The sequence below is a fragment of the Sturnira hondurensis genome, unplaced genomic scaffold (genome assembly GCF_014824575.4).
Source record: "Sturnira hondurensis isolate 20B ecotype Veracruz unplaced genomic scaffold, ASM1482457v3 Scaffold0008723, whole genome shotgun sequence".
In the NCBI taxonomy this organism is placed as follows: Eukaryota; Metazoa; Chordata; class Mammalia; order Chiroptera; family Phyllostomidae; genus Sturnira; species Sturnira hondurensis.
The window spans coordinates 864761-1128748 of record NW_028081354.1 but is presented as its reverse complement, the minus strand read 5'-3'; the positions used below and the strand labels follow the sequence as shown (position 1 = coordinate 1128748).

The following is a 263988-nucleotide window of genomic DNA, read 5'->3' as shown; positions in this document are numbered from 1 at the left end:
CAGGCAAGAAGGGGCTGGAAAGAAGTATTCCAAGTCATGAAATCCAAAGACCTACAGCCAAGAATGCTTTATCCAGCAAAACTTTCATTTAGAATGGAAGGACAGATAAAGTGCTTCTCAGATAAGGTCAAGTTCAAGGAGTTCATTATTACCAAGCCCTTATTATATGAAATGCTAAAGGGACTTATTTAAGAAAAAGAAGATGAAAAATATGAACAGTGAAAGGACAGCAAACTCACAGCTATTAACAACCACACCTAAAACAAAAGCAAACCAAGAGGACAGCTAGATCAGGAGTGGAACCATAGAAATGAAGAACACATGGAGGGTTAGCAACAGGGGGGTGGGAGGGGGAGAAGGGGGGAGAAGGCACAGAAAATAGCATAGATGGTAGGTAGAAAATAGGGGGGAGGGCGAGAATAGTGGGGGAAATATAGAATCCAAAGAACTTGAGACACGTGGTTATAAACTAAGGGGGGGAGAATGGTGGGGGAGGGAGGGTGCCGGTGGAGGGGATTGAAGGGGGGGAATAGAACAACTGTAATGGTATAATCAATAAAATATATTTTTAAAAAAATGCACCACTTCCATAGGGGGTATTATTAATACAGGGGACCGTGCATGTCAGGCAGGGAGAGTATGGGAAATCTCTGTATTCTTTGCTCAATTTTGCTGTGAATGTAAAACTTCTCTTTAAAAAAGGCTACAAATATCGAAGACAGGCAAAAATAAAAAGACACAGCAAGTGTATAAAAGACAAAAATGAGGGAAAAGAACAAATACCAAAAGTTACAATTCAAGAAAATGTTCCTGAAATATTTTACACTACAAATTGAAAGAGCATATTGCAAACCTAGTAAATTCTACCCAGAAGGACCAAATACCAAGACATCTTAGTAAAATAGTTGGAGCTTAAATAAAAGGAAGAAATCTTGAGTGTCCAGGTCCCCCCCAAAGTTACCTATAATGGGGGGAATGTTAAGTGATGGCAGAAACACTTAATGGCAAAAGAAAATGGAATAATAGAGTGACTGAGCCCAGAGTCTCAAACCAGTTGGTCTGACTTTCAAGCATCGTGGCAGCAGACTCTCAGCACCATGCAAGAACTTGGGGGCTTTCATTTCCATTAACTCTTCCTTCGGACTCTCTTAGAAACCGAGCTTCTGACAACCAATCTATCTTGAGAAACATAACACAAAGTCTGGTAGTGAGTGAACTGTATCATTAGCTGCATGCAGAACTAAGACTAAGTGAGGGATATAAGCAAACAGTGTAGTATAAAATGGTTTACGTGATCTAGGCAATTAGATAACAGTATGACTATAAAAATAAGTAGAAGATATGTTGTTAGTGATCATATCATTGGTAGTATACCTGAGAACTTTAATGTAGGGAAAAGCAAATGAATCTGATGTCCTTGAGAACTGGATTCTCGGAGCAGGGGAATAAGGGATTATATATGTTCGAGTAGAAGAGGTTAAGCCAAAGCCTTCCATGTATAACTCTTAACTCATGAGGGATTTTATGATAATAGATCAGTCACATACCTATATATGTTTTGTGTCTGTGACATGTACACTTGCTCCCTCCCACTTATATAGCATCTGTGTCTTAGCTTTGTCACCTGGGAACATTTAGAAAAGGGGCTTCTTAGAGAAATAGCTGATTCTGAGGGAGGGAGTAAGTGTACAAGACCAGCCTGGAACAAATTAAACCAGAGAGCAAGGGTATTAACAGATAATTATGGTTAGGTTTAAAAGACTCATACCAACCTAAGGCACCTTCTACTGACCAACAATGGGACATTTTAGGCATTGATTAGGATAATAAATATAATAGACCAAATACATGAAATATGCTTAAATCCATGAGTTCCAGTGGCCCAAGACATGATAATTGGTCATCTCTGGAGGTTCTCCCAGCACCTCCAGGTCTGTTCGGACGCCCACAGTAGCTTCAGCAGTTTTTTTTTGCATCACCTAAGTGAGCCTGAAAGCGGCTTCAGACTAGAACTCTGTGTGACACTTTCAGTCTGGTGAATTCTACCAACTTTGTGATCCTGTTGCCGTTAATCACTTCTCAAAGTGAGATTCTCGGTGTCGCCTGGCTGCACAGTGCTCTTTACTCCTATCATGTGTCTCTGTCCCTCCCTTCCTTTCTGCCACACTCTCTGGACACCTTTTATTTGTTCCTTTGTCTGTTTGTTTGGAGAGGAGAACCAAGTATTTTATTACTCAAAGTTCAAGTAAAGGAAGCCTCAAGCCTATGCAACCTGATAATAAGACACTAGACATAGAAGCCTACTGTCCCATCAACAAAATCTACACATGAATCTACACATTGGGTCACTCAGAGATGTGTCCTTTCCTTGCTGGACAAACTTCCATGCTGTCTGTTGCCCTCCACTGAGGTACGGCTCTCTCCTCAGGACACCGCCGCCTTTGCGGCCCTTTTCGTGGAGACTGTTCCTTCTCTCTCGTCCCGTTGCATGGAGGTTCTCCGCAAAGGTCTCCAGAAAAATGTTATGTCTCTCAGATAACAAATTCCCATTGCTCCTGAAGCACATGACATCTGGTTTTTGTATCATTAACCCTCTTCATTGCTGTCATCTTTCAACCTTCCAACCTCTCATTCTTTGATTCTTGGACAAATTGACTCCTCTTCATTCCAATTTCTGCCATTTGGGGTGCACATCCTAAATTGGGGTGCTTTGCAAAGTATTCAAGAGTTACCCAGGGTAGTCAGGTCAAACACTCGGCTTTCTAACCACAGTCTACAGTCCTCCCAACTTTTTCACACAATCTTGAGTCCCTTAAGTCCCTTAGTTTCTCCATATTCTCCATCTGCCTATCCCATTCTGGGCTCTTCTTTTTCAATACCCAACCTGCATCTCATGGTGAATCTCTGAACCACTCTCAAGACACATGGCTTACCTTGCACCTACCTCTCAATCTACGGTCAACCTTCTCTGTGCCCACTCTTCTGTCTGCTGGTGCTACCACAAATTCATGGTCACCCATCAGCCCTTTACATGTCCTTGGACAGCTCCTTTAGCAACTCTCCCAAACTTTCTCCACTTTTCTCAAATCCCCTGCCCATTCCCTTCTCTCCAAGTAGCCAATCTAGCCTCCTGCTTCACTGAAGAAAGGATGTTACCAGGCAAGGGATCTCTAAACCTCAAACTTCCCTCTACTCAAAAAAGAGGCTTCCTCTCCTCTTCCATTAGTCAACCTCTCTTTATCGTTAAACTTTTACTGGCCATGACCTATGAGCAACTAGAACTCTTCCATATTTAAAGAAAGAAATTCCACATTCTTCTCTAGATTACATGCTGATCCTTGTCCACTGCCTGGGCACTTCGTATACTTACCATTTCCTGAATGAACTCCAGTCATATGCCTGTATCCTCGCTTCTCCAAAGAGTGATCTTCACAAAGTCACCTCCCATTCTCTCCCTGAACAAACCTCAATTGGGCTCTCCTCACACTTCTCCGAACATACTCTTCAACCATGGAGTCTTTGACCCCAAATCCAGTGGGTACATTTTTCAACCCTGAATTTTGGACCTCTCTGTTCCACCTGACCAGTTGGCCTTCCCCTTGAACTCTAAGGTCTTGCTTTCCATACAGTACATTCTTATGGTCCTATAGCTCTTTCGTTGTCCTCTCCTTTTGGACACCCACTACTCTGACCTTTGTGTGTTGGTGTTTTCCGGCATTCCATGGCTGGTGATCTTTTCACACTAGACAGTCACCCTAAGCAAGTTCATCTGTGCTTGACATTTCAACCATCACCTGTATGCTCATGTTGCTGGTCAGGTGTTTTTCTTGAGCTCTCAAACCCATAGAAGTCAGCTAACTACTGGAAAACTACACCAGGTTGCCCCACATGCATCTCAGACTTAGCATGTCTCAAAGCGAACTGATTGTCTTGTTCCCGTGCTAAACTGGCAAATGTCCTTTTTAACTGTCCTGGCGACACTCTGTATTCCTTACCCCCACAATCAATCAGTTACCAAGTATCCTCAATTCTAATTCCTAAATATCAAAAGTTTTACTTCTCAGGGACACTGGCACCACCTTGCTTCAGGCCAGACTCCTTATTTCCCTTTAATTAAAATTGTCTCTCTCTAGCTCAGTTGGTTATAACATTGTCCTGATACACCAAGTTTGTTGGTTCAATTCCTGGTTAGGGCACATACAAGAAGCAACCAATGAATGCGTGAAATGAATGGAACAACAGCCCTGCCTGGTGTGGCTCAGTGGATTGAGCACTGACCTACAAACTGGAAGGTTGCAGGTTCAGTTCCAGGTCAGGGAATAAGCCTGGGCTGTGGGCCAGGACCCCGTCAGGGGTGAGAGGTAACTGATCAATGTTTCTCTTTCTTTCTCCCTCCCCTACCCTCTTTCTAAATATAAATAAGTAAAAATCTTTAAAAAAATAAATTGAACAACAAATTGATGTCTCCTTCTCTCTTAAATAAATATATAAAATTTTTAATGAATAAAATCAAATTGCCTCCCCCTAATTAGGCCCTTTACCACTGCAACCAGAGTGACTTTTCTGAAATGCAAATCTAATTGTGTCTCTTTGCTGCTTAAAATCCTTCCATGGTTCCCCTTTGCTCTCAGGTGTGGGGCTTTGTCATTCCTGCCCATCTCTCCAGACTAATCTCTGACCCTCCCTGCCTCACACTTTACAGTTCAGCATTCAGTTCTCTGCGCAGACCATTCTGTTTCCTACCTGGATCTCTTCCCTCATGCTGCCTTCTCTTTCATGAATGGCTTTCCTGACCCATGCTGTCCTATTCATTCTGCTACAGACCTGTCCCCAGCTCTACTCACCCTACCAAAAGCCATGTAAGGAGTCCCTACCCAGAACCCTCAATACCCTGCATCTAGCAACTTTTACATTTTTACATGCCGTATCCCCAACCAGACTGGCCACTAGATCAATGTGTCTGTTTTTGTTCCTTAAGTGCTTAGTCTATACTGAGTGCACACAATTCCCAAGTGCAAAAACTATAATCAGTGTATCTGCCATAGGGGGCCTGTTAGAATATGGCAGACACTACAAAGCAATCCACATACATTCCAGAGTTGTTCCTTACAACTTCCTCAAGATCACTGTCGTCATCCCCCTTCATTCAGTGGGGATTTAAGGAGAGGGGAGGGGCTTGTCCAAGGCCACAGAGGCAGAAAAAGGTGGGGCCTTGTTTGCTCTAGTCAGAGTCCTCAGTCCAAAGCCAAGCCTACGCTATCAGGCAGGTGCAGACAGTGCCAGCTGCCCGTTCCATCTATTCCCTCCTTTCCCTTGGTAACGGAACCTCAGTTTTATTTGGGGCGGCAATGCACCCAGTTAACAGTCTACATCTCAGCTAGGTGTGCTATATGATTCAGTCCTGTGGGGTTTCTAGAAGTCTCCTTCAAATGAAATGTGAACCAAGTGACCAGAGGCCCAGCAGTTGATTTGGGGCATGAGGTTACCTTTGAGGATAGAAGCCAGGATTGGAGTGGCACTGATCACACTTGTGGTCCAGCGCGGTCATGGTCTGGCTTCATAGGACAGGAAAACAAACTATGCTGTTAAGCCACAAGGACCGGAAGAGCTCTGCTGACACGCAGCTAAACCTGGTTCAAAGAACTGGGCTGAATTTCACCCCTTGTGATCCCCTGGGGGGTCGACTCGGAGAAGGAGAAGCCAGCATGGGTGATATAAAGTGTTTGTTTATTTGAACATCATTCCACCTGTACTGAAGCTCCAATCCAGCAGCAGCAGAAGGGGTCTGGACTGAAATAAGTGTTACCAAATTGGACAATGAACAGTGAAGACACACTCGGACAGAACTTACTAATGAGGGGTAGACGACACCAAGCTATCCTAACATCACACAGCACAGGCCCTCAGAGGTCTGCTGGTCAGAGCTCTGGGAAGGACTGTGGCTCCCTTGTTCCCTTCTCAGGAAACTGCAATCCCACCCGAAGGCTAGCCCTGAGCCAGGCAGGGGCCTGCGGAAGTTTCTTGTGCTGGGAACACCCCAGCTGCTCCGAAGAGAGGGTCTCCCTTTCTCAGTTCACACTGGAAACTGGAGAAGGGAGATTCCCCTGGGTCCAAGCAGGACTCTCAAAAGAAGGCAAGGAATTTCCCCCCACAGCCTGTCTATAAATCCCCAACATCTTGGATTTTTCAGGCATGAAAAGGATCTTGATTCTACTCATGGTCCTCACACCCTCAGGAAAGTGTTTTCTTCCATGGATACTGGTCCCCAAAGAGGAAAGTTTCCACATTCCAGGGCCCCAGAAGGACTGGACCAACCAGTTCTCGAAACTGTGTCTAAGATGCAGCCATTTTGGTCTACCCTGCAAGAGTCCTCAGACCAGGCCAGAGAAAGCTGGGGAGTGCCGGCCCTTCTGATGCAGCTACAGCCAGGGCAGGAGTACCTCAGAGGCCCACTCAACCACAGGGGCTATTCCCCGGATGGGAAGGTGTTGGCTACCTGGGCCCGTCCTTGGCCTCTGAGGAGGTAGGTTCTAACCTCTCCATGAGACACAGGAGTCTGGCAGCCCCTTGGGTGGTCCCCTCACACAGTGCCCACAGCAGCTGCTCCCCCGCTCCTCAGCATCTATTGCCTCCATCATCATCCTCTCCTTCCCCGTCCATTTCTCCCCACATTTCCGCTCCCACAAACCTCTCTCCATCTGCCTCCTTCCCTAGCCCTAATCCTCCTTCCATCTTTCCCATCCCCTCTCCTCCCCCATGTCAGATTCTCTGTCCCTCTGGGTCCCCCCTCTGTTCACTCTTCCTCTCCTTTCTCCACTTCTGTGTCTCTCTGCCTCTCCACTCCCTCACTCCTGCCCCTTCTACTCTTTCTCCCGCCTCTCTCTTCTCCCCATTCCCAATCACTTGCTTCAACGCCTTCCTCGAAGCCTTCAAAACACTGGGCTTTGGTTGGGACCTGCCCCGACTCCCTCCCCCCCAACAAGGCTCCATGACCCCACCTTTCCCACCTGGGACCCTTGTTCAGCCCCACCTGCAGGGGAAGGTGCCAGCAGGGGGACTGCAGGGCAGGACTTGGTAGGAGCAGGGCGGGGGGCAGTACTGGGTAGAGCGTGGGGGAGGGTGTTTGCCCAGGAGGGAGTGAGAAGGGGGGTGGTGGGGGTCAGGACGTGGGAAGCTCCAGGTTTCCAGAATCCTACCAGGACCCAGCATCTTATCCCAGTTAGGGGCCAGATGGGGGACTAGGGCATAGGATTTCCAGTCTGTCTTGGAAGCCCTCCCTCTCAGGTTCAAGTCCAATGGAAACGAACACAAGGTTGGCAAATACATGGCACTCACTGATTTTCTCCCCTTCTTTGGCTGAGGCCAACATAACAAAATGGTGGAGCCTCACGCTCCTCTCCAGTGGGCCTGGCAGCCAGAACCCGCAGACAGAAGCAGGCACACTGGAGGAGGCCGCCTGCCTCCGGAACTAGGGCCTGAAAGGGGCTGTCCACACCCCCCGCCAGATGGCTCTACCGCCAGGTCCATGTGGCAGCGGCAGCGAGGGGAGTCCAGGAACACCTGGAAGTCTCCTTTATTTGCTCCCTGCCAAACGAAAAGGAGATGCTCCCCACAGTGGGAGGAGAGGGGAGAGATGACTTCCCACATACTTACACAGGCACACACACTCACACACACACACACACACACACACACACACACACACTCATGCCTCGGCTCCAAGCATTGCCCATTGGGCTGCAAACCCTGGCCATATCCCAAGGTGAGAGGTGGGCAAGGAGGAGGAAGAGGTGGGGACAGGGTTACAAGGCCTGGGGATGGGGACAGGGGGTACCCTGTTCAGAGGTGACCTGCAAGTTCAAGTTATGCAGAAAAGTATCAAAGAGGCAAGATAGTCTCTGCCCTTAGCAAATGCCAGGGTCAGGTGGCATGAGAAGGGGCAAAGGGATGATATCTCCCCTAATGCCCCACGGTTAGGCCCCCTCTCCAACCTCCAACCCTAACAACAGGGCCAAGGAGTCTGTGCTGTACAAAACAGGCTGGGGTCAAGGGTTCAGTCAGTGGCAAGACATCCCAGCAGAGAGACCAGGCAAGCCCCAGCTGCCTGGAGTCCAAGTGTCTCCTCCAGTTGCCTAAGAGCCTGTCTGTCTTTTCTCAGACTCTGGGCTGAACAGGGCGCCAGTTGATAGGGAGACCCTGTGCTTTCTCCCTCGGTGCAGCTCAGGCTCCTTTGGGAGAGCTGGGAGCACCCTGGAGCAGGGGCAGAGCAGCCCTGGTGAGGCCTGGAGCTCTGCAAAGATATGATGGAACCATTATAGGCAAAGGAAGGAAGGGAGGGGGGAGGGAGGGGGGAAGAAGGGAAGAAGGGAAGAAGAAGGAAAGGGAAAGTAAAGGAGAAAGGAAAGGAAAGGGGAGGAAAGGGAAGGGAAGGAAAGAGTTTGGTAGCCTTGGGGCAGTATCTTGAGTAAGTTTCTGCGGGAGGAGGCAAAGATACAGCCAGGCAGCAGCTCCCAGAATGAGAGAGCCCGGGGCACTGGAATCACAGCATCTCCTTCCCCTGGAGACTGCAGAGTCCCCAAGCCAGGTGGGGAGAGGGGAGGAGACTCCCCAAGGGATGTCCAGCTCCCTTAGGTCAGTTGAGGGAGGGGCACATTTAGGCCTTGGTAGGGTCTGCAGGGCCTCTCCCCTCTTCAGGCCACACCCAGCCCTGACAACTCTTCAAAGTCTGGAGCTGGTAGGCCAGCAGGTGAGATCAGTCTGAGATTGGGATCCTCCCTCCTAGCTTGAATGGAGGGTGAGAGGCCAAGGGATGGGACACGCAGAGGGCAGGTCAATTCCTGGGCTGTGATCCTGGCCTTCAGGGTCCCTGTGAGTGAGCGACGGGGCAGGGAAGGACTCCCCAGCTGGAGACATCACCCGCTGGCCGCAACACGGAGCTTACTGTAGAACTCACAAAATCTAAGAGAGAGAGAGAGAGAATTGCAGAAAGTCAGAGATCACCAGGACATTGGAGTTCCCCTTGGCCCATCCTCAGGGCAAAGCTGGGCAGAGGGGCGAGCTACACAGGCTCTGAAATCCCACCGAGGCCTCTGACCGGCTGGATAGCCTTGAGCAGGCCACTGGACCTTACTGAGTCCCAACTTCCTTGTCTGCAAGCCAGGCAGAGCAACCTCACTCACAAGGTGCTTCTGAGGGCCAGGGAGACATAAAGAATGCCAGTCAAGTACTCTTCACAGTGTTTGGCCCATATTACCTGCTGGAAATTACAGACAGCACTTTATTCTATTTTTTACTTCTGTACCAGAGGTCTTTGGCTTAGAAATGAACTCACTCATCTTGAGCTTAGAACTGAACTCGCCCATCCCTGGTGCTGATGTCACTTTTAACACTGAAATATTAGGGCATTTGGGGAGGGAAGAGAGGACTCAGAGTGGGGCTACCTCAAGCCAGTCACATCCCAGACCAAACGCCTTCAGAAAGGGTAGATGGCTTAGACATGCACTTCTGGATGCTGCCACCAGAGGGCAGGCCCTGACTGCATACGAAGACCACAGAAACCACGGGGGAGCCTCCAGGAGCAAGGAGGCTCAGAACTTAGGTTAGCAGCTAGCAACCCAGGAAGGCCCGAAAAGAGAGCAGGCAGTGGGGAAGAGCTTGGCCTTTGGACTCGGACCTGGGCTCAAATCTGGCTCCAGCACTAAGACTTTGGGCAAATGACTGAATCTCTCCAGACCTTGACCTTCTCATTTGTAAAATGGTGATCCTGATGCTGGCCTGACTCGGAGTCACCACGAGTGGCCACCTTTACGGAGCATTCATCACATGCCCGTTTACAGGCATCATCTTTCTTTCTTCCTCACAGGACAACTCCATAAGGTAATACATTCTCACCGCACTCATTTTTACAAATGCAGGAAACTGAGGCTTCAGGAGGTGGTCCCTTCCTAGCTCAGCCTGCTGCCAACACAGACAACCTGCCTTCGAAGTCCAAGGGTTCCACCACAGTATTAAGTACCTCCTGCCAAATGAGACAGTCATCACCACCATGTTCTTTATTTTATAGACGGGAAACTCCAAGAGATAAATATAATTAATGGAAAGTGCTAAACATAGACCCAGCTCACGCTAATAGCTCAAGGAAGGGTGTGACTACAAAAATGACTGTTTCTCAGGGCAGAGAACACACACCTATACAGACAGGGGTCTATCCATTGATGCCAGGCAGTGTCTCCCCTTGCTCAGCGGGCAGGGTGGGCCCCTGGGTCAGAAGGCCGACCCTCCCATGGAGAGCAATCTGGCACTATCTTTTCAATGGTATGTGCGGTTTCACTTCTGGAAAAACACCAAGAAGATACTCGTATATGAGATGACAGAGACAAAGATGTTCATTGTAGCATTGCCAGTGATAGTAAAAGCCTGGAAACCTCACTAATAGCCCCTAAAAGGAGAATGATAAGAAAGTACAGTTCCTTTATTTATGCAATGCTAAGCACTAGATAAAAAAAGGCAAGACAGTTTCTCATGAAATGATAGAGATCTTTATCACATGCTCCAGAGTGCAGCACAAAAAAGCCATCTGAGGAGGGGTTTGTTTAGGATGACACCTGTCTTATGTCATAGTAGCACTTAACACTACTCTGTTTCAGAGTTGTGTTAAAGAGGCAGATCAGGTTTGAGGATGCACAGATAAGCATCTGACAACAGTGGTCACTCCTGAGGCTCTGGTCTTATGTGTAAGTTTTCTTTATTGTATTTAAATGTTACTCAATACGTACAATATACTATATATGAAATATGCTAGATATAAAGCACAATTCAAGAACTGTGCATCTGCCAATAAGTCTGCCATCTCCTGCTCCTGGCTTGCCCCATCCCTCCCAAACACATATAACCACCATTCTACTGTTTGTATTTCTCATTTCTTTGCTTAAAAAAAACCACAGTATTACCCTAAATATATGTATGTTTAAACTATACATTGCTTAGTGATGCTTGGTTTTTGAGCTCAGTAAAAATCTTACTGTGTTGGGAGGGATGGCCACATAACTCAGTTGGTTAGAGCATTGTACCCACACGCCACGGTTGTGGGTTTGATCCCAGACAGGAAACGCACAAGAATCAACAAATAAATGCATAAGTAAGGGGTACAACAAATTGGTGTTTCTCTCGCTCTCTCTAAAATCAATCAGTAAGTAAATTTCACTGTGTCATCTTCTAGAACTTAGTTCTAGAAGAACTTCTAGACCTGGCCCCTCCCCAGCCCCAATAGTATGTTTTCAACGTGTACCCATTCTGTTTCTATAACTGAATCCATTATGAACTACCTTGTGATGTGAATACATCACCATTTAGTTAGCCATCCTCCTGTGAATGGCCATTAGGGCTGTTTTTAGTTGTCTTCTAATTTCAAACCACTGTCAAGAGCATTCTTGCACGTTTCTCATGGGTTTATACTCACAGGTGGGTTTGCTGGGTCACAGGCACGTAGATGTTCAGCTCTAAGGGAGAACGTCAAATTGCTTTCTAGGTGGTGGTACTGTTGGTAACATTCTCAATTTCTGCCTCACTGTGGACTTCGAAGTTGCCCTGCCGGGAAGGCGCAGGTCCAACCCCCCGCCCCGCGCCCCCACCCCCTCCGCCGCAGCGGCCCGCGGGGGCGGGGGAAAGGGGGCGCACTCACCTTTGTTGTCCTGCTTGAGCTCTTCCTGCAGCAGGTCTGTTTGCCGGTTGCCCAGCACGAAGGCGAGGAACGAGAGGATGAGGGCGTTGAGGATACCGATGATGGCCAGGATGTACGCCCAGCGCACGGAACAGTCCCCCAGGGAGTACTTCCCGGTCTTGGCCCCGCACATGTCTCGGATTGTCTCGGCGTCCCAGCCGTCCGGGAAGATCATGCAGCCCAGCACGAGGCACAGAGCTGAGGGGGCGCGAGGCCCAGCCCCGCCGCGGTCAGGAAGGAAGAGAGAAGGGGATGATTACTTCCCAGTGCCCGAGGATCCCCAGGAACCCTCTGCACTCCGCTCATCAACCCAAGATCCCGCTAATCGATTCCGGGTTCCAGAAACTCTTGGGCCTGGGATGACCTACTGCCTTGCAGAGGAGAAGCTTCCCAGAACCCACAATGCCCTCTCGCGACCCCACCAAATCAACTCCTCTTCCGGGAAGCCTTCCGGCACTGTGAGAAAATAGCAAGCCGCGGTCACCCCCGTAGCTCCCTTTAGCATCTTGGCCGTATTTACCCTCACCCATCCTCATCACTATTTATTTAGATCATTCATTCAACAAATATATATTGAGCGCCATTTTTCTTCCCATCAAGATGCTGGAAATGCATTCTCATTCACGTAGTTGAGTACTGTGCTCAGAGAACAGACGGGGATGAGAACTACAGGGTTTGATCCTGGTTCTGGTAATTATTATTATCAGAACTAGTCATACTGATTAAAATAATAATCACAAATAAGGAAATAATTGGGGAGGAGAGGGCTTGGTTTCAGATGAGGGGAGAAGGGGCAAGGCCAAAAAAGAGCATTTGAGTCCAAACGCGCCCCTGTATACTCCCTACATGGCACCTCGCCCTCTGGGTTTAGTGACCCACTTTGGTCAATTTCTGGGGCTCTTCCCAGGGTTCAGTAGTGGGTGGGACTCAAACGTGAGCCAATCAGCACGTTGCATTTCTCTGATAACTGATTGGCTCACAGAGGGGGACACACGCTCCACACGACCAATCAGAACCAAGCAGGCTCAAGAGGCCCAGAGGCTGTGACCTCTGCCCACCCCGCACCCCCCCCCCCCCCCCCNTGACCTCCGCCCACCCCGCACCCCCCCCCCCCCCACGCAGTGCTCGCGGCCGAAGGACTTGAGCCCAAGAAAAGTCCGAGGGTCCCGCCGGCGGCTGCGTCTCTGCGCCCGGGCCCGGGAGGTCCCACGCCAGCCCACTGGGCGTTTAACTGGGTATTAGATGACAACGATGACGACGGGGGGGGGGGGTCAGTTCTGCCCACTGTCCTTGAGCCCCATCGAGTCCCCCAGGATCGGGAGGGGACCCTCAGCTTTGCCACCTACTCCTCAGGTCCCAGGATCCTGCTCGACTGTGAGGTGAGGCCCCCTCTCTCTCCGTCCCTTTCTCGCCTGGCTTCCTGCGGCCTCGCCCGCCCTCCGAGCGGCAGGCGGAGTCCCCGCTGCCCCCAGGCTGTGTTCCGCGCCCTGGGGGCCCAGCACGGACGGGCCGCGCCCTCTGGCCGGGCTCCCGCCCCTCTGCGCCGCTGGCCTCCGTCACCGGGATGCTCAGCGCAGGTGGGGAGTCCGGGCCACCTGAGGGCGGGGGAACGCGTCCCTGTGGAGGGAATGGCAAGTGTAAAAAGGCCTGCGGCGAGAGTGGGATGGGCGAGTTAGAGAATTCAACAAGTTAGAAAATGCCGCTTAGACAGGGAAATGGAGAGGGACGCTGGGGTGGGGCTGGGAGATCTGTGCTGCAGATGTAACTTTGGGAGCTGTGAGCACGCGAACCCCTGGGGCTGGACCTTATGGAAACCGAAGAGAAGGCTCAGGACTAAGCCCTGCGATGCCCTGGCGATTACTCGGCGGGAAAGGAGAGGGAGCCTACCGAGAAAGCTTGACCCCCCCCCTCCCCCCCACCCCGCCCCCAGACAACCCCGACCGTCTGCAAAGCTCTCCAGGCCCCTGTTGGAGGTGGGAGGCAGGGCTCAGGGGCCGGGGTGAGAGAGAAGGGGCGGACTCGGCGCAGCCCTTCGCCCGCCGGTGGGTCGCTCTCCACCCCTCAGCGAGAGGCAGGAAAGAGGAAAGATCCTGGTTGGAGGGCCAACCCAGCCAGCCCCCGCCTCCTCTCCCGCCCTCCCTNAGACAACCCCGACCGTCTGCAAAGCTCTCCAGGCCCCTGTTGGAGGTGGGAGGCAGGGCTCAGGGGCCGGGGTGAGAGAGAAGGGGCGGACTCGGCGCAGCCCTTCGCCCGCCGGTGGGTCGCTCTCCACCCCTCAGCGAGAGGCAGGAAAGAGGAAAGATCCTGGTTGGAGGGCCAACCCAGCCAGCCCCCGCCTCCTCTCCCGCCCTCCCTCGGGGTGCAGAGTTTCCTCTCCCCTGTCTCGGAAGAAGCCGATTCAGCTTCCAGAGCTCCCGGCCGCGCCGCTGCAACTCCTGCCGCGGGGCAGCGAGAACCCTATGCAACCCCATGCGCCTCTCTTGGCTTTCTTCCCTTGGCTCTGCGCCCGCACGTCCTATCTGTCTCCCTCTGCCTCACCACTTCTCTCTCGTTCCAGGTTTCCATTCCTTTCTTTCTCCACCCTTCTCATGTTTCTCTCTGCACCTGTCTCTTCACATCCCCGTGTCCCCTCTCTCAGGCTAGTCTGTATCGTGGGCAAGTCTGTGTCGACCCTCGCGCTTTTCCTCTCCTGGTTAGATTTCTCATCATTTAACATTTATTCAACACCCCATCTCTCTTCTCTTCCTTCTCTGTGTCTATCCCTTGGCCTTTTTCTTTACCTGGCTCTCCCTTTGCTTATTTCACGTATAAATTCTGAGTGTCGGGCAGGGTGCTGGGGACACTGGCAGGCATGGTTTCTGGTGTAGGGAGCAGAGGTGTGTGTGGAGGAATAAAATCAAGTCCACACACAGTGCTTGGAAGAAAACAGACTAGGGGCTGTCACCCTGATTATCAAGGTGCTCAGAGGATACCGGCACTGGAGCCTGCCTCTCTCCCCATTTCTCTCCGTCTCTGCCTCCTTTGCTCTGCAGGGTTTTAGGTGGTGACTGTGTGGCCCCAAAGGCTACTCTGGGATTGGGAAACATCAGAAATCAACTGAATGAAGGAAAGCAAACCCAATGGGCTTCCCTGGACCTCAGGGAAGACAGGAAAAGACCATCGGGGGACCGCCTAAACCAAGGAAGTGACCAAGAGGCTCAACCACAAGGTGATGGAATGACTGGAAGCAAGGCAGCCTTCCCCATCCCCATTTACTGGGGAGGTCAGGTCAGGCTGAAGGTCAGGCTGAACCCAGCCTGAAGGTCAAGCTGAATTCTTTGTGGAGTCCAAGTTCAAGTCTCTTTTGAAAATAGTCTCCTGGCTGAAGAACTGACTGCTTCAAGCAAGGGACAAAGGCAGGGTGCAGCATGGGGTAGGGGCTCTCGTCTGCAGCATGCCTGATCCTTCTGCATGATGGGTCCGTCCTGTGCGTTGGGGGATGTTGAGCATCATCCCTGGGCTCTGCCCACCACATGGCAGTGGCACCAGCACTCCCAGTCATAACAAAAAATGTCTCCAGACATCACCAAGGGTCCCCTGGGGGACAGAACTGTCCATGGCTGAGAACCACTGGTACAGGGGAAGGGGCCCTCGGGTGGGGCATGTCTCTCTGCTCCAAGAAGTCAGGACATGTGACAAAACTGAGATTAATAATATTAATATCATTAGTAATGGGGTTATAATGTTAGCAAATAATATTGAGTGCTGAACTATGTGCCAAGGGTCTGAGCTCCCAACATTCATGATTTCATTTAATCTTGTAACAAAATCTGAGGTGGGAAAAATTATTGTTTTCATTTTACAGATGAGGATACTGAGGCTCAGAAGGACCAAGTTATCAAATCCAATGTCACAGTTAGGAAGTGGTGGGATCTGCATTCAATTTGAGGCAGGTCTTTACTTAATGTTTTTCTCTGAATGGATTCATTTTTTAAAGTAGAGGCATCTACTTACAAAGTAAGATTTACACTATCAAGGAAAAGGAACCAAGATTATTTGCCATAAATAGAAAGAAACTATTTATAAACTATTTATGTAAATATAAGTATAAAGAAACCAAAACAATGTTCTTAGATTCTAGCTGCACACTCTGCCTGCCAAATGCTCTGAGCCTGAGGGCTGCTCCCTCATTTAAAAGTCTTAGCCTGTGTGAAAGGAGTTAAAGACACACGAGCACCAAACTGAGCCTTTTTCCTCGAAGTTTTGAAACACAGTCCACCTTGTACTGTGTAGCCTCAGCAGGAGGCTTAACTCCGTCTCTTTAGTGCACAACTATGGGCAAAATCAGTCCACCTCTCTGGGACTCAGTTTTTGTCACCTGTAAAATGCAAGTCCTGACATCTGCCCTGTTCATTCCATAGAGCTTTTGTGAGAACCAAATGATGGAGAAGAGGACTGGCAAATCATTAAGGGTAATGTGGAGGCAGGTCATGGCAACTCTTGGCCGAGTGGGGGAAAAATACTGAACAAAAGAGAGGAGTCTTTTTCCAGAAATAAAAGACATGTTAACAGTTACCACTGAGGGTAGAAGCTGAATTTTTATATAAAACCATGACATAAACCAATAGCTTACTACAATATCTATTTAATCCCCTCTTTCTTACCATTAGAGCCCCAATTTTTTAAATTTAATTGTTGTTCAAGTACAGTTTTCTATCTTTTACTCCCATCCTAGCCCACCCTTCAGAGCCCCAATTTTTAGCTGAGAACTTGCCTACTGAAAATAAAGACCACGCCCTGGCTGGGTGGCTCAGTTGGTTGGAGCACTGTCCCATATAGCAAAAGGCTGGGGGTCTGATTCCCAGTCCGGAAACACACCTAGGCTGCAGGTTCAGTCCCCAGTTGGGATTCATGTAGGAGGCAACCAATCGATGTTTCTCACATTTATGTATCTCTCTCTTCCTCTCTCTCTAAAATACATAAACATATCTTTAAAAACTTTTTAAACCCTTAAAAAAAATAAAGACCACATTTTCAAGTCTTATTTGCAGCTGGATAACTAGGCCACAAGACTAAGTAAAAATGCCTTCAGATGTATTATGTATCTGTTATGTGTTATAAAAATAGATTTATAAAGATGCTAGAGTGTGTCCTTTGCTGCCCTTTTCTTCATTCATTTCTCCATCCTGCTGACTGGAATGCGGATGTGATGGGTAAGGAAGGCCCTAGCAGCCATCTTCAACAATGAGGACAAGGGCTATATTCCAGGAGTGGTGGAGCAGAGCTCTGGAAGGAGCTACCATACCATCTCTGGACTGCCTAACTCTTGGGCACTGGTTTTACAAAAGGGACTAGAACCAAGGGTAATTAAATCATCATTATTTGGGGTTTTCCTAAGGCATACAGCCAAGCCTAGTCCTGATATGTTTTTCCTTCTGAATTTTGGTATCATGTGTATGCCTTAGGAAAAAAATTAACTGTGTGTCCTTGGGCAAGTCACTTCTCCATTCAGAACATCAGTTTTGTCATCAAAGGAGTGGCGACATCAAGGCTCGAGGCAGACTGGGTGGTCGCCATCGTCACTGTAATGGCGATAGGCTCCACCGTGCAGTGTGAAGGTAGAGCAAGTGGGGAACTAACAGTGGTGTCCATAGAAGTCGTAAACGCACTTATCTCTGACTCAGAAATGCATCCTATGGCTAAACTTGTGTGTGTACCCAAAGGATGTGTACAGGGTACTTACTTACTGAGCCCCCCTTTTTATAACGAAGGACTGAAATGTCTATTGAGAGGCAATGTTAAATAAAGCACGATGTATACATGCCATGGAATACTACATAGCCATTAAAACAAATGGAGAACAGCTGTATGTGTCATCATGGAAAATCTTCTAAGATATAATAAGTCATTTAAAAGTCAAGGTACAGAATCATCTATATAATGTGATCCCATGTATGGTTTTTAAAAAGTATGTACATAACTATGGAATGCACAGCAACATTTAGGAAGAATGGTAGCTCTGTAAGGGCTGACACAGCGAGCTTTCTGAGACATGATGCTTACTGAAGACAGCAGTCATAATTTTTATCAAATCAACATGGATCCAGTGTTTTCCTATGCCCTGCACGGTTCTGCTTTATGTGTATGGAATGATGCTTTCCCCCCTTTGGAAGGATACAGAAGCCTGGGAGGAAGGAAGGAGAGGGCTCTTACTCTTCATTCTATACCCTCCAGTACTGTTGAAAGTGTTTAATATCTGCGTGTACTACTTTTATAATAAAATGGTTTTATCGTGTCCAATCCTTTTCCACCTATGTCAGGTCATGAAATGCTCTTAAACTTTACTTTTTTAAAGGTTTTATTTATTTCTTTTTAGAGGGGGAGGGAGGGAGAAACAATATTGTGCAAGGGAAACAGCAATCAGCTCTCTCTCACATGTCTGCAAACGGGAACCTGGCCCACACCCCAGGCATGCACCCTGGAATCAAACAGGGGACCCTTTCTTTGGTCTGCTGGACAACATCCAACCAGCGAGCTGCACCAGGCAGCATGCTCTTAAGCTTTTAAGAATTAAGAAATGAAAGGAGAGTTAAAAGGAAAGATAATACTTGAGCTTGGGGAATAAAATTAGGATAAGACTAAGAAGTGGTAAAGAATTAGTAACAGAAAATACATACATGAGGGTTTTTTTGAAGCTGTGCTATAAATGTGCCTTGAGATAAGTTTTTAAAAGATTTTTATTTATTTATTTTTAGAAAGAGGAGCAGGAAGGCAGGAAGAGGGAGAGAAACATGGGTCAGTTGCCTCTTTCAAGTCCCCAACCGGGGACATGGCCTAAAACCCAGGCATGTGCCATGACTGAGAATCGAACTGGTGACTGTTTGGTTCGCAGGTATCACTCAATTCACTGAGCTACACCAGCCAGGACAGTCTTTTTAAAAAATATTTTTTATTGATTATGCTACTACAGTTGTCTCAATTTTTTCTCCTTTGCCTCCTTCTACCTGGTATGTCCCATTCCCTCCAGCAATCCCCCTCCCCACACCCCTTAGTTCATGTCCATGGGTCATGCATGTAAGTTCTTTGGCTACTCCATTTTCTATACTGTTCTTAACAAACCCCTGTCTATTCTGTACCTACCAATTTGCACTTCTTAACCCTGCACTCTGCATCTGACAGATTGCTTATCTCCATTTTGTTTAGTTCTTTTTCTGGAGTTCTTTCTTTCAGGCCGTATTTCTTTGTCCCCCCCATTTTGACAGCTTCCCTATGTTTGTTTCTATGTACTAGGTAGAGCTGCTTTGATTTCTTGTGTTGGTAGCATGGCCTACTCTAGAAAAGCACATTGGCAAGTGGGATGGGGCAGCACCAATCGCCAGGACAGGACAACCCATTCGAACCAGGTTGATGGAGTCTCTGGGGGTGTTGCCACTCTGTGGCTGTGTGTGGTTCAGAATGGGTTGTCCCTCTGTGGAGGGTTTAGAAAGGGGACAATGCTGCTGCCTGGCCTCATCCTCTGGCACTTTCCTGGATGCCAGACACTTCAATTTCTCCCCATATGCTGCTGGTGCCCTTTCAGCTGCTACCCTGATGCTGAAGCCTAGAGGGAGTGAGTCTGTGGAAATCCTAAGCCTGTTGCGGGCCCTTTAAGAATTCCACAGTTCTATCTGCTGCCCCAACCCCCACTGGTTTTTACAGCCAGAAGTTATGGGAACTTACCTTTCTGGCACTGGAACCCTGGGCTAGATGGTCTGGTGTGGGGCTGGGATCCCTCACTCCCGCTCCTGATTTTTATCTACCACAAGTGGGTGTGTGACCCTCCATTCAGCATCACCTCTCCAAGTCTCCACCCCTCCTACCCATCTGGATGAATGTGACTTCTTTAATTCTTTGGTTGTTGACTTTCCATACAGCTTAATTTTTTGATGATTCTGCGTGATATTTGTTTTGTAGTTTAGTTGTAATTTTTGCTGTGGTTATGTGAGAAAGTGAGCTGTGTTAACCTATGCCTCCATCTATATGTCTTTTTAATGATGCATTTTATGCTTAGCTATTTGAATAGTTATATTATAATACCCTTACACTGTCCTCAAAGGACATCCGCTGAGCTGAGCACTCCTAGAAGGAGGCGTCTATTTTTGTTTATCCGCCCTAACCACACCTGACACACCACAGGTAACACTCATTACTGGGTAGTTAGACTGGAGGTCCCCCAGGGCTTTCTGTCCCTGAGCAGACTCCCAAGAAGCTTGCTAAGGACTTAATTGTATCGCCACAAAATTCATATGTGGAAGTCCTATCACCCAAAGTAATGATATTTGCTTTTTTAATATATTTTGTTGATTATGCTATTACAGTTGTCCCATTTCTTTCTCCCATTTATTCCCTTCCACACTGCATCCCACCACCCACCAGCATACTCCCTCCTTAGTTCATGTCCATGGTCATACATATAAGTTCTTTGATTTCTCCACTTTTTACACTATTCTTAACCTCCCTGTCTATTTTATCCCTATACCTTTTCCCCCATTTCACCTGTCCCCCATTTGCTGATAATCCTCCATATGATCTCTATTTCTGTGTTTCTTCCTTTTCTAGCTGTTTGTTTAGTTTGTTTTTGGCTTTGTTTTAGGTTCAGTTGTTAATAGTTGTGAGTTTGTTGTCATTTTACTGTTCATATTTTTATCTTCTTTTTCTTAGATAAGTCCCTTTAACATTTCATATAACAAGGGCTTGGTGATGATAAACTCCTTTAACTTGGCCTTAACTGAGAAGCACTTTATCTGCCCTTCCATTCTAAATGAAAGCTTTGCTGGATAGAGTAATCTTGGATGTAGGTCCTTCCTTTCATGACTTTGAATACTTCTTTCCAGCCCCTTCTTGCCTGCAAGCTTTCTTGTGAGAAATCAGCTGATAATCCTATGGGCACTCATTTGTAAGTAACTGTCTCATTTTCTCTTGCCGTTTTTAAGATTCCTTATCTTTAATCTTGGGTAATTTAATTATGATGAGCTTCAGTGTGTGCTTCCTTGAGTCCAACTTCTTTGGGACTCTCTGAGCTTCCCAGACTTCCTAGAAGTATACTTCCTTTGCCAGATTGGGGAAGTTCTCCTTCATTATTTTTTCAAAGAAGTACTCAATTTCTCGCTCTTCTTCTTCTCTTTCTGGCATCCCTATGATTCAGATGTTGGAACACTTACAGATGCTCCAGATGTTCCTAAGCCTCTCCTCATGTTTTTGAATTCTTGTTTCTTCATTCTGTTCTAGTTGAATGTTTATTTCTGCTTTCTGCTCCAGATCATTGATTTGAATCCTGATTTCCTCCCCTTCACTGTTGGTTCCATGTATATTTTTCCTTTATTTTACTTTTCATAGCCTTCACTTTTTGCTCTATTTGTGACCATACCCAGTCATTTCTGTGAGCATCCTGAGTACCAGTGTTTTGAACTCTGCATCTGATAGGTTGGCTGTCTCTTCATTGCTTAGTTCTATTTTGGGGGCTTTGATCTGTTCTTTCATTTGGGAGATATATATATATATATATATTGTCTTGGCTGCCTGTTATGTTGTAAGGGGCAGAGCCTTATGTATTTGCCAGGGCAGGGCAACCCACATGGCTGTGTTGTGATTGTGTATGTGAGGGAGGGGTCCGAGAAGGAACAATGTGGCTGGCTCAGCTCTCTGCAGGCTTTTGGTCACTTCCCACACTACCCACAAACAAATTGGTCCCTTTTGGTGCTGATTCCCAGGTGGGTGGGCTTGTGTAGTTCTAGGACCCTGTAGGTCTCTCCAGTGAACTCTCCAGTGAGGCTGGGAGTTTCTCCTGCTGCAAACCCCCATAGGTTTTATAGCCACAGGTTTTACTTAAGGCTTTATTTCCCCACATAAGAACCCTAGGTTGCATGGTCTGTCTTGCTCCTCAGTTGTTCCTCCTGGTTTATCTGCACACAAATGCTGGACCACCTGTTAAGCACCCCCCACACCCGCTACCTCACCTGCCTGGTCCTCTTGTGCACATCTTGTCCACCCCAGCTGCCTATCTCTCACCCTCCTACCAGTCTGAATGAATGTTTCCTCTTTAATTCCTTGGTTGTTGGACTTTCATACAGTTTGATTTTCTGGCAGCTCTGATTATTTTTTGTTTTTAAATTTGTTGTTGTCCTTTTGGTTGTGCAAGGAGGCAAACTATATCTACCTATGCCTCCATCTTGGCCGGAAGTCTCCCAATGTGATGGTATTTGGAGGTGGGTTTTTGGTAGGTAATGAGAGTTAGATAAGGTAATGAGGGTGGGACCCCCATGGTGGCATTAGTGTCCTTACAAGAAGAGAGACCAAGAGCTTGCTCTCTCTCCCTCTGCTATGTGAGGACAAAGCAAGAAGGCAGCCAGCTGCAAGCCAGGAAGTAGGCCCTCAACAGAACTCAACTGTGCTGGCACCTTGATCTTGGACTTCTTAGCCTCCAGAATTATGAGAAATAAATTTCTGTTGTTTAAACTGCCCAGTGTATGCGTGGTATTTTTCTTCATCATCCCAAGCTGATGAAGACAAGGCTACTCCCCTCACTCCTGATGTGGCCTCTCTGATGTGCTACCTCCTGCTTTTTTTTTTGCCTGGGTCCCTCACATCCAGACTCTGTAGATGGACCCTCAGCTGGATGTGAGGGATAGGTCTCTGTTGGGCAGGAAGCTCAGCTGATGCAGCGTGAGTGAAGCACAATGAGGAGCTGTGTTAGGTCTCTCACCACCCACAGGTCCCTGGAGGCTGTGTTAGGTTCCTCCTCAGCAAGGGAAGGAAAAAGCCTATGGATTTAGAGGGGCAGGGCTAGATAGTAGCCATGTACAGTGGACCACAAACTTTAGAAGGCTGTTTGGCATAATATATCCATGAGCTGAACCCACACAATCATGCCCAAGCCATCCTCTCCTCCAGGTGCTCCCAGTGGAACTGTGCAGCTGTGTTCACTACAGACATGAACTAGATGGTGCAGAGCCCCAGATGGGAAACAACCCAAATGCCTATTCACACTGTGATAGAGAAATAAATGGTGCAGTCTTATTCAATGTAATATTATACAGCCCTGAGCATGAACAAAGTGCTGTTATTGGCAACAACTTGGGTGCATCTTACAGTGATAACATTGAAAAAAAGTGTGATTCCATTCACATTACATTTTTGAACAGGACAGTGGTTACCTATAGGGGCATTGATTAGAAAGAGGCATGAGGTTATTAATCTGGATGCTATTTATATAATCATGGTCACTTTGCAGAACTCTGAGCTGTAGATCAGGTGATTTTTGTGCTTTTCCATAAGTATGTTATACATATGGCCTTAAAGAGAAAGCTGTATACCACTGTGTATAATAAGTAAACCCAAATGCCCACTGATAGGTCACTGATCAGAGCACGCCCATGCAGTGATACACATGGCAGTCACAATAGGAGGGAGGGAGCTCTTTCATTGTTTATCCTCACCTGAGGACATTTTTCATTGCTTTTAGAGAGAGAGTAAGGGAGGGGGGGTGGGAGGGAGAGAAAGGGGGACAGAGAGAGAAAGAGAGAGGGAGAGAAATCTAAAAGAAAAAAAAAGAAACTTCTATGTGAGAGAGAAACATTGATTGGCTGCCTTCTTGTACACACCCTGACAGGGGACCAAACCCACAATAGACTTGAAGAAAATATTTGCAAATCATATATCTGATAAGGGACTTGTATCTAGAGTGTATAAAGAACTCTAACAACTCAATAATTAAAAGAAAAATAACTCACCCTGGTCAGGTAGCTTAGTTGGTTAGAGCATTGCCTAGATATGCCAAGGTTGCAGGTTTGATTCCCAGTCAGAGCACATACAAGAATCAATGAATGCATAACTAAGTGAAACAACAAAATGATGTATTTCCCCCTCTCTCTCTATAAATCAGTGAATAAAATTTTAAAAATAACCTAATTTAAAAATCATAAGAGCAAAAGATGTGAATAGACATTTTCCCAAAGAGGAGATACAAATGGCCAAGAAACACAGGAAAAGATGTTCAACACCAGGTAGCATAGATAAGTGTGGTACTCACATCCTCCCATAACCACATGTCCCAAATGAAAGAACAAAACTTCAGAAAAAGAACTAAACAAAACAGAGACACGTAATGTACTGGACACAGAGTTCAAAACACTGGTGATAAGGATGCTCAATGAACTTAGAGGAAGAGTAAATGAACTTAGAACTTCAAAAGCATAAAAAAGGACATGAAAACTATAAAAAAAGAACTGGTTCTGACTATGAAGAATACATTAACTGAAATTAAGAATAATTTACAGGGAATCAATAGAGTAGATAAGGCAGTGAATCAAAAAAGATGAGGATAATGTAAGGAGCCTCTGGAACAACTTCAAACATACAAACATTCACATCATGGGGATCTTTGATTAAAGAAAGAGCAAGAAATTGAAAACATATTTGAAAAAAAAAAAAGACAGAGGCCCTGGCTAGATAGCTCAGTTGGTTAGAACGTTGTCTTGATACACTAAGCTTCTGGATTCAATCCCTGGTGAGGGCACATACAAGAATCAACCAATGAATGCATAAAAGGTGAGACAATAAATAGATATTCTCTCTCTCTCCCCTCTCTCCCCTCTCTCCCCCTCCTCTCTCCTTCCTCTTTCTCTCTAAAATCAATAAATAAAAATTTAAAAAAATATAATGATGGAAAACTTTCCTCATCTGGTAAGGGAAATAGAAATACAAGTTCAGGAGGCACAGAAAGTCCCAAACAAGTAGAACCCAAAGAGGCCCATGCCAAGACACATCATAAGTAAAATGCCAAAGGTTAAAGACAAAAAGGGAATCTTAAAAGCAGCAAGAGAAAGCACTTAGTTATCTACAAGGAAGCTCCCGTAAGACTGTCAACTGACTTCTGAACAGAAACTCTGCAGGCCAGAAAGTACTGACAAGAAATATTCAAAGTGATGAAAATCAAGGACCCACAACCAAGATTACTTTTCCCAGCAAGGCTATTATTTAGAATTGATGGACATATAAAGAGCTTCCCAGACAAGAAAAAGCTAAAAGAGCTCATCACCACAAAACCAGTATTACATGAAATGTGAAAGGATCTTTTGGAAGAAGAAGGAGGGGAAGAGGAGAGGAGAGGGAGGGGAAGAAGTATCAAAAAAAATGAACAATAAAATGGCATTAAATACATCTCAACAGTTGAATCTAAAAGACAAAAGAAATGAGCAAGCAGAACAAAAGCAGATTCACAGATACAGAGAACATTGTGATGGTTGCCAAATGCGAGGAGAGCTGAGGGGCTAGGTGAGAAACGTGAAAGGATTAAGATGTAGGAATGGGTAGTTACAGAACAGTCATGGGGATGTAAAGTACAGCATAGGGAATATAGTCAATAATGTTCTGATAACTATGCATGTTGTCAGATGGGTACAAGATTTATTGGGATAATCACTTAGTAAGTTATATAATGCCTAATTACTGTAGTATGCACCTGAAACAAATACACTATTGTATGTCAATTATAATTGGTAAATTATTTAAAAATAAAAAAATAAAATGAAGGTGTTCATGACCACACTTTCACTCCTTTTATTAAGGCCCAAATATGTGCCTCAACTCCATTTCAGAACTGCAGAAATAAAATTTTATTAGTGCATTTTCTGTCTAAATAACCCCAACTTCTAAGTTGAACTGAGATAATTGCTTCATATTTTTCCTTTTAAGACATGTGTAGTCCTGGCTAGGTAGCTCAGTTGGTATCATCCTGTTTTGCCAAGGTTGTGACTTTGATCCCCAGCTAGGGCACATACAAGAATCAAGAATCAACCAAAGAATACATCAATAAATGGAACAACAAATTGATCTCTCTCTCTCTCTCTCCCCCCTTTTCCTCTCTAAAACTAACTAACTAAATAAATATATGTAAAGCCATCATTCAATTTACATTTTCATAACAAAATTATCTTCACAACCTATTTTGCTTATCTTTTAATTTTTTTATCCTTACTCAAGGACATGCTTATTGATTTTAGAGAAGAAAAGGAAGGGAGAGGGAGAGAAACACTGATGTCAGAAACATTGATTAGGTTGCCTCTCCTACTTGCCCTAATCAGGGACCAAACCCACAAATTAGGCTTGTGCCCTGACATGCCTAACTGAACCTGCGACCTTTCAGTTTATGAAACAATGCTCCAACCTACAGAGCCACATTGCTCAGGGCTGCCTATCTTTTAATTTTTATGATGTGTTAGAAAATTTATTTTTCATTGCTTTCACAATAATCTTTTTTTAGTACTCAGGTAACAGTTGCTGTAATATGCCAAAGAAAGTTATTCTTGAAAAAATTCTTTTAATGTAGAGGAAGAAATAATGAGGCCAGAGATTACTGATTTCAGGAATGATGCTTCTCAAGGTGAAGTCTGTGATCAAAAAGGTCTTCGATGCCCCCAAACATCCAGGTTTCAAAATGACTTAATGTTCTACCTTTAAAGAATAATTTCTTAGTCTAGCACTGGATTTTCCTTGTGCTTCTATTTTATTTTTTACAGTAAATATGTAGAAAATTTAAAAACACAGAAAAGCACAAGAAGAAAAAAATGATTTGTAATCTCCTATTGAAAGATAAATACTAATAATGTTTGTGTATATATTCTTCTTATATATTATAACCTCTAAAACAAAATAGAAACATGCTGAAAAAATGTTCAACAGCACTAATCATTAGGGAAATGCAAATCAAAACTGCAATGAGACACCACTCCATACCCAGTACGATAGCTATAATCAGACAGTCAGGTAAGGCCCTGGCTGGATAGCTCAGTGAGTTAGAACATCATCCCGATACACCAAGTTTGCCAGTTCAATCTCTGGTCAGGATACATACAGGAATCAATCAATGAATACATAAATAAGTGGAACAACAAATCAATGTTTTCCTGTCTCTGTCTCTGTCTCTCTCTCCAAAACAAATAAATTTAAAAAAATTCAGGTAATAGCAAGTGTTGATGAGGATAGGAAGAACCGGGAACCCTCAGATACACTGCTAGTGGTAATGCACAATGGGGCAGTCAGTTTGGAAAACAATGTGGCAGTTTCTCAAAATTTTAAAAAGAGAGTTGCCATTGAGCCACCTATTCCATTCTTAGGTATTGTACATACCCAAGAGAAATGAAAATGTGCCCACACAAAAACTTGTACACAAATGTTCTAGCAATAGTCATAATAGCCAAAAGGTGGAAACAACCCAAATGGCCACCAACTGATGACTGGGTGAACAAAATGTGATCTATCTACAAAATGGATTATTGTTCAGCCATAAAAAGGAATAAAGCATTGATACATGCTACAACATGATGAGCCTCAAAAACATTATACTAACTGGAAGATGCCAGTCACCAAAGACCACAAATTATATTATTCCACTTATATGAACTGTCCTGAACAGGCTAATCTATAGAAGCAGAAAGTAAATTAGTTGTTGCTTAGAGGGTGAGCAACCTAATGGAGAAATCAGTTTAGGAAGTGCTGGCTAAACAGGACGAGGTGGCTTCTTCTTTTTTTTTTTTTTTAGGTTTTAAAATTTATTTATTTTTTAGAGAGAGGGTAAGGGAGGGAGAAAGAGAGGGAGAGAAACACCAATGTGCAAGAAAAATATCAATTGATTGCCTCTCCTATGCCCCCAACCGGGGCCCTGGCCCAACACCCAGGCATGTATCCTGACCAGGAATCAAACTGGCGACCTTTCAGTTTGTGGGACGACACCCAGCTGCTCACTGAGTCACACCAGTCAGGCCACGAGGCTTCTTCTTGAATTGACGAAAATATCCTAAAACTGATTGCAGTCATGGTTGCACAAATCTGTGAATATGCTAAAAAAACACTTAACTGTACTCTTACACGGCTGAATTGTGTGACATACGAATTCTAGCTCAATAAAGTTGTTATCGAAGAAAGGAGGTGGGCAGTGTAGTCTCTCTCTCTCTCTCCAATCATTTTGTCAGTCTCTTTCCACTCATTCTGAAGTCTCCTGCCAAAAGTGCAGCTAGATTCCTCCAGCTTCAGTCAACCTTCAGATGACTACAGCCCCCACTGAGGTCTTTTTTTTTAAGTTGTAATTTATTTTTTTTAGAGAGAAGGGAAGGGAGGGAGAAAGAGAGGGAGAAAAACATCATTGTGCAAGGGGAACATCAATTGGCTGCCTCTTGAAAGCACCCCCACCCAGGGACCAAACCTGCAACCCAGGCACGTACCCTAACCGTACCCTAACTGGGAAACAAACCCATGACATAGGGCTTTGTGGGACGAAGCCCCACCTGGTCAGATCCCCCCCACTGAGGTCTTCCTTGCAACTTCTTGAGAGACCCTGAGCCGAAACTATCTTAGTTCCTCCCAAATTCGGATGACTCACAGAAACAGAGATAATACATGCTTGTTGCTTTAAGCCATTAAGTTTAGGGGTACTTGTTATGCAGCAATAGATAACCAATTTGTGTTTTAAAATGTTGTTTGCATTTGCTTGTATATTTATGTGATTTTTTTGGAAAGGATGCCCAGGAAACTAGTAATAGTGATTACCTCTGTGAGGAGCAGTGAGGGATGAAAGGCAAGAAGGAAACTTATGTCTGATTGTGTACCTTTTTACCTTTTGAATTTCAAATCATGTGCATATATTAAATTTTCCAAAAGTAAATAAATGTCTGGAAAATTTTTAAACAAAAAGCAGCCACACAACTATCTGTCACCTACAGGTAAAGCCTAAATTCCTTACCATGGTTTAGAAAGCCTCCACAATCCACCTCCCAATCTCAGTTCTCGCTGCTCCTTGCCCGAAATGCTTGTAGTCCCCAAAACACAGCAGGCTATTTCTGGCCTCCATGCTTTCCATCATACTGCCTCTTCTGCCTGGTTCCCTTTCTTCTTCCTTCCCATTCTTTAAGACTGAGCTCAAATGCCATCACTTTTTGAAAGACTTGCCTGGCTGTCCTTAATAATGTCAGAAGTCCCCTTTGTATCCTCAGAAGACCCCTTACATGACTCAATCACTTCATGTGTCATACATGATGGGATGATCTGTTTTCCTCCTTGCCTCTCCCATTAGGCTATGAGCCTCCAAGAGGCGGTGAAGACTCCCGATCAGGATTCCCAGAACATAGCACAGTGCCAGACACACAGAGGATGCTGTCAGTAATGGACTGATGTGAGAAAAAGAAGGAAGAGGTTAGGGAGGGAGGGAAGGGAGGTGGGTAGAAGGAAAGAAAGGAGGGAGGGATAGTTGGGGGAGGAAGATTAAAGAAGATGAGGAAGAATAGAAATCCCCGAAATGTGCTCAGCAGGTTTATACACATCAACAAAGACTTATTTGGATGAATAAAATCCCAGACCAAACCTGAAACAAACAGCAAGAAATGGGGGAGAATGTAGACGTACATTCCAAGCTGTGGTGACAGGAATTCTTGCCATTGCTGCTCCTAGACCAGAGTCCCCCACTGAGTACGGATGCACATCTGGAAAGCTGGGAGATCTCACTTCTGGACGAACATCCAGCCCCTGCTCTCCCCCATCGCCTCACACACTCTGTTCTCTACTGTGATTCCAGCACCAGGCAGTGCCTGGCAGGTAGTAGGACTCAATATTGAATGAACTGTGGTCAGAATCATCTCCTTTCTGTGGATAGAGGGTGTCATCCTGTGACCATGAACTAGTCTCTTCTCTCTGGGACTCAGTATTTTCATCTGTAAAGTGAAGGAGTTGGGCAAAGCTGATTGGTAAGACCCTTTCAGGCTGATAGTTCATGACTTCTCAAGGCCTTTGATCATCTATCCAAACTCTTCCACCTGAGCATCAAGGACCCCTCACCAACTACTCTTTACTCCGAATATGTCACAGGAATAACACTGACCATTTATTGAGTGTTTACTGTGCACCAGGAACCATTTTACCCTCATCATTTTGTTTATTTCTTTCTACCACTTCTGAGATAGGTACAGTAATAATCTTCATCTTATAGATAAGGAAACAGACTCAGAGAGGAAAACCCACTTATTCAAGCCCAAACTGCTGGGAAGTGGCCGAGCAGGAATTCTAAGTCCTCTGTTCTTCAACCACTGCCTCCTCAGACCCTCAACCAGGCTTCTACCTGGAGTAGACCAACCTGGTGGTCTACTCCAGCCAGCAATCTCCCTTTGATGAAGCTCACCTATCCCATGGGCAAACACCGAGTACACAGAGCTTACAACTATAACTTGTAATTTGTGTATTGACTTCCAGGGTTTCCGTTCAGTGGTAAGAGCAGGTTCTATATCCTTTTAGATTTGTGTTAAGTTTCGGCTCCACTTTTCACTAGATGTGTGACCTTTGGGCAAGTCACTTTAACAGATGAAGATTAAATGACATAATGAAATGTGAAAATGTCTAGCACAGAAGCCAGCACATTGTGTGTCCTCAGTAAATGAGAGAGATCAGGTCAAAGTTAACAGAGAGGACCAGAGAAGTCCTCAAAAGCTGACCCCTAACTCCATAGAGAGTCACCTGGGTCTTCCAGCCTCTCTGCTTTGCTTTTAACTCTTCTGACAAATATATCCTGCCATGATCTCTACCATTAATGATCCTTAATAAACCCATGGGCTTTAGAGTCAGAAAGACTAAGTTATAATCCTAGCTCCACCACTTTCCACCTGTATGTCCTTGGACAAATGACTTTTTACTCTATGAGGCTCAGTGTTCTCATGTATAAAATATCAACAATGGCATCTACTCCATAGGATTAGATGATAGTATGCATGTAAATGTTTAGCAAATGGTCAAGCATATAGTACAGGCTTAGAAAATGTTAACTATTTTTCCTGAATAATAATAATAGTCATAGCAATTTTAAACTGCCTACTGGTTAGAGTTAGAGTCCAAATTCCTTGACTCAGCATTGAGAGCCTTGCATGTTGTGGCCCCATTGTGGCTTCCTGGCTTCTCCTCCCACAGTTCCCTTATGTGGATGTCACGCTGAATCCCAATGTGGCTCTTTCACCTCTGTGCCTCTGCCCATGATCCTCCTTTTCATTCAGAATGCTCTCCCACACTGAATGCCTATCTACACCCTGTCCTGCTCAAGCCTTACCTTCCAACTAAGCCCATAGCCTCTTCCATTGCCCTGAGTTTCCACTTCTGTCTGCACATGTCTTAGCTAGAGTATCACTCTGGTGTAACTAGTGGTTACATTTGACTTTCCTTTGCAAGAATTGACCTTTCTGCACTATCAGTCCATGTGTTCCAGGGGTGGGCATGTGGCTGAGGTCTTAGACAAAATCATGCTGATTAATTAAGAGATATACATCTGACCAAAGCTTAGCCAATGAGAATCAGCCCTGGAACTTTTGATGAAGCCATTGAGTAACAGACGTTCTTTTTCAACAGGCATTGCTAAGCTCTAGCAATGCAATTTCCGAGTTGCTAGTAGTCATATTTATCACCTTCAAGAGAGAAGTGGACTTAAAAATAAGCCAACACAGAGGAACCAAGAAATGGAGAGAGATAAGTTAGAATGGCATTACCTGGGCATCTGGATGCATCCATGCTTGAAGTGAGATACTCTTGACTTTAAAGTTATGTGAGGTACTTGAACAACAATTAAAGTAAATTTTTTTAAAAAGTTATGTGAGTTAAAAATACTACACTCTTTATTTTATTTTAATTTATTTAAGCCAGTTTGAGTTGGATTTCTGTCACTTGCCACTGAAAGACTGCTGACCAATACAGTGATCCAGTTAAAGTAAGTTTCTTGTGAGTAGGGATTGCATTTTTTAGATTTAAAATCCTTAGGGACAAGGATGATCTCAGCATTGCAGCACCTGGCTTGAGGAGGATAACAAAGTAGGTGAAGAACAAAGAAATAAGTATCTCTGTATTTTCTCAAAGGTCCAGTGTTCTTCACTTGGGAGACTCTAAAACACTTGAATAATAGTTCACTTGAACAACAAACAAACAATAAGCATTCTAAATCTTATCTGAAACAAAAAAGACCCTTTGTTTCTCTGCAGTTTCTCTGAGGAAGACTGATTTCTCACTTTCTGAATGGAATGATGTTGGTGAAAGAGTTTTTCTAGGAGCACCACAAGGCAGAAAGAGATACTTCAAGTCCACTAATCTAACTGATTAGCCCCCACCTTGTACAGGTGAGAAAACTGAGATTTAAGCTAAAAACAATAGCTTAACACTGCATGGTAAGTCACAGGCAGTCAGCCAAGACCATGACTCATAGTCCAGTGCTCTGGCTTCTAGCCTGATGTCAATTTATTAAGCAAAAAGTATCAGTTTCTTACCCGGAGATCTCAGAAATCTCTAAGCAAAATGGAATAAATTGCTCAACTCTGATAATAGCCCTCCGGGATGGGACAGCAACACGAAGAAAAAGCACTGGGCTATGTTTACTCACTGGCTGTGTGACTTTGGGTAAGAGTGTAACTTTTCTAGGCTCAGCTTTCCAGGGGAAGGGGAAGGTGGTATTTGAAGGAGCTGATCTCTAAGATCCCTAAAATTTTATAAATACATGGAGCTTGTTGAACAGTTCATCCAATCCCCAAGATTAAATCCACGGGGATACAGAGAATTAAAAGGCCAAAGGTCAGCAACCCATCTGCAGGCTCCAAACTAAGGCTGAGGAATTGGGGGTTCCGACTGAGCATATTCTTTCCAACTTGCCTTTGGAAGGAGAATAGAATGGAAATACATAAAATCACTTTCTGGGTAACACTGGGAAATAGGGGGAGATATGGCCCATATCCTACAATTCTTTTTCCTCACTTTCTTCAAAGATCCTAAAAGGCCCATATCTAAGTTGAATGGAGTGAAACATGCCCATGAGAATGTCCACATCTGAATAAACACTGTCTTCCTCAAAGTATTTGTTTTGGGAGTTTGGGTAGTTCTTCCCATCGTACAGTAATTCCTCCCTGAATTTGTAGAAGTCCTCTTGGGAAGTAAACCAGCTTCATGATTTTACCCTCACACCTTGGCTTTCATCCCAAGTGACAATTGTCAATTTGATCACCTACACTTGGCCCTGAGTGACTTCCATCATTTCTAAAAATCATATTTCTCCTTTAAAAGATGAGAAAGAATTTCTCCTCCTGGGAGCATGCCTGTACCTTTCACCTCCCCTTTTCTTCCCTCTGTAAGGGATCCCACAAAACTTGTAACCAGAGGAGCCATGGGCAGTGGCGGCTCATCTCAGTCTAACCCCCTGAACCTGTCCCCAAGATGCCTTTTCTCTGACTCCTCAGTGAGCCAAAGAAGCTCCATCTAGGCTCATTTCTTTCCTATAACACTTCTAGAGAGTGAGAGCAGCCCCACCTGGGCTGTCCCCTGTTGCTTCCTCTATCCTAAGCCCTTCTTTGTTTCACTGTCTCCAGCTTTAATAAATGTACTCTCAAAATAAAAAAATTAAAAGATGGAGGTTTCTCCTCAATGATGACCTTCAAGAAAATACACCCCATGCTCCAAACATAATTCCCTACAATATTTTCAGCAAGAGAAAAATCAACAAGTGATACAATAGCTGCTCCAGGGAGGTTCTTTTGAAGAGGCCAACGCTTGTTGAATACTTTGAATACTAAGAAAAACCATCTCTGCTGCATGAACATCACATTTTCCCTTCTTGATCTCACCCTGAGGGCTCCAAAGTTTTTCTTAGCCTTCTCAGCCCTCCTCCCTCATCCTCTGGCCCCACTTTCCCCAGCTCAACTCTCTTCCCTGCCTGAAATTAGGCAGATGCCCAAGTTGCTGAACCTTCAAAATCTGTTTTCGATCGAAAGGCAGACAGGCATGGGGGACTCTAATGGATCCTGGAAAACTGTCTCAGCAGTTTTTATTCCAAAAGACCCTTTTGTAATTCTTGGGTAAGATGTCTGTCTTAGCCAAACATTTTAGAGGGGCCAGGAACTCATCTCCATTTGGGCGTAGCACCAGAACCCCCCTTCTTGCATTGGATGAGGGTGGGTAATGAACACCAGCCCATCAGAGGCCCGTGTTGCCAGGTTCTATCAACCACTCATATTTCAAACATTGAATAACACTATAGACATCCTCCTCCTACAGCTTAGCACAGCACTTCAAAGTTTACAAGATACTCTCATTTGTTCTTGGAATCCTCTCCATTGTTTTATAGATAAGAAAACCAACTTCAGAGAAGTGAAACACCCAAGTTGATGATGTCAGAAAGTTAAAGGTCAAAGTCAGATCTCTTGAGTCCCCATCTCATGCTTTTTTTCAATGCAACAAACATTGCTGCCCTGGCTGGGTAGCTTAGTTGGTTTGAGCATCAATACACCAAGGTTGTGGGTTCGATCCCTGGTCAGGGCACATACAAGAAGCAACCAATGAATCCATAAATAAATGAAACAACACATCGATGTTTCTCTCATTCTCTCTCTAAAAAAAAAATTCTCATACCTAGACTGACCTCTCGTTAGAATAGTTATTTCCCCTAAAATAGCCAAAAGAGTCTCAGAGACCCTCAGAGACTGTAACATAATGCTAACCCATCAATAAAAATGCAGTCTGCCCACATCCAACCACACAGCCCGAAGACCCAGTTCTAGGGCTATGACCCCTGCCCCCAAAAGTCTCTCTCATAGAATCCTCCTGCCACCACCAGTGGCTGCTGAAGGGCAACCAAGGAGGTGTGTCACTAGACAGAGGAGCAGAATCTGTCTCCGAGTCCTCCAAGAAAGGGTCCTAGAAGGAAGGAACTCCCGTCCCAGCCCCTCCCCTACCTGCCAAGAGCTGCATCCAGGCGCAGATCTTGTAGACCGTGGCCGTGTTGCAGAAGAAGAAAAGCGCAAAGCAGGTGATGCAGCCGAGGATCAGCACCATGGAGAGCAGCACGAAGAAGGCGGCTGCCTTGAAGGCGCCGGACGGGATGGTGCTGAAGTCGGTGAACGAGCCTCGGCAGGTGAGCTCGCGACCCGCCAGCCCGCTGCCCACACAGTAGTGGAAGAGGCCGAAGTAGCCAGGCTTTGGGGTGCTCACGCTGTCGCCCACCCAGTAGGGCTGGATGAAGACCACCACGTTGATGATGGCGAAGCAGATGGTGAAGATGGCCCATAGCACGCCGATGGCCCGCGAATTCCGCATGTAGTGCTCGTGATAGAGCTTGGAGGCCTCCTGCGAGGGCAGCATGGTGCCCGGGGGCGGGGCCGGCGGCGGCTGGCGGGGGCCACCGGCCCGGGACCGACCACGGGGCTGCCGGGCGGGAGCTGGGGACGCACGCGAGAAGCCGCCCTGAGCCGAGGAACTCAAGGGGGCTAGACCTGGGGCAGCGCTGGGGAGACCCGAGGCCGCCGTGGGGAAGCTGGCAAAGGGTCACGAGAGTGCCGGGTTCGTGTCTGTGGGCAGAGATCTCCAGCTGGGGTCTCGGGAAGGGGCCATGTGGAAGTTGGGGGGCCGGGTGAGGGGGCTGTGGTGAGGACAGGGGAGCCGCAGTGGAGGGTTAGAAAGTAGTCACGGGGGAGTTGGGGAAGGAGCTTGGGGGCTGGAATTGGGGGAGCGGAGGGGAGGGGACCGTGCGGGGATGGAATGGAGCCTGGGGACCGGTGTTGGAGCCTCAGCAGAGGAGCCGTGTGCAGGGAGCTGGGAAGGGAATTTGGGGGCTGGTGCGAGGGGCGGGAGGTCTGGTGTTGGGTGTCAGGAAAGGACTGTGGAGGGGGGGCGCGTCTGCGAGATGCTAAGGAGGGGACAGCAGGGCTGGGGGTCGGGGAGGTGATGTGGGGGCTGGGACGGGGAGTCGGGGTGGCCTGAGGGTCTGGGAAGGCGAAGTGCAGGGATCTGGCTGAGGCCAGAGCGGGGCCGGGGGCTGGGCTGTAGCTCCGGGCTCCGGGCGCGCGGGGGTCTCGGAGGGTCCTTCAGAAACCGGACTGGAAGGGGATGGACGTGGGCTGGGAGGGAGCCGGGGACTGGCGGGCCCGGGCTGGGAGGAGCGGTTTGCCAGGCCAAGGGGACGAGGGACCGGGGCCGGCGGGCAGCCTGGGCCCCGAGGGTCGGGCGGCGGGCGGGAGCTGCGCCCGGGAGCTGGGGAGCCGCCGGGCCCGGGCAGGGCCGGGGGTGGGGGGGCGGCTGCCCCGCGCCCAGGCCGGACGCGCACGGAGGCTGCGGCCGCAGGGAGGGGGTGCGGGGACACCAACCTGGGCCCGGTCCGGGCAGCGGGTCCGGCGCTGGCACAACCTAGGCGCCGCAGCTCGGCGCTCCCAGGAGCGGCTGCCTCGGCCCAGGCGGCGGCCGCCGCGCGGCCTCCATCTTGCTCCGGCTCTCCACGGGGCGCGCTCCCGCGCCGAAACGCGCGCGCTCGCGCACTGGCGCGGCCGCGCGGAAGCTCGCTCCCGCCTCGGGCAGGCGGGGCGGGGCTGAATCGGGGAAGGATGGCACGGTCCCCGGCGTGCCTCAGCTAGAGCAGTAAGTCCCCTCCACAGTAGGGGGCTCTGGTTTGGGGGACCCCCTTCCTCCAGTCGAAGCTGTGGAACTGTGGGTCCCTGCAAAGTCCATGGGAATGGGGGAGGCGCCGAACGCGGTATTACTTGATAGGGTTCAAACTGATCTCTTCCTCCCAAATTACCTTCCTCACAGCCTATCACAGTGCCTCAAGTTGCACCATCACGCTTCCAGTCCTTTGGGTCTTGGAGGCGTTGAAGGTTCCCAGAGTCTCCTAGGAAACTGCCAACACCCCTAGGAGAGGGAACCCCCTAAACCGTTAGCAGCCCATGCCTGTGGTGGGGATTCATTGGCTGCCAGAGCAAAGCACAGGACCCAAAGCACAGGACTCACCCAAAGCACAAGGTGAGTATCGGGGGACCAGAGAGGAGGCTGGGAACGTGTTGGTTACCCTCCCTACACTTTCCCCAGTGCCTGGCATGAAGTGGGCACATCATGAATAACAAAGCATCGGAATCCAGGCCCAAGGTCAGGTCAAGAACACCCTGGGGGCACTCCAAGAACGCCAGGGTGGGTCCTGTCTTTTCGTGCAGGGAAATAGCTTTTGCTTAGGATCTGCTTAAGGGACCTGGGTTGGCGCTCTGGCAAACTGACTGCTACTTGCTATCTCTGTGACCTTGTACTTGTGCTCTCTGAACCTCTGTTCCTCCATCTGTGGAGTGGGCAGATTAAACCCACGTAAGAAAAGTGGGAGAGGTTTGAAAAATAACCTCTACTAGTGGGTTCCAAACACTGGACCTCAACAGGGGTCAGTCCGGTAAAGTTCACATCTATCTGTAGTGTGTATGCGTGTGTGTTTACAGGTAAAAGGGATTGTTTTTTTCCTGAGATTATGTACTTCCTGCTGTCTTAGTGTTAAAATCCCCTATTTTAAAAGAAATGACAATGATAGTTAATGGAAATTTCTTTTTAATGTCCTTTTTTGGCAAGATAAAAAAAAGCCAGTGGTATTTCACCCCAAATTATGTATATATTTACATATACTATATATATATATATATATATATATATATATATATATATACACACACACACACACACACACATACATGAAATCCCACAATTTGGAGCTCTCGGACCCATGTGAGGTCATCTCACCTGTGCACAGAGTGCTCAGTGAGTTTGGTTACCTGCCACTGGTTCCTTGCAGAGGGCATTCTGTCTGTCTCCTGAGAGCCCTGACACACCAGAATCATATACTGGAAGTGGCTGTGGAGAATGTCTCATTCTATACCTTCTCCTACCTGACAGATGGAGAAAAAGGTTGAAGAGGGGGATTGACTTATACAGGGAGGTGGATGATCCTGCCAATTAGGCCGATCAACCTGATTCATGGACTTATTCACCCAGGAAATAAGCTTGCAATAAGCCCCTGCTAAGGGAGGAAGATGGTGGATAAAACAGTCATGGTCCCTGCCCATCCAGAGCTCACAGCTTCATTGTGGCAACAGAAGGTGCTGAAAGGAGGATGCAGGCAACTAACTGGTCATCCTCAAAGAGCACCTCAAAGTCTCGGAGTACTCCTGGTTGGGTACAGTTCCGAACACAAGTTACTGGAGCCAGAAGCTCCATCTTTTCTCCTTACTCTGACATGAATTACTGCCTTTTTCTCTATACTATTGAGCCAAGTGAGGCAGTCCAGGAGAAATACCATAGAAGTTCCCCTACTACTCTGGAGGGAAGAACTGAGAATTCTTGCTAAGATGGGCCCCCAGTTCCTCACTGGTTGTCTATTTTAGCTCTGCAGAGCAATTATGCCTACAGAGCATTAAATAGTATCTCATTTAATTGTCACAATAACACTATGCAGAGATGTGTCCACCACCCAAATCACTTCTGACATCAATATTTTTTTCTTTAAAGAAACGCCTTTCTCCCTTACTCAGTCCCTGGGTTTGGTGAGAGTTACCCCAACACCACTACCATACTTTTCTGCAGAGGGGGGCAAATGAGCAGGCCTGGACAATGAAAATACTCCATTATAGCAGTGATTGGTTCAAGAGTGGGGTCCATATGCCAACCCCAATAGTTGAGAATAATTTCCAGCTTACAAGAAAGAGGTGTTCTCTTTCTGCTGAAGTTGTTGAGCTGGGGGCATTGTAAGTTTTAGCTACCGGGGGCCATCTTTGACACCTGGAGCAGAGAGTTTGTCTTAGAATAAGATGAACATAGAAGGAAGTTAAGAAGTGGAGACAAGCCCTGGCTGGTGTAGCTCAGTGGATTGAGCACAGGCCTGCGAACCAGAGGCTCGCGGTTCAATTCCCAGTCAGGGCACATGCCTGGGTTGCAGGCCAGTTCCCTGCAGGCCAACTCCCAGCAGGGGACACACAAAAGGCAACCATACATTGATGTTTCTCTCCCTCTCCCCTTCCCCTCTAAAGGTAAATAAATAAATAAAATCTTCAAAAAAAAAGAAGTGGAGACAGATAGTTCTTATGACATAGCTTGAACACCTAGATCCATCCAAGCCTAAAGACCTGCTTCTGGAGTATTCTGTTACATGAGCCAATAAATTCAATTTTTGCTTAAGCCAGTTTGAGTTGACTTTTTATCCCTTTCAATTAAAATAATTCCAAACAATTTACCTACATCTCCCCCCAAAAAAGAAAGTAAGGCTGATAACTGGATTGTTTATACTGTGAAAAAATGCCCGAATAGATGAGCTATTCCTGACATCTTGGAATCAAAAGACCAGAATTTGAGGCCCATCTCTGCCCCTGTTCAACGGTGTGACCCAGGACAATGATGCTCCTCTTCAGAGCCCTATTTTCTTCATCTATAAAATGGAGAAAATCTCCTTCCTACAGATGTTATGAGGATTAAAAAAGATCCTGGGTGGAAAAGAGCTTTGTAAATGGAAAATGGCTTTATAAATGCTATTGTCATTAAATTTTAATAAGTGGATTGCCTAAAGAGTAGAAATAGCAATGTATTAAGGCACTTGCTGCGCTGAGAGCAGCTGGGGCAGAATGTCTCCTCGTTTTAAAGATGAACCTCAGGGCAGTTACAGAAAGAAAATTTGAGAACTTCTCATTGCCCCAAGGGAGTGGCCAGACCAGAATGGAACAGTTGTGGGGTCAAGACTGGGACTATCAACCATAAGGGAAAGATGATGTTGGTACTCACTTCAGCAGCACACACACTAAAATTGGAACAATGCAGAGGTTAGCATGTCCCCTGCACAAGAATGACATGCAAATTTGTGAAGCATTCCTTATTTTTTTTAAAGATGATGTTGGATTGAGCATCTGGCTGAGAAGAGAAGCCCCCAGGGCACATCCAGCCAATATCCTACCAAAGAAAGATTTGTGACTTGCTGAATACCCTTATGTCTAAGTGTTCAGTTAGGTTAAATAGTTATTAAGCTCTTAAAATATTCTAGGCTCCTGATCGTTGCTCTACATGCATTGTCTTATTTAATTTTCAAAATAACCCTATGAAATTGTGTTATGGGTTGAATTGTGCACTCCCCACCAATTTATATATTGAAGTACTAATCTCTAGTACCTCAGAATATGACTGTATCTGGAGATATGGCCTTTCAAGAGGTAATTAAGGTAAAGTGAGCTCATACAGGTGAGCCCCAATTCAATATGACTGTTCTTATAAAAAGAGATTAGGGCACTGGCTGGTATGGCTCAGTAGATGGAGCGCCGGCCTTCCAGCTGATTGGATTCCCAGTCAGGGCACCTGCCTGGTTGCCTCTCGTGCGTTCCCAGTAGGAGGCGCACGAGAGGCAACCATACATTGATGTTTCTCTCCCTCTCTTTTTCCCTCTTTGCTTCTTTGTCTAAAAAAATAAATAAATAAAATCTTTTTTTTTTAAGAAGAGAGTAGGAGATATAGTGCGTAGACCAAGGAACAACCATGGAGGAGACAGTGATAAAGCAACCGTGGGAGAGAGGCCTCAGAAGAAAGCAAACTTGACGACAACAACTTGATCTTGGATTTCTAGCCTCTAGAACTGTGAGAACACAAATGTCTATTGTTTAAGCCACCTAGTCTGTAGTATTTTGGTATGGCAGCCCTAGGAAACTAATACAGGTAGGCACTACTATACGGCTGTTTTACAGAGGTTAAATGACTCGCCCACAGTCACACCTCTAGCAACTGGAGGAGCTGAGATCCCCAAGTAGCCTCCGATAAAGTGTGCATACTTAATTACTACACCATATAGATAATTGCATAGAGTGGATTCAATTCTTCTCTTTTTTTCCTTTTTAAAATCCATATCATTTAGTTATGAGCACCTGCACTGGCATCAGACATTTGGGCTCAAGTCTCATTTCTGCTCATGACTGCACTTAAGCCTCAGTTTCCTCATCTGTGAAATGATCTGTAAAATGAGATAATGATAATAGTAATATCTCACTCCATGTGTTCAGGAAGGTTGAATGAGATATTGTGCACTTAAAGTGTTGAGCACTAGGAAAACTTTCAAAGCTATTTGCTGTTATCATTGCATTGCTAGAAAGTGGAAGTTTCAGAATTCAAACCTGGGACTGGCTTGGTCAAAGCTAGTGCACATAACTCTTACACTGAACTGTTCAAATTTGCTGAGCCCCTACAGAGAGGTATGGGATCTATGCAGTCAGAAAAATGGGTGTTTGTATTCTAACCCTAACCCAATACCCAATATCCAACACCTTTGTGGGATTGAGTCAGTTATTTAAATTTTCTCAACCTCACTTTTTGTAAAAGATTTTATTTATTTATTTATTTTTAGAGAGGTGGAGGGAAGGAGAGAGGGAGAGAAACATCAATGTCTGGTTGCCTCTCACACTCCCCTTACTGGGGACCTGGCCTGCAACCCAGGCGTGTGCCCTGACTGGGAATCAAACCAGTGACCCTATGGTTCGCAGGATGGCACTCAATCCACTGAACTACACCAGCCAGGGCTGAACCTCACTTTTTAATCTATAAAGTTGAACTAACAACTCCTCAACCTCACATGGTTTAAATGAGGTAAAATGTGAGATATTGGTTACATAGTAGATGCTCAGTAAACATTAGTAGAAAGGATTTCATCTTTTTTTAGGTTAGGTTCTAAAGACAAAGTGCAACCAAGGAGGAATATAGTATAAATTACCCTTTATTACCAGCATGTATTTCTGCAGAAATTTAGAGAAAGCTGGCAACAGTGAAGCCATATTACAAGCCTTGAAGACATTGAAGTCATTAAGGTCCCTGAAAATGTCTATAAGAAAAAAATTACCCTTTAAAAAAATCCCTTATTTTTACATAAAATACAATAAGCAAAGTTTCATGTGTATCACCCCATTCTGTCATTCTTAGGTACTAAAATTCAAGAAAACTGAGATGTACTAAAGAAAGAAACAAAAGGAAACTCCATTTTCAGGTATGGAGCCATTCACACCATTCTGCCTTAAAATAGTATTAATTACTTAAAAATGAGGGTTAGGTGAAAAATTCTAAAGGATTCCTATTTACCTATAAGTGGAACTTCCTCTTTACTTATCTATAAAGTCTCCAAAACAAAAATAGATTATTTTTGCTTTTGAGTATTAAAGACATTGTCACCTCTTAAGGAATCAATCATTAAATGTGTATGTGAAACATCTGTGGGCCCTGGCTGGGTGGCTCAGTTGATTGGAGCATCCTCTCACACACCAAAAGGACACACCTAGGTTGCAGGTTTTGATCCCTGGGCAGGGTGCATACAGGAGACAACAGCTCAAGGTTTCTCTCTCTCTCTCTCTCTCTCCCTCCTTCTCCCTCTCTTCCTAAAGTCAATAAGCATATACTTGAGTGAGGATTTTTTTTTTCAAAGAAAAGTCCATGGGATTTATCCAGCATTCCTTTTCCTTTTCTTTTGGTAATAGTATCCAGCTTCTGTTAGGAAACTGCTACTCTTTATCCCTCCCTGGACAGGAGGGACATGGGTCCAAGTCCAGGCAGTTACAGCACCTGTCTTAGCTCTGGCTGCTACACTGGGATAGCACAGACTATGTGGCTTAAACAACAAGTGTTTCCTCCTCACACTTCTGGAAACTGGAGATCAGGGTGCAGGTATGGTGAGGGCTTGATACCTGATTGTTGTCCTCAAGTGGCAGAGAGAGCCCTAGTCGTCTTCTCTGCGTAAGGACACTAATCTTATTCTAGAGGCTCTACCCTCTTGACTTCATCTAATTACCTCCCATTAATTTAATTTAAGTTGCATTTCCCTAATGACTAGGGATATTAAACATCTTTTCACGTGCTTATTGCTTATGTATCTTCTCTGAAGACATGTCTATTTTCTCATTTTTCTATTGGGATGAGTTGTAGGAGTGCTTTCTTTTTTTAGAAAAAGAAAGAGATAGAAAAAGAGAGAGAGAAAAAATGTTGCTTTGTTTTTCCACTTATCTATGCTTTCATTTGTTTCTTCTTATATGTGTCCTGGCTAAGGATTGAACCCACAGCCTTGACGTATTGGGATGATGCTCTAACCAATTGAGCTACCCAGCCAGGGCCGAGTTGTAAAAGTTTTTATATTTTCAGAATATTAACGAAATATCATGTAAATGATTTACAAAAAATGTCTACCCTTTGATGTACAAATGTTTAAACACTTTTAAAAAGATTTTATTTATTTATCTATCTATCTATCTATCTATCTATTTATTTATTTATTTTAGAGAGTGGGGAAGGGAGGGAGGAGGAGAGGAAGAGAAACAGCAATATGTCATTGCTTCTCACTGTCCCCATACTGGGGACCAGACATGTACCCCGAATGGAAATCGAAATGGTGACCCTTGGATTCTCAGGCTGACACTCAATCCACTGAGCCACACCAGCCAGGGCAAATGTTTTATTTTTTTTAATATTTTATTTATTTATTTTTAGAGGGGAAGGGAAGGAGAGAAATATCAATGTATGGTTGCCTCTCGTGAGTTCCCTGCTGGGAACTGGCCTGCAACCCAGACATGTGCCCTGACTGGGAATCGAACCGCAATTGTGTGTTTTGCAGGCCCGCGCTCAATCCACTGAGCTACACCAGCCAGGGCAAATGTTTTAAATTTTGATGAAATCTAGTTTATCAGGTTTTTTTATTTTGTTGTCTATGATTTTTTTGTGTCATATCCAAGAAATCATTGCTAAATCCAATGTCATTAAATCTTGCCCCTATGTTTTCTAAGAGTTTTCTAGTTTTAGCTCTTACACTCAGGTCTTTGATCCATTTGAATTATTCTTCTGTATAATGTAAGAGTCCAACTTTACTCTTTGCATGTGGCTATCTAGTTGTCCCAGCACCGTTTGTTGAAAAGACTGTCCTTTCCCCATTGAATGATTTTGGCACGCTTCTTGAAAATTAATTGACCATACATACGAGAGTTATTTCTAGACTATTTTATTCCATCAGTCTTTATGTCTATCCTTATGCCAGTACTGCTATTTTAAAGGAATCAATGGCTCAATGGTTTTAACTATGTTAAATCTTTTTTTTTTATTTTTTTTTATTTACCTTTAGAGGGGAAGGGAAGGAGAGAGGGAGAGAAATATCAATGTATGGTTGCCTCTCATGCGTCCCCTGCCAGGAACTGGGAACTGGCCTGCAACCCAGGCATGTGCCCTGACTGGGAATCAAACCGTGATACTCGGGTTCACAGGCCCGTGCTCAATCCACTGAGCTACACCAGCCAGGGCTTTAACTATGTTAAATCTTAACATGATAGATTGTTTCTTGTATGCAGAAGTTTTGCTGTATTTTATTCATGTTTTAGGAAATTGTTTGAAGCTTGGTGTTGACACGTCATGCATTATAATTTCTCCCATGTAAAATAATGGGAACCAGGCTTCTTCCAGCCTGTGTTTTCCTTAAAAAAAAAGTGATTTCTAACACAGATTACTAAACAAGAGATTCCTATATTTTATATCTAACCTTTATTGGTTATCCCTACATCTACAGTCATTCGTACTTAACAAAAAATCTGAAGTAAAGATCTCTATGTTCCCCCCTACAGAAATGGATCTTAGAATATTTTAACTTAACTTAGAACCACATTTTTCCATCTTCTAGTTAAAACCACAAAGGGTAACTTCTAAAAGTCAGATTTGTTGAAGTATAATTTATATACAACAAAATTCACATTTTTCAGTATTGACAAACATTGAGGTTCAGTCATGTAATCACTACCAGAATTGAGATATAGATCAATTCCACTGCCTCCCAAAGTTTCCTCCTTTCTGTTTGTTGTTGGTTTCTCACCACACCCTGAATCCTAGACAACAATGTGATTATTTTTAAGTATATTTTATTAATTATGCTATCACAGTTATCCCATTTTTTCCTCCCCTTTATCACCCTCCACCCTGTACTCCCCTCCTACCAGCATCTCCCTCTGCCTTAGTTCATGTCCATGGTTTGTACATACAAATTCTTTGGTTTCTCTATTTCCTATACTATTCTTAACCTATCCCTGTCTATCTTGTACCTACCAATTATGCTTCTTATTCCTTATACTGACTCCTCCCTCTCCCCACTGATAACCCTCCATGGGATCTCCATTTCTGTGAATCTGTTCTGTTCTAGTTGTTTACTTAGTTCATTTCATATTTGTTTTTGCTTTTTTACCTTCAGTTGTTGATAGTTGTGTTTGTTGTCATTTTACTCTTCATAGTTTTGATCCTGCTCTTCTTCTTAGATAAGTCCCTTTAACATTTCTTCTTTTAAATATAGTTTATTGATTATGCTATTAGAGTTGTCCCATTTTCCCCCTTCACTCCCCTCCACTATGCACACCTTCTCCCACTCACATTCCCCTCTTTAGTTCATGTCCATGTGTCATACTTATAAGTACTTTAGCTTCTACATTTCCCATACTATTCTTATCCTCCCCCTGTCTATTTTCTACCTACCATCTATGCTACTTATTCTCTGTACCTTTTCTTCCTTTCTTCTTCTCCCATTCCCCTGTTGCTAACCCTCTATGTAATCTCCATTTCTGTGGTCTGTTCCTGTTCTAGTTGTTTGCTTAGTTTGTTTTTGTTTTTGTTTTAGGTGTGGTTGTTAATAATTGTGAGTTTGCTTTCATTTTACTGTTCATGTTTTTTATCCTCTTTTTCTTAGATAAATCCCTTTAACATTTCATATAATACGGGCTTGGTGATGATGAACTCCTTTAACTTCACTTTATCTGAGAAGCACTTTATCTGTCCTTGCAATCTAAACGAAAGCTTGGCTGGATAGAGTAATCTTGGATGTAGGTCCTTGCCTTTCATTACTTGGCATACTTCTTTCCAGCCCCTTCTTGCCTGTAAGGTCTCTTTTGAGAAATCAGCTGACAGTCTTATGGACACTCCTTTGTAGGTAACTCACTGCTTTTCTTTTGCTGCTTTTAAGATTCTCTCCTTATCTTTCATCTTGGGTAATTTAATTATGATGCGTCTTTGTGGGTTTCCTCTTTGGGTCCAATTTCTTTGAGACTTTGAGTTCCTGGACTTCCTGAAAGTCTATTTCCTTCACCAGATTGAGATAGTTTTCTTTCATTATTTTATCAAGTAAGTTCTCATTTCTTCCTCTTCCTCTTCTCCTTCTGTCACTCTTATGATTTGGATGTTGAAACCTTTAAAGTTGTTCTGTGGTTCCTAAGCCTCTCTTCATTTCTTGGAATTCTGTTTCTTCATTCTGTTTCAGTTGAATGTTTGTTTCTTCCTTCTATTCCAGATCATTGATTTGAGTCCTGGTTTGCTTCTCTTCACTGTTGGTTCCCTATATATTTTTCTTTGTTTCACTTTGTACAGCCTGCACTTCTTCCTTTATTTTGCATCCATACTCAGTCATATCTGTGAGCATCCTGATTACCAGTGTTTGAATTCTGCATGTGATAGGTTGATTATCTCCTCATCATTTAGTTCTTTTTCTGGAGTTTTGATCTGTTCTCTCATTTGGACCATATCACTTTGTCTTGGGTGCACCTGTTAAGTTTTAAGGGGGCAGAGCCTTAGGTATTTGCTGGGATGGGGCAACCCACTTCAGTAGGTCATGGTGGAGTATGTGGGGGAGGGGTTTGAGATGGAACAATGCCATTTGACTCTTACCCCACTTTCAATCACTTCCCCTGCTAACCACAAGCAAATTTGGCCCTTCTGGTGCTGATTCCTGGGTGGTGTGTTTGTGTACATTCTAGAACTCTGTGGGTCTCTCCAGTGAACTCTCCTATGAGGCTAGGTGTTTCTCCCACCACCACAATCCCCATAGATTTTTAAAGCCAGGAGTTTGGTTTCTTTCTTTATTCTTTTTTAAAGATTTTATTTATTTATTTTATACAGAGAGGGAGAAAGAGAGGGAGAGAAACATCACTGTGTGGTTGCCTATTGCATGCCCCCTGCTAGGGACCTGGCCTGGCCAGCAACCCAGGCATGTTTCCTGACTGAGAATGGAACCAATGACCTTTTGGTTCACAGGTCAGTGCTCAATTCATTGAGCCACACCAGCTAGTGCTACAACCAGAGTTTTTGAGGCTTTAGTTTCCCATGCTGGAACCTTGGGTTGCGCAGTCTGTCTCACTCTCTAGTTGTTCCTCCTGGTTTATCCGCACACAAATGTAGGACCACTCAGCTGCTACCTCCTCGCCTACCCACCCAGTCTGTTGCCTTGCCTGATCCTCTCCCCTCCAGCTGCCCATTTCCGCCCCTCCTCCCAGTCTGAATGAATGTTTCTTCTTTAACTTGTCGGACTTCTATACAGTTCAATTCTCTGGCGGTTCTGGTTGTTTTTGGTTTTTAAATTGGTTTTTGTCCTTCTTTTGGTTATTCAAGGAAGCAAAGTCTATCTACCTACACCTATGTCTTGGTTGGAAGTCTATTTTTTATCCCTGTGGGTTTTGTGTTTTTAACAATGTCACATAAATGGAATCATATGGTATGTACCCTTTTGAATCTGATGTCTTTAACTTGGCATAATGCATTTGCAATTCAACCATGCTGGTGGGTGTAACAGTAGTTAGTTCTTTTTAATTGTTGAGTAGTGATCCATTATGTAGACAAACTATAGTTTTTTTCTGTTCACCAATTTGAGGGTCATTTAGATTGTTTCACATTTTGACAATTACCAAAAATGCCACTATAAACATCTCGTGTATAGGTTTTTTACCCATTTTCTATTGGCCTATTCATTATCTCATAATAACATTTTGAGAGTTCTTCATATATTGTGTAAGCAAGTCCTTATTGGATACGTGTTTTGCTCCTAATTTGTGGCTCATATTTTTATTCCTTTAACAGTATCTTTTCAAGAGCAAAAGTTCTTCATCTTGGTAAAGGCCAATTTATCATTTTTTATTTTATGGGTTATATTTTTATACAATATCTAAAAATATGTTTCCTGGTCTGGGTCACAAAAAAATTTCCTCTTTGTTTTCTTTTAAAGATTTTATTTATTTATTTATTTATTTATTTATTTATTTATTTTTAGAGAGAGGGGGCGGGAAGGAGAAAGAGAGGGAGAGAAACATCAATGTGTGGTTGCCTCTTGCACGTCCCCTACTGAGGACCTGGCTGGCAACCTAGTCATGTGCCTCAACTGGGAATCAAACCAGTAACCCTTTGATTTGTAGGCCCATGCTCAATCCACGGAGCTACACCAGCCAGTGTTCTTTCTTTCCTTTTAGAAGATTTATAGTTTTAATCTTTACATGTAAGTCTATGAACCCATTTTGAGTTAATTTTTGTTTATGATAAAAAGTTAGGGTTGAGATTCCTCTTTTGCTTATAGATAACTAATTGTTGTGGCACTATTTATTCAAAAGACTGTCTTTTGCCCTTTCAATAGCTTTTGCACCTTTTCCACAAATCAACTGAAACAGCACTGGCTGGATAGCTGAGCTGGTTAGAGTGTCATCCCGATACACCAATGTTGTGGACTTGATCCTGGGTCAGGGCACATACAACAACCATTAATGCATAGATAAGTAAAAAAAACCAAAATGTTGTTTCTTTCTCTTCCCCCATCAGTCAAAACACATTGAGATATGTCTTCACACTCACTAGGATGGCTAAAATTAAAATGATAATAAGAGTGTAGCTGAGAATACAAAGAAATTGGATCCTTCAAACCTTGATGGAGAGAATGTAAAATGGAGTACTTTGGAAGACAATTTGGGAGTTTCTCAAAATGTTAAATGTAATAATACCATATGGCCCAGCAGTTCCATTCTACCAATAGGTATACAGTGAATAGACCCCACCCTCACTTCTGGGGCATAGAAAGGCTATAAGAAGCAAAAATGATTGCTCCTAAGGAAATCTCAACCACTAGCAGATGGCATAGACACAGATTCACACTGGTTCTAAGCTGACCATCTGGAGCTTTACACACCCTGAGCAAAGACAATTCAACCTAATTCAGCACTTTAAAAAAAGAGAGAGACTTCCGTCAAGTTGGAGGTGTAGGTAACCACAACTCACCTCCTTGCACAACCACATCAAATTGCAACTAAACTATGGAAGAACTATCACTCAGGACCACCAGAAATCAAGTTGAGTGGAAGTCCAACAACTACAGAATTAAAGAAACCACATGCACCCTAACAGGTAGGAGGGCCAGAGATGCAGAATGGGCTAGTCCCACTTCTATGTCCGGTAAATAAAAATTTGGGAGGGATATCTCAGGGGCAAGCAGTCCCACCCAACACCAGACTCCCAGCCTGGGGTTCCAGTGCTAGGAAGATAAGTCCCCACAACTTATGGTTGTAAAAACCAGCAGGGATTGAGTCAGTGGAAGAAACTGCTGGATTCTCAGCAGTTCCCCTTAAAGAACCCACACATAAACTTACTTAGACTCATTCCCTCTTAGCTCCAGTACTGGGGTAGCAGCTTAAAAGGCATTCCTGGCATACAGGGAAGAATTGAAGTGTCTGGCATCAAGGAAAGAGCTGGGTGACAGTTTCTCTGAGACAGAAAGGCAATCAGAGGCCATTGTCCTTCTTCTGAACCCTCGCCACACAGAGCCACTGAGCCAACAGGTGGATGCCATTCTGAGATTCCACCAACCTGGCTAACACTGTTTGCCCCATCCAGGAGATCTCCTGAGACTCCATTCCACCCAAACTACAACCCCTCCAAGCTATTAAGAGTGACATTGCCATATGAATGGCTGGTCTTGGCTCATGTTTCACATACTTTCCAAATCTCAAACTAGCAACAACCAGCCTCAGCAAGTCCCTAGCCTTCTTACCTCTTGCTAAGTGGCCCCTGCCTCTCACTAGAAACAACCAGCCTAGACTCACAGCTTTGTTTCACCTGGGAACCTCTAAGCCCAGCACAAGTAGCAGCCATCTTACATTGTTTTATAGCTCATGCAGGGAGGTCCTGGGCAGAACACAGGTGGGGGCTGACCTGGGCCTGCACAACCTGGGAAACCCCAGAGCCTGCACACCCAGTGGACAGCTATAAACTACATCAGAGCACCACCACCCTGGCCCTGCATAGCTGATTCTCCACAGAGGGTGGAGGTTAGTGGTCAGTGGTCACAACTAGTCCTTGCAGCTGACTGGCCTGGATAAATCCCTCCCATTGACCTGCCAACAGCAATCAAGGCTCAACTACAAGAGTACGGTATACTCAGCTCACACAAAGACTGCACCTTGAGTACCCAGCTTGGGTAGTAGGGGATGCTGTGCCACTGGACCCTACAGGACACTTACTATATTAGGCCACTTTACCAAGACAGAGAGTTATGGCAGTTCTACCTAATACATAGAAACAAACACAGGGAGGCTGCCAAAATGAAGAAACAAAGAAACATGGCCCAAATGAAAGAACAGATCAAAACTCCAGAAAAAGAACTAAACAAAACGGAGATAAGCAATCTATCAGATGCAGAGTTCAAGACACTGGTTACTAGGATGCTCAAGGACCTTAGTGAGGACCTCAATAGCATAAAAAATATCCAGTCAGAAACAAAGTTTACACTAATTGAAATAAGGAACAATTTACAGGAAAACAACAGTAGAGTGGATGAAGCCAAGAGGCAAATCAATGATTTGGAACACAAGGAAACAAAAAAACAATCAGAACAACAAGAACAAAAAAAAAAATCCAAAACATGAGGCTAGTGTAAGGAGCCTCTGGAATAACTTCATGCTTTCCAACATTTTCATCATAGGGGTGCCAGAAGGAGAAGAGAAAGAGCAAGAAATTGGAAATCTACTTGAAAAAATAATGAAAGAAAACATCCCTAATTTGATGGAGGAAACAGACATGCAAGTCCAGGAAGCACAGAGAGTCCCAAACAAGATGAGTGCAAAGAGGCCCACTCCAAGACTCATCGTAATTAAAATGCCAAAGGTTAAAGATAAAGAACCTTAAAAGCAGCAAGAGAAAAAAATGTTAGTTACCTACAGCGGAGTTTCCATAAGACTGTCAGTTGATTTCTCTAAAGAAACTTTGCAGGACAGAGGGATTGGCAAGAAATATTCACAGTCATGAAAAGCAGGGACATACAGATAAGATTGCTCTACCCAGCAAACCTATCACTTAGAATCAAAGGGCAGATAAAGAGCTTCCCAGACAAGAAAAAAATAAGTAGTTCATTATCACCAAACCATTATAATATGAAATGTTAATGGGACTTATTTAAACTGATAAGAACAGATACTACACTTGATCTTAGCCAAAAGGCCAAGAAGCGATTAACGGGACTCATTTAAGAAGAAGGTTGTCAAATAGCAGAGGTATGTGAGAATGGATGAAGAGGTGAGGGGATTAAGAAGTACAAACTGGTAGTTACCAAATAGCCATGGGGATGTAAAGTTCAGTATAGAAAGTGGAGTAGCCAAAGAACTTATACCCATGGCCCATAGACATGAACCATGTTGTGGAGATTGTCTGAAGGAGTGGTTATGCCAGATGGAGGGGTGCAGAGGGGGAAAATTCGGACAACTGTGATAGCACAATCAATGAAATATAATAAAAAAGAAAGAAAGAAAGAACTATCAAGGCTTCAAAAGATATGGGGAAAATGTAAATGCATATTACTAGTACTTAAAAAAGCCAATCTAAAATACATTATGATTCTAACTATATTCCATTTGGAAAAGGCAATACAGTGGAGACAGTGGATATTATAAATATTCTATAGTGACATTTCTCATTTTCTCTGGCAAGGGCTGTGAGTATCATCAATTCTAGATCAACTTTTAAAATCATTTCTTTGCTTCGAGTGGGGATGGATCTGACCCTTTATGTATCTGCATTTATAGCAAAGATGATAGATTCTTGGGTTAATTTTTTGACAATGACAGCAGAGATCAAAAAACTTTTTACCTTTTCACTCTACAATCCATTGTAATACTCTCCATTATAGCCACAGATGGCTGCAGCAGACATAGTCATGCTCAGAGAACAAGAATGGGGCACTTCCTCCTATACATCTCTTTCTATTAGGGATGAGAATTTTTCCCACAGTCTATTTGCAGACTTTTCCTCAGATATAATGGGCCAGAACTCTGTAACTTGCATATATCTATCTGCGAAAGAGAATGGAAGAGTGAGTCTGGGTATTCTCCAGTTTCTATAGTGAGAGATGGTCTCTTCCAACGGTGGAGAAAGAAGAGGTATGAGATGGAAATGGCTTTTTGGTAAGCAACATTTCCAGGCATTTCTATGAGTGTGGACCAGGAGAAAAGATATTTATCAACTCAGTCCACCATATTGCTGAAATTCAGTATTACTTCTTTAACAATGTATTTTATTTATTTATTCATAGAGAGAAGGGAAGGCAGGAAGAAAGAGAGAGAAACAACAATGTGTGAGAGAAAGAAATGTTCCTTGGTTGCCTCTGGCATGTCCGTAGTTGGGGACCTGGCCCACAATGCAGGCATGTGCCCTGACTGGGAATGAAACCAGTGATGTTTCTGCAAGCAGGCTGGCACTCAATCCACCTAGCTACACCAGCCAGGGCCTATTTTACTTTTATAATTAGAATAAAATAGTGTTAATTTATCTTCAAAATTTGTCCCAGGAATCTCCGTCATTTTAACTATCCTCCCAGCCACCAACTCTAGTAAGAAGCCCAGTATATTTAGGAAAATCAACTGATTTGGGTTGCCCCTCCCAGAAGAATACCTAAGGCTCCACTCCTTACAATGTAACGGGTGTGCCAAGACAAAGAATCATGGCCCAAATGAAAGAACAGATAAAAACTCCAGAAAAAGCCCTGGCTGGTGTGGCTCAGTAGATTGAGTTCCAGCCTGCTAACTAAAGGGTCACTGATTCAATTCCCAGTCAGGGAACATGCCTGGGTAGTGGGCCAGGTCCCCAGTAGGGGGCACTTGAGAGGCACCAAAACAGTGATGGTTCTCTCCCTCTCTTTCTCCCTATCTTTTCCTCTCTTTAAAAGTAAATAAATAAAATGTTTTTTTAAGAAAAATAACTAAACAACAAGGAGATAGCCAAATTATCATATGCAGAATTCAAAACACTGGTAATCAGGATGCTGACAGAATTGACTGAGTATAAGTGCAAAATAAAGGAAGAATTGAAGGCTGTACAAAATGAAATAAAGAAAAATATAGAAGGAACCAACAGTGAAGGGAAGCAAACCAAGACTCAGATCAATAATTTGAAACAAATGGAAGCAATAAACATTGGCCCTGAACACAATGAAGAAAGAATTCCAAGAAATGAGAGACTTAGGAACCTCTGGGACAACTTTAAACATTCCAACATCTGAATCATAGGGGTGCCAGAAGAAGAAGAGGAAGAGCAAGAAATTGAAAACTTATTTGAACAAATAATGAAGAAGAAGTCCCCAATATGGTAAAAGAAATAGACTTTCAGGAAATGCAAGAAGCTCAGAGAGTTCCAAATAAGTTGGACCCAAAGAAGAAATGTACCAAGACATATCATAATTAAATTACCCAATATTAAAGATAAGGAAAGAATCTTAAAAGCAGCAAAAGAAAAGCAGTGAGTACCTATAAAGGAGTTCCCATAAGACTATCAGCTGATTTCCCAAAAGAAACCTTACAGGAAAGAAATAACTGGAGAGAAGTAATCAAAGTCATGAAAGGCAAGGACCTGCATCCAAGATTATTCTATCCAGCTAAGCTTTCATTTAGAATGGAAGGGCAGATAAAGTGCTTCCAAGATAAGGTGAAGTTAAAGGAGTTCATCATCACCAAGCCCTTATTATATGAAATGTTAAAGGGACTTATCTAATAAAAAGAGCTTGATCAAAAAAAGTATGAACAGTAAAATGACAACAAACTCACAACTATCAAAAACTGAAGCTACAAAAGCAAAAAAACAACTAGAACAGGAACAGAATCACAGAAGTGGAAATCACATAGAGAATTATCAGCAGGGAGGGGAAGGGAGGGGGATAAGGGAAAAGGTACGTGGAACAAGAAGCATAAATTGTAGGTACAAAATAGACAGGCCTAGGTTAAGAATAGTATAGGAAATGGAGAAGCCAAAGAACTTATATATATATGACCCATGGACATGAACAAAGGGAGGGGAATGCTGGAGGGAGTGGAGGTAGCAGGTTGAGGGAATAAAGGAGAGGAAAAAATGGGATAACTGTAATAGCATAACCAATAAAATATACTTAAAAAACAAAACTCAACTAATTTAAATGTTATTTTGTGCAACAAGGAAAAAAACAAAGAAGACAATTGTTATTTACTGCCATGTTTTGGATCTTTATGTTATTGTCTTTCATCCTTTCAATGACATAAATGCCAATGTCTCCACTTTATAGATGAGAATACAGGCTTAGAGAATGAAGGTTGCCTTGCTCAAGAGCACAGAACCTGGAAACCCAGCACAGACTTGCCTGTCTGACTCCAAAGTCCATGTACATTTCTTTATGCCATTCTTCTTCCACTCTCCCCATCCAAGTTATTTGTGAGGATCAGACCTAAAGATCAGGAATATTATTTCCTGGACTTCAGCTGGGCTTAAAACATCCACCTTGAAAGCAGAAATCACAGTGGAGGTTTTATTAAGTAATCCACCACACAAGCCCTTAATAAGCAATAGAAGTGAAATTCTACCAGACTCTGGGGATGCCATTTAGCAATATTAAATTTAGGGCATAAATTAGTCTGGCTGGAGAGTTAATTCCCTTTCTGGTTTAGGCAGTTCATCATGAGAGTGATGTCTAGTGGGAACTCATCCTCCTGGCTCAGATTTTCTGTAGACAAGATTTCAGAAGAGCCAAACTTTCCCACAGCATCTCAACTGCTCTTTCTTGGCACTTTCCCACTTGATTTCTTTTTTAAAATATATTTTATTGATTATGCTATTACAGTTGTCCCATTTCCCCCTCTTTATTCCCCTCCATGCTGCATACCCCCTCCCACCCACATTCCTTCTATTTAGTTCATGTCCATTGGTCATACATGTAAGATCTTTGGCTTCTACATTTTCTATACTATTCTTAACCTTCCCCTGTCTGTTTTCTACCTAAAATTTATGCTGCTTATTCTCTGTACCTTTTCCGCCTCTCTGCACCTCCCATTCCCCTGCTGATAGCCCTCCATATGATCTCCATTTCTGTGATTCTGTTCCTATTCTAGTTGCTTGTTTAGCTTGTTTTTGTTTTAGGTGTGGTTATTAATAACTGAGTTTGTTGTCATTTTTATTGTTCATATTTTTGATCATGCTCTTTTTCTTAGATAGGTCCCTTTAATGTTTCATATAATAAGGGCTTAGTGATGATGAACTCCTTGAACTGAGAAGCACTTTATCTGCCCTTCCATTCTAAATGAAAGCTTTGCTGGATAGAGCAATCTTGGATCCAGGTTCTTGCCTTTTATGACTTGGAATACTTCTTTCCAGCCCCATCTTGCCTGTAAGCTCTCCTTTGAGAAATCAGCTGATAGTCTTATGGGCACTCCCTTGTAGGTAACTGTCTTCTTTTCTCTTGCTGCTTGTAAGATTCTCTCCTTCTCTTTAATCTTGGATTCTGTAATTATGATGTGCCTTGGGTGCAACTTCTTTGGGACTCTCTGAGCTTCCTGGACTTCCTGGAAGTCTACTTCCTTTGCCAGATTGGGGATGTTCTCCTTCATTATTTTTTCAAATAAGTTTTCGGTTTCTTGTTCTTCCTCTTGCCCTTCTGGTACCCCTATAATTCGGATGTTGTAATGTTTAAAGATGTCCTGGAGGTTCCTAAGCCTCTCCTCATTTTGTTTTTGAATTCTTGTTTTTTCATTCTGTTCTAGTTGAATGTTTCTTTCTTCCTTCTGGTCCACACTGTTGATTTGAGTCTTGGTTTGCTTCCCTTCACTGTTGGTTCCCTGTACATTTTCCTTTATTTCAATTAGCATAGCCTTCATTTTTCATCTAATTTGCAAACATATTCAACCAATTCTGTGAGCATTTTGATTACCAGTATTTTGAACTGTGCATCTGATAGGTTAGCTATCTCTTCACCACTTAGTTGTATTTTTTCTGGAACTTTGATCTGTTCTTTCATTTGGGCCACTTTTTTTTTTGTTTCAGTGCACCTGTTACACAGTAAGGGGCAGAGCGTTAGGTGTTCACCAGGGCAGAGCAACCCATGTTGCTGCATTGTGATTGTATGCAGGAGAGGTGTCCAAGATAGAACAATGCCACTAGCTCCACTCTCTGCCAGTTTTCAGTCACTTCTCCCACTACTCACTGTCAAATTTGGCCCTTCTGGTGCTGATTCCTGGGTGGGTGGGCTTGTGTACATTCTAAGACCCTGTGGGTCTCTCCATCCCTCTCCTATGAGGCTGGGAGTTTCTCCCACTGCTGCCTCAACCCCCACAGGTGTTTTTAATCAGAGATTTGAGGCTTTATTTCTCCACATTGAAACTCTGGGTTGCAATGTCTGTCTCACTTCCCAGTTGTTCCTCCTGTTACAGAACAGCCCCAGGGGTGTGTGAATGATATACTATTACCAAATGGACCCACCCTTGTGCTCCAGGGATCTCCCCCACCTCGTACTAGTTTCACCTTGCCCACCTCCAGGGAAAGACGTCTCTGAATGTCAGAGATTGGTGAAAAGGAAAGGGATTATTTAGTTAAAAAGTTATAGAGATTTAGAGTAATGACTTAATGTCTTCATTAAAAATACTAAAGTCCTTTAGAATACCCAAAAACACACAGTCTTTTCTTCTCCCCTTTGCCCAGTCTGGGGTACCATATCTCAGGAAAAGAAGTGGAAGTCCGTGATTCAGGCAGCCCCTCGGTTCCCGCACCATCAACTGTGTTGCTACCTCAATCTCCAATTAATCTAAAACCCTGTGGCACCTTCTCATGGCCCACCAGCAAGAATCCTTTCACCCCTTTTCTTCCAGGCAAAGTCCCTCCTGCTTCCTCAGCCATGTTGCAAAAAGGGAGCACTCTAAATGTGCATGGTCCTAATTTTCACCAAAGCCACGTGGTCCTAAAAAGCCCCAGCATGGCTGCCATGCCTGGGTTTAAATCCCAGTGCTTATCTTCCTGTGCAATGCCATTTCCAACTCCTCCTACAGTCAGTTACACCTGCCAGCATTCCCGTATTCTTCCAGCTTTACTGGTCTGCCGAAGTAAGTGCAGGCAGGTGTGGCCCCATAGCGTGGAAGCAATCATCTCCAAGCTCTCATGTAGGTACTGTAACCAGAGGGAGTTGCCTCCCAGTTACATTGTGGGTTGAAGTCACTCCCATCCCCCTGGCTCCAAGTAGGGCCACAGCTATTTAAGATATCTATGAAACCAGTTAAGAGCTATTCATATGTTAAATGACTGTTCTAGAGGTTTTCTGCAAAATTGTTGCTATTCAGAACAACTCTCAATGGCCCTGCTCGAGGTGTCCCATCCTCCAACTCAGACTTGTAGGAGTGAGGACATCCTACATATATTTTTCTCTAATATTTCCTGAATATCCTCAGTTCTGGACCCCATTACAAATCCCCATTTTGGGGTCTCCCTTAGCTGCACCTTGTTGCACTCCCGGTTTGTCTGCACGCAAATATGGGACCACCTGGTCCACAATCTGCCACCTTGTCCACCAGCTACAGCCTCGCCCACCCTGATCCTCTAGGCACCACCTTGTTGCAAGTCCTCTCCACCCAGCGGCCTGTCTCCACCCCTCCTATAGGTCTGGATGAATGTTTCTTCTCTAACTTCTTGGTTGTCGGATTTACATACGGTTCTATTTTCTGTCAGTTCTGGTTGTTTTGTTTTTAAATTTGTTGTCCTACTTTTGGTTGTGCAAGGAGGCACAGTGTGTCTACCTACACCTCCTTCTTGGCTGGAAGTCCCACTTGATTTCTTGTCTAGCCTCTACCTACCTTGTAAGACTGTGAACAGAAAAGCTCAAGGATTCCCCCCCACCTTGCTCACCGCTGACTTCCAGGCCCTGCACAGTGCCTGGCACATAGCAGCACTCCATACAAGCCTGTTTTATTAGTTGATTGATTAATAAATCATTGAAAATTAGTTGCTCAAAAAGTTAAATTGAACTGTTTATGCCAGGATTTGCAAAATTCCCAATGGTCAGATTAGAACCAGCAAGAGAAACGGCCTCACTGGCACCTCCTAGTCTTTGAGAGTTTTCCAGAGGAAGTCACCGGAAAACCAATCCTTGTGTCTTTCCAATGCCCCAGTTTGAGGTTGTAGCCAAGTAACTGTTTCCTTCTTCCAGACTTCAGCCTTTCTTCTTTTCATCCCTCACCCGGGTAACCACAAAAAGCTTCTAGATGATAGTGCCTCCAAGAAAGAAGAACCTTAGCTCTTGGTCCATGCTTGAGAGGATTCCATATATCACAAATACACACTCAAAGAATTTTGGTAAAAACACATAGGCACTCTTTCCTTTGGGATCTGGTGCTCAGTCCTGGCACTGTCCAACCCATAACCCTAGATGTCCACCCTCCCAACTCAGAGCCATGCTGTCCACATCTCTGAAGAAAACACAACCAAATCTAAATGGTTTTCAGTGGGTTGTGTCACTGTTAACATTTAAGACAGACATTGTTTCATGGTGTGTGTGAGGTGGTGGAGATTTGAGTGGTAGAACCACTTGGATAAGAGAAAAGACAGATCAGTGAATTTATCAAATGGTTCCTTCCCTCTGAGAGAGCAGGACTGCCATAGATTTTCACACAACAAAACATTGTTTCCCAATAGTGCCAAGTGTACACTGTCTGGCTGCTTTCCAAGTTCCAGTCCATGGTTGTTGAAGTGCTCACGAGTTACTTCTACACTCACAAGAGTTGCACAGTGTCACTGAGGAACGTGTTGCAATGTTGACAATTTTATTACTCTTAACTTGGTTTGCATAGTGGCTTAGATGTAATGGGAGCAATGTGTGATGCCAGTTCTTTACCCTGGCAATGAGATGGACACTGGTGCTGCAAATGGGCTTGCAAATGGCTTTATTTTTATCAAAATACTCAGTTAAATATATTTGAAAAATGAATTTTAGATTTACCTAAATAATTTTTATTTTAAAATTTAACATTCAGCCCTGGCTCAGTAGCTCAATTGGTTAGAGCATCATGTTGATATGCCAAGGTTGCAAGTTCAATCATCCAGGGCACATATAAGAAGCAACCAATGACTGCATCAGTAAGTGGGACAACAAATAGATGTTTCTCTCTCTTTCTCAAATCAATAAATAAAAGAATTATCATTCACTTAGTATAATTACATATTGCCTTTTAATTTTAACAAATTTTCATATTTCAGGAGAAAAATAATTTTGAGAAAACATACATGAACAATTTTTCTTTATTTTATTTTTTTAAATATATTTTATTGATTATACCATTACAGTTGTTCTATTCCCCCCTTCATTCCCCTCCACCCACACACTCCCTCCCCCACCATTCTCCCCCCCTTAGTTTATAACCACGTGTCTCAAGTTCTTCAGATTCTATATTTCCCCCACTATTCTTGCCCTCCCCCTATCTATTTTCTACCTACCCTCTATGCTATTTTCTGTACCTTCTCCTCCTCCCACTCCCCTGTTGCTAACCCTCCATGTGTTCTTCATTTCTATGGTTCCACTCCTGATCTAGCTGTCCTCTTGGTTTGCTTTTGTTTTAGGTGTGGTTGTTAATGACTGTGAGTTTGCTGTCCTTTCACTGTTAATATTTTTCATCTTCTTTTTCTTATATAAGTCCCTTTAGCATTTCATATAATAAGGGCTTGGTGATGATGAACTCCTTGAACTTGACCTTATCTGAGAAGCACTTTATCTGTCCTTCCATTCTAAATGAAAGCTTTGCTGGATAAAGCAATCTTGGCTGTAGGTCTTTGGATTTCATGACTTGGAATACTTCTTTCCAGCCCCTTCTTGCCTGTAAGGTCTCTTTTGAGAAATCCGCTGACAGTCTGATGGGTACTCCTTTGTAGGTGACTGTCCCCTTATCCCTTGCTGCTTCTAGGATTCTCTCCTTCATTTTGGTCTTGGCTAATGTAATTATGATGTGCCTTGGTGTGTTCCTTCTTGGGTCCAACTTCTTTGGCACTCTCTGAGCTTCCTGGATTTCCTGGAAGTCTATTTCCTTTGCCAGACTGGGGAAGTTCTCCTTTATTATTTGTTCAAATAAGTTTTCCACTCGTGGCTGTTTCTTTCCCCCTTCTGGTACCCCTATAATCCGGATGTTGGAACGTTTAAAGATGTCCTGGAGGTTCCTAAGCCTCTCCTCATTTTTTTGAATTCTCATTTCTTCATTCCTTTCTGGTGGGATGTTTTGTTCTTCCTTCTGGTCCATTCCATTGATTTGAGTCCCAGTTTCCTTTCCATCGCTGTTGGTTTCCTGGACATCTCCCTTCATTTCAGTTAGTTTAGCCTTCATATGTTCCTCTCATTTGTGACTATAATCAACCAGTTCTGTGAGCATCCTGATGACCAGTTTTTTGAACTCTGCATCTGAGAGTCTGGCAATATCTTGGTCGCTTAGAGTTATGGGCTCTGAGACTTTGAGTTCTTCTTGCGCCATCTTTTGGGCTGTTTGTGCCTGTTATGTAGCAGGATCGGAGCCCTAGGTGTTCACCAAAGCCGGGCAACTCAGTTGCTGGGTTGTGACTCTGTATGTGGAGGCGGGGTCAAAGAGGAGCAATGGCGTCTTGTCTGCCACCTCCCGCCTCGGCCCCCATGGGTGCAGCAGCTGCCACTGTTACCGGGGCCCGCGCGTTTCATCCCACTGCACGCGAGTGTGCCACCACTGTCGGCCCTCGCCCCCTGGGGCCTGAGTGGTCCGTCTCACTGTGCGCGAATGTGCGACCTCGGTCAGTCTGCCCCGCACCCGGACTGGGTCCAGGCCACTTGCGCGCCTAGGTCGGGGGATCTTTCCTGCCTGACCCTGCTCTGCTGCTGGCTCTGCCCCTCTTACCATCCCGGTTGAACGGTTAGTTGTTGTCGGACTTCCATATAATTCAATTTTCTGTTCTTTGGCTATGTCTTTGTTCTCCAAACCTTTGTTGTATTCAAACTTGGTTGTGGGAGAAGGCACAGTGTTTCCACCTATGCCTCCATCTTGGCGGAAGTCTCACATGAACAATTTTTAAATTTTAATATTTTAAATTTGTTAAAATTTCATTTTGGGTGAAAGTATATTTAAATTTCATACAGTTTAAATATAGAGCCCTGGCTGGTATAGCTCAGTGGGTTGAGTGTGGGCCTGCGAACCACACAATCGCGGTTCGATTCCCAGTCAGAGCACATGCTTGGGTTGCAGGCCAGTTCCTGGTTCCTGGCAGGGGATGCACGAGAGGCAACCATACATTGATATTTCTATCTCTCTCTCTCTCTCCTTCCCCTCCCCTCTAAGAGAAATATTAAAATTAAACAAAATTAAAATTTAAATATAATGTTTAACCTTGCAATCATTAATGTCAATAGGATACAGATTATGTGAAACACTTGACTTTAACAAAATAATTAGTGATAATTCTGAAAGGACAGCAAGAAAAATATATGTATTTACTACAATAAATTCATAACTATTTCTAGATTATATACCATGTTATTATTCTTCAAAACACCTTCAAGTCTATGAATGAAACATTCATGCAATTCATAATTAATTAAATTCAGTCATCTCTTTTAATTTTAATGTTACAATTTATTTTTTAATAAATATTTTACTGTTCTATTACACTTGTCCCAATGTTTTCCCCAGCCTATCCCCTGCTCCCACAAACAATGTCCACCCTGTTGTCCATGTCCATAAATTCAGTCATCTTTTATGTTGTGTTACTTTTAGTGACATATAAGCATGTCTTCCCACATTTTTCAATTTAGACATTGTATAGTGTTAAGGTGAGAAGACAGAGATCCTATCAAGACAACTATACACAACCCTCTCTTTCTGCATATCCCCCCAGCTAGGGGATGACCACACCTTCCTGTCACTAGTCTCAGGTACTGCATTATCCCTCATGTTTTTCTTGCACCAGGGCCACACTTTTGTAACTAGTCCCTTTATTAGACCTTCCTCCATTTATGCAAATTTGAGGCGCCATCTACGTACTTCCTGCTAGCATTCTGACTGATACAGGTGACAAAGGACTATGATATCAGAGGGCTCTGGGCAACATGCAGAGCAGGCAAGGGGACTTCTTAGCCACAGGCTTCCTTCATCACGTAGCAGGCGGAGTGAGCTGCCGCCAGAGGAGCACAGCTGGCTTGTGGTTCGCCACTCCACAGGATAGTTTCTGTAAGTTGCAAGGGGTAGGAACAAAAGCATGAAACAGCCTTCAGCATTTACCTTTTTCTCTGTTAAATATTTGCTTGATTGTTTCTTCATAATATTCCTATTAGAAAATAGAAGAAAATTTCCCCTGAATGCCCCCAAAGAGAAAGTGCTAAGTGGATTTTATCCATGTGACTCATCTTGTGATGTAAGAGGAAGTGGAGAAGGGGAGAAGCAGGGAGCTGGTGCGGTTCGCACAGCACAGTGAGGAACAGTCTTTCTGTCTACACCTCCTGTTACAAGTTGAATTGTATCCCCCCTCAAAAAAAGATATGTTGCCCTGACTGGTGTGGCTCAGTTGGTTGGGTGTCGTCCTGCAAAGCAAAAAAAAAAAAGATATGTTGAATTCCTAACGTAACATTGCCCCAGTATCTCAGAATACAACCTGGTTTGGAAATAGGATCTTTACAGAAACAATTAGGTTAAAATGAGAAGGTAACTACAATCATAAAACTCTCAGGAAAAAAAGGTGGTAAACTTGTTGACATAGGTCTGGGCAATGATTTTTGTATTGACACCACAACAAAACGCAACCAAAGCAAACATGATGTGGGACTACACCAAACTGAAAAGCTTCCACACAGCAAAGGAAACTAACAACAAAATGAAAAGGCAACTTACCAAGTGGGATATAATATTTGCAAATCATGTATCTGATAAGGGGTTAATATCCAAAATGTTAGAACTCATACAACCAAATAGCAAAAATAAACAATCAAATTTAAAAAGGGGAAATGTTCTGAATAAACATTTTTCCAGAGAAGACCTACAGCTGGCCAACAGACTCATGAAAGGTGCTCGACATCACTAATGATCAGGGAAATGCAACTCAAAACCACAAGACATCCCTTCACACGTGTTAGAATAGCTACTACAAAAAAGACAAGCAATAACAAATGTTGGCAAGAATGTGGAGAAAGGAAACCCTCGTGTGCTGTTGGTGGAAATGTAGATTGGTGCAGCCACTATGTAAAACAGTGTGGAGGTTCCTTAAAAAACTAAAAATAGAATTACCATATGATCCAACAATCCCCCTCTGGGTATTTTTCTAAGGAAAACAAAAACACTTGCTGGAAAAGATATGTGTAAACAAAACGGAAGCAGAACTGCCAGGCCAGAGCTACCGCCTTGTGCGTCTTACATCTCAAATCTGCGGAATGTTAAAACAGGGCAAAATTGCCTCAACAACCTTGTTTTCCAAGAACTGTTTCCAAAGATGACAAGATGATTACTGGGTTGAAAACATTTAGAATGCACGTCACTGTGCATTTCCATCAACAGGAATGCCTTCCCTCTTGGTAGTGATGTAATTGTTCCCCTTCCCTCTCTCATACATACCCATTGCTTTGGTCTCCAAATCAGAATATTATTTGGGCTTCTGCCTGAAGGAATGATTCTTGAATAGCTATTCTTTATTGATCTCAAATAAACACTTGTCCGCCTTTTAATTCTAACTAAATAAAAGTTAACTTAAAATTCTAATTTTAAGTTAACATACCCACCCCCATGGTCAGTCCATTGATCCTAAAACACATATGGTAAGACAAAAGAACTAACATGGAAAAAACAGTATTGTAAAGAAAAGGTAAATTGGTGGAGTCACACTATACAATTTTACAGTAATCAAGACAGTGTGATACTGGCAAAGGGACAGACACACAGACCAGTGGAATAGAATGAAGAGCTCAGAAATGGACCCACACAAATATGACTAATTACTTTTTGGCAAAGGTGCAAAGGCAATTCAGTGGTGTTGGAACAATTTTTCATAAAGCGGTGTTATAGCAATAGGTCATCCATGTGTAAATAACAACAAACGTTGACCTAAACCCCACAGCTTATACAAAAAAATTTACCCAGCCTGAGTGCTAATATGCGCCACTGTAGGTTCATCCGCTGTAGCCAGTGCACCACTCTGGCGGGGGATGTGGATGATGGGGGAGGCCGTGCTTGTGTGGCGGCGGGGGGCGTATGGGAAATTGGTAACTTCTGCTCAGTTTTGCCGTGCCCCTAAAACTGCTCTAAAAATAGTCTATTTCAAATGGTCATAGCTCTAAATGTAAATGTAAAACTATAAATAAAATCTTTGTGAACTATAGTGAGAAAAATGTTCTGTGGCATGACAACAAAAGCGCTATCCATGAAAGGAAAAATGGTAAGTTGGACTTCATCAAAATTTAAAACTTCGCTTTACAAAAGATACTAGTAAGAAAGTAAAAATAGCCCTGGCTGGTGTGTCTCAGTAGATTGAGTGACAGCCTATGGACTGAAAGATCACTGGTTCAAATCCTAATCAGGGCACATGCCTGGGCTGTAGACCAGGTCCCAGTAGGGAGCTTGTGAGGAGCAACTGATCTGTTTCTTTCCCTCTCCCTCTCCTTCCTTTTCCCCCTCTCTAAAATAGATAAATAAAATCCTTTTAAACAAGAAAGTAAAAATATATGCCACAGACAGAAAGAAAATATTTGCAAATAATTTTCAAGATTTTAGTCTTGTATCCAATTTAAACCTGCACAAAAGACTTGAATAGCCACCTCATGAAACAGAATATGGAGATAGCAAATGAATACATAAACAAATATTTGACCTCTTAGTTGTTTGGAAAATACAAATTAAAACCATGGAAAGAGACAACTGTACATCTAATGGAGTGGCTAAAATAAAGATTGTTGACAATATCAACTATTGGCAATGATGCAGAGAAACTGGAATTCTCATACCTTACTGGTGGAAGTACCAAATGGTACAGTCACTCTGGAGAAACACATTGATGGTTTCTTATGAAATTAAACACATTTAGCATATAATGCAATAATCCCACTCCAAAATATTTGCCCTAGAAAAAATGAAACCTTATGATTACACAAAAACCTGTACATGAATGTTTATAGACATTCCAATTCCAGGTCACCACAAACTAAGAGAATGTTTCGTGAGGAAATGAGCTAAGGTCCCAGCTCAGTTAGCCCTAACACCCCAGGGTGGGTATCAAGGCAGCGCAGTGCAGAGGGAAAGAGTATGGGCTCAGGCCCAGCTTGTCTGCTGCCAACTTCCACCACCTTAGCCATGGGGCCCTTCCTTCACCCTCTCTGTGCCTTGGTTTCCTCAAATGCAAAATGGAGTCTGTTAAACCGAGGAGTAAATGAGTTACCATGTGAAAACATTACAAATAGTGCCTGACACATACCTTCTAGATACAAGCAAAAGCCGTTAGCATTTGAGTTCTTTGTTAGTAGCTTCAGCAGCCACCATATATTGGACACATTATGTTTCAGGCAGCCTGCTAAATTCTTCACATACGTTATCACATCTCGCCCTACCACCCCTTTGGGGCAGAGATTATTGTACCTATTTACCAGTGAAGAAACAGACATGGGGGAAATACTTTGCTGTGGTCAGAGATTGCTGAAGATAGGTATCTGCCTCGTGGGCTATGTGCTGGAGCAGCAGCTTGCAAAGTGAGGTTCCAGGCCACTTTCCGTATCACTGGAAACAGAAATACAAATATCTGGGTGCCAGCCCAGGCAAACAGGGCCAGAAGCTCCGAGGGTGTACCCCAACGTCGTTGGTTCTAGTAAGCCCCTAACAAGCCCCGAAGGTGTCTGACTGAGTTCTGAGACCATCTCCAGGCTGAGAACCCCTGTTCTGGAGGACAAATAAAATCATCTGCAGTTCCCAACATTTGGGAGGCCCACCAGGCTTTTCGGTCTCTACACACAGAAAATAAAATGAATCGAATGAATTTAACTGTAGCTTAAGTTGGTGTCATCAACTAAATAGTAAAGAATTATTTTAAATGACTTTAAAACAGAAACTTAAGGGGTAATCCTTAGTGGGATATATCTTTTAAAAAAACAAAACTACAGAGCAAATAAAAGCTGACTTCAGTCATTATATTATTAGTAATAATCTTGGTATTGTTATTTTAGAACTGTCATAAATAAGATAGCAGGCCCCAAATGGGGTCACTTATGCTAAACCCCAAGTCACCAAACCAAGACTTAATTAAAGTTCCAGCTCCCCCAGAAATGAAGTCTTAAACCAGTCTACCAAGACTTACCTGACTGGCACTAGTGAAGTAATCTGCCTGGTAGACCCCAACGATGCCATAAGGGAAAGTGGCCTTGCTACAACCAACCCACTTTTTTACCTACTGTAGCTTCCTTATTCTCATCTTTTTCTCTCTTGTGCCTATAGAAGTGTCTCATTTCCTCAGAGCCCCGTTCTGGCTGTTAGATTGGATGCTTCCTGATTCATGAATCATTGAATAAAGCCAAGATCTTTAAAATGTACTAAGTTGAATTTTTTAAAAGTACTTTTGGTGGCAGTGATGGGATTTGAAAGAGGCTTCTGATGGCTTCGAGGACAAGAAATGCTAGTGTTAATACCCACTGAGCTCTTTGCATTCTCTGTCTTTGTTACTCTTTCTGAGGTTTGTGGTATGTGTCTTCTGGGTTCCAGCTCCCCTCTCTCTGTATGAGCTCTCCACCTAGCTGGTTTTTCAGTCCAGAGTCAACACTGGCAATGATGCCGACTTCCAATGCTGGAAGGCTCTAACAGAGCCTTAATCCTTGGTTAGTCTGCATTCCCAGTCCAGGGCTTACCAGGTCACCTTGAGCTAACAGAGAGTTCCACCCAGAACTGAGTCGCTAGCCCTTGGTTAGGCCACAGACCCGATTTGTTGGGTTCTGCTACTTCAGTCCAGAATTCTACTTTGGGAACTGCTGGTTGTCTGGGTGCATACTTAAGGCCTTCTTTTGATCAGTTCATAGTACCATCTCTTTGGTTACTGCTGGTCTCCAAGGTTACAGTTGATTTATGCTGATGTACATATGAGGTAAAGGAATAATAGATCTGGTGTTAATGGGAATGTCAGAAGCCAAACCCACAAAACTGGTGGATATGGGGGAGCAATTAAAAGCTATTAGAATACTTGCCACCTAAACCCAAAATTCCTGTGCTAGAATAATTTGGTCACAAAATGGGTTAGATCAATGCAAAGTGACCTGCTACCCTCAAGAAAATTTTTGTGTGATAAGGTACGCTGTAAAATAAAAAAATTTAAAAATGTACAAGCCAGTGGCATTAATTTGGCTCCAGTAGACCCAAGGCTTAGCTAAGGAAATGGGATACTCAAGTTTCAAAGAATTGATTCACCGCCTTCCAGCACAACTGCTTATTTTACGTCTAGAACTGCGGCTCTGGAGCAATAGATCTCTGCAACAATGGCGAAATGCTACACAGCCGAGAATTACAACAGCCATTCCATGGGTACTTTCCAATTATACCAAATTGTTTATTTAAGATGTGCACTTGGAAGTAAGGGTTCCCAAATCAACAACCAAAATAGCATTTAAATGGTATGCACATGCCTCCAAAGGGCTTCAAGCCTTCAAAAGAGCTTCATTGAAAGATTCATTGCAAAAAGCTACTGAAAAATTAAAGCACAAGAGGTATCTTAAAAAACAAACAAACCATAAAACTGACATGAATCCTACTTCTGCCCTTTCAATCCTCCTTTACCTGAGTACTCATGTTATTGAACCAATGTCCCTGTGCCCAACACTTCAAAAGGCCAAAACACAAAATGTCAGGGTTTGGAGTATGGAAGTTTATTGATCAAGATGGTACCAACTGAGAAGATGGGAGACATGGTGCCTCAAATCCATCTTGCCTGCTGGGACAGGTCAAGGGTTTTTTAGGGGCTGGGGGAAGAGATATGCAGAAGTGCTGGTGGGGCAAGTTTTAGTTGGAGGACCTCGGAACTTGGCCATTATGGTAAAGGAGCATCAGCACTGGGTTTTCCCAGACAGTGGACCATTGGCTTCTGAAAGGTTTCTGGTGTTCAAGTTCCAGTTATGTTCTGGTCCTCGGATTCCATGAAGGGGGTAGGGGAATGAGAATTAGGTTCTGAGGGCAGTTGGAAGCCTAAGTTCTCTCCTCTGTGTATGCTTTGGCTGCGTGACTTGGCATTTTAGTCTGTTGTCTCTAAAACACAAACAGGATAGAACCACTTTAAGCTGGTTCTTTGGTTACAATTGCAGTCTACTAATCCTCTGAACTGCCTTTCCACTCTGAAGCGAAAGTGCCTAGTTAGTGGCTTTACACTCACAGGGGTGTCAAATTCATTTTCACTGGGGCCACATCAGCCTGTGGTTGCCTTCAAAGAGCAGAATGTAATTTTAGGACTGTATAAATGTAACTACTCCTTAACTAGGGGCAAGGAACTCCACACCACCATCAGGTAGAAACAATGTGCTGGGCTGGATTTGGCCCGAGGGCCTTGTATTTGCCACCTTTGCCTTAGAGCTACAGCAGTTCCAAGGCCAGAAACCTAAAACACCTGGGCCTCCCACATTGACCAGAATTCAATGTCTTATTTGCAACCAACTGAGACACTGGAAAGGAAGGTTTTGTCTATTCCCTCCACACCAATTCAAATACCCCATATCTACCTTCAAAGGAGTACCCCTATATGGGTCCTTCCCTGGGTTGGTAGGATTCTGAGGGATTCTCTGGTAAATTGCTGTCAGCTATTGCCTTAAACAGCCATTAAAATTAGTGAAAAACCTTGTCAAATTCTGGTAGATACTTAGGCTACTCTGTACTCTAACCCTCCCTTGTTCAGGATCCTGGGAAACCTGGCAGAAGCCTGAGGAGGGTGAGCATTCTTATCCACGTCTGCTTTCCTGGTTCTCTGCAGCGCCTGGTTGAGAAAGGAACGTAAAATTTCATTGTCCTATTCTTTCATCCAGACTTTTGTAAGTTTTATTTTGGGGTACCCATTTGTTATTGATCCTTTCTTTTCTGGGACAGCTCATGCCTTTTGCTTTGCGTCATTCTGTGTCCTGAGAACTCAGCTGTGCTTTTTGCCTGCCTGGGACATACAGGTTGTCACTTCTTGTGTATTAAGGCAGCTCAACTATCTGGTCGAGGGACCAAAAATATGGCTTGACCAGAAATTAGGGTCCTGGCTAGGATCCTACCAAATGTTGCCAGCAGTCAGGGGGATTGTCTAAGTCTTTCTCTTTTTAAAAAAATGTATTTTGACTTCCGGCCAAGATGGAGGCATAGGTGGAAATACTGTGCCTCCTCACATAACCAAGTTTAAAGACAACAAAGTTTTAGTAACAAAAACGCAACCAAAACACAAAAATTGAACTGTATGGAAGTCCGACAACAATGAACCATTCATCCAGACCAGTAAGAGGGGCAGAGCCAGCGGCTGGCAGAGTGGGATCATGCAGAAAAAATCGGCCAGACCAACCCAGTCACACAAGTGGCGGTTGGCAGATCCCAGGCATGGGGTGGCAACGGGCAGACCCAGTGAGGGCACAAGATGGCTGGCTGACTGCAGTCACACATTCGTGCACAGATAAACCAGGCAAAGGAGCGAGCAGTGAGACAGACTGCGCAGGCCCCAGCGGCTTTTGGGGAAGCAGCAGAGGGGACTGCCATTGCCCCTCTCTGATCCCACCCCCACATACAGAGTCACAACCCAGAGACTTGGGTCACCCAGCACTGGTGAACACCTAAGGCTCCGCCCCTCATACATAACAGGTGCGAACAGACCAAACGTTATGGCTCAAGAACAGCTCAAAGCCCCAGAGCCAACAATTCTAAGTGATCAAGAGATAGCCAACCTATCAGATGCACAGTTCAAAATACTGGTGATCAGGATGCTCACAGAATTGGTTGATTTTAGCCACAAATTAGAGGAATATGTGAAGGATTAACTAATTGAAATGAAGGGAAATGCACAGGAAACCAATAGTGATAGAAAGGAAACTGGGACTCAAATCAAGGGAGTGGACCAGAAGGAAGAAAGAAACAACCAAATAGAAAAGAAGGAAGAAATAAGAATTCAGAAAAATGAGGAGAGGCTTAGGAACCTCCAGGACATCTTTAAACGTTCCAACATCCGGATTATAGGGGGTACCAGAAGGGGGAAAGAAATAGCCACAAGTGGAAAACTTATTTGAACAAATAATAAAGGAGAACTTCCCCAGTCTGGCAAAGGCAATAGACTTCCAGGAAATTCAGGAAGCTCAGAGAGTCCCATAGAAGCTGGACCCAAGAAGGAACACACCAAGGCACATCATTATTACATTACCCAAGATTAAAATGAAGGAGAGAATTCTAGAAGCAGCAAGAGATAAGGGGACAGTCACCTACAAAGGAGTTCCAATCAGACAGTCAGCTGATTTCTCAAAAGAGACCCTACAGGCAAGAAGGGGCTGGAAAGAAGTATTCCAAGTCATGAAATCCAAAGACCTACATCCAAGATTGCTCTATCCAGCAAAGCTTTCATTTAGAATGGAAGGACAGATAAAGTGCTTCTCAGATAAGGTCAAATTCAAGGAGTTCATCATCACCAAGCCCTTATTATATGAAATGTTAAAGGGACTTATCTAAGAAAAAGAAGATAAAAATATGAACAGTGAAAGGACAGCAAACTCACAATTATTAACAACCACACCTAAAACAAAAGCAGACTAAGAGGACAGGTAGATCAGGAGTGGAACCATAGAAATGAAGAACACATGGAGGGTTAGCAACAGGGGAGTGGGAGGAGGAGAAGGGGGAGAAGGTACAGAGAATAAGTAGCATAGACGGTAGGTATAAAATAGACAAGGGGGAGGGCAGGAATACTATGGGAAATACAGAATCTAAAGAACTTGTGACACATGGATATGAATGAAAGGGGGGGAATGGTGGGGGAGGGGTGTGCAGGGTAGAGAGGAGTGAAGGGGGGAAATGGGACAACTATAATGGCATAATCAATAAAATATATTTTTATAAAAAAATGTAAATAAAAGTGATGGGGGGATTCCAGAGTTGGACAATTTTAGTTTTAGTTGACAGTTAATATGCTTAGTAGTTAATGCATGTGAAAATCTGTTATCTCGGGAACTGAAGGTATGGCCCACTCTGATTCCAGGAGGCCACAGAAATTTGACCTTTGGGCTCCAGAAGAAACCATAAGCAATCAAGTTGGTATCTGAGCCATTGTGTCCCTGGAAGAGACATCCCGCTGTGCAAGACACAGATAAAGAAAATCACTTAGGACACAGGACACGGGACACAGTCACCAGTCGGCAGATGAAAGGGTGTTAGAGAAATTGCCGGACTGCAGCTTTTATCTGATAACCTCTTTCCTGGAGTTCAAATCCCTTACCTCCACCATTTTCCCCTTGGATTCCAAATCTCTTACCTACACTTTTTTCTCCTTATAGAAAAGGCTGGCTTCAAAGGAAATGTTAGAAGGTCTGTTAGGGTACATAACCCACTGTAAAGACACAATCCCTGTTTCTGCTTACTGGTTCTGGTATTGATAGGCAGCCCAAATGCCAGCTTTTCTGGTTTCAAAAGTTTATAAATGAACTTTTTAATAGTAATTATGCTTTATGGTATATCTACTTAAAAATACTGTAGTTTCTACCCTGGCTGGTGTGCCTTGGTGGAGTGAGTGCTAGCCTGCAAACCCAAGGGTCACTGGTTCAATTCCCAGTGCAGGCACATGCCTGGGTTACAGGCCAGGTCCCCAGTAGGGGAAATGTGAGAGGCAACCACACATTGATGTTCCTCTCCCTCTCTTTCTCCCTCCCTTCCCCTCTCTAAAATAAATTTTTTAAATATTTTTAAAAATATATTGTACATTCCAAAACCCTTTTAGTAACTTGAAATTTTAAAGTTAAACTGAGATATGTTAAATGATGGATATTCATTGCATATCTAGATCCTTTCCAGCCCTGACTGGTGTAGCTGAATGGATTGAGCACAGGCTGTGAACCAAAGGGTTGTGTGTTCAATTCCCAGTCAGGGTACATCCCTGGTTTGCAGGCCAGATTCCAGATAGGGGGTGCATGAGTGCAACCACAGACTGATGTTTCTCTCCCTCTTTACCCCCCACTTCCTCTCTGTCTAAAAATAAATAAATAAAATCTTTTTTAAAAAAATAAATTGTAAACAAAGGTTTTTCTTTACCTCTCAAGTAATCTGCTTGGAAAGCAGATTTGTGCCTTATCAAAATAATATACCATGCTTCATGTTGTCTTTATCAGCTCCTTAATTTCTTAAGAATGCCCAGTCTTCTCAATATTAAAAGAGCTAAGGGTTTATTTTTTATTTTTTATTTATTTATCTTTAGAGGGGAAGGAAAGGAGAGAAGAAGAGAAATATCAAGGCATGGTTGCCTGTCGTGAGTCCCCTCCTGGGAACTGGCCTGCAACCCAGGCATGTGCCCTGACTGGGAATCGAACTGCCATTGTGTGGTTCGCAGGCCTCCAGAGTTGGACAATTTTAGTTGGACAATTTCAATCCACTGAGCTACACCAGCCAGGGCACTAAGGGTTTATTTTTAATGACTGTGTAAGTTTCTGTATTTGCCTTTGCTGTCTTTAATTGCCACTTAAAAATGTTTTATTAAATTTATTGATGTGACATTGGTTAGTAAAATTATATAGGTTTCGAGTGTACAGTTCTATAAACCATCATCTGTATATGGCACTATTTGCTCACCAACAAGTCTTTCTCCATCACTGTATATTTGACCCCCTTTTCCTCTTCTACATCCCTCTAATTGTCACTTCAGACAAGTGAATATTTTTTACAAACTTCCCCAAAATCAAAATCTAAGCAAAGGTTGTTTTTTTTGTTTTTTTTTTTTACTTCTATCTAACTTTGGGATTTTACAGAGAGTCCCTGGAACATCTCAGATTTGTTCTCTGTCTCTATAAAAAGAGACATTTAAACTAATTAGGTTTATTTGAGATGCTAATTTACATAGGAAGCATTTTTAAATAAAATGTGATGTTTAACTCTCTTAGTTTATATTTGTATAAGTATGTTATTAAAAATAAGTGTTCCACATCTATAAAGGACACACAGATAAAACCAAGAGGGGTGGGATTAGGGGAGGGAGGTGGGGATGCCTGGGGTGGGGGGAATGGTGGGGGGAGAATGGAGACAACTGTACTTGAACAACAATAAAAAAAAAACCTTAATGATAAAAAAGCATTCCAGAAATTGCATAAAATTTCTAAAAATCTGTTATATCTTGGTATAAGGTTATCAGTCATAACTCCAGTTATCATCTTCAAATGTTGTATGTCACAGAAATAGCTAAGTTTCCTTATCAATTTCATTACAATAAATTCTCATCAGATCTCCAGCCACGGACATTTTTAAGTCTTTTGTCACTTGCAGATAGTTATTTTTTTTACTTTGATGCTTTGGAATGCAGATTCATGAAAAGGGCCCTAACAAGTACTTCTGATCACCAACCCCACTGCCAAATTACAGTGTCGAATCTTGGTGTATATTTCACAACTGACGGAGGCTCCAGCTGACATCTGGTCCTGTCCAAACGTGGGAGACCTCAAGATTAGGAAGAAAAGTAGCTAACTTCAAAGTAGAAAGCTTCCTCCCAAGAAGTCAGATGAAGAGTGGGTTTTTTTTTTTTCATTCCACCTTCTGTCTCTGACCATCTTTTTCCTAATTCATACACTCTGGAAGTCTTTATGATTCTTTTTCTCCACTTTCTGTTTTGCCCTGGATTAAAAAGATAATGCCATTGCTCACATGTGAGGCCGAGGCCATTATAAAGGAGGGTAAATCAGCTGTTGGATTTGCTGTGATGCTGGTGATCCTGCAGTTCTTTCCGCCCTTAGCAACGTTTTCCCTGATTTCCAATGCCTCCGTTTCTCTGGAGCAAGTTCACTAGATAAACACTTCTGGGGAAGTGGAGACATAGTCACACAAAATACACTAAATATGTAAACAAGCCATCTGGTTTAAAGAAGTATCTCTGGTATTCTAGCTGGTTTGCACAAGGACCCTGGCTCAGGAGCGCTCTTCAAACCATAGATGCCATTTTGTTGCTAACAATTATTACTGTCTCCTTAATAAGCTGTATTCTCTCTGACTGGAATGACAAAAGAGAACAGAAAAATGTAAGCAGCTCCAAGAATACAATCCTAACAATATCTCTTGTGAATACTACACTGATACCTGAAAAGGCAATGATAACTGAGAGTCACACTAACACCAATATTTTTTAAAAGATTTTAGTTAATTATTTTTAGAGAGAGGGCAAGGGGGGAAAGGGGAGGGAGAAAACTGAGAGGGAGAGAAACATTGATCGGGTTGCCTCTCATGTTTGCCCTCACAGGGAATCAAACTGTCAATCTCTCGGTTTCCAAAGTGATGCCTGACCTACTGAGTCACACTGGTCAGGACTAACATCGATAAATTTTTTTTTATCAGACCTCTTGTATGGTCAAGGTTATACTGCTCTATAGGAGAAGAGAGATTTTTTTCCTCTATCCTTTTGAGGTCTTGGCTTAGACATCCCTATAATAAGACACATTAACAGGAGAAAACCAAACAAAAGCTTAATAACATGCATACCTACTGTATACATGGGAAAGATCCAAGAAAACTGACAAACTTGCCACAATGGCTAAAGCCACCACCTAAACACCATCTTCACCTGAAGACAGAAGGTGATCTTGAGGGTAGGGGAGAGTCAGTTATGGGAGATTCCCATACCCCCACCTCTCTTTTCTTTTGATGACCATCAACTTTTTGTCTAGATCTGTGGGTCTGTTTCTGTTTTGTTTTGTTTATTCATTTGATATTTTTGTTTGTTTTTTAGATTTGGTATAAGTGAAATCATATACCTTGTGTGACTTATTTTACTTAGCTTACTACCCTCTAGGCTTATCCATGTTGTCATAAATGGCAAGATTTCATTCTTTTTTATTGTTCAGACATATTCCATAATGTATGCATACCACCTCTTTATCCCTTCATCTACTGATGAACATTTAGGTTGCTTTCATATCTTGGCCATTGCTAGTAATGTTACAATGAACATACATAGGGAGGCATATATATCTTTTTGAATTACTGTTTTTATTTTCTTCAGATAAATGCCCAGAGGTGGAATTACAGGATCACATGGCAGCTCTATTTTTAATTTTTTGGAGGAACCTCCATACTGTTTTCCATAGTGGCTGCCCTAATTTACAATCCCACCAGTAGTACACTATTCCCTTTCCTTGTTGTGGTTGTGACTCGCATTTCCCTGATGATCAGTGATCCTGACCATCTTTTCATGCGTCTGTTGGCCACCTGTATGTCCTCTTTCAAGAAATGGCTATTCAAATCCTCTGCCCATTGTTCACCTGTGATTTTTTTGTGGGTTTTTGGTGTTAAGTTGTATCAGGTCCTTACATATTTGAAATATTAACCCTTTATCTGATGTACCATTTGTGAACATTTGAACAGTTGGTTTTCCTTTTGTTGATGGTTTTTAATACGCAGTTTAAGTCACTGTCTTCTACAATACATCAATGAGTTTCTAGAGATAAGGTCGTTCATCTCTCCCTAGTAAAGCGAATGGAGATTTCCCTTACAAATGTAAATGTCTTACAAAGGATAATTTATACTTGGTATTTAGAGCTTCTCCCCTATCTACTGATCCTTGAAATTAACCAGCCTCAATTAACCCTTAGGCCTAGTAGACATATTTTAGAGTGACAGGTTTTGTTCCCCTACAGCTCCTAAGCTACAAACCTGTACAGCACGTTATGGTACAGAATACGGTGGGGGTTTGTGACACAGTGGTATTCGTGTAATCCAGTGCACTACAGTACAAGGGCTACAAAGGCCATTCCACTGAGTGAAAGAAATTTTTCAGCCCCATTTCAATCTGATGGGACCACTGTCATATATTAGTTCCATCACTGACTGAAACATGATGTCACACATAAATCTACTTAATTCCTTGTTCTTTATTCTGAGACAGAATAGTAAGAAGCTAGGATAATTCCTTGGCAAGTGGAACAGGGAAACTGAGACAGATAGCTGAATAAACTGGCCAAGTAATTTATAGCCTGATGCAAAAGCTCACTTCCCTAGAAATAACATCTGAGCCTCAGTTGTATTTCAGGTCCAGGCCCAGAGAAGCAGCAAAACCAGATGAGCTTCACCAGGACCAGCTACAATGAATGACTCCCTGCATTGACACTGAACAATCAGTAAGATCATGGCCCTGAAAGACCACACCTGGAAAACTGAAGACTATTCTGTGGAACTCTGCCCTAAAATTCCCACCTGTGAGAGAGAGAACGAGAAAACCTCAAGACAAAGTGCATGTGCACGGTCTCTCTCTAGGGAGCAGCTCACAACATTCTCTTCCCCCTCTTCTTCCCTCAATTCTTCTCCCACAAGGATGCGTCCCAAACTTTAGGGCTCCGCACTAGACTTGCAACCAGGCAACAACGGACAAATCTTCCCAGGCTAATCCCCTGAACCTGTCCCTAAGCCCCCTTTTTTCTGACTTCCCAGTGAGCTAAGGCAGCCCAGCCTAGGCTCTCCTGTTGCTTCTTCTATTCTGAGCTGTTAGGGTGGCTGTCCATAGGAGCTGTGAAGGAATTTACAGAAAGAGGAAAATGCAGACAGCAAAGTCATACTCACTTTCCAAGAGAAGAAAGAGGCCAGGTGTGGAGAATTATGCTGGCCCTGAGGGATTGGGGTTTGAGATTTTATTGAATTACAAAGGGTGTGGGAGTGCTGTTGTGTGGCTGCTGGGCTGTTAGGGGCATTGCACCACAGGAGGTTTTAGTTTTGTGTAAGTTGCGGTTTACTCCAATGTTATCTTTTCCCTGCAGCTGTGGGGAGTGGTTAATCATCTTCTGTTCTTGTTTTTCCAGTAATTTTCCGGTCCTGGAAATATAAACTCAGAAGAGAAAAATGACATGCATGTTTAACAATGTCATAGGCCTGCGCAGCAAATGGCACCACAATAGCAAATGGCACTGGCTTTGTCCTTTCATGAGCCTTTCCTTGTTTCACTATCCCCATCTTTAATAAATGTACCTTCATAGTCACCTGGATTCATGTTGTGAAATTGATGGAGAGATTTGATCAGATTATTGAGAAAGAGTGGGGGTGGGTCATAGGAGGAGGTTGCCTAGGTAATGGTAAACAGTCTAGGAAAAGATTGGCTGAGAAGCCTCCAGTGCACATGGAATTACGGGCCAGAAGATTTAAACAGAAGGAAGGCAGAAACTGGCTCTCTTGCTCTTCCTCCAGGATGTGTGGATGATCATGCTGTAGCTGCCTGCATTTCCCAAAGGACAGTATTTTAAATGGGAGAAGGAACTCTGGGCACAGCCTAGGATTGGTCTGGCCTGGCAAGGGTGGCAGGCTTATCTTCCTTTAGGTGTTCTAGAGTGGACAGGCTCTGAGGCAGAAGCCTGCCATCCTTTCAGAATTGTGTAGCTTTTGCATCTGATATTGTTTCAGTTTGTAAATTAATCTTATAAACATAAGGTGATTAAAAACTAACGGGGCAGAACTTCTCAATTCCTTGAGATAACTGCTTGCTGGCAGTTTGGCTCAAATAAATGCAAATAAAAATTCTCTACAGGTTTAAATGTTTCACACTAAGGATGTAAAATCTTTGCTTTTTGAACACATAATTCCTCCTAGTTACTTAGAAATTTTGTTTTATATTCTTTGAAACAACTTTTCAGACTTATATGTGGATTTTAATTGTTTCACTAGTACGCATATCTCAAAAGTAAAATAGAAATGAAATTAAAAAAACAGGGGGTATGATAAGGGAACACATGAATTAAAGATTTTAGCCTAAATTGATAGGCTTAAGTGATTAAAGCTGGAACTCCACAGTTAAAAAGATTTCAGCCTTAGCTGATAGGCTTAAGTGACTAACGCATGTGGAAAGCTGTAATTCACAAATTCTGTAGCTTTTTATGAACACTCCTTTCCTTTTTCACCAAACCTCTGCCCTCAGAGTTTTGCCTAGAGGGTGGCAGTGGGCAGCTGGACCCCATTTGCTGTTCAGTAACAAAATCTTTCCTATATGAAGTCAAGAACCCACACACTACCAACTGGACCTAGGGATACCTGCTCAGGGCCAGGTCCTCTGTCCATAGCAATTCATTTTCTATTTTTATTTGCCTTGATCCTATTCCTTATCAAATAAAAGCTTTCTGCCTTGTATCCCATTTTACAGTTTTCTGGACCCTTGGGAACAAAGACTACCCACTTCACTAAGTTTGTCTGTATCACACAAATTCATAAAGTTTGTTTGTATCAATGATTGTTTGTATTACCTACATTGCCTTCCTTAGGCTCTGGCTAGTCTGGCTCAGTGGACCTCATGAGCACCAGCCTGCAAACCAAAAGGTTGCTGGTTTAATGCCCAGGCAGGGCGGGCATACAAGAGGCAACCAATTGATCTATCTCTTGTGCATTGATGTTTCTCTCCCTCTCTTTCTCCCTCCCGTTTCCTCTCTCTAAAAATAAAATTTCAAAAGTCTTATATTGTCTTCTTTAAACATTTTTACTTAATCCATCAGATATAAATATTGAAATATTCACAGATGAAATAATGAGAGTTGCTTTAAAATAATTCTACTGGATGGGGATTGGTTAAACAGATAGAATGGCAGATGTTGATTATTGTTCACACTGGCTAATGGATACATGAGGATCTGTTATTCTATTTTTTCCACTTCTATGAATGTTTGCAATATTCCAGTATGCATGAAAAAAAGGATTCTACAGAAAGAACCTCACAGGGTGATCTGATCATAAATCACTAAGTGTGCAGTTCATGGTGGGCATACAACTTTTTAGTAAAAGATTTATCTTTGCCTTGAGCAAGCCCTGTCCGTTATTATTGTGCATCCAGGTTAACACAGCTTTAAAATAAGTGTAATCACCCTCAACGGAGCACATAATTTTATCAACTATCCTGTGATCCAATTCCCGCCCTTTTTCCCACTTTCAAATAGTCTTCCTTAAATTCATTCCATAATTTCAAATGCATAGAAGAAACTACAAAACTGTCAATAATCTGGACATTTGAGGTCTTGCTTCCCGGCAATTGTTTCCAGTTTGGGTCATATAAACTCTTGTAAATTTTTTACACGTTTGGATTTTCTTATGAAGACCATTAGGAAAAAAGAAAACGAATATGGGGCTTTTCAGTCATAGAATTTCAAGCCAGTTATGCATGTGGGTTTCTTCTTCAATAAAATAGGCAGATGATAAGGGCACTACAAAATCACAGGGACGTTACGTTGTAAGGAGCAGTGAAAGCAGAGTGCCCCATGAAATGCCGTTTTAGTCTTATTATTATTACTGTGGTTGCCAACACCAGTTGCCTCCTATGGTTTCCTCCTTTCCCTGCGATGGTTTATTTCACTCTTACTCTGCTTCTTTCCCATGGTTCCTTCCTCCTGCTTCCCTCACTGTCCCACCCCCAGCCCCAATGGTTTAGCCTGGCTTCCCCAAGGGAAACCCCTTGGGGCGGAGCGCTAGGTTCTCCGAGTGGTTCGAACTCCGCCCCCGAGACCATTTGGATCGTTCCGCGTAGTCTGGTGGGCCGGTAATCGGGAGGCAAGGCGCGAGCCCCGGGCTCCGATTGGCCAGTACCGAAATAAACATCCGGTAGGGTAGGGCGGGGCCGGAAGTGGAAGCGGAAGGCAGAGGCTAAAGTGGTGCTTGAGGTTCCGGGCTTGAAGTTTGTATCCCCGGGTGCCATGGGCAGAGCTGAGTCGCGCTGAAGAGGACGCGGGACGCCGAAGGGACTCGGGGGCTGGGCCATGGCTGGCGCTCGGGCCGCCGCTGCCGCTTCGGTGGGGTCCTCGACTTCTTCGGGCCACCCGCCGCCGCAAGAGCCGGGGCTCGGGGAGCTGCTGGAGGAATTCTCCCGTACTCAGTACCGAGCCAAGGACTGCAGCGGGACTGGCGGCTCTAAGGTGTGCTTTTCTTGCCTGACGAGCCGGAGAAGGTCCTGGCTTGGAAAGTAACAGCGGAAAGGCTGAAGTTCAGGGTCAGAGGAAGGAGAGAGGGGAGTTCTAGGAACTGGATCCGGAGAGTAAGGGTTGGGTTTAAAAACTGGAAAAGGAGGAACCGACGTCAGACTGAAGCGAGGAAGGACGTCCTTTTGGTTTTAGACGAGGGGTTTGGAGGTCAAGGATGAGTGAGGGGCCTTGTTCAGAGACTAGAGAGGAGGGGCTGAGGAGAGTTACTCCCCTGCATGTGGGAAAGGAAAAGGGAGATAAAAGCTTGGAATTTTTTTAAAAAAGCCTAGCGTATTTCTCCATTTAATACTGCATTTAATACAGAGGTCGGAATGAAGAGGCTGGAGTAGTGGGACAGAATGGAGCCAAGAGATAAACTGTGTTGCCTCCTTACACTCCTATAAGGCAAGACACTAAACTTAGATCCAGCCCTTTCCTTCCCCTGTAGAGCAGGAAGACAGACCGCACTCCTGTTCCTTTATCAAAGGCAGGTCTCAGTTCCTCTTTTTTCTGTGCTTGGGATTCCCTTTAACCTCCTTATTTCTAGATCTGGAAGGCTTCCAGTCTGGTTAAGCCATTGCCATCCTAGGCACTGTCTAGCAGTCTGATGGCAATCTTGTTAACCATGCAGTGACCCATCTCTCATTCCCCGCATGATTTTAGCAAGTTTAGCATCAGGTTTTCCAGTGGGATTCTGTTCCATCCTGGGCCACGATACTCTGGTTAGGTCCCAGAAGTTACCTGTGCTGCGACATACCTCAGTTGGCATCTGTTAGTCTCTGGAGTAACCCAGGAAAGCCTCTGGTCATGATGGCACTTTTACACTCTCCAAACCACCAAGTATTTTTAGAGCTTAGTCTGAGGACCACCTGTTTTCACATTGTCTAAGGTGCTTGATAAAAATTAAGATTTGTTGGTTCCACCCAGTCCTACTAAATCATAATTTCTAAGGGTAAGAACCTGGAGTTTGCAGTTTTTAAACAGGCTTCCTAATGAAACTCATGATCCTTAAAGTGGAAGGATTCCAAGTTTCAGCTGCTAGTGAATTTTTTCTCCTCCCCATTGTTCCTTTCATAGGCTGAAGGTGAGTGGTTTTATTGGGCCCCTTTTTCATCTTACTCTTGAAGATTATAGTCACCATAAGTTGTCTCTGACTTTTTCACTGCACCAGCCTTAAAGCCTCTCTAAGCCTCCTGAATTTTTGCAGACTTCTCGTGATGTTATCAGTCTTAGGCCTGTTTTAGTGGGCCTTTCCCTGAACTGTGAATAAAATGAATGATATTAAGGGGAGCTGTTCCTTCATTAGAGCTTCTAAGCATTGGTCTGTGGCTGGAGAATGGGAAAGAATGTGGAGCCAAGGGAAGATAAGGGATTAGTCCAATTAAAGTAAACTAAGCAAGAGTTCTTAATATTTTATGGATTGTGGACTCCTTTGACAATCTAATGAAAGCTGTAATCCTCTCCTTCAAGTGCTTATTGAGACAGTTTCACTGCAACATTAAGGGGTTCAAGACCCTCCCAAAGTATACCACATATTGGTTAATGAACTACACACTTAGGGCCTGTGACCCAACAGTAGATCTTTTACTGGCATTGAATAATAATAACAGCAGCACAGGTCATTCCCAGTGACCTCTTCAGGTCATGAACTCCCTAATTCTCACACGCAGAGCCCCAGAGTCTTCTTGATGCCCAGGTCTTGTCCTCTGTGCAGGTTGAGCGCATCGAGAAGAGATGTCTGGAGCTGTTTGGCCGAGACTACTGTTATAGTGTGATCCAAAATGTGAATGGGGACATCTGCGGCCACTACCCCCAGCACATCGTGTTCCTGGAGTACGAAAGTTCTGAGAAGGAGAAAGACACGTGAGCATTATGTGACCAGAGTGCACCTATCTGGGGAGGCCTTAACAGCTGGTCCTCAGAGTCAGCTGGGCGGGGTGCTAGGCTGGGCTGACTCACTTTCCCCAGGTGTTAATCCTTATCCGCATCTTCATTCACTTCAGGGTTTGATATGTAAGATTGGCAACGCATCGGTGGTGTAGAAGGGGAGTTGGGAGTCACAGCCCTGGACTTCTGCATCACTCCCATCCTATAGCAGCTCACATCTGACCCCTCTGAACCTCAGTGTCTTTTTAAAAAGAGAATATAGATGGTAAAATAGTTAATATGTGGGTGAAAGGTGTTCTGTGTCCACATGCCTAAGAGCCTGACTGTGGTCTAGAGTCTGGTTGCTTGAGTTTACATGCTGGCCACTTGCTGGTTGGGTAACTAACTTGGACAGGTTATTTAACTTGTTACTTGTCTCATTGGTAAGTACACCTCTTTAGAAAAGTGGCTGTTGCAAGCCTGGAATGTTTATTGTAAGTATTAGAAATAAGAGCTACCATTTATTTAGGGCCTAACAGACATAAAGCACCTGGCACGGGCTGCAGCCTGTAGGCGGTCAGTAGATGGTAGCAGTAAAATGGCAGCAGACACCACAAATAATCACAGCATTGGGGCTCTTGGAAATGCTTTAGGTTGATCTCAAAGTTTATTTCCCCAGTCTTCCTGCTTGCTGCTGATTTAAAGGGAATTCTAGGAGCTATTTTCAACAATATCTGTGAAAGCCTGGCCTCATGAATGTAGTGTTAGGATGAGCACTACAGGAGTCATGCTGCAAAGTGTAGCAGGCCATCCAAACCCATGGCATGCCCATCAGTGCACCCAGGAACTGGCTAGAGACTCTGAATCTCGAGCTTCATAGCCACTGAATCAAAAGGTTTGAGAGGTGCTGTTGTCGGCATACCAGCAGTCTGGTGTGTGCGTATGTGTGTTTGGGAAGACCCCATGGTAGAGATCCTTTTTAGCTGGAATTAGAAGGATGAGTGGGAGTATCCCTGAAATGTCCTCTGAGACCAGTTTGTATAGAGTCTAGATCATCAGGCCAAAGAGTGTGGACCTGTGGGTGTTGGTAGTTTTATTTCCCAGTATACCCTGCACACTCATTAAAATCAGATTCTAGGGCTCCTGAATCAGAACTTGCAGAATCTGGTGTCAGCTCCCTAGATCAGTTTTACATACGCCATAGTCTGAGAACCACTGCCGTGGGCCACCAGGAGCCAAAGAAGGCTTTCAAGCAGAACAGCCAGTTTGGAGGGGTTTAAGGACCACGCCTTAGTTTTCTAATGTAAAAGTGGGATGTATGTAAATGTGCCATCTCTTGAGCTTGTGGTGGGGTTCACTGAGAAAAGTCAATGTATTAGAAAAACAAATTGCATGTAGATCATACAGATTGTATCATCCTTAGTTGTATACCTTAAGAACTCCAGGGAACTCCAAGCCTAAAGAATTGGGCTTCCCTATGGTCCTATTATTAATGGTTTCTCTGTATTTCTGACTTTCAGAGTTAAGTCAACTCACCTTCTACAAGCCCTGAAACTAAAGTTTCTGAACAAGAGGTCTTTCTCCTTGCCATTGCTCTCCTTCCAATCCTCTTCAGTGCTGACCGCATTGTAAAACCTCACAATGGCATTCTGATACTAAGCTCAGCTGTAGTCAAAGTGGTGCTTTTCTAACTTGATTCTGTGAGTGAATCACCTGGAGCTCTGGTTACAAGGCAGAGTCTGATTCAGTGGGCCTAGTGTGCAGCCTGAGCATCTGCATTTTCTAACAAGCTCCCAGGTAATGCCAAACCACCCTGGAGCAGCCATACTGTAAGCCTTGCAGTACAGTACATTCAGCCTTGGTTGCCTTGCAGAAGCTTTTCTGGGAAGGAAATAACTTTAGTTCTGTTTAACTCCAGCCCTTAAGGAGAAGGAGACTAACACTTGTCAAGTGCCTACGCTTTGGCACGTGTTGGAGTTTCACACATTAACTCACTCAAGGCCTGCAGCCACCTAGTGAAGAAGACAGAATCACTTCCATTGTACAGAATAAGTTGACACCCACTGACATAGATAGCAGAGCAGGGTTCACAGCTAGGTCTTCCTTACCCTGCTCTGTCCACCTGTCTGCCTTTTTTTCTGTCATCATCGTGGCTTTTCCACCTCGCCTAGCAGGGTCTTATCTCCCAGGCCAGGGCTACTGTGGTATGTCCCCAAACCTGGAATTTTTATTGGAGTTTGTTTTTACTTTTCATTGCCTTCAGGGCCTTGAAGTGATACCAAGTGAGTTAAGCCCATTCATTCACGAGAAGGGAGTATATGCACATTTAGGTGGGAAGAGGTAGAAATTTTTGCTTCTTTGCATATCTGGCTTTGGCGTTAATATGACACTTATTAGACTGTTACATAGGGTAGAACTGGATGCAGGAATCGGTTAGGTCTGCTTAATTCATCACCTGGGAATAGAATCCTGGATAGGGATGTCTGGACAGTCAAGACAGATGTTTATTTAAATTTTTATTAACTTTAGAGAGACAGGGGAAGGAGTGGGGGGAAGAGAGAGAAACATTGATTTGTTCCTTTTATTTATGCCTTCATTGGTTGATCTTCTTATGTGCCCTGACCAGGGCTAGAACACACAACCTCGTCCGTCATATTGAGATAACTAATCAACTGAATTATCAGCCAGGGCTGGCCAAGACACAGGTTTACCAACAAGTTTTCATTGAGATCCTGCCATGTGGCAGACCCCAGAGACCTTACCAGCTAGATAAAGTCCCTATTCTTAGTTCTAGTGGGTAGCACAGACCAATAAGTAAGCTGTGACAGTGTAACAAAAACTAGAATTAGGGAAGTAAAGATGAGGCATTGGGTGGGAGTGGTTAAAATTATGCACCCATTTCCCTTGTGTGTGGGGAAGGTCGGGGGTTTCTCTACACCATCAATTCTCAAGACACCAGTTGGGTGTCCTACAATTCAACTCAATTCTCACACTGTCTACCTAGAGGTAGCATCAGATTCCATAGCTTAAGGGCTAAGCCCTTCAAGACAAACAAATACACAAACCCACTCATTCAAATATGAGCGTCATGTGCCAGGCACAGTGCATTGTGTAGCACTGCAAGGAGATCCTGAGGCCAAGAGACAATAAAAAGAGGAACTGGGAACAGAAACTGAATTGCCTCATTGAGTTGGGGAACCAGGAAGATAAACCATCAACTAGCCTGACAAGTGTAAGTGTGCTTGCTTCTATATTAAAAGGCTGCACAGAACACCTTCGAGGGGAATACTGGAGAGTTCTCCACCTTCATTTTGTGGAAGGTTTTGCTCAATGGGAGGATTCCACCTGGGAGAATCACGTGTTGTCTCAAGGCATTTAGAGCTCAGGGAACTGCTGCTGTGAGCTAAGGGAGAGTCAGTTGCATCAGACCGCACTGATGAGATCTGTGAAAATGCCCTGGGGCCTCCAGAAGGTAGAAGACTGCTATGATCAGGATTATCTGTGCTCTCCTATGTATTCTAATGGCCTCTGAGTTTAATTAGGTAGTTCTTTGTAGTGAGGTGCCTTTTTCTGTCATGGAGAACCTCAGTGGAGAGAACAGAACTTGGTTTTCAGTGAACCAAGTGTTTTCTAGAGCCTGGCTGCTTGGCCTCTGCCACCCCACAGGCCTCGTGAAGAGGTACACATTCTTCACGTTTGCCATTCTTCAAAAAAGGAAAAATAATGATTTCAAAAGTAACATCTTAAATCAGACCTTCAGAAAAATACACTGTGTAAACTATAAATCCTCTTCCTTTTCCACATCCTCCTTGTTCTTTTTCTAAGATCGAACTGTTAGTCCAGGTTTTTATTTGAAGACCCCTTTTAACTTTAATGTCAGACCTCTCCTTGATAGTGGTGTTTTTACTATATTTTTTATTTTTAAAAAATATGTATCTTTTTAGAGGGGAAGGAAAGGAGAGAGGAAAGAAACATCAATGTATGGTTGCTTCTCATGCATCCCCTGCTGGGAACTGGCCTGCAACCTAAGCATGTGCCCTGACTGGGAATCGAACTGCGATCGTCTGGTTCGCAGGCCCGCACTCAATCCACTGAGCTACACCAGCCAGGGCCGATAGTGGTGTTTTTAGTAACTGGCTTGAGAATATATCTATGAAGAGCTACTAAGAAATCAGCAGTGTTTTAAAAAGACATAGTATTTATCTGTTTTTATTTTTATTTTTTTATTGCGGTTGTCCCAGTTTTCCCTGTTGCTCTCCCCTCACCCCCCTCCAGCTGTCAGCCCCCCCACTGTTGTCCATGTTCATGAGTCATTTATACCTGTTCCTTGGTTAGACCCTTCCCCTTCTTTTCCCACTTATCCCTGTCCCCACCCCTCTGGTCACTCTGTTCCTTGTTTCCATGTCTCTGGTTCTATTCTGCTCACTTGTTTGTTTTCTTCATTAGGTTCCTCTTATAGGTGAGAATATATGGTATTTTTATTTTACTACCTGGCTTATTTCACTGAGCATTATACTCTCCAGCTCCATCCATGCTGTTGTAAAAAGTAGGAGTTCCTTTCTTTCTGCTGTGTAGTATTCCACTGTGTAAATGTACCACAGTTTTTTGATCCACTCGGTTTACTGATGGGTACTTAGGCTGTTTCCAGTACTTGGTTATTGTAAAAAATGCTGCAGTGAACACAGGGGTGCATAGGTTCTTTTGAATTAGTGTTTGGGGATTCTTAGGGGATAATCCCAGCAGTGGAATCTCTGGTTCAAGAGGACATACCATTTTTAGTTTTTTTTAGGAAATTCCGTATGTTTTCCAGAATGACTGCACCAGTCTGCATTCCCACCAACAGTGCACTAGGGTTCTCTTTTCTCCACAACCTCACCAGCTCTTACTGTTTGTTGATTTGTTAATGATGGCCATTCTGACTGGTGTGAGGTGGTATCTCATTGTGGTTTTAATTTGCATCTCTCTGATGGCTAGTGATGCTGAGCATTCCTTCACATGTCTCTGGGCCCTCTGTATGTCCTCCTTGGAGAAGTGTCTGTTCAGGTCCTTTGTCCATTTTTTGTCTTCCTGAAGTGGAGTTGTGTGAATTCTTTATATATTTTGGATATCAAACCCTTATCCGAGATATCATTAGCAAATAATGTTTTCCCATACATTAGTTCCCTTTTCATTTTGATGATGTTTTCTTTCCTTTAGCCATGCAGAAGCTTTTTATTTTGATGAAGTCTCATTTGTTTATTCTTTCCTTTATGTCCCTTGCCCTAGAGGATATATCAGCAACAATATTACAGCATAGGATATCTGAAATTTTACTACCTGTGTTTTCCTCTAGGACTTTTATGGTATCACGGCTTAAGTTTAATAAGTCTTTTATCCATTTTGCATTTTTTCTGGTGTATGGTGTAAGTTGGTGGTCTAGTTTCATTTTTTTGCAGGTACCGTTCCAGTTCTCCCAACACCATTTGTTGAAGAGGCTGATTTTACTGCATTTTATGATCCTGCTTCCTTTCTCAAATATTAATTGGCCTTAGAGACATGGGTTTATTTCTGGGTTCTCTAGTCTGTTCCATTGATCTATGTGTCTGGTCTTATGCCAGTATCAGACTGATTTGATTACAGTAGCTTATAGTAGTATACTTTGGTATCAGGTGTTGTGATCCCTCCTACTTTGTTCTTCTTTCTCAAGATTGCTGAGGCTATTTGGGATCATTTTGGGTTCCATATAAATTTTTGAAATATTTATACTGAATCTGTAAAGTATATCATTGGTATTTTAATAGAGATTACATTGAGTCTGTAGATTGCTTTGGGTAGTATGGACATTTTAATGATGTTAATTCTTCCAATCTATGAACAAAGTGTATACTTCTATTTATTTGTATCTTCCTTAATTTCTTTCTTTAGTGTTCTATAGTTTTCCCAGTACAGATCTTTTACCTCCTTGGTTAAGTTTATTCCTAGGAACTTTATTTTTCTTCTTACTATAGTAAATGGGATTTTTTCCCCTAGTTTCTCTTTCTGAGAAAGAGACTACTCTTTGGAAGTTACTACTTCCAAACTAGGGGAAGTAGTTTTTTTGTGTGTGGAACTTATAGGGTTTTCTGTGTACACTGTCATGTCATCTGCAAATGATGACAGTTTTGCTTCCCCCTTTCCAATTGGATGCCTTTTATTTCTTTTTCTTGTCTAATTGCTGTGTCTGGCACTTATACTATGTTGAGTAGAAGTGGTGAAAGTGAATACCTTTGTCTTGTTCCTGATCTTAGTGGGAAAGCTTTCAGTTTTTGCCCGTTGAGTGTGATATTGGTTATGTTGTGTGTAGGTTTCTCTTATATGGCCTTTATTATGTTAAGGTATGCTCCCCCTCTTCTCACTTGGCTGAGGGCTTTTGTATCATAAATGGGTGCTGTACTTGATCAAATGCTTTTTCAGCATCTGTTGATATGGTCATGTGATTTTTGTCCTTCATTTTGTTTGTGTGATGTATTACACATATCATGTATTACAATCAATCATGTATTGATTTGTGAATATTGTGCCATCCTTGGGATGAATCCCACTTGATCATGGTGTGTGATCTCTTTAATGTATTGCTGGATCTGGTTTGCCATTATTTTGTTGAGGATTTTAGCATCTCTGTTCATCAGTGATACTAGCTTATAGTTTTTTCTTTGTTGTATCTGTACCTGGTTTTGGAATAAGAGTAATACTGGCCTTGTGAAATGAGTTTGGGAGTCTTCCCTGTTCTTGAATTTTTTTTGGAATAGTTTGAAAAAATAGGAGTTAGCTCTTCCCTAAATGTTCAACAAAATTCGCCTGTGAAGCCGTCCAGTCCAGGGCTTTTGTGTGCTGGGAGTTTTTTTGATTACTGCTCCAATTTCACTAGTTGTTATCAGTCTATTCAGGCTTTCTGCTTCTTCTTGATTCAGTTTTGGAAGATTATATATTTCTAGAAATTTGTCCATTTTCCTTAGGTTGTCAAATTTCTTGACATACAGTTCTTTGTAGTAATTTCTTACAATCCTTTGTATTTCTGTGCTATCAATTGTAATTTCTCTTTTGTTTCTGATTTTATTTATGGGTCCTTTTTTTCTTGGTGAGTCTGGTTAAGGGCTCGTCAATTTTGTGTATCTTTTCAAAGAACCAGCTCCTGGATTTATTGATCCTTTGAATTGTTCTATAGTCTCTGTCATTTATTTCTGCTCTGATTTTATTTCCTTCCTTCTCCTCACTCTGAGCTTTGTTTGTCGTTTTTCCTCTAGTTCTTGTAGATGTTGGCTTAGGTTTATTTGAGATTTTTCTATCTTCTTTTGGTTTGCTTGTATTGCTATGAAACTTCCCTCTCATGGCCTTTAGGTTTTGGGCTGTTGTGTGTTCATTTCTTTTGTTTCCAGAAACTTTTTGATTTTTTCTTTGATCTCATTGTTAACCCATTCATTATTCAATAGTATGTTATTCAGTCTCCATGAATTTGAATGTTTCTGAGTTTTTTTTCTTGAGGTTGCTTTCTAGTTTCAAGTTGTTATGATCTGAGAAGATGCTTGATGTGATTTCAGTTTTCTTGAATTTGTTGAGGCTTGTTTTGTGTCCTATCATGTGGTCTCTCATTGAAAATGTTCCATGTGCATTTGAAAAGAATGTGTATTTTGTTTCTTTGGGGTAAAAGGTTCTGTATGTATCAGTTAAGGCCATTTGATCTAGAGTATTATTCATTGACACAACATCCTGTTGATTCTTTGCTTGGAAGATCTATCCATTGTTGACAATAGGGTGTTAAAATTTCTATGAGTGTGTTGCTGTCAATATCTTTCTTGAAGTCCTCCAAGATTTTTCTTATATACTTGGATGCTGCTATGTTGGGTACGTATATGTTTACAAGGGTTACATCTTTTTGATGGATTATTCTGCAAGTATTATAAAGTGTTTTTTGTCTCTTTTTATGGCCTTTGTTTTGAAATCTATTTTGTCTGATATAAGTATTGTTACCCTAGCCTTTTTTTAAAGATTTTACTTATATATTTTTTTATTTCACAGATTTATTTATAACCAGAGACAAATGTGCTTCAGAATGAATCGGGGGGTTTTTAGTACTTTTTATTGATTATGCTATTAGTTTTCCCAATTTCCTCCCTCTATCCTGCCCCCCAACCCTCCAGCATTCCCCCTCCCCTTAGTTCATGTCCATGGGTTGTACATATAAGTTCTTTGAGTCCTCTGCTTCCTATACCATTTTTTATCTCTCCCCTCTATTTTATGCCTACTGATTATGCTGCTTCTTCCCTGTACCGTCCCCCATTCCTCCCTTCCCCCTCCCCCCTAAAATCCCTCCGTGTGTCCATTTCTCTGATTCTGTTCCTGTTCTAGTTGTTTGCTTAGTTTTTTGTTTTTGTTCTTTTTTTCTTTTAGGTTCATTTGTTGATAGTTGTGAGTTTGTTATCATTTTATTCATAGTTTTGATCTTCTTAGATAAGTCCCTTTAACATTTCATATAATAATGGCTTGGTGATGATGAACTCCTTTAACTTGACCTTATTTGGGAAACATTTTATCTGCCCTTCCATTCTAAATGAAAGCTTTTCTGGATAGAGTAATCTTGGTTGTAGGTCCTTGCATTCATGACTTGGAATACTTCTTTCCAGCCCCTTCTTGCCTGTAAGGTCTCTTTTGAGAAATCAGCTGACAGTCTGATGGGGACTCCTTTGTAGGTAACTGTTTTGTTTTCTTTTGCTGCTTTTAAGATTCTCTCCTTATCTTTAGTCTTGGGTAGCTTAATGAACATGTGCCTTGGTGTGTTCCTCTTTGGGTCTAATTTCTTTGGGACTCTTAGCTTCCTGGACTTCCTGGAAATTTCCTTCGCCAGATTGGGAAAGTTTTCCTTCGTTATTCAAGTAAGTTTTCGACTTCTTGCTGCTGTTCTTCTCCTTCTGGCACCCCTATAATTCAGATATTGGAACGTTTCAGGTTGTCCCAGAGGTTTGTAAGTCTCTCTTCACTTTTGAAAATTCTTGTTTCTTCAATTTGTTCCAGATGGGTGTTTATTTCTTCCTTTTGTTCCAAATTGTTGCTTCGAGTCTTGGTTTCCTTCCTGTCACTGTTTGTTCCCTGAATATTTTGCTTTATTTCACTTTGGATATCTTTCATTTATTTTTTCATTTTTCAACTAATCTCAATTAGATCTGTGAGCATTTTGATCACCAGGGCTTTAAATTCTCCATCAGGTAGGTTGGCTACCTCCTCATCACTTAGTTCTTTTTCTGAAGTCTTGCTCTGTTCTTTCATTTGGGTCCTATGTCTTTTTCTTTTTTTAAGATTTTATTTATTTATTTATTTTTAGAGGGGAAGGAGAGAGGGAGAGAAACATCAATGTATGGTTGCCTTTTGTGCATCCCCTGCTGGTAGTTAGCCTGCAAGGAACCAGTTTGCAACCCAGGCATGTGCCCTGACTAGGAATCGAACCGCGATTGTCTGGTTCGCAGGCCCGCGCTCAATCCACTGAGCTACGCCAGCCAGGGCTTGGGTCCTATGTCTTTTTCTTGGTACACCTGATAAGTTGTACGGGGGCAGGGCCTTATGTATTCCCCCAGGCAGAGCCACCCTCTGCACTGCACTGCAGAGCTGCCAGTCTGGTTGTTCTGGTTGACTTTTTCTTTAATTCCTGGGTTGTTGGAGTTCCATGCGGTTCGATTTTTCTGGCACTTCAGGTTGTTTATTGATTTTAGATCGGTTGTTATCCTCCTTTTTGTTGTGCAAGGAAGCAAAAGGGTGTCTATCTAGGTGTTCATCTTGGCCAGAACTCCTTAAGTCTTTACTTACTTATTTTAGACAGAGGAGAAAGGGTAGGGGGAGAAAGAGAGAAACATCAATGTGTGGTTGCCTCTCACATGCCCCCTAGTGGGGACCTGACCTGGCCTTCAACTCAGGCATGTGCCCTGACTGGGAATTGAACCAGCGACCCTTTGGTTCACAGGCCAGCACTCAATCCACTGAGCCATACCAGCCAGGGCTCAGGGTTCTTTTATCATGTCCGTTGTTTGGAATATTCTTTTCTGTATCTTCACTTTTAGTAGATCTTTTTTTTTTTTTAAGATTTTATTCATTTATCTTTATAGAGGAGGGGAAGGAGAGAGGGAGAGAAATATCTATGTATGGTTGCCTCTCGTGCATCCCCTGCTGGGAACTGGCCTGCAACCCAGGCATGTGCCCTGACTGGGAATCGAACCGTGATCATCTGGTTCGCAGGCCTGAGCTCAATCCACTGAGCTACACCAGCCAGGGCAGTAGATCTTTTTTTCTAAGTAAATCTCTTATGGGCAGCATATATGTGGGTCCTCTTTTCTTACCCATTCAGCTACCCTATATCTTTTGATTGGAGCATTTAATCCATTTACATTTAAGATTATTATTGATACTTATTCATTGTCATTTTTTTCCTTTGTACCTGTGTTTCCCTCTCTTCATGTTTTTAAAACAGTCCCCCTACCATCTCTTACTATGCCAGTTTGGTAGATATATATATACAGTGATCCCTCACCTATCCCGGGAGTTCCAGAAACCCCCGCGATAGGTAAAAATCCATGAAGTAGAGGCATTATATTTGTTTTATTGTTTATATATATTTTAAGGCTTTATAAAGCCTTCCCACACTCCTATAAACCTTTCCCACTCTCTTATTAGCCTTTCCCACTCTCTTATTAGCCTTTCCCACACTCTTATAAACACTTCACGTGCTCTTAAACACTTTCTGCACTCTTAAACCTATGTAATTTTAACAACATATAAAATTCTATATGGGTACTCACCAGTGAGATATACAGTCGTCCCTCACTATTTCGTAGTTCACTTATTGTGGCCTCACTGTATCACGGTTTTACAGTGAAGCTGCAATAAATGAACCATGATATAGCAAGGGACAACTGAATTCTTTTAGTCTTAAAAAAGATTTAGTGTTTTTCTTAATGCCAACAGTACCCATACTTAAAAAGCTACCACAGATATGTAGGGGTCACTGAACTTTATCATTCTGAAGTAATAATTTGTGTATATGTGCCTTGAAATAATAAGCAGATCCCTAGAAGTAAAATGGCATGGGATTAAAGACCCTCTAGGACTTGACCTGGAAGTTCTACCCTTGAAAGTAGGGAACATAAGAGTCTTCCCTCCCTTCTGCTTGGTTACTCTGCATAGAGTAGCCCTATATCTTTTGATTAACCCTATAGTAACCCTTGGTTACACATGCCTGGGGGAAGCAAAACTGTCATTATTTGCAGATGACATGACAGTGTACACAGAAAACCCTATAGGTTCCACCAAAAAAAAAAAAAACCCTACTGGGATAGCTTTCCACTCTAACTTTCCTGCTTCTTGTTTCTTTTGCAACCAGAAGCTCTGACTGGTTGATTTGGAGCCTTTTACTGAGGATCAGTAGGTGAATTTATGAGAGTAGACCCTTATTTTAGAGGTCTGCTGATTTGATATGATTTGATGGGGTGTGACTTGCTGAAACTCATTGCTAAACCTGACTCATGTTCTAAAAGCTCCCTTACCAAACCATTGTAGTAACTACTATGCTTCTTAATGCCCAAAATAGCTTGTCTTTCAGTGCTCTAGCAAAAATGGCCCTATGAATTCCAGAGGATCCTCAGAGCACTTGTTATCTTAGTCTGAGAGGAAAAGACTGGTAATAGCGCTCAGTTTGCTGTGCGTATTTCTGTATTTTATATACCATGTCTTCAGAATGGCTTACTTTTTTTAATCTTGAAGTTTCTGAAATCGGGATGACTTAAATTTTAATACCTATGATAGAGCACTTCTCTCCTGAAAATCTTATGTCCATGATTTAAGATTTAGGAATTAGAGCACCTACTGAATTTCCCATGAGTATTCGCACATACATGCAAACCTAGCCTGGAGTCTTTGTGAAAACACACACACACATGCCCACTTAGAAACCCACCTGACCTGCCTGTCTTGTCCATGTCTCAGGTTTCAGAGCACTGTGCAAGTGAGCAAATTGCAAGACCTTGTTAACCGCAGCAAGACAGCCAGATGCAGAGGACGGTTTGTCTGCCCGGTGATCCTGTTCAAAGGCAAGGTAAGATCATGCCATGGCCTCACACTCCCTGAGACCCTCTCCTGGAGTAACTGGCTTAATGCAAAGTGTGGGGATCCAGTATTTACTGAATGTGTAGTATGTTCCAGGCACTGTTTCAAGCCTTAAGTTACATTATTTTATATACATATAAAACAGACAAACCAGCTGGTGTGGCTCAGTGGATAGAATGCCTGCCTGAGAACCAAAGGGTCATCAGTTCAATTCCCAATCAGGGCACAAGCCTGGGTTGTAAGCCAGGTCCCCAGTATGGGGCACACAAGAGGCAAACACACACTGATGTTTCTCTCCCTCTCTTTCTCCCTCCCTTTCCCTTTCTAAAGATAAATATTTTAAAATAGACAAAAATTCTCACCCTCGTGGAGCTTATATTCTAGTTGTTAATTTGGTTAACTATTAACCAAACTGTTGTTAATTTGGGTTCCTCTTATGGTCTCATTTCACCGACCTTGTTATAATTCTTTGGTGTAATTGATGTTCCCAAAGTTTCTTCAGGCTACTGCACTGTAATTTAGAGTCAAATGGTGTGGTTTAAGAGGAACTCACCAAAGAGGGGCAACAATGTGGATTAGTGGACTGTTGGCCTCATGAAGTGAGCCGGACTTAGCTTGAGAGCATTGAAAGATAGCAGAATACTAATCAGCAGGAAGGGGTGAGAGGGTGTTCCAAGCAGGCCATGCAGTGGAAAAAGGTATGGAGGCAAGAACAAGAGTGGCCAGGAGGCCTCCCTGACTGGATCGGAAGGTACTCATTAGAGCAGAGGGTGGACCAGATTGTGTGCAGGATGCTAAATGCTAACTGGTGTGTTTGTATTTGCCAGGAGAGCCACGGTAATTCTTGAGCAAACAAATACAGGATGAAAGTAGCATTTTGAAGAAGTTAGTCCAGGAAGAGTGGACTGAAAGTAGAGAGCCTAGAGGCAGCGAGGGCAACAAGGATGCAGTCTCTTTAGTCATTTAGCAGGTGTCTGAGTGCGTGCTGCATAGCTTACACACCTGTGGCTTACAGACTCCAGTTGTAGGTACCCAGCCGAAGTGGTTGAGAGCCACAGCAGGGGTGGGCAAGGCAGTGGGGAGGAGAGATCTGAGGCTTGTTTCTATTCCTTTGTGTCTTTGTAAAATGGGAGAAGGGCACATGTGAAAGGGGAGGTGGGAAGGGAAATTCAGCCAAGGGTTTTCTTGGGCAGGTTAATTTTAGGGGAAAGTGTATATGGAAATTAAATACCCAAAAGTGATCATCTTAAAGGTATTTGTTTTCCCCTTTGGAAAGTTTTTGTGTTCTGAATGTTACCAAAACTCTAGTTTAAAGATCACTGCTCTATGGTGCATAGAGCTTGTCCCTAGAAACTATACAGAAAATACTCACACCAGTGTTTCTTAGTGCGTTCCATAGAACAGGGCTATTGGGTCTATGGCCTGTTAGGAACCAGGCTGTGCAGCAGGAGGTGAGTGGCAGGCGGGGGAGTGAAACTTCATCTGTATTTATAGCCACGGCAGCAGCATTAGATTCTCATAGGAGCACGAACCCTGCTGTGGACTGCGCACGCGAGGACCTGGGTTGCGCACGCGAGGACCTGGGTTGCGCTGCTCTGTACGAGAATCTAATGCCTGGTGATCTGAGGTGGAGCCGAGGTGGTGGCTAGTGCTGGGGGGCGGCTGCACATGCAGATCATCACTAGCGGAGAGGTGTGACTGCACAGAGACCACAATAAATCAGTTGCTTACAGGCTCATATCAAAACCCTACCAGTGAATGGCAAGTGACAATTGAGCTGCATCTGATCACAGGCTATAAAGCCATCCCCCACATCCATCCTTGTCTGTGAAAAAATTGTCTTCCGTGAAACTAGTCCTCGGCGCTAAAAAGGTCAGGGACCACTCTCGTAAAACACTAGTTTAAGGACATGTGAAAATCATTCCCTGTTCAACAGGAATGAGAAATCCTGCACACTAGGTTTGACCTGATCCCCAAGCTGCTGTTACATAACATACATTTATACATGTACGTTGACACAGTAAAGGCTCTGAGAAGTCCTGTAGCAGAGAGAGTCGTGTAGCTTTGTTAGGTCTGGTATTACTTACTCTTGTCTGCAGGCCATGACTAAGGAGCCTGCCTGAATGCATTTGGGAAATGCCACACTGAATAGCTTAGTCTAGTGGGGCTGCTAAATGACAGATTGTTGGCACTTACACACTAAGCAGTCCTGTGAACAAAGAGCCCAAAGCCAGAAGATTTCAGAGGGAGGGTGATGAGTTGAAGGGATTATTCTGAGGAGGCCTTGGCATTCTTTAATCTTTATGAGGGCTTTTCTATTAATCCTGTTTTCTTCCTTTGCACCTTCTTGTCCAGGCAGTATGATACCACTTTATACCCATTAGCTTCCCCAACTCAATTGGTGTTCACTTAGTACCTACTTACATGTGCTTTAGTCTAATTGTGTGTCTGAACATCTGTCATTTCCTCTCTGCTGTGATCTCTTTGAGGGCAGTTCCTTATATTACGGCTGTCTGTCCTCCCAGCACCTGGCAAAGTGCTCACCCAGCTTGTTAAGTGCAAGCTTCACAGGAAGGTATTGCTGTTGGATAAAGCAGTAGTGGCCCCATGCTAGCTTCTCGGGGGACAGCGATAAAGAAGACAGTCCTTGTCCTCAGGGAACTCAGTGAGTGGGGAGGTCAGGCAAGTGAACAAGTGATGGAGAGGGAGATTGGGAAAGGCACAAGAATGTCCTCTGTTGTGAAGTAGGGGTGTTGTCCTCAGAGACGTGTGGTACTTAGCAGGCACTTGGTTACTAGTGCAGGGATGGCGGTGCTTCTACCAGTGTTACTCCAGAAGCACCCGCCTCTGCCCCATTGCGTTGCAGAAGGGGTATGTTAATTGCTCGCTTCCTGCTTCAAAGCTCAGTTCGGTGTGGCTAGTGCAACTGTGGAACTAAATGTTTGATTTTATTTATTTTATTTTATTATTTTTAATTATAATTGACATCGTAACGTTATATTAGTTTCAGGTGTTCAACATAGTGACTCAATATTTGTGTATATTGCAAAATAATCACCACAATAAGTCTAGTTACTATCCTTTACCACACAGTCACAATTTTTTCTTGTGATGAAAATTTTAAAATCTATGCTTTTAACCACTTTCAAGTATGCAGTACAATATTATTAACTCTAGTCATCATACTGTACATTACATCCTGTGACTTACTGTATAACTGGACGTGTATACCTTTTGTGTGTATGCATGTGATTTTAAAGATCTTATTTATTTTTAGAGAGAGAGGAAGGGAGGGAGAGAAACATCGATTTGTGAGAGATGCGTCGACTACCTCTCGCATGTCCCACAACCAGTGACCTGGCTCACAACCCAGGCGTGTGCCCTGACCAGGAATTGAACCAGTGACCTTTCAGTTTGCAGACTGGCACTCAGTCCACTGAACCACACCAACCAGGGTGTATGGGGTTCTTTTCGTGTTTTTTTTGTTTGTTTGGTGTTTTTTTAGAAAGAGAACCTTTTGGGGTTTTTTAACTTTAAAAAAAAATTTTCCACTATACTTGACATACAATATTCTATTACTTCCAGGTGTGCAACCCAGTGATCAGACATTTATATAACTTACTGTATGAACACTGATAAATCTAATACCCACCTGACACCGTACATGATTATAATACTATTAACTATGTTTCCTGTGCTGTACTTTACATCCCCATGACTGTTCTGTAACTCCCAATCTGTACTTCTCAATTCCTGCACTTTTTTTACCCTGTCCCTCAACCCTTCTCCCATGTGCCAGCTGTCAGAATGTTCTTTGTATCTATGAGTCTGTTTCTGGCCTGCTTGTTCATTTCTTTTGTTATTAGATTCCACATATAAGTAATTCATATAGCATCTGCCTGACTTATTTCACTCAGCACAGTACCCTCTGGGTTCATCCATATTGTTGGAGATGGCGATATTTCATTCTCTTTTATGTCTGAGTCATAATTGTATATATGCACCCCTTCTTTATCAGTTCATCTGTTGAGAGACACTTAGGTTGCCCCTATACTTAGCTATTATAAGTAATACTGTAGTGGACATGTGGGTGCGGTGTTGCGGGTTTCTTCAGATAAATACCCAGAAGTGGAATTGCTGAGTCCTTCTTTGTCTCTTGTTACAGTCTTTGTTTTAAAGTTTGTTTTGTCAGGTGTAAGTCTGGCTACTCCAGCTTTTCTGTTTGTTTCCATTTTCCTTAATTTTATTTTATTTCAATTAATTTAAGTATAGAAGTGATGGGTTATGAATTGGAGCCATGAGGCCAGAGAGCAGGGCTCGGGAGTTAGGCTCTGCAGGGGTACAGCTTCCTACAGGCCCCAGCCCAGCACCTTCCTGCAGAGGCTGTTGCCCCACTTGAGGAGTTGGCCAGCTCACCAGCTCTTACCCTCAGTTACTAAAAGACAAGGACAAATCAAAGGGATGTGGGAGAACTGGGAGCATAAAGAGGAATCTGCACCTTCAAAAACTTGAGAAATGATCAGTGCTCAACCACGAAAAAGGGTGTATCTGCTCTGAGAATATTTAACAGAAATAAGGCAAAGAAGAATGAGATTTAGTGCCAACAGTTCAGGCGATGGGGGAGCATGGGCATGATAACACATGCCAGTAGAACTGAAACAACCACATGCCCCCCACTGTCTTGCTTTCAGGAATCAGGATCTCTGCTTTACCATTAGGGTCTTGGGGGTCCTCAACCCGGGGGTTGACACTTCCCTGCTACAGCTCTCTACTTTGCGGCTCCTCATTATTGGCTGGTCACCTTAGCACAGGGGCCCTTAACAAGGGCTGGAGATGAGTGCATGGATGCACTTGGCGGGGAGAGTCCAGAAATCCCTGAAATGTAGGTAACCGGGGGTGGTGTACATTTTTGTCTGGAAAAACTTTATTTTCATCAGGTTTTCAAAATGCTTTTGGACTTAGAAAAAGTTAAGCAACCTGTGTCAGAGTTCACCCTGCTTAAGCCAGCAGGAATACCAGCCCAAGTCCTTAGTCTTTCAGGACATCCTTCCCACAAATCCATTCTTGCTGGCCACATGGAAAAAGCACTCCACTCTGCCCTGGTTGTATCCAGGTGGCTTTTCTGTTACCTGCCCCTGAGGCTGCCACTATCTCAGAATGCTAGAAGTTCCCACTCACAACCCTTTCCTATAGCAGCAAAACTGTTTCCTTCCATTATGTTACAGGTAAAGAAAGAAAAGAGTGTTTTGTGGTTTTCCGGGACCCACTTTACATTTCCAGGCTGTGTGACCCATTCAGAAATGGTTTCACCCCCTCTCTGCCACTTTGTAGTTTCTCCCTTCTCTAGTATAATCTCCCAGCCATCCTGACTACCACCCCTGGCCTTTAGCTAAAGTGTGGGCTAGTTTGCTTCCCCATCACCAGATAGCGCCTCCCATCTCCAACCCTACTGGATCTCATCAAACACAATTTAATTAAAGATAGAGCCTTAAAATTAGATATATAGCCACTTGCCTCGTTTCTAGAATTCTAGCTCTCAAAATGCTTCTTCAGTGATGAAAAGAGTAAAAAAATATGTAAACACACCTTCAGCTACTACTTTTGCTTGATACAGAGGAGAGAGAAGATATACTGTAATTTCCAAACATTTTGCCCATAATTGGCCCTCCTGCTTCAAAGGTTGCTCACCCAGCACTAAACAGTTCCAAGTAACCATAAGCACACAGGCTTGGGAGGTAGGTTGGTCTAGCTCAAATCTCAGCGCACCTCTTCCTTGTAGATGACCTTACACGTTACTTCAGCGCCCTGTTCCTGCCTCCAACTGTGAGGTAGCAACAATATATGCCACTTGCCGCTTCTGCCTCATGGGCTCATTGTGCAAATTCAGTGAAAAGATGGTGCGAGTGTTTCGGTACCATGCCCAGCACACACACACATGCAATAACAACCAAATTCTGTGCATGTACACATGCGACAACCACCAGATCTGTCCATCACAGTTAGTAACACTCCAGTGCCACTTATTGGAGCAGGCACCCCCTTGACAGAGGCTGTAGATTAAGTTCTAGATCCATTTCAGATCACTTGCTGTGGCCTTTGTGCCGATGCAGTTTCTGTGGTGCTCCAGAGCTCATCTTGCTGACCTGGAGGAATCGGATGGGTACAAGTGTGCCTTCCCTAGCGTACTTCAAAAGACCAACTCGCATCGTAACTTCCAGTTATGAGACAAAGAAATTATGTGTGGATGTAATATGTAGTATGGTGATTGTAGTTAATGATGTACTGCTTGAAAATCAGAGATGATTTTTATTTTTTTTCCACAAAAAAATGCTGATGTGAGGTGATGGAGGTGTTAGCTAACACTGGTGGTAATGATTTTGCAATATGTAAGGTATCAAATCAGTGTATTGTCCACCTTAAACTTACATAATGTCATGTGTCAGTTATGTTTCAATAAAGCAGGGGAAAACAAAAACAATACAGAAAACCATCTGACCCTGAAAAATGTGTTTCTTTCCCAGCATATTTGCAGATCCGCCACACTGGCTGGCTGGGGGGAGCTGTATGGACGCACTGGCTACAACTATATCTTCTCAGGTGAGTGTTCAGCTGTGTCCTCTGGGACTAAGAACAAGAGCCCTATCAGAGAGAATAGCTACCCCCAGCCACAGTGGAGGGTGCGAACAAGCTGAGAAGAGACTAGGGGCTGCATTTTATCATTTGAGGAGATGTTTGGTATAGAAGACCACCAACACATGGGGCATCTTTGGTGAAAAGACACAAGAGCTGCTGGTAAGGGAGGGAGCTGGTCGGGGAGGAGGTTGGTTGGAAGCCCCTGGGTGTAGCGCCATGCCGCCGCCTCCATGCTGACCGACAGGTTTCTCTGGCAGGGGGTGCAGATGATGCCTGGGCAGATGCAGAGGATGTCACAGAGGAGGACTGTGCTCTTCGGTCAGTGCCTGATTGTTGTGGGTCTGGGCTTGTGGGTCGGGGTGTCTGACCAGTGGTGGCCATTTTCACATTGACAGTGTTGATTCTTCCCTGGTTCAGGTGAGTGGATTCACACACTTCTCCCCCCTGCCAAGTCCATGCAGTAGGGTTGTTGGAGTGCATCCTGTAACTTCACGCCAAAGCTGGCTTTATTGAACATTGGAGCAGCCTTTCTTCGCCCCGCCGCACATCAGGATCCCAGAGATAATGTCCCAGCCCTGGGTTCCTGGTACCACAGTCAGAGACAAGGCCCAGGCATTTGTGTTCATCTTTAAGCCCTACAGTCTCCAGGGTGTGGCCGAGGGGTGATGGCTGGCTGGCCTGCCCGCCAGGTGTCACACAGCACAGCTGGTGCTGAGGCACAGGGCAAGGGCTTTCGTGCCCAGGTGAAAGATGCAGCAACTAGAAGCTTCACAGCTGTGTGATTGGTGCCATGAGAGTGCTTGATACAAACATGGATTTTCTGCCCCTTTAACAGGCTAATTCACACTCTTCGGACCTGCTTTCAAAATGTTTTTAGAAAACATGATAGGATACTTTGGAAAAGCTTTTTTGCATGGTCTGTGCCACATGGAAAGTCTTTAACTGGTATTGAGTGTCTTTGAGCACCCTAGTAAAATCAGCTGCCTGAAATCATGGCTCAGTCCCTGAAAGGCATCTTGCTGTGCCCAGGGTTCTGCCTGTTAGTTCCAAGAGCAGCAGCTCTGGCTTGTGTTCAGGAATGTTTGGCTCTTTCCCCAAGGTCAGCCGACCTCTGCCTCAGCCCGGCCGTCTTCCTTCCACAACATGCACTGTTCTTGGCTAGGAGACTGCTAGGGACACAGCTAAGCAGTGAGCGTTTAAAAAAAATTAACGACTGTTTATTCATTCTGCTTTTGCCTTAATCTATGTGACTGATCACAAGGCTGTCTGAGGGTTAGGAAAATTGAATCTTTCTCCTCACTTCATAGGCCTGCTGCATAGAAGGAATTCACTTGGTAATATTTCATGATCCGTTGATAAGATAGCTTTAAAAAGTCCATCTCCCATCAAGAATTTCAATCTGTTACGTTCTGAGCAAGCTGTGGCTAAGAATGGTCATAAAAGGTGGAGGGATAGAAACTCTAATGGAAACTCAAAGGCTCTATCAGCCACCAGCTTGCTGCTTTTTAGAGCTCAGAGATTATCTTCAGTCTTCTGACTTATTGTCAGGCTGATCCAGAAAGCCTTTTCCTGGTTCAGGGCTGCAAATTGCTTCTTTGAAATGCATCCCAGAGTTTGGGGTAATCACTCAGAAAGTCACCTTCTCTGCACCTTTTACAGAACCAGTTTTCCTGTCTCCCCCTTCCTCCATCTTCTGGAGAAGGGAGACAAGTTCTTGCCAGTGACATCTGTGCTACCTTGAACGTGCGCCCCACCCCTCAGAGTTTTCTGAATGAATGTGCAGTGCAACTTCTCCCTCTGGCTCTTTGTTTCAGAAGTTCCGACACACATCTTTTTGATAAGGTCAGAGGCTATGACATCAAGCTCCTTCGGTACCTGTCAGTCAAATACATCTGTGACCTGATGGTAGAGAACAAGAAGGTGAAGTTTGGCATGAAGTAAGTACAGGGCACCCACCATGACATGGGCAGAGGCAGTGTGTTCACAGACCTGTGTTCAGGTTGGTGGTAGTACACAGCAGTTACCGAGGGCTCGCCATGTGCCAGGCCTTTTGTGGAGGGCTTTCTGTCATCCTTTTACGGTGTCTTCAAACAGCCCTGTAATACAGGGTCTAGTGTCATCCCCTCTTGAAGGCAAGGAACAAATGCACAGAGCGGTTAAGTAACTTGCCCCAGGTCATCCAGATAGAAACTGAGGGAGCCGGGGAGCCTGTGCTGCGCTGCCGCCTTTTCTTAGATGCCCAGGAAGATGTGCCTTTGGCTCCAAGTTCTACATCATTTTTCATAGATTAGAGCTTCTCTCAAAATGGAACAAAAAGACCAGTGGTTTTTTTCCACATATGAACCAAATCTTCATGTGATAAGACAAAAGAAAAATAGGGAGCCTGGGTGAGGGTTTTGAAATTATTATTAATTTTTTATAATATTGACTATTAATTATGCTGAGGTTTTCCTAGAAAATAATGGCAGACTGAGGCTAAGTTACAGGTTATCTCTCTGCAGGTATCTGACTAGTCCCTTATCCCTTCCTCCATCCATCAGAACAGTCCTAATTCTTTATCTTCTGGGTGCTATTTGTCCCCCTGTTCAGGAGTGTCCTCAGAGTGTTGAGGCGAGAGTCCCCCAGAGTTATTTGGCTCTCATCTGACTCCCTGGTCAGCCTGTGCTGCCTTCGTCTGTGGGACCTAGGTGGAAGGTTGTTCTGCAACCTTAGCTTCTGGTTGTGGCTGCTGCAGTGTTAAGGGGAGAGTAACTTCTCTGGCTTAATAAGTTAGGGTAGGGGGCAGTTACACTTCTTAATTGTTCGAAGTAAGCACTGCTGAAGGGCACCATTTATAACTCTGAAGGGTGGTTTCTGTAGCAAGAGGTCCACCGAACTTGTTATGATGCTCACTGGGGAATGGCGTGTGTGTGTGTATGTGTTGTGGTGCCGTAACACATTGTGTCCTGTCTTGTAGTGTAACCTCCTCTGAGAAGGTGGACAAAGCCCAGCGCTATGCCGACTTCACTCTTCTCTCCATCCCGTATCCAGGTAGGGAGCTCCTTTCAGGGTCTAGTCAAGTGACAGGCTTCCAAGGGCTGGGGACCCTCAGAAGCTGCCAGCAGGCCTTTTGTACTTAGGTATGTAAGTGTCCCAGGGCTTTCCAGGAGGATCTCGTGTTGGTCCTCGGAGCACACTGGGGCTCCCAGTCTAGGCTTTCACACTCAGGGCAGGGCACTGTCCTGAAAGGGGCTTTCCCCTCCGAGGGGTCCCAGGGTTGAGTCCTGGCTCAGGTACTCACAACCACAACCTTGAGTGAATTACTTCATCTCTCCCAGCCTAAAGTTTTCTCAGGTATCATTTGGAACTGAGAAAGGCTTAGCTCAGCATTTTGTAGTCCAGATTGGATGAGATCACATTTATCAAAGTGCTCTGTGCAGGCAAAGTGTAAAGTGACATTGTTAGTGCTGCAGGTCAGCAACAAATCATGGTAGTCTGGCCCGAGCAGCCCTGAACCTTTGCATGTCTGAAGTTAGCCCAGGCAGGGCTGTTCTGGTGGTAGAAGAATATAATTGCACCAGTTGTACATAGTTGGTGATGGCCTCACCACATTACCAACCACGTCGGTGAGCACAGAGCTAGCTGCATTTGTCTTCGGTGTATAGGCATGTATGCAGCCTGTAGCCAGGGCAATATTCTCTGCACTGGATACTAAAGCTGTGTTGGCCCAGATGATAACACGTAAGTTTCTGGCAATACCTGTTTGTTCAGCAAGGAGGCCAATGAGCCCTAACAGCAGTGTAAGACTTTGTCAACAAACAGCAGGAAGTGTACTCTTTCTCCTTGAAATGTCTCTCCTGCTCAGCGCCAGCATCTGCCTTCAGTCCTGTGCTGGACCTTGTCTCCTCATCTTATAGCCACATAGCCATTAGCAAGGGCAGGCCAGTGACAGCAGTTTGCTGTATACCCAGGAGGCCTTCTCACTAGAACTGCAAGTTCATCTAGTGCCTGGCGGGGAGAGCATATCCTCATCATTATAAGCTGGTAACCCCAGATAGCCTGGTACTCTTACAGTGACTTCCCCCAGAGTCTCTTCACTCTTCTCTGCCAGCTTAGCATTTGGTGCCTTGCAGAGCTGGGATTGAGTCCCAGCCATAGCACTGTGTATCCTTGAACAAGTCCTTTAAAACCTTTCTGAGCATCGGTTTCATCCTCCATAAACTGAAGATAAGGGTGCTTACTTCAGAGTCAAGTGCCAGACCCGTTCCTAACAGGTGTTCATAAACACCAGGCCTCGTGATGATGGGTACATGGGAGAAAAGGCTTAGAGAGGCTCCTCTTCCCTATAAGCCACTTTGGGCAGATGCAAACCTAAAGGTGATGCCATGAGCTTGACAGCATCAGAGCTGTGCCATGACAGGAGTGTCTCAACCACGGTGCCTTCACTGGAACTGCCAGGTGGATCTGGCTTTCAGAGCAGGCTGCCAACTCCCAGGGGACTCTTCACAGATGGAAGTACTCTGTGGAGCAGGATAGGTCCGTGTTGCCTGATTAACCGAGCATCACTTTCTTTGTATATATTTAGGTTCTAGGTGGTATTTACTTTCAAAAAAATAGTTCTGATAGAAGTTTGGAAACCACCGCTCCAGGACAGGGGCACGATACCCTTTCTGCCCTAGTTTGGCAGCTTGTCCCAACCCCCCAAGTATTAACACCCTGTGTTTGACTCAGTTATTCATTAGGCCACAATGCAGCTAACTTGGGGGTAAAGATGTTCGTGACAACGTCTGTTTGTACTAGCAAAACGTGGGAAACGTTGTCGTTGATCAGAATAATGATGACCTAAATGATGGTGCAGCCACTGATAGTAGAATGAAATATTGCATAGTCAGAAAAACGCTTTAATTTTTTGACATGGAACAGTGCTTAAGGGGCTAAGCAGGATACAAAATTATATAAAGTAGTCCTCCCTTATTTGCAGTTTCATTTTCCACAGTTTTGGTTATCCGTGGTTAACCAGGGTCTGAATATATAGAAGATTCCAGAAATACTTCACAAGTTTTAAATTGTGTGCCATCCTGAGTAGCGTGATGAAATCTCACGCTGTCACGCTCTGTTGTGCTCAGGATGTGAATCATCTCTCTCTGCAGCCTTTCCATGCTGTTCATGCTGTACCTGACCATCAGCCACTCAGTAGCCCACTCAGGTCTGATTGACTGTCGTGGTATCACAGTGCTTGTGTTCAAGTAACCCTTATTTTACTTAATTATGGCCCCAAAGCATAGGAGCAGTGATGCTGGCCACGTAGACATGCCAACAAGAAGCTGTAAAGTGGATGTATGTAGGAAAAACAGGACATACAGGGTTCAATACTGTGTGTGGTTTCAGGTATCCACTAGGGGTCTTGGAACATATCTACCATTAATCAGAAGGGATGACTGGTACAATTTATTTTTTTAAGAAAGATTTTATTTATTTTTAGAGGGGGAGAGAGAGGGAGAGAAACAATTACTGGTTGCCTCTCGCATGTCCCCAGCTTAGGGGGGGGCCTGGCCCACGCCCCAGGCATGTGCCCTGACTAGGAATCAAACCAGCAGCCTTTTAGTTTGTAGGCTGACGCTTAATCCACTGAGCCACAGCAGTCAAGGCTACAATTTCAACTACCTAAGGGGAAAAGTACTTACACAAAAGGTGGAGACGGAAATATGGTAAAATTGTAAGATGATATGCCCTGTGAATTTTTTCCTGTTCTTCCCAAAATGTTTATATACTACATCTGATCGTTTCTGTATTGAGGGGAAGGTGGACGGGAGCAATGAAAACAAAGGCAAGGGCTGGGGAGTCGCTGTTGCACAGGCAGGTGAGGGGACGGGAGAAGCACTTTTTACTTTCTGTACTTACGTTCTTGAATTTCTTCACGTGCTTGTATTACTTCATAAAGAGGAAAAGAGCCCTGGCCATTGTGGCTCAGCTGGTTGGATCGTCGTTCCATAAACCAAAAGGTTGTGGGCTCCGTCCCTGGTTGGGGTGTGTGCAAGGCAGTCGATCAGTGTTTCTCACATCAGTGTTTTTCTCTCTCACTCTCCCCCTTTCTTTCCGTCTGTCCAAAATCAATAAGCATGACCTTGACAGAGGATTTTAAAAAGGCAGGAGTGGGGGGCACAACAAACTTACCATTATCCAAACCAGGTCACTGAAATGGGCTTTGCGAAGGTTTCAGGGCCACATTTAAGCCCTCCAATGACTTTGAGGCACAGACAGGAACTACTATGATATCAATTCTAGTTAGCAAACCAATTTGGGCTTAGGCCCTTGGAAGTGAGAAGTGCTCTGGGAGCATTTCCTTCAGGGCACCCAAATAGATGGACCCAAACTCCAAGCACGAGTCTGATTTGCTTCCTCCTCGAGTGTGGCTGTTGTCCCTCCACTCAGTCCCATTTCTTGGCCTCTCAGGTTCAGAAATCTGTTCAGGAAATGAATGTTAGAAATTGCTCTGGGTACTAAGTCTATTTTAATTCTATTTGTTTCTCACAAAAAAATTGCTTCTGCACCGTCGGCTGCTCAGAGCTCGTCCTAGAGTCTATAGTGTTGATTTGAGCAGCTCGAGTTTGAGAAAACAGTACTTCACAGGGACTCTGAGAGATAATTGATGTCTTCTTAACCTGCGCTCACAGCTCAGTACCTTTATCTGATACTTATATTTCTTCTTTCTCCCAGGGAGGCACCCAAGAATAGTCTGAAATGTTATAGCTGAGGATTGTTCCCTGCCTTTCGAGGCAGAAGTGAGGTTTGGGCGATTAGAGTGCAAAAGTGCGTGTGGGGTGAGAGCCTAGTCTACAGAACACATGGCCGGTGTCTCCAGACCTTCTTCTCCGGAGGAACCTCTTTATTCCTTGGGCCTCAGACAGGAACTTGACCCTAGAATAGTATCTGGATAATTCCATGTAAATTTTTTGGCTCGTGGACACTTGCAGGGAATTTGGACAACTGTTTTGCCTTTGGAGATCTCACCAAAGTGGAACCTATGGCCAAAGCCACGTGCCCTTCGGTTTGTGTTGGCCCTGGCTGAGGAACTGAGAATCACTGCAGGAAGCTGCTTTCAAAGTGCCTCTTTCCCATCCCTGTGGCCTGAAGCCTCAGCAGCCCATGGGTGGTCACTGTGCCAAGGTGTGAGCAAGCCTCTTTCTGAACCAAGCAGGCGACTGTAAACTGTAGGGCAGGCACTGTGGGCTCTTGTTGCCACAGCGTGGTGATAGTAGTATGCTGCCATTTGAATGCCATTTGTACCAGGGCTCTGCTAGGTGTTTCATGTGTGTAATTTTATTTTATCCTTAATTGTGTTACAAATGAGAAAATCAAGGCTTAGAGAGTTTAAACAAAGAGTTCGCAGTCACAGAGCTAAGCAAAAAGCCGAGATTTTGGAGTGGGGAATGTTGCCTATACCCTTATCTCTCCACTGTTCCTGTCCATATTCCTGAGGGTTTACCTTAGTGGAGTTCTGTAAAATTTTTCCAGCAAAGTACCTCTTGGCCAGGTTCGTTGGAGATCGGCATGTCTCCTGAGCACCTGTCCCTTCAGGCACTGTCTGTGGTCCTTTCCAGGATGTCACACTGTTCAGTCCTCGCCAAAAGCCTGCAGGGTTGGTATCAGAGCGGAGGGGAGTGATCTTCTGTAACTGCGTAAATTGCTGAGATGGTGCTGACAGGGCTCAGGTGGTTAGCCATGCTTTCTGTTCGCTGGCTGTTTGCACTCCAGGGGTGTGTAGGACAAAGGGACCTGAAACAAAGAAGTGACCAAATAACCAGTGAGCACAGATGGGGAGAGATACAGAGAGGTGTTCGGGCAGGTCGTACGTCCTTGGGAAGGCATGTAACTAGAAACCAGAGGAGCTCAGGAGGTGTGTTCCCTGTCTCTCGCCTGCCCATTTTATTCCCTTTCTGCCTCCCCCACCCCCCACACACGCGTCAAGTTAGCCATGGCTTCTCTGGCGCCTGCTGGTGTGGAGGAGCGCGGAAGCGGTGGCCACCTCGAGCCCCAGCACTCGGCATCTCAGGAGACTGGGCTGGAAAGAGTGGTGTCATAACTCTGCCCTTCTTTTCCAGGCTGTGAATTTTTCAAGGAATATAAGGATCGGGATTACATGGCTGAAGGGCTCATTTTTAACTGGAAGCAGGTATGAACAGTAACATTCGTCATCTTGGGTCTTAGTGTTTCTTTGTAAAGGGAGACTGTGGAGGATAGCTAGCAGTCTTTTTGGAGAAAACAACTACCCTTTTTCTTTTCCTTTCGTTTCCTTTCTTTTCCCTTCCCTGAATGAGTCTCATTTTCTCTCTCTCTTCTTGTGTATAAATGTTTACATTCTCATCGTATAGACTTGACTTTCTCCCTTTAGTTTCTCCCTTTCTTTAAAGGAGTTTCCAGGGACAAGGTAGGAAAAGTCCTTCCTCTTTGCTCTACCGACTGTGTCAAGAAGGGGATCGGCAATCTGTCCCCTCCCCAGCCGGGGGGAGCAGGCCACAGGAGCCTGCTGGAGGCTGCATGCAGGTCACTTACATCTGTCTCAGCAGTAAACGGTCAAACAGCCAACCGAAAAGCTCTGCTTGGCAGCAGTATCTGGTCCCTTTCATTTTTAAGCTCTCGCTCCCAGGGTAGCAGAGGCATCGGGCCCGGAGAAGGCAAGTGCTGTGGAGGGACATCATGCCTGCTTGTGGTAGCCATACGTTCAGGGCCACGACCTGCCCTGTCACCATGGCTTCTCCTCGTGGCCAGCCTGCATCTCACAGGTGTCTTTTCTGTCCCCAGGACTACGTCGATGCCCCACTGAGCATCCCCGACTTCCTGACTTGCTCTCTAAACATTGACTGGAGCCAGTATCAGGTGAGGGGCCTGACTCTAGCAGGGCAGAGTAAGGGAAGGAGACAAGAGGACCATTGGTGCCTGCCCCACAAGTCCGTCATGCAGATACCTGAAGGCCTGGCTGGTGCCCTTTGACCTTTCACAGCCTAGGGAAAAAGGAACTGCTTGTCTGTTTAACACTCTCTTCTGATTTGCTCTCGGCCCAGAAAATACAAGCTTTCTGAACGTGACTCACTCAAAAATTTGCATCCACCAGGCTGTTCTTTTTCCAGAGAACCTCATGGTGGCTGCTTTCTAGCCCTGAGCTTCAGTGACTTTTCATTTTTCCTTTTAAATGTGTGTTCTGCCAGGGGAAGTATAGAGCTGCCTGACCCCATTTGATTATAGAAACTTTAAAATTATTTCCATTGTGCTCCTCTTTGTCGCCATCTACTGTGGAAGAGGCCTCAGCCTCACTGGATGGATCCATCTCTCTGCTGTGTTTGGTCCTCTGTACAAGCCCAAAGGCTGTCAGCCATCTCCTGGCCACTTGCTCCAGCCAGGACAAGTAGCCTTCTTCTCCCACCACCTTCCCCACATCTGTCACTTCTGTCTGGATGCCACCTCCCAGCCTCCTCTTGTCTGGCTGAGACACTGCCTTCAGGATTTGGCCTGGGTGTTCATTCCAGGAAGATTTTCGTGATATCTTTTATCCCCCCATCCCCAGGGTCAGGTGACTTTATCTGCATTCCCATTGACCCCCTGGGCATATCTATCATGGAATTTTCCACTAAACTGTGGTCACTGATTTAGAGATCTGCTTCCCTCTGTCTCCAGTAGACTGAACTCCTGGAGGGTGGGGAACCATGGGCTGTGCATCTGCAGCACAGAAATGCACAGAGCCTAGAACTGGAAAGGCCGAGCCAGTGACTACCTTGAAAACATCCTGTTTCCCTCTTCCTCCTCCTCCAGGTCTGGACAGTTCCCATCCAACCGTGAGGTCTCAGTCCCCACTCACTTGTTAAACATCTGTGTGCTCCCATAGGACCTTGGATTTTGTTCTCTGGGTAGCAAGTGGTCTGTAAAGGCAGAGGCTGTGCTTATCTCGTGTTATCTTGTACATTTAGCCCTTAGTCACAAAGCAGGAGCTTCATGACTGTTGGAGTGAAGGAGTTAAGAGTGGTGTCAGGTCTTCTCTATGCAGGTGTTTCTACAAGAGGGAGCTTTAGGAAGGAGAGCGGGCCAGTTGTTTGCTGTGCCCCAGAAGCCTGGGGAAGGAGCAGATATAGGGGCCCTGCTTCCTTCTGATTTTATTGTGTGCAGGTGTCGAGTCACACTTACTCTCCTTGTGGCATGTTCTTTCTCCTTATGTAGATGCAAACTGGACCTGGTCAACTACTTACCAAACAGGATGCAACTGTAGGGGTTCAGTGACACTGCCAAGGACATTTTCTCTCTAAAAAGGCCTATTTAATATAAGCCCTGGATCTAGTCCCCAGCTTGCTCAGCCTTTCTTGCAGGGCTCTGTGGCCTTGAGCAAATGACCTCACTTGTCTCTGAAAGTAGAGTTGACAACACCTGTTTCAGTGTCGTGGTGAGGTTCAAGTATGATTACTGTTTGAAAGTGTCCTCTTAACTGAAATGCCAATTTTAATGACGATAATTAAGAACTAGGCTACTAGCTAGCTAACTCAAGGGAGTGAACACTAATAACGTTCCAGACACAAAAGTAGAAGGGCAGGGCTTCCTCCCAAGAGTCCTGCCTCTCCAGTTGCTCATTGGTCTTACTGGGCCTCCTACCATCCTCTTCCTCAGCCAGGTGTAGGTTCTGGCCTTTCAGTCCCTTCGGCATGGGGGTCTAGGACTCCGCTCACTCCTCACCTCCCCAGGTGATCTCATTCATCAGTCACTCCACTAGCCCACTGCCTCTCTCGGCCGTCTGCATCTACATCATCTTCCGCAAGTATCCCTCCGTGCAGCCACCTCAGACTCAAGCTATCTAAAATGGAATTGGCCACAACCTATAGCACCCTCAGGAGGGCCTAGATGCCCTAGGGCACCATTTGCCTCGGTGCTCAGACTTGTGGGTGCTTTTCTTCCCCCACATCCATGGCCAGGTCCCATCAGTTCTCTAAATCGCTGTCCCTGGTGAAACTCTCCAGTCCTTCTTGCCTCCATCTCTCGGCCTAGTTCAGGCCACAGTCATCTCAGTGAATCTCCTGCCTGAACGCAGGGCACACGCAGGGGCAACTGGAAACAGTGAATGTAAAGCACTTGAATAAGGCCTCTGAGGTAGCAATACTCAGATCATGGCGCAAGGTCATCATTGTCATCCCCTTCTCTAAAACCCACCACTGACTTTACCATTTTCCTCAGAATAGAGTCCAAGGACCCTTAGGAGGCCCATCCAGTTCCTCATGTCCTGTCCTTGTTCTTGAGACCGGCCATTCTCTCCTCCAGCCACACTGGCCACCTTTCAGCCCCTTCAGGAAGAGTGCTTTCCAGGTTTGCACATGCTATTCTCACTGCCAGAAACACTTGTCTGCTTTCCCTCCCCTCTTCTTGTATGCATGTCACCACCTCCAAGAAGCCTTCCCTACTGGTCCCCATGGAACAGGCAAGTCTCACAATGACACAGTCCTGCAGCGTCCTAGAGGTCTCCTTTCGGTGTGCACACCTGCGGCAATCCACTTTGCCTTCCCTTGGCTGCAGGCCTGAGTTGTCATTCACCACTGTGCCCTAGGGCCGGGCCCTTAGGGATGTTCACGGTGGGAGCACTGGTAATACCTGCGTGGATCTTGCTGCCTTCCCTGCGATCAGATGAAATTCTGTAGTCTGCTTTTTCTTTCTGTGCTGTAAGACTCCTTGCAGTGTCTTCTCCTGAAGCTAGTCCCTGACAGTGAATGGGCAGCGAAGGAACATTCTACAGGTGTGTCCTAGTACCTAAGCACTAAGCCGTGGGGATGCAGAGATGCCAAAATGGTTTCTGCCATTATTGGGCTTGATCTAGGAAAAGAAGCAACAACATAACCATCACCTGCACAGTAGAGGTAGTGACCAGCAGCCACAGAAGATGACTCTGTAGAGAACACAGTGGGGTTGGGCCTTTGCATGAGGAGTGTGCCATCCGGGGGGACGAGTACTCCGGGCGTAGAAACATAAACAGAGGCAAGGTGCCCAGCTCTGCACCCAGAGACTTTTTCATGGAGTGTCAGATAAGAGAGTCAGATGAGGTTTTAATGTATTTCTCAGGTCTTCCTCACCATCTGCAATCCGCACACCTCTGTTTCTTACTTTGGTATTATAGGAAAAGTCTCTGCAGTGTAACATGCGATACAAGCTCAAACTTCTAAGTTTGGCAGGACTGGGTTAATGTTTCAGCTCGGCTTAGCTCTGTGCCCTTGGGCCTCTATCATCCCGTTGCTCCCCAGCCTATGGCTCCTACCCAGGACCAGGCTCATTGTGAATTTGCTGCGTCTCCCTGGTTGTCAGTGTCTCCTTCGAATAACCACCATAACTGAAGCTGTGCAGTTCAGTCCTTGGTCGGGTGGCCACACCTGACCGATGGATCTTCCCCCAGCCCACCTGACTTCCCTGGACTTTGTGCTGCATAGTTCTTGCCTCCTGCTACTGCTTTTCCCGAACTTGTGAGAACCATAGCTTTGAGGGAATCTGTTGGCAGTGGTGTGTGTGGCACATTTGAGCCAGATGAGTGGAGAGACCCCTGTGCTGCTACAGGTAATGATTCCATTAGTGTATAGTGCAGCATTGCAGCGCCATCTTGGAGCTGCAGAAAGTGGGTCAGAACTCTCCAGAGACTGTGGGAGGGTCAGGTAAATGAGCCTGTTTTCAGTTCCTGGGAAAACCATGCCAATTACAGGTGCCGTGTTCACCCTCCCCCTGGGGAAGTGCGCTCTCACTGGCGTTCTCCACCCACCCTGCACAGCCCTAGACACTGATAAGCAGCCACGTGGAGAGGCTGCCCCATTGTGGGGAAGGGGGCTACAGAACTGGGTCAAGCCCCTCCATGGAATTCCAGATTACGAGTGGACTATTTCTAAGAGCATCTGGTCCTCTTGCTTGAGCTAGAACAGAGGTCCTAGTCTCTTTACAGCCTTTGCCTATTTTTCATCTTCCACCTTATGAGCCTCCTGTTGTAAAAGATTCTTTCTGCCAACAGACTGTATTTATTATTCATCAAAAAACAGAGTATGCAGTGAATAGCAGTAGAAAGTGGAAAAAGTGTAGTAGATGAGAAGATTGATATTTTCCTTGGTTTGTGTTGTGATAGCAGATGAAGGAATGGCTCTTCCTGTTTGGCAGCCAGGGCCACCGGCTCAGGGCTCTTTGCCGCTCTTAGCCCCCCGGAGGGCCCTGTGGGGGCCCAGGGCTCAGAGGAGGCTGCTGGTGGGTTGCCCAGGCTTCTGCATGGCTTCCCCTTCCTCACTGTCATGTTGGGAGAGAGCTCACTGAGGGGGGCGGGGACATGGGATGAGGGTGCTGGGAAAGGGGAAAGGAGGTCTCAGAATGGAGAATGAAATCTCCAGTTGTCTGGTATTTGGGATGAAGAGCCCTGGGTATTTTATTGTTTAAATACTTGCAATGCCCAGTTTGAATTAAATATCTGTTCCTAGACCCCTATTATCTTTCTTCCCTAACAGAGTTGGGACCTGGTGCAACAAACACAAAACTACCTGAAACTGCTGCTTTCCATAATTAACAGCGATGGTGAGTCAGCCTCTGCCTGAGCTCTCGAGCCGTTGGATCTCCTGGGTGTTCCCAGGTCACGACACTGAGCATGTGTGTTTGCGGGGACCACACAAGTTCCTTTTGCTCTGTGGTAGAAGGATTTGGGGATTCTCTTCTCCTTTGGCAGCTTTATTCCACATCTTCAAAACGCTGGAAAACAAAATCATGAACTCATTACTATCTGAACCCCACTGGGTCAGCTGACTTTCGAGCATCAGCGTTGTGTGAGGGGGGCCAAAATGGCCTTTTAATTCAGAAAGATGAGTGAAAATCAGTCCTGAATTCTTATTGTAGAAGCAAAAGCCCAGAGAGGACCAGTCACCCGCCTCAGTTGGCTGTTTTGATTGGATAGGATGCGGTGTCTCTGGAGCAGGCTGACTCTTTCTTTTTGATAGCAGTCAGGAATTCCATGGGATCGCACTTGCTTGAAGAAGTGGAAATACATTAGCTTATATAATGAGCAAGGCCCAAGAACAGAGCTAGGTGCCTAACAAATATCGCAAAGAATCTCTTCTCATTTCTCATACCCACTGTCTAATTAGCTTCATGGCCGGCAACCATCCCAGACTTGTTTCCTGCCATCCAGACTGCCCCAGAAGAGACAGACTGCTTCTGCCCCAGAGCTCATGCTCAGAGGCCCATCTCTAAACTAGTCACTGTGGCCAGATTTGCAAAAAAGTCACTTTCCTGTCCCTGGAGCTAGGCGGTGATTCTGTGTCTGGTGCAGCACTGCCCCTCGGAGGGTTTCTGGAGAGTTGGGTGTTGTACGAACTAGGGAAGGCCTACCTACATTTGGTGGGTGTCGGCCAAGGACCCTAAATGTTCCCGGGACAGCCCTGTACAGTGAATTGGCTTCCCCTAAAATACCTGTGATGCCCTCCCTGAGAAATGCTGGGCAGTGACCTGCAGGTCAACCCCACTTAACATGACTTGGGCAGAGTGGACTGTCCAAGCACCACTGCTTCCCTAAAGGTGCCCTGTGGCCAGGAGAAAGAGGTGCTGCAGACAGACAGGTGCCCACCACTCACCCCTTTCTGGGACCAGATTGGAGAAGAACTTGGGGAAGCCCACCAGGAAGAGGGAGACTATTGGTGGTCTGGCTGTCACACCGGGCCAGGAGGGTGCCGTGTTTCCTTCTCGTCAGCCTGTGTTTGCTTCTCTTCTGGGTTCCCGAGTAGACGACAGCGGGCTGCTCGTGCACTGTATCTCAGGCTGGGATCGGACCCCCCTCTTCATCTCTCTCCTGCGCCTTTCCTTGTGGGCTGTGAGTACGGATGGGCTGGGTGGGAGGTCAGGGAGCATTCAGAGGCCCATACCAAGATAACACTCTTTGGGAGCATTAGGAAGTAGATAGCTCTGGGGAATAGAGATTTGGAGTGAGGTGGTGTGTTCAACCCTGTTTCTGGGGGTCGTTGGGCAGCCGCACCACTGGGTTTGTAGCTGTGGGTCAGCTCCTGGAACGAGGAGGGGGCTTTGTCTCAGGGAGGCATCTTCCTGATCTTGGCACGTCTTCCCCGCCCCTTGCAGGATGGGCTCATCCACACGTCCCTGAAGCCTGCTGAGATCCTCTACCTAACAGTGGCCTATGATTGGTTCCTCTTTGGGTGAGCCTTTGGGGAATGTCAGGTTCGGGGCAGGGTCAGTGCCATGAGAACTACGTTTCTGTGTAGACGTGTGTGTACTGGCTTCTGTGCCAGTGTCTGAGGTCCCTGTGACTGGGGACCCCCTTTGCCCCCCTATCTCAGCACTACTGTCTGTGACCTTGCTTTTTTGTTGCAGGCACATGTTGGTAGATCGGCTCAGCAAAGGAGAGGAGGTGGGTACCGCTCACAGTCTGTGAGCACATGCCAGGGCTCCCAGAGCTTGTTTTTTTGTTTGTTCGTTTTTTTTGTTTTTTTTTTTACCCACAAGAGGGGCAAGACGACGGTCAGTGTGGTATCCACAGTTCCCTCCCTGGTGTGGGCTGGCGTTAGGCAGCATGGCAGGCAGAGCACCAGCACCACAGCCCCGTTCTGAGCCTGGGCTCCTTCCCTGCCCTGTGGGGGTAACACTGCCCACATGCTACCCATGACCTTCGCATGTCACTCCTTTTCCCCTCTTGCTACCATCCTTCTGACAGCTGACCTTGCTTTCTCCACTCATCCCTGGAATCAATTTACAAGTCCTCTTCCGTCCCCCTCATCCTTACAGCTAAAACCTCGATGCTCTTCCCCACCCTCCCTACTCTCATCACCCCCACTTGGGAACTTTTAAGCCCCAGGGATGTTGTGCAAATGGGGCCCTGCCCTGCTCCTCACCGCCAGCCCAGCCCCAGACCAGGCAGGGCCAGCTGGGCTCCAGGGTATTCTTCCTGTCTGGGGTGCACCCCTTCTTCCTGTCTACCCTGACGTCTCCACACCCATCCTTCTTGCTGTTTTTCTCAGTCTTTGCCTCTTTAGTCTCCTTTTCCCTAAACACAGACCTAGAGTCAGACCTGAGTTTGAATCCAAGTTGTCCCACTTACTACGTGAGTGACCTTGCAGTGATGTGATTAACCTTGAGTCTCCTGCTGTCGGTCCTCCTGCCTCACAAAGAGAATGTGCCCACATGCCCAGTGTGGAAGCCTCCACACAGTCTTAGCTCTTTTCTTCTGCTCTTCTGCTCTCCTGCCCTCCCCCCTTATCTTCTTGAAACATCTTTCTCACTCTCCTGAGGCTGTCTTCTTTTCCAGGGATCTTATCTTGTGCCTCCGTGTGTTCCTCCCTCGTAGCTCTCCTTGCCCCTTCCAAATCTTCCAAGCACTTACTGCATCTGCCAGAGCTGCAGAGCTCATAAGCCAGTTCCTCAGAAGCCTCTGTGAACTCTGTTAGAAACATTGACTTTGGCACTGTAATCTGCACGTAAAGCCCCTTTGCAGTCACTCATTTTGACACTCGCTGGCTCTCTAGGACATTCTGTTCTCCATACCAAGTCCCCCACCCCCAATGCAGGTCAGATTCTGCCTTCAGAGAGGCTGCAGAAGATGAGGCTTAGCCCAGTGGTGTCTGGATTTAAACTCTGGCCATCTCTCGGCATATGCAAGAGACCCTCCTCAGCTGAGAGGGTTGGTTTTCAGCGCACGGGCTTTTCTCTTACATCCACTGGACACTCCAGACACACTGACTGATGCTTTATGCTGTAGCAGGCCCACTGGGTGAAGAGCTCCCATGGCCTGGGGCCTCCTCTTCATCTGGTGTGGGGGGGGCGGGGGTTGGTGAGAGGAGACAGTAGGTGGGGGTGGTAGATGGTAGGGGGCTGAGGGGAGGGGGCGACTGTGAAAGATGCACAACAGCATTTCATATGTAACCATTGGAATGTTTTTGCTGTTCTTGTAACTCATAACCCTTGCTGGGTGTTCCTGGGAGGTTGGGATATGAAGAGCTTCCATTTGTCTAGTAGATTGTGCAGTAGAGGGCAGTTGTGCTGGGGCAGCTGCTGCCGTGTTTGTGACAACCGGCCCATCTCTGTTGGCTGGGTGCTAAGTCAGAGGTGAGCCCGTGCACCTGGGTCCCTGAAGGTCATGGCTCAACCCTGGCCAGCCCCCTCTGACTGAGGCCTTCCCTCTGTTCTTCCCCACCCCATGCCCACCCCGCTGGCCTGGCCCATTCTTAACCTTACCCATGGTCATTTCAAGAAGCCTCTGTCTGCTGTGCGGCACCCAGGGAAACAGGCTCCACAGGTCCAACTTGTATATTTGGCAGATTAAACTTGACATTATCATTAAAAAAAGCCATCGATGTTTTAAAAAATGAAAACAAAAAAACTGAGGCCTAATAAATAGTACTCTGTTCCCCTTCCTTGTCTTTGAGGTTCATAACACATATTAAAGACTTAAAAAGCCTTTGGTGAAAACACCTGTTTAATATTTTTTTTAAGATTTTATTTATTTATCTTTAGAGGGGAAGGGAAGGAGAGAAGGAGAGAAATATCAATGTATGGTTGCCTGTCGTGAGTCCCCTGCTGGAAACTGGCCTGCAACCCAGGCATGTGCCTGACTCGAATCGAATCGAGATCGTGTGGTTCACAGGCCCGCGCTCAATCTACTGAGCTACACCAGCCAGGGCAACACCTGTTTAATTTTATGTAACACATTTCCATACTGACTTGATCCTCTTTTTTTTTTTTTTTTTTAAGGAAATCATATGGGGCCCTGGGATACCATGAGGGGTTCATGTACCATACCTTTAAGAATCAAATCACTGGGGAGTCTTAAAAACTGCAATGACTGTGCTTTTTGTGCATTTAAAGGGGGTCCATCTGATTAGGGCAATGGCTGGAAGGGAGAAGGGTGGTGGGATGTGGCTGGAGGTCAGGAGCCTCCTCCTGCCTGTCATAGCTCCTCAGCATAGTGGTGCCCGGACCCTGCTTCTCCTCAGCCCTGCTTCTCCTGAGCCTCTATTGCTGGGCATTTCCCCTAGAGAATCTTAACCCTTTCCCTTTTGTTGTGTTCCTTAATTTGTGTTCATTTAATCTCTATGCCTCAAAATAATCTCCCCCAGCTTTCCTTCTGTGTTCGCCTCTCTCCCTGGGGTTCTTAGGAGAGGCTGAGGGGAGAAGATGCTGTGCTCTTCATCCTTTTCAGTAGCTGGAGATCACGCATTTATATTTGAAGAGTTTGAAAAATCCCTGGCTTACCTTTTTGCATTCCTAGGAAAGAAACATGATCCCTTCCTTCCTTGCCCCAGCCAAGTGCACTTCCCAGGCCTGCTAAGCGCGCTCTACCACACATACTGTTTATAGACCGGATTATCCAGCAGGGTCCCCAGAACAGGGCTGCTGTCCTGCAGGGGGTTCCCCCGGGTGGCTGCCTGCCCTCTCCCAGGCATTCTGCCACCTAGATTCTTCTCTCTGGAGAAGACTCTTTTCATGTGTGCCGCTCTTTTGTTTCTTCAGATTTTCTTCTTCTGCTTCAATTTTTTGAAGCATATCATCTCTGAGGAGTTCTCTTCTTTGAAGACACAGAGGTAAGGAGAAGCCTGCTGTCCACTAGTGCCAAGGTGCTCTTGGAAGGGCCACGCTATGGCAGGCAGGGCCGCCTTTGCCATCTTACCCCTGCCCTGCTCCCCGGCATCCTTGCATGCTGGCCTGCCTTCCATGCCTTCCCTCTGAAGCCAGGGTAGGTGTCCCTGGTGAAGGCTAGTGAGTAAAGAAAGAGGCTCTTCCGCCTGTGAGGCAGGCTGGGATCCGCCTGCAGTCATACTTTCAGAGAGGTTTTGGGACAGATGAGTGGTCTTTGACAGCCAGGAGAACAGGGCACTCTGCTGTAGGAAAGCCAGCCCAAGGACAGGAGGACTCGTAGCTGCCTACAGTCCAGCGAAAGCAGCCAGTTCTCCTGCTTGGCTGGAGAGTTGCCCTCCCTGGGCTTCTGTAAGTTCTGTGTGCACCGCTGCAGCCCATCACCATGGAACAGAGTCTGTTCCCAGACTGGGAAATGCAAGAGTCTTGCTTGGCAGTTGCCTTAGGACTCCTATGAGAGTTGGTGTCTTTTCTGAGTTTCGTTGCCTGCCAAATTCAAGCTCCTAGTGTGTTTGGCCAGACTTGACCTCTAAGGGGCCAAGCTGACAGGAAAGAGGCAGTCTTTGCTGGTGGGTCCGCAAGTGGGTCTGGGATTTTGCAACACTCTAGGGTAGGACCTATGAGTTGTCCATGAGTTGCCAGGCAGTCAAAGCTTCTTTCCCAGGTGAGCAGCGTGGGGGTGCAGGGTCAAAGAAGACCCCAGCCTGGTCTGGAATTCACCATTCTGGGTTCTGTTTACAGGAGGAAGAGTTTGCCAGCCCGGGATGCAGGCTTCACCCTGGAAGATATCTGCATGCTGAGTGAGTCGCAGGCCCCAGCAGATTTCCCTTCCTCTGTTCCTCTTTCTGACTATGGACCGGACAGGAATTGTTCTTTTCTAGAAGCTTCTCTCTCCCATTATATGGTATGGAAGAGGTGGGGGATCAGTAGTGGGAGAAGATAATGTGCTGAACAGATGGCCTTGGCCTCTTTCAGGACGAAAGGACCGTGGCAGCACCACCAGCCTTGGCAGCGACTTCTCTCTGGTCATGGAGAGCTCCCCAGGAGCCACTGGGAGCTTTACCTATGAGGCCGTGGAGCTGGTCACTGCAGGAGCACAGACTCAAGCAGCTTGGTGAGGGGCCAAGCTGGAACTAAGCTTGCTCACAGCTGTGGCCCAGGTCACCAGCTCCAGGGAGTCCCAGGAACAAAGGGGCCTCCGACAGTAGGCTGAGAGCACAGCTCTGTGCCCTGCTGTCTCTTCTGGGCCTTGGAGACCAGCCATCTGGTTGGTGAGGGCACTGCCTGTGGTGACCCAGGAGTGTGAAGGGCCGGGGCTGCCTGTGAAATCACGGTAGACGCGACAGGGCTGGGTGAGGGAAGGCTAAATGTTAAAGGGACTCCCTGGGGGAGCTCCCTTGTATTATTGGACTGGGAAGTGGGGGGGGACAGTTTAGAAAGAAGAAAACAAGAAGTAGTGAATACAAAGTGATGATTGGAAACTGGGGACTTGGTTGAGTCAAATCCTTTGAAAAATCTGATGAAATCTGAGAACCTGATGATTTTCTTCCTCGAAAATGGCTCAAGATTTTGTGTAACATTTGGAGGGAGGGATAGTTACTGAACTGTTAGTTAAAGATCTGTTTTCTAGCTTGTGCTCTGAGGCCAGTAGGTATTATTTGGATGCCACAGCCCTTCCATGAAGACCCAGCTCTTGCTGCCCATGGCCAAGTCTCAGGGAGTATTGATGTATGCCCTCCCACTCCCATGTGGCATTTTCCCACTGAAAGTAGAGACTGGATCCTGAGATTTGGTAAAAGTAGGGCTCACCTGGGGCAGCCCCTTGGCCAACAGTCCTCCTCTTTCCCCTGCAGGAGGAAAAGCCACTCATCTTCTCCCCAGAGTGTGCTCTGGAACCGGCCACAGCCCTCGGAGGACCGCCTGCCTTCCCATCAGGGGCTGGTAGAAGCCAAGTCTTCCAGCTCCTCCTCCTCGAACCATTCTGACAACTTTTTCAGGATAGGTAGCAGTCCCCTGGAGGTGCCCAAAGCCAGGTGAGGAGCTCCAAAGCCTCTAATATTGGAGGTAGCTCGCCTTCCCCACCTTAGTGAGGCTGGAAAGTGGGGTACCAGCACTTGAGATGGTGCCTCGGGTGCTTAGGACAGTGTTCCTGTCATATGGCCTGGTGTACCCAGGAGGCCAGAGGGAAGTGACACACTTGCAGGCCAACATGCTGTTTGGAGGGTGGGTTAACGTTTGGGTGCAGAGCAAGAGGTGGTTCACAGAGTGGTTTGGAACTTCCCAGAGCTCTGGCAGGTGGGGAATGCAGGCGGCGTGGTGGTTGTGATGTGAATTGGGGCTGCCTTCACCTATCGACTTTGGCAGGTCTCAGCCCACCACCCTACCCCCTTCCCTGTGGACCCACATTCTCATTAAGGAGATGAATCTAGATCCTTCGAGTCCCTTCTGGCACTCACATTCTGCATCTCAATTGGTGGAGCAGTGAGGACAGATCATAGGGAGGTAGGCCAGATGTGCATGGCTGGGGCAAACCTCAGGAGACTCTGCATGTCGGAATGGGAGCAGCTCAGCCATGACAGACAGGTGTGGCTGGAGTTGCTGCAGGAATGATGTTCCCTAGATGAGATTGAAGCTGAGCATGCACAGGGGTTTAGGTTTGAGGGATAGTCTGGCCCTTGGGGATAGCATTTCTGAGCTGAATCCCTGCCACTTTTTCCATGTCATACTCCTAGGGAAAGAATTCTGTGAATTGCTTTGTTTTCCTAAAGCCTTGAGAGTGTCTGGTTCTTCTGGAGAGAACAAAACAGTGCGGGACTTAAGAAGTTCTTAATAAATTCTAGGGAGAAATGGGCATTTGGCAGAAAAAGCATGAGCATTGAAGTCCACCCTGGATTTGAGCCCAGCTCTGCCAGAGTTTCAGGCCTTCATTGTAATGAGCCTGTGCCAAGGAGGAAACAAGGAGAAAATTTAAACTTCTGGAACTCTTCCCCTCATTGCCATCCTCTGATTTTTCTCTGTGGACAAAAGGAGGCAATGGAGGAAGATGGGGAACAGCCTCCTCCCCGTGTAGACAGAGCAGATCAGTTGTAGAGCTCCAGACTGCTCTGTCCAGATGGGTCTTACACACTCGCCTCTGAAGGCGAGCCCTTCAACCTGGAGCACTAACGTGTCTGCCAGTGCTGTAGTGAGTCTGTCCAATGGAGACCACAACCCCTCTAACCCCACGAGAGGTTTGGGGGGACAGGAGCAGCTGAGCAGAGACTGTGCGAGGTGGCAGGTTCACTTGCCTGTGCTCACTCCCCTCTCTGGGCCCACTGCCGTGCCCCCATTGCGTGCCCAAGCTCCCTGGGGCAGGTCCAGGGTTGCTGCAGCACTGTGACCCTCGCCTGTCTGGGCCGGAGCTCTCACTCATCATCTCTGATGCAGCGTTGTTGGACACCTGGGAAGGGAACCAGAAGATTCCTCTTGGCTTCTGCAGCCCTGCCCTGGTGATAACTATCCAGCTGCTGGGGGTTCCCCTGCTGAGGCAGCAATCCATCACCTCCTCCCACACCCCAGCTACTTATTATTCCCATCTTCCAGCCAAAAGACCGTACTTTCAATCTTGTGCTAGTTTCTCTGAGCCTCACCAGAGGTTCTCCACTTGACTGTGCGGGTTGGACTCCTAGAGCCAGTCCACAGTAGCAGCCGAGGCCCCTCCCTCAGAGGCCAAGCAGTGTTGGGGTGTCCTCTGACTCCTCAGCCCTTTGGACCAGGCAGGGCCTAATTGAGGCTGGGACAACTGGTCCAAAGTAGGACACAAAGCCTTGGGATGGCGTGAGGTGGGCTGCTGTGAGGTGATGACTGCTGGGCTATTCTGAGAATGCCCACTTGGAGCCTGGCTGGGCTGGCCAGGCAGCAAGGTTCTGCATTGGATGCCTATTTGCCAGAGGTTTTGAAAGACTAGATTATTGAGGTTTGGAGCATTCTAATTATGTATTTTCATTAACATTGAAATTAATTTAGTCTCTTTTATCTTAAAAGTGCCTGAGGGATCCTGTCTTTAGCTTCCTTGCCTCTCTTAGGTAACAGTAGCCAATCAGCTTTTTAGTGCAGTAGGGGGTACTGTATGGAAGGAAACCCTTTAGTAAAGCTATCTGTGGCAGCCAAAATTCCTCTCACAGTGTGAATTCCCTGGGTTTCATGTGCTCCAAATTCCCAAATTCTCTTTTAAGGTAGGGCTTCCCTTTAAAAGGAATCAGTAAAGCTTTGTTTAAAGTGAAGAAGTAGGTATTGGGTTGGGAAGAAACATCTGTGGGGTACTGCTTCTTACCCAGCCCTAACTCATACCCCTCACCAGAAAGACTGGTGGCTTTTATGCAATATCAACTGCCACTGCAGCAGATTCTGGCAGAGCTTCATTTCTGGACCATTGTTAACTCTCTCATCAGCTACAGGGTTGGGGGCTGAGAAGAGTGAGGACCACTGCTCTGAGCTCATGCCTCCTCCCCAAGTCACGGTTAGTAAGTGGCCCAGCTCTAGTCATGTGGCCTTGGTCTCTGCTCCAGAGTCAGACATCCTTAGGGGTCAGGGGTTGCTAGCACAGTACTGCCCAGGCTTGAGGAGGAATGGTGCCATCCCTGAGCCTAGCATGAAGCCAAGCTCCCTGAAAAGCCAATGAACTTGGCTGAGGGTCACCCAGCAGCCTGGTTAAATAGCTACGTAGCAACATAGGAACCAACTCTGCTGCCCAGGCAGCTGCTCTTCCCAGATCCTCCACCACCTACTACTGCCTGCTCATTATAAGCAGTGAGCTCTGTCCCAGGCTGTGTCTGATGAAGTGGAGAAACCAGATTGCTTTCTGCAGTGCATGGGTTTCTGTCCCATGTATGATGTGTTCTTGCATGGGGCCGCGGCTCCAGACCAGCAATGAATGTGAGAAGCCTAAAGGCATTGCCAGCTTGAGACATGAGCAGAAAATTTGGAGCCCCCAAAACACCTCTCCTTGGACTTCTGCAGAAGTACAGAGGCCCCTGGTTGAGTCACACACACGCGCCCACGCGTGCCTGTGGTTAAAGGCTGGACTGGGAGAAAGTGGTGTTTTTCAAATGTGTAAGAAAGCCCATTGTAGCCATCTCTGGAGTCAGTTGCTCTGAATTCAGGCCCTTACTGAACTGAAGGGTTCTTCCCTTAACACCCCATTCTGGATGTATTCACTCAGGTAGAAGCTGTGAGATCGTCTCAGGGGGCTCGGAGGTTGATGAGGGGCAGGTGTGTAGATTAGGAGACATCTAGTCCCCTAAAGTCTAGAATCCTGGATCTTGGCTTGAATAGTCATTCCCAGCACGACCTCGGACTTGGCACTTGATAGTTTAAATAGTGAAGGAAAATAGTGGTTCGTATGGAGAGATCCAATGGAAAAGGCAGCCTTTGGTGCTTTCCCCTTGCCTCCTCCATGCCATCTTTGTCTTTCCACCTTCCCTAATGGTGGCCGGTCACTCCTGGGACACTCTGCTTCCTTTCTCACATCCAGGGATCACATGGAAACCTCTTTTCCAACCACAGATCAGAAGCTCTGTGCTTTATTGCAGTTGGAAGGGGGTGTCCATCAATGAACCAACCTCTGCGGCCACTACCACCCCTTATCGAGAAGAAAGAGCAGGGCTAGCGTGGCCTTTGGCCAGACCTGGTTTTGCTCCCAGTTTTTCCATTTCTAGTTTTTTTGACTTGAAAAAATCATATCCCTTCTGTGCTCAGGTTCTTTTGTTTGTTTATTTGCCAGGTCTTAGTTTATGTGCCTGGTTTATATGGCTTCAGAGGGGGGTGGGGAGTTTTACTTAAGTGAATTTTAGAAATAAATGAAAATTTAGACACATTGCCAAACCTTGGTTTATTTTGATGTGTGTGGGTTGGGTGGGGTTTTTTTTTCCCCCCCATTTTATTTATTTATTTATTTATTTATTTTAAATGTATTTTCTTGATTATGCTATTACAATTGTCCCATTTTTTCCTACCCTTTATTCCCCTCCACCCTGCACCTCTCCTCCCACCAGCATTCCACCACTTACTTCATGTCCATGGGTCATACATACAAGTTTTTGGCTTCTTCATTTCCCATACTACTCTTAACCTCCTCCTGTCTATTTGTATCTACCAATTATGCTTCTTATTCCCTGTATACTTTCCCCCACTCTCCCCACTGCCCATCCCCACTGATAACCCTCCAGATGATCTCCATTTCTGTGAATCTGTTCCTGTTCTAGTTGTTTGCTTAGTTCATTTTTGTTTTTGTTTTTTCAGGTTTTGTTGTTGATAGTTGTGAGTTTGTTGTTTTACTGTTCATAGTTTTGATCTTAGATAAGTTTAACATTTCATAAGGGCTTGGTGATGATGAACTCCTTGAACTTGACCTTATCTGGGAAGCACTTTAGCTGCCCTTTCATTCTAAATGATAGCTTTGCTGGATAGAGTAATCTTGGATGTAGGTCCTTGCCTTTCATGACTTGGAATACTTCCTTCTAGCCCCTTCTTGCCTGTAAGGCTTCTTTTGAGAAATCAGCTGATAGTCTGATGGGTACTCCTTTGTTGGTAACTATCTCCTTTTCTCTTGCTGCTTCTAGGATTCTCTCCTTCATTTTAATCTTGGCTAATGTAATTATGATTTTTTTAGAGAATATTTATTTATTTTTAGAAAGAGGGAAAGGGAGAAAGAGGGACAGAAACATCATTGTGTGGTTGCCTCTCACACACCCCCTGCTGGGGACCTGGCCCACAACCCAGGCATGTGTCCTGACTGGGAATAGAACCAGCGACCCTTGGTTTGCAGGCTGGCACTCAATCCACTGAGCCACACCAGCCAGGGCCTATTTTGATGTGTTTTCGATGGGCAGGATTCTAAATGCATTACAATACCATCTCTTTTTTGTTTTTCATTGTCTTTGTTTAAACATTGATTTGTTCTGTTTACTTATGCAATCACTGGTTGTTTCTTGTATGTGCCCTGACCAGGGATCAAAACCACACCCTTGGCTTATTGGGATGATGCTCTAACCAACTGACCTACCAGGCCAGGGCTGTTTTTAAATTTTTAACAATTTTCTATGTTTTAATAAGTTAACATACAATATTATATTAGTTTCAGGTGTACAACCTGGTGATTGATTATACATTTATATAACTTAAAACATGATCACCCTGCTAAATCCAGTACCCATCTAACATCATAATTATTACAGTATTATTGACTGTATTCCCTGTGCTGTACTTGACATCCCATGACTATTCTGTAGCTGCCAGTTTGTACTTCCTTTACCTTTTCACCCATCTCCCCCACTCCCAGCTCCCCTCCCATCAGGCATCCGTCTAAATCTATCCGTATCATTGCTTATGGCTACATTTTATATTTTTTAATGGCTGAGTGATATTTCTTTGTATATAAGTACCACTTTTTATCCATTCATCTATTGATGGCCACAAGTTGTTTCCATATCTTGGCTATCAAAGATAATGCTGTAATGAATATATGGATGCATATGTCTTTTCAATGTAGTGTTTTGAGTTTCTTTGGATAAATACCCAGAAATGGGATTGCTGGGTTCTTCTGTGTCTTGTTATGGCCTTTGTTTTAAAATTTATTTTGTCTGTAGAAATAGAGGCATGGATACATGGAACAGACTGACAGCTGTCACAGGGGAAGGGAGTTGGGTTAGATGAAAAGATGAAAGAAGGTGAAAGGGATTAAGTGCATATATATATATATATATATATATATATATATATATATATATATATAAATAAAATCTCACACACAGAACAGTGGGGTGGTAGCCAGAGGGTAGGTGGAGGTGGGGAAATGGGGAAGGAAAGACTTGGCTTGGGGTGGTAGGCACACAATGCAGGGTGTAGGTGTTTTGTCGAGCTCTGTGCTTGAAACCTGTATGGATTTGCAGACCAGTGTCACCCCAATAAATTTGATTGAAAAAAACAATTGATTCAGACTTTTAAAAAGTCTGTTTTGTCTGGTATAAGTATTGCTTCCCCAGCTTTTTCTTTGTTTCTATTTCTAAGAAATATGTTTTTCCATCCCTTGACTTTTAGTCTGTGTGTGTCTTTTGATCTGAGGTGAGTCTGTTATAGACAGCATGTATGGGGGAGTTGTTTTGTTATGCATTCAGCCACTGTATGTCTTTCAATTGGATTATTCTATTTCCACTTAAAATAATTATTGATATGTTTTATTGCCATTTTATTCATATTTTTTAACCTTTTCTTTTTCTTAAAGAAGACCCTTTAGCATTCCTTATAGTAGTGGTTTTCTGGTGATGAGCTCCTTCAGCTTTTTCTTGTCTGGGAAGCTCTCTATATATCCTTTGGTTCTAAATGATAGCTTTGCTGAGCAGAGTGATTTTAGTTGTAGGTCCTTACTTTTTACCACTTTGAATATTCCATGCCAGTCCCTTCTGGCCTGCAGAGTGTGTGTTGAGAAGTCAGCTGACAGACTTCTAGGGGCTCCCTTGTAGGTAACTTTTTCTCTTGCTTCTTTTAAGATTCTCTCTTTGTCTTTAATCTGCTTTCTAATTACTTACCTTGGTGTAGGCTTCTTTGGGTTCACCTTGTTTGGGAATCTGTGCTTCCTAGACTTCTGTATCTTTTTCCTTTACCAGGTTAGGAAAGTCCTCAGTCATTATTTCTTCAAATAGGTTCTCAATTTCCTGTGCAGTCTTCTCCTTCCAGCTCCCTGAAAATGTGAATGTTGGTATACTTGAAGTTGTCCCAGAGACTCCTTCATCTATCCTCATTTTTTAAAATTCTTTTTCCTTTTTGCTATTCTGAATGGATATTTTCTGCTCCCTTCCAAATTGCTGATTCAATCCTCTGCTTCATTGCTGCATTATTGATTCCCTGTAACGTATTCTTCATTTCAGTTATTGTATTCTTCATTTCTGAATGGTTCTTTTTTGTTTTCTGTCTCCGTTCTTGTATTCTAGTTCCTTGTTGAGGTTTTCACTACTCTTCCAATAAGATACAGTTCACTGAGCATCCTGTAAGCAGGGTTTTGAACTGTGCATCTGGTAGACTGCTTGCTTCCATTTTATTGAGTTCTTCTTCTAGAGTTTTATTCTGTGCTTTCATTTGGGGCATGTTCCTTTGTCTCATTTTGCTTCCCTCCCCGTATTGTTTCTGTGTATTAGATAGAGCTGCTTCGTCTCCCAGCCTTGGTAGAGTGGCCTTCTGTAGTAGGTGTCCTGTAGGGCCCAGTGGCACAGTCTCCCCAGTCACCCAAGCTGGGTGCTCCAGGTGCACCTCTAGGGTGGGCTTTTTGCACCCTTCTGTTGTAGTTGTGAGCTCAGTTTTTTGAGTCCCCTCTTTAAAGTGGGAGTAATGGTCCTGGCCTCCATCTATTTGGATTTAAATGAGGTAATAGGGTGAAATACCTGGTACATAATAAATACTCACCTTAGCTACAAATGTTCAGTAAACTGTAGCTGTTGTCGAGTGCCTGTCCTTACCAGTCACACATCTGAGGGCAGTGGGCCGTATCAGGGCACTGGGCAGGTTAAAGACCAGGCCAGATCTGTTCCTTCTTGTTTCACCTGTGTGATTTGCGCCAATTCTGCTTGGATGGGTATTCTTCTACCTCCTTCCAAAAAGGACTATCTAATGACACCTGCCTGCGTTGGCCCACAGCAGGTATCTGGCAGGAGGTAGAGGGAAGGTGGAGGCTGCACCCTCTTGGGGACTGTGGAGAGAGCCTAAGCTGTATCCATCTAAGGAGGGAAATGTTTCCAAGAAGCCAACCTCCTGGGCCTTCTGAGCCACAGGGATGTGAACAGATGACCTTAGAAGCAACACTGGCTCCAGTTCTGCAGTTTGAAGGCAGCTCTGTCTCAGGTTCCCCTAGTTCCCTCGCCTGGATACTAGAGGAGGTGGAGCTCAGACATCTCTCTTTTTTGCTGCACTGTTTGTGCTTGAGTAAGGGTATGAGGCAGAGTATGGGGTCTTGTTAAAGATGGTTGAGTAGCATGTGTGTTAAGGGTTTCTTTTTCTTCCTCCTCCTGTCTTTACCTTTCTTTCTTTACCTTTAGTGGAAGGTTGTCACCAAGCAGGTCACCAAGCAGGTGGAAATGTTCTTTTCTGGTAACTATTTCCTGTCATCCTCGGGTATCCCCTATAGCCAGCTAGTCCAAACTGGCACTTAGGAGCACTTCTGTGCTTAGCACAGTCCCTTGCTCTCAAACCCAGGAGCTGAATGGTTGCCTTGCAACCCTTTCTTTGACAAAAGCCTCATTAAAAGCCTGTACACTCACTCTTGAAAAAGATGCAGAATATGGCTGCTTGCTGAGATGGCTTCCTGTCCCCTGGGATCATGTCCCCTGATGCTGTCCATGCCGCCCGCTCCATCCCACTGTCCCCTGACTGCTCCAGGTACGGTTCTTGCTTGTTGGTGCTACCTGCTGTACACTGGGGAAGTAAAGGGAAGTGACTAGCCCAGGAAACCAGGAATCCTTGCGGGGAACCTCTCTAACCATGTTCCATCTGTCTACTATTTTCCCATTGGCAGTGTGAGTCTGTGGTAGCCCTGGGGGAATAAGGTTGGGGCATAAGAAACCCCCATGGTCCTGGCCCCAGGACTGCCTCATTCTGTCCCACTTCTGCTCAGCATCCCTTCTACTCAGCGTTGGTTCTGGCGTTTGGGAATTTTTTCCCACAAACCACTAAAACTGGGAAAGAAACTACCCTAAACTTTAAACAGTAGATGAGGTTTGTGGAGCCAGGCTGACCTCAGCGGGGTGGTGCTGACTGAAGGCCCCAGCATGACCTGGAGGAAGTACTGGGCAGGCGCCAGACTGTGACATATGGCTTGCCCTCTCCTGTCTCTCTGATTTACAGACTGCATGAGCCCTACCAAGTTCCCCCGTCTAGAAACAAAGCCGCCCTGCTTTCTTGGGCACTAGGAGCTTCCACCAAGTAGCAGACCATGTCCTGTTCTCATCTCTAATGCTGCTGTCACAACACCTTCGGGAGTTTAGCGGGAGTGATGAATGTGGCAGGTCTCTGTGTTACAGGAGGTTCTGATTCATGGTGGCTTTAACGTAGAAAGCCATCTGTTTTTCCTTGTCTCAAGGTGGTTCCGTTGTAGGACAAATTTGTAATCATACTTGGCTTTAAAAATCTCTTATACTCACTAGCTGTGGTGCCTTGGGCAAGTATCTTCGCCTGTCTGGGCTGCCATTTCCCTGTCTCTAAAATGGGGGTGGTTAAGGGTCAGCAGAGATGCAGTGCCTGGCCGAAGCTGCATTCGGGGGGCTGCTGCTTGAGGATAAGATCGGCCTGGTGTGACTGGTGTGGGGGACTGTTGCCTCAGACTGGGAGCCCTTCACGTCAGCCAGCGGGGTGGGTTGAGGTCAGTGAGTGTTTTTCTCTGTCTCCCACCTGCTATACAACTATTCATGCTTCTGCTGTTTCTGGGTCCCTGCAGGAGCACCTTCTGCTGTTCTTGAAATAAAGGATAAAGGGTCAAGCATCAAAGGCAATGCATCTCCAGGGGCTGGGATATGGGGTAGCTGATGGAAGGGCCTTTGTTTGATGGTTCCCTATCTCCTCCCCTCCTCTTGTACCCCTACTGGCTGGGCTGCTGCCCCGAGATGGCAGAGCAGGGTTGATTCTGAGTGGGAAGGAGGAGGCAGCAGTAGATTCCCGATGTAACTTTCCTTTCCCTGCACCCCACAAACTTCATCTGAAAAAGGCCTGATGAAGCTGTCAAGTTGGCAGCCTGATTCATCCCTTTCCTCTGGGCATAGCCAGTGAGTTTGCTGGGTGTGCTTGTGAATGCAAACTAGAGCTCCTAGAAGGTGCTGCAGAGTGGGCTAGGGCTCCCAGCACCTCTTAATCTAGGTCACCACCTTCCACTGTTCCCAGAGGCTTGCTTTCCCACCTCTTCGAAAGGACCTCAGCAATCCTTGTGGTTTATGGTGCCCTCCCTACCGGGCTGCATGCTGGGAAGTGTGGTGTGATCCTGCCTCCCTGGTTCCTGGGACATCCAGCCTTGCTCACCTTCTTTCGGTGCTGTTGAGATTGTACTTGCTCTGTCAGCCCTGATCCTGGACTTTGGTTGCTGGCTCACCTCTTGTCACCATGCCTTGCTCTTGATCTTTTGCTCCTAAAAGTCTTTGCACTAAGCATTGTCCTCACAGCTGATCCTGCCTTACAGTCTGTACCCTTCTTTCTTGGTCACAGCCTCTTTGCACTTTTGGAGAAAGTGGTTGACTTTACAGATGCTCCACCAACAACCCCGTGGCCATGGCCTCCCAACCCCCGTCCCTCCACTGCTTCCTGTCAGGCATATGACTGACTGCATCATCTCCCCTCTCTCTCCTCTGTCCCAGATCAGTGGACCATTCCCTGCCCGGATCCTCTCTCTCCACAGACTTTGGCAGCTGGCAGATGGTAACAGGCTGTGGCAGTATTCAGGAACGGGCTGTCCTGCACACAGACTCCTCTCTCCCTTTCAGCTTCCCGGAGGAGCTCCCTAACAGTTGTCTGTAAGTGTCTTGCCTGAGAAGACAGGGTGCTCCCCTGCCCGTATCAAAAGCTGCCCATCAGTTAAAAGTGTTGGTTAGGAACGAGGCAACAACCAGCCCCAGGGAGCTGGCCAGGGTCCCTGCCCCTCCCCGGGGTCTTAGCTAAGTATACCTCGCTGCCCAAGGACCCCTGGGGTACGAAGGAGGCCATACGGGCTGCTCAGGAAGTGCATCGGAATGTGTGTTTGCTCTCCCCGGCCTCCAGAACCCATCCACGGGTGTCTCGAGGCACACCCTGAGGGAAAGCTGGCTGGGCTGTAACTATAGAACATTCTATTTCTGTCCAAGGCTTTGCCTAACAGGAGAATCCTTTGAAAGCAGCACAGTGGGGAAGTGAATTGAAGGTAGGTGTATGGTGGAGACCAGAGCCAGAATGTTGCTGGGTTAGCCCTAGGGCTCTGCTCCTCCCCATTAGAACCGTGGGTTCCTTGCTACCCCTCCGCATTTTTGTCTTCTGCTTTTGTCTTTGGTCAGAAAAGAATCAGATGGTCATACCAAATCCCAAGCCTATAACATCCAAATCTTAATTCTGGGCTTCTAATTCTTGTAATACATACACTTGAGTGGCTGCCTCTGTTGCAATCCCCCCCCGCCCCACCTTCCTGCTCTGCTGCTTCTAGATGCCAGTGCCAGGAGCGCCTCTGGTGGCCTGGGCAGCGTCTGCTGGCCTGCTCCTCAGCTGTGGCTGCCTGAGGGTCATCACCTCCCTACCATGGATGAACGAACTTAAGGAGCTGGGGGTCCATCCCCAGCACCAGAACCCAGCTCATACCTGCCAGTGCTGACAGGTTGGAGTCAAGTTGTCCTGGGGAGTTGAGAAGATCCCTGCTTAGGGCAGGCAGGGGCTGGACCTTGGGATTCCCGGATGACACTCACCGGCCCTGGCCCTGCAGCTGGAGCGTAGCCCAGGGACTTCAGAGGCCACTAGTGCCTGGCATAGCTTTTGTAGCCAAGCCCTTAAGGGGCTTGACCTATAGCCAGAAACAAGATCTGTATCTTAGATTTTTGAAGGATTAAAAAAGATAGTGGTCTGCACCTTTCTGTAGATATTTTCTACTTCAGCCACACTGCCCTAAGTTATTTCTATAGTGAACACACATCTCTGCCCCTGCTTAACAGCACCCTGCACTTACCTGGCTTTAGCCACTGAAATGGGCAACTCCAGTCCATATCCTGTGGTTTATACCTTGGGCAGCATTCTGAGCTCCTAGCTTAGAATTCTGGTTGGTTCTGGTGGTTCCCAGGGGGGCCAGGTTCTACCTGATCTCTTGGCCTCCAAAACTGCAGGGAGAGGGTGGGGTCAGGGTTGGTTGCTGGTAAGATAACACAGTATCTGAGTTCAGTGCTTGGGCTTTGTTATCAGAGATATTTTAGTCCAAATCCTAGCTGTTCTTCTCACCAGCTATGTCTTGGGGTATCAGCCTTGACCTCTCCGAGCCCATTGGCTCCTGTCTAGAGGAGAGCTGACGGTGCTGTGGTAGCTCCAGCCGTCTACCCATTACCTGCTGTGTCCACAAGTGGAGCACATGTCCTCTCTGGACTCCCGTTTTCTTGTCTCTAAATGGGTTGTGATTTCTCCCCTTCTGCCCCCCAGAAATGCACTCATACGGACCTTTGGGTGTTCCATCCAGATGCAAACTACTAACCTGAGTTTCTCCTGGGTATACACTCTGAGGAACAGCTGAAGATGCCCACTTGGCCTCCAGCCTGTGTGAAACCTGAGAAAGTAGAGAAGATCTAGGACCAGGCGTCCCCCCAATGTCAAGAGATACTTCGGAGTTGCTCGTGGTGTTGCAGGGACCCAGTATCAGCTCCGTTTTCTGAGTGCCGCTGCCGCTGCCGCGAGAGCTCTTGGACTTTCTTCCTGCCTAGAACCTCCTCCTCCTCTTTCTCTTCTCTCTCTCCTCTCTCTCACACTCAGACACACCAGTCTACCCTCCCTAGATCTGTTCTCCCCAAACTTACCCAGGACTGTCATTTATTTTTATACCTCCATCTGTTCCCCAGGCCCTGGGGTGCAAATCATTTGGGCTTGGGAATTGTGGGCATTTCTGCTGCTTCTGGCATATTCCCGGGAGGGATTACCCAGGGATCGGTGTCTGGGAATTTCTGGAGTAAGTTAGTCGGGGCTAGTTGTTGTGCTTAGGTGGATGGGAGCATGAGGGCTCATCTTAATGTAGGCGTGTCACCCGACTCCCTCCGTCTGAGTCCTGACCTTTCTTTGGATCCCACGTCCCTCCGCCCTCTACACTGCGTGCCTTTTAGTTCAGGAGCTGGATGCGGCTGGTACCTCAGGCCTCTTTCATTAGAGAACCCTTCAAGCCCTGACTGGTGTGGGTCAGTGGGCTGGGCGTTGTTGTCCCACAAGCTGAAAGGTCACTTGTTTGATTTCTGGTCAGGTACCTGGTTGGGGGCATTCGAGAAGCAACTGATTGATGTTTCTCTCCCTCTCTTTCTCCCACCCTTCCCTTCTCTAAAAATAAGTTAAATCTTTAAAAAAAAAAAACCCTCTTCAAGGTGTCAAACAGCCTTATATGGAGTTTACATGTTGATAAGCCTGAGTCTTCATGCACGTCTTCCCCTTCTTGACTTACAGTTTCAGGCAGGGAGAGAAGGGTGTTCTGCCCTCTGTCTGTGATCAGTGTCTGTAAGTGGCCAGGGAAGGAAAGGTCCATGTCAGAAGAATACCGCTGGGAAAGCCAGCACTTTACCAGCTGTTTACCTGGAACCACAGTGACTGAAGGTGTAGCTAGAGCTTTGGGCATTTCCAGCGAGGACCCTGGCCTCTCTAGGGTACTACCACGACCTTACTCCCAGGATGCTCCAGGTCCAGGCCTCAAGAAAGTTGAGACCTTTGGTCAGCCAAGGCCTGATGGGTCTCTCTCTACAGTTAGGTGTAAGACTTGTGCCTCAGGTTGTTCTTACTAAGGAATGGAAGCCAACAGCTGTTGGAGCAAACTCCCTCCTGCTTGGCTCTGCCCTTTCAAATTACCCAAAGATGGTTGTTTCCCATAGAAAGTTAGGCCAGTACCCCAGTAAAAGGTGATGCTTCCGGGTAGGAACAGTAACCTGAGAACTGAGAGGAATGGTTTAAGAGGGGAACAGGGTCAAATATTTGGGGCCTGAACCATAAGGGTTAGTGGGACCACAGGACAGATGTTGGTCTTGCACTGTGAAGACAGAGGATAAGCATTGCGGCATGAGGGTGATGTTGGATCCTGCCCTATGATAACGTGTTTGTTCTTTCATCTCCACAGGCTTGCAGCCCTGAGTGAACGGGAGACTCGGCTGCAGGAGGTGCGCTCAGCCTTCTTGGCCGCATACAGCAGCACAGTGGGGCTTCGGGCAGTAGCCCCCAGTCCCTCTGGTGCTATTGGGGGACTGCTGGAGCAGTTTGTCCGTGGCGTCGGGCTCCGGGGCACCAGCAGCAGCGCCTTGTGAAGCAGCCAGCCCACAACAGCTTTATGCCTCTCTCACCTGAGCCCTGAGTGGAATCAAAGCCATGCCCAGACGAGGGGTCCTTCAACGTCAGGGGAAGTCTCCTGTCTTCCCCACCTCCACCATGCACGTGGCAGCTCCACAGCTGAGCAGGGCCGAGGACAGGGTTCTCCAACGCCTAGCTTCCTGACTGGTGACCGTCACGCCTCCCGTCACTGCCTCCCACCCATCCTAGTCTTTGCTAGGATTTCTGCCAACTCAACTGTGTGGGGTTTTCCTGGGGCCCTCTGGAGGTTGAGACTTCATGAAAGGAACCCCTTTTTCGTTCTTGTTTGTGGGGAGGAGGGGTCACCTGCACTGAGAATAGGCAGTTTGACACACACAAAAATAAAATCAAAGTCTTTCTAAACAGCAGTTCTTTGGCATCCTCATTGTATTGCTGTCTTTGTGAAGTTACTTGTAAGGTTCTCATCGTCCTTCCTTGTGCTGGAAGAGGGGGTTTAGGAGGTAGACCTCAACGCCCGAGTGACAATAGTCTGTGAGGTCAGGACACATAGGCTGTTAAGGGGTGGAAACAGTTGTCCTCAGGCCTGAGTAGGCCCTAGTCACCTAGGGAATATGTCTATCCATGCAGGTTCTTAGGGCTGCCTAAAATTTAGACTTGGACATTGCTGAGATCTTCATTTAGCTGGGAGTGGGGACGGGGTATGTGTTCATTTTTATCAAGTTCTGGAGGCAGCTTAGTTCTGGTACAAGCAACTGGCAGACCCTGTCTGTGGTGGAAGGACTGGCTTCCGGGGCTTTGGAGGCTCTTGGTGTGGGGAGGGTGGATCTGTGTGACCAGCACCTCATCTACAGCATAACCTAGATTGGGTTGCATCCTCACAGTGTCAGCATTTCTAACACCATGAAGTCTAGGATTCAAAGACCTGGGCGAAGGCTTTGCACAGTGCTGTTAATGGCCACCATTTACTGAACTCTGACTCTTAATACAAAAGAGGTCGTTGGTGTGAATGCCCAGAGGAAGTAACTAATGCCAGCAAATATTTGAGAATTTACTGTGTGCAGTCCTCTATGCCAAGTCCATTTCATGGATTATTTCAAAATTTTACAACACCCCAAGTAGATGCTATATAATTACCTTTCTACCAGTGAAGAGACTGAACCACAGAGGTGTTGAGTAATTTGCCCAAGGTCACACAGCTAAGGAGAGCAAATGTATAGCCCTTCCCATTCAGAGACCTAGGAAGGGCAGGAGTGGTGAGGGAAAGGAGCAGATTGTAGGCGGAGTGCTCCGGTAGAGGAAAGGTCCCAATCGTTTACCGGGCGCCCCCAGCCCTTCAGCACCGTGGACAGCTCTGCAGGGGGCTGGGGTTTTGGGCCGGGAGAAACGAGCTGGAAGAATTCTCCCAAGGTGTGGGTTGGAGTTGAGGTCTGAGTGAGGTTCCTGGGCCCAAGGCTGCTCTAATGGGGCGGGGGCCACCCGCAGGGCTGGGCGGGGCTGTGTTGCCATCTGGAGCCGCTGCCGCAGGCGGCCACAGTCGAGGCGTGAGCGGCAGGAGAGAACACCGGGCTGGAGGGAGTGCAGCCGCCGCCGCGGCGGCACCTGGGCCGGCCCGCCACTGCTGCTACCCTTAGCCCTCCGCGGCTCCTGCTGCCGGACTGGCCATGTCTCTCAGCGGACCCTCTGAGCGCAGCGTCCCGGCCACCAAGATTGAAATTACCGTGTCCTGCAGGTGAGCTGGTCAACTGGAGAGGGCTCGGGCACTGCCCCAGACACAACCCGCTCCGGGGCTCGGACAGGGGCCAGACCCGGGGGAAGAAGCGTCTGGGGCTGGGAAATCGCGGATGCAGACTCTAGGTTTGGGGAGGGGGTTTTCTTGAGCAGCCCCACCCGCAAAAGAGGGCTCACTTGGCCTGTGGGTTCAAGGGAAAGGTCGCAGGGTTCCGGTAGGACTTGGGCCCCAGGAGGACAAAGTTCTGGGGCTAACCCTCATTCCTGGGCCCCTGGAGACTGTGGACACGGACGCGTCCAGTCGCAGGGTACAGTCCTTGGGCGGAGATTTCCGGTGCTGTCCAGGGTGCTAAACCGCGTCTGGATGTAGTAATGAGGCAGGAAGGTGCGATCACCCTATGTCTCCCCCGGGTGCCCAACTCAGGGGAGAGCCGAGGCGGTGGGCTTCAGAATGACCCACCCTTTGTCCGTCTGTCTGTCGCTTTCTCTAGGAACCTGCTGGACCTCGACACCTTCTCCAAGTCCGACCCCAGTAGGCGGCACCAGGGCGGGGCGGGGAGGAACTCGGTGCGCGGCAGCGATTGAGGAGCGGGGAGGGGGTGCAGACTGACCTGACGTCCTTCCCTCCCTGCCCCCACTCCCTCCTGCAGTGGTGGTGCTTTCCACGCAGAGCCGGGCCAGCCAGGAGTGGCGGGAGGTGAGTCGGAGGGTCCTCTTCCAGCCCAGAGCTGCCCCCGGGAATCACTGCCCCCTTTGCAGGCCCGGCGCTGACTCTCGGAACCCACCCCACCCCACCCCCCACCCCGATCCAGTTCGGACGGACGGAGGTGATCGACAACACGCTGAATCCAGACTTCGTGCGCAAATTCGTCCTTGATTATTTCTTTGAAGAAAAGCAAAATCTGCGCTTCGATGTGTGAGCCCCGCCCAGTATTCTGGCTTGGACTGCCCCTAACCTGGATCCACCCGAAATTCTGGCTGGCCACGCCCCGGCCTGGCCTCCGGGGCGGGTTTCTCCCCAGCCCCAGGCCCCAGTCCCGTCCAACTCAGAAGGGATCCGCTCCAGTCTTAGCTCCGCCCCCCACGTCTAGTTTGGCCCTGCCCTTAGGTTACATCCAATCCAGTTCACACCCCAGGCCTGATCCTGCCCACAGCTCTGCTGGGTAATTTACCTCCACCTCCATCTAGGTCCCACCCCCCACACAACTCTGCCCCCCACAAGCCCCGACTCTACCTCGCCCCAGGCCTGACCCCTCTGACTCTGACTCCTGCCTCAAGGATGTCCAAGTGTAATTCGGGTCCAAGCCCCTCCCTCCACCTACAATTTTAACCAGGACTCTCCCACGAGCTCCGCCCCACTCTGGTTCCACTCTCTTTCCAGGTACAACGTGGACTCCAAAACCAACATTTCCAAACCGGTGAGCAAGCGTTCCCTCGCGTGCTGGGCGTACAGGCAGCGCTTAGAGTGTTAAATGACCCTCTTTGGAACCCTCCTACCCCTCAACCCTGACTCCACCTTCTTCAGTCCGCACCCACCCTCCTGGTCCTCCTCTCCTGCACCTGCCTTGGTTTCCCACCTGGGCCTCTTACTCACTGCTCCTCTTCCTTCTCGGATGCTGCTGGGTCCTGCAGAAGGTGAGGCTGAACCCGGCTGGGAGGGGTAGGAAGGGTGGAGGTGAGGGGTGGGATGGCCACCTGGAGAGCAGCTTTAAGTAATGGCAGGACTGAGAAGGGGAGCTTGCCTTGGACACCCTCCCCCGTCCCCACCCTCTCCTTTAAAGCACTTGTTGGGCGGTGGTTCTTGCGATATCCCGCCTCCTGGGGACTTCGAGGTGGTTGTTGCAGCTGGGCTGGGCTGGGCTGATCACCAGGGCTGGGGTGGGATTTTGCCTCCCGGCTTCGCTGACTCCATATCCCGCTGCAGGATTTCTTGGGACAAGCGTTCCTGGCCCTAGGAGAGGTGATTGGAGGCCAGGGCAGCCGCGTAGAGCGATCCCTCACGTGAGCTGAATTGGAAGGGGTGAAAGGGGAAGGGTGGGTGCCTCCAAATTTTCATCCCAAAGACACTGCTGACCCAGTAGTACTGGAAGCTGGGATTCCCCCTGGTAAGGAACCTTCAGTGGTTCCCATCACACTCGGGGTTGACTTCAATCTCAAGGACTTGGCTAAAGTCAACCTCAGGCTTGACATGTCTTTTCTCTCTCCTCATTATTTTTCTGAGTCTTTTAACCTTTAAAGTCCACTTCCAAGCCCTTCTCCTTCAGAAGGCTTCTACTCACTAAGTCCAGTCCTCTGGAATTGTCATTACTCGCTAAATATTTATTAGCATGTTTTGTATGCCATACCTTGTGCTAGGCACCACAGATTTATCCATTCCACAAATATTAATGGGCATATGCTCTACGTCAGCCACTGTTCAAACAGCTTAGGTTGTGATGGTAGATAAAACAAAGGTTCCTGCCCTCAAGGACCTTACACCATAGAAAGGGGATCAGACCTACAAAATAGACATAATAAATAAGTTAATTACATAATGTATTAGAAGACAGTAAGTGCCATTGGGAAAAGGCTAAGTAGAACAGAATTAGGGGGACTGGAAATGCCGGGTCGGTGGGAATTGATTTCAACAAAATGGTTAAGTAGGCCTCTTGGTGAGGTAACTTTGGAGCAATGACCTGGAGGAAGTAAGGGACTAAGCCATGCGGATATATGAAGGAGGAATGTTCCAGGCAGAGGAAACTGCCAGTGCCAGAAAGCCTGATATGCTCAAAGAACAGCGAGAGGCCAGTGTGGCTGGAGCAAAAGGAGCAAAGGGGAAGAGAGGAGGAAGTGAAGTTGGAGAGTTAGCAGTGAAGGCCTATAGCCACGGCTAGGACTTTAGCTTCTACTCTGAGTTGGGAGTCACTGGAGGGTTCTGAGCAGAGAAGTGACACAATCTGACAATGCTTTCAAAGGATGATGCTGGCTGCTGGACTTAGAATAAATCTTGGGAAGACAAAGGTAGAAGCAGGGAAGCAACTGCAAGGCTATTACAGCGATCCCAGGTGGTTGTAGTGAAGGAGGGAAGAAGTTGTCAGATTCTGGATATATCTTGAAGGTGGAGCCACCAGATTCCTGACAGACTGAATATGGATGTAAGAGGAAAAGAGAAATCAAGGATGACACCAAGGCCTTTTGCCTAAACAACAGGAAGAATGGAGTTGCCATAAGCTGAGATGGTAAAAAAAAAAAAGCAAGGAAGGAGTAAGTTCATGTATGATTCAATCAGGAGTTCAGTCTGACTTGTTGAACTTCATAATTTTATTAGATATCTGGGTGGATATGTCAAATAGGCAATAAGATACGTGAGTCTTAGCTGCTCTTTAAGGCCATGAGGCTAGATGAACTCACCGAGGGAGTGAGGAGAAAGAAAGGAGACCAAGGACTGAGACTTCAGAATTAGGAACTCGAAAAGGAGACTAACAAAAGCTGATAATGAATTAGGAGGAGAACCAAGAGAAGGTGGTGTTGTCCTGGAAGCAAAGTGAAGGACATGGATCAAGGAGGAGAAAGTGACTAACAATGTCAAATGCTTCTGCAGGTCAAGTAAGATGAGAATTCAAAATTGGCCATTGGATTTAGCAAGATGGAGGTCACTGGTGACTCTGACAAGCAGAGTTTTGAAGGAGAGGTAGAGGTGACAGTTGGAGAGATTTAGGAAAGAATGAAGAAAAGAACAGGAGTCAAGGAACCTTTCAATGGGGGTTGCTGCAAAGAGTAGAGGAGAAAAGGAGGGGTAGATAGAAAGGAAAATGAGGTCAAAAATAGTTTTGTAATTTTTTAGCATGAGAAAAATTATACACACTTGTATGTTAACTGAAAAATTGACATAACAAAATGAGGGGGGAATTGCTGAAGTGGTGTCCTTACGTGGGCAAGAGGATGTGGAATTCAGCACACAGGGGAGGGATAAATTAGGTACATGGATAGTCATTTATAGCAAGTGTAGGAAGACAGTGGTGTGGGTGAAGATACTGGAGCCAGGGGAGGTGTGTTGGTAGATCTGTGGACATTCTCTTCTGGTTGCTTCAGTTTTGTCAGTGAAGTAGGAAACTAAGCCATTGGCTGAGAGGGAGGATGGGGGAGGAGACTTTTCAGGTTTGAGGAGAGTGGAGGAGTGAAATTGCCATCTATCAGAACCAAAGAGTAAAGGATCTTGGGATGTATAGTATGATTAAGAACGCTCTTGAGGTTTGTGGCAATGCATTCAAAATGAAAGCAGTTAGCATGGTTGTGTTTTTCCCTGTGGCCGTATTCAGTTGCATAGGTGTAGTACAGGTTTGGCAGAGATTTGGATCTAACTAGGGCTGCTGTTCTGCCAAATAAGTACATCAAAGTGAGAGAAGCATGAGAGAAAAGGGTGGTGATTATTCTAATCATTGACTGGAATCATTTACGTTGGGTGAGGAGGTGAGGGAGAACATCAAAGAGGCAAAAAACAGCAAGAAGGCAGTAGGATTCATGACTTTGTCCTGGATATGCAGGTGAAGAATTCCTGTACTCATCACACTTATCTTTTTAAAGCACAAAAAATCAGAGATCAAAGAAGCCAAAGAAATGGTTCGACATTCTCATTTTAAAGAAGTAGAAAATCACATAGCAAGTTGGAGTCAGATCTTGAACCTGGAACACCCCAGACTTAGCTTTCTCTCTCTCATACTTGGGATCCTTTTGAGGGTCAGGGTTTACTGGTCCATATCAACAAGATCCCTGCCTGCCTGGAGACCCAAGGCAAGTTGAAGATGGGTGTCCTTCGTACACATGGGTCAGGAGAGGTTAAGGCTGCCCCTGTCTTTTTTATTTCACTCTTCACAGTCTCTTGAAATCACAGCATCTTTGACCTGACGAACCAGACCATTTCCCTAGGTCTGGATAGAAATCCCTCTCTCTCATTCAGAACTGCTACATTATACTCTACTTTCCTGTTGGCTTTGACATCCCATCTCCTCCTGGGAGCTGCCTGAGGCTAGAGTCCAGCAGAGCTGGACAGTGCCTGCTGACCAATTCATACCTAGCACAGTGTCTGGCATATAGTAGACATCAGGGTCTGCTTTGAGAAATATAACCTCCTTCGTGTCTAGAATGGTTTTCTTTCTATGCACTCATTCAGATCTCTTCACAGCCCTACCAGCGGGCATGATCCCCATCTCATAGAAGAAAAAAACTAGGGCCCCCAAAAAGGGGAAATAACTTGTCCAAGATTCTAAATCCTATGTCTTTCCCATGCTACTATTGAGATGTTTGCCTAGGCTATAGTAATCCCATCCTTCCAAACTGTAGACCCCTCCCCAGTCAAAGTTTATTCCTTCCTCACTAGGAGTCATGCAGGACAGAAAGAGACACACTCAGGGGACTGGCAGTAAATGGCACATTGAATCCCTTGGCCCACCCAACCAATCCCAAATTGGCCACCCCAATCCTTGTTGCCTACTCTTCCCCCCCGACAAAGAGGCTTTTTCTACTTCCAGGGGTGTACCAGGCAAGAAGTGTGGGACCATATTGCTGACTGCAGAAGAGCTTAGCAATTGTCGGGTTAGTAAGGGCCACATGCTAGACCAAGGAGGCTTGCTTCTCTCTCCAAACTCCCTTTAGTGGGTTGTCTGAGGCTGTCAGAAATTTGAGGTTAATAGTCCAACTTCATCCCTAGGACATTGCTACCATGCAGCTGTGTGCAAACAAGCTAGACAAGAAGGACTTCTTTGGGAAATCAGACCCCTTCCTTGTGTTCTACAGGAGCAATGAGGATGGCACGTGAGTCACTACGCCCTCCAGTGGTACCCCCACCTCCCCCGCTATGACCATGGCCCATTAAGACTCTTAGGCTGGACATCTTAGACTCCACTGGGACCTGAGTCCAGAATTCACTCAAGGCAGCACACAATATATGCTCAACAAGTGGGAGAATCCCAGGAATCTCTAAAAGTGTCAGGCCCTCTCTCTGGGCTCAGTCCTACCCAAAGGCAGGTTATAATCCTCTTGCTCCTCTCCAGGTTCACCATCTGCCACAAGACAGAAGTTATCAAAAACACACTGAACCCTGTGTGGCAGCCCTTCAGCATCCCCGTGCGTGCACTGTGCAATGGAGACTATGACAGGTCTGCTTTAATATAAGCTAAGAAGTATGAAGACAAAGGCATGAGAGTGGGGCCCCAGAAACATGGCAGGAGGGTCATAATAGTGTTTGAGCATCCTGCTCAGTGAGACAGTTTTGGACATGGAGATGACTGGATAGAGAAACAGCCACATGGGTAGATAAGTGGATGGATGAATGGATGGATAGATGGATGGATGGGCAAATGAACAAATAAATGAGCAGACACATGAATGGATTGTCAGATGGATGGATAAACTGGTCACTGGATGGATAGGTATATGGGTGGGTATTATAAAAAGATTAATGGGTAGGTAGAAGAGATAAATGAATGGGTTAGTGGACTAATAGCTTGATTAGTGGATAGACGGGTGATGGATGAGTAAATGAGTGAATTGTTGGATAGCTTTATGAGATTGGTGGAGGCTAGAGAAGCAAGGGATGATTGGAAAAACAGGAGAATAAATAAGTGGGGTGACAGGTAGATTGATGGATGGACAGATGAATGGATGGATAAGTAAGTGGATAGGCTGACCATATGAACTAATAAATGGGCAGTGTGAAGATGGATAGATGTGAAGATGGGCAGATGGAAGGATGGATGGCCACATCAATGGTTGGTTATGTAAATAAATGGACATCAGATGGACAGATATCAGAAGAATGGGTATTTTGTTAGATGAATGGACAGACAGATGAATTTCTGCATGCATCAATAAGTCAGTGAATGGCTAGATATATTGTTAGATGGATGGACAGAGACAGAAATTAATATGTAATTGGATTGGAAAATGTACAATTGGGTGGCTAGATGGACAGAGAGATGATTGAATGGACTGCCACACACACAGGTGGACACATGGGGATGACTTAGGCATGGTAGTTGAGAACAAGGTCTTTGGAACCAGAATGTCTGAGTTTAAATCTCAGCTCACTTATGATCCTTAGTCAAGTTACTGATCTTTGTACCTCAGTTTCATTATCCAAAAAGTAAAATAATAGTACTTACTTTATAATGTGGTTGATGCATTAAATGAGAGAATCTGAAAAAGTTCTGAGAACAGTACTTGGAATATAGTAAGACTCAGTTAGTGGGAACGAACAGCAACAATAGTACAAATAGCAGTGACAGTAAAAGTAGTAGTGGGGGTGGCAGTAGGTAGCTGGGAATTGTGCATGGACTGATGAATGGGCGGATGGACGAAGGGGAGGAATGTTGATGGAAGGACTGATGGGTGGATGGGAAGATAACTTGTGTATGGTTAAGGGGTGAGGGTGTCTCTAAAATTTATCACTCACACCTAGCCCATCTTTATCTTTTGCATTTCAGGACAGTGAAGATTGATGTGTATGACTGGGACCGGGATGGCAGGTGGACCTTCCTTCTGTACATAACCCAGACAATTCCCTGTAAAATGTAGTGCATTCACTAGGAAACCCCAAGTGTCTTTGGGAACCAGGAAGGGTGATGATAGATGCCAGGGCCTTGCGTACAGCTGGTCCCCTCAGTTGTCTCTCCGGTACACTGCCTCTTCCCTTCTCTCCCTCTTAGCTTGGCCGCTCTTCTGGCCCCAGCCCCAGTGCCCTGCAGTCCAAGTAGAGGCAGGGGACTGTGAGAATAAAAAGCTGGTTTTAGGGCTGGCTCCAAGCCAGCAGCAGCTACTGCTCACCCACCCCTGGCCTCATTGCAGCCACGACTTCATTGGCGAGTTCACCACCAGCTACCGGGAGCTGAGCAAGGCCCAGAACCAGTTTACAGTGTATGAGGTGAGAGCTCCAGCCCTGCCCGGGTCGCCCGGGTCCTCCTTCCATCCCAGAGTGCTTAGTCTGTAGTTCTCTTCCTCTGTTTCCCACCATCACTGTAGGTACTTAACCCTCGTAAGAAATGCAAGAAGAAGAAATATGTCAACTCGGGAACTGTGAGTGCTCCCTGGAGCTCTGACCCCCCCTGGATCTTCCTGTTTCTGTCTGTATTGACATAGCATGACAAAGTTGGGCTGCCGGAAGGCTGTGGGCACAGGTCACTTGGATTAGTAATATTGGGCACAAAGTGGCACCATTAGCTTTTTCTCAACTGTGGAGATTTTTTGATCTTCACTCTTTTGCAGAAATCTTTTTTAAAATCTAAGGTGTATTTCCCAATTTACTATACTTTTGGAAATCCAAAGATGTTCCTAACAGCTTCCCCTTTTTGCCCTTTCCAAAACTGGACGAGGTGGGACAGGGTGGAGCAGGGGTGGCATCATGTGTCTGTCCCTGCTGCCATCCCACCGCCCCTTCCAAAGTAGCAGGGCTGCCTCTTCTGTCTCACAGGTGACGCTGCTTTCCTTCTCTGTGGACTCGGAATTCACTTTCGTCGATTATATCAAAGGAGGGTGAGTCACAGGCCAACCTCTGGGCTAAAACAATGAGTTCCTCCCAGTTCTGAGCCTTAGTTTTCTTATTTATGAAGTTCAGGGTCCAATGAGATCATGCAGATGAACTTGAAAACACTGGAAAAACACAAAGTGCTCTGTTAAATGCACGGTTTTGCCAATTTTAGTTCTCATTCTGAGGCTTCATCCATAGCTTCCAGCCCCCTGAGGTCATGGCTATAGTGGGGTCATGGGTGGGTGAGCAGCAGCGGCTGCTGGTTTGGAGCCAGTCCTAAGGTTATGGCCTAGTGGTCTTCCAAGGCGGACCAGTAATCTGACTGGGACCCATATGAAAGTTATGCCCAGGCAAGAGGGACAGACTGTAGACTCATTCTGCTTCAGTGGAGGCAGGTAGTCCTGGGAAAGGTACTTTGCTTCTCTCATCCTCACTTTTCTCCTATGTAACATGGAGATGTTAATTACTACTTTAGGAATATAGTAAGAGTTATGTTAAATTATATGTAACATACTTGTCACACAGCAGGCATTTAATTCTGCCGACAGTGTGCTCCATGGACCATCAGCATCTGCATCACTTGGGAATTTGTTAGAAACGTAGAAACTCAGGTTCCACCCAGACACTCTAGATCAGAATCTACAATTTAACATGGTCCCCAGGTCATTCCTATGTACACTAGTGTTTGAGAAATACTGGTATCATGAGTATTAGTCCTTTACTTCTCAATCCATCTACTTTCCTGACAGGACCCAGCTGAACTTCACAGTAGCCATTGACTTCACAGCTTCTAATGGTGAGGCATGTTTGGGGAGTGGGATGTGGGATGGGATCCTTACCACGGGCCTGGATTCCAAGCTAGGGATCAGAGTTCACCTCCCAGGAAGCCCAGGCTTGAAGCAAAGCTCAGCCAGCTGGTACTGGGGCAGGAGTATTGGGGGGAGATTATTGGGTATAAGGGTGGACAGAGGGTACAGAAAAATAGATGGGTAAATGGATCAAGAAAGTTAAGTGGATGCAGAGCCCAAGAAGTAGATGAATGGGCAAGAATAGGGGTTTAAGGAGAGATGGATAGATAAGTGGGTGGTGAGTAATGATTGGGTAGGTAGATAGATAAACAGAGCGGGTAGATGTTGGAGAGTGAGGATGATAGGACGCATGGATGAGTGTGTGGATGAGTGTATGGATAAGTGGACAGATGCTTAAATTGGGGGCAACAAAGGGTAAGTAGATGAGGAATGAAGGAGTGGACAGGTGGATGATACATATGAGGATAGACAGGCAAGTGAGTGAGTGGAATGTGAAGGGATGAATGGGGGGTGGACAGAAGAATTTGGCTATATGGATGGATGGAAGAGGAATGGCAAGTGGACAAGTGAATGTATGTGTGTATGTATGTATCGATGGATGGATGGATAAGAAAACAGAAAGGCAGATGGGTAGTGGTGGATAGGTAGGCTGACGGAGGGATTTATGCCCACAGATGGGTGAATGTGTAGATAGGCGGATAAATCAATGGATCAATATAAGGATTGGTGGGTGCACAGGTGGGTAAATGAACAGGTGGATGATTGGGTAAAATAATGAGAGAGTACACAGGTCAAGAGTGGATGAATGCATAGGTGGATGGATGCACCTAAGGACAGGCAGATAAGCAGGTGGATGTGCAAGGTGGCCATGGGCTGGGGCTCCTGTGTCCCTACAGGGAATCCCCTGCAGCCCACCTCCCTGCACTACATGAGTCCCTACCAGCTCAGCGCCTATGCCATGGCCCTCAAGGCAGTGGGAGAAATCATCCAGGACTATGACAGTGACAAGCTCTTCCCAGCCTACGGCTTTGGGGCCAAGCTGCCCCCAGAGGGACGGATCTCCCACCAGTTCCCCCTGGTATGGTATGGGCCAGAGCCTACACTCCATGCCCTGGCATCTGGCCCACCCAAGTTGACAAATATCTTCTACTTACATTTCTTCGAAGGGTCATGGATCTGCAGAGGAGCAGAAAGTTATGACAGGGTGGAAGAGCAGGGAGGGTAGCAGGGCTGGAGTTTGGAGGGGAGATGAAAGAGAGTGGTGGAAAAAGGAAGGAGTGAGCTGGGATCAGAGCACTACTGGGCATCCCCTGCATGGGCTCAGCCCAGCAGGGCATCTTCCCTGACAGAACAACAATGATGAGGACCCCAACTGTGCGGGCATTGAGGGCGTGTTGGAGAGCTACTTCCAGAGCCTGCGCACAGTGCAGCTCTATGGGCCCACCTATTTCGCTCCTGTCATCAACCAGGTGGCCAGGTAAGGGAACCAGATGGGGTTTGAGAAGAATGAGAGGACCCAGAGATGGGAATGACCTCCCAAGGATAGTTAGGAGCACTCCTAGTGAACTTGTGCTTTGGGGAGAGGGTAAAAGTTTGTGTTAGCCAGGCTTTGGTACAAAGGGTTATAAAATGCCTTATTCCAGAGCAGAGAGGGTATCGACAAACTACCCCACTCCCACTCCCTGGGAACAACAATTCAAGCCTCATGTTTGGGGGGAAAGACAAATGCCTACAGTTAAGTCATAAATTGACATTAGATCTGGGAGTGATCCTGGTCTCACCACTCACTAACCTTGTGACCTTATGCAATTTAGCCTCTTTGAGCCTCCATTTTATCCCTCAGTGGGCGTAATAATGGAAAACGATAGCTCCTTCTTTATAGGGTTATTGAAAGGTTAAAATTTAATAACAATATAAGGATTATTAGCACAGTAAGTGCTCAGTAAATGGTAGATTGAAAAATATAAGCATCACACGATCGTGGTTCGATTCCCAGTCAGGGCACATGCCTGGGTTGCAGGCCAGTTCCCGGCAGGGGACACACCAAAGGCAACCATACATTGATACTTCTCTCCCTCTCTCCTTCCCTTCCCCTCTAAAGATAAATACATAAAATCTTTAAAAAAAAGAAAAATATAAGCATCGCTCCCTCTCTGGAGCATGCCTGTGCCATTTCCTCCCCCTCTTCCTCCCCCCAGGAACATGACCTTTGCCCTTCTCTCTCCTAAGCTCCAAGGTCCCTTCTTTTGCCTCTGTAACTTGTTTCCTGAGTCCACACAGCCCAGCTGGCTCACCTTTACTACCTCTCTAACTTTCTAAATAACCTTCCTCTTATAATTTGAAATATATATACTTAACTCCAAATGTTCAAAATAAAAGTATACAAAGAAAGGAAATCCCAGATCACATATCGAATTATTTTTTAAATGAAAGTAAAATAAAATGACAGAACTAAAACCAAACGTGTCAATAAACATAAGTTGGATAAACTCACCTGATAAAAGGAAAAGACTCTGATTAAATTTTAAAAATAAATAAATTAAACTAGCTGCCGAATAGAAGAACCCTAACTAAAACAAAGTACCTCAGAAAGCTTCAAAGTAAAAAGATGAAACAAACAAAAAAGAATAAAAGTAGAAAGATTTCAGAGAGATTTATATGTCCGTAGACTTTCTTTTTCCTAATAAAGATTTGGTTTTTTTTCTAATCCACAATAAGAATAATAGTTTTTTTATTATAAAAGTAACATCACACATTACATTGCTATAGAAAATTTCAAGAATGGAGAAATAAAATAAGAAATACTGCCCAGGGGAATATATACACACACACACACACATACATATATACATACATATATGTATCGTTCTTGACCATCTTCTCCTCATGCATACATAACTGCAGTCAAATTACATGTGATATTTCACTGCTGATTTTTTTCACTTAATAATGGAGCCTGAACTTATTCTTTAGTTGTTATTAAACAGACTTCTCAAATATTATTTATGCCTCATTCACTCGTTGATCTAATAAGCATTAAGAAGAGGGGCACTGTAACGTGAATGTGGATGTGGAACCAGACTGGCTAGCACACCTGCCCTGCCACTCACTAGCTATAAGACTTTGGGGAAGACTCTTCGCCTCCCTGTGCCTGCTTCCTCGGTTGTAGAATGTGATAATAATACCCACATCATCGGACTGTTAGCTATCACTGTTACTATCATTATAGCTATTACTATTCAAAGGCCATCTGCTGGGTGCTCGGTCCTCTGCTGGGGCACTGGAGACTCGCAGATGAATCAGATCTAGTCTCTGCCCTTGGGAGCTCCCGCCTTAGTGCAAGAGGCAGAAATATAAATAAATCATCACCTTCTGTAGGCCAGAGCTTCTCAGACTTTTCCAGCAAGTTGCCTGTCAGCAAAGGCAAGTGACTGCTTCCCCCGAGGGACCCTGTGGGCACAGCTAAAAGCAGCCAGACTGAAAATGTCTTCGAAGTACCCAACTCTTTCTTTAAAATGAACACAAATTTTACCTTGTTTTCACAGTGTCCATGTTTGCTTTAATTTAGAAGATAAAGTGTTTTAAGTATACTTAAGAGTCATCTAACTTTATCCACAAGATCATAGAGTAGAATGGATGCTCCAAGTATTCTGCTGCCTTGGGGCCCCATAGACACACAAGGTAGTACGTTCAGGACTGTGAGAACCCATTTGGAAGGGCAGACAGCCTGTCTCAGTGGGCAGTATCCTAGAAGGCAGAGGGAGAGTAGGGGAGGGTGTAACCTAGTCTGAGAAACCAAGGCAGCCTACTCATGGAGGAGACTGCCATGTGGGTCTGGAGAAGGGAGTAGAGTAGGCCTGGCCGAAGGAACCGCATGTGAAAAGCACAGAGGCGTGAAGGGGCAAACCCAGGAAAGAGTGAACAGTATACTAGGATGGGAATGTGCTGTGTCTATGGAATGGAGGAAGATTCAAAGAGCAGGCTAGGAATGGAGAAAAGGCACAAAGAGCTCAGGCTTTAGGCTCAGCTGGTGAAGCATGGGCTTGGACCATGGCTTAACATTTCTGAGCTTCAGTTTTCTCATTTTAAAAGTAGGAATAAAAATGTGCCTCCTTAGAATGGTGGTAAGAATTAAATTAGATCATGTATGTCAGGTGTGCAGCTGTGATTCTGATGATCACAAATGACTGTTCATTTTTTTCCCACCCAATAGCCGAGTGGGGCACAGACTAGTCTCCCCTCGCAAGTCACCCATCCCAAGAGTCTAAATGGCTTTTGTAAAGCCAAGTGCCTACAGCAAGCCAAAGATGTGCCTCCCACATCCCCAAACCCTTCTGGCCCTCACCCACTGTGCCAGCCTCATCTCTCTTCTGCAGTCCTACACGTGCCACCTGGAATCTTGGTTTGCACATGCAAACCCCCTATCTGGAATGCCTTCCCTTTAGTTTCCTATCTGTCCCCTGTGCCCCCCCGCCCCCAACAGTAGTACCTTCACCTGGCTAATACGTATGCCATCTTCATTTTCAGGTCTTACATTCACTGACATGTTCTCAAAGTCCTAACCTCAATGAATCTTAATGGTGTAAGCATCCACCTCCCCCAGGGAAATATACTATTCTCTGCTGCCTGCTCATCACTGAGCTTGGTGCCCGACACGTAGCAGATGTGCAGTGATACTTGTAACATGAATGAGTAACAGGAAACAGTACTAGTCCAGGCCTTGGGGTGGCTGTGGCCAGAATTCAGAAAAAGAGCAGAGGCTGCTAAGGAAGATTATAACCCAATCCCATTTTAGGAACTAGGCAAACTGAGCCACAGCTATTTGAATTCTTCACCATTCTTTTCTCTGATTTTTCAGATATCAGGCTTAAATATCAGCACAGTTCAATAGAACCTCCTGCAATGATGGAAATGTTCTCTATCTGTGATGTCCAATATGGTAGCCACCAGCCACCTATGGACATTGAGCATTTGAACCCTTGAGCTGTAGCTAAGGTGAACAAGGAACTAAATGTTTAATTCTATTTAACTCGATTCACTTAAATGCCAATAGCCAGATACAGCTAGGAACTACTTTATTGGATGATGTCGTTTCACCTTTTCAGCCCTCACACGGCTGTGAAGAGACCTGGGTCTGTCATGGCCCTGTGTTGCCTCAAGGCCTTGTGTTTCTGATATGCAAAATAAGGGGACTGGACTCAGTTAACTTCTGAAGTCCTTTTGAGATGAAGTAGTGTTAGATATAAAGATTGATCATAAGAGAAGGAAAAGGAGTTCTGGGAGCAGCAGTCAGACTGAGAACCCACCTGCCCAGGAAATGGGATACAGTCAGCAGAGGGGAGGAGGGAGAGAGACAAAATAGGTGAGAAGAGGGAAGAAAGGAGGCCTTCAGCCTTTGGTCAGGCTCTTGTACAAATACCAAAATCTTTTCAGGAACTACAAAGTCCTGTGTGGTCTGGCTCTTGCCCTGCCTCAGCCACATGGTCCACTCTGCTTCTCTCACTTTTTGGGCTCCAGATAGGGTGGGCTTCCTTCAGTCCCATCACAGGGCCTTTGTCCATGCTGTTCCTTCTGCCTGGAGTGATCCCCCCTTCACTTAGCTTCTCCTTCACCCTCGAACATTGTTTCCTTATATAAGCTTTCACTGACCTGACCTATGTTAGGATCCCTTACTATTACACACTGTCATAACAGTGTCCCTTTCTATCACAGCACTAGTCACAGATGGAATGTTCTACCTATTCCAGTGATTCTTAGATCAATGTCTGCCTCCTACTGAGAGGGCTGGGGTAGATTTGTTCTTTGCCATGGTGTACCTTCAGTGCTCTAACACAAAACCTACCATAGTAAGTGTCCCACAGATGTTACTGGAAGGATGGCAGACGAGGGGAGGCAGCCAGTCTGGGGAAGGAGCATGAGCTTCAGGAGCCCCAATCCTTGCCTGCTACATACACGCTGGCTGTGGAAGCTTTAGGAGTAGGGTGTCTCCCTTGACGCTTCCCTGGGCTTTCAGCTAGATTGTTTTCTTGGCCTCTCACCCAGGGCTGCAGCCAAGATCTCTGATGGTTCCCAGTACTATGTTCTGCTCATCATCACGGACGGGGTCATCTCTGACATGACCCAGACCAAGGAGGCCATTGTCAGTGTGAGTCTGAGGAGGGGGCTTGGCAGGGAGGGGTCACTTCTAATAACTGTGAAGGGCCCTGGCTGGTGTAGCTCAGTGGATTGAGCGCGGGCCTGCGAACCAGATAACTGTGAAGGGGTAGAGAATTAAAAAATTAATTTAATTAAATAATAACTGTGAAGGGGATGAAAGCTAACAACTTAGCCTGCCAGTTTCATGGCTGCTGGCAGAAGATACAAAGGACTTTGTTATCCCCAGCAATAGCAGTAGGCGACTGTTGTCAAGTATTGGCATTTTCTCTTATTCTCTGAGTCCCAATTCCCATAAGATGATGAGAAAAGGGCCAGATGACACCTGCACCCACAGTGTGCTGCATTATGGGACAGAAACCCCGAGTTTAGGGAACCCATACCTTTTATAATGGACAGTAAGGATGCCTGCCCTTTGTTCCAGTGTGAGACATTCTATTATACTGGACATTAACGAACTATAGAAATGATCCCTGAAAGTACAGTCTTCTATTATACTGGACATTAAATAAACCTGCCCTTTGATCTAAAGAAAGACACTGTACATTGCAAGGCTGTTTGTTATGCAGATGTCCTTGTAAAAATAGTCCGGAACAAAGGAAATCAGTGCCTCTGCCTGCAAGATGTGCAGAGATGTAACCTACACAGAGAGAATTGCTCCTAACAGTCACCTCTTTTATTATGGCTACTCACCCCAGCCATTCACTCTCTTTTCTTCACAGGCCTCCTCACTGCCCATGTCTATCATTATTGTTGGTGTGGGACCAGCCATGTTTGAAGGTGAGTAGGATGGGGGTTGTCCATGAGTGGGACCAAGAACTGGGGAAAATAGGGGAGATTCTGAGCACCCAGGCTGCCTCCCCCAAAAGATAGGATGGATGCCTGGGTTGGACCTTGGCCACATCACAGACCTTTTCTGAACTTGGTTCCTCATCATAACTGAGGCTGTTGATCTGAATACTTCCCTCTTGGGATTCCTGGGAGGATAGAATATGTGCGAAAGCACAATAATAATGCCATAACAATGCCTAATATTTGTAGGATTCTGATACAACCATCATGTATTCTCGGGATGACTCTAAAGGGCCATCTAAGAGGGAGGGGGGCAGCTTGGGTTGGTGTGGGAGAAACCAATCAGTTGAAGGCGTCTTTTCTGCAGCAATGGAAGAATTGGATGGTGATGATGTGCGCGTGTCCTCCAGGGGACGCTACGCTGAGCGGGACATCGTTCAGGTAGACCTGACCTGGGAGACAGAGTCACGGAGCTGAAAGACATGGTGGGAAGGAGAGGCTAAGTTGGCAGCCACTTTACCTTTTGCCTTCCTAATCACCCGACTTTCTCCCCCTCACTCTTTCAGCCTTCCTGCTTTCATGGAGTAAAATGTGTGAGAAACAGTCAGGTTGCGGTAGCCACTGTGTATCCACAGCGTAGGAGATCGCCAAGGCTCCTGCCCTCTAGTGGAGGCAACCAATAATAACCACACAGCTAAATATCTCAGACTGTGCTAAGGGCTCCGGAGGAACAGCAAATGCCACTGAGAGCCTATAACAGGGAGTTATAGTCAGGAAAGGCTGACTATACTAAAAGGCTGACTATACTACCTAAACTCTTAGGTAGTTTAGTCAGGAAAGGCTTCCATGAATAAATGACATTTGAGCTGAAACCTAAAGCAAGGTATGAGCATTACAGGCAGAGGGGCAGCATGTGAAGGCTCTGAGGCTCAGAAAAATTGGTCCAATCATGGGAAAGGCAAGAGGTCAGGGTGGTAGGATCACAATGACTGAGAGAAAGAAGAAACCAAGGTTTTGCTGATCATGGTGAATATTTAGGGGTTTGTTCTTTAAAAATTGAAAGCTCTTAAATGACTTTACAAAGGGGGGTGAGATGGTCAGACTTTCATTTTAAGAGGATCTCTGCTTCATGGAGAGCAGACTGTAGCAGGGGAAGAGAGAAGGGAGGTAGGCCCATTAGTGAAGAAGCCTTTAAGTAGTAGAGGTAAGATGATAGGTAAGATGATAGTTGGAAATAGAAGCAGCGAGGATAGAGGGAAGAAGCAGGTTCAAATATTATCTAAGAAAAATTTTACAGCAGCTGACTATTTGAATAATTGGTGATGGAGCATGGGGGGGCTTCAAGAATGATTCTCAGGTTGTTTGTTTTTTAATATATTTTATTGATTACGCTATTACAGTTGTCCCATTTTCCCCCTTCACTCCCCTCCACCCTGCACACCCTCTCCCACCCACATTCCCCGCTTTAGTTCATGTCCATGTGTCATACTTATAAGTTCTTTAGCTTCCATATTTCCCATACTATTCTTACCCTCCCCCTGTCTATTTTCTACGTACCACCGATGCTACTTATTCTCTGTACCTTTTCCCCCTCTCTCCTCCTCCCACTCCCCTGTCGCTAAGCCTCCATGTGATCTCCATTTCTGTGGTTCTGTTCCTGTTCTGGTTGTTTGCTTAGTTTGTTTTTGGCTGTTTTTGGTTCAGTTGTTAATAGTTGTGAATTTGCTATCACTTTATTGTGCACATTTTTTATTGTCTTTTCCTTAGATAAGTCCCTTTAACATTTCATATAACAAAGGCTTGATGATGATGAACTCCTTTAACTTGACCTTAATCTGAGAAGCACTTTATCTGTGCTTCCATTCTAAGTGAAAGCTTTGCTGGATAGAGCAATCTTGGCTGTAGGTCCTTGCCTTTCATGACTTGGAATACTTCTTGCCTGTAACGTCTCTTTTGAGAAATCCGCTGACAGTCTGATGGGAACTCCTTTGTAGCTGTCTCCTTATCTCTTTCTGCTTCTAGGATTCTCTCCTTCATTTTAATCTTGGGTAATGTAATGATGATGTGCCTTGGTGTGTTCCTCCTTGGGTCTACCTTCTTTGGGACTCTCTGAGCTTCCTGGACTTCCTGGAAGTCAATTTCCATTGCCAGAACAGGGAAGTTCTCCTTTAATATTTGTTCAAATAACTTTACCACTTGTTGCTCTTCCTCTTCTCCTGGTATCCCTAGAATTCGGATGTTGGAATGTTTAAAGATATCCTGGAGGTTCCTAAGCCTCTCCTCATTTTTTTTTTGAATTCTTGTTTCTTCATTCTTTTCTGATTGGATGTTTCTTTCTTCCTTCTGGTCCACTCCATTGATTTGAGTCCCAGTTTCCTTTTCATCACTATTGGTTCCCTGTATGTTTTCCTTTATTTCACTTAGCACAGCCTTCATTTTTTTCATCTACTTTGCAGCCAAAATCAACCAGTTCTGTGAGCATCCTGATTACCATTATTTTTAAACTGTGCATCTGATAGGTTGGCTATCTCTTTGTCACTTAGTTGTATTTTTTCTGGAGCTTTGATCTGTTTTCATTTGGGCACCTTGTTGCACCTGTTACATTGAGGGGCAGAGACTTAGGTGTTCACCAGGGTGGGGCAACCCAGTACTGGGTTGTGATGTTGTGTGTGGGGGAAGGGCCAAGAGGGAACATTGCTGCTTGCTGCGCTCTCTGCCAGATTTCAGTCATTTCCCCCGCTTCCCACAAGCAAATTGGGCCTTTCTGGTGCTGATTCCCAGGTGAGTGGGTTTGTGTATGTTCTAGGACCCTGTGGGTCTCTCCAATGAACTCTCCTGTGAGGCTGGGAGTTTCTCCCAGCACCTCAACCCCCACAGGTGTTTCCAATCTGTGTTTGCAGGTTTTATTTCCCTGTGCTGGGACCGTGGGTTGTGTGGTCTGTCTTGCTCCCCAGTTTTGCCTGGTTTATCTGTGTGCGAATGTGGGACCACCCAGTCTGCCAGCTGCCTTGTGTGCCATGCTGCGCTCCACAATCCGCTGCCTCGCTGGGTCCGCCAGCTGCTGCCCTGCGTGCCCAGGGTCCGCCAGCCACCGTTTTGCAAGACCCCTTTCTGCCTGGCTGCTAGACTCCGCCCCTCCTACTGGTCTGGATGAATGTTTCTTCTTTAACTCCTTGGTTGTCAGACTTCCATACAGTTCAATTTTTCTGTCGGTACTGTTGTTTTTTTGTTTCTAAATTGTTGTCCTTATTTCGGTTGTGCGAGGAGGCACAGTGCTTCTACCTACGCCTTCATCTTGGCCAGAAGTCAATTCTCAGTTTTCTAACTTAAGCAATTGGATGAGTGGTAGTCCCATTTACTGAAGGAGGGGCAGATTTGGCAGAAAGGGTTAGAATTAAGTTGTGAACACACTGGATTTGAGGTATCTAAAACCACTGAATGAAGATGTGATACAGGCACTGTAGACGTGTATAAAATCATCCTGGAAGAGAACTGAGAGAAAGGACCAGGTTCAGTGATCAGATAGACCCCAGAGGAATGGCTGGGGGCAGAGAGAGCTCATCCAGAAAGGGAGGAGAAACTCCAGCAGAGTGGTGCATCAAGAGTGGGATGTGTCCAGGAAGAATATGGTCAAATGTAATGGAAAGAGAAACAAGATGAGGACAAACAAGTCCTACCCACTGGACTGATTTGGGAACACGGGGCTATTGACAACAGTACCAAAAGTAGTTTCAGTAGGCTGCGTGAGGTCAAACTGGAGTAGGCTAAAGGTAAATAGAAGGTGAAAAAAATGGGTAGAGAGAAAGCAAAAGCAGAAAGCTGTCTAGGCCTAACCCAATTAAAAAATGGGGAAAGGACTTGAACAGACACTTCTCCAAGGAGGACATACAGAGGATCCAGAGACACATGAAAAGATGCTCAATATTGCTCACTATCAGAGAGATGCAAATTAAAACCACAATGAGATACCACTTTACACCAGTGAGAATGGCTATCACAAACAAAGCAATAAACAACAAATGTTGGAGACGGTGTGGGGAAAAGGGGACTCTGGTCCACTGTTGGTGGGATTGCAGACTGGTACAACCATTATGGAAAACAGTATGGAATTTTCTCAGAAAACTAAAATTGGACCTGCCTTTTGACCCAGCAATTCCACTGCTGGGACTGTTCCTAAGAACCCTAAAACACCAATCCCAAAGAACCTATGCACCCCAACGTTCATAGCAGCACAATTTACAATAGCCAAGGGTTGGAAGCAACCTAGGTTGCTAAATGAATGGATCCGTCAGTAAATGAATGGATCAAAAAACTATGGTACATATACACAATGGAATTCTATGCGGCAGAAAGAAAGAAAGAGCTCCTACCTTTTGCAACAGCATGGATGGAACTGGAAAGCATTATGTTGAGTGAAATAAGCCAGGTGCTGAAGGACAAATACCATATGATCTCACCTTTAACAGGAAGCTAAATAACAAAACAAACAAGCAAGCAAAATATAACCAAAGACACTGAAATAGAGAACAGCAGGACAGTGACCAGAGGGGAGAGGGAAGGAAATTTCAGGGGAAATAGGAGAGAGATTTAGAGGAACAAATATAAAGGATACATGGACAACAACTAAGAAGGATGGAAATGGGAGGGAGGGGGGAGCAAAGGGGGGTGAATTGGGATGGGAGTAATAGACAGAAAACTGTACTTGAAAAATAAATAAATTTTAAAAAAAGAAAGCTGTCTAGGATAGGAGGATATTTAGGAAGAAATGTTAGGGGTCAAAGAGGAAGCCTCCCTACCACCCCTCTTCCCCACTCTCCTCTCTGCTAACCACCACTCACACCTGATAATCTGTTTCTGTCCTAGTTCGTCCCATTCCGAGACTATATCGACCGATCAGGGAACCAAGTGTTGAGCATGGCCCGACTAGCCAAGGATGTACTCGCAGAGATCCCAGAGCAGCTGTTGTCCTATATGCGAACCAGGGACATCCAGCCTCGCCCTCCACCACCTGCCAACCCCAGTCCAACCCCAGCTCCAGAGAAACCCTAAGAAGCCTACTTATCCAATGCCTACAATCTGCCCACCCACACATCCACTGCTTCTGCTGAAAGCCAGAGGCACCTAAAGCCCTGTGACTCATTGGGAGGCCAGCTTGGAGGATCAGTGCTGGGTGTCAAGGTCTCCACTCCCTCACTCACCGATGGGCCTGGCACTGTCACCACCTCCCTACCTTCATGCCAATAATAAAGCTGATAATAATAATTACTCCACTTCTGTCTCTTGGGTCTTGGGGAAGGAGACTAGGGGACCCAGGGCTTGGTATACCAAGAGGAGGGAGGATGGCTTCATGTAGGATTTATTCCCATCCTATTAAACATTCATCCAATCATTTCTTCAGACATTCTTCAAGCACTTTCAGAAGTGCCAAGTAAAATTGTGCTTGTGTTTTTCTGAGAGAAGAGAGAGGCCACACATAGCTTTTATTTAACTCTTAATAGGGCTCCTGACCTCAAAAGAGGCTAGCTTTAGGATGATTGTATTACTCTACTCTAATTTATTTTGATTTGTCTGAATGAGAATAATAAAAACAACTAGTATTTTCTTTTTGTATTCATTACATTTCACACACTATGCTAGATGATTTATAAGCATCATCTATCTAATCCTCACAGCAATCCTGTAAGGTAGGCACTGTATTTTATCTCCATTTTACAAATGAGGAAACTGAAGCTCAGAGACAGTAAGTCACTTATTGAAGAGAACTTAACCAGTTTGACTCCAGATTCCAAGAACTTAACCAGAAATCTTCTTCCTGGAGTGTGTCAATTATTTTTTAAAGATTTTATTTATTATTTTTAGGTCCTGGTTGGCGTAGCTCAGTGGATTGAGCACAGGCCTGTGAACCAGAGGATCGCGGTTCGATTCCCAGTCAGGGCACATTCCTGGGTTGCAGGCCAGTTCCCTGCAGGCCACCTCCCAGCAGGGGACGTACAAGAGGCAACCACACATTGATGTTTCTCTCCCTCTCTCCTTCCCCTCTAAAGATAAATAAATAAATAAGATTTATTTATTATTTTTAGAGGAGAAGGGAGGGAGAAAGAGGTAGAGAAACATCAATGTGTGGTTGCCTCTCGTGCGCCCCCTGCTGGATATCTGGCCCACAACCCAGGCATGTACTCTGACTGGAATCAAACTTGCCACCCTTTGGTTCTCAGGCTGGCGCTCAATCTACTGAGCCACACCAGCCATGGCTGGGGTGTCGATTTTATTAAGATAAAGATGGGGGGTGTTGTTGTTTTTTTAAGACACTATACACAAACATACATTATAGTGGGTCGAATGCAAGGTTGCGTTAAGATAAAATGGAAGCTTCAAGGTCCTTTGGGCTTTGCCGCAGAACCTTGAAAGATCCTTTCACACTTCTCTTTGATGACAAAACTGGAGAGGCTCAGCTACAAGCATGTCTAACAAGTGAACTCTCCCTGGGACCCAGGTTCTCCAAAGTCCCCAAGAATTCACCATAAAGCTTTCCAGCTCTGTTGTACAAATAAGGAGTTTGAGGTAGGAACAATTTAACAACCTGCCCTAGCTCACATAGCAACGAAGTGGTCTAGCCACATTAAAACCAGCTGTCTGTTTTGAGACCATCTTCCAAATGGCAAACTAGCAGTGATACATTTCCCCACCAAACTACAGGATATCAGGCATCTGAATCCCATTTTACAGTAGATATGCCCTTTCACACCCCAACAGCCTTCTGCACCTCCCCAAATCCAGCCCCTTCTGCTGGATCCACACCTTTCCTTTCTGTCCAGTCCTGTTTCTTCACCTTTCCAAAGCCCCGCCCCTTCCCTTGAAGACTAGATTGCTTTTCCCAGGTCTGTCCTTTCTCGCTAGCCCACCCAACTCCACCTTCCAGGTCAATCCAAAACCCCGCCCTCTATTTTCTGAGGCCCACCCTTCAGTTTAGCCCTACTATTTGCCGGTGTTAAGTCCCTATTCTCCCAGGTAAGCCTTGCTTTACAGATGGTCCCGCCCCCTTCACTGAGCCCCGCCCTTTCCCAAATTCCGCCTCACAGACTAGTTAATTCTCTTCCAGCCCTGCCCCTCCTCTGTCCATAAATACCGACCTTCCTTAGGTTCAAACCCATGTCCCTCTTGCTCTCGGCCAGGCCTCCAGCCCCGCCCCGTGGCTCCGGCTCCGCCTCGCTGCCTTCCTCGGAGACCAAGGCCAGGTCTTTACCACAGCCGCGGCGCCAGCAGTGGGGAGGGAGAAGGGAGGGAGGAGACAGAGGGGGAAGGGAGAAGGGCGGGCTCCTCATTCCCAGCCCCATGTTTAATGTTTGCAGCCGCAGATTCGACACAGTCCGCCCGACAATTCTGCGTCTCGGGTGCTGCGACTTCAGTCTCCATAAACTCACTCTAAGATACAGGTGCTAGAGAAGGCCTGTGGAGTATTCAGGGGCCCTTACGAATGCCAGAGAATGGTCTCTCGAGCCTCAGCTGGCCGGCGGGGATCTGTGGCGAAAGTGCAGCTTGGCAGCGCCTTGGCACCAGGTTTACCCTGCGCAGACGCCGTCGCCGCCGCTGCTGCCGCCGCTGCTGTCCCTTCCTTTGCCGCCACTGTCTCCGCGGCCGCCGTCCCCGCGCTGCCTCCGGGAGTCTCCATTGTTCCGGCACTGCTGGATCCGGATGCTGGGCAACTTAGGGGATCTCGAAACAAGAGGCAGCCGAGAGAGTTGAGAGGACACCGGGGCGCTGGCAGGACCGGGAGCGGAGGGGGTCAGCGCGGGAATCCCAGGGAGCCGGGGCCAGAGCGTGGGGCGGCAGGGGGCCGGGGTGGCGAGGTCTGAGGTCTCCGAAGTTGGGGCTCCCCCTCCCCGGCCCATCTTTCCCTGCCGGCCTCCCCAAGTGAAGTCGGAGCCCCGGCGGGCGGCCCCGGCCATGAGCCCGGACTCGAGGTGGCCGGTGAGTGCGGGCCGGGGACCAGGGCGGGAGTGGCTAACGGGGAAGGGTTTGACTACTTTTGTGGGGAGTGCATTGAGCTGCTCCTCGGGCCCTTCCAGCCGGGAGAACTGACAGTGACTTCGCTCCCAGCAGGCGTCCCAGGGCAACAATGTATCCTTCGGGGGCTACCAAAGTCAACCTCAGGAGGAGAGTCTTGTTTAACTTGTTACACCTCTACAAAAGGGAAACGTCGCCGCATCCGGGAGAGGGCTGCGGGCACCGCCTGGGCCTGGCCTGATCCCTCCGACTCCCGCCCCCTGCTTCCTCCAGACCCCTGAGCTCAGCCGCCTTACCCTTGGGCCCTGAGCCCTACCCAGGGGTTTTCAGATCTGAGTTCTCGGCTCCTCCCCTGTGCCTCTGCCGCTGACTCCCAGCGGGACATCTGCCCAGGGCTCTGTGCTGCTTAGGAAGCCAGGGAGCCAGGGCAGCAGAGCTGCTACGTTCACCAGGGACCCATCATTGAAAAAGGATAGCTTATTTATGCTTACCATTGGTCTGTTTTTAAAGGCACAGAAGCAGGTAGGAAGTAGAAGGAAGCTGGAATTGAAGTAGTAGCTTACTAATGGGAAAGTCAGGTGCTTTGACAGAGACACTGAAGCAGCCCACTTGCTTGGTTATGTTGCAGGAAGATAGAGGCCTGGGGGGGGGGGGAGGTGTCACTGTCAGGGAGCTCAGGGTGGCACTGTCTGGAATGGTGCCAAGCCCCTAGCTGAATTGTTAAACTCAACTAAGCCTGGAGAAACTGGGGCATTCTCTGACTAAGCTGGGCTTCCTGGGGGTTGGTGCCATCTGCTGTCTTCATTCACCCAGGAACACTGGAGAGGAGAAAGGGAGGGCCCTGAAGACCAGCATGGAATTGAGTGTGCCTGGATTGCCTTGTTCCTGTCTGTACACTTAGGGCTTGGTACCACTGTGAGGGCCAGGGGATAGACTCCCTAAAGACCTCAGAAGTGAACTAATTCTTTCTGTGATCCAGTGATTTCTGCTGGAGTCCAGGACTACATCATTGGCTACCCATTCAGGCTTCTACATGGGCTAACACTAGTCTTCATCCATCTCTCTCAGCTCCAAATCTGATGATCTCATTCAGCTATTCTGGTACTGGGGATATAGAGGTGGGTTCTGGTGCCTACACCGCACAGCTTCCAGTCTGGTGGGGAGGAGACACAGGTGAGAATGGAATGCTATGAAAACAGCTCCCCATAGGAGAGACAAGTCATACCAAAAGAAGTGACACTTGATCTGGGTTTTGAAGAATGAGTAGGAGCTCACCAATAAGAGAGGATGGAAGGCATTCCAAATAGAGATCATCTTGCAAGAATGAGAGGTTATAACTTTTATGAAATGGCAAGCTGCCCTGGATAGACAGAAGCACAGCTGTAACTGGTGAAAAGAAGAGTCTGGGAAGGAGGACTAGGACCAGACAGTGAAAGGGGCCCTTGAATGTCAACATAGGGAATTTGGATATCCTGAAGTAGGGAACATCAGAAAGATTTTAATCAGAGATTGAAATGACTGTTGCTACTTGGTAAAAAGATCACTCTGGCCACATTATGCAAGATTAGGCTAGAAGGTTGAGGCAGAGGGCAGAGCAACCAGGCAAGAGGTGAGGCCCACACAATGGCCATGGTGTGGAGGAGATGATACTTAGAGATGCTGTAGAGGTGGGCTGGCCAGGATCCTTGAAAAGAGAAAGGGTTGGAGGGAGTGGAGTGGGTGGCCAGTAACTCATCCTAGGCCTCTGTTAACTCGTCTGTACATTCTAGATGTGACAGCATGGGGGTGGACTTTGACGTGAAGACTTTCTGCCACAATTTGCGGGCAACTAAGCCACCATATGAGTGCCCTGTGGAGACTTGCCGCAAGGTCTACAAGAGTTACAGTGGTATTGAGTATCACCTGTACCATTATGACCACGACAACCCACCACCTCCTCAGCAGACTCCACTCCGCAAGCACAAGAAGAAGGGGCGCCAGTCACGCCCAGCCAACAAGCAGTCACCCACCCCCTCAGAGGTATCACAGTCACCGGGCCGTGAGGTGATGAGCTACGCACAGGCCCAGCGCATGGTGGAGGTGGACCTGCATGGCCGCGTCCATCGCATCAGCATCTTTGACAACCTCGATGTGGTGTCAGAGGATGAGGAGGCCCCCGAGGAGGCCCCTGAAAATGGCAGCAACAAAGAGAACACAGAGACACCAGCTGCAACTCCCAAGTCAGGCAAGCATAAGAACAAGGAGAAGCGCAAGGATTCCAACCATCACCACCACCATAATGCTTCTGCCAGCACCACTCCAAAGTTGCCAGAGGTTGTGTACCGGGAGTTGGACCAGGATACCCCTGATGCCCCTCCCCGGCCAACTTCCTATTATCGGTAAGGCCGCCTCTGCCTCCCATCTCTGGAACACTGGTCAAACAGGGCTCAGGAGCCAGAGAGAGGAGATAGGCAGCAGATAGGAGAGTGGCAGGGATGAAGGGTAACAGGAGCACAGTAGTCCTATCATGGCAGTGAGAGGAACAGTACTCCAGCTAAGGATGGTGGCACTTACTGTAACTACTCCTTCATGTTATTCTCTTTTTAATTTTCTTTTTTTCCCCACATACTATTCTCACAACTCACTCAGGTAGATACTATTCTCATTCAACAGATGAGGAAACCACAGTTCAGAAAGGGGCCAGACATGACGAAAGTCATGTGCCAGTAGGAAGCTGAACCAGTATTCAAACCTAGGTTCCTCTGACTCCAGAGCTGCACTATTTCCACTCTATCAAAGGATCCCTTCTCTGGTTCTGACTCCACTCCGTCACTGTGTGACCTTGGGAAAGGAATCTGGCTTCTGGTGTTCTAGGACCCCATCTGTAGAGTAGGTTTAATATTCCTCTGCCTGCCTAAAGGTAGAGGACAAGGAACACTGATTTATAAGGTCCTAAAAGCAGCTTGTAAATCACAGAGGTAATTTTTACTTGGTAAAAATTTTTCCCATTGTTCATTCCTTTCTTGTCACCCATCCTTCAGCATGCCTAATCAATATGTCCACCAACTATGTTTTGTACTCCTCCAGTGGCCCTTTATTTCATTTAATTGTTTCTTGGTAATCTACTTCCTCCCCAAAAGTAATTACAGTGGCTCCTAATGAAGTCACAGGCATAGGCTAAATTTCTTTAACATGCGGTAAAAAAAGTGAAGGATTAGGGGCAGGATGGTGGTTGAATTACATAAAGTCTAGCCGAAGGATGGTGCAAAAACCAAGTATATAACTTGCCTCTGAGAGTCTTGGCATCCAAGGCAAAAAGCATTTTGATGAGTTAGTTAAGGTGCAGTCTTTGGTGCAAACTAATCAGAAGGTCTGATCTCTGAGAAAGACTTAAAAGGTTTTTACTAAAAGTATAATCCATATGATGTTATACTAAATCTCATAAAAGTGAATCTGTGGGAACCCAAGTAATTTGGCTTAGTATGTCACTTTTCTCTTTCCCCTGTTCACATGTTAGCCAGTCTTCTTCCTCTCTTCCATTCTTTCGTCTGACCAGCCCAGCTCCACCTCCTTCCGGCTTTCCATCTGGTGGCACTGACTGTCATTTCCATCCCCAACACAGAGACCCCTCTGGGGGCCTGTCTGCTCTCCTAACGGCTCCCTCGGAAGGGCACTCTTTGCTTTGATGGGCAGCTCAGCCCAACTCATTCTGCTCCCTTTCTCCCTCCCTCCACTCAGATTCCCTCTTTCCTCCTGGGGAACCAGGCTATTCTCCAGGGCAGCAGTTTCAGCTGGCGCACTGCCATCAGTTTGGAGGTGTGTTGGGTATAATTTATTACTACTATTAGCAAAACTGCCCAAGTTTCGGAAGGAAGATTCCAGGTCACCTCTCTAATAACACCACTTTTCTTGTTTGCATCCGATATATCTAAGGGGGAGAGGGAGGGTGGTGTGCCAGGAATTGTGTATGACATGTAGCCTACTTTATCTGTGCTGTAGCAAGCCTGTAATCCGGGTGCACTGTGGAAGTGTGTTACGTGTGTCATGGCAAAGACAAGTTTTAGAGCTGTTGCCAAGGTCTGGAAAGGGTCTTATGGTTCACAGTAGCCCTGAGCCACACCCTTTTTCAAGGATGAGGACATTGCAGCCACCTGGGAGAAGAGGTAAAGCACTAAGGAATAAGCTGCTTCAGGTAGACATAGCATTTTAATGTTTTTCCTTCTCAAAATGCCTTTCAAGTGAACAACCCTGAGAACCTATTTCTGTGAGGTTCTTGCCTCTCTAGCCTGTAGTGGAGGAGCTCAGCACATAAACAGCTGTAATACAAAGCAAGGTGGTGGGTCAGGGCTATGCAAAAGCTAATAATAAAGCTAACATCTATTGAATACTTGCTGCATGGCAGGTCCTGTTCCTGACCACTTTACCTGTATTCACTTATTTAATGCTCACAAAAGCTACATGAAATAGGTTCATGTTAGCATCATCACTTTAAGATGAGGAAACCTAGGCTCAAGGAGGTCAGCTCACTTGCCTGCTAGCATACAACGCATGGCTTCACAGCCTATGTTTGCCTGGCCTGGTGTAGCACCAGGACCCCGTTCCCCTTGAGAGAGAATGGGCAGCCAGCTATGGGCCATTCGATTTGGCCCATTCATTTTTGGAATTCCATTTAATCCTGACTGCATCTTTGGGAATAAGTAGTATTATCTTAATTCTATTGTCAATAAAACTGGGTTCAGAAAAGAGCAGTGGTGTTCTGAACGCCACAAAATGGGAGAGCCAAGATTTAAATTTAGGTTTGTTAGAAGCCAAGCCATTCTTTCCATTGCAGCTCTCTGTAGCTTTACAGTACTAGAGTCCAGGTGCCCTAGAGCATGGTTAGGGCATGGGAGCCTGCTCTGCTGGTCCAGTGAGTGCTGCAGAGTGGGAATCCTGGCTCTGCCACTTCCCAGTTGTATGACCTTTCTGTGTTGGGCAATTAACTTCTCAAAGCTTGCATTTCCTCCTTTGCAAAATGAGAGCAATGAAAACACTGACCCTATGGCTATGTTGACAGTAAATGTGATAACTTAGCACAATGCCTGGCTCTCAATAAATGCTCAGGAAATCTTAGTTGTTCTGACTATTCTCTCCCAAGACTAACCAGACAACCACACAGTACCTGTAGTTTGAGGGAGCCCTGAGCTTGTGCTGGCACAGCTGACAAGACCCACAGCAGCTCATTCGGGACACTGCTAGCTGGTGCTAAAATAACTTACAGATAATTTTCAGGTGACTTCTGAGGACATTCCTTCCCCTGACTCTTTGTACCATCATCCAGACCATCCCAGTGGGTCCTAGCTGCCCCATCCTTCTCGCCTTAGGAGCCACTGCACTCCAAGGGAGGGGTCTAGCATCTAGGATGGGAGATTCAGAGTTAGCAGGCCTGATACCACATCCCAGTTCTACCACCTTCTCAAAAGGGAGCTGGGGCAGGTGAAGTAACCTCTCCAAACCTATGTGTCCTTTCCTGCAAACAGAAATGATGATAGGACCTATAGGTAAGGGTGGAATGAGACAACACATGTACAGGGGGCTTAGAGTAAGTGCTTGGCAAATGTAACCCATTGTCTTTAAGGGAGGGAAATCTCAACCATATGATGCTGAGCTGCCTGTGTGTACTGCAGGTACATCGAGAAGTCAGCAGAGGAGCTGGATGAGGAGGTAGAGTATGACATGGATGAAGAGGACTATATCTGGTTGGATATCATGAATGAGCGACGGAAGACAGAGGGTGTGAGTCCCATCCCGCAGGAGATCTTTGAGTACTTAATGGACAGGCTGGAGAAGGAGTCCTACTTTGAGAGCCACAATAAAGGCGACCCCAATGCACTAGTGGACGAGGATGCTGTGTGCTGTATCTGTAATGATGGTGAATGCCAGAACAGCAATGTCATCCTCTTCTGTGACATGTGCAACCTGGCTGTGCACCAGGAGTGCTATGGTGTCCCCTATATCCCTGAGGGCCAGTGGCTGTGCCGCCGCTGCCTACAATCACCCTCCCGTGCTGTGGACTGTGCCCTGTGCCCCAACAAGGGTGGTGCCTTTAAGCAGACAGATGACGGGCGCTGGGCCCATGTGGTGTGTGCCCTGTGGATACCTGAGGTCTGCTTCGCCAACACAGTCTTCCTGGAGCCAATTGACAGCATTGAGCACATCCCACCAGCTCGCTGGAAGCTGACCTGCTACATTTGCAAACAGCGGGGTTCAGGGGCCTGCATCCAGTGCCACAAGGCTAACTGCTACACGGCCTTCCACGTGACGTGCGCCCAGCAGGCCGGCCTTTACATGAAGATGGAGCCTGTTCGGGAGACAGGTGCCAACGGCACCTCCTTCAGCGTCCGTAAGACAGCCTACTGTGACATCCATACACCGCCTGGTTCGGCACGCCGCCTGCCTGCCATGTCCCACAGTGAGGGTGAGGAGGAAGAGGATGAGGAAGAGGATGAGGGTAAGAGTTGGAGTTCAGAGAAAGTCAAGAAGGCCAAGGCCAAATCCCGGATTAAGATGAAGAAGGCGCGGAAGATCCTGGCAGAGAAGAGGGCAGCTGCACCTGTGGTGTCAGTGCCCTGCATCCCACCACACAGGTATGTGGGGAGCAGGTGGACAGGTTACTAAGGGAAGAACAAGCCCTCTTGAAGATTGACAGTCCCCTGAGTGGAGTGACAGGGTTAGGTTGTCTTCTTCCTAGCAGGAGCTATATAGAAGTTTTAAAAAATCCAAAAGTGATTAGCTCTAACAGGTCACCTGACTTTTACATTAGGAGCCTCAAACTGATTTTTATCTGGCAGACCTAACGTATTTTAAACTGACCTTCATTTGATGGTCTGGTTCAAGTAATGAAGAAAGGATGTAATAGCTACCAGCCACAATAGAAGAAATAGTCTGATTCTTAAGGGAGAAATGGAATGAAAAGGGGGAAGGAAATGCTTAAAAGTCACAAAGTAGATACTGCTATCAGTAAGTCCAAATGCAGGCTTTGATCAGTTATTTTTAACTCTCTTATGTCCCTAGTTGATTTCCTATAGTTTATTGCTATACTTTATCTTAAAACCTGATAAGACTCAGTCTGAGCTGGGTATCCCAGGGTAAAGTGGTCCTCTGGGCTGTAGTGACAAGAGCGGTCTTAGGAGCCAAACTCCCTAACCCCCTGGGGAACAGGGTTAGGGATCTGGTTTAGTGCTGGGATCTTGGCTTCCAGTCTGCTGAGGTGCCATTGACAGTAGACCTATTCCCTATTCAGCCCCATTCAGACACTCTCAACTAGCCAGAGGCCCTTGTTTTATTTAAGAAAACTTGTTCTGCTTCCCAGGCTCAGTAAAATCACCAACCGCCTGACCATTCAAAGGAAGAGCCAGTTCATGCAGAGGCTGCATAGCTACTGGACACTGAAGCGGCAGTCACGGAATGGGGTCCCACTGTTACGTCGTCTGCAGACACACTTGCAGTCTCAGAGGAACTGTGACCAAGTCGGGGTACTGTGTCATGTTCCCTGTGGGCTCTGGGAACTAGGGCCAGGGGATAAGAATCGAGATTTATGACTATAGCAGTCAGTGTCTGAAGGCACAAGCTGTTTCCTTTGTTAAGCTAGCCTTCTAACCAGACCCAGGAAGAAATCCTGACAGATTATCCTTGTAGAAGGGTACTGTGCCTATGTGTTCACCCATTCATTCCACAAGTGTATACCAAGGATTGGCATAGGAGACACTTGGGTTGAGGGGCTCCCACTGTAGCTGGCAAACCTGCCAGTAAATTCATGTGCGCCCTCCTTTGGTATTACCTGAACCCAAGTTTGCTGGTCTGTCCTCCCCTCTAGCCTTTCCTTTGGCTCCCTTATCATCTCCTGGCCCCTTTTTGCTTCTACAGAGAGATTCTGAGGATAAGAACTGGGCCCTCAAAGAACAACTGAAGTCCTGGCAGCGGCTCCGGCACGACCTAGAGCGAGCTCGGCTGCTGGTGGAGCTGATCCGCAAGCGAGAGAAACTCAAAAGGGAGACAGTGAGTACCCCTGGGCCAGCTGTATTTTAAAGAGGAAAGAACATATCTGGGAGAAGGAAAAGCATGTGTCACCTAGCCAGGAAGCAACAGGCTGATGTTGGGAGTCAGGTCTCCTGGCGCACAGTGTGCTCTTGGGCCCACCAGAAGCAGACTGTCACAGGAGAGTATGAATGGAACTCTGAATTATTTGATATAGGCAACTAGTGCTGTAAGTTCAGTCAAGAAGAGAAAGGCCAGAGTAGTTGTTGTTTCACTGGGCGGGGCCTTGTAGAAGGTAGACCTGAGTTAGTACACCCAGCTACGGGGGGGTGGAGAGAAGGAGAATTCCTACACCAGCTGCGACCATCTCCTCAGACTCCCTGCCAAGGGACTGACCTGGGCCTGGCTGATTGGGCCTTTCTCTGCGTCAGATCAAGGTCCAGCAGATTGCCATGGAGATGCAGCTAACCCCTTTCCTCATCCTGCTTCGCAAAACTTTGGAGCAGCTCCAAGAGAAGGACACAGGCAACATCTTCAGCGAGCCGGTCCCTCTGTCTGAGGTAACCGAATTGGACGAAGTAAGAATCCCTTCCCCTCACTCCACCTTCTTTCTGTTCCTCTCCCAATTGGACCCCTGCTGCAGGTCTGGGCTGGGGACTAGGACAGGACCTTGAAAAGAGGGGCCAGTGGCCCTGGAGCTCCAGGATGACTGGAGTTACACGTATCGCCTGGACTCTGTCTTGTTCCTGTAATACCCCAAGGGCCCAGAATAGGAGGCAATCTGAATTCCTTCCCCAGAGGCAGGGACTGAGTATGCCAAATGAATAATCCCAAGGCAGGAAGACACTTTCAAGGTACTGAACCCTAGAACAGAGACTTTAGAAGGTTCAGCACCTAAAGGTCCTGACTGGCAGACTCTTCTCTCTAAAAACTATAAAATGAGAGGCCTGAGGCAGCAGCCTCCTTGTAAGTCTTAATGAGAAGCAAAAACAAGCTGTAGGAATGCAAGGTGGTGTCATTTCCAGTGGACACCCTTAGCTGTTTCCTTATTGAAGCCTCATATGGCTCTAGGAGGAGGATTTAGCAGTAATTTTACCACTTTTTCCAGGCCAGGAAAAGAAGGCCCAGAGAGGTTAAGAGACTTACTAAGGTCACACAGCTTGTGACTGGTAAAGTCAACACTGAATTCACCCCTCCTTTCCTCTGTGCTATATGCCTACCTCTGTGGTGGGAAGAAGTTACTGGATGCTTTTCAAGGGGTGGCGTTAGGATCAGAGGTTCAGGGGGCGTGAGAAGCATATCTCCACTTAGCAACACCTACCCTGCTCTCCTAGGTACCTGACTATCTAGACCACATCAAAAAGCCCATGGACTTTTTCACCATGAAGCAGAACTTGGAGGCTTACCGCTACCTGAACTTTGATGATTTTGAGGAGGACTTCAACCTCATCGTCAGCAACTGCCTCAAGTATAACGCCAAGGACACCATCTTCTACCGGGCAGCAGTGCGGCTCCGTGAGCAGGGTGGTGCTGTGCTCCGCCAGGCCAGGCGCCAGGCAGAAAAAATGGGCATCGACTTTGAGACGGGCATGCATATCCCCCACAACCTGACTGGAGAAGAGGCCCCACACCACACTGAAGATGGTGGGTGATGAGTCACACACACATAGAGGCCAATGCTAAGGATGAACAGCTTTCCAAAAGTCCCACTCCGGGAGCAGGCAGTATAGGCAGGAAGCAGTTAGGCTGAGCAGTGGCAGGCTTTCCCCAGGAAGCCAGATTCGGTGAATGGATAGCAATGTCTGCCAGTCCACTTCTTGGTGCTGCTATATTATGGCTGTTTCTGGTGGGAAACTGAGGGGAGAAGAGTGGGTTTCTTGCTGACTGTTCAAGACTTAAGGGGCCCAGAGAACTTCCCTGAGTCTGATCTTTTCCCCTCATCGCCCCCTAGCAGCGGAGGAAGAACGGCTGGTCCTGCTGGAGAACCAGAAGCACCTGCCAGTGGAAGAGCAGCTGAAGTTGTTGCTGGAGCGGCTGGATGAAGTGAATGCCAGCAAGCAGAGTGTGGGCCGTTCACGGCGTGCAAAGATGATCAAGAAAGAGATGACAGCACTGCGGAGGAAGCTTGCCCATCAGCGGGAAACTGGAAGGGATGGGCCTGACCGTCATGGCCCCTCTATTCGGGGCAGCCTGACACCCCACCCAGCAGCCTGCGACAAAGATGGGCAGACAGACAGTGCCGCTGAGGAGAGCAGCAGCCAGGAGACAAGCAAAGGTCTGAACCCCATAGCAAGGTGTACCCCAAAGCAAATCAGACTTTGACTCTGAAGCACACACTTAGCCCCTGCCATCCCCTAGGCAGAGGTCTTTCCTGTATAGTTAGCTGTACTTTCTCCTTCATTCCCTAGTCAGGGACCTCTTAGCTGCCTCTGTGGCTATTTGTGTAAGAAACACTGTTCCCAGTTCCATGATCCCCAACTCATCTCCCCAACAATAGCTGAAATAATGGTCCTATACACCCAGGGCATATCCTGGACATTTACCCTTCCCACATCAGGCCCCTCACCAACTCTCCTTCTCTCTTTCTCTGCTCCAGGCCTGGGTCCCAACATGTCCTCAACCCCCGCACATGAGGTGGGCAGGAGAACCTCAGTTCTGTTCTCCAAAAAGAACCCGAAGACAGCTGGACCGCCCAAGAGGCCGGGCCGGCCCCCCAAAAACCGGGAGAGCCAGATGACCCCCAGCCACGGAGGCAGTCCTGTGGGGCCCCCCCAGCTCCCCATCATGGGCTCCCTCCGTCAGCGCAAGCGGGGTAGGAGCCCCCGGCCCAGTTCGAGCTCAGACAGCGACAGTGATAAATCCACAGAAGATCCCCCAATGGGTGAGCCTCACCATCACCCAGTCCCCCAAGAGAGTGAGCAAAGCTGCCATCCTTCCCAACATAACTTCCACCTATCCCTTCATTTGCCCATAATATGTCAAAGCTAGAAGGGCCCTTAGGAATCCTTTAATTCAATCCCCTCATTTTACAGACTGGGAAACTGAAACCCAAAGACACTGATCCAGCTAGATTCCCATCCAGGGCCCCCTCCATTGTATCACTTCACTTCTTCTCTTCTCACCCTCCTTTGGGGATCTCCTGCCCTTTAAGCCTTGTGTGTCCTAAGGTCTATAACTGCCAAGGGAAGTGTAAGGGGTGGGGCAGAGCTGTGGCCAACTGTGGTGGACACTGCCCAGAGCTAGCTTTGCTGGCCAAGGTTGGAGGAATTTTCCAGAAGGGGAAGCAAGGCTCTAAGTACCTCCGACCCCCATGCCATCTCTGATCTACATCTTCCTGACCGATTCCTTCCCTCCTCCCCCTCCTCCTCCCCCCAACCAAGACTTACCAGCCAATGGCTTCAGCAGTGGGAACCAGCCAGTGAAGAAGAGCTTCTTGGTATATCGTAATGACTGCAGCCTTCCCCGGAGCAGCTCAGACTCTGAGTCCAGCAGCAGTAGCAGCAGCAGCGCTGCCTCAGACCGAACCAGGTACCAGCTCTCCAGATCGAAGCCTGCCTCTGGGTTGCTCTTCTGGGTTTCCCTATGGGAGGTGGGGTGGCAGCCATCTCAGCCTAGATTAAGATGGCTGAAACCCAAGGTTCTCTGCAAAATAATGGAATAGATGTGAATTTCACCATAATGGAGTGGAGGGACCATACTGGGTTCACCTGGTGTTTTAGAGCAGAGGACGTAAACTGATACCTTCTGTGGCCTGGATTTGGCCTGCAGACATACTTTGTTTGGCCAGTGTGGTGGGGTATTTTTTTCTTTTTAATGAATCCAGAAATGCCACATAAAACTCCTAATTTTTTTAAAATTAGATCTGGCAAATCTGACCAGTATTGCTTTTAGACAGGCCATGCATTCAATACCACAACTGCTAAATCCAACCCACATCAGCCAAATCATTGCCTAGTCCCAAAAGAGGGCATTTGGATTTGAAATTCTTTAAGTGACTTTTGCTTTCCATAAGTTTTAGGTGCTAGGGATTTAAAAAAGAAAGGACACCCCACCACACCATTCTCCTGCACCCTTCTCCTTTGAGCTCAGCTCCCCTTGTTTTGTCTACAGCACAACACCCTCAAAACAAGGCAGGGGCAAGCCCTCCTTCTCTCGGGGCACATTCCCAGAGGATAGCAGTGAAGATACCTCAGGCACTGAGAATGAGGCCTACTCCGTGGGCACTGGCCGCAGCGTGGGCCACAGCAGTAAGTACTGTCGCCCAAGACTAGAGATGCTGGGGGCCCGGTATCTGGGCCTTGCCAGCCCCCTGTCTGCTGATCTGCCCTCTCTCTCCCATTCCTGTGAAGTGGTAAGGAAGAGTCTGGGTCGGGGACCTGGCTGGCTGTCAGAGGATGAAGACTCCCCTCTGGATGCTCTGGACCTGGTGTGGGCCAAATGCCGAGGGTATCCATCATACCCAGCTCTGGTAGGCTTCTGCTTTTCTTGTCATATCCCTTGCCTGTCAACCCCAGAATGCAGACTCACAATTACCAGACTTTTACTATTCTGCTGAGCTGCAGAGTACAAGGGTCTTTGGCAGATAGACAGAAGTCCCCAATTAGTTTATTCATCTCTCCCTTTTCTTTGCCCCTTGGGCTCTGAAATAGTTCAGCATAGGAAGGTCAACATTGCAGTCCTGGAGGCATAATAACCTTTCTATGTCCCCGCTGCAAAGGAGTCTCCCAATTCTTGGGGAAGAAGGGGCTGAACAAAACCAAGGTCTTATTACTCCTTCAGATCATTGATCCAAAGATGCCCCGGGAAGGTATGTTCCACCATGGGGTTCCCATTCCTGTGCCCCCACTGGAGGTGCTGAAACTTGGGGAGCAGATGACCCAGGAAGCTCGAGAGCATCTCTACCTCGTCCTCTTCTTCGACAACAAGAGAACCTGGTAAGGGAGAAGGGGGGTATTTGGTGACTTACAGCCACAAATGCAACCCTGGGTATGGGGATAGGCTGCCAGGAAAGTCTATCAACAGTCAGACTAAGCTATCACAAATCAGTGGAGGAGGGACTTAGATCTTTGAGCAAAATGGTTGTGTTGGCCATGAGTCTGAGTGACTGAGTGGGCAGCAGCTCACAAACACCATAGCTGGAAAACAAAGGACCATCAGTGACTGGGACAAATACGAAAGTGGTTCTCCACCCACTTCTGCCTCCGTAGTGACAGGATGGTGATAAAGCAGGCATAAACATTCAGATTCTGAATCCCTGTTGTCTCATTTACAAACATAATCTTTTTGTCTGTCTGCAGAGGATATTTAATATCAGTGAAGACTGCCTGCAGCCTATGGGACAGGGTACCTTTTTCAGGTTAGGTCAGGGCTCCTCCTGTGAGCACTTTGAGGGCAGGGACTATGTCTCTTGGTCTCTGTAACGCCTGTACCCACCACAGCCTGGCTTTCAAGAGGTATTTTTGAATGAATGGAGTGAGGAAGGCTGGTGCTTGTTGCTCTCCCAGAGATGACTGACTTGTTCCTCACCTCATCTTATAGGCAGTGGCTGCCTAGAACTAAGCTGGTTCCTCTGGGTGTGAACCAGGACCTCGACAAGGAGAAGATGCTGGAGGGCCGCAAGTCTAACATCCGCAAGTCAGTGCAGATCGCCTATCACAGGGCTCTGCAGCACCGCAGCAAGGTCCAGGGCGAGCAGAGCAGTGAGACCAGTGATAGTGACTGATACTGCCCAGCACAGCCCAACCTACAGTGCCCTGCCACCTCTCTCCTTTTTGCTCACTGTCCTGGAGTGGCACCGGCCTCTGCACTGACTCATTCCTGGTCTTGGGGCCAGTCTCAGGGGAAGTTGGGTGGGGGAGGTCCCTCCTGCCCTGAGTGCAGCTGGACTGTACAGAACACTCCAAGGGCCCATGGTGGCTCTGTGCAAGGAAAGAGGAGGTCCCACAGGCCAGAAAGCTCCAGAGACCTCATAGCATTGTAGTGCAGGGTGGTGGGCCAAGGTTAGGACACTGCATAAAACAGGCCGTCCCACCACCTATGCCTGCTCATGCCAGAATCCGTAACTGCCTAGTGGCCTGAGGCCTTGCAGGTGGTGAGGTGAACAGGCATTGCCCAGCCTAACAGTGGGATTGATGTCTGTCCAGCCCAGAAGAGGGGCACTAGGTGACCCCCCTCCCCTGCTGTTGTAAATACTGTAATTAGCGGAGAATTTAAATTATTCTCATTTGTAAACTGCGTTTCCGGGTCGCGCCAGAGTCATTTGGTACTAAAAAGACTGGGGCCTGTCCCCTCTTCCCCTCTTCCCATTGATTTCCCCACCTTTCAAACTGGTTTGTATTTATTTCAAAAGAAGAAAATATATTGATTCTTACAAAATAAATTGTTTGGAATTCTTGGTTCTTGCCTTCTTCCAGGGCAAAGGGAGGTTTTGCCCCCAGGGATGGCACATAATTGGGCCCAAGTGGTTGCAGGCTGCTGTTCATACTGCATTTGTAAGACAACAGCAAAGATAATAGGACAGCTCCTATTTCCCATGCACTTACTGAGCAACTGTACCTGTACTGAGCACTTTTAGATACAGTTTCATGTAATCTTCACATTAACTATAGGGGAAGTTAATAATAGGTCATCTGCACAGACACAGATTTGAAAAATTAACGTGCTTAAGTTCTCACAATTAAGAAGTGGCAGAGCTAGGATTTTTAACTCAGGTCTGTTTGTCTGCAGAGCTGACTCTAACCAGTAACTATGCTGAACTGCTGGAGGAAGAGTCTACTACCCATTCTTTCATGAACTTCAGATACTTCCAGTCCTTTGCCAGTAGGATGATGGTCAAAGTGCTTCAGAGTCACTATAGTTGTGAGTGACTTCCCCTTAACTGGGGACAGCAGCAATGTAGAGGATTTCTCTTCATTCATTCCCAATCCTGGCACCTTCTTTTCCGATTCAAACATTCATTGAAGGAAGGCCTTCCAAGTGCTAGCTAGGTACCTCTGGGCTGACGTGCCAGTGGATGAGACAGTCACAGGGAGCAGTTACCAAGGGTCTCAGAGCTACTGAGGGAGTATAACTGAGATAACCACTGCATTTGACTGATGATACCAAATTCCTGGTACTCCCCACTAGGTATTGTGGGGGGGGGGGGGTACAAAGCTAAATCAGCTGCAAATCTTGCCCTTAAGGAATTTGCAATCTAATAAGGCAACCAAAAATCACTATGGTAGAAAGTTTAAAAAATCACCCAGATAAAAGTGCAGGTCTCCTAGCGTTTTGCGAGTTTCTCCAGAAGAGAAGCAATGACATAATACATCTCTCCTGGGCCTGGCAGCCCGCCCTGGCAACGGGGCCACACACTTCCCTTGCATTGCGAATTGCCTTTCCCACTCCCAGAGAAAGCCCCTCTACAGGCCGTATTCAGCTCATCAGTGTTAGATGGCGGAGTACTGAAGGAAAACTGAGGCCAGAGAACACAGGTGCAGGCGACGGGCGAGGCTGGACGATCTGAGGAGTCAGGCCTCAGGAGTGAAGACTGAGGAGGCCTACGAAGGCGAGCGCGAAGACAGAATCCTCAGGAGGCAGACGATGGGGAGCGTCCTCGCAGGGGATGGGTGGGCCGGAGCTGCGCTCGGGGCCCGTTGGATTCTCTGGGAACAGGGGTTTATGGGAGGAGGGCTGGGGTGAGCGAATAGCAGACTGGAGAGGCTCGGGGGAGAAGGGCTCTCTGGAAATGGCGAGGGGTTGGATTTGGTTGCGTGGGTAGGCAAGCGTGAGAAATTCAGGGCTCCAGAGGACATCAGGCAGTGATGACAGAGGCCGAGGGCGCACTCTGAGCCGGGTCTGTGGGGACAAGCCGGCCTACCTAGCGCAAAGGAAAGGCCCAGAGCGAGCCCGCAGCGAGCCCGGCGCGCGCTAACCGCTGAAGCGCCTGGAGAAGACCCACCCACCTCTGCCGCGCCCGTTTTCATTGGCGCCGCCCATTTCCACGCGGATTGGCTACCTCTGGATTCAATAAACAGGCTTGAGCCCTGCTTCCTGTAAGAGCGAGGTCAGGCTCTGGAGAAGCCGGAAGAGTGTGTTTGCGGAGACCTCGTACGGCAACTCGGTGGTACAGGAGCGACCACCCTGGGGTCGTGGAGGAGGGGAGGTTTAGGGCAAGACGTGGGACAGAGTGGAAGGAACGCCACTTTAGTGACGAGTGAGGGGCGGGGCCTGCGGGAAGTGGAGGAATTAAATGAGATTGGGCAGCCTTCAAACTGATAGAGAACTTGGGTAAAGCCTTCAGGTTCTCGATCTCGGTGGGAGTGGTCTGCTGGCGGCGTGTTGAGCTGGTTCTGAGTGGCTGTGGCCATTATGGGGCGGAGACTGATAAGGAAATAGTATCCTGCTCTGTTTTGCTCGGTAGCATGGGACATCGTACACTATACTCTGTTCCGTCCCTATGGGCCTCAATCCCCTGTCCACTCTCTGAGCTACGCCTGGACTTGGTTCTGGCTTCCGGACAATCCTTCCGGTGAGTGACCATGGCTCCTGACTAAGCATTGCAAGCCTGGGGTGCAAGGGAATGTTGGATATAATGGAAGAAACCTTAGGGTACAAAAGAGGAAACGGAGGCACGGTTGTAGAGCCTGTTAGCTCCTTTTTTATTTTTAACAATCCGGTAATTGTTGGAGGGGTGGAAAGATGGTTGTCGCCCATTAGCTCTTTTATAAAGTGGACGTAGTAAGCCTGTGCGGTATTATCGTAAGGATAAATGACATAATTGATGTACAAGAAAGCACTTTTATTTTACAGTTCATTAATCAGTTTTGTATGTGGAGAGGTTGTAAGATGGGAGGGCCCCAAAGGGTGCAGAAAGGGAAACTGAATATTACAGCTGCCCTGTATGTGGGGGCTCAGGTGGAGGGAGCAAAACCCCGCGCACTGGAGTGGTGTGCTGGCCGACCAGGTATGGACACTGACCCAGACTGAGGAGAAGCTCTACTGCACTGTGTACCGAGGGGAAAAAGGCCAGGCTGGGAAGCCCACAGGAGAAGAGTTGAAGGCCCTGCGCCAGTACCTCCAGCTGGATGTCAGCCTGGCTCAACTGTACAGCCATTGGAGTTGTGTGGACTCCCACTTCCAAGAGGTGGCTCAGAAATTCCAAGGTGAGCACAGAACCTGGGGCAGGGGTTGGGGTTATTATTCAGTTATTCAGTTCCACCATGTGTAAAATGGGGGCTATATCTACCTCATAGGATTTTATGAGGATTAAAGGAGCTAATAACATGTGCAGTATTTAGAATAGTGCCTGACACATAGTAGTTATTTTTACTATTATTATTGCCCTGCTGATCACCATTGTGGAGTGATGAGGATATTAAGCCAAATTCTGTCTATGTGATTGAGAGCAGGTGACATCATTCATTCTGTAAATATTACAGAGCATCTGCTATGGGACTGGGAATACAACAGTGAACAAAATGGACAGAAATCCCAACCCTTACAGTGCTTACTGTATCTGTGGCTTTTTTATCTGTGGAATTTGATGATGACCCATTTCTCAACATGCTGTGAGGAATAAGAGCTCTGGGGTTGCCTAACCTAACAGTGCTGCCTCTCATTCCCCTGGGTGATTCTGATTTACCCTTCAGAATCAGGGGATTTTCTCTGGTGCCTAAGATCTGAAAGTGAGCAGAGGTCACTATTGACAGCAGATCCTCCTACCCCCTGCCTTTCCTACCTCCAGGTGTTCGACTCCTACAACAGGACCCCATCGAGTGCCTTTTCTCTTTCATCTGTTCCTCCAACAACAACATTGCCCGCATCACTGGCATGGTGGAGCGGCTCTGCCAGGCCTTTGGACCTCGACTCGTCCAGCTCGATGATGTCACCTACCATGGTTTCCCCAGCCTACAGGCCCTCGCTGGTGAGTAAATGGGTCTCTGCCCCAAGGTCCACTAACAGCTTTCAAGGTCTATTTAGTTCTCCTATAGTCCCCATCTTCCATCTCAAAGTTTCCTGCCTTTCCAAAGCCTGTCCTCATCCAGAATCACCCTGCTTTGTCTGATCAGTCCCAGTCATACTTTACCCTCCCTATCTGTCCCTGAAATGTCCTCACTACTCTGTGCCTTTTGCCCCATGGTTTAATGCCACTTCAGAAAAACATCCATATTCAATGTACAGTACTTTGGGGTTAAATGCACATGGTTTGTGTTTTTTTTTTTTTAAGAGAAATTATTTAGAAAGTCTCAGAGGTACCTGACTAGTGTTGCTCAGTGGATTGAGTGCAGGCCTGTGAACCAAAGGGCTGCCGGTTCAATGCCCAGTCAGGGCACATGCCTGGGTTGTGGGCCAGGTCCCCAGCAGGAGGTGCAAGAGAGGCAACCACACATGGATGTTTCTCTCCCTCTCTTCCTCCTTCCCTTCCCCTCTCTCTAAAAATAAATAAAATCTTTAAAAGAAAAAGTCACAGAGGTAGAACAAGTGAGCTGTAGAAGAAATGGGCTCAGGGAACAAGTTACAGAGGCCAAATAAGGGTGCTTGGAGCTTAGGAGAAAGAGGCAAGAAAAACGCGCTTTGTGGGGAAGGAAAAGTGCAGGCATGCTCCAGAGAGAGCTGCTGCACACGCGTCTAGAAACAGACTGCCTGAGTCTGAATCTTGGCTCTGGTACTGATTACCCTCTCTGTGCCTGTTTCTTCATCTGTTGAATGGGAGAATAACCTATCAGAGTTGCCACAGGGTTAGGTAAAGGAATGCACATACTGCACCTAGCACAGAGCTTGGTATATGAGAAATATGCAGAAAATTCAAGTTGCTGTCTCCATAGTGAACCCAACAGCTTTGTGCCCAAGAACATACATTCTTCACAGCAACCCTGTGAAGCAAGTTTTGTTTTTTAAGAGAAGGACATTGATTTGTTGTTCCTCTTATTTATGCATTTATTGATTGTGTCTTGTATGTGCCCTGACCGGGATCAAATCTGCAACCTTGGCATCTGGGGACAATGCTCTAACTAACTGAGGCAAGTTTTTACAGAGACAAGTATCTCAGTTGGCAGATGTAAGGCCTAAGTGAGGGGAAGTGCTTGGGGGCTGCATAGCAAGAAGACAGCCTGCCTGGAGAAAAGAAAATGTTTTTGGTGCTTAGAAACCCAATCTCAGGCCTCAGCTTGCAGCTTAGTAGTCAGAGAAATTCATTCACTTCTCCAGGCTTCTCTTAACTCATTTGTAGGATGGGAATAAGGGTTCTTATCTGGAAGGGTTTGAAGGGTGAATAAAGCTATCATGAGGCAGGTTTAGAGCACAGGCATTGGTGTCCCAGACCTGGGTGCAGATCCCATCACTGTGTCCTTTTGTGGGCAAGTTACTTAACCTCTTATAAGCCTTCATTTTCTCTATCTGTGCAATGGCAAAAACAACAGTAGTTTCTTCAGGGTCCTTGAGAAAAGTAAGTGTGATAATGTACCTAAAGCATTTTGCTTGTGTTTGTTCCCTAGCACTTGATCATAGAAGCTGTTGCTATTATTATGACTATTATTTTAGATCATGGGTGTAAACAGCCCTTGGAAGGGTTAAGAAACTCAATTGGGGAGTTTCTTCAGGGCAGCAATCCTTCTGAGTCCCTGTTCCAGTGCCCAACACATAGTAGGTGCTCAGAAAACATTTGTAAAGGTGTAGAACCTAGGCCCTTAGCCCTGTTCTTTGCACATGCAAGTGTCCTGGGATCTCAAAAAAGTGGTGACGTGGCAGAAGGATGCTAAGGGTGCTAAGGGAAAGCATTCATTTGGCATGGAAGGCTCACACTAGCCTAAGGGCATACAGGATTTGAAGATGCCTGACACCTGCTTCCTTTCCTATCCACACTCCCCCTTAGGGCCAGAGGTGGAGGCTCAGCTCAGGAAGCTGGGCCTTGGGTACCGTGCCCGCTTTGTGAGTGCCAGTGCTCGGACCATCCTTGAGGAATACGGCGGGCTTCCCTGGCTTGAGCAGCTGCGCAAGGCTCCCTACGAAGAGGCCCACAGGGCCCTCTGCACCCTTCCTGGGGTGGGCACCAAGGTGAGGCCCTAGTGGGGTAGGAGCTACCCTTACCACCCATGTGGAGAGTATCAGAAGGCCTGAGAGCTGGGTGCAGGCTACTATCCATGTAGAGGGTAACAAGGCAGACCTGAGAGCTGGGTGCAGGTTCAGCTTCTGAAGGCAGAGCAAGAAGGAGAAAGGATACAAGCAGATATTTTATTAGAGAAAATGCAAAATGGCTGTATAGGACATTGCCCTTTGAATGCATTTGTAGAAAGGTCAGGTATATCTATACACTGCTATATGTATGCAGAAATTTCTAGAAGGAACCACAGGAAACAGTAGTGGTTACCTTTGGGAAGACAAATTGCAAGATATTTCTACTTTTCATCTTATTCTTTTCTTGAAATTATATGTACTTATAAATCTTTTTATTCAATCTTAACAGGGTTAGCTAGCATCAAGATGATTGGGAATCTGGCATTTATTGTTTTCTTCTGTATACTTCTGTGTAGTTTAAGAAATGAATTTTTACCTAAGGAACTGTTTTTAATGGGCTCTGAACTTCACTCTAACATTAAATCTTTGTTCTGCTTCTTCTGAGCCATGTAACTTGGGCCAAGTCCCTTCACCCTTTAGAACCTCAGTTTTCTTGTCTGCAAAATGAAATATAGTATGAGCTTCTTTCCAGGTTATGATGAGAACCTGGCCTACACAGATGTTCACATAGAAGCAATCTCATCACAGCTATTTTGAAAATTACTAGTAGATGGCCTATATCGAGATTATAGAATAACAGTAACCTCAAAGTGGAGGAGGAAGTAGCTGGCTTTGGGGCTAGAAGGAGGATGCTGCCTGGATCCTGTCATTCCTCCTCTGTGGCTCACTCTGTGTCCATCCAAGGTGGCCGACTGCATCTGCTTGATGTCCCTAAACAAGCCCCAGGCCGTGCCTGTGGATGTCCACATGTGGCAGATTGCCCAACGTGACTACAGCTGGCATCCTACCACAACCCAGGCCAAGGGTCCAAGCCCCCAGGCCAACAAGGAACTGGGTAAGTGGGGAGATGCCAGGGCTGACAGTAGACTGAGGCAATGGAAACTTCTCACACCTCTCCCTAAAACCCCACCCCTGTGGATGGAAGTGGGAGGGGCCAATTTATTTTGCCTTGTTACTTTTGATTTAGGAAACTTTTTCCGGAGCCTGTGGGGCCCTTATGCTGGCTGGGCCCAAGCAGTGAGTATACCTACCCTTTTTCGCTTCCTCATTCCTGATCACATAGAACTTCTCCCCCAGCCCTGACCCAGGTGACCTTAAAGGATTTTCTACCCTTTGTTCCCAGCCCTGACTCTAGTGGACTTGCATTATCCTGGGCCTACTTCCTAGGAACTCTGTGTCCCCTCACACTACCACTGGCCCCACTCTCCCTAACCTCAGTGTACCTTCTCCCAACACAGACTTCCCCCTGTCCCCAGGTGCTCTTCAGTGCCGACCTGCGCCATCTCTACCATAAGCCACCAGCAAAGCGCAGAAAGAGATCCACAGGGCCTGAAGACTAGGTGGGAGGCACAGGACAAAGGGATCCTCCCAGTACCTTTTCAACTCCATTACCCATTAGTCTCCATCCAGCCTCATGTTGGGAAGAGGGCTCCATGCAACTACCTCAGGGGGCAGGAACCCTCAATTCAAGCAACTTGCACAATAGTGTGGGGTGGGAGTTATCTGGACAGACAAAGCTACCTATGGTTTTATCCTCTTCCCTTTATTACAAGAAGGAACAATAAAATAGAAACATTTGTATGGAAAATGCAGTGGAGGCGTGGTAGGGAAAGGGTGGGGTGGGGCAGGGTAACCCCAGTTCAAGGAGGGAAGGGGAGTAGGCTGCCCCCATCTCTCCCACACAGGGTATCCTGACCCTGGAGCCAGAGTCCTAGAGGTGAGGGGGCAGTCTGGGGGACATTTCCGGGCCCGGCTCCACACAGCAGTCTCGACAGCAGCAGCCAGCTGCTGACCCTACATGAGAAGAGAAAACAAACTTGGCTATGGAAGCAGACCCTCCACTCCAACCTGGTCACCTCTTCATGGACCACCCACGCCCTTCCACAGAGCCCTGATCCTCACCCCCAGCTGCTGGTGTCAGCAACTCCCCGTGGCTCGCAGTCTGTCCCTGCCCCTCCTGGCTGGTGCCCAGATGTAGCTTCCTCATGTGCCGCACCACAGCCGTGGCATTGAAGGCTTGCTGTGGGGAGAGGGGGGAAAAAGGGACTTTTGAAAAAGTGGGAGACCATGGGGCAGTGTCTGGCAGGGCAATTCTTGCAGTGGTCCCTTCTTTTTTAGGTATTAAAGATTGGTCCCCTAAAACCACCTGAAATATCTGCAAGGCTTTATTAAATGCAGCCATATTATATATATGCACATATATAAAGAGTATATATTAACAGATACATAACTGTTTTTTCAATTTTAAAATTTTTACTTTTTTTTTTACAGAGAGAAAGGGAGAGAAACATGAGTGTTGCAGAGAAACATAGATTGGTTGCCTCTTGCACACCTCCAGCTGGGTACCTGGACCACAACCCAGGTATATGCCCTGACCAGGAATCAAATTGGCAGCCCTTCAGTTCTCAGGCCAGCACTCAATCCGCTGAGCCACACCAGCCAGGGCTATGTAGCTTTTATATATAATTAATTCATATTCACATGATAGCAAACAATAAGCATTGTGTCAAGCATCATTCTAAGCACTTTACATACTAATTCATTGAATTTTCACAGAAGTCTCTGAGGGGAGTCCTGTTAGTATCATCACTGTCAAAGGAGGAAACAGGCACAGAGGTTCAGTAACTTGCCCAGGTTTGTATATTATTCAGTATCTCCAAGTAGATGTCCCTGTCCACTCCTCACGTTCACCATATCCAAAACCAAAGTCGCCCCCCAAAGATAAGTTTCTGCCCCTCGGATCTCCGTCTCAGTGATGGTACCACTGTCCACCCTATCTTCAACCAAAATTTGGGGCCAGCCCTTGACATCCTGAGCCCAGCATCCATCCTATCATCACTTCTTGTCAACTCTACCTCCTAATTGACTCCTAGATCAGCCACTGTTCTCTGTTCCTGTTGCCCCTGTTCTGGTCCAGCCTTCACTGTCTCCTGCCTGTACCTCTGCCACAGCCTCCTGAGGAGACTTGGCCTTCTCTCTGTGCCTCTCTCTATTGGTTGAGAGCCTTTTCAAAAGGGCAAGTTCCTGCTGAAAATCCTGGGGCTAAAATCCTTAATCATCATGATTAAGTCAGGGCCCCATTGTGGCACTTGAGACCCTGAGCAGCCTGGCCCCTATTTGCATATCCAGCCTGGGCTGCTGCCTCAGTCACTCAGTCCCCACTGCCCCCAAAGCCCTTCCAGTCTAGTCAGGCTTAGCACTGGCACATCCTTGTATGGCCACACTCTTGCCCTAGGCCCTTTGCACATTGGTCCCCTCTGCCTTAGACATTATTCTACTGTGCCTGGCTAATTCCTACCCAGCTGTCAGGTCTTTATATGCCCCTTCCAGGACCCTGTGGGTTGGATTTGATGTCTCCTTAAGAATTATACACTTTTCCCTCTAGATTTGGAGGTCAGGGACCCTCACTGGAGTAGAGTAGGTGGTAGGGAGCATTGAATGAATGGATGAGAAAGGTTCTTTGGCCCTGGCCTGCACTGCTTGGTGGGCATTGTCCCTCGAAGTGAAAGATCGCTGGTTCAATTCCCTGTCAAGGCACATGCCTGGGTTGCAGACCAGCCCCCCAGTTCAGGGCGTGCAAGAAGCAATTGATTGATGTCTCCCTCTCTCCCTCCCCCTCTCTCTAAAAAATAAACAAAATCTTTTTTAAAAAAGAATTTCTTTAGTAAGCATTTTTGAGCAGTTACTTTGGGCCCAACTTGGTGCTAGGTGTTGTGCAAGCTAAGGCCTTGGGGGTGGGGATGAGTTCTGGGTAGACTGGGACCCAGGACTAGGGACATGGGCTCACCTTCCACTTGCTCTTGGCAAAGTTCTTCTTGATCTGCTCGCTCACGGACTGGTGAATATTCTTATCCAGAGCTGTATCTCCTGCAATCCTAGGGTAGGGGTGTGTGGAAGTTTATCTGTGAGGCAGAGCAGGCCTGGGGGCCCTGGGCCCCACCCTAGTTCACAGGTTATCAGAGTTCTCACCATGGATGCTGCAAGGCCTGCTCACAGGTGAACCTCTTTTCTGGATCCTTCTCCATTAAGTGCCGGATGAAGTCTTTGGCTGAACCCCCAAGACAAAAGCAAAGATGGAAAGAGCATGGCAGTGCCTGTGGACAGCCCCAAAACAGAACCTACCTCCTCAGTTCTGGCCTGGTGTCCAAGCAAGACAAGAGGCCAGATCTGTCCATGCACCGCCCCACCCAACCTGTTCTATTCTCTTAAGCCCTCCATCCACCCCAGCCTTCCATCTGTCTTCTTTTTCCCCTTAAGAAAAACTTGTTCTTAGAAAAGGTTCTACTCAGTGTATTCACACTGATGTGTAAATGATTAATAATGGTTTCACAGGTTTGCGTCCTACTAGGAGGCACAAAAGGACAGATGAAAACTTTTATGTGGTGTTTTAGGCATTAGGAAATCAATGGGGGAAGTATCTTCAAAAATACTATGTTTGAAGGCAAAATGAATAAATGCCTACAGGTTTGTCAGATCAGGGCCAGGCAGAGGGAAGAACCTGGGGTGCGTGTCTCAGACAGCTCTTGGTCTGGGGCTGGGGAGCTGACTGAAGGAAGGCAGTGAGGAGGCCCCCAAAGCATGAGGAAAGCACTAGAGGCAGGGCCCAGGGGAAGAAGGCAAAGCCCCAAATACCAGAGTCAGAGATGTCGTCCCAGTAAGGAGAGTCAAACTCGTACTCGGCCTTCAAAATCTGTTCAAAGAGTTTGGCATCATTCTCGTCATAGAAGGGGGGGTAACCGCAGAGCCTGGGCAGGGAGAAACTCATCCTCATTTCCATTTTCAGTGTACACACTGGCTCCCGATGGAGCTTTGCGGCAGTCCCAGGGGTCAGGCAAGACCCACAGGAAAGAGTTCCCCCTTTTACAAAGGGGGTTTGGTAGATCTACCCCTCTCTGCCTTATTCACTCCTGTCCAGCTCCACTTTCTGTTCCTTAATATGTCACCATCTTCCTCGGGGCCTTTGCACTTGGTGTTTATGTCTGGCTCCCTCGCTTCATTCAGGATGCCAGTCAAATGTCACCTCCTTGGAGAGGACTTCCCTAACCTTTTCATCTAAAATGGCATCCATTCCGCTCTCTCTACCCTACTTCATTTTTCTTCATAGTACTTTTTAACCACTGGACAATATTCTATGGATTTATTTACTTGTTTATTTACTTCTCTCTCGCCTACTAGAATGTCTGCCTCCTGAGGGCAGAAACTTTATTTTGTTCTCTGCTAAATCCTCAGTGCTTGGTACAGTGCCTGAAACATAGTATCTATTGAATGAAGTAATATTAGTCATTGATTGGTAGATAAAAATGTGGATGGCAGGAAGGAAGAAATAGCAGAGGGGAGGAAGAGGACACAGAGTAGGGGAGAGGAGAAGTCTGGAACCATGCACCCAGTGGCCAAGCCCCCACTCACAGGATGTAGGCAATGACTCCGATGGACCAGCAATCCACTGCCTTGCTGTAGGGCTTCTGTGCCAGGACCTCAGGGGCTGTGGAGGAGGAGGACATGATGGTGACAAATCTGCCCTGCAGCTCCTGGTCCCTCCCTCTCCCATGGCCTCAGCCCAGGTCCTTCCGCACCCACGTATCCCGGGGTCCCACAGGCCGTGGAGAGTACACTGCTGGGGTCCTCCATTTTGGAGAGGCCAAAGTCGGAGATCATGATCTTGGAGTCTTCCTCCAGGCTGTAGTACAGCAGATTCTCTGGCTTAAAGGGCAGGAGGGAGTAGAAGGCACAGTCAGAGGCTGTCCAAACCTTCTGTTTCCCCAAGCACCCCTGGGAAACAATGGGACCCCCAAAGCTGCTGTGGCTTCACAGATGCTATCACAAGAAACTCATGGAAGTTCTCAAGGAGGTTAAAAGTTCCAGAAAGGACAGGGCTATGAAGATGTGGGACGGAATTTTCTGTAAACGTCAGGTATTTATTGTAAAACCCTAAAGAAATAATTTTGGAAAACCTACTGTGTGCCACAACTTGACTAGCACTTGATTTCACTTGGGTTTCACCACATCCCTACCTTAAGATGAGGAAACGGATGTCTTGAGAGGAAAGTCTATACCTAGTGACTTGCCTGAAAACCTACACTTAGGGAGTAACAGGGTCAGGATTCAAACTCAGTTCTGTCTCACCCCAGATCTGGTCTTCTAGACTGGAATGAGATGTGCTACGACCTGTGAACCCCATCATAATCTGAGAAGTAGGATTTCAGGGGTTTCTGGCTTCATTATGTTTTGCTCTTCCAAGTTTTCTACAAAGAGCAAGTGGGACTTTTATTATCAGAAAAAGACATAAGACATTACTTGGATGATATGACAGTAGAGTTCACCTTTGTTTCCATTTGCTTGCCCGAACTGGAGTGGGAGAAGGCAATTTAAAGCTTACAAGTTCTGCTTTGTAGATGGGAAGCGAAGGTTCAGAGAGGGGGTGAGAGTTACCCAAGGCCACACAGTGAGGAGTGTGCAGAGCCCCCATCCCTGGGTGCCCCAGGTCACCACGCCCTCACACCCCACCTTGAGGTCCCGGTGTACGATGCCCAGGTCGTGCAGATACTTGACAGCATCCAGCACCTGAAATATAAGGCGGCTGGCATCCCGCTCCGTGTAGAAACCTTTTTCCACGATGCGGTCAAACAGCTCCCCTCCTGACACCCTGCAGCAAGGGACAGGGCAGTCTGGCCAAACGAGCGAGAGAAGCAGGAGAGGTAGGGAGGGGGTGGCAGGGAGAGGTGTGAGGAAGGGTCAGTCAGAGGCAGGTGGGCTGCTCACAGCTGCATGATGAGGTAGAGGTGGCCCCCACTCTCATAGATGTCATCCAGGGCAACAATGTTGGGGTGCTTGATCCTGAATGGAGAAAAGAGGTGGTTCAGAGCTGAAAACAGTTCAGCTCCCTTCCCACCCTCACCTTGAAGGACCACCGCCTGAGAACCTGGGTAGGATGCACCAAGGATCTGGATCCCAAAGGCAAAAAGCTGAGTCACCACAATTGATTACAATGTGTTCAAAGGCGGAGAGCACTGAGGTAAACACAAGACTCTAAATAACTAGACTTGGGTCCAAACCTGCCTCTGCTGTGTGCTATTTGGGGGCAAGTGTCTCACCTCGCAGTGCTGATCAGTATTGGATTTAAGTTTTTTTTCTGTGTTGATAAATCTGTCAGCCTGCATGAGACCAGAGGCTTTATCCTGCTCACCACCGCTCCTCCAGCACCTGGGGCAGAGCAGGTGTTCACGAATATTCATTGAATTGAGTGTAACCTCTCCAAGCTTCAGTTTCTTCATCTATAATATGAAGCCAATGATAGTACTTCCTTCAAAGAGTTGGGGTGAGGGTTGCATGACATAATAAACAGGTAAGTAAGGAAGATGCTTCATATAGTGCCTGGCACATCATAAATACTCAGTAAACTAACCATGACGGTGACTGACCTCGATGGAAGATGGCTTTGCCATAGACTTGCCGTGTGACCCTGGACAAGTCCTCTGCCTTCTCTGAGCCTCAGTTTCCCCACCCCTACCACCAATAGTGGGAATGATTATTTTGTCCCTGCAGGATGGTTGGAAAGCTCAGGAAAGAGACTGAAAGTGAAGATTCTCTATAAACTTTCCAGTGAGGCAGCAAGTTTCATATTGGCATGAACAATTCATAGGCCAGGTGGTGATGACTTAGTTAGTGGGTCAGCACATAGGCATTTTCGAATTTGCTGAGTGGTTTATTACGTGGGGGAACAAGGCATGTCTGGCAATAACACCAGCTGAGATGAATGGTTTCAAGCCCCGTTCAAGGACTGACCTTCAGACCTGACTGAACAGATTAAACCTCTGTAAATAAGCAATAACATATCAATGGCATCTGTCATGTTAGCTATTGTGCCAGGCACTTGAAAGAAAGGGTTGCTAATGCTCCCCACAACTTTGACAAGTGGAGATTATTGCCCCATTTTATCAATGAGTAATTTGAAGCTCAGAGAGGTTAGATGATTTGCCCGAAGCAGGGGTTGGATGAGGATGGGAAGGGTCAGGGCAGGGTCAACCTGGGCAAGCACAGGCTACGGCTCACGCACTTGTGCAGCACAGCAATCTCGTTTTCCATGCTGCCCTCTTTGCCCTCCAGAGCCTTCTTGGCGATGCACTTGATGGCCACCAGCTTCTGAGTCCTTTTATCCTCTGCCAGGATTACCTCTGAGAAGGCCCCCCTGCATGGAGAGGGGATTCATGAGACAATGAACTGGAACCCCAACTTCCCTCCAGCCTTTCCTCTTTTTCCTGTGGGTTGTGTGACCACCTCAGGACCAAGGAGGTGGAATGAGTCTCCTTTCATCAATTATCCATCCTTTATTGTCAATCAGAATAGTCTGTGCCCTGGCCACAACGATGGGGTCATGTGATGAAAGCCAGTTTATTGGCACTTTGAAAATGAGGTACTCTTTTGTGCTAAGCTGGTAGAATGTAAACCTGGGGCTAATGGTAATCATCTTTGCCATCACTTGGGGAGAACCTGCTTGAGAATGAGGCCAGTACAAAGGAAATCACGGAAATGGTCCAAGACAATTTCCTGATAACATCATGTGAGCCCCTGGGTCCAGCCATGCCTGAAGTTCACACACTGGGTTTTTTTAAATTATGTGCTTGATTGATTTCTTTTTCTGCTAAAGCCAATTTGACTCATGGCTAATTTAACAACCTTTAGAACCTTTAAATACCACCAGCATCACCTAGGAACTGTTTAGAAATGCAGAATCTCAGGCCCCACCCCAGACCTACTAAACCAGACTCCATATTTTAACAAGATCCTTGGATGATGTGTATGCTCACTGAAGTTTGAGAAGCAGTGCTTTATAACAGGCTTGTAGTAGAAAGGAACAAATTAAACTCAGTTGCACTGAAATTCACTGATTAAGGAGGGTTTACTACACTATAAAGATTTTATTTATTTACTGTTAAAGAGAGTGCATAAGATTCATCGGTTACCTATTGCATGCCCCCAAATAGGGACCTGGTCCACAACCCAGGCATGTGCCCTGACCGAGAATCAAACTGGTGACCTTTTGTTTGCAGGCTGGTGCTCAATCCACTGAGCCACACCAGCCGGGGCTAGAGTATTCTTTCTGTTACTTTTATTTATTTTTTTAAAAGATTTTATTTATTTATATATCTTTAGAGGGGAAGGAGAGAGGGAGAGAAACATTAATGTATGGTTGCCTTTTGTGCGTCCCCTGCTGGTAGTTGGCCTGCAAAGAACCGGCCTGCAACCTAGGCATCTGCCCTGGCTGGGAATCGAACTGCAATTCTCTGGTTCGCAGGCCCGCGCTCAATCCACTGAGCTACGCCAGCCAGGGCTCTTTCTGTTACTTTTAGATAAGAAGTCATAAGTCAAAAGCATCTCCCATGGTGAAATCTCAATCATCAAAATAGCTAGTGACGGTGTAGCCTCATTGCTGGTTTCCAGTCCTGTCCCTCTCCAGTTTACCCTCCATGCTAGGGCCAGAGTAACTGTCCTGAGTTGCAAACTTGTGAAAAAGTCCAACATCTTTCTATGGCCCATGGGATAAAGTCCAGCTTCCACGGCTTGGCTTTCAAGGCCTTGCATGACCCATTCCCATTTCTTCCCCAGCCTCTGACTATAAGCTCCACCTAACTCTACCCCTTTCCACACAAATTACACCTCTAAGCCTTTGCTTATGCTATCTTTCTGCCTGGAATGCCCTCCTCTTTCTCTGACAAGTGCACTCCTACTCATCCTTCAATACCCAGCTCTAATGCTTCCTTCTCCAGAAAGTGTTCCCTCAGGCAGAAGCCACTATTCTATCTGGGCTCTAAGGAATCCTCATTCCCTTCTTTAATTGGAACTCAGCATGTACCCTGATGTCATTTTCCGTGTGTCTGTCTCCCTCATGTGTCTGGGATCAACATGAGGGCAAAGAGGTTTCAGCTTTTTCTGGACTCCCAGCACTAAGAACAGAGCCTTGGCCAGAATCCGTCCCTAGACATAGGCCAGAACTCCTAGCTCTTGGGAACAAGTTGAATAAACTGACTCCTTCACTCTTCCTTCCCTACTTCCTTCTTTTCATAGGAACCCAAAGCTGTGGCAAGAGCAGCCCCAGTTCCATCCACTGTCACCAGAAATGAAAAGCCAGTATTGGCCATGGCAAGGCTGCCAGAGGGCCTGGGCTATAGGAAACAGGAAGTAGTGATTAACTGGCCAGAGGAAGCACCACCCTGGACTCAGCCTCCCCAGCGAGCCAAGTCCAAGAGTAAGGACCTTCCCAACCTCACCCCTCAGCTCAGGGACAGCCCCCATTCTCTCCTGCCCTGAGACTCACGTTCCCAGAACATCACGGAAGTCATAAATGTCCCTAATGTCCTCCGCCTGCTTCCAGCTGGGGCCTTCCACTGCCCCAGGCATGGCCCACTGCCCCCTGGCCGTAGCCAGGGCTCCTGGAAAAGGAAATGGAAGGATAAAACTCAGTAGGGCTCAAACTTCTATGTGGTAACTTACTGGTAGCCCCATTCAGTCATTCAGCCTGCATTTTTTCATTCTTTGATTCGTTTACATGACAAAATCATTCAACAAACATTCATTCATTCACCAGTCATTTATTCTAATTAGCAAATTCTTATGGCTAGAGGAAAATCCTTTATGACACCAGAAAAATTCTTCAACAAAGTCATTCACTCATTCATTCATTTTATTCAGCTTACCTCCCAGTTTCTCCCTCTCTAAATCCAAATACCCCCAGGAGACTCTGGGCTCCCAAAGGACAACAGAAAAGACCCCAGAGCAGCTTGTAGAAGCACAAAGCCCAGGAGGATCCCCCTGTCCCCAGAACAAGCAACGTTCCAGCCCCGCCCTGGGAATTGCAGAGGTGTCTCCTCTCCCTCCTCCTTCTTCGCACCGCCCAGCCTCTTGAAAATCAGGCTTCCGGCAGCCTGGGCTTCCAGCAATATCTCAGCCACGTTTTTAAATAGCTCGTTCTTTACTGTTGCCACGGCAACAGCAGCCACAGCTGGAGCTCACCAGGATTCCTATTTTCCCCCTCCCACCTGACTCCCTATCTGGGTCTCAGCAGTCTGAGAAATGGTCCCACCCAGCCCATCCCCTCTTGATCAGAGTCAGAGACTTCACCTTACTCTGATCTGGCCTATACCTTACTCTGTTGAGACCTGTGCAGGAGAGGGTGTGAGTGCTTTCTCCATTTAATCAGATGGTGAATGGGAGACAGAAGCTGGCGATCAGCAGGAGCTGTGTCTAGAGTTTCCCAAATGACCCCTCGCTGGGGCCTCAACAAAGTTTTCTAAGAGCAAAAGCCTGAGAGGGCTCCTTCCTATATTGGAAAGACTGCCCTCCACTGGTCCTTCTAATGTGCAGCCTTAGTGGGGCTCATTCAGAGAACAAAGCCTTGCAAACCCATCCCAGGGCCACAAAGGGTGAGGTTGAAACAGAGCCCAGCATGCTGTGTGACTTCAGGGAGGGCACTTTCCTTCTCTCTTTCCTTTGCAGAAGAATGTGGGGAAGGTCCTCTGACTAGAGTTCCTGGTGAGAGATCCCTCGCCTTTGATGGGACCTGCTTTCCATGGGGGCCTGGCCAGGTATGCAGCAGTGGCAAGCCATGGTGGGACCTCAGCACCAGCCACCTCTTCAGGAAATTAGACTTGATGGTAAGCTCTAGAGGCAGAGTTTTCGAATCCACCTGGAGGCCTGACATATACAACCCCCATAGTTCCTTACATATCCCTGCACCCAGACACACCACCTCAAGCCCCACCCACACCTCTGAGTGCAAACACCTGCCCTCAGATCCAGCACCCTCCACACTCAGAAACCCGGACATCCTATAATATCGGTACACCCAAACATCAGCACATATGTCCAAACACATTATCCCCCAGACAGCCTCACACCTAAATACCGCTCCCATAGATCCCTCTCACACCCTGAAGCACACATCTGTGTACACCTAGGCCAGATGACACCCAGAAACACACACATACCCCTCATCTGTATACCAGACATCCCGGATTCACTCATTCCCTTTACCCTCCAGTTCCTGTACACCCCAGAAGCTCTTACACTCCAAACCGAACCCCAACAAATTATACGCCTTACTTCAAACATTCTCAGTACACAACCATATACCGCCCCCCGTACTACCTTTTGAGCCACATAAGAGCATGCACAGCACCTGGACACATATCTGCAACAAAAACACTGATTCCCAGACATCCCCACCCATAAGGACACACTTACACACCAGCACGCCACTACTCTGCATATGATCCGCATGCCTGTGCTAACGTTAGCACACCCCAACCCGGCCCCGACACATCTCTACCTTCAAATGCCCAGTCCTTCCATTCGGGCCCAGCTGCTTGCACGCGCGCGCGCGCACGCGCGTGCACACATAGCCCCCCGCCCCCCCTTCCTCTATTTATCCAGTCAGTTCCCCACCAGCCCGCCTGACACCTGCTGTGTCTGGGGCACCGGTCAGGGGAAAAGGCCCACCCAGCCCTGCCCATCCAGAGTCCAGCCCGCCCTAGCACTCCGTCTCATCCTTGGGGGAGGGCATCCAGCGGCNGCGCGCGCGCACGCGCGCGCACACACAGCCCCCCGCCCCCCCTTCCTCTATTTATCCAGTCAGTTCCCCACCAGCCCGCCTGACACCTGCTGTGTCTGGGGCACCGGTCAGGGGAAAAGGCCCACCCAGCCCTGCCCATCCAGAGTCCAGCCCGCCCTAGCACTCCGTCTCATCCTTGGGGGAGGGCATCCAGCGGCCGTCGGGTCCCGCCGCCCTCCTAGACGTGCAAGGGCGAAGGCGGGACGGTCCCGCGGCCGTACCTGTGGCTGCCCCGCCGCGGGGCTGGTTGGGAGGCCGGCGGTGGCTGACTCTGAGATCCCGCCACGGTCCGCCGCCCGCCCGCCTGCTCTCTCGCTGGGGCTCGGCTCGGGCTCAGCTGGCTCCCTCCGCCCGCCTGCGGCTCTGATGTCAGTAGAGGAGGAGCCTGGGGCGGAGGGACGGGGGACGAGGAACCCGGAGGCGAGACTCGGCTCCCCGGCTGGGGAAGAGGCGCGCGGGGGCGGGGGTGGCGGGGGTACCCCTAGTGCAGGTCAGATCCTCTGCTGGGTCCTCCGGCTCTTTATCTCCCGTAGGGCCCCCATTTCACAGAGGAGACAACCTGAGGCCCAAAGAGATGAAGGGTTCAAAATCAGCAGTTGGTCAGAGGCAAAGCCGCATCCGAACCCGGTCTGGCTGACGCCGGCGGCTGGCCGGCTGGCCGGCTTCCCTCCGTCCTCGTAGAGTTGCTCTCAGGCGGGTCTGGGAGCCCCCTTTCCGGCCCTGCGGCCCCGTTTCCCCTCCTCTCTCTACTACCCCAAACCCAGTGCCCAGGAGGGAGCCAGGTCCCTCACAGGGCTCAGGAGACTGTTGAGGACAGGGCGATGGGGCAGTAGGGGAAGAGTAGGCAATGAAGAGAATCGAGGCAGTTGTAACGGGTGACGAGCCCACTTGACAAGTGGGGGAAAAAGGCCCGAGGTCCCTCAGCAAGGCGGAGCTGATGCCCCAATTCCCTACACCTCAGGGTGGTGCCCAGAAGGACGGGCTAGGGAGGGAAGGGGGAGTTGGGGGAGTTGAATCAGGATCCTGGAGGAAGCTGGAGAGGACCAAGTGCCACGTGACTGGACAGGCGCCAGGGGCTGATGGTTGGAGGGGAGGGGCCCCCACCGCTCCTGGGGCGGCAGGCAGGCAGGCAGGCGGCCAAGGGACCTAGCCGAGGTCCTCTTGCGCAAGGCCTTCCTTGGGAAGAAATTTGGTGTGCAGTGAAGGAAGGGGGAGCAGCTCGCAGGAAGCGGGGGTAGGGCTGGACTGCGAGGATCCAGGAGGGCACACTGCCTCAGACCCCAGCCCCATTCCACCTCAGTCCCCTCCCAGTGCCCTCTCCTCCTTCCTGAATTCCCGCATTGTCCAGCTGGAGATGGGAAGAAGACAATGCTTACTGCAACTCAGTTTCAACTGGCCTTTTCCTCTTAATTCTCTGTACTGTGTCAGAGGGCAGTCCATTTATTATGTCCAGTGTGCAGATGAGTGAGGAAGATGGCTGAGGTTCCTAAAAAGGCTTTAGAGATTGAGTTACCTAGGTCACTCTTTACCTCTCTGAGCCTCAGTTTCTTCATCGGGAATATGGGAATATTGATGATGGACTCAATTCTCCTTAGAATTCTGAGATTATCGATGTGAAGTGTCTCTAGGGATTCAAAATATCAGAGCTACAATTAGTGTAGCTCAGACAAGGGACCTGATTTGTCCAGGGACGGGGCTAAGGGGCAATTTTCCTTTCCCAAATCTTGGTATCTCAGACTGTCTAGTCCGTGAAAAAAAAAAACACTTTGTGTCCAGGGCTGAGCCCCTAATTTCTGCTCCCTACACTCACCCAACACACCTACTGAGCTGAGATCGTCTCACCCAAATTCCTGTTTATCTCATTAACATTCTCAAGGTGAAAAGTGGCCTCTGTCCTTCTGAGGACTTGTATAATTTTTACACTCTGTTTTTATTTACATTTTGCCTACTTTTAAGCAAGTTTTGGGGGTACTTATGCTTTCTTTTTTCTAGAGAACACATTCTTTTTTTTTCTTTTAGAAAGTATTTCTACTAAACAAGTAATACATGATCATTGCAAGAAAATTACATAAAATACTAAAAACACACATAAGACCATTTTTGCTGCTGACCAGATTCCTTTATTTGCCCAGAAACAGAAACCCAACCAAAGCCATAGGAACCTATGGCTCACAACAGCTGGCACAAGATTGAAAGAAAAACAGCAGGATCAAGATCTTGCAAGATCTTGGAGACTGGAAGTGGAGGCACCAGTACTCACAGCATTTGCTTTCTCTCCTCTCTCCTTGTCTTGGTGTCTCTGCACACTGGCTTCCTTTCTTCTGCAGAGTGATCTCTGCCTCGCAGGAAACAGTGTGTGAAGCAGCCCCAGCTTTCCCGCGGAACCCAGAAGAAGGAGAACTGTATGCTCAGGGGAGGACTCTGCTGGATGCCTACATTTGGCCCCCAAGACTGTTGCCAGGGTAATGAGGGACTACATTGGGCAAATGTACTACCGTGGGCAGCCACACTAGAGTCACAAGGAATGAAGAGGGGTATCTGGCCCAAAGGAAATAGGGAGGGGTGCTGGGCAGGCATAATAACAAACCCACCCCAGCCCTGTTCTCATCAACCAGAAATAACCAAGGGTTAATATTTTGGGGTACTTATTCTTCTGGACCTTTGGGGATGCATATACACATACACATTACTTCCTGCCACCTCCACTCCCCACCCAGTGAGCATGTGTCAAGATACTAAAACAAAAAGTGAGTCAAGGAAAGTCAAATTTATGAAGAGAAAAAGGAAATAATCTTCTCTATTCTGATATTAAAAAGATAACAAAGCAACACCAACATCTCATCTCTCCTTGAACCTGACAGAAAATAAGCCATTGGAGGAGTGAATGGTTTTCTAAGATTAGAGAAAATGGAAGAAGTCACAAGGGAAATAAGGACAGGTTTATTTATAAAACATTAAAACATTTTTAACTTTCTGTTGCTAAAAACAAACCAAAACACCCATACCCTACTCCAAAATCATAGCCAACCATAAAAAGTGAACCTCAGATTGAGGAAATGTTTTGCACACAATGGGTTAATATTTCTGTTATGTGAAGAACACATAAAATTGGTAATAAACAGACTAAGGACACAATAAATGGTCAAAGGAAACAGATGAGACACAATAAACACAGGACAATTTCTACCTCCTAAATAATCAAAGAAAACTAAAAGAGCTTATTTATAACCTTTTAAACTTGAAGTTTAAAAAACTAGTAACACCAAAGACTGGTGTTAGTGTGAGAGCAATGGATTCTTCTACATTGCTGATGGGACAATGACTCAGTAAAACTCTTTTAAAAAGCAACTTGGCAATATGCATCAAAGGCTTAAATAATGTCTAGGCCTTTTGACACAGGAATTCCTCTTTAGGAATCAATTTCAAGGAAATAATGCTAAATTAGGACCAAGCTATATATGCTCCAAGATGTTTGAAAAAATATTTTTGGTGGATGTATACCCATTTGGTGTTCAATTATTTATTTATTTAAACAACAACGATGAAGAAATAGAATGAATTTGAATGTCATATCTGTCACATTTTTTCTTTCCTACTGTTGAAACACGGTACATTTAAAGACACTCAGCCCTGGCCCTGGTTGGTATAGCTCAGTGGATTGAGCGCAGGCCTGAGAACCAGAGAATCGCGGTTCGATTCCCAGTCAGGGCACATGCCTAGGTTGCAGGCTGGTTCCCTGCAGGCCAACTCCCAGCAGGGGACGCACAAAAGGCAACTATACATTGATGTTTCTCTCCCTCTCTCCTTCCCATCTTTTCTAAAGATAAATAAATAAATAAAATTAAAAAAAAAAAAAAGACACTCAGCCCTGGTGGGTGTGGGTCAGTGGGTTGAGCTCCAGCCTGTGAACCAAGAACCCACCAGTCTGACTACGAGTCTGGGCACAGGCTGGGGTTGCAGGCCAGGCCCCCAGTGGGGGGCATGCAAGAGGCAACCTCACATTGATGTTTCTCTCCCTCTCTTCCTCCTTCCCTCCCCCTGTGTCTGAAAGTAAATTTGTTTTTTTAAAAGAGCCATTTGGAGTCAGACAGACATGGGTTCAAACTCCACCCACTTCCATCCCTCACCAGCCGTGGGATCCCGGGCAAGTCACTTCATTGTTTTGAACCCCAGTTTCTTCGTCTACAACATGGCACAATCACACTGGTGATCATACCTGCTTTGTAGCATTATTTTGAAAATGAGACAACTTAGGAAGTTCCTTTCACCCAGTAGGCTCGTTTCCTTGCTGTCACTTGGGTTCTCAGCACGTCCCTGGTACATAATGGGTGCTCAATAAAAATGAGACAGAAGAGTTCTCTTCTTTTCTAGACAGCAGCTGTCCTAGGGCAACTTCTTGTAATATTATTTCTTCTTTCATTCTTGAAGCCTCTATTAAACCTCTAGTAACAGGTTCTATTCAGCTCCAAATTTGGGGGTTTCCTTCTGCCTTCACGGAGCCTAGCCCTACTTCTTATCCTATTAGGAGCAACCCGTCTTAAGAGACTCAGAGAACCCTCCACTATTTACCAGATCTCACTGATCTCTCTTGGCTAATACAGACATATTTTGAAGCAATGGTTCTTGTGCTTTTCTCTGATTCTCAACCCAGAGTACCTTTAATTTTGTATGTGGTAGTGCTGGCAGGCCCAGAGAGGGGCAGTTAGAACAGGGCCTCTGAAGTCTAAGACCTGGCTTACAAAACTGGCTAACCACCAGTTATCTGATCTGGCCCTTCCCCTTTCTGAATCCCAGCTTCCTCATCTGTAAAATAAGGGTAATAGGCCCTGGCCAGGTAGTTCAGTTGGTTCGAACATTGTCCTGATGTGCTGGAGTGGCTGTTTGATCCCTGGTGAGGGCACATTTAGGAATCAACCAATGAACGTATAAATAGTGGAACAACAAATCAGTATCTCTCTCTCTATATAATACCAAAAAATAAAAAAATTCATAAAATAAGGGTAAAGTATCATCTACTCTTATACATGGTGGTTGAGAAGATTCGTGTGAAAAGCTCGGCATCACCCCAGCTCTGTCCCTTCTGCAGACCTTCAAGAGTTGTGTTTTAACAACATGCCCTGAGTTTTCATCAAATGTTGTGAAAATAAGTCACACATGAAACTCAATTTCTTTTTTTTCTAGTATATTTTATTGATTATGCCATTGTCCTATTTCCCCCTTCACTCCCCTCCACCCTGCACACCCCTCCCCCACCATTCCCCCCTCTAGTTTATGTCCATGTGTCACAAGTTCTTTAGATTCTACATTTCCCCTACTATTCCTGCCCTCCCCCTCTCTATTTTCTACCTACCCTCTATGTTATTCTCTGTACCTTCTCCCCCCTTCTCCTCCTCCCACTCCCCTGTTGCTAACCCTCTATGTGTTCTTCATTTCTATGGTTCTGCTCCTAATCTAGCTGTCCTCTTAGTTTGCTTTTGTTTTAGGTGTGGTTGTTAATAACTGTGAGTTTGCTGTCCCTTCACTGTTCATCTTTTTTATCTTCTTTTTCTTAGATAAGTCCCTTTAGCATTTCATATAATAAGGGCTTGGTGATGATAAACTCCTTGAATTTGACCTTATCTGAGAAGCACTTTACCTGCCCTTCCATTCTAAATGAAAGCTTTGCTGGATAGAGCAGTCTTGGATGTAGGTCTTTGGATTTCATGACTTGGAATACTTCTTTCCAGCCCCTTCTTGCCTGTAAGGTCTCTCTTGAGAAATCCGCTGACAGTCTGATGGGAACTCCTTTGTAGGTGCCTGTCCCCTTATCTCTTGCTGCTTCTAGGATTCTCTCCTTCATTTTTTTTAAATTTTATTTATTTATTTATCTTTAGAGGGGAAGGAGATGGAGAGAAACATCAATGTACGGTTGCCTTTTGTGGGTCCCCTGCTGGGAGATGGCCTGCAGGGAACCAGCCTGCAACCCAGTCATGTGCCCTGACTGGGAATCGAACTGCGATCCTCTGGTTCACAGGCCCGTGCTCAATCCACTGAGCTACGCCAGCCAGGGCCATTTTAATCTTGGCTAAGGTAATGATGATGTGCCTTGGTGTGTTCCTTCTTGGATCCAACTTCTTTGGCACTCTCTGAGCTTCCTGGATTTCCTGGAAGTCTATTTCTTTTGCCAGATTGGGGAAGTTCTCCTTTATTATTTGTTCAAATAAGTTTTCCACTTGTTGCTCTTCCTATTCCCCTTCTGGTACCCCTATAATTCGGGTGTTAGAATGTTTAAAGATGTCCTGGAGGTTCCTAAGCCTCTCACTTTTTTGAATTCTTGTTTCTTCATTCTTTTCTGTTTGGTCATTTTTTTCTTCCTTCTGGTCCACTCCCTTGATTTGAGTCCCAGATTCCTCTCCATCACTATTGGTTTCCTGGGCATTTCCCTTCATTTCTATTAGTTTAGCCTTCATTTATTCCTCTAATTTGTGACTAAAATCAACCAGTTCTGTGAGCATCCTGATCACCAGTGTTCTGAACTGTGCATCTGATAGGTTGGCTATCTCTTGGTTGCTAAGTTGTATTATTTTTGGAGCTTTGATCTGTTGTTCTGTTTGGGCCATAATTTTTTGGTCAGGTCATGCCTGTAAAGTTGGAGGGGCGGAGCCTTAGGTGTTCACCAAGGCGGGGAGACCCAGTTGCTGGGTTATGATGCTGTATGTGGTGGCAGGGTTAGAGAGGGGCAATGACGCTTGTTCCATGCTCTCTCTCGGATTTCGGTCCCCTATGCTGCTTCCCACAAGCAAACCTGCCCCCCCCTGGAGCCAGCTCCCAGGTGTGTGGGCCCGTGCACCCGCCAGGCCCCTGTGGGTCTGTCCAGCAAACTCTCTGTGAGCCTGGGAGCTTCTCCTGGCACCTTGACCCTGAAAGTTTTTCCAATTGGTGCTTTTAGGCTCTAATTCCTGTCTCTGGGGCCCTAGCCTGCACCGTCTGTCTCACTGCTCGCTCCTTTGCCTGGTTTATCTGCATGCAAATGTGTGACTGCGGTCAGCCAGCTGCCTTGAGCCCTCACTGGGTCCAACCGTTGACACCCCACACTGGGGATCTGCCAACCACTCCTGAGTGCCTCGGTAGGTCCAGCCGATTTTTCCTGCCTGACCTAGCTCAGCCAGCTGCTGACTCCGCCCCTCTTACCGGTCTGGCTGAATGGTTCGTTGTTGTCAGACTTCCATACAGTTCAATTTTCTGTGTTTTGGTTGCATTTTTGTTACTAAAACTTTGTTGTCTTTAAACTTGGTTGTGTGAGGAGGCATGGTGTTTCCACCTACACTTCCATCTTGGTCAGAAGTTTCTGAAACTCAATTTCTATTTGCTGTCATATTTATGGAGAATATTATCAATATATGACTTGAATTGAGAATTTTCTTCAGCATAAGAAATTATTGGAATTTTTACCAGGAAAACTGGGAGATGCCCTTTTTCTTTCATATCAAATGTTCTGAGACTGATCTGTCTTATCTCCACTTTGGCTTGGCTTTCAGGAAGCTTAGAGCTAAATCTGGTGCTTAATAATCCTGTTGGACTTAACTTTACATTTGTATCTTAATGAAACTCATTGTACACATCCTTAATTTTAAATTTTCTCAAATTCTTTTGAGGAAGGAAGGAAAGAAAAAGAAAAGAAAAGAGGGAGGGAAGGAAGGAAGGGAAGGAAGTAGGTATGGTTTGAAAAGTGTGCTTGGCGTGCCATACGAACACGGTACCTGCTAGAATATAGGTTTGGTTTCTCTTACAAATACCAAAAGTAATTGTGACTTACATAAAATGAAAGTGTATAACAATCTGGCTGTAAGCAGTGAGTGGTGTGATGACTACAAGGTAAGAGGGATTCTGGCTCCTTAGCTTGTCGTTCCACTGTTCCTATGGTGTTGTCTTTGACCATGTTTTAAGATGGCTTACCACCATGTTTCATCTCAGCCGGGGCAAGTGGGAACGTGGAAGGCACACCCATTGGGGCGCATCACCTCAGAGTTACATACATCTCTTCTTCTTGGTCAGAACCTAGTCACATGGTCACATCTAAGTGCAAGGGAAGCTGGGATATTTTGTTTTTCAGAGGCATATGTCCAACTTAAAAATCAGGAGTTCTATTAACTATAGAAGAAAATTAATATTTCGCAGGACATCCACCAGTTTATGCCACATCCACGGTCTCAGATGTATTTCTTTGCACATGACTGCATTCTGTCTACCTCAATTTCATTCTCGATTTCTCTAATCAGTCCAGCCTCCATGCTGCTATCAGAGTGCTTTCTGATTCAGAGTGCTATTATGGCATCCTCTGCTCACACACCACCCCTGGCTCCCTACTACTCGGAAAAGTGATCCTCAAACTTTACTATGAATCAAGAGTCACCTGATGGGCATATTAAAACAGAGATGGCTGGGCCACAGGTTTCTGACTCACTAGGTCTAGGACCTGAGAATTTGCATCTTTATTAAATTCCTAGGTGATGCTGATGCTACTGGTCCAGAGACCACACTTTGAGAACTGCTGACCTCAAGAACAAAGCCTACGCTTTTAAGATTTTTTCAGACAGAGGGGAAGGGAAGGAGAAAGAGAGGGACAGAAACATCAATATGTGTTTGCCTCTCATGCACCCCCAACTGGGAACCTGGCCTGCAACCCAGGCATGTGCTCTGACTAGGAATTGAACCAGCAACCCAGTAGGTTCACAGGCCTGTGCTCAGTCCACTGAGCCACATCAGCCAGGGCCAAAGCCTATGCTTCTTAATCTGCTGTTCACAAACTGTCCCAGCTTAGTCTCAACCTAGTTTCCAGCTTCATTCCTAGCCTTCCCCTCCCCTCCACCCAGGGCTCCAGTCACACTGAAGTTTTCACCTCCCTCTAAACAGGCCAGCTGTTCACACCTCTGTGCCTTGCTGTTCCTTTTGTCTAGAATGTTTTCTGCTCTCTGGCACCCTCCCTCCTTTTCACATCCTCCCTCACCCTTTTCTGACCCTCTAAGCTGTTAAATCATTCTCTACCCCATGTCCCTGCAGACTATGTACTTTATTCTATTATTGCCCTTACTGCCTTGTATTTTTGCCTGCTCAGCTATCTTCCCTTATCTGCGGCCTTTGTCACCTGCATTGCTTTCAACCATGGCAACAGGGTCACTGAGGAAACAGAAATATGAATGTGGAAATGGAGGCAAGGAGATTGGGTGACTAAATGAACTAGGAGGGGGAAGAGATGAAATGATGAGTTCATACACCATGGAGTGAGTCATGGTCCATTTGTGCTTGGTTCTCTTCACTGTGTCCTGAGCACCAGATAAGGAATTTACTCTCTGACCAGATTTCCACAAAATTCCAAGTTCTGGCCATCTCTCCCTTTTTAGCAGGAGTCAGCTGAGATCCCATATCCACTGAGTTGGTCCTCCAGAGTGTTCAGGGGCTGGCAGGGGTTGGGGATGCACGTGGGTCACGTCCCAGCTCAGAGCTTAGCCTCCACCCAATCACCCTTCTTTTCACTTACTCTGGAGTTTCTGGAAGTCAGCTGTAAGCCATTTGGGACTCTGGAGAAACAACTTCAGGGCCAAGGCTTTCTGACCAAACTAGTGATGTGTCAGGACTGTTTCAAATTAAAATTGGAGCTTTGAGATGCTGGAACTAATCTCCTCATTTCTCACTGAGAACCCAACTTCCTCCAAAGCTCATAAAGGAGGTCCCCTCTGGCCCCAGCAAACATGGATATGGTTATAAGAAGAGACTCCCTGTGCTGCTGTGGTTGCCACCTCTGTCAGGGATTGTGCATTCTGGGGCTGGTAACTGTTCCCGCAACCAGGCTGTAGAGCCTCAGAAGGCATGGTGCTTCTTTGAGCCTAGCGTGCTTTCCTGCAGGGTAGGACACTACTACTCATCTGTCGGTGTGTGGTAAGCACCAAATAAGACATGGGAGTAAACTTTGATTGACCAGCGTCACCCTGATAAATTCTATTAGAAAGAAAAGACATGGGATTAAAGGGCCCAGCACAGACCCAGGCAGGTACCAGGTGTGCAACATACATCACTTCGTGCTCACAGCTGATACTTAAAAGTTGTCCTTCCCTACTGAACCAGGCCCAGTAGGTGTCCTCGGGTTTTCCCTTCTACAGCAATGTGTTAACAATCAGGATAAGGCTATGCTCCAAGAAATGTCGCAAGGTGATTTTGTCATTGTGCGAACATCAGAGTGCACTTACACAGGCCTAGATGGCATAGCCATCTATACACCTATGCTACATGGTCTATAGCCTACCGCTCCTAGGCTAGAAATCTGTATAGTATGTTACTGAACTAAATACTATAGGCAATTATAACACAATGGTGTTTGAATCTAAATGTAGGAATGATACAGTAAAAATATGGTGTAAATGATTTTAAAAATTACACAGTGTGTGACATCTGTAGAGGGCACCTACCATGAATATTTGGAACTTGCAGGATTGGAAGTTGCCCCAGGTGAGTCAGTGAGCAAGAGATGAGTGAATGTAAAGGCCAAGGACATTACTGTACACTACTGTAGACTTTATAAATACTGTGCATTTAGATTACACTAAATTTATTTAAAAATACTTTTTTCTTAAAAAGTAAATTAAACTTAGCTTACTATAACTTTTACTTTATAAACTTTTTAATTTTTTAACTTTTCAACTGTTTTGCAATAACACTTAGCTTAAAATACAAACATGTGCCCTGGCTGGTGTGGCTCTGTGGACTGAGCGCTGGCCTGCGAATCAAAAGGTTGCCCATTCCATTCCTGGTCAGGGCACATGCATGGGTTGCAGGCCAAGTCCCCAGTAGGGGTGTGTGAGAGGCAACTAATCAATGTTTTTCTCCTTCCTTTCCCCTCTCTCTAAAAATAAATAAAAATAAAATAGTTAAAAACATTGTTTTTAAATTTTTTTTTTAGTAACAAATTATTTATTTTTTAGAGAGAGGGGAAGGGAGAGAGAGGTGGAGAAAGATCAATGTGTGATTGCCTCTTGAGCACCCGTACTGGGGACCTGGCCCACAACTCAGGCATGTGCCCTGACTGGGAATTGAACTGGCAACCCTTTGATTGGGAGGTCAGCTCTCAATCCACTGAGCCACACCAGCCAGGGCCACTTCCTTTTATTTATTTATTTATTTTCTTTTGAGATTTAATTTATTTATCTTTAGAGAGGAAGGGAAGGAGAGAGAGAGAGAAATATCAATGTATGGTTGCCTCTTGTGTGTTCCCTGCTGGGAACTGGCCTGCAACTCAGGCATGTGCCCTGACTGGGAATCGAACCACAATCCTTTGGTTCACAGGCCCATGCTCAATCCACTGAGCGACACCAGCCAGGGCCACTTTCTTTTTTTTTTTAAATCAGAGATTTAGCCTGGCTGATACAGGTCAATGGATTGAGTGCAGGCTGGGAACCAAAGGGTTGTAGGTTTGACTCCCAGTCAGGGCACATGCCTGGGTTGTGAGCCAAGTCCCAAGTGAGGGGAAACCACACATTAATATTTCTCTCCCTCTCTTCCCTTCCCCTCTCTCTAAAAAATAAATTTTAAAAAGATACAATTTTTTTAAAAATCAGAAATTTGTTTGTAAGTAGATAATGCACCATGAAGACATCTGCCTATTAATGAAAACCTTTTGGTGTTGGGTGTCCACAGTTTTTAACTCTTTAAGGAGCTTGTTGAGGTCTGAAAAAGCTTCTGCTAAACCCTCCTTCACTATGAATTTTCTTGGAGTTTTTCTTATGGGACTTATCATTTATGTGGTATGTTTTTGGCCAAAACATTACGCAGTATATGACTATACTTATAACATTACCTTCCCCTTCTCACAATTCTACTTAGGTTTGGTGCCTCAGGTCCCATCCTAACTCCTCTGCAAAGCTGTCTGCGTTCCTGGAACTCTCTACCAATGGTGCCTACCATTCTCATGATCTGGCTAATGAATGTGGAGATGAGTGGTTAATTAAGAACAGGGGACTTCTGGCCAAGATGGAGGCATAGGTAGAAACACTGTGCCTCCTTGCACAACCAAGTTTAAAGACAACAAAGTTTTAGTAACAAAAATGCAACCAAAACACAGAAGATTGAACTGTACGGAAGTCCGACGACAACAACAAACCATTCAGCCTGACCCCATCACAACACAGCCACTGGGTCACCCCGCCCTGGTGAACACCTAAGGCTCCGCCCCTCTGACTTTACAGGCATGACCTGACCAAAAAATTATGGCCCAAACAGAACAACAGATCAAAGCTCCAAAAATAATACAACTTAGCAACCAAGAGATAGCCAACCTATCAGATGCACAGTTCAGAACACTGGTGATCAGGATGCTCACAGAACTGGTTGATTTTAGTCACAAATTAGAGGAATAAATGAAGGCTAAACTAATAGAAATGAAGGGAAATGCCCAGGAAACCAATAGTGATGGAGAGGAATCTGGGACTCAAATCAAGGGAGTGGACCAGAAGGAAGAAAAAAATGACCAAACAGAAAAGAATGAAGAAACAAGAATTCAAAAAAGTGAGAGGCTTAGGAACCTCCAGGACATCTTTAAACGTTCCAACATCCGGATTATAGGGGTACCAGAAGGGGAAGGAAACAGCCACGAGTGGAAAACGTATTTGAACAAATAATAAAGGAGAACTTCCCCAGTCTGGCAAAGGAAATAGACTTCCAGGAAATCCAGGAAGCTCAGAGAGTCCCAAAGAAGTTGGACCCAAGAAGGAACACACCAAGGCACATCATAATTACATTAGCCAAGATTAAAATGGAGGAGAGAATCCTAGAAGCAGCATGAGATAAGGGGACAGTCACCTACAAAGGAGTACCCATCAGACTGTCAGCGGATTTCTCAAAAGAGACCTTACAGGCAAGAAGGGGCTGGAAAGAAGTATTCCAAGTCATGAAATCCAAAGACCTACAGCCAAGATTGCTTTATCCAGCAAAACTTTCATTTAGAATGGAAGGACAGATAAAGTGCTTCTCAGATAAGGTCAAGTTCAAGGAGTTCATCATCACCAAGCCCTTATTATATGAAATGCTAAAGGGACTTATATAAGAAAAAGAAGATGAAAAATATGAACAGTGAAAGGACAGCAAACTCACAGTTATTAACAACCACACCTAAAACAAAAGCAAACTAAGAGGACAGCTAGATTAGGAGCAGAACCATAGAAATGGAGATTACATGGAGGGTTAGCAACAGGGGAGTGGGAAGAGAAGGGGGGAGAAGGTACAGAGAATAAGTAGCATAGAGGGTAGGTAGAAAATAGATGGGGGGAGGCAAGAATAGTATGGGAAATATAGGATCTAAAGAACTTGTGACACATGGACATAAACTAAAGGGAGGGAATGGTAGGGGAGGGGTATGCAGGGTAGAGGGGAATGAAGGAGGGGATGGGACAACTGTAATGGCATAATCAATAAAATGTATTAAAAAGAAAAAAAAAGAACAGGGGCTCTGCAGCTGGGCTGCCGCGTGTGGCTGCACAGACTGTGCACTGCCGGAGCCTAGGGGCAGCACTCAGGCTGTAGGCAAGTGGGCCCCAATGAGTTGTGTAATTAGGAGCCACTGTCAGCAAGTCAGATGGACTGAGGGTGAATCTTGGCTCAACCACTTATCAATCATTTGACTAAGCAAGGTATGTAACTTCCTAAAACTCAGGTTCCTCATCTGTGAAGGGATGTTCTTAGTACCTACCATATGGGGTAGACAAGATTCAGTAGTTTAATGAGTTTAGAATAGTTCCTGGTAACATTTACTGAGAAGAAAGACGAGAAACAATCTTCTTTCAGAATCCCTAAAGCTATCTTACAAAAGGCCTTTGATTGATCCAGCTTGGGTCACATGCCCATTCTTTGGACCAATCATTGTGGCTAAAGGGATGGAGTACTATGATTGGCCAACCTTGGGTCATTTGTCCAACCTAATTTGACAGCCCCACAAGAGCCACATGGAATGGCTGAGTATATAAGAATGCTGGTTGTCTTCACACTTAAAAAAAAATTCATTTATTTATTTTTAGACAGAGGGGCAGGGAGGGAAACATTTATCAGTTGCTCTCACATGTCCCTAGCTGGGGACCTGCCGTGCAATCTCCTAGGCATGTGCCCTGGGAATCAAACCAGTGACCTTTTGTTTCACAGGCTGGCACTCAATCCACTGAGCCACACCAGCCAGAGCCATCATATCTTTGTCTTTTCCTAACCTTATCTTTATGGATCAGTTCACAGGTCATTTCCTCGGAGACCTATCCCTTCCTCACAGTAAACTGCAAATTATTCTCAATTTGAGGCAGGGACAAGAGCTATTTATTCTGTCTTCCTGCCTGGGCTGTAGAAGAGACACTGTTAGTGGCCTTAACAACATCCAGTTCCCCTTCTTACTCAGATCTTTGTTGGGTTTCACTGTCTCTCCCCATTGCCTTGGACTTAGAGAGAAAGCAGACACTTGCTAATTTACAGCCATTGGAGCCATCCCTTGCCACAGTGGTTGGTTCAGTAACGGGTGAGACTTAATTTGGGCAAAACATAAGGGTGTCTAGAAAAGGCTTCTTGCTCTTTTGGATGGGCTGTGGAAGCCAGCCAGCTCTTTCCCACCCTCTTTTGTGCTGACTGCAAATGAGGAAGCATTGGGCTTCCCTTGACTGCTACTGGCTGCCACCAAACAGCTGGAGGGGAACCCAGTTTAGGTTGAAAGCTGTCACTCAGAAGACTATGGAGACACTCGGACACTTGACAGCCCTGAACTGCTGGACTGGCCAAGCCTGGAGGCCACCCTGCCCAGGCCTATCAAGCCCCTAGTCAATATATTTCTTTTCTTACTCCACTTTGAGCTGGGGGAATTGTTACCTGAAGCCACAAGTATCCTCAAATGTACTTCCTGATGCATTCAGGGGCAAGTGGCACACCGGTGAGAGCCACCAAACATGCTCTCCTGAACCTCCAGGAGAGCCACACCAGTTGCCTTCTACCCCACAACAGACATTCAAAGATTCTGGATGCTTTTTAAAAAAAAACCACAGCAGTCACTTTACTCTTTAAATTTGCACTTTACAAAACCACAAAGGAGAAGTCCTTGAGGGAGTGAGGGGTAGGCGTAGGGGAGTGGACAAAGGTAAAGGGAGGGGAAGAGGAAACCCCAGAAATGCTGTCTCCCTCATCTTGGGGACCAAGCACAGATGGGGCCCCAGGCCAGCCCAGCAGGGCCTCCGGTATCCCAGCTGTACACAGCTGGGCCAAAAGACTTCGGTGAAAGGCCTCAGCCCTCTAGAAACTGTTGCCATATAACATTTGACAGTCAGCCACAGGCTGAGGCTTCCAGCAGCCCAAATAAGAGAGTGGGCCTCCCGCCCCATCCTCCCCCAGGCCAGGGGAAGACGGTCTGAGGCAGGGGTGAGGGCTACCCATCCAGCAGCTTTAGGATGCTCTCCCGCTCCTTCAGAGTCTTCCAGGCCTGGTCTTTCTCCTTCTTGGTGGGGGTCCGCTTCTTTTGCCGGGCAGCCATGATCTTGCGGAAGGCATCCATGACCTCATTGTCTGCCATGCGGACCCGCTGCCTCAGCTCCTGCCGGCTCACCTCCTCCTTTGCCAGCCTGTGGGGATCAGCCAGCCAGGTGTCACAGGAAGCCCACGGAGTGGGTCCCCTTCTTCTTTCAGACTGAGCCCACCCACCATCCCAGAATGGCACTCCTAAGGACCATTTCAGACCAAAAAGCAAAGTTACTGAACCACACTTATATGGTGCTATATGCTAGTTACTATCTCAGCTGCTTCAAAAACATTAGGTCAGTTAATCCTCCTAACAACCCTGTGAGGTAGGTATGAAACTGGACTCAAAAAGGGTAATAAATGCCCCAAGATCCCACAACTAGTGAGTAGATCTAAATCAAGGCAGGCAAGCTCCAAAGAATCTTTCAAAGGTATTTTGGTGCCAGCAGAAGACCTGCTTACTTGAGCATTCAAATCCCAGAGCAACTAAGGGTCAAGGCAGCCTGAGGTCTGCAGGAGGCAGGTGAGATCCTAAACTGACTCCTCTGAATGGAATTCAACTCGTAAATCCCATCAATGGGAGAGCTGGAAGATTGCTTAGAGATCTGATCTACTTCAACCTGTAATATTCCAGAAGAGGAAGCTGCTGCATCAGGGCAGAAAATACCTTAAGGCCCTGCAGCTGGTCCATCGCAAGGCTGGGGGCTGCACTCCGGCCTCTGATAGCTCCAAGCTAGTTCCTTCACTGTCCATTACTTCTGTATCTGGACATCTCTGCTTCTTTCTCCACGCCCCCTCTTCCTATCTCTTTTATCTGTATTTTTCTCTCCTGGCCATTCAGACAGAACTAGAAAGAAGCTTTGGATTCAGCCTTGGGCTCAAGCTGAATCTTGGCTGTTTATTGGCTGTGTGACCTTCAGCAGGGCACTTGCTTCACTAGGCCTTTATTGCCTGCCCCAGGGTTGTAGTCAAGATTAAACGGAAGGTTGAACCGAAAGCACCTGGCACACAGCCAGCACTCGGGACACTCTATCCCTAAATACCCTAGCAGCTTCTCAGCAACTACCTCCTTTTAATGGTGCATGTGTTTATCACAATACCCATGTGGAGACTGCAAGCCCTCTGCTCTGCCTTTTTTGCTAGCCCAGCATAATGTTTACGAGAGGCAGAATTGGCCAAATGAACAAGTGTGCCCTGCTCTACTGGCGCTTTGTGAGGCGAAAAGATAGTACTTGCCTGTGAGAAGCAAGATTTAGTTGGGCTGCTTCTCGAGCTTCTCACTAAAAGGGCAGTGACTAGCATGATCTCCTTCCAGATGTCACCTATACCCTCGTTGTGACCAATGCAGGACAAAGGATGAGAGTCAATATAAAATGAATGACACTGTGACCAATTCCTTAAATAACTGGCCCTAAAACACTGGGTAACTTCAAGTGAAGGACCAATAATGGTCACAGATGCTGAACAAAATGTTCACAGTTGATGAATATAAGTGGAGAGTATATTGGTATTCATCATACTATTCCTCCAGATTTTCTGGGCACGTAAAATTTTTCATAAAAAACTTTGGGAGAGCAAAAAAAAAATAAGCATAAAAAGATTAAAAAATAAACCATACGACATGAATGTAGTTAATGCTACTGAACTATACACTCAAAAATGGTTTAGAGGGTCACCCTGGCCAGTGTGCCTCAGTTGGTTGGAGCACATCCCACAAACCAAAAGGCTGCAGGTTCAAATCCCAGTCAGGGCACATGCCTGGGTTGCCAGTTTGGTCTCCAGTATGAGAGCATATGGAGGGCAACTGACCGATGTTTCTCTGACTCATCAAAAAATTGAAAAAGAAACTAAAGCTATGTTTAAAAAAATGGTTTAGAGGGCCAACTTTATATAATGTGTTTTTCCCCACAAATGTAAGTAAATAAATTACATACGCCCGAGCCCTAGTCTGCAGGATTAGAATCTACTTGAGACAGAGTCTGTGGGTTGGTGCCTGGCACTGACAATTTTTTCAAGGCTCTCCAGGTGATTTAGAGGTCTTGCCGGTTTGGGAAGCCTGTTGTAAAGCCCCCCAGAGTGACACGCAATGGCCAAGGTCTCGTCAGCTAAGCCCTGGCCTGTGCATCCTGTCCACACTTACCTCAGCAGGTCATGCTTCTTGGTGCGGTTGTGGGCACTAAGTGCCTTCAGCTCAGCCTGCCGCTTGCGCAGCTCAGCAAGGACCTCGTCCTCTGAGTCCTCTGCAGGGCGGTCCTCAGACTCCAGCAGGCCCTGGGCGATCAGCTCCTCCTTGATGCGGCTCTCCAAGGACTTGGTATGTGGCACACTGCAGGGGAAGGCAGCCCTCAGTTTAACGGCCGGTTTTGAAGGAGGATTGCCCTCAGAGGTTCCCAAGGTTAGCGAACAACTTACTTTCTCTTTGGACACCCCTCTATATCTATCCAGTTAAAAAAGTAAAGAAAGACAGACAAATCTGGTTTTGTTTCAAACACAAGCAACATAGATCCATTGCCAAAAAACTTATAATGCCAACAACCCAAAGAGAACCTCTATGATTTTGTTACATTAATGTTATTTCGCTGTTAATGTCATATATAATATTCATATAGTTTATTATGTTATATATATTTAAAGGTTTTATTTATTTTTAGACAGGGGACGCAAGGGAGAAAGAAAGGGAGAGAAACCTCTCTCGACATGCAAGAAATACATCGAACTGTTGCCTCTCACACACCCTCCAGCTGGGGACCTGGCCCACAACCTAGGCATGTGCCCTGACGGGGAATCAAACCAGCAACTTTTCAGTTTGCAGGCCAGCCCTCAATCCACTGAGCCACACCAGCTAGGGTTATATATTTTAATTCTTACCCAAGGATATATTTATTTTTATTGGTTTTTGAGAGAGGAAGGGAAGGAGAGAGAGAGAAAAACATGGATTGGTTGCCTCCTACACGTGCCATGACCATAGATTGAACACACAACCTAGGACTGTGCCCTGACCAGGATTTGAACCTGCAACCCTTTAGTGTAATGCAATGATACTCCAACCAGGTGAGCCACTCATCCAGGGCCCACGAGCGCGCGCGCGCACACGCGCACACACACACACACACACACACACACACACTCCCTTATCAGCAAGGGATACATATGTTCTAAGATTCCTCCCAGTGGCTGCCTGAAACTGTGGATAGTACAGAACCCTATACATACTGTTTGTGTCTGTGTGTATATATATATGGTGTTAATTTATAAATTAGGTAGGCATGGTAAGAGACTAACTAATAATAGAACCATTATAACAATGTACTGTAATAAAAGTTATATGAATGTGGTCTTTCTCTGATAACCAGCTGATAACTGACATGGCTACTGAGTGACCAACTCGTGGGTACAGGACAGAGTGAGGACATGCTGGACAAAGGGATGGCTTACATCCCAGGGGTGATGAAGTGGATGGCATGAAATTTCATCACGCTACTCAGAAGAGCACACAATTGAACACTTACAACTTGCTAATTTCTGGAATTTTCCATTTAATATTTGTAGACTACAGTTGAGAGCAAGTAACTGAAACTGTGGAAGGCAAAACTGCAGATACGGCAGGAATTACCATGCTATATACATTCCAGATTTTCCTATGTATTATTTTCAGTCTTTATTATAGATCACTCGTTTTTTTCCCTGTGCACACAAAATATATCTTAAATAAAAAAGGGTTACACTGTATTGTGTTACAACTGACTTCTTCCTGACTCAGAACTGTAGTGTTTACATCTCTTTATGTCAATTAAGTACATTTCTGTAATGCAGTGAACAGCTGTAAGTTATTCTGTCAGACAGAGCTATGACAACTTAGCCAACCATTGACCTTCAGCTGGGCACTTAAGCTGTTTATAGTACAAACGAGCTATGATCAACAGTCCAGCACTAAGTTTGTTCTTGCAGAAATGCTGGGCCAGGGCAAGTGTTTGAGATTTTGGGGGGCTTTCTCAAACTTCTCTCGGCCTCCCTGTTAAGACCTTCCTGTGCCTAGACAGATAGGTCAACAGAAGCAGGGGCCAGATTGTGAGATGTAAATGGGACACCACTCACCTGAAGGGCTTGTTCTGGTTTCGAGGAGAAGTGCTTGCCCCATCAGCCCCTGATTCTTTCCCAGACATGTCAGGAATAGGAGAGTCCTCCATAGGGGAAATAATATTTTCCTAGAAGACCACATAAAGGGTGAAAGGAGAACTATAGTATTTCCATTTTCCAGCTCCCCTCTGACCTACATGGATAGTCTTTGCAGACTAGAAATGTCCTTTTATCTTTCTCATCTCAACCAGTACAGAAAGTTTTTCTGGCTTTCAAAAAGTTTTGATCATTTTAGAAACCCCTTTTTTGTTGTACTGATTCCCAAAGAAGGAAGCACAGCAGGGTGATGGCAGCACTAAATGACAGTAGTGAGAATAACTGAGGTTTGTTAGGTGTTCGCAACGCACCAGGCACCGTGCTAAGCACATTGTGGCAGAGGCTGCCAGCTGTCCAAAAGCCATTCTCACCTTTTTCCTGTGGCAGCTAGCCTTATTGCTGCCCATATACACTAGACTTCCCAGCCTCCTTTGCAATCAGATGTGGTTAAGTAACAAATTCTCTCTAGTGGAAAGTGATTACAAGAGATAAAAGCCACAGCATGTCATGACCTATCTACCTTCCCTCATACACTCTTCCTGGGTCTTCTGTGGGCTTTGAGGGGCAATCACACCCAGAGTGACTTTGTGCAGAGTGCATAGTTTTTTGTTTTTGTTTAAGATTTCATTTATTTAAGTTAGAGAGAGGGGGAGGGAGGGAAAAAGAGAGGGAGAGAAACATTGATTGGTTGCCTCTTGAACGCACGCTGACAGGGAATGCAACCTGCAACCCAGACATGTGCCCTCACTGGAAATCGAACCAGTGACCTGTCATCCTGCATGACAATGCCCAACCAACCAAGCTACACCAGTCAGGGCCAGAGTGAATGTTTAAGATGGCAAAGCCACCATAGCTGGTGTCCCTGTCTGATGGTGTAGGGCAGAGACCCACACCCACACCTCAGCCAGCCCGAAGTAAGTGCCCCAGACTGCTGCATAAGAGAAACATACACAACTATGTTTGGCCCAGAGAGGAAACCAAGGATCAGTGAGGTGAAGGGATGAGCCAAAGGTCAGACAGAGAACATAAAGAAAAGGGTCTCTGAACCTGAAGTTTGAGTCCTGCTTCTATGTATCAGCTGTGTGACCTCAAGCAAACAGGTCCCTTTTCTTGAGCCTCTATCTTCCTGAATGTAACATGGGGCTAATCACTGTCTTTGCCTCCAGCGAGAGGGTGTATGGAAAGCCACTTGCACAGGGCTCAGCCCTTAGCCAACACTCAGCAAAAGTAACTGTGAAGGAGAGGCTCCCTTTGGGGGAGGTTAGAGACTGGGAGGGTTATAACAGGGGCTTCTAGGATACTGGTGATATTTCATTATGCACATGTGTTCATTGTGAAAAGTTATCAAGCTATACATTTATGACCTATGTACTTTTTGAAATGTATACTTCAATAAAAAAACTAAATAAAACATTAGTTGCAGTTTGGGGTTGGGGCGCTCACCTCCACCAAAGCCTGTAGGAGGCGCTGAGTCAGGGCACCAAACGGGCACCCATCTTCCGGCTGCTCATGCTGGGCCTCGGATTTCTTCAGCAGGGCATCCACATCTGAAGCAGGCAGAGAAAGAGTGGGCAACTGGGCAGAAGTCTGGGGACTCACATTACGGCCTGGGGTAGGCAATGAGGTGAGGGGCCTACCTTTAGTGTCCAGTTCAGTCAGTGGCCCCATAAGGCCTTTCTTTTTGTCAGCCACAGCTGCTGCCCGGGCTCCATCCTTCTGCTCCTCCAGCAGGTCCTCCTGTGCCCAGCGCTGGGAGTAGTGTTTTCCCAGGGGCGGGATCTGTAGGAGAGATCCCACAGGCTCAAAGAGGTAAATACAGGCCCTTCCTTCTTTCCCTCATCTGCCTCCCAAGTACCTAGCTCAGGGTGGAGGCCTGTGCCTGGTGTAGGTGAGAAGGTACAAAGAAAATTAAATCTCTACACTCAATCTAGTACGGGAGATGGGTACATAAAGAACTAAAGCATACACAGAAGCCACTATGGAGCAATTTCCAAGATATGAGTTACAGAATGGCATGTGTATATGGCACATCTCAGGTCACAGCTCTTGTCTCTAGAGGCCTTGGGCTCAGGAGAGGAAAGTGACTTTTGTAATTGCTTGAATTTATTACTGCCAAAGGGATTACTTTTTCAAATAAAAATTTTAAAATTCAAGTAAGTGTCAGAGACCAAGGTCTTGTGGCAGCCCAAAATGACACCAACTTTCTCCTGGGGAAGCTGCAAAGGCATTTTGGCGGAAGTAACGTGAGACCAGGGTCTGACGGGTCAGTCAGTCTGCCAAGGGGAAAAGAGCGTATGAGGAGGTCCAGAGCGAGCAGGGACCCTGGGTCGGCCTGCCGTAAGGTGCTTGGGTAAGGTGCTTGGTGGGGCTGGTGAATGTAGCAGTGAAGAGATGGCACGGCCAAGGAAACTGGAGAGGGGCACTGGGCAGCGTCGCCAAGGACAGAGACACTTGGACTTGATCCTATGGGTGATGGAAGCCAGGAGAAGCCCAAGAGCAGGGTTGTATCACACCTGATAGTGGACCTATGGGAGAGCTTCCTCCAATACTTTGCTCTATTTCCTACACTTTCTTTAATGGAATCTTTTTTATTTTCATCATTAAAAAAATAAACTTTTACATATTAAAGAAAGAAAAGCCCCTCTGGAGACAGGAAGTAATAAGAGACTGTTTGGGTAGAAGCTGATGGAAGCTTTGAACCAAAGCATAGGGGATGGAGATATGGTAACAAGGGACAGCCTCACTGAAGTCGATGTCTTAGAATATAGTAACCATCTGGTTGGGGTAGAAGGGGGATTATGCAAGGAGAAAGCTGGGCGACTGGGTGTCGGGTGGGTTAATGGGGCCGGCAGGAGACTAGGCAGGGTAGGGGAAGGAAGATGACACATGACTTTAGGATCTTTGATTCTGAGGCACCTCCGAGTCCTCTTGCTCTCCACCATGTCTGCAAAGGCTCAGGGTTTCTACCTTGTAATGTTCAGCCTCATCTTCTGGGGGTTTCAGTAGCTCCTCTAGTGTGCGTACCTCCTCACTGGTGATATCAGCACAGTAGGGCTCCACTGAAGCCCAGAACCTGCAGAGAGAAGCAGATCCTAAGTGGGCACCCCATGCCCCACCAGCCTCTGCCCAGGGCACCTCCACAGTCTCTAATTCCCAAATCCCAAAGCCCCTCTATGTTCTCTGGCCCAGAACCTGTTGGGGGCATCATTCTTGGGGATCCGCGGCACGTCAATGGGGTCATCAGTGAACTCATATTCCTGGATCTTGGGCTGAAGGTTTTTGGATTTGGGTCGCCCGGGGCCAGGGCCTGGTCCATGTCCTGCCTTCCCTTCCAGTTTCTGCTTCTTGGGCTTCCCATGTTTGGGGGGAGCCCCAAGCTCATGGTCTCGACCCAGCTTCAGGAATCGCCGGTCACCTTTCTTATCCTGCCAGTCGGTGAGGATCTGAAATTCAGAAACTGTCACTGAGGGGGAGAAGGGAAGACACAAGACAACTCTTTCCCCAGTGAAGAATTAGGATCCAGATTTTGAGGAGGCATCAAGGTCTTTCCCAATCCCCTTTTTATTTACCAAACTCCTACTCCTTCAAACTCAGCTCCTTTTCTGTGCCCATCTCACAGGATTTTATTCATATAATTCTCACCACTCCATTCTTTGTCTGTATTTTAATTCACCTCCATAGAATTTAGTACAAAGGCCACACAAATGACCCTAGTACATGCTAACTCTGGGGAAATATACTGGTGGTTAACTTTTTGGTGAAGGCAAGCAAGAGTCTCCCAGCAAAACTTCACTGGGATGCCTCCTCTGCATCAGTTATCAGCTTCTTAGCTACTAATATGCAATAGACTATGCCACAGCCCCACCTGAAAAGCTTCAGTGAATTCCCAGGGCCCCCAAGTTGACTTTATCTATCCTTCGAGGTCCAGTGGGAATGGCATCTTCTTCCTCTAAAGTTTCTGGCACTTTGCACCTATGCTGTAGGCCCGGTTGTGTTATATGGCCACACTAAAAGGAACAGCATACTTGGTGGAGACCAAGAAGCTCATCTGAACCAGCTCTGTTCCCCAGGATCTGGCATAGCACCTGGCACACAGACCTCAGGAGATGTTTATGCAATGAACGGAAATAATCAGAGTAATACCAATAACATTTGAAATGCTGACTTAGTGTCAGACACGGGGCTGAGCCTTTGCAAAAAATCTCTCTTAATCCTCACAAAACTTCTGAGGTAGGTCCATTTTTCAGTTTGCAGACAGGGAACTGATACTCAAAAATAGGATGTAACTTTCCCAAAGTCACACAGCTAGGAAACAACAGCACTAGCAAATGCTTAGGTCAGGATTCAAAAGCAGGTCTCCATGCTAGAGTTCCCCTAGTGCCCCTAATCATAACACATCCCCTGGTACTCGTCTGACCTCCGCCTTTTAGTTGGCAAACTCCCTTAAAGCCAGAATTTTCCTAATTACCTCTCTCTAATGATCTGTACAGTACGCACAATATAATTGGGGGGGGGGGATGTCAATAAATGCTTAGTGAATTAGAAATCTTGCAATTTATGAGGACGATGCACATTCCTGAACATCATACAAGCCCGATTTGGGTCTCTCTCTGCCCCTCTAACCTCCTGTCCCACAGACCTTAGCAGATGGGGCTAACTCAATAACCCACCCATAACTTATCACAGTCCATCCCTGGTGATATCCTCTCTGTAGGTATCACCTGGGTTTCAGCCTCCAAAACTCGCAGGCGCCGGCTGGCAGAGGAAAGCAGGGTCTCAAGCTCCAGCTGAAGAGTGTCCAGCTCCTCGATGCCGATGCCGTCATCCTCAGAGCGAGCCAGCACTGCTGTGTACCGTGGACAAACTTTCAGGTGGTCCACAGACTTGAAGTCGTGGAACTGCAAGGGGCAGTCCTTCAGCTCACTCATGGCCCAGGACACAGGACACTATGGAACTGGAGAGAAGACCATTGATGGGAGGTGAAATGTCACAAGAAAAGCCCAAGGGCTCCCTCCATCTTAGAAGAGCCTCAAGGAGAAAGACAGGCTTCAGTACCCTACTGACAAGGTTGATGACACAGGTCCTACTTACAGAACACCTACTGTGCACCAAGCAAAGTGCAGACATCTTACCAGTTTCCCACTGAATTCTTCACCCAACCCTATGAGCAGGTATCAAAGTGATCTCCACTTTACAAATGAGGAAACAGAGACTATGTAAGGGTGGGTACATGCCCAGGCTTACCAAGATGCAGGCAGTTAGTTCTAAGTATGGGCCCCTCATCACCAGGATCTAACATGCCCTGTCTTCCCCAGTGCTCTTCCCTTTTGTTCTTTTCCTTCTGGAGATCAGCTAAGCTCAAGTTCCAAGCATCTCATTCTTACAATGTTAATGTTTGCTGTGCCTCCCAGCCTTGTCTTGTCTCACCCCCTCCCACCTTTGCTTCTGACAATGATAAGGAATGTAGCTGGTAAGCCAGGCATACCTGGGTCCAAGACCAGGCTTTACCATTTTCTATTTATGTGACCCTGATGATGTTACTTAACCTTCTTGAGTCTCGGTTTTTCCATCTGTAAAATGGGGACAAAAGAAGTCTGGGTCTGTTTCCCCATAAGTCTGAATCTGTAAAATGGGGATAACAATAGTACCTACCTCCCCGGGATGTTCTGAGGATTAAGAGATGATGCTCGTCAAGAGCCCAGTTCAGTGCCTGGCACAGAAGAAGTGGGACTGCTTAATGGTTGGTCCCACCCTTGGGTCGTCCCAATACCCCGCCTTCAGCGTCCCCGTCCTCTTGGGACCCCCTAATGCGGCCCCCGCCCCCTCTGCCTCCACACTCCGACCACCTACGGCCCTCGGGCCGCGAGAGGGGGCGGGGAGTTCCGGTTGGTGGATCAACCACCCGGAACTGGCTAGAAGCGGGCCCCCTGCAGCTGACGCGGGGGTGGAGAAACGCAAGGACCAGCCCACAGTGGCTTGCAGGGGAGGGTTTGCCGGCCGCCAGCTAGCCCACTGCAGGTGGGGTGAGGGGTAACGCCTCGGGTGCACCCGAGGGAACTGCCGGGGCTGGAGGGCGGGGCTAGGCAGCCTGGTTTTCGGTCTGGCGGTTAGTCCCGCCGAGCCCCAGGGGCTGGCGATAGGAGGGGCCCGGAGAAAGGATGGGGGCGCAGGACCGGAAGGAACGAAGGTCTCCTCCGCCTCGCCTTTTCCAAATATGGTGCCCAACCTGCGGCTGGGCTACACCATTGCATAACTATGGGGGAAAGAGCGACAAAGAGGGCAAGAAGCCCAAAGTAAAAAGCTAGAGATGCATGGACAACGGGAGAAGCCTGAGTACCAATTTGAAACTTAAAGAGATTGGAAAAATCAAGACAAGCCCAGCGGGAAAACAACAAAAGGACCAAGTTTTGCAAGGCTCCCCTTCCCCCACTCGAAGCACAGATGGTAACGTCCGGAAGTCCGGGACGAGACTGCGGCTGCGCTTCTCGGGGAAGGGCAGGCGTCCGGGCCTGGCCACTTCCGCACTTCCGCTTTCCGGCCCAGCCAGCGCCCGCGATGGTGAGAGTGCCGGGCCCCCGGCCAGGACCCCCCCCCCCCAACCCCGCTGGCGCCCCGTACCTGTTTTTCTCAAAGCTATGGGTCTGGGGGATATTACGGTTTTGCAAGGGAGAGGCCCAGGGCCGAGGGATGCTGGAGGGTTGGGGGCATGATGAGGCTGGGAGAAAGAGGGCGGGGTAGGGGCCGAAGTGAGGAAGGGTCAAGCGGATGACGCCCTTGTAAGAAGCAGTTCTGCTGGCTTTACGGTCTGCTTTCTCGGGATATGTAGGGAATACTCTTGATGCTTGGAGGAAGCCGGAAGTGATGCTTCCTAGGTTCGTGGTAGTGTCTCCTAGGCACATAGTAGGCCTCAGCCCGTTGCAGAGTTGGCCGAGGCATGCAGTAGGGCCACGTCCCCAACCAGAATAGAACTTCACTAAATAACGCCGCTTTGTTCTCTCACTTGAACCGAGTTTTCCAAGGGAAGCACCTACACTTCTGTATCCCATTCTTTTCCTTACCCTCTGCTTTGCTTCTACCGTACTGACGGATCGACCTCTTTTATACTGCCTCCACCTAGGCCCCTTTGAGGCTATAGCTCAACCGTGTTAGTCTTACTGTGTTACGTGAGATCTCATACTGCTGATCCCTTCCTCCCAGGAAATGCTCCCGTTTGGTTGGTAATTATTGGTATTTGGAGTTAGTTGGTAATTATTTAGTCTCCTGGCTCTGCTGACCTTGTGACTCCTAAATCTGCCTTCCTAGTTCTCTTTTGCAAGGTTTGTCTGGCTATCCTAAAGACACCTTGACATTAGGCCTCCGGAGCAAAACTCCACTTCTCCCCTAAACTTGCTTGTCCTCCTTTGTTCCTTATGGCTATATCTCTCAATTTTCTTGAAAAGCAAGTTAATACTGAGTTATTACATGAGGCTATGTCTATTTTAATTGTGAAAGGGCAGGCGTCACAGCGCTAGTCACCTAAAATTCAGCCTTTTCAGGTTTACCATCTATGAATTTTGACAGTCTTGTAACCATTGCTACAATCAAGGTACAGAACTTTTCTATCACCTCAAAATGTTCTCTCAAGCCCCTCTCCCCCCACCCCAGGCAACCAGTGATTCCCCCCCGTATAGTTTTGCCTTTTCCAGATTGTCATAAATGGAATTGTTCAATATGTAGGCTTTTTAATATGGCTTCTTACATCTGAGATTCATCCATGTTGTGTGTGCCAGTAGTTATTGTTATTGCTGAGTAGTATTTCATTGTATTGATGGACCATAGTTTGTTGGAATGTGTTTTTATTCACAATCATTTACATCCCCTGTGATACTCTCTGCTCATCCTGTTCCACAGTCCCAGTCCAGGCTCTCATCAGCACTCTTTGAATAACCCTCTCTGCATTATGTCTCACTTCCCTCTCCAGGCCATTCTCCACAGAGCCTTCATGCAGCTCTAGTCACACAACTTCCCCCTCAGAAAGCACCAGCAGTTCCTTACCACCATAAAAGAAAAGTTAAACTCAGTAGCCTGGCATTTGAGATTCTCCATGAATCTCCAGGCTACTATTGCAGCGTCATCTACTCAATCTAAAATATTTCCCATATACAGCAACGTTGCACTCATTACTACTCCAGAACTCTTAATGCCTTGTTGTGTGATCCTAATCTTGCACTACTTTCATTCATTTATTGTACAGAAAATAAGACACTATATACATATGTTAGATACTAACAGAGCTAGGTGTAAAATAATGTAGATTTGGATAAAGTAGAGATGGTCTTTTGAAGCTGACAGTCTATAGTGAAGGAGAGATCACTTTACTAAAGATGTATGACGAATGTGTCATGGTAAATTATGAGAAATGCTCTGAAGGGGAAGTCAAGAAAGACTTCTCTGAGGAAGGAAGAGGTTTTCCCTGAATAACTCAACATCTGAAGGATGACTTAGGCAAAGAAAGGGTAGCAAAGCCTGCAGACAGATAAGTTCAGCATGTGAGAAACCCTGAGGTGGGAAAGAACTTGGCTAATATAAGGAAATGATAGGCCAATGTACCTAGAAGCTGATCCTTCTAGAGGGACTCTCCTTCTGTCATTGTAAAATTCTAATCCTTTTCTATCTTCAAGTGAAGATAGACTAAGGATTAGAATTTTCTTTCACTTTTTCAAGTGAAAGCCCACTTCTACAAACATAACTTGTAAATCTATGTCACAGTTATCCTGTGTACTGTAGTTTTCCCTCCCCATTGAGCTGTTTGATAGAGATGGTATTAATCTTTGAATTTCCAGCACCTAGCTGGGTGCATAACACATAGTAGACTTACCCGTTTTTTGCTTCAAAAGATAGGCAATTATTCACCTATAAGCCTCTAAACTGGAGTTTCTCACCTTTAGCACTACATGGGGCTGAATGATTCTTTGGTACACATTGTAGAATGTTTAGTGATATGCCTGGCCCCTATCTTCTCAGTGCCAGTGGCACTCCCATCCCAAGTAGTGTCGGTGAAAAGTCTCAAAATTGCTGAGTGCCCCCTGGCAGGCAAAATGCTCGCCCGTTGAGAACCACTGGTCTAGACTTAGAATGGAAAGCACCTTGAAGGCCTCGTCTGCTCTGTTTACTTTGGTGTTGGAAAGCCTGACACCCCCAGCACCCCCAGTACGGCCTGGCTCCAGAGTAGCTAGGGCAGGGGGCCAGTGGGTTTGGTGAGACAGATTCTGATCTTCCCTTGGGGTTTTTCCTACAGACTGCCACTCTCCGCCCCTACCTGAGTGCCGTGCGGGCCACACTGCAGGCTGCCCTCTGCCTGGAGAACTTCTCTTCCCAGGTTGTGGAACGACACAACAAGCCGGAGGTAGAAGTCAGGTAGGGAAGGAAAAGGTCAGGGTGGGGGTGATGGGTGCAGCCTCAGATGGCTGTTGTCTAGAATGTGCCTTGAACTTCCATTTTGGCATGGTCAGGACAACAACAGTTCACATATTTTGTCTTGCTGCCAGATGGGAACAGTGGTTCCTAATTTGGAGTTCATGAAATAGGGTCAGTGGGTTGGCAGGACAAAACCCAGGGGAGAAGCTACTCTGGAGCCGAGATTGGTTGACACAAGGTGGGACATCTTAGAGCCGTTCATGAAGTATTTCCTGTAGTATTACTACACCCACTGGCAGTTTGAGAAGAAAGTGGAGAATTTGGTTATCTGAGATGTTATCTCTTTTTTTCTAATTTAAATATAAAGGATTAAACATATTTTATATTTATTTATTTTTTGGAGAGGGAAAGAGGGAGAGAGACATCAATGTGCAAGAGAAACATTGACCAGCTGTCTCTTGTACCCTGACTGGGTTTCAAACTGGCAACCCTTTGGTTCATAGGCTGGTGCTCAATCTAGTGAGCCACACCAGCCAGGGTAAAATCAGGGAGTCTTTTCCCCCAACCAACCTGGACTCAATAATTATCTCCTGCAAATATTCTGCAGTTCTGCATTTTGGATTCTTTGATCTAGTTTATGTTTTCTAAACAAGTTGTTATTTTTATGCCTTAAAGTTTAATCTGGGACATACATATATAAATGAGATACATGGCATTACTACGCTATGTTGATATGATTGGAATTTTTAAAAAATGACAAGATGTTAGCAAGTGTCGTGTTATGTTTCTGAACATACATGGTTTCTACTAGGCACTTCAATATGACAACAGCTCACAGACACCACCACCACAGTAATTACCATTACATAGATCTGGGAACCTAGAGGCATCAAAACGGGGGCTGAGCTGAGAGGGGTCTTAATGCTGAAGAAGCGAATCAGTAAGGATTGATCATTAAAACATGCCAAATTGTGTTAGTTTGTCCTTCTCTCTAAGGTATCCTATTCCTTAAATGGCATGTGGGCTTGTCTGTAGTTACTAAATTAAGAGTTACCATTTGTAAAACTAACTTGTGTCAGGCATGCTGTTGGACACTTGATCATTTTTTATCTCTCTCAGTCCTTGCCAGTGGAACAGGAATGAGTCGTTTTACAGATGAGAAAATGGAGATTCCAGTAGAGTAACTTTCCCAAGGAAAATAACAGGAGGCTGGATTTCAAAACCTTTCCACCCTGACTCCAGAGCCTGTGCTCTTTGCATTGGAGAGTATGCTCACAGGCGCCCGTCTGAGGGCACCCCGTTTGTGAGGCTCCTTGGACTGTGGTCTCAGAGAGTGATTCCGGGACCTGCTGTGAGGATTTCCCCAAATAGTCTGTCCCTCTCTAGTACAGTGGCCTTTGTGACATTGTGTTTTCAGGAGTAGCAAAGAGCTCCTGTTACAACCTGTGACCATCAGCAGGAATGAGAAGGAAAAGGTTTTGATTGAGGGCTCCATCAACTCTGTCCGGGTCAGCATTGCTGTGAAACAGGTGAGCTCACCACAGAGCCCCCACCTCTGCCGGAAGCCAGGGATCCCCATCTGAGAGATCAGGGTGGATGGAAACCAGACTCTTTTTTCTTGAATGTACCCAGGAAACAGGTGGAATGAAGAGCGAGCAACTCCCATCTTTTAGGCTGCCCTGGAATAAGTCCAGTTCTGGAAAATAAATAGTACCAGTACTAGTGGTAGTCATAAACTCTGAAAGTAAGATTAAGAGTAAAAAATAAAGTGCAATTTCTTATGTTTCCTCAAACAACATTTTACAAATGTCTAACATTCTCACCACCTCCATCATTTTTGCCATATCAATGGATTACCTAGACAGTTACTTACTTAATAATTTTCTTTAAATTGGGTTAGTTTCTTTAAAAGAAACACAAGTGGAAAAACCGTATCACTTGCCAAATGGAGGGAACTCTAAAAAATATGCATAGTGAAACCAAAACTGATTATGTTGCCTACAGAAAGCTCTACTCCTGGGGCTTACTGTCGTTAAGAGGAGATTACCAAGTGTTGGGGACCATTCAGGGCATACCAGTGCCCAGCTGCAAAATTTTTCTTTTAGAAATCTTGAGAGCTCAGCAGGGAGAAATGAGATTGTTTGGTGTTCCGTGTTACTAAAGTGGAGACCACTTGAGGTTATCTCTGGTACCCCAGGTGAGGTGTGTCACAGACTCGGGGAAATGCAGCACTAGTGAGATGAGAAAAGGAAAGGCGTCTTTGAATATAGGTGAGGACTCTGGAAGGACAGGTTAGAAGACTCAGGTTCACCAGAGTTTTACCTCTCTGGTGGGCAGAGATCAGATCATGTTAAAATGCCGTGCTGGAGGTGCTCTCATGTTGTAGAGCACCCCGCCCCCCCCCACCCTTCGGTTGGCACCCAAGTGCCCATGATTCAGGCAGTGATGTCTCCCAGTACCAAAGCCCACTGCCTCCAGTGAGCCTGGGGGGTATTAGGTCAGAGGACCAGGCTATAGATTTCTGTTGGCCTAGGGTATCAGCTTTCGGGAAACAACGTTTCTGCTTTGCTCTCAATAGGCTGATGAGATTGAGAAGATTTTATGCCACAAGTTCATGCGCTTCATGATGATGCGAGCAGAGAATTTCTTTATCCTTCGAAGGAAACCAGTGGAGGTGAGACCATGTGATTCACGTGATCATAATACTCAGGATTCTATCACCGAATCCACTGTCACTGGCACAGAATTGTTTTCTAGAACCAAGATTGCAACTTCTCCAGCTGTAGGGTGTCCACCCAACTGCTTGAGTTGGGAGTTGGCCTTCATATCAGCTAGAGTAAGGGGGGTTGGCTTAGGAAAAGTTAGGTCTGCCTCAAGCATGGAAATGGCAAAAAAAGAGCAAACATGTTGTTCATCTTTCCAGAGCCCATAGTCTAGCAACGGAAAGTCAGACCATAATAAGTCAGACCCTGTCTGAGCTTTGCCACCAACTGATTTCATAACCTTTCAAGGATACAGTTGACATTGGGTCAGTTGTTGCTGACTTTGTACTTGAGTCCTCTCCACAGACTCCCGGTCAGTTTGACCTAAAGTATCCTCGGGGACCAAGCAACTCCCACACAGAGCAACACACACCATCATAAGATACATTAGGTGTGTTGGAGATGTCCTCATTCTCAGCTAAAATCTTCCGGTCATAGATCTAGCCTCTGAGCCCACCCAGAATTAGTAAAACCTTTCCTGAACACGCAGCCCCTCTGGTAGTTAGACACTCTGTTCCATCCCTCTTCCACAGATCTCTTTTCTGCAGACTGAATGTTCCCTGTTTGATTAGATGCTTCTCTAACAAGATTTCAAGTCCCTTCACTTGCCCCTGACTCGTTCTGAATGCAATTATCTGTGCCCTAGATAGTCTTCCCAAAACATCTCATTTACGCAGAACACTCAACTGGGTTCAGCTCATTGGATCCAGCCAACAGATGCCCCATGAGAGTGGGTGGGCTGCTGACTGAAAGGTGTGTTGCTTGAGAGAAGACCATAGCCAGCTGGAAGCATGTGACTGAGTGAACAGAGGTCATAGACAGCTGAGTTCCCCTTGAGACACTAATATTCTCCTGTTTCTTTTCCTCTCTGCTGTCTTCCTTCCTTAGGGGTATGACATCAGTTTTCTGATCACCAACTTCCACACAGAGCAGATGTATAAACACAAATTAGTGGACTTCGTGATCCACTTCATGGAGGAGATCGACAAAGAGATCAGTGAGATGAAACTGTCAGTCAATGCCCGTGCCCGCATTGTGGCTGAGGAGTTTCTCAAGAATGTAAGTAGGGGCCTTCCTGGTTTCCTTCCAGAGGTAGATGGAGTCATGGGTCCTGTTGAGAGCTTAGCATCTGGCAGGAAAGTGGTGCCAGTGTGTGAATGGCCCCTGAGGCCTTTAGGAAATAAATTAATTGTATATCTATAGAAATATAATTATCAATAGTACCAATAGGCTTTTGGATTGAACTAGTGGGGCCTCAGGGTTGGAGGACCTGAGCTTCATCCTTGAGAGCTATAGGACATTTTCCATAACTGGGTGTCTGGGGGATGTCTCTTGTGGTCTTTTATGGGGACTTAGATGCTGGTTTCTGCATCTCAAAATGAACACAGTGTCCTTCCCTCTATCTAGTTCAAACCCCAGGCGAAGCAAAATAAATCCACATGTGAATTTTTCTAGGCATGTAGGACAGTTAATTGCAGTGTAATCCCTCTTCTCAAACAGACTTAAATGTTTTCCTTTAGTGTCTGTTTCTCAGGCTTGAAGTCATGATTTCATCAACCTGCTTTCCATCACTTTCCTGGCCTAAGTCCCCTGGATCCCTCTTCAGTTGTCTGTGCCTTCCTAACTGAAAGGGCTGCCCTCCTGTGAAGAGGAGGAATTGTAAACACTGATGAACTGATGACACAGTTGTTCTTGTTTAGATGTTCAGGACGTGCCTTCTTCTTCTTCTTTTTCTTTTTCCAAACAATCTTTGGTTTGTTGACATGTTCTGCTCAGCGTTGACTGTGACCCTTAGATGGTGGACTTAGTGTTTATTCCTGCCATTGCATACAACCCCAGCCCAGAAGCAGCCCAGATTCCTATAAATGGAAATTACATCCTCTTCCCCTGGGCTTTAACTGTACTGAGGGCAGCTAGCGTGCAGGGTAGCTGTCCTGTGCGCACAGGGTGGCGTGCCCATTCAGGTCGCTCGGGCTGTGTGGTCACACCGCCTGAGCGAGCGCCTCCTGGGGCTCGGGGCTGGGGCAGCACCTCTCAGCTAAGCCTGTTTTCTTAGAAGCAAAATGAGGAGACTGAGTAATTAATCTGAACCTTGTCAGTGTGGTTGAACAATGAGGAAAAGTATGGAAAACATGCCATTTGGCACATAAGTCAACGTTCTATGTATAATAGTACCAATAGGCTTTTGGACTGAACTGTGAAGAAAAATGGTTCTTGTCCTAATTTAATATTTAGGTCATTCATTCATCAGTCATTTTTATGATAATTATATTTCTATAGATATACAATTAAAAGTACATTCACGTGTCTCATTTAATACCTCAAACAGTCTTTGAGTCAGGTGTTAATCCCCATTTTACAGATGAGTAAACAGGATTAACAGGTTCAATCACCTGCTGGAGGTCCCTTAGCCAGTAAGTGGGAAAACTATGACTTGGAGCTAGGCTTCAGACTCTGGCGGGGTCACACACTCAGCTGCCTTCCAGGGCTGGGCAGGTAACGTACATGAGGAAGTGGGTAGTATGGGGGCCCAGCAAGCACATGCCTCGCCTGAAACAGATCACTAGCACACAGCTTCATCTTACAGCTTTTCCAAAGAAAACCAGAATTTGGATTTGTATCCAGAATCTTTCATATTTTCAAGGTTGGCCACTAATTCATATTCTTTTAAACACTGTGTGGGCCTAGCACCGCTCATTTTGGGGCTGGGTCATTTGTTGGTCTGTACAATGTCCAGGGCTGGTCTTGGCACCATGGGGGACACTTGATGGCAGAAAACATTTCAAGGGTCTGTCCTGGTTGGACCACACAGAGCTTGACACAAAGTACTCAGCTCTCTGAGTCCCCAAGCCCTGCATCTCTAAAGAAGGCAACCTCTGTTCACCAGTTAGGTGCTGTGACAGCACTTTCTAGCAGCTTCTGTGGTGTGGCCAAGGGGAGCTGTGGAAAAGCCCGTACCACCTGTAATTTCTCTGCCTTGTCTGGTGCTGGGGTTTACAGCCAGTGCCCCAAAGGTCACTGCTGAATTAGAAAGAGCCATACCCACAGGGGTGTCCTGGGACCAGCCCTGCCCCTCAGATCTAAGCAGAGTGGCTGCTCTCGGGTCGGCCCACCTCCCCCACCCCACCTCCCCCCCCGCCCTGCAGCAGGCCTACTGGGGTACAGCAGTAACTATCATTTACCATCTCTTGGTTCTCTTGACAGTTTTAAACGTCTGGCTGGATCTCGTGGCCTTCCCCCTCAGAATCCCGTGTCTCTGAAGTCGTCCTGGAGTTACTTCTCGGACCAGCAGTGGAAGCAGAGAAGGGGAACTGGGTTGGGGTGGGCATCAGACGTGGGGGGGGGTGTGCTTGCTAGCTGGCAACAAAGCAGCAGTGGACCTGCCCCAAGGCCACACGTGCCTGGTCAGGCTGGCTTCTGATGTTCAGTCCCCTGGGCTGGGACAGATTTTTTTTAACGTCTTGAAACTTAAACTGTGCTTGTAGGAGACTGTAATCTTTTTGTCTTTTTTTTTTTTTTTTAAACAATCTCCACCTCCAGTGGCTGTGACTGGTCCCAGTGATTGTACCTTATTGGTCGCTGTGGGTCTGGGCGGGCCTGGAGCCAGAAGGCGACTACTGTTCCTCCCCCAATCCACCCTGTATGGGGAGGGAAGGAGGTTTCAGACTCTAGTTCCTCTCCTTTGCCCTCTTATTCTCAAGCCTCCTTGGGCCCATTAGCAGTGGCCAGCTTCCTGAGCTCTGCCTGAAGATGGCTACCCAGCACTGGTTGGGGACAAGGGCTGAACCAGTGGCCACCAGCCATGCCTAGGAGCTGGAGCGAGAAAGCCAGGTAACCTCTGGCCACAGGGGCTGCTTCAAGCCCTCCCAGCTGAGAGGGGCCAGTGTTTCGCCTTGTCTGTCAGTGCAGTGCCTGTTCTAAAGGTAGAGAGGTGAGTCCTACCAGATTCCTGGCTGGGGCCCTTTCACCGGCTCTGGCTCCTCTGCTCCCATGCTCGCTGTACCTTTTCTTATTCCAGTGGATCCTCCCTCCCTTGATTAAAGTCTCTTCTTGCCCCTTTGGGGCTGCATGAGGTCTGGGCTCTGTGTGCATATGTAAAAGGGGTGGTGGGGCTTTTTCCTTAAAACCACATGGCTGGTACTTGGGCCTGGGGCCACCGCCAGAAAGTCTTATGATTGGTCCCTGACATCCCTTGCGTTGCAGTGTAGACACCGCTCATTTGTAACACTGTACTCTGCCTAAAAGAGCCTTGGTCCTTTCCACCTGATGCGCTAATTTGGGCTAAAAGCCAACTTCAGAGTGATAATGATCCCTTTTATGGCTAGGGTAGCTGAGGTTCTATGAGATGTAGCAGCTTCACCCAAAGCTAGCCACTGAGCAAGAGGATAGATTTCAAATCCCAGACTTTTGCGTCTACCAGTGGTAAGACAGTAGCCATGTGTGGCTGTTTGCATTTAAATTATTCAAAGTAAATAAGGCTTAAAGTTAACTTCCTCAGTCCCACCAGCAACATTTTAAGTGCTCAATAGCTACCAGTGACTGATGCCCACCGTGTCAGGTGACAGGTGTAGAATATTTCCATCATCACAGAAACCTCTGTTGGACAGTACTAGATTTCTTGGTGAAACCTCAGAGTCAAAACACGTGTTTGAATCCTAACTTGGAAGTTTAGCAAATTGTATTCTGTGCCTCAGTTTCTTAATCTGTAAAGTGGAGATAATGAATGTAAATAATCCTAGTCCCTGCTATACAGGTACTAAATAAACAATAGTTGATCTTTACCAGTCCACTATCCCAAGGCTGATAATTCCATTGTGCTAGACAAGAAGGTTGACATTATCCCCGTCTTGGAGAGACAGGAAAATACATATGCTGAAGTGTTTCATACTAATGTAAGTCTGGAAGCCCACAGGGCGTGTATGAAAGAGGGTGCTAGGGAAAATTTCAGAAGGGTTAGCCTTTGAGCTGTGCTTTCAAAAGAGTTTTTTCCAGGTGACTGAAGGATCTCTTGAAGTGGAGGACAAGGTCATATTAAAGGGGGGAGGGGCTGGGATGGGCTGGGGGCAACTTGGACAGCTATCACCCCCTTTATGACTTAGCTCTGTGACCTCCCGGTCCTGCCTTGCAGAGTAAGGTGTGCCCTCTGGGGCACATGGCTGTGTCCTGGCTTTGCTGGGAGTGTTAAAGGTGCTCACAGCGAAGTTGGTGTCCTGCTCACTTACCCTCGGAGGACAGTCCTGCTTGGGTGAGCCAGCCAAAATTCTTGCCATGGGTCCATCTCCCAGGATCTGGAGCCTCTGGAACCCAATTTGCTGCATGATAAGAGACTGGGTGGTTTCCAGTCAGCCCAGTCACCAGCCAATGGTGGGGGAGGGGGTTGGGAATGGTGTTCTGAGTGGTCGGGGTTGGCTAGACAGGTGGAGGACCCACCATCACTGAAGGGGCAGACCTAGCCAATGACAACACAAAGTGGGTGTTTTAGACCAGGCTATTTTCTTCTCTGGAGTCTGCTTAAATGGGCATCCTTTGAAAGGATGGGCACCTTTCAAACTGCCTCTCCACGACCAGTAGACAACCCTTATGAGCCATAATGTGGTCTTAGGTTAAACTGTTCAGAGTGGGGCCTTAATGCTTGCTTTGGCAGCGCGTATACCAAAAAAAAGGTGGGGCTTTGGAGTCAGACCCGGGTTCCAGTTCTGACCCTAATGTGTTATAACACAAATTGTTTAACATCTTGGGGGCTTATTTGCCTCACCTGTGGTTTTTGAGGATACACTTTGCCGCTACCTCCAAAAGGCTTCCTTAGTTTTGTCTTGAGGGCTGTATGTAACTTCAATTACATTTTTTTCTGCAGTTGACTCAAACGATCTGTTTTATGATTTCCAGGTTATTGTGGGGTGGGGGTGGGGGAGTGCACTCTACCTTGGCCACTGTTTCCCCCATATACTGTCTTTCCATTTGTCCCCAAGGACCTGCAGATGCCATCCTGCCTCATCGGGCTGCTCCAGCCACACTGGCTGCCTTGAGTTCCCCAGAAAGGTTCTTACCCTCCTTGGCTGTCACTGAGGCTTGCCCCTCTCTGGAATGCTATTCCTCCCCTCTTCCCTAGCTAACTCCTGACCTCCTTTGCATTCTGTAAGGCTTTGGATTAAATGTCATCTCTTCAGAGGACATTCTTGACTGCCTTATCCACAATATGCCCTTTTCCTGGTTTTAGTTCATTGCACTTACCAGGCTTATAGCTGTTTTATACTTTCGTTGCTTACTTTTTGTTTCCTCTGCACTGGGCTGTGAACTCCATGAGGTCAGGGACCGACCTGGCCTATTGCATAGCACGTGGTCCTCTATAAATACTGTGGAATTGGAAGTGCTGGCTGAGGAACCATGGCACTGATAGTAACTGGTAGCCTCGTGATGTGCACTTCCACCATCAGTGCTATGCTCATCAAGCGTCTGGGGCAGGTGAGACTCAGGATTTGCCTGCTTGAGAGATCCTCAGAACAAGCCGGCCCTTCTGAGAGTGAGGAGAAATGGTTTCCAGGGTGACAACAAACAGGGGGCGGAGCCTTGGAATGGAGGGCCCAACTAGGGCTTCCGCAGGGCCCACCCCGGAGAGAAAGCGGCGTGGGGAGGGGGCGCATGCAGGGTCCCCGCTCAGTGCTCCTGAGCGCGGGGGAGCCGAGGGTCTCACACCAAGGTTACGCTGCCTGGTACCGTCAGGAGGGTGGCCCCGTAAGCAGCTGGCGGAGGAAGCCGCAGCCGCCCGAGCCATGCACCAGTTCCACAGTCCCATGGCCTTGGGAACGCCACTCGATGTTGAGGTCTCCAGAGACGCAGCCATGGCCGCGGCCCGCCTCCATTTGGCCCAGTGAGGCTTGCGCAGGCTGCGAACACCGGGCCCGCAGCCCCGCCTTAGCGCACAGCCCATGCCACGCCTTCGAATTGCTCACCCACTGTACTCACGCCCAGGGATCCACAGATCTACGTCCCCTCGGGCCCTCGCACACCCGGGTCCTTGATGATGCCCCGCTGCAGGACGGTGAGGCCCTGTGCGGGAGGCCCATCCTGGCCTGAGGCGGTGGCGGCGAGGACGGGAAGATTTGGGGTGGAGGGAAGGAATGGAGGCCTGGAGAAGAGCGATAGAGAGTGGGCATCTGGATGAAGGATATTAAAAGAGAAGGAGTGTGGGCATTGGGGCTAGGAGAGACGCTAGGCTGAGCCCTCACTACACATCTTTCTGCAGGTTCCCTTGTCCTCTGGCCAGGATTGTCCAAGGCGTCTCATCACATGGGCCGGCTGAGAAAAGCCAAGATCTATGTAGAGAAAGCTGTCAAGGTCGGAGGGGACTGTGGGGATCGCGTTCTAGAATGGCTCAGCCTGTCTCCCTGAACTATTTTATTCCATCCTTAAAAAAGCAGATAAAAACCCTTGATCCCACATCTGTCTTCAAATACCTCCCTATGTCTGATACCCCTCACTTAGCAGACTTGTCTACTTCTCTACCTGGGATTCGCTGTTAGCTCCCACTACTCTTCTGTGCCTTCCCCGCTTCCTTCAGGAACCACTCTAGTCAATGTCACTAGGGACTTCCCAGCGGCTCTTTTTCTGTCCTAATCCTTGTTGTGCACTCTGTGTCATTCTGCACTGCTGCCCCACACACCCTATTCTCATGGCTGCCTGCTCATTCCAAGTTTTCCTTTCTCCCTCCCTGGCTACTGCTTTTCAGTTGTCTTTGAAGGTGCCTGGGTCGTCAGTGGTTCCCTGGGTCCCTCTCCACACCTCTCTCCTGGGCTGTGAGTCTGTACAATGCCATGTGCCCCCCACACGCCCTTTCCTGCCCAGCCTGGTGCTCTAACTCCACACCCAGCAGGTCCAGCACCTACTTAACATCTCTATCTAGAGAACTTAAAAGCATTTCCATGTCCCACACCATACTCTTGCTTTTCTGGCCTAAACCAGTCCTCACTAGTCTCTGGTTCTCCCCATCTCCTAGTTGTTCAAGCCAGAAATCTGATCTTTCTGTTCACTTACCCACACATCTACTCCCATCAGCAAAACCAATTATCTCTATTTCTAGAACAAGTCTCAACTCTATTACTTTCTTCCCTTCCCCATTGTAGCCACCTTCATTCTAGCTATTGTGATTTCTCTCCTATACAAACCACAATAGCCTTCTAGCTGGCAAACCTACTTTCATCCTTGTCTCCTCCATCTAGTCTCCATACAGCAGTAAGCCAAATGTATGGAGCCTCCAGCCATGGCACTCCCTCCCTTTGCCTTTAGTACTTCATGCTACTGTTCTAAAATTCAAGACTGTTTCCAAGGCCTGCAGGGCCTTCCACAGTCTAGCTCTGACCTGTCTCCTCAGGAGCGCCCCCCTCATTTCCATCCTCATCTTGGCCTCCTTCCAGTTCCTTCAGACCTCTCTCCAGCCTCAAGACCTTTGCACATGCTTTTCCCTTTGCCTCCACTGCCATTTTCCCAGCTAGAAGGTGGAAAATTTACGGCTCCTTCTCCACCTTCCCTGTGCATGTATTTCTAGTTTCTCTGGATCCCCATTCAGTATCTGGCTTTTGGACCCAGCCAGCTTGGATTTCAATCCCTGCTTTTTCACTTAACCACTGTGTGGCCAAGCTACTCAACCTCTCTATGTCTCTGTTTCATAACCAGTTAAGTGGGGATAATAGCATCTATTAAAAATTCATGTTATTTTTAGTAATATATACAAATGCTTAGTACATAGTAGGTGTTCAATAAATATTAGCTATTACCATTATAATTTTGACTATGCATATTTATTTATCTACTTGTTTATAATCTCTCTCCCCTACTAGAATATAAAGATTTCCTGAAGGCAGAGCCCATAACTGTCTGGTTCACCATCCCCTATGTCTGGCACTTAGGCGGTACTTACTGAACAAGTATCCTTCTTTCACCTTACAGCAGAAGAAAATCTTTATGATTCAAGGTCACTACCCAGTGATCCGGTGCCTCTTGCGCCAGAGGGGCTGGGTGGAGAAGAAGATGGTCCGCTCCTCAGGCACCACCTTGCTGCCCCCGCAGAAGGATCTGGACAGCTCGGTAATGGATGATAGCAACACCACTGAGGATGGTGAGCACTTCCTTCCATTTCACCAGCTGCCTCTCCCGAGTCCCTTTTCTTTGGTTCCCACTGTCCCAGGGTTGAGACTTCAGTATGGGTCCATGCAGCAGGGGCGGGGGCCTCACCAGGCCTGGACTCTGCATTCACAGAAGAAGAAGATGAGGACGAGGTGTTCCAGACACCACAACTGTTGGACTTTGATGACGCACAGGAATTTGATGACCCAGATGGGACACACGCTCTGATGGTGAGGGCCCAAGGGACTGGCAGGGGTCTGCTTAGTTGGAAGGAGAGCACTGGAGTCCAGCTGGATGACCTCAGACAAGTTTTTTCCTTCTCTGAGCCTCAGTTTCCCCATCTGCGGTAAAAACCGCTTCTCTAAAGCCTGGATGGCCTAGCAGAGTGCTAAGAGACACAGTGGGGCTCTGACAAGGCAGGCCTGGGACCAGAACTTGACTTTCTGTATCAGAAACTGACATAGACTCCAAGCCCAGGAATTCCCCCTTCCAAATAAACTCCCAGAGTTCATCCTCTTCCTCTGCCCTTGGCAAGTGATGGCTGGAAAGAAGGGCTTAAAAAGCTTTGAAAGAAGCTGATATGATGGTGTGGAGGACATGCATGTTGGGGTGAGGACACTTGGCTTCAGGTCTTGCAGCCACCACTTACTGAGTTGAACTATACCCAATTGCAGTTTTTGTAAGTCAGGAAAGGTTGAGCATGGGCAGTTGCATATGGCTCAACCTTGTCAGCCTTGGACAAGCCACCCTCCCTATGCCTCAGTTTACTCATTTGTGAAATGGGGACAACAATAGCACCTGCCTCACAGGGCCTGCTGAGGATTAGCATGTGGTCTAGCATGTGGTGTTATTGCTTATTAATAATCATACTTCCCAGAGTTGTAGGAAAAAGAGAGAGGCATAGAGCCTTTGTCACATGCTATGCGCCCACCAGCTTGGAGTCATGGTCCTACCACTGAGCAAGTCACAGATGGCCATGAGCCAGAACAAGGTGTGGTATTAAGTTGTGTGGCTTAGTCACTGCCTAGGAGCACTTGGCCACAAGAGTCTGCAAGCCCACCTGCTTGCTGCTCACCTAGTGTGTGCCCTGGAGGAAAAACTGTCCTTTTTTGTTTTACACAAAGATGGTATGTGGGCTAGAGGCCATCATGGAAGCATCCTCTCCTTCCATTCACACTCCGTGCTCAGCAGGGCAGGAAGAAGCATCTTCCAGCCTTGTGCTCTCCACACCAGACTCCCCTGTCTCCTCTCCCCAGTCCCGCATGGTTCGGAATGAGATCCCCTACTTCATCTGGACCACTCGGCGGGATGTGCTGGACTGTCGCTTCCTCTCTAAGGATCAAATGATAAACCACTATGCCCGGGCTGGCTCCTTTACCACAAAGGTGGGCTTTCCAGGGAAGAGGGCATGGCACTTTCCAACCCCCCAGCCCTTAGGCCAACAACCCAGTTCCCTGCTCTCCTTGGCATTCAGAGAGAGTTCTCAGGAGGGGTTTGGAATGTAACTCAGTGGGATTTGGAAGTAGACAGTCCTGGGTTTAACTCCAACCCCTGTAGCAGGTCTGGCACATGTAGATATTGACTAAATAGACTCCAGGATCCAGATAGGATGTGGAGCCAGAACAAGCACCAAGTTCAATGACTGAGCAAGAAGGCCCTTACCTCCTAAGCAGAGGATATCTGGCTGATGGATCCATTCTATCTTACTAAGGTTTAATAAATTAAGGTTTTATCTTACTAAGGTTGTTAATAAACTAAGGCTTACTAACAAGTGATTTCACCTCTCTGAGCCTCAGTTTTCTCATCTTTAAATGAGAATAACAGTAAAACTATTTTCTAGGATATTGGCAAGAATGAGGTCTTTATAGTTGGGACCTGCTAGTGTATTTTTTGGTGTGGACTGGGAAGGATTCCTAGAGGAAGCAGGTTCTTTAAGAATGTGACAGGTTGGATAGGAGGGATGTGGGGCCTTCTCAGCAGGGGCTGAGTGGGCAAACATCTGGAGGTGGATGTGAACGAGTCAGGCCCAACAAGTGCTCAGAGTCCCTGAGAATATCCAGGCAGAGTCTCCTGGAGCTGTCTGGGCTGGTGCTCGGGGTGGGGAGCCCCTGGAAGATTCTCTGGACAAGTCCCACCCTGACCCCTCAGTGGCTATCTCCATAGGTGGGTCTATGTCTCAATCTCCGGAACTTGCCGTGGTTTGACGAGGCTGATGCTGACTCCTTCTTTCCACGCTGCTACCGTCTGGGGGCTGAGGATGACAAAAAGGCCTTCATAGGTAAGGAGACGACCATCCCCGTGCCTGGACTCCTCTGCCTGTGGGCTGAAGGCTTCTCTCCTCATGCACTTGTCAACCCTAGCAGAATTCCTTCTCCATCCCTCATCCTTATCTTTCTCTGGTGTGCCTCTCTTAATGAGCCTCCTAGCTTCATCAGCCCAGATCTCCAGAAGATCTTGGGCAGTTTAACTTGTATTCTAGTGTAGATTCTAAAAGTTGGTCAATGAGCTGAGTTTGGAATCCAGAATGGATTCAAATTCCATTTGAAGGCCTGAGTCAAATTCCATTGGCTAGATTGGGTCCCTAATCCAGAAAAGGTTCTGGACTTTGGGCTTCTAAAGCAGAATAGTTTCCAACCCCAGAAAATGTTCTAAATTCTAGTCAGATTTTGGGGCCAGAGTGGATGCTAGGTTTAAATTAGTCTCCAAATCTAAAATAGGTTCTGGGCCAAGGTTTGGTTCTCAGGCTAGAAGTCCATCAGGAATAGAAGAAAGAAATCAGACAATAGGTTTAGGTGAGATTTTAAAGGCAGAATATGAGCCAAGTCAAGTCAGATTCTGGGTATGATTCTATGTTTGAAATAGGAGCCAGGTTCTAGAATTAGAAGATAGTCAGGTTCTGGATCCAAAGCAGGGCAGGTCATGATCAGGTTCCAGAACCAAAACATGCTTGGAGCCTCGGGGCTGAGCAGAGTATCCCCTGCTCCTGGAGCAGAGGACTTCTGGTTGACAGCTGCCCGCAACGTTCTCAAGCTGGTTGCAAAGTCCGAATGGAAGTCACATTCTATCCAGGCAGAAGAGGAAGAGGCCCCACGTAAGTACTCTGTGGTTCCCTCCATCCCCTCATCTGTTTATCCTCCCACACATCTACCCATCCATTTATTATTCATCCACACATCTATTTATTATCCATATCTGCCTATTCACCATCCCTTCCTATCCACCCACCTGTACATCTACCTACCCCTCTGTTCTTCCATTCATCCACTCACCTGTCCATCTACCTACCCACTCACCCACACACCCACTGATCTCTCATTCACCTACCCATCCATCCATTCATCTCCCCACCTATCCCCACACTGTTGATCTACTCATTCACCTACTTTCCCTCAGCCACACTCTATATTCATCTATCCACTCTGCCACCTTCCTACCTAGCCTTCCACAGACTCATGAACCCAATTATCCACCTGCTTTTCCATCCTTCTCTCCATCACCTGTCCATCCTCCAGTCTATCCACTCAACCATTCTTTTGTCTGAACCACCTACACACCTATCTTCCTATCCATTTGTTAACTGATCCACTGCCTTATTCAGCCCTTCCATGGGCCTGGAATGTGGCCAAGCTCTCCAGTGAGGACAGACTAAGTCCTGTCTGTGGGGTCTTTGCAGGAGAGGAAGCAGTGAAACTGCATAGTTTCATGTGGTCTGAGGGCTCCTTGTGCCTTGTGGAGGCACAGAGGTTGCCACATTCCATGTTGGCCCAATCCATTGCTTGCCCCTTCCCTTTCTGGACTTAGTTCCTACCTCAAAGCCCCAATACCGTAATCCAGGGGCTATTAGCCAGAGATTCAGGGCCATAAGGAGCAGCTCTACTGGGAGGTGGGAAATCCCTCTTTCTTCCATAGGGAGACCTCCCTATTGCTTCTCCCTGGGTGTGCTAGGATCAGGGGCACAAGGACCTCAGGTGTGTGTGAGAGGTTCCAGGATCAGAAAGGATGCAGGTGTGTCTGAGGTTATAGTGGCTGAGAGGCCCTGGGGTGGACCCTCAAGTGATTGACAGGTTTTGGGACAGTGGGGGCCAAGGGTGAGCACTAGGGTCTCAGGTGAATTTAGAATAAGGTCTCAGGTAAGTGACAGGTCCCAGGGCAATGAGCGATTGCAGGTATGTGGTGGGTCTCAGATGTATTTGGGAGAGTCCTTATTGAAGCAACAGGCTTTGGAGCCCTGCATGCTGTGGCATGTGTCAGGTTACCTGTCACATAGTGATAGGCCCCTCCATGCCTCTGCAGAAGACCAGCAGCCCATGACACAGGAGCAAAAGCCAGTGAAGGTGACCCCAGAGTTTGTGGATGAGGCTCTACATGCCTGTGAGGAGCACCTTAGCAACCTGGCCCACCTGGACATTGACAGGGACTTGGAGGCCCCGCTGTACCTCAGCCCGGAGGGCTGGTCCCTCTTCCTCCAGCGCTACTACCAAGTGGTCCAGTGAGTATCTCTGCAGCACTACGGGCAGGTGCCCCCAGCTCTAGGGGACTTCCGTATTCTGAGCCGTGCTCATTCAGGGACAAACCCTCTCCAGTGCAGCCCCCACTTCCTCCCTAAGCCTCTCGCTTTTGTTTGCCCTGTTACTCTCCTGCCCAAGAACTCCTCAGGGCTCCCACTGCCTTCACAATGTGATGCAAACCTATCTTCCTGGATCTCGGCATAGCAAAGTCACAAAGGTCATGGCTTGTGCTATCAGGGAGACCTCAATTACAGTCCTAGATTTGCAACTTTCAAGGTCAATGACCTTGGGAATGTCGCTGATCTTTTTGGAGTTTTACTTTTCTCAAATGCAAAATATATTTTTAGAAATTGTCTTGCTCTGCCCTGGCTGGTGTAGCTCAATGGATTGAGCATGGGCCTGTGAAGCAAAGGGTCCCAGGTTCTATTCCCAGTCAGGGCACATGCCTGGGTTGCAGGCCAGGTCCTCAGTAGGGGACTTATGAAAGGCAACCACGCATTGATGTTTCTCTCCCACTTTCTCCTTCCCTTCCCCAATCTGTAAAAAATAAATAAATAAAATATTTTTAAAAAATTGTCTTGCTCAAAGGCAGGTTAGACAGGATGAATTGTATTATGTGCTCAGTACAGACTCAGTATTCACTCACAAAATAAGGACCTGTTAAATCAATTCAATTTTATCCTGAAGGCCAGTGTTTCCCAAAATATGCTAATAGGATGCTGGTTCCACAGGATGTGAATCAATTTTGTTGGGGGGAAAAAAGGTGGGGGGCAGGGTGGGCTCTGTGGTCAATCACCTTTGGAAAACATTGGGTTAAACAAAGTTAGTAGCAGGTTTCCTTGGTGCAGGGCTCTTCAGAAGTATGGGTGGGACATACCCCAGAGAGAGATAGGGCGGGCAGTGTCGGAACTCCTCAAATAACGTGTTTTTATAACATTGATGAGATGCTGTTCTGAGAACTTTTGTTTATATCATTTAGCCCATAGTAAAATTGGTTTTGTTATACATCATTTCACTTCGCTGCAGAACCTATCAACAATGTTGAGCGAGGACCTACTGCGTATCCTGTACCCAGGTGACCCTAGGCGCCCCAGAACATCCTGAAGGGGTGTGTTTTCAGAGCACGTGTTGGGAAAGGTCCTTAAGCTTTAAGGTCCTTAAGGAAAGGTCCTTAAGACTGGCACTGCTGCAGGGAGATTCCATTTAGCAAAGGTGTGCAGGAGAGACTGAGGGAGAGGGCCCAGAAGGCGGGGCACCGTGTGCCAGGCTCCAGAAATGACACGTAGACCCTGCTCTCAAGGGACGCAAAACTCAGGTTGGGAGACTTGCAGCAAGCCAGGTGGGAGAGCTCAGGGCCTTACTGGGGTGGGTTAACAGGGAAGAATGGAACAGATTCAATGATTTATTTATAGGGAAGACTAAAGAGCTAATCATGAACTTTGAATGAATGTGAAAAAAACCATATTATTGATCAATCATTCATTTGTATCTTTTTTAAATGTCAGAAAGTGAAAATGATCCTGTACTTTCTCCTTAGCTCCCAGAATATGTAAAGCCACCCTTCTTCTTCTTCTTTTTAAGATTTTATTTATTCATTTTTAGAGAGAGGTAAAGAGAAGGAGAATGAGAGAGAGAGGATCATCAATGTGTGGTTGCCTCTTGTGCGCCCTGTACCAGGGACCTGGCCTGCAACCCAGGCATGTGCCCTGACTGGGAATCGAACTGGCGACCCCTTGGTTTGCAGCCTGCACTCAGTCCACTGAGCTACACCAGCTAGGGCAAAGCCACCCTTCTTAAACTAAGAATTATTGAGACTGAGTTAAAATGTTACGTGAAAAGAATGTGAGTCCTACTTATTTCTGGGTGTGGGCAAGTTCTAGAGGGCTGTAGGAACTTCTCAGAAGTGGGAATGTCATAAAATGTTGCATCATATAACACCTCTAAGTGTCAAGTTGTTCAGCGTAGCTAGTTAGCATTCATTAATTCATTTAATATTTATTGCCATGTTTCTCAACTCCCCTCCCATACCCTTTACCTGCCCCCACCCCTTCCCCGCCGGTAACCCCCATGCTGTTGTCTGTGTTTTCCCAACTTTTTGAAACAAATCCATGACTCAGCAGCCAGGCTTTTGATCAGGGCTGACTTTCCACAAGCACAGGGGTTATTTTTTCTTTTTGTTAAATATAAAGACATATTGTCATGCTGAACATACTTTTTCCAGTTACTACACGTGCCCCTGCCACCCCCATGTGACACTTTTCTGGGCCAAATCACAGATTTACTGAGCACATTCTTTGTGCTATGGCCCATGGGAAGGTTTCCAGCAAACCTTCTGGAAATAGAAGGGTCAGGACTTAGGTGTGAATAAGAGGCTGTGCTGCACCCCTTCCACCCTGCTGTCCCTGCTCCTGGCCCTGCCCCAGTGGTTGCTGCTGCCTCCTTATTACAAGAGAGGTAAGTTTTCCATGGCTGGAGACAGTCAGGAGGCTAAGATGTTAAAGGGAGGTGAGCATCTAGTGGAGGTTTCCTTCCTATTCAGTTAGAAGAGAAGAAATAGGAGAGTTTGGATGAGGCAGCCATCTGGGCTGTTTTTTTGTGGCTTGGTTTAATTCAGGACAGTTTGTGTCCTGTAGGGAACAGGGCCTCTCTTTGTCCGTGAACCCCAATCTGCACAGACTAGGTGAGGAGGCAAACTCCTGCCAAAGTACTTGCTTACCCAACCATTCATTCGTTTAACAAACTTTTAGGGAGTGCCGAATAAGTGCCAGATACACTGCTTGGGGAGGGGAATACAACAGACAATAACAGCTACAGAAGCGTTCCCGCTCTTATGGAGCTTACATGCCAGTGGGGGGAGATAGACAGTAACTAAGTGTAGATGCCAGGTGGTAGATGGTAAGAAGAGAAAAGAAAGCAAGCCGGTGTGTGATATAGATGTGCTTGAAAAGAATTAGACTAGGAAGGGATTCATGTAGCAAACAGTGTGAGGTCCAGATTGGAAGGGGGATTAAACACGCCCAACACACCTGTAAGTGTAGACAGGATGTAGTTTGTGTCCTGGTTCAGCTTTTCACTCAATTTGTGGTATTGGACAAGTCTCTTAACTCTCCAAGCTTCAGTTTACACTGCTGGAAGATGGGACCAGTAATACCTTCTTGGCTGGGCTACAGAGGGGATTAGTGATAATACATGTAAAGTCCTCGGCACAGAGCCTGGCACGTAGTGGTGCCTCACCATTAGGTGTGGTGTGATTAATTCTGCCAAAGGCAATTTTAAGGTGATGGAAAGTGAGGTGGCAGAAAGTGGAATGTCGGAGTGGGTGGGGGGTCCAACAAGTTTCATTTCCCCATCCTCTCCCATTCCAGCAGCCTGGGATGGTGCCCTGGGCAGATGGTGCCCTGGGGGACAGCTTGAGGGTGGGAATGGAGGTTTGGGAGAGACCTATGTGGATCTGTAGGGAGGAAAGGGCACAACCAAGGCTGGTAGGACCATGGCCAGGGGGCTTGTGTCTCCCTTTGCCTTGTCTACCAGGCAGTCCCCAGGCCCAGTCCTGCCCAAGACCCATCATCTCCCCACAGTGAGGGGGCAGAACTCATGCACCTTGATGCTCACGTCCAGCGCTGTGAGGATGTCCTGCAGCAGCTCCGGGCCGTATTGCCCCAGATGGACATGGAAGGAGATCGCAACATCTGGATCGTGAAACCAGGAGCCAAGTCCCGTGGCCGAGGTGGGTGTGAGCCCCTGCACTCTGCACCAGCACCTACAGCCTCCCTCCTCAGTAAGAAGCCAGGCTGTCGATAGTGCAGGCTCAATGGGAGCCAAACTGCCTGGATTTGAATCCCAGCTCTGCTATCTATGTGCTTTGTGACCTTGAGCATGTTATATCACCTCTCTGAACCTTGGTCCTCTCATCTATGAGAGGTGATATTACTTCCCACAGAGTGAGGATTAGAAGAGGCAGGGTGTCTCAAGCTCAGCATAGTGCCAGGCAGAGTAATCTTCCCCTAATCCTTGGCTGCTGTGATGATGCCAGTTTCTCCTCCCCGTCCTCAGAGTTGGGTTGATATTTTAGGTAGGTCTGGTGATATTCATGTGCAGGTGCTTGTTGTCATTTAGGCCTTTAGGTTTCACCAGTGTGTCCTGTGAGATATAGCGTAGTGGTTAAGGGTATGGATGCTGGGAGCCAGACTCTCTGGGTTCAAACCCAAGCTCTGCCTCCTACTATTTGTAACACCTTGGGCAGGTTAGTTAACCTCTTGTGCCTCATTTTTATCATTAGTAAAATGAAGTCAGTAAATAAATACCTAGAGGATTAGATGAGTATGACACAGATAAAATACTTAGATCCTATCCTTTTACATAATAACTGCTATATAAGCGCTATTATTTTTAGCTATTATTCTGGCTTCTCAGTCCAGTGTGAATGGAATCTGAACAGGAGAGCCAACAAGATGCAATGGTGCCTTAGCCCAGCCTTGAAAAACTGGTTAAGGACTCCTGAGGTGCAGAAAGCAAACTTTTAGCAGACATTTCCCAATAGTGCCCTTGGACGGATTCGTTCATGCCTAAGTGAAGCTGTGACAGCCCGACACTGTAGGACACTCTCTCAGGAATGTCACTTCAAAACCAACATTGTGGTCTTTCTTCTTCTACAGTACCTTGGAAATAGTTTTGTTGCTTTTTTCCAAGTATGAAAGTACATGTTTATTATATTGTAAAAAACGAAAGAAAGGAAAAGCCACCCTTGATCTCACTGAGATAACTACCATTAACCTCTCAGTGTGTTTCTTTCCACAATTCCTTCTATACATTTGGGGAGAGAGATTTAGTTTAGTTTAGTTTAAACAAAAACATACTATTCTTCAGTCTCCTTTTTTAATATCCTTAATATCAATTAGTACTACTTATTTATTCTTTGCACACTTCTTTGTCCTTAATAATAGATCTTGGAGATCACCTGATTTCAGTACATCTAAATCTTCCTTTTTTTCCTGTTTTTAGCTTATTTTTTAAGGTTTCTTTAATTGTATTTTTCCATCACCATTCACCTCCCTTATACTCCACCCTGACCACCCCACACAATCACCACACTGTTGTCCATGTCCGTGTGTTTGTAGCTTACTGTTATGCATACTTTTAAAATACACAAATGAGCAAGAATAACACAATGAATCTCCATGAACCTAGCACCAAATTAAAAATTTTTCTCTCCATCTTTAGAAAAACTTAATTGAAATGTGTATATAACATATATCATTGACAAGGGTAAACATTGTGAGTGTATAAGTCAACGAATTGTCACAGTTGAGGAAACAGCACTCAGGTCACGAAATAAAACATTCCCTGAACCCTAGAAGGCCCTCACCCACACTTCCTTCTAGACTGTACCTTCTGCAATGGTGATCCCTATTTTGATTTATAATACCATAGATTAGTGTTGCCTGTTTGTGAATTTTATATAAAAGGATAGTATATACTTACTTGTATCTCATTCTCCTGTACAGCTGCATAAATCTAATCTTGTTTAGATGTACTGTCATGGACTCACCTAATCCTTTTTAAAATTTTTTGTTTTTTTTTTCTTTTTTAGAGAGAGGGGAAGGGAGGGAGAAAGAAAGAAAAAGTTCAATGTGTGGGTGCCTCTTGCACACTCCGTACTGGGGACCCTGCCTGCAACCCAGGCATGTTCCCTGACTGGGGATTGAACTAGCAACCCGTTGGTTCACAGGCCAGCACTCAATCCATTGAGCCACATCAGTCAGGGCTTACCTAATCCTTTTCTGATGTGTATTTACATGGCTGCCAGTTTTTTCCCTATTTATTTGTTTATTGATTAATTGCTATTATAAATAACTCTAATGGACACTCTGTGCAGAGATCTATGGCCTTTCCATTTTTTTTTTCCCTTAGGATAAATTTCTAGAAATGAAATTGCTGGATTGGTTAAAGAGCACAAACAGTCTCAATCCTTTTTACACTAGGCATCGTGTTTTTGGAAATCTTGGTGATCAGTCTGGCCATTTGAGAAAGGATCTGGCTTGGGAACCAGACACAAATTGTTCTGTGCCATCGGCAGGAGATTAGGTTGTTTCAGGGCCAAACAAGGAAGGAATGAGATTGATTTGTGAGCACATGTGTGTGATTTGTAGTACGATTCTGGTATTTATCAGCGTTATAAAGCCCTATGCCGTATAAGCATATATGCTTAATGTCACTAGTTGTAAAAGAGATAAAATATATAAGCTACCATTTTCTATCCAGGAAAATGGCAAAAATAAACAATCAACAGTGTTGGGTAGGATGCGGGCAAACAAAATCTCATTCGCTGTTGCTGGGAGTGCAGATTGGTGTAACATCTTCGGCAATATAAAATGGAAAAATGCATATACCTTGGAGCCAGCAAATCTACAGCTAGAAATTTATTCCACAGGTGACTAATAATAATGGCATAAGTTCACATTTACAGAATGCTCACCATGTGCTAAGCACTTCTAAATCTTTAACGTTTAAATATATAGGATCCTATGAAGCTGAGGCACGTATAGACTATCCCACAACCTGGAAGGATATCCATAGGACTGGGAAGCCACAGTTGGCTGTCTCTGGGGAAGGAGACATATTCTTAATTATATATCCTTTTGTATTGTCTACTTTTTGTTTCTCATTTTATGTTCTGTTGAATTTATGAAAAAAAAACCAAAGTCATTTACACACATGGTTTTTTTTAATAAGCCCAGTGCTGTTTGAATTTTTTTTAAAGTTTTTTTTTTTTGCCCTGGCTGGTGTAGCTCAGTGGATTGAGCACGAGCCTGCAGGGCTCCAGCAGGGCACTCCTGAGAGGCAACCATACATTGATACTTCTCTCCTTCTCTCCTTCCCTTCCCCTCTAAAGATAGATAGATAGATAGATAGATAGATAGATAGATAGATAGTTGCCTCTTGGGAGTCCCCTGCTGGGAACTGGCCTGCAACCCAGGCATGTGCCCTGACTGGGAAGGTTTGAATTTTTATCCATGTATATATTCCTTTTCAATCAAATAAAACTGGTTAATTTTTAAAACCATTTTTAAGGTTTTATTTATTTATCTTTAGAAGGGAAGAGCAGGGGGGAGAGAGGGAGAGAACCACTGATATGTGAGAGAAACATCAATCAGTTGCCTCTCCCACACCTCCAACCAGGGACCAGGCCCAGGACCTAGGCATTGAACCCTGACCAGGAATTGAAATGGCAACCTTTTGGTTTGCAGGTCAGTGTTCAATCCACTGAGCCACATCAGCCAGGGCAAAATTAGTTAATTTAAATTTAAATCCTCAGCAGATTTTCAGCTTTCCTAAGGCAATGGCATTCTGATTAAGGCAGGCAGCCTTGCCCACTCAGCCCTATCATTTCTGTGGGGATAAGAGCTTATGGTGAGCTGTACACGGTCCCCACCCCTCTCCCAGCTCAAGCCTGCCATGGCCCCTGATTACCCCATTCCCTCCTTAGGCATCATGTGCATGGACCACCTGGAGGACATGCTGAAACTGGTGGATGGCAACCCCATGATGATGAAGGATGGCAAGTGGGTGGTACAGAAGTATATCGAGCGGCCTCTGCTCATCTTTGGTACCAAGTTTGACCTGAGACAGTGGTTCCTGGTGACCGACTGGAACCCACTTACTGTGTGGTTCTATCGTGACAGCTACATCCGCTTTTCCACACAGCCCTTCACCCTGAAGAACCTGGACAAGTGAGCCCCACCACTTACCTCCCATAAGCTCCCATTCTAGTTGGGGAGGCGGCAAAGAGTGGGCAATTCCAGTGCACTGCTGGGCTCCAAACAGACTCTGCAGGCAGGCAGGCCCGCCATCCATCCCACCACCCTCCACCCATCAGATAATGAGTGTGTACCCTGTGCCATTCTCTGTTCTAGGCACTTGGGATGCAGTAGTGAACAAAACAAAAGGCCAGCTCTGACAAGTTCACAGTCAAGCAGGGAGAAGAGACAAGCAATGAATATAAGTAAAATCATGTAATAGGCTAAATGTTGACATTAAAAAAGAGAATGTAGAGCAGGGTAAAAGGCATTCAGGAGAAATTCTAGAGAAGAGAGGCAAGTTGCATCACTAACTTTTGGGGTGAAGGAAAGCCTTGTTGAGTCCGGGGCCCAAACTCCACCTCTGCAGCTTTCGAGCTGTGTAACTTTTGTCAAGTGAAAACCTACTTAACTTCAGCTTCCACATCTGAAGAATGGAAGCAGTGATAGGAGACTCATAGCTGTCAACTCTCAAATCGAGTACTTGGTATGTGACAGGTGCTTAGCATATCATGCATATTAGTCACAAAAACCCAGTGAAGTGGGTACTGTACCTTCATTTTATAGCTGCGAAAGGAGCACTCAGATTAAATGACTTGCCTAAAATCTCACAACTAGTTGGTGGTGAAGGTAGGACTTGAGCACATGTCTTAGTGACTGTAGGGCCCATACTCTTACCCATCTTCCTACCTTCCAGGCACTGGGAGGGTTAACTGACACTGAGCTCAAAGCACTTAATACTATGTTCCCCACAGTGAGTGCCCTCAGAAGAGATCCCAAGAGATAAGGCTGGTTCTGGCCCTGGAAGAATGTTATGGGCCCCAGGCCTCTGTCCTTGTTCTCCCCAGCAGGACCCCATCTCAGGTTGAATGGTCCACTGTGGCCCAGGGCTGGGTCCAGGGTTTGCCTGTCCTCCCCAGGATTGGGTGGGAGAGGCAAAGGGGCCCAGACCCCAGCTCTCTGCTCTCTGCCCCAGCTCAGTGCACCTGTGCAACAACTCCATCCAGAAGCACCTGGAGAATTCATGCCATCGGCACCCACTGCTGCCCTCAGACAACATGTGGTCCAGCCAGAAGTTCCAGCTCTACCTACAGGACATGGGGGCCCCAAATGCTTGGTCCACTGTCATCGTGCCTGGCATGAAGGCTGCGGTGATCCATGCTTTGCAGACCTCCCAGGACACTGTGCAGTGTCGGAAGGCTAGCTTTGAGCTCTATGGTGCTGACTTTGTGTTTGGTGAAGACTTCCAGCCCTGGCTGATCGAGATCAATGCCAGCCCCACCATGGCACCCTCCACGTCTGTCACCACCCAGCTGTGTGCTGGTGTACAAGCTGACACCCTGCGCGTGGTCATTGACTGGCGGCTGGACCGAAACTATGACACGGGAGCCTTTGAGCTCATCTACAAGCAGGTGAGGTGGCTGGGCCCAGACAGGACCCCAGGGAGTCTTCCCGCCTTCACTACACTATAGTGAAGCACAGGCACTGCAGTCGGACAGACCCAGTTCAAGTCCTGGTCTGGCCTCAGTAACTTAGTTACAGCCATTTCCTTATCTGTAAAATGGAGATGCCCCTACCACTTTTCTCATGGGGTTTGGGAGGAGGAAATGAATTAATTCTTGTGGGTAATATTTCTAGAGAGGCATATAGCATAGTATTCCTGAACCTCCCTGGGTTCAAAATCCTGCTCAATAACTACAAGCTGTTTGACTCTGAACAACTTCCTAATCTCTAAGAGGGAAAGGGTCTCAGTTTCCTCATCTGTAAAGCATGAATGAAAATAGTGCCTACCTCATAAGGTTGTGACAACTAAATGAGTTGAAAGCACATTAGAACAGTGTCTGGCATATATTAAATGCTACAGAGGTTCTAGCTGTTGTTGTTATTAACTAATAAGGTTGTTAGGTGTTTCATGATAAATGGCATCACTGTAAGTGCCTGGATATATAAGTCAGTTAGTGGAAGCTACTGTTATTATTATTATAGACATTCCCACCCAAAAAGGAGAGCCTGGGTGGGAAGTCCACAGGTATCATTGTTCCATAGAAATTCTAAAATCCAGTCTTAGCATATATTTCTAGTTTTGCTATTAGGGTCCACTGTTACTTCCCAGGAGTTCTCCATGGCTCTTGCTTCCATCCATTGGGATCTCAGTTTGGCTCTGAATCATCCTTCCTTTCCTGTGAACATTCTCTATAGTTCTTAGTCTGTTACCTGCTCATAGAAATTTGGGGGTACACATTTCTTACCTATCAATTTTATAATCTGGTCTATTATACAAAAGCCATGTCTGCAAATCTAAGAGCTTTTCTCTCTTCTGTGACGCTGCTATAGCACAACAGCCCGCAAAATAATAAAAGCCCTGATGTTAGCAGACCTCTAGGCAAACTCAAAATGCATAAGACTGAAACATAAGATCTACATGTATGCCCTTGAGATGCTTCAAAGATTTGTAGCAATTTTAATGGGCCCATCAGGCATGACTTAGATCCTTCTGAAATTCGTTGTGGTTTTTAAAAACCAAGATGTAATTGACAAATAACATTATGTTAATTTCGGGTTTACAATATAGTGATTGCGTATCTGTGTACATTCTTGGTGAAATGGTCACAACACTGAGTCCAGTTAACATCCATCACCACATGTAGTTAACAAATTCTTTTTCTTGTGATGAGAGCTTTTAGGATCTATTCTCTTAGCAACTTTGAACTCTACAACACAGTATTATTAACTATAGTCACCAAGCTGTACATTACCTTCCCCAGACTTGTTTTATAACTGGCAGTTAAAACATTTTGACCACCTTCATACATTTCATTCACCCCTCATCCTCCCATCTCTCTGTTCTCTGTAGGTATGAGTTCAATTGTTTTGATTTTTTTAAGATTCTACATAGGAGTAAGATCATATGGTATTTGCCTTTCTGTCTGACTTATTTTACTTAGTATAAGGCCCTCAAGGTCCATGCATGTTGCTGCAAATGGTAAGATTTCCTTCTTCTTGTGCCTGAAGGTGTATATATTTATACATATACATATATATACGTATACATATATACACCACATTTCCATTATCCACTTATCTGTTGATGGGCACTAAGGTTGTTTCCATGTTTTGCTTTTGTAAATAATGCTGCCATGAACATGAGGGAGCATGTATTTTTTGGTTAGCATATTTGCTTCCTTTGAACAAATACTCATAAAAATGACATTTACTGGATCATGTGGTGGTCTTATTTTTAATTTTTTGAGGAACCTTCATACTGTTTTCCACAGTGACTGTACCAGTTTACATTCCCAATAGTTCACAAGGGTTTCCTTTTGTACACATCCTCACCAATACTTGCTTTTTGTCTTTTTGATAACAATAAAAAAGACAGGTGTGAGGTAATGTCTCCTTGTGGTTTTAATTTGCATTTCCCTGATGATTAGTGATGTTGAGCACCTTTTCAGGTACCTGTTGGCCATCTGTAGGTCTTCTTTGGAAAAATATCTGTAGGTCCTCACCCCATTTCATAATTTGTTTTTTGCTAATCAGTTGTATGAGTTCTTTATATATATTGAATATTAACTTCTTACCAGATATATATTTGCAATTATTCTCTCCCATTCAGTTGGTCTTCTCATTTGCTGTGCAGAAGCTTTTTAGTTTGATGTAGTCCCCCTTGTTTTTGCTTTTGGTGTCAAATCTAAAAAATCATTGCCAAGACCAATGTCAAGGAGCATAGTATATGTTTTATTCTAGGAATTTTATCTTCTAGGAATTCTAGGTTTCAGGTCTTACGTTGAAGTCTTTAATCCATTTTGAGTTGATTTTTGTATATGGTGTAAGCTAGGGGCCCAGTTTCATTCTTTTGCCTGTGGCTGTCCCATTTTCCCAAAACCATTTATTGAAGAGACTGTCCTTTCCCATTTTTGTGCTTGTATGTCCTTTATCATAAATTAATTGTGTGGGGTTATTTCTGGGCTTTCCATTCTGTTCCATTGATCTCTGTGTCTATTTTTATGCCAGTAACATACTGTTTTGATTACTATAGCTTTATAATATAGTTTGAAACCAGGAAGCATGATGCCTGCAGCTTTGTTCTTCTTTCTCAAGATTGTTTTGGCTAATTAGGTCTTTTGGGGTTCCATATAAATTTTAGGATTTTTTTCTATTTCTGTGAAAAATGCCATTGGTATTTTGATTGGGATTGTATTGAATCTGTAGATTGCTTTGGGTAGTATGGTTACTTTAACAGTATTAATTATTCTAATCCATGAACAGAAAATATCTTTCCATTTGTTTGTCTCTTCAATTTCTTTCATCAGTTTTCAGTGTACAGGTCTTTCACCTTCTTGGTTAAAGTTATTCCTAGGTATTCTTTTTGATGCTCTTTTTAAATCTAGAACAGCCCCACTGCTTTTTCCCCCCTGAGTCTGGATCTTTTGAAGGGGTCAGGCTGATTGTTTTGTAGAACTGTCCCACATTCTGGATTTATCTGATTGTTTCCTTGGGGTGGTTTTTAACTGTTCTTCTGTTACCTGAATGTTCTGTAAACTAGAAGTTAGGTGAAAAACTTGATGAGGTTCAGTTTAACATTTTTGGCAAGACAAGTTGAGAGGTGATGCTGGGTACCTCAGTGTCACAAGGCACGACACTGTCAGAGCACCTCAGGATCAGTGATGCTAAGTCTGACTGAGGAGTTAGGGTGGCGGCTACCAGATCTCTCCATTGTAAACTGTATCCTCCCCTTGGCAATGATCACTTACCTTGGAAGGTGATCCTTTGGCCCTGTGCAAATGACACATTTTCCTGTCATCCTTTTCATCCACTTGTTTTGATATCTAGTTTTAATTCTTTTTAATGCTTTTTGTATCAGTTACAAAATGGTAAGTTTCTGATTCTCTCTCCTTCTACATTTATTAGCTAAGATTCTTCTACAAAGATGAGCTTTTCCTCATCAACTTGGCTTTCTGGGAGCTGATATCTGGATTCTGCACAAGCTCCAAAGGACAGTTCTAATTAGATAGATTCTAATCAGGATCCTTTGACGACACAGAAAACACCTCAAACAAGCTGTGGATTAAAGTTCTTAGCGAGACCCAGGGAGCTCTCTGGAAACACAGCTGTAGGAAGTACCGTTTGGCTTTATAAGAACTGAAATAACACAGGAGCAATTTCTCCGCCTCCCTCTGCATGTGTGCTACTTCATCCCCTGCACAGAATGCCTCCTTTCAAGCTCTCAGTTTGCGTCCCCGTAACTGGGGTTCCTCTGAGGCTCCAGGCAGATTCTGACCTTCTTCTCTGGGTATCATAACTCAGATTCTCTCTGTAAAGAGTCCAGCTGCACTGAGGAAGCTTTCCATCAGCAGTGACCTGTGGAATAGAGCCACAAATGTTCCAGCAAGGGCCAGGGCAGCTTAGGGGGGTGAGGGGGTGGACAGGTGCTAGTGGAGGAATGGCTGAGACTGCCACACTCCTCTGGGTTACTAACCCAGGGCTCAGTGATTCTCTCTAGGGACTGATTCAGGCCTCCAGGCCCAGACTCCTTAGAGGACGGAGGTAGGCTTCCCATTTCTCAGCCCAGAAATGTCTCCTGACTAGGTGCCCCAGAAACTAATTCCATGCATCTCTGCCCTGAGTCCTTCTGGGCCTAGGATTCTAGCAGCACTGTCTGAGCAGGCCTTGTCTCCTCTTCTTCCTCATAGCCTGCTGTGGAGGTGCCCCAGTATGTGGGTATCCAGCTTCTAGTAGAGGGCTCCACCATCAAGAAGCCCTTGGTGATGTGTCACCGGCGGACGGGGCTCCGCACAGCGCTTCCTCAACTGCTGACCCAGCGAGACTCTGGGGAAGGCAAGGACTCGGGGATCTTTATCCACATGTCAGCCCCTAGGAAAGTTCCTGGGGACAGGAGCCTGGAGCACTCTGAGAAGCCAGACTCCACTGCCGCCACATTGACCGCTGAAAAGGGGAAGAAAGGCAAGGCAAAAAGTTCTACAGTCCTGGTCCACTCCAGTATCCAGAAGTGGGACTCACCCAACCCAAGGATGGGCTGCATTTTCACCAAGACCTTTGTTAGTGGCAATAGGCAGGCCCACCCCTTGAACAGACTGCCATTGAGTCTGAAGAACCTCCAGGCCCTGGCTAAGACCACTCCGCCAAAACACCCCAGGACCCCAAGGCAATTTCTTCCTGCTCTTCAAGCCTCTCCTAAATATCTGAATTTTCCCACTACCCACAGCCCCACCAAAGAGCTACCAGTAGCAAGTAAAAGTCACCACTTACAAAGTATTTTTTAAAAACACACAACCAAGTGAGTATTGTCCCTTCCCTTCCAAAGGAGTCACCCTGCAAGACAGTTATTTCCACGATGCCAGGACTCACTCCCCGGTGGCTCTATCCCCAGAGCCCAAGTTTTTCCCGCCACATTGTTCTGCCTTTGCCTCCCTGCACAGTTGCCTCTGAAGGAAAAGAACTAACATTTATACAACCCTTAACAGCTTACAGTGTTCTGCTATATAACCAGCTCCTTTAGTCCTCACAGCCTAGTGAGTTAGGTGCTGTTACCCCCATTTTCCAGTCAAGGGATCAGGAAGTTTAAGGAAGTTGCCCGAGGTTGTACATCTCAAAAGGGGCAGAGACGGGATGCAGACCCAGGTCTGTTGGACTCCAACTCTTGTGTCCTACCCATGGCCTCTGGAGGAGGAGCTGGGAGGGCTCCATCTGACTTCACATGCCCCAGCCTTCACATTCCACCACCTCTTGCCCTGCACACACACCTGGAGGGGTAGCTTAGTCAGCCTTGAGCCCGCCTCCCACCGCCCCAGACTTTCACAGCACCTCTTGCTCCCACAGCCCCTTACCACTTCCCCAGCCTCCACACCAAAGCCCGGTTGCCTTCTCTCCACGGGCTCCGACCCCAGGGGCCAGTCCTCGGACGGCAGCACAGCAAGCTGGTGGGCTCCAAGGCCCTGTTGAGCACAAGCAAGGCCTTGATGATTCTACCTACCGCCAAGGTTTTGATTTCCTTCTCACCTAAACCTGAGCTCAAGTGGGCACCCATCATCCTGAAACCAAGAAAGGTGGGCCTCAAACTATGACTCGCACCCAGGAGGGCAGTGAGTGCTGGGGTCAGGGCTGGAGGGCACAGGCCAAGGGCAGCTCCTGGGCTGGCTGGAGCCCCAAGGGGAGGGCTTGTTTCCCTCAGGATTCCCTTCCTAGACAAATTCCTGATCACTTCTCCCCTCCTTTTACATCAAGGCTGCTGTTGTTCCCAAGCGCCTTTGTGGTCCCCATCCTGGAAGTGCTTTGTGGCCTTTACCCTCTGAAGTTAGAAATCTTCCTAGTACACATAGGAAGATCAAGGCCAAAAGCGAGTTCAAGGCCAGACTCCATGACAGACCCAAGGCTGAAGCATGCTTCATGAAGACACTGAGCCTTCCGGGACCCTTGCCTCTAATCAATGCACACCAGGGGTGGCGGGGAATGCAGGATGTGAGGCTAAAGAAGCCCTTGCTTCAGGCCTCACTGTCCCCATCCTGGGTGCAGCACCAAATAAAAAGGAGCAAATAAAGTATTCTTGGCTTGGCTTTGTTTCTATCAGAGGGTGAAGAGAGTGTAGAGTGGGGCTTGTACCCCAAAATCTAGAACAGGAGTCTGAGGCCCTCAGCAACTCCAGGAAGCAAGGCTCAGAATTCCCACACAGTGGCAGACACGGGACTTCCTGTTAGGAAGGCTCTCTGATCTTTAGGTAGGGGGATAAGTCTTACTTTACAGACGAGGAAACTGTCTGAATGAGGCAGCATGGCTTGCCCAAGATCATGGGGCCAGTGGGCAGAAGTCTGGGTACACAGCCACAGTAGCTGACCACCGGGAGTCCCCCAAATTCCTAAGACCAGAGGAGGAGCCGGGCTGATGTCCAATGGGCACCAGATTCACAACATGAGACATAGGGGGAAGGGTGGACCTTGCCTGACCCCAGCGCTTCTCTAGAAGGAGTGGGTCTGTCCCTTCCTCAGCAAGTGGTGAAGGTCACCTGAAAAGAAAATATCCAACAAGCCATACTCATCTGAAAAGTCAGGCATTCCTTAGCTATGGGTTGAATGGTACCCCTTTCCAAAGATGTCTATGTAGAACCTGTTCATATGACTTTATTTGGCCAAGGGGTCTTTGTACCAAATGTCTTGTAAAGATATGGAGATGAGATCATCCTGGATTTTCCACGTGGGCCCTAAATCCAATGACAAGGACCCTTAGAAAAGAAGACAAACACAAGAAAGCCATGTGAAGACGGAGGCCAAACTGGTGCAATGGAGACACAAGCCAAGGAACACTCGGACCACCGAAGGCTGAGAGAAGCCAGGAAGGGCTCTCCCCGGGGCCTGCGAGGGCACAGCCTTGTCAACACCTCGACACAGACTTCTGGCCTCCAGAACCACGAGAGAATCAACTGTTGTTTTAAGTCACTTAGGTTGTGGTAACTTGCTATGGTAGCCATAGGAAATACACTAAGCACATGAAGCTACATTTCCTCTGATCCAGAAATTCTTGCGTAACAACCAGGAAATACAAGCAGGTTCATAGCAGCAGTGCTGTAAGAGCTGAAAAACCTAACTGTCCAGTAACAGAATGATGCACTGGTGTATTCAAGCACTGGGGTTCAAATTCCATGCCATACGACACATGCATTTCTCAGTGTGGAGTGAGAACACACCACGAAAAAATATATACAGCATGAATCCATCTACAGAAACTTGGGGAACAGGCATAATGAGATATATAAGGATGCATACATACGTGGTCAGACTTAAAAAGACAAGCAAAGAAAGAATTCTTCCATTAGAGCAGTAGTTCCAACCTAGACAGAACATCTCAGGGAGCTTTTAAGAAAGACTGATGCTAGGGGTCTCAACCCCAGGCCAATCAAACCGGTATCTTTGGGGTGTATAATCATGGAGATTTTCTAAAGCTTCCAGAGGGGCTACGTAGGGGCGCTTCTGATGTGGGTTAGGGTTGAGAACCGCTGTTCTACAAGAGGCGTCTCTACTTCATGCCCTGAGTGATGGATACTTGAGTGTTACCTTATAATTATTATTTAAATCACAGAGATGTTTTATGCACTCTGTATGTTTTAATGTATTTCACAATTTTTTAAAGAAAAAAAAATCTCACCATCTTCACTGACATGCGCCTCCCCAGAGTAGTCAAATTCACAGAGACAAAGGAGAACGGTGGTTACTAGGGTCTGGGAGGGGGAATGGGGCTTTAGTGTCAAATGGGGACAGAATTTCAGTTCTGGAAAATGAGAAGTTCTGGAAGCAGATGAAGGCAACGGTGGCAAAACACTGAATGTGTTCAATGCCACTGTACACTTAACAATGGTTAATAGAGTAAATCTTGGTAGGTGTATTTTATCACAATGAAAAAATCTGACTTCTTCCCAGCTAGAATTGGGACAGAAGCAGCCCAATAAAAGGCCACACATTGATCTCAGCAGAAAGTATTGTCTGTGATAAACATTTACTTTCTCAGCAAATCTTCAAAACCATAGTTATGTACATTTATTAAGTTAGGTACATTTATTTTCTCAAGTCCAGAGAGGTGAGGATATTTGTCCAACACCACACAGCAAGTGGCCTAGCCAGGATTTGACCTAGGGTTAGTTTGACTACACAGCCCAGGGTCTTAAACCATGCCCTTACTACATGGTGAGCACTGAACTCATTGTCCTCGGGCTGTGGTCTACTCACACTCACCACTTTTCAGTAGGAATAGGACTATCGCTGGTGGAGCCCCAGGCACTGCAGAGTCCTGGAGAAATAAGAGGGCAAGGGGGCCAAAAGCTCTATGGGGGCATCCCTGGGCCTGGGGCCTGGGAAGTGGAGACGATGTAGGTGGAGGTGCAAGGGCAGCTGGGCCACCTGGGAGGGCGTCAGGCAGAGGCGTCTGAGGAGGGCTTCATCCAGGACCTGGGGTGGGAGAGGCAAGTCAACATTCAACCAGGTCAGTTCCATCCAGCTCTAAGCAAAATGGGAGTGAAGCAAGTACTTCCTCCTTCCCTCCATGTCCATAGTTATTAACTTCCTTTTTACACAGACACATGTACACATTCAAAACACACTCAATATGGCAGACATTGGCTAGGGGTTCGCCAAATCAGTTTCTACCTAGGCATACAGCTAAACTACGGTTCCCTGCCCCTCCTGCCATTTGGTGAGGACGTGATTGTGTTCCAGCCAACAGAATGGGAGTGTACACACGTATGCCGCCTCCAGACCTGGCCCATGAAAATCTCCCACATGAACCATACTGTCCCTACTTATCTTCCAGCTAGATAGCAATAGCCTGGGTCCCTCAGTGACTGCTTGGAGCAAAGCCCACCTGTATCCCACCCCCATTAATTGGACTTAAAATGGAGGAAAACCATTGTGTTCAGACTCTAGTACTTTGGGGCTACTCTGTTAGAGCTGACAGTTACCCTTGTACAGGCAACCTCTCTTACCCCTTATACCAAAGAGACTCAAAGAATGGCAGCTTTAGAAACCAGCTAGTTCACCTCCCTTACTGAACAAATGGACAGAATGAGATGCAAGACAGGGGTGTCACCTGCTCAGGGCCATACGGCAAAACAGGGTTGCAGACAGCCTTGGAAGCTGAGAGGACTGCCTTCCAGTCCCAAGCTGCACAGGTAATGTCTGGAGATGCTGCCCACCCTCGTCCCCTGGCCCACCCCCAGAGAGCAGAGGGCAGAAGGCCTTGGGTACCTGTCTCTGGGGTTTGGTGCTCTCAGCTGGCAGTAGAAAGCGCTGGCCCAGGACAGTGCCCACGCGGGCAGAATACCTGTGGTCCCCAAGCACAGGGCAGAGCTGCAGCACCATGTGTACCTGTAGTTGACTGGGGAACACTGGGAGACAGGAGAGACGGGATGGATGGTGAGCAGCTGCTCTCTCTGTCCGACCCAGTGTCCTCCCTCCCCGTTTCCTCTGGGCAAACACCACCCCCCATTCTCAGATCAGGTGGTTTTAGTGAGGCCAATGCTACTGCCCTGGCCTCCAGAGCAGGTCGGGATAGTCATAGCTATCAATCCACCTGGTCTGTGCGTTCACCCAGGAGGAGAGGCAACCCTGAATTTATTGTTGAAGCTACTGGGAATAAGGCTGCTCTTTCTCGCTGGGGCGCTAAACTGGTGGTATAAGCCAGGAGCTGCTGGAGCCCCTGGCCATCTGCTTCACCAGGGGAGCGCCTGTGGGAGAAAGCAGGCGACGTACAGGGGGAAAGAAAACATGGAGAAACAGTTCCTGATGGCATCCCTGAGCCCCTGGTTCAGCCAAATTATGTGAGCCAGGAATTTTCCTTTCTTTTTTTTTTTGGCTTATACCAATTTGAACTAGCTTTTGGAAAACTTACAATCAAAAGTACCTTTACCAACACAGAAATGGGGGGCAGTATATGCTAGACGTGGCATAAAATGCTTCGCACATGTAAGCTTACTTAGCAGTCATGACAACCCTGCAAGGTGGGGCCTATCATCACTGTGGAAAAACAAAGCTCAGAAAGAAGCGACCTGCCTACCACCATAAACGGATTGAAACCCAGGAGCTGTATTCTGCTTCCACGTCTGGTAATAATCTAAAAACACTCTTGCTATAACCACCTAAAAACACTGGGGAAATATAACAGCCATCCTTTTAAATATGCAGTGGGCATACAAGAAATAAGGTCCCTGAGACCAAAACACAAAAAAGGGAAAATTCAGAACATATAAGAGCCAACATTTCACCTACTCCGGGGGTGCTGCCAACCTTGACACCCAGGGGGACTGGGTTTAAGTAGCTACTCTGGTGGCCAGGGATGGGGTCTTGCTGCCCAAATGAAGCCCTAGATGGGCTACATCCTCAGTGAAAGGGTGGACCAGGAGAGCAAGCCAGCTGCCAGAGAAGCTGTAAGAGGAATGAACAAGTGTTCCCCTGAGAATTCATGGCAACGAGCCTGGTTTGGGGCTCTACTACTTCTTGGATGCTCTGTGAACTTCCAACAGTGACACTAACACTTAGGGAGGCCCTGAAGTAGCGAGAGCCCTAAAGCATTCAGCAGAAGCAAAGGCACAACCTCTCCCAAAGGTCCCACCTCAAATGAAGAAAAGGATTTCTACAGATGAAGGCCCAGCTGAACCTGAATTCACAATCCTGAATCACAGAGCAGTACCGAAACCCACTGAGCGTGAAAGTCAGCAGCACACACAATAGGATTAAACCCTCAAGAATTTCAGACAATGGAATTATAGAAATACAATTGTTTTAAATGATTAGAGAAAAAAAAGAACAAATAGTATGGTGGAAAAAACGTCATATTTTGGTGGGAAACACTGCAGGGGGTGGGCTGGGATGGGAGTAAAAGACAGAAAACTGTACTTGAACAACGATTAATGTTTCTTTCTCCCTCTCTTTCCTTCTCTCTAAAAAAATCTTAAAAAAACCACAGCCCTGACTAGTGTGGCTCTGTGGGTTGGGCATTGTCCCACAAACCAAAAGGCTGCTGGTTCGATTTTTGGTCAGGGCACATGCCTAGGTTGCAGGCCGGGTCCCCTGTTGAGGGCATGTGAGAGACAACTGATCCATGTTTCCTTTGCATATCGATGTTTCGCTCTTCTCTTTATCCGCCCCCCTTCCTCTCTCTCTAAAATAAAATAAAATTAAATAATAATTTAAAAAAAAACGACCTACCCCTCGACACCTAGTTTCATCACAGGAAAACTACAGACCACCAAAGACACAGAGAGGACCCTGAGATTCACAACTGAGAGAAAAAGCAGATGAACTACAAAGGAATGACCGTTAGACTGAAAGAAGTGCTGCCTCCTCCAGCTGGACCTGGTCATATACACTCTACTCTGGGGGTCCATCAGATGCTCCCAGGCTGCTCCTGACACTACCACCTTCCCCCCACCCCCTTGCCTCCCCAGCCAAATACAGTCCTAAAGTCTGGCTGGGTCTCTAGACCCATTATGACCCACCTGTTAGTGGTTGCAGCTGGACCAAGGCACAGCCAGAACCTGTGGCCACCACGCGGAAGTAGCTTAGGGTCCTCTTGACACCTTCCAGGATGTGCTTTCGGGATGGAGACTTCAATGGAACTACCTGTGGTATCAGCCCCCAAGGATGAAGAAGCTTCACACACACCTGGGAGCTATACCCAGACCCCTCCCTGTGCCCCCAAAAGACTTAGGACAGGCAGTATAAGCAGTGGTCACTTGTCTATTTTAGGGGACAGGACAGCCAGCTACCCACACCCCCAGTCTATAGCCTTAACTGCTCTATAAGGGTAATATGTCTGGAGAGTCCCCTCTGTTCCCCACCTAGACCCCGACTCACGAGATCAATGCCATCAACATGATCCAGTTTTAGAGCTGCTTGGACCTTCCCCTCAGAGGTAGCTGGGACCCCATCAGTGACAGCCCTGAGAAAGAAGCAAGAAGTTACACAGTGGCCTGCCAAGACCTCCCCACTGCAATGGGAGCCTGCCAGCACCTCTCACCAGTAGGTGGCTGTAGGTCTCTGGGCTCTTCTTGAATGGGCAAAGAACTTCTGGAGGCGGCTTGCTGTCTGAGGACAACTGGAGAGGAGTACAAGCCCAGAGGTCTCCCTGGAGGAAGAGAACAAATCACAAAAGTTAAAGTTCCTTGGGCTCACTCACAAAAAAGTGAGGAACACTGACCTGCTTCAGGCCAAAGAGTCACGCCAAACTATAGCCCGGACCTCCTCCTGAGAAACAAGGCTCCCTCGTGTTTGATAATCAGGTTCTGTAACTGACTGTGTCTCTCGTTCTGCTCCGGCCCCCAGGGAGCTCAGAGTCAAATGCCATAACAATTACCATCAAATCCTGACTGTCTACCATATGCCAGGCACTGTACTAGAAATTTTATATACATATTATAAGAATATGTAAGAATGCATGCTCTGAAAGAATTAAATTCCCCACGGACAAGCCCAAGAGTTTGTGAAATTGCAAAAATATTTCTTTTCAAGCACCACCTCTAATTGATGGCAGTTCGAGGAAAGCTAATATCCATGATCAACTCCCAATGCCTGCCACAAGTACGGGCTGGGAAAAGTGACTGCATTCTGAGCATTGGTATAATCAGGTCTATCTTATGATTCAGGAAGCTGAGGGTCAGTGAGGTTTCATGCTTTGCCTAAGATCACAGTTTGTGCACAAGGATTTGAACCCAGGTCTGCCTGCCTACTCCTGTACCTTGTATTCTACCTCTATGATCCCAAACTAGCCATGGAAATGTCTTGGCTTATTTCCAAGCAACATGTTCCCAAACCTTAGATGGATGCCGGTCTTCCTACCACCCTATCATCCCCACCACTTACTTCCCACATGCTTGGACAACCTGGAGCTCCTGCTCCCCAAGCCCCAGGGATTGGCTAAGCTCTGGCAGCACGGAGAACAATGTCAGCTCTCCTGGTTTCCCTGGGAAAAAAAGACAGAAAATTACAAGTTGCTCCCAGAGGCAACTTTATCCCACCACCCTCTTCTCTTCATTATTCCCTCCCTCAGAGATGTCAAACTCCCTTTCAGTGCATCTCCTTCCCCTGCCCATACCTGTCACTGGAAGACCCTGTGGCTTGTTCAGTGTCACTAGTGGCCCTGAAACATACACGACAGGAACATCATTGACAACAAAAGCAGCAGTTAGAGTTTACAAAGCACTTTCTCAAATCACGTTACCATGCAGCGCCACTACAACTCTCAGACATGAGTTATCAACCACACCCTGAACTGAACTTCCTGTCCCTCACATACCCTAAGCTTACTAACACCTCAGGGCCTTTGCATTTACTGTTTCCTCTGTCCCAGATTTTCACATGTCTGTCTCCTTTGTATCACCTTGGCTAAAATGTCACCACCAGAGAGAACTAATTCTGCAACCTAATGCCCATGCTCCTAATTCGTCACTGTCACAAACTTTTATCATAGCACTGATCACTAACTAGTACCTTGTTCATTTATTTTGGATTTAATCCCAACATTCTCCCACAAAATGTTGGCTCCCTGAGAGCAGGAATAACATTTATCTTGCATAGCTGTGCCTAGAACAGTGCCTGGAACATAGCCTATGCTCACAGTTAGCTGAGAAAATTATTAAATCACTTAATGAAGCCTGATGCTCAAATTGTTATTTTTCCTAATTCCACACAGCACACTGATTACAGAACCTATATCTGACTCCAAAGCCTGTTTTGTCCATAAGCAATTTCCATTCTGAAGTGCCTACTGTGTTCAAGACTCTAGTTCTTCACACTCTCCCACCCCACACCCTATCCTCCTAATGCTGAGACTAAGATTATGTGGCTCTTCCCTGCTCATGCTTCTGGTAGGAAGCAGACCAGGATTTGACCCCAAAGGCTCTAGTAGGGAGCCCAGTCAGCTCCGGAGAAAACTCAGAGTAGAAGCCTCCCCTACCAGGTCCCTGTGCAGCTCTCCTTGTCACCCTCACCTTTCTGGTCCAGCACAGATGCCCTCAACACATCAATCAGCTCCTCCCGACTGAGGTTCTCTGGCTGCAGCAGCCCTGGGAAGGGCTGGTTTCCCAGGGACCTCGACCGTTTGCTGGAGTCTCGAGGATGCGACTGATGCCTGGAAAGGTGGAGTAAGGAACAGGGTAATGATTCGTTTCCCGAGGTGCTGCCCATTCTTATCTCCACACATCTCTTCCTAAACCCTAACAAATGCCTCAGAATGCCTGGCCTGAGGTCCCTGAAAACTGTGGTTCGACTGGCCCCGTTTTACACATTACAAAACTGAAGCTCAGCGAGGACTGGAGACTAATGTGCCATCACACAGCGGAACCGGCATTAAAACCCACATCCTAATTTCAGATCTCGCACACACCTTCCCCCAGCTCCACCCTCCCTCTCACAAGAAGTTGGGGGCGGGTGCAATCACCGGGCCTCGGCGCCAAAGCCTCCGACCCTACGAGCCGCGCAGGCCCCGGACCCCCGCCACCAGCCAGCCCAGAGGGGGTCCAAAATACGGCAGCCACACATCTCCCGTGTGAGGTTAGTGCGCATGTATTCAGACAGCAGACGCCCCCCCCCCCCCGATTGTCCACAGCACGCTGATTGGTCAGATTGACTGTCAATCGGAATAGCTAGAAGGTGAGGCTTTAGGGCTTTGAGAAGCCGGAACTCTGCCTTTGCCCTGGAAGGAAGTGAATAGAATCGCGCCTGTGCTTATAGGGAACCTGAGGCCCTAGCGGAGGCGGAGTTTCTCAGAGCTGGAGACGCTGTCTCAAGGTGTGATTGATAACTCGAGTCTGAGAGTTGTAGTGGGGCCGCATGATAACATGAATCGACAAAGGGCTTTGTAAACGTTGCTGCTTTTGTTATCAATTAGAATTAGATTTATATACAAAACTGAGACCTAAGGTTAAGGTTTTCTGATAACCATTCCAATTCTTAGGAGCCTTCGAACTTCAAAAAGCCACTCTAATGCACAATATTGTAAGGCAATTTGGGAGGGGCGGGTGGTGAAATCCACACTCTTTCGACCAGTAAACCTGCTTGGAAGAACAGCCTGGTGCATAATCCGAAACCATAAAAAGTTCAGAGGCAGAAAGAGATTCATTAAAGCATTATTTATCAAAGCAAAAACAAAACGAATCTCAAAACTGAAAACATAAATTGTCCGGTGATTAGCTCTATAGGGGAAATGAATCTAATATATCACCCATTCAACAGTTTTTTAATGCTAACTGTATTTCAGGCCTTGGGTAAGCTGGAAACAGATCAGCAAGACCCAGGCACTACCCACAAGAAGTTCAACCAAGTGGACACAGTTCAGATCACAGCATCACAACACACCTTGCTAAACCCTGTGCAGATTGTAAGAGAGAAGAGTGAGGAGGCCGGTGAAGTCAGAACAGCTGTCCAAGCATGGGTCGTGATTGACAGGCTGTGAAGAATTTACACAAGTTCACCAGGAGACAGAGGGAGGGAACAACAGATGAGCTAAGTGGGGGTGGAGCGGAGACCAAAATGTATTCTATCCTAT

At 46.4% G+C, this 263988-nt stretch overlaps 10 protein-coding genes, 1 long non-coding RNA gene, 2 other non-coding genes and 1 pseudogene across 43 annotated transcripts; 9 read left to right on the top strand and 5 right to left on the bottom strand.

Moving 5' to 3' along the window:
• Window positions 1–8370: 8370 nt before the first annotated feature.
• On the bottom strand, window positions 8371–35955 carry LHFPL4 (LHFPL tetraspan subfamily member 4). 2 transcript variants are annotated; one of them, XM_037055676.1, is made up of 4 exons: window positions 35875–35955; window positions 34468–34950; window positions 11681–11917; window positions 8371–8958 (listed from the first exon to the last, which is right to left on the bottom strand). In XM_037055676.1, the coding sequence occupies exons 2-4, from the start codon at window positions 34871–34873 to the stop codon at window positions 8858–8860; spliced, it is 744 nt and encodes a 247-aa protein (XP_036911571.1). In that variant the 5' UTR covers window positions 34874–34950; window positions 35875–35955; the 3' UTR covers window positions 8371–8857. The 2 variants fall into 2 exon arrangements, with proteins under 2 accessions (XP_036911571.1, XP_036911572.1); XM_037055677.1 differs by lacking the exon at window positions 35875–35955 and having other exon boundaries at window positions 34468–35119.
• Window positions 35956–39296: 3341 nt separating this feature from the next.
• Window positions 39297–39400, top strand: LOC118993391 (U6 spliceosomal RNA). The gene has a single exon (XR_005067846.1). It is a non-coding gene; the product is annotated as a U6 spliceosomal RNA (small nuclear RNA).
• Window positions 39401–41273: 1873 nt separating this feature from the next.
• Window positions 41274–41383, top strand: LOC118993393 (uncharacterized; annotated as a pseudogene).
• A 9246-nt stretch (window positions 41384–50629) lies between these two features.
• On the bottom strand, window positions 50630–50812 carry LOC118993400 (U2 spliceosomal RNA). The gene has a single exon (XR_005067853.1). It is a non-coding gene; the product is annotated as a U2 spliceosomal RNA (small nuclear RNA).
• Window positions 50813–71333: 20521 nt separating this feature from the next.
• Window positions 71334–71791, top strand: LOC118993326 (uncharacterized). The gene is made up of 2 exons (XR_005067838.1): window positions 71334–71389; window positions 71698–71791. It is a non-coding gene; the product is annotated as an uncharacterized LOC118993326 (long non-coding RNA).
• Window positions 71792–79363: 7572 nt separating this feature from the next.
• MTMR14 (myotubularin related protein 14) lies at window positions 79364–135299 on the top strand. 7 transcript variants are annotated; one of them, XM_037055670.1, is made up of 20 exons: window positions 79364–79643; window positions 81403–81551; window positions 93537–93645; window positions 100178–100253; window positions 100547–100607; window positions 102104–102226; window positions 103246–103319; window positions 108371–108441; window positions 109071–109145; window positions 113765–113831; window positions 115031–115116; window positions 115380–115456; window positions 115632–115668; window positions 118764–118834; window positions 119628–119686; window positions 119862–120000; window positions 120740–120919; window positions 131252–131407; window positions 131735–131790; window positions 134704–134790. In XM_037055670.1, the coding sequence occupies exons 1-19, from the start codon at window positions 79488–79490 to the stop codon at window positions 131781–131783; spliced, it is 1815 nt and encodes a 604-aa protein (XP_036911565.1). In that variant the 5' UTR covers window positions 79364–79487; the 3' UTR covers window positions 131784–131790; window positions 134704–134790. The 7 variants fall into 7 exon arrangements, with proteins under 7 accessions (XP_036911565.1, XP_036911564.1, XP_036911568.1 ...); XM_037055669.1 differs by lacking the exon at window positions 131735–131790 and having other exon boundaries at window positions 102107–102226; window positions 134704–135299; XM_037055673.1 differs by lacking the exon at window positions 131735–131790 and having other exon boundaries at window positions 131257–131407; window positions 134704–134793.
• Window positions 135300–136452: 1153 nt separating this feature from the next.
• On the top strand, window positions 136453–158182 carry CPNE9 (copine family member 9). The gene is made up of 21 exons (XM_037055667.1): window positions 136453–136620; window positions 137111–137151; window positions 137270–137316; window positions 137432–137535; window positions 138001–138037; window positions 138252–138254; window positions 138544–138620; window positions 142127–142190; window positions 142306–142409; window positions 142649–142753; window positions 144080–144121; window positions 144441–144516; window positions 144615–144668; window positions 145063–145124; window positions 145869–145915; window positions 146825–147006; window positions 147278–147405; window positions 151971–152073; window positions 152804–152861; window positions 153241–153314; window positions 157737–158182. Exons 1-21 carry the CDS (start codon window positions 136553–136555, stop codon window positions 157920–157922), a joined length of 1662 nt encoding a protein of 553 aa, XP_036911562.1. The 5' UTR covers window positions 136453–136552; the 3' UTR covers window positions 157923–158182.
• Window positions 158183–160458: 2276 nt separating this feature from the next.
• On the top strand, window positions 160459–175264 carry BRPF1 (bromodomain and PHD finger containing 1). 11 transcript variants are annotated; one of them, XM_037055646.1, is made up of 14 exons: window positions 160459–160841; window positions 161946–162050; window positions 162647–163255; window positions 166523–167482; window positions 168208–168370; window positions 168762–168893; window positions 169304–169450; window positions 170207–170516; window positions 170824–171147; window positions 171469–171753; window positions 172253–172400; window positions 172983–173340; window positions 173652–173806; window positions 174411–175264. In XM_037055646.1, exons 3-14 carry the CDS (start codon window positions 162657–162659, stop codon window positions 174592–174594), a joined length of 3765 nt encoding a protein of 1254 aa, XP_036911541.1. In that variant the 5' UTR covers window positions 160459–160841; window positions 161946–162050; window positions 162647–162656; the 3' UTR covers window positions 174595–175264. The 11 variants fall into 11 exon arrangements, with proteins under 11 accessions (XP_036911541.1, XP_036911540.1, XP_036911544.1 ...); XM_037055653.1 differs by lacking the exon at window positions 161946–162050 and having other exon boundaries at window positions 160460–160841; window positions 169304–169432; window positions 172983–173119; window positions 173222–173340; window positions 174411–175247; XM_037055650.1 differs by lacking the exon at window positions 161946–162050 and having other exon boundaries at window positions 160460–160841; window positions 172983–173119; window positions 173222–173340; window positions 174411–175247.
• Window positions 175265–176876: 1612 nt separating this feature from the next.
• Window positions 176877–182673, top strand: OGG1 (8-oxoguanine DNA glycosylase). 8 transcript variants are annotated; one of them, XM_037055661.1, is made up of 8 exons: window positions 176877–176976; window positions 177274–177381; window positions 177768–178015; window positions 178597–178776; window positions 180724–180905; window positions 181770–181920; window positions 182053–182102; window positions 182342–182673. In XM_037055661.1, the coding sequence occupies exons 2-8, from the start codon at window positions 177275–177277 to the stop codon at window positions 182423–182425; spliced, it is 1002 nt and encodes a 333-aa protein (XP_036911556.1). In that variant the 5' UTR covers window positions 176877–176976; window position 177274; the 3' UTR covers window positions 182426–182673. The 8 variants fall into 8 exon arrangements, with proteins under 8 accessions (XP_036911556.1, XP_036911558.1, XP_036911559.1 ...); XM_037055663.1 differs by having other exon boundaries at window positions 176893–176941; XM_037055664.1 differs by lacking the exon at window positions 176877–176976 and adding an exon at window positions 176983–177140 and having other exon boundaries at window positions 180724–180893; window positions 181806–181920.
• On the bottom strand, window positions 182610–193496 carry CAMK1 (calcium/calmodulin dependent protein kinase I). Its single transcript, XM_037055657.1, has 12 exons — window positions 193408–193496; window positions 191398–191512; window positions 189139–189270; window positions 187845–187919; window positions 187590–187728; window positions 186659–186785; window positions 186492–186567; window positions 185718–185830; window positions 185055–185133; window positions 184873–184960; window positions 182988–183105; window positions 182610–182879 (listed from the first exon to the last, which is right to left on the bottom strand). The coding sequence occupies exons 2-12, from the start codon at window positions 191478–191480 to the stop codon at window positions 182797–182799; spliced, it is 1113 nt and encodes a 370-aa protein (XP_036911552.1). The 5' UTR covers window positions 191481–191512; window positions 193408–193496; the 3' UTR covers window positions 182610–182796.
• A 15220-nt stretch (window positions 193497–208716) lies between these two features.
• Window positions 208717–219530, bottom strand: TADA3 (transcriptional adaptor 3). The gene is made up of 9 exons (XM_037055639.1): window positions 219019–219530; window positions 218088–218320; window positions 216559–216809; window positions 216334–216439; window positions 215004–215145; window positions 214810–214913; window positions 213289–213398; window positions 211334–211519; window positions 208717–209297 (listed from the first exon to the last, which is right to left on the bottom strand). The coding sequence occupies exons 2-9, from the start codon at window positions 218292–218294 to the stop codon at window positions 209105–209107; spliced, it is 1299 nt and encodes a 432-aa protein (XP_036911534.1). The 5' UTR covers window positions 218295–218320; window positions 219019–219530; the 3' UTR covers window positions 208717–209104.
• Window positions 219531–219792: 262 nt separating this feature from the next.
• ARPC4 (actin related protein 2/3 complex subunit 4) lies at window positions 219793–229597 on the top strand. Its single transcript, XM_037055644.1, has 6 exons — window positions 219793–219924; window positions 222644–222762; window positions 224180–224291; window positions 225341–225436; window positions 226413–226583; window positions 228729–229597. The coding sequence occupies exons 1-6, from the start codon at window positions 219808–219810 to the stop codon at window positions 228732–228734; spliced, it is 621 nt and encodes a 206-aa protein (XP_036911539.1). The 5' UTR covers window positions 219793–219807; the 3' UTR covers window positions 228735–229597.
• A 787-nt stretch (window positions 229598–230384) lies between these two features.
• On the top strand, window positions 230385–254121 carry TTLL3 (tubulin tyrosine ligase like 3). Of its 5 annotated transcripts, XM_037055637.1 has the most exons (13): window positions 230385–232563; window positions 232768–232859; window positions 234468–234636; window positions 234777–234874; window positions 235901–236029; window positions 236808–236922; window positions 237637–237735; window positions 238938–239133; window positions 242731–242879; window positions 246639–246882; window positions 247925–248360; window positions 252639–253079; window positions 253791–254121. In XM_037055637.1, the coding sequence occupies exons 1-13, from the start codon at window positions 232164–232166 to the stop codon at window positions 254028–254030; spliced, it is 2808 nt and encodes a 935-aa protein (XP_036911532.1). In that variant the 5' UTR covers window positions 230385–232163; the 3' UTR covers window positions 254031–254121. The 5 variants fall into 5 exon arrangements, with proteins under 5 accessions (XP_036911532.1, XP_036911533.1, XP_036911529.1 ...); XM_037055638.1 differs by lacking the exon at window positions 235901–236029 and having other exon boundaries at window positions 252639–252783; window positions 253786–254121; XM_037055634.1 differs by having other exon boundaries at window positions 234471–234636; window positions 252639–253836.
• A 2309-nt stretch (window positions 254122–256430) lies between these two features.
• On the bottom strand, window positions 256431–263017 carry RPUSD3 (RNA pseudouridine synthase D3). Of its 3 annotated transcripts, XM_037055640.1 has the most exons (9): window positions 262882–263017; window positions 262433–262572; window positions 261538–261582; window positions 261306–261405; window positions 260464–260571; window positions 260301–260385; window positions 259943–260066; window positions 257694–257833; window positions 256431–256898 (listed from the first exon to the last, which is right to left on the bottom strand). In XM_037055640.1, the coding sequence occupies exons 1-9, from the start codon at window positions 263004–263006 to the stop codon at window positions 256707–256709; spliced, it is 1059 nt and encodes a 352-aa protein (XP_036911535.1). In that variant the 5' UTR covers window positions 263007–263017; the 3' UTR covers window positions 256431–256706. The 3 variants fall into 3 exon arrangements, with proteins under 3 accessions (XP_036911535.1, XP_036911536.1, XP_036911538.1); XM_037055641.1 differs by lacking the exon at window positions 261538–261582; XM_037055643.1 differs by lacking the exons at window positions 256431–256898; window positions 257694–257833 and adding an exon at window positions 257894–258172.
• Window positions 263018–263988: the final 971 nt, after the last annotated feature.

Bases quoted from the DNA above. Each gene is read 5' to 3' on its own strand.
- CAMK1 (XM_037055657.1), bottom strand. From the start codon at position 191,480: ATGCCTGGGGCAGTGGAAGGCCCCAGCTGGAAGCAGGCGGAGGACATT. The intron at 185,134-185,717 runs GTATTTGGGGCT...TTGGGGGTTCAG, and splicing joins GGACGACATCTCTGACTCTG to CCAAAGACTTCATCCGGCAC. The intron at 183,106-184,872 runs GTGAGCCCATGT...CTCTCCCCACAG, and splicing joins TTGCCAAGAGCAAGTGGAAG to CAAGCCTTCAATGCCACGGC.
- LHFPL4 (XM_037055676.1), bottom strand. From the start codon at position 34,873: ATGCTGCCCTCGCAGGAGGCCTCCAAGCTCTATCACGAGCACTACATG. The intron at 11,918-34,467 runs GTAGGGGAGGGG...GCGCCCCCTCAG, and splicing joins CTGGATGCAGCTCTTGGCAG to CTCTGTGCCTCGTGCTGGGC. The intron at 8,959-11,680 runs GTGAGTGCGCCC...TCTCTCTCTTAG, and splicing joins GCTCAAGCAGGACAACAAAG to ATTTTGTGAGTTCTACAGTA.
- RPUSD3 (XM_037055640.1), bottom strand. From the start codon at position 263,006: ATGCGCACTAACCTCACACGGGAGATGTGTGGCTGCCGTATTTTGGAC. The intron at 260,572-261,305 runs GTAAGTGGTGGG...CTCTTCCTCCAG, and splicing joins GTTGTCCAAGCATGTGGGAA to GGAGACCTCTGGGCTTGTAC. The intron at 260,067-260,300 runs GTGAGTCGGGGT...CTGATACCACAG, and splicing joins ATGTTGATGGCATTGATCTC to GTAGTTCCATTGAAGTCTCC.
- BRPF1 (XM_037055645.1), top strand. From the start codon at position 162,657: ATGGGGGTGGACTTTGACGTGAAGACTTTCTGCCACAATTTGCGGGCA. The intron at 168,894-169,303 runs GTGAGTACCCCT...TCTCTGCGTCAG, and splicing joins AGAAACTCAAAAGGGAGACA to ATCAAGGTCCAGCAGATTGC. The intron at 173,807-174,410 runs GTAAGGGAGAAG...CTCATCTTATAG, and splicing joins TTCGACAACAAGAGAACCTG to GCAGTGGCTGCCTAGAACTA.
- TTLL3 (XM_037055637.1), top strand. From the start codon at position 232,164: ATGCAGGGTCCCCGCTCAGTGCTCCTGAGCGCGGGGGAGCCGAGGGTC. The intron at 239,134-242,730 runs GTGAGTATCTCT...ATCTCCCCACAG, and splicing joins CGCTACTACCAAGTGGTCCA to TGAGGGGGCAGAACTCATGC. The intron at 253,080-253,790 runs ACCACTCCGCCA...CCCACAGCCCCT, and splicing joins ACCTCCAGGCCCTGGCTAAG to TACCACTTCCCCAGCCTCCA.
- ARPC4 (XM_037055644.1), top strand. From the start codon at position 219,808: ATGGTAACGTCCGGAAGTCCGGGACGAGACTGCGGCTGCGCTTCTCGG. The intron at 222,763-224,179 runs GTAGGGAAGGAA...TTGTGTTTTCAG, and splicing joins AAGCCGGAGGTAGAAGTCAG to GAGTAGCAAAGAGCTCCTGT. The intron at 225,437-226,412 runs GTGAGACCATGT...TTCCTTCCTTAG, and splicing joins TTCGAAGGAAACCAGTGGAG to GGGTATGACATCAGTTTTCT.
- TADA3 (XM_037055639.1), bottom strand. From the start codon at position 218,294: ATGAGTGAGCTGAAGGACTGCCCCTTGCAGTTCCACGACTTCAAGTCT. The intron at 213,399-214,809 runs GTGAGCGCCCCA...GTGGTCTTCTAG, and splicing joins TCCTACAGGCTTTGGTGGAG to GAAAATATTATTTCCCCTAT. The intron at 211,520-213,288 runs GTGAGTGGTGTC...CTTCCCCTGCAG, and splicing joins AACCAGAACAAGCCCTTCAG to TGTGCCACATACCAAGTCCT.
- MTMR14 (XM_037055668.1), top strand. From the start codon at position 79,488: ATGGCTGGCGCTCGGGCCGCCGCTGCCGCTTCGGTGGGGTCCTCGACT. The intron at 81,552-93,536 runs GTGAGCATTATG...TCCATGTCTCAG, and splicing joins TCTGAGAAGGAGAAAGACAC to GTTTCAGAGCACTGTGCAAG. The intron at 100,608-102,103 runs GTCAGTGCCTGA...TCTTTGTTTCAG, and splicing joins GAGGAGGACTGTGCTCTTCG to AAGTTCCGACACACATCTTT.
- OGG1 (XM_037055658.1), top strand. From the start codon at position 177,103: ATGAGATTGGGCAGCCTTCAAACTGATAGAGAACTTGG. The intron at 177,141-177,273 runs GTAAAGCCTTCA...TTTGCTCGGTAG, and splicing joins CAAACTGATAGAGAACTTGG to CATGGGACATCGTACACTAT. The intron at 178,777-180,723 runs GTGAGTAAATGG...ACTCCCCCTTAG, and splicing joins CAGCCTACAGGCCCTCGCTG to GGCCAGAGGTGGAGGCTCAG.
- CPNE9 (XM_037055667.1), top strand. From the start codon at position 136,553: ATGTCTCTCAGCGGACCCTCTGAGCGCAGCGTCCCGGCCACCAAGATT. The intron at 144,517-144,614 runs GTGAGAGCTCCA...CCATCACTGTAG, and splicing joins ACCAGTTTACAGTGTATGAG to GTACTTAACCCTCGTAAGAA. The intron at 144,669-145,062 runs GTGAGTGCTCCC...TCTGTCTCACAG, and splicing joins AATATGTCAACTCGGGAACT to GTGACGCTGCTTTCCTTCTC.